The 288,358-nt window shown below is 39.7% G+C and overlaps 2 protein-coding genes across 5 annotated transcripts; both read left to right on the top strand.

Annotated features, from left to right (window-relative positions):
* Positions 1-53,579: 53,579 nt before the first annotated feature.
* On the top strand, positions 53,580-157,514 carry LOC128855820 (uncharacterized). 4 transcript variants are annotated; one of them, XM_054091019.1, is made up of 3 exons: positions 53,580-53,916; positions 145,496-145,816; positions 157,307-157,514. In XM_054091019.1, exons 2-3 carry the CDS (start codon positions 145,562-145,564, stop codon positions 157,433-157,435), a joined length of 384 nt encoding a protein of 127 aa, XP_053946994.1. In that variant the 5' UTR covers positions 53,580-53,916; positions 145,496-145,561; the 3' UTR covers positions 157,436-157,514. The 4 variants fall into 4 exon arrangements, 2 of the variants coding, with proteins under 2 accessions (XP_053946994.1, XP_053946992.1); XM_054091017.1 differs by having other exon boundaries at positions 53,580-53,954; XR_008453764.1 differs by lacking the exons at positions 145,496-145,816; positions 157,307-157,514 and adding an exon at positions 79,203-79,821 and having other exon boundaries at positions 53,580-53,954.
* Positions 157,515-159,788: 2,274 nt separating this feature from the next.
* Positions 159,789-169,839, top strand: LOC128855819 (nose resistant to fluoxetine protein 6-like). The gene is made up of 6 exons (XM_054091016.1): positions 159,789-160,176; positions 160,282-161,104; positions 161,202-161,321; positions 166,313-166,558; positions 166,627-167,173; positions 169,623-169,839. Exons 1-6 carry the CDS (start codon positions 159,930-159,932, stop codon positions 169,749-169,751), a joined length of 2,112 nt encoding a protein of 703 aa, XP_053946991.1. The 5' UTR covers positions 159,789-159,929; the 3' UTR covers positions 169,752-169,839.
* Positions 169,840-288,358: the final 118,519 nt, after the last annotated feature.

Raw genomic sequence — 288,358 nt, 5'->3', positions numbered from 1 at the left:
CCCAAATTGTGTTGGATTATTTGACCAAGCACCAAGTAAATACCAACGTGCAAGCACCGTGTTCACCTGATATGGCCTCGTGCGACTTCTTTTTTTTACCCAAGTTGAATTACCACTTCGTGGAAGGAGATTTAAGTCGATAGAGGAGATCAAAGAGAATGCGACGAAGGAGATGAAGGCCATCAATTCGTTGGCCTACCAGGGGTGCATGGAGGATTGGGTTAAACGTTGGCACATCTGTGTTCCTTCAGACGGGTCATATTTTGAAGGAGATAAAATAAATTTGCCTGAAATTTAACTCTGTTTTGGTTTATTTAAACATTTCCGGTACTTGCTTGTTATCGGGGATGCAATCTTTTCCACACTTTCCAGTCTTTTAATGTACGTGTTACCTGTCATGTCCGATCGACTTTCGCAAACCCTTCTGTCATTAAGCAGAGGGGGGTGCAGACGGCTGGTTGGACTGATGACGGGCCACTTTCTGTGGGCGAAATACATGGGAAGGTTGGGCATCTCAGACCGTGTAGACCACTTCCTGTGTGTCTGCCCCGCCTTCGCTCGAATCAGGTTTGAGGTCTTTGGCACTGATGTGTTAAGAAGCGACCATCTTGGCTCCTTGGCACCACAAGATCTACTCAGATTGTAGTACAATGGACGTACTTAATGTCTGAGTGCTGCACTTGCTAATTGTCCCTACAAAAAAAAAAAAAAAGTAAAGATTTGTCTGAGTTATTCCCATTTCTCTTAAACTTAACTTCCAAAAAAAGTCTGAAATAGTACCAAAATCTCACTATTTTGTTGTCGTTGTTAAACATTTTTTTTTAACTTTTACTATATGCATGCATTTTATTATATAAAATTAAAAAAAATAATAATTAAAGTGTTAGACCCCCAACTTTTTTGGTGAGGCACCCTAATGCGCGAGTATATTTGTGTGTATAATTAGAATGAGTTAGAGTAAAATGTTAACATTTATGTTGCGTCAACTCACGTGTGCCGCATTCAAAATGCTTGGCATATTCAGGTAGAATCACAGAACTGACAATTGATACTCGAATTGTTGTCGGGCAGGAAATAACTAAAAGTAAAGCTGGCCAATTCTGCAAGCGAAATGTTCGAGTGGGTGCTTGTGTGAGGCGATCGAGGCGTAGCCAAAACCAAAAAAAAAAACAATGAATTCATTTTCAACTTAATTAAAATATCATAAAATATTATTATTTATACACAATAAAATATTTTCAATACCCAAGTACGGCAGAAGTTCTACACAGCTTCGCTGATGATAGAGCAGAAAAATATTAAGTGTTCTCTAAGCCAGATGGAATGTCCAGCTGAGTACATTTATATGTATGTAGGTATGCATGCGGCTACATACAAATTGGCATATACGAGTATGTAACTTTACACGCATACTTGCTTGAATGTAGGCAACCCTACAAGTTTTCATATCTTGTTTACAATCTCATCAAAGGTCCTTGCACTTGCAACTATGTAACTATTGAAGAACTTACTTGTAGCCCTAGTTGCTGGCGTTGCACTCGCTTGCGCTTTGTTGGCGTAAACTGGTTGAAGAAACTAGTTTTACGGATTTTGTTGCATGAGATTTCCCACTAAATCAAGTGGCTAAGTAGCTGATAGTGCGATGAATTCCTGGTGTCTTCACATGGCACATGGAAATTAAAAATGAAGAAAAACGTTCAACCGTATTGACACAAGATTTATTTGCTTGCGATATCCATTCAAGGATACTGATTTGTAGGTTAATACACTTTTCTCTTACAGCCACCCGAGTGTGGGCTGGTGATACTCGTAATGAATGATGAATTTAATGCTGATTGTTTATGTACACGGAGTAGCAGCACTTGACTTAAAAGGTGGAAGGCATAAGCCTTCTTGTATGCACTCGTTCAGTGTGATTGCTATTCAAGAGAAGGTTCAGGTGTGGCAATCCCCACCGGTATGAAAATCGTAAATGGAGAGGAAATTATATGCCCAGGCGGTCCCCGAAGATGAGTGGGTTTGTGTGTGATCACTACACAGTTGACCTCTCGACAGGCAGTAACAAACCTACAAGTTTCTTGAGTGCCATGAAAGAGTTTCTTGCGAAAATCATCTGACATTCTGATATTCAGAGATGGCACAAGATCTTCCCATGTAATATCATGGTGTACACCCCAATGTAGCTCGGTCAGGCACTTAACACAATTATGTACAGGGTGCGTACGGTATTTGGGGGCAACTTGAGAGTAAAACTTACTAACTTTTATTTTGAACAAAGATTGAATGAAACTTCTCAAATTTTTTACACAACTTTTTTAACATAACACTAACAACATTAACAAAAATTTTTCAATAAAATTTCCATTAGCTGCAATAGCCTCTACCAGTCGGGGCCGGAAACGATTGCATGACCGCATCAAATGCTCCTTAGTAATATTGACCATAACGGTATTAATTCCAGCCTCCAGAGAAGAAATGGTTTATTGGTTTCATGCTCATCTACGCCCCATACGTAGTAATCCAAGAGATTAAGTTCTGGAGAATTAGGCGGCTATAAGTTCGTGTTATATAGCCATGGAAATTTTCAACCATCAAATATTGTGTTGCCATCACTTTGTGTGAAGGAGCAGAGTCTTGTTGAAAGATGAATGGTCTGCCACCGTTACACCATCAATTCAGGGTTTCTCTTGTATCAAAACTAATTACCTACAATATCTCGTTAAAGAAGTCACGAAAAAAGTCTGCAATAGGCAGACCAAAAAACCAAAGTCGTGGTTGTTTCAAACAATTATCAAAAAATCCCTAATTTAAAGATTCATGTAAAATATATGACAGTCTGATCCAAAGAGTAACGCCATTTAACAACTTAGGACGTTGGCTTAGCGAAACTTGGGCAAAAGGCACAGAAATTTGCTGTCGGATTGAAGCAGGGAGGGAAGCTTTCTTCGATTAAAGGAAAGTTCTTTCCAGTAAAAGCTTGAACATCAAATTACGTCTTCGAAATCTTAATTGTTATGTTTGGCATGTTTTGCTGTAGGGTGTGGAAGCATGGACAATAAAGGTAACGAGTATGAACAAATTAGAAGTGTTTGAGATATGGTGCTATCAATAAAGAAGTCAGTAACAAAGAAGTCTGAACGAAACTTAGAAAAGCTGTAACTAACGATAAAGCGCCGCAAAGCCGCATATTTCGGTCAGGTGTGGTCCATATATAAGAGTTGTTGCAACTGATTGTCCAAAGTAAAATCGAAGGCAAAAGAAGAATTGTAAGGAAGCAAATGTCTTAACTACCAAAGAGAGTGAATAGGATTAAGGACCATTAGGCAGTTGAGTGAAGTAGCACCAAGCAGAGACAATTACCATACCATAATATAATATTAAACATTTTATATATTTATTGGCGCGTACACCCTTTCTGGGCCATACAAGTTCGGCCAAGCTCCTCCTTCTATTTGTGGCGAGCGTCTTGATGTTGTTCCACAGATGGAGTGACCTACAGTTTTAAGTCGATTTCAAATGGCAAACATTTTTTATAAGTTTCTTTTTGTATGGCCTGCCGAGGGGCGACGGCTATTGGATAATTCTTTCTTGGAAAATTCTATTCTAATATTCTATTGGAAAATTCTTGGTGTTTCACCGAGATTCGAACCTACGTTCTCTCTGAATTTCGAAGGGTACTCAGGCACCAACCCATTCGGCTACGGCGGCCGCCGATGGGAACATAACTATCTATTATATCTACGGTTGTTCTTTTGGTCGTGGCGAACATTTTTTTCATGTCTTCTGCGCATTACTTAGGATTTATCACGGCGATCTTCATAGACAACTCGATGGATAAGGCCCACAAATACATTAAGCTCGCACGCAAGGACCCTTTTTGATATGGAAGGGACATTGGTTATAGTCAACTAAGCTCGAAAGAGCATCAGTATCCCATTACTTAACGAACTACTCAGCGTCTACATCAGCATAGCACCAGTATACCAACTAAGGAGTGAGGGCTTGCATCAGTTTTATACGAAATAATGAACTAAGAATCTATTAAGCACAACACGAGAAAATGTCTAATCCAATTTGTGGCGAAAATCACTAGTTTTGGACGAGTAGGGGTGGTAGTGAATTATAAATTAAAAGTAAATTAATCAAAGAATCTTTAAACAAATAGTTTATTATGAGTTAAAATATCAACAAAATGTTTTCTTATCTTTAAGTTTGTTGTTTGGTTGAATAGATTTTATTTTTAAAAATTTATTCATTGAAGTTTGTTTTGATTAAAATGAAAAAAAAAATATTCATTTATTTACTTATGTAACAGAGAGCTACATTATAAATAAGTGATTATTTTATGGGGTTAGAGGCCCGAAAAAATGATGATTCTGAATAATTGTTTTTTGCTAGTCCCTTGCTTTATTTTACAAAAATAAAAACATAGCATTAATACATCATGTTTTGACTTGACTTTAGGGGAATTAAAAAAAAAAAAATTATAATAATTGTAAGAGTTATCGCTGTTTGTGTGGAGCCCGTTTCTCCAGAAGTTCCTTGCGGTGATCATCACAAGTCTTTGGAGATTTATATAAAGTTAATCGAACAAGAGAAATTGGTTTTATTATTAGATAATTTTGTACCTGATCGAAACTTTTTTTCAAAATTAACAATATGGCGGCCTCAGATTTTCCAGATTTTCGAGAAAAAAACCGAAAATTAATTTAAAAAAAATCCTTGGATCGGGAACGAGTTTTTTATGTTTTTTAAAAGCAGTATACATTTTATTGAAATCTACCAAGCCGTTTTTAAGTTACACTGATCACCAGTTCAAAAAACATAGTTTTAAGAAAAACGCATTTAAAGTTTTGCTATCGAGCTCCGGAGCAGCCGAGCGCCCTTTGTTAATTGTTGAATAACTTAAAAAGTATTTGTCGGATTCACTTAAAATTTTCACACAATATTTTTAAGATATTATACCTTAAGAAAATGCAAAAAAACAAATTCAATTTTTTTAAAACTCTGGCTGCCCCTAACCCCTTATTAGAGAAACGCTGGCTACCAGCGCCGGTGTTGTAGCGTCAGTCAAGCTGCTCTAAGAGCCCCTACTAACCCACGCTACTCTACGAAATTATTCGGTGAATGTAAGACAAAACTGAACAGTTTTGCAAAACACAAGAAAGTTTGTCTTTTTTGGGTACCAGGGAACGAGTTGGCTGATAAATTGGCAAATGAAGGCTCTGCAAGAATACCACTAGATCCTGAACCCTTTCCACTTGTCAATTCTGCAACGATTCAATTGTGGATTAACGACTTAATGAGGACTGCCCATAAAATACATTGGTCTGAATGGGACTCCTTCAGAGTAGCCAAATGCTTTGTGAAAGAACCAACCAGGAAACTAGCGATCTTTCTCCTAAAACTTAGTAGGAAGAACTTGAGAGTGCTGGTAGGTGCAATAACAGAGCACAACGTCTGCATATGGTTACATAGGAATCATTGGCCATCCAATATGCCATATAGAATGAGGGTAGCTTTAGCTGTCCGGCATTTTCTAAAATCACACTTAGGCTGTTGGGCTGCGATGTACTGGATATGGATAAAGTTCATACTCTTCCTCTTCCGCATCTCTTAAGATTCATCAACGAATTCACTCTTCGCGGAAGAGTGCCCTCAAACTAATCTCTTGACGTTATCATCCATATTGTATCTATCCTGTCTCTTTATTATTTTCACTTGAAGCTATCCGGGTGCAGTACAAGGTTTATTTTATTGCATGAACTACAATTTTATAAAACAGTAATATAAAAGATTTAACACAAAAAACTTCGTGAACATTGCAAAAATAATCATTTTATGCAAACTACTGATGCTGGCTGTATGTGGGTAAATATGTTGAAATTTCAATAGATATTTACGATTGTTCTACGAATTGTGAGATCCGCTATTGATTAATCAGCAGTTTACGTGCATTCATTCATGAAATGAAACTCCTGGTATTCCCCATTAGCACAAAAAACTGGGAAACGTAATTCGCACCAGTTCCACAAACGCTAAAAGATACTCAAATAAGATGCATATGCGCAAAGATAGGTATTAGAGATGAAAACCCCGGATCTCATAATATCGAGATCCCGATATTTCGGGATTTCGATATGTTTTTTGTACGGCGAGTCCTGATATTAGCGTATACTAATCGCGGGATTCAAAAAATTTAAAGAATTGAAAACTTCTTTATTATAAAACTTTATTACAATTAAAGCTTTTTACTTTCCAAGAAACCTGGTTTAATTGATGTTTAAAATATAGTGTAAATTTATTTGAATTAATAATTGCATCATTAAAATCAGAGTTGCTTCAGCCTACCGCGCTATCTCAGGCGCAGCAGTTTTTGTGAACAGCGGGGAGATAACTCTCAACTGCATGGCCCGAGAACGAGTGGATGCGTGGGACTCTAGGAAAAACACGCCACCACGAATGCAGAGGAACGGAGATACCAAACCATGCAGCGGTGGCAAAGCCGGTGGGACACTGAATCGAGGGGCAGATGGACGGCGAAGCTCATTCCTACAATAGGTAAATGGGTGCAAAGGAATTTCGGGGCTATTTCATGATTCAGTTCCTCTCGGGCCACGGATACTTCCGGAAATATCTATAACGCATGGGTAAGGTAAGTGATCCCAGATGGGGTACGAAGCACCGAACGATGACGCCGAACGCACGTTCCTTAATTGCGACAGATGGCACGATTGCTTGGAAAGAGATGCTCTGAGGGAGCAGATGGCTAAATCGCGCCGACCAATGTGCTTGAACGCTAGGATAACAAGAATACGGTTAAAAGATACGTTGAAGGCGTATTATGGAGAAAAAAGATAGACCTCGATGCAGTACAACAAAGTGAAGCCTCACAGGCAGAGATACAAGAAGACGAGCCCATAGCATGAAGCTGGCTATAAGCATGGTGGACCCAGAGCGGGGTGAATAGAACTGGTTCATTTTATGGACGTCGTCCTGGGCCCTCCCGAAGTAATGCAGAAAGTAGTTCAGGGAAGGTAGTCTCCCAAGAAGAAGAGGAGGGTTTGTTTTAGCGGCCACACCACACGACGCAGTAGACGACAGTCGCTGTAAGTGCGAATACATTTGGAAGCATGCCTCACCAAAAACCAAAAAAAAAACTGCATCATTAATATTATATTTACCAACAATTAAACTCATTTAGTCGAACTGAGTAAGCGGCGCATCATAGAATCCCGAAATTACTTTGAAATCCCGTGCACTCGGAATTACTTTAAAAATATTCTGAAATCCCGGGATCAATATTTGCTGCAAATTTTACGAATATTGGCATACCTAGCTGGTGTGTTGTTGTTGCTGTTGTTGTTACTGTTGTGTACTCGTACATATCTATCGTATATTTGAAAAGTTTGCTGCCAATATTTACTGAAATGCCGCAAGTAACAAGAAGAATTCCTATGCGACATCTGAGACTGTAGGGACAACAACAATGTACTCGTATATATGTATGAAAACTTGCAGCTAGACTAGACGTAGATCAAATAGCCAATGTTGACAAAAGTGCGCTTCCTCCACTGCCAAGCGAGCACAGGTTTAGGTTGAGAAATTTGGCGTCGCAGTGTGAAATTCTTATTTAAAAATCACGCCTATGAATTGCACAGGCATTCTAAAGCCAGCCATAGCTAAAATCTCGCTTATTGTTGTTATACTTTAATACTTTGTATGCTTGAATATTTACCAAAGCTTAGTTGAAATATTTTTGGCGCGATATTTTTCAATGCGCGCAGGCGATCGGTCAATTAGCACGGAACGTCGCATTGGCGTGGGAATCGCATAAATTGTTGAAGCGTTGTTTTTTTTTCATTCTACACACTTTTGTTTTCTGGGTGTCGTTGGACTAATATTGGGGATTCTCAACACAAAAAATAAGAGCAAAATACAATAAAAAAATTTAGCAATGCGGCTGAATTCCTTCATAAACAGTCCGGCATACCTCGGGCGTGCCACACACCTTAATGAAATTCTGCTAGGCAACTACGTCTGTGAGCGTCCGCGATTAGTTTCTTGCGCTGTCCTGTATTGCAGTTATCCACATAGGCATATGCACTGCACATACACACGTACAAGTGCACATACATATTTATTTATGGGTTTATTAAAAATATCATAATTTATTACATAGTCTTCCTATGTGGTTAGTGGCATGCAACAATGCATAAGTAGTCGCTGTGGGGCTTACTGGATTTCAGTTTGTGTCAATTTCGTGTGGACTAGTTGATATTGTGGCGTTTGCGCTTAGTTTTTCTTTTTTTGCAATTTTAGCGCGCAGCCTCCACGCAGCATTCATGCAGAGTCTACATGAACGGTAGCAGCAGCAGCAGCAGGAACTTCATAAGCCACTACTACCTGATCATCGCCATCATTATGTGCGTCGTTATGTATAATCCATGCTCTAAGAATTATTTGTTGCAACTGCCGTTTTCCCTATCCATATGCATGCACACATGCCCACATTTAAGTCGTTGTACATACGCGAATAAGTACCTAAGTGCTGCATCTATCGGTCCTATCTGCCGACTTCTCCTTCTCATCGACGAACGCAGAACATGAATTGCGGCATCCTCTGCAGCAACCATTCGACGTGTTCCCTGCTTGCTGGCTAGTTGGCTGCCACACCATACGTTGCGACTTTATTTAATTTTTCTTCATCTCCATTTTATGTACCCCAATGTGTGCGCGTGTGTGTGTGTGTTGGTGTGCCAGCAACTTCACTTTTGCGCTCTCACCTCCTTTGCCTCTTGCACAGTGCCAATTTTATTATTATGATCGTCGTTTTGTCCGTTACGAATTCACTCTGTGGCTCTGGGGATGCTGCACTAAACTGCTTCCATGCGTCTGCCTCTTTTGCCATTGCCGCCTCTGCTGTGCTATTGCTTCCATTGCTGTGGTTGTAGCAGCCCATTGGAGGATGCAGTTGCGCAGCCGTTTGAGTTCTTGTGTGTGTGTGTGTGTGCAGCTCTTAGTTAGAGTTCCTTTTCTAGCATCGCTTGGATTTGTATGCTGTCGGTGCTGACTTGCAAACTCTCCATAGAAGGCAGTTGTTTGGAGAGTTGCGCTGCGGCAAAGTTTCTTGAACCTTAGATTGTGACATGCGATGCGCGCAAATGTTGCAATTTTGCCCCCAACGGCTGGAAGAAAAGTCGTGCATGCTATTACTACTAAATATCTGAAAAGTTTGCGATTGCGCCATTGCAGCACCACTACTTGTACGCTGTTTTGTATCCACTTGGATACGTCGATGCACATCTGTTGCAAGCAACACTGCATCGCTTTTGTAATTTAATGCAATTCAGTTTATTTCTAGCTTCTTTGAAATTAGCCTACGCGTTGCAAACGAAAATACTTACCCAAGCTTTAATGGTAGATCGGTGTGTGGGTTATAATGAAAGCAGATTTAGATGAATTATAAAAAATTAACTGCGCCGTTGATGTGAACGTGGGATGCATCGATGTGCAATGGTACTGACCCGTAAGCAATTAGAGCTACTTTACAATACTCAAATCCATCTGAAGGTTAAAAGTTTTGAAGCTTCGATCAAGCTTCTTCGGCAAGAGGACCTCGGCAGTTTCTGTTTACAATATCCAAATCCATCTGGGGCATGACCATTTGAGGGCTACAAGTTTTGAGGTTTCGGTAGAGCTACTCAAAATCCACTTTTCCGGTGAGAGAATCTCGGCAGCTTATTTTTACAGTATCCGAGTCCATCTGTGGACCTGAGTGACGGCGAAAAGTTTTGAAGCTTCGGCGGACCTACCCAAACTCCACTTTTTCAATAAGAAGACTTTGGCAGCTTATGTTTACACTACCCAAATCCACCCGGGGCCAGTAACGGCTAAAACTTTTGAAGTTTTCGTAAAGCTACTCAAACTCAAATTTTTTTTAAGAAGATCTCGGCAGCTTATGTTTAGGTAGGTAGGTTAGATGGCAAGAGTACCACGGGTACACTACAAGTAGCACTGGAGTGCAGTTTTGGGCCTCACTATTTGCGAAAGATTGCTAAACTTAAAGTATGAAAAACCATCTACAGACATCCAGTAGTTCAACACAGTGGAGAACAAAGAAGAGATCTAGGCGGGAGAACTACCTCAGGTACGCTAAGGAACCTCAAGCGCTTAGCTGCCAAACCCGGACATTTGCAAAGAAAATGTTTAACTGTCTTTTTCGCTGCAGAATACCCACAGCTTTTGCAATGGGAATTGTACGGAAGTCCAAGCTTCTCCGCATGAGTTTCGATCACCCAGTGACCGGTGACCATCGCTATGAGTTTGCAAATTGGCAGGGGGATCTCTATCACTTTAAACGTCCTGCTTCTGTCGTACTGAGGCTAAAATGGCTTTGAGATAGCACACGATAAGATAGAGCTCTTTCCATCTTGAGCTTTTTTAAGAAAGAAATTGTGCAGTTTCACTTTAACAACGGTCAAGGGTACACATTTGTCTGAGAGGGTGACAAAAGAAACCGGTTCTGTCGAACCCTTCCTGGCAAGGTCATCGACAATTTCACTTCTCTCTATTTTCCAAAGCCCTGAAACCCATATAACAGAAATGAGAAAAGATAAATATTTCCATCTTGTGTTTACGGTACCCAAATCTCTTTGACGAAATTAGTGACGGCTAAAAGCTCTGAAGTTTTATTGGAGCTACTCTAACTCCACTTTTTCAGTAAGAAGGCTTTGGCTGCTTAGGTTAACAATCCCTAAATCTAATTGAGGTCATGAATGGCGGCTAAAGGTTTGTCCACTTTTTCGGTAAGAATACCCTAGAATGTACTCCGTCAACTTATGCGCAGTAGGAGGTTCAGATGCAAACGGCCATTTACCTTGGGTTAAGAAACATTCGCTATAAAATTGTCCTGAATAAATAAAACTCCTCTCGCGTGCTTTCAGACTCGTCAGCTAGAATTGTACCAATAATCCTAGGATGAAACTTCTTTTTCTGCTTTCAATAATCCTCTGTGGTAATATATTATAAATTTGTTCATGTCAACTTGCTCTTTGTGAAAGAGTTTATGGCGAAAAAGGCCATCCAGCTTTACAACACATGCCTCGTTGTTGTCCTCTAAAACTTTTTCTTATTTCTTTAGCTGAAGTTGCGCCTCAAGGGAAAGATTGACTTCGGATGATTGTTGAGAGTGTTTCCAAACGTGGGATCAATGTTTGACGTTGTACTTTGTGTAGACGTAAATGGATTAAAATCCTGGATGATGTTAAGGTACCGTTTGATAATCGTGATTTAACTCTCTTCTGCCTCTTATACTTTTCTAAAGCTTTTTGGCTCTGTCAACCAAACTTTCTTCTTATGGAAGCTAAGGCACTTTCAAGGATCTTCCGACAGCTTCACAAAACTTTTAGCTAGCTACCTTCAGGGTGCGGTTCCGGCAGCCAAAGTAGAGGTGGCTTCATTGCGGTTCAAAGCAACAATAGCGGGCGCCCCTCAGGGTTAGGTTCTTGATTCTCAATGGGTTGATTTTATATACATAAGTTTAATTTTCAATATAATATGTCATGGACATTAATATGCTGATGATACTCGTATTCAGTTATAACTTTCCAACACTTTTTTAACACAGCATGGGTTTCATCCAGGTAGTTCTACTTGCCACTTTGCCCAAATTTATATTAAATGCAATTGAGGTTGGGTTGCAGGTAAATGTTTCCTATACCGATTTCGTTAAGGCTTTTGATAGCAAAGGCCACGACTTACTGCGGGGAAAGTTAGAAAGGCTTGGAATGCACTCTTTTGCTCTTGACTGGCTTAAATTGCAACTGAAGAATAGAAAGCTGATTGTTAAAATTGGCAAGAGTAACTCTCTTCGTAGTAGTTTTAAATTTTGGCGAGTGTTTCCTCTACGCCGACAATCTAAAGCTATGCTATCTATCCTCTAAGAAGTTTTGACGATTGCGTGAATTTGCAGGAATATATCAATCTCCTAATTTCGTGGTGTACTAAAAATGGGTTATCACTAAACTTTGGTAAATATATATTAACATCTTAACGGTTTCTTGTTTCATCTGCCACATTGTGTTCAATTACAGGTATGCTGGCTTTAACCGCGTTAAAACGATTAGAGATTTAGGAGTTTATGTCGACTCAAACTTGAGGTTTGTCTCTTCGTTAGCTCCAAATAACCGATAAGGATCTGGAAACGATTGCATGCCCATTTCAAACGGATTAAATGTTTCTTATTCATATTGACAATAACGCGTGTCGTTGCAGCCTTTAGAGAAAAAATGGTGTTGGGGATAATGCTTATTGGTTTCATACTCAACTGCGCTTCATATGTAGTAATCCAGGGGATTAAGTTTTGAGGAGTTAGGCGGTCATAGTGCGGTCAGCAGTGTCTTCCAGGCGGAAGTACTAGCAATTGGGGAAGCCTGTAGTCTACTAATCGCAGATTTCTCTTTTAAGGGCAATATCGATATTCTTTCGGATTGCCAAGCTGCAATCCAGGCGCTGGGCGCGACTATAACAACCTCTAAAGTGGTGGAGCAAAGTAGGAATAGCCTCACCAACTTGAGTGAAAACCATAAAGTAACCTTAATTTGGGTCCCGGAACACCGGAACATAGAAGGTAACGAAAAAGCTTATGAACTGGCAAGAGGGGGATCTGCCATGAATAGCGATCTTGCAGTACCAGTATTCACTCCATTAGGTGCGGTCAAGAATGCAATTTCCCTAAAATACCTCTGAATCGTGGATTGTAGATAGAGAGACCAGACGAAATGCAAAATCAGCAGAACGTTATGGTCCACCTACAATCTCAAGCAATCGTTGACATTGATAAACATGAAACGACGGGACGCCTGTAGACTCACGGCAGTCATAACTGGCTTCTGGTCTATCGGATAACAAGCCGCCAAAATGGGCATCCCTCACAACACATACAGTCATAGTTGTAAACAACCGGAGAAAAAAGAAACAATCTTCCATTTCCTCTGTGAATGCCCTGCCCTATGGAATGACAGAATGTTAACCCTAGGCAAACCGCTGTTCGAGAGTCTCGAGCTTAGACGTCAACAGCCTAATAAGGTTCCTAAACCGCATAGACTGGAAATAGTCATGCTGTAAATAACTGTTAAACAAGTTGGTAACGAGGAGGTGGCAACAAACTGGTGCGGAAGCGCTAGTTGGATTCTGGATGAATCACCACTCTAACCAACCAACCAACCAAGTGTTCCCCAAGGTAGTGTCCTACGTCCGCCATTATTTATCCTCTTCATTAATAATATTTCTTCCTGTTTTCCATTGTGTAATTTTCTTCTATACGTGGATGATTTAAAAATCTATTATGAAATTAAATGTGCAGAAGATTCATCCATTCTCCAGTGTGAGTTGTTCTTCACCATTAATAAAAGTCACTATACTTCTTATGCGAAAGTTTTCAGTATTGCTGGAACATCTTAGTGCTTCGCAAATTCGCCGCTGAAGATGATTAGTGAAGTAAAAGACCTCGATGTTTATTTTGACTCCGAGCTCAACTTCAGTACCCACATAAACTTTATTCTTTCTAAATCGTTCGGGAAGTTAGCCTTTATTCGTCGAAATATATATAATAAATACATTTCATCATGGAACGCTACACACTTGAGCAACGATTGCAAATCGTGCAAATTTTTTATGAAAATAATCGTTCTGTTGCTGCTACTTTAAGAGCATTACGGCCATTTTACGGTCCATTTAAAAAACCGTCCCGTTTTGGGGTTATGTGAAGTTATTGGTCTACAGTAACAAGCCGGCGACGATTTGTGAGCTCAGAGCCAATATTGAACGCGAAATTGCTGGAATTTCGGCCGATTTATGCAAAAGAGTGAAAAGAAAATTGGGTTCAACGATTGGACTTCGTAAAACGTGCACGCGGTGGTCATGCAAAAGAAATCTATATTAATTTCATACTTAAATGTATATGTTCAAACTCGATAATAAAAAAAAATTAGTTAAAAAAGTGAAACCGTTTGTGTTTTATTCAAAAAAGTTCAATAGTTGAAGCGCTCTTACTGTAAAACCCTACAGTTCATCGTTTGCTGATCCCTATACTCTCAAACTGTTGTACTCGTCCTTAGTTCGGTCCAGGTTAGAATACACGGTATTTTTTGGGAGACCGGTCCATGTCTATATTAATAGATAATATATATATCTGTTCAGAGAGCTTCTGTCTACTAACAAATCTACTGTCTTTGGAGTCTAGGTGTGTTCTGTTGTCGATGTTTTTTGTGCGGGCTCAATAGATTGCCCGTATTTGCTCAATAAAATAATTTTAATGCTAGCTTACAATTTTTCCGTAGTAATGGACTGTTTTTTGTGGGTACTGCTAAAGCTGTTTATGGAATGAATGCTCCTTTTAGAAGGACGCTAGTTCAATTTAATGCTTATTCTTCTTCCTTAGCCTTTGATTTCTCTTACTCTAAGTTTATAAGCCTGTTGTCATAAGGTCTTAATTTGTATCTACCTATGTAATAGTCTGTAAGTCTCTTGTTTGTTGATTAAATAAAAAAATAAATGAAATAAATCATTCCAGGGTTTCACTACTGTCTCTAGAACCTCGATATATACAGCAGAATTCACTTGAAATCCTTGAGTAAGAAAGCGGTGGCATGACTAGTCCTTTGTTGCTCACAACACCTAAACCTATAGCAGTAGCTGGAAATTTCAAATACATGACAACAGGAACCTTTGTAGGATTTGAACAGAGTCATCTGTCATTTTGGTCATTTCTGCGGTTGGTCTTTGGTCTTGGCCAACATTTTTGATCGTCAGAAAAAAACCACAACATCTCAGGCTCTTCGGGATGTTTAAATGTCTGTTCTGACAGATCTGTTTTGTTCTGTTAGGCATTAATGAATAAATAAATAAATAAATAAATACGTAAATAAAGAAACAAACAAATAAAAATAAATAAATAAAAAATAAAAATATGCTTCATTTCCCTCTGCTCGCCTTAGGGACTCTTCTCTTTGTCGATTGTTAACAAAATAGGTTTGCTTTATTCACAAGCGGCTACGCGGTTGGCGGTTAATACGAGCATAGTACGGTCCCGCGAACCTTTGACCTGGGAGAAAATTTGCATGGGAAAAATGTGCCGTTAGCCTTTGCTAAAAGTCCTTGAGAATTCCCAAAGCGATTAAGGATTGTCTCTATCTGTTGAAAATTACATTCTGAAATTTTGAGTAGGGACGAAGAACAAAACCGAATGGAAATATAATATATTAAAAAAAAGTAAATATACCCAAAGAAGTGCAGTAAAATTTAAATAATACTAATTGCCAGAAAGGTATATGTATTTCATATACTCACATAAGTACATACATACACACTTACATATAGACATTTTGCGAACGGTAGGCGTAAAGCTCACTCAATCAGGCTTCGGTAATCTGTGCAAATTGCTACCCATTCAACAAATACGCGATGGCAGAACACTTCATCCGGTTGAGTATTTACATACGCACATAATAAATTTTGATTGACGTATCTTAGAGGAAGTACATATTTTAAGTACTCCAAATAATCAGTTAATCACATGGGAAAATGTTTGCCATTTGATAATGAAATGAATTATTAATTCATATGCAAGTATATCCGCATGGAGTGGCAAATGCGGCATCTTTTTAGCAACAATGTTGCGCAAAAATCCAGATTTGTGTACACTTTAAGTTCGATTAATTTCGATCACTTTGACTTTTGTGGTTATCGCGAAAACCACAACAAAGAATGCGGGTACGTATAGCGGCTCGGGAATGCCATCTTAAAGGGGGACACAACTAAAGTATGTTGAGAGGAGGAAGTTTGCCACTCTAATACAATAACCGGCTGAATTTGAGAAATTGTTTCATTTTTGCACTCGAGCTTTTTATTAGTCTTATGCTGCTCCCAAGATTAGTTTATTAACCGATGAACAAAGAGAGTTTGAGAAATTTATTGCAGAAGGTGTCAGGTTGACATTCATATTTCTTTCGAATCTGGATTTCTAGTTTAGGTAGTTGAAATGGTTTAAGTATCAGTCTAGCATTCTACAAGTAGCACTAAAGAAACGATTTGATCCCATTCTGAGACCCCCAACAGGCAGATATCTACAGCCGCCAGCCAGAGCTGTTGATACCACCCGGACATTTACAAAGAAAGTGCTCAACAGTTTCCTTCTCTGAAAGATCCCTACAGCTTCTGACCGGTAAACACATCCACGGGTTTGGCTATTGAATGATGAGGAAATCCCAGGACTTTAAGAGCCCTGAGGCTATTGTTTTTTGTTTTGTTTCCCTTGTTCACTCTTTTCGGGAGCATAGGACCTCGACAAAACTCTGTCATAGTACACGGTTCTGTGCTGTTGTTTCTCCAAATGTTTTTACGTCGACCGCGACCTCTGCTCCCTTGCGGGTTTCAGTTCAGTACCATTCTCGTGATGCCATCTGGTGGTTTTCTCAATGTGTGACATATCCATCGCCACTTTCTGCGTTTGATTTGCCTAAGTTTGATGCACCTATTGTACTGGGGCCAGATGATTTTTGAAATAGCACACGCAGAAATGGAGCTTCCTCTTTTCTACGCTTTCCTTAGAAATAAGTTGTGCAATTCCTCTTTAACAAAATTTAGGGGGTGCCGATAACCGGGCCTCTAAAACCAATTCAGTCGACCTCTTCCTGTCAAGCTCATCAGCAATTTTATTTCCCTCTAAGCTTCTATCTCCTGGAGCCCAGATCAGATAAATGTTACCTGCACACCCAAGAGATTTGGTCTCCTCCTTACAGAAGTTGACCAGTTTGTATCTGCACCATGACATCCTCAGAGCCTTGATCGCGGCTTGAATGTTAATATATCCCTCGCTTTCACGTTCACTAAGCATTTTGAATGCCTGCAGGATCGCAAAGAGTTCGGTCTGAGATATACGAGGTGTGTTCAAAAAGAATCAGAATTTTGACTTTTCGCAGGTTACGTATATTCGAATTTCTCTTTTTTTTTCGATATGTTGGTACTGATGTCTCTCACTCATTTCGAGTTCGGCCATTTTGAATGTTCAGTTCATTGTTGACAGCTGCTTTGCTTACACGTGTTTCGGCTCGTCTTCGATTTTTAGCAATTCAAAAAGAGGGATCAAAGAGCCTGTATAAATTTTTGTGTGAAAAACGAAATTAAGTGCGCGGGTACATTCCGAATGTTGACTGTGTCATACGGAGAAGCTACTTTGGACCAAAGCAACGTTTATCGGTGGTACAAAATGTTCTCAGAAGGCCGAGAAGATATGAACGACGAAAAGCGTCGCCGAAAGCCAGACGTCCGAGCACTTCAACAACAGACAAAAAAATTGATGAAGTGAAGAAAAAGGTATTAACCAATCGTCGAATCACCATTTGAGAAGTTGCTGAGGACCTAGACATATCGATTTGCTCGTGCCGTTTGATTTTTTTTAATGAGACGCACAATTCGTGCCAAAACTGCTCAATTTTGACTAAAAGCAGCATCGTATGAACATTCCTAATGAGATGTTGGACTCTCTTCGCGACGACCCAAATTTGCTCCAGAGGGTCATAACTGGTGACGAATCGTGGGCTTATGGTTATGACGGGGACACCAAAGCTCAATCATCTCAAAGGAAGCTGCCGCTCGAACCAAGACCGAAAAAAGCGCGCCAAGTTCGGTCGAATGTAAAAGTTTTGCTTACCGTTTTCTTCGATTGCAGGGCCGTTGTGCATCATAAGTTCTTGCCACATCCTGATAACGGCCCCGTTAACACATTGTCACACATCTTGTGCACGACTTTTTGGTCAAAAACAACACTCTAATAATGCCACAGACACTGTATCCCCAGATCTGGCCCCCTGGGACTTTCTCTTGTTCCCGAAACTGAAGAGGCCCATTAAAGGACGACGCTACGCTACGATTGACGAGATAAAGAAGGCATCGAAGAAAGAGCTGAACAAGATAAAAAAATGATTTTTTTAAGTGCTTCGAAGATTGGAAAAACGTTGGCACAAGTGCATAATATCTCGTGGGGATTACTTTGAAGCGGACAAAATAGATATTAATGAATAAATAAATAATTTTTGAAAAAACACAAAATTTGCGATACTTTTTGAACACAGCTCATATACATACATTTAGTAGTGATTAGGGCAAGCACACCCAGAAGCAGACTCAAAAGATTTTAAGAGGTGCGCTCTTTAAAGGACGGTTATTCGGCTCTGAGCGAACTTGTTAGAGTCAGCTGATGAGCTGACTTCACTTGGGATGTGTTTACAAAAAACTGAGGTTGTTTTGGTGGTATACGAAAAAAAACAACCAATGACACTTCGTTGCCATCTGAACAACAGCTGAGTGGACGAGTGTGTGAATATATGTGAAATGATCGTGTAGAATTCGGCTGTCGAATCTCCCAACTGACGTGACGGCTGAAGTTCCCCTCACAATTTTCTTTTTCTTGGGGCAAACGCCTATGTACAGGGTGGGTCAAATAAGACCTACTAATGTCCATACTAAGGTCCATAGTTTGCCTAGCAGTATGCGCAGTTGCTCCATCTTGTTGAAACTACAAATTAGGATACTGCTCCGCCATTGGCCGCAAAAAGTTTTCAATCAATGTTCTGTAAGAAGCTCCTGAAATCGATTCCGGCGTTTCGTCCTCATTTTCGAAGAAATATGGACCGATAACTCTAGTGGCCATAACACCGCACCAAACATTTAGATGGGTGCAACTGATGTCGGTGCGTTGCCCTTAGATTTTCAGAGCCCCACAATCTACAGTTATGTTTGTTGACATAACCATTTAAATAGAAATGCGCTTTATCCAACATCAAAACATTATTTAAAAAATCAATTTGTGTGGCTAATTGTGTAAAACGAATAGCGTATTGTAGTCGATGTTGGTGGTCTTGCGGTAAGGTTCCATAATAAATTTCCAACAATTCAATTATAACCTACAAAAAGAGAAAAAAAAGGATGTCAAAAAATAAAAAAGTTATTTGTGTTTAACATTAGTAGGTCGTATTTGGCCCACCCTGTATAATATTATTTTTATTTACCAATATTCACCATGATTGTTATGTTAAATATTTTTCGTTCGTGTTGTTTTTATATATATATATAGTTCGTATATAAGCGATATAAATTTAAGTTTTATAATCTTCCAAAAGTTAGTTCTAGAAAATTCAACGAATTAAAAAAAAAAAATTAAATATTTCTTATATTAGAATTTTTGGAGTACACAGTTTTATACCGCCTTTTTCCGAAAATAAGACATTTTCCGAAAATAAGCCCTAGTTAAAATAATGTGACAAAAGGAATTCGTTAAAAAATGAGTACAAAACGAAGGAGCCATTCCATCGAGTATAAAAACGGAATAGTGGAGGACTCCAGGGGTGTAAATCTTGTAGTATTCTGTAAAGAGAAGATGCTGGATCTACGTATGGTTCGTAAATGGAGTGCAGACTACGATTACCTGTATCAACTAGAAAGGAAATGGGGAAAAACGCAGAGTTGGATCAGGTCGGCAGCCGTTATTTTCTAAGTTAGCAGATCTGCATCTGGGAATGGATTGCAGGCAGCAGAGCAATGGCTTTGGTTGTGCGCAGGGCTTATATTCAAAAATTTTGTCCTTGAAACAGCAATTGAATTTGATATATCCACAGAAGAATTTAAAGCATCGGCACACTGGGTGGACAATTTCCTTAAACGATATGAATTGTCTCTAAGCAGATCAACAACATTGTTTAAGCTGGAAGATAATGTAATTGTTAAGCGTGCACTTGCGTTTAAGCTTTTTGTTGATGGCATCGATTTTTTGAAATACTAATTCTCCAACCTGATTGCTATGGATGAGACCGCGGTATTCCTAGGCCAAGAAGCTCAGCCGACAGTTCACCACTAGGCTGCTTTAATTCAATTTACGTTCCTTCCGGGGACTCGTCTAGATGTCAAGAAAGTACCGCCAGTTTTTCACCAAAGGTAAAAAAGACCAGATTGAACGTGTTTCAGCAATTTATGTTATTGAAAGTGAAACAGCCTAGTGCACCCAAGCAGTTATAAGAAAGTGGGTTTATTTTACGCTGCCGCCACTGTTGAGAGTCAGAATAGAGGTTTACTATTTTGGGATTCAGCCAGTACTACCACGCTAAAGACATGAAAAACTTTTTTGCTGAGAGGTGATTGATCAAATAATGATTCTGGCAGGAATGACTCCAGACACTTGGCATGCAATAAACAAGCCATTCAAGGTTCATTTGCGGAGGGCAATCATTGAGTATATTGAAAACAGAATGATGAGAAATCATCGAGGTAATTTTGTAAAACCAGGCGTAGAAGAAGTTGCGAATTGGTAAAACATTCAGGGGGCAAAATAACTGATAGTGATGATTCCAATGCACTACCAACAGGCTACTTAGGCAAGAAGTATTCATTTAACGATAGCTATATCTCAAGACATGAAAGATTCGGATCATTGATTCAACAGGAAATGAATTTGGAAGAAAATAAGAATATATAGGATGGGCCATGTAAAATTTGCTTTTGGAATCGGCTATAAAAAAAACTAATCAATATTTTTTCAAACTTTTTTTTTTATTTTGAAGATTGAATATTGTCATTTATAAATAAAACATAATCTTGTTCAAATAACTGCTACGACTGGCTTTACAGTAGGCCATTCGATCAACCCAATTTTTAAGCACATTTTCGATTGTTTGGGCTCCAATTTCATGAATGGCAACTTCGAGTTCGTGTTTTAAAGCATCAATTGACTCTGGATGGTTCTCATAGCATTTGTTCTTAACGGCTCCCCACAAAATATAGTCCAACGGGCTTAAATCACAGCTCCGAGGCGGCCAAGTGATATCGGAATTTCGGCTGATTATTCGGTTTTCAAAAACGGTAGCCAAAAGTTCGAGTGTAACTTTGGCAGTGTGACAAGTGGCACCGTCCTATTGAAACCAAATGTCGTCCATGTCATCCTCTTCAATTTTTGGAAACAACTCGTTGAGCATGTCACGGTAACGCTCACCATTTACTGTAACCGCGGCTCCTCGCTCATTTTCGAAAAAAAATGGCCCGATGATGCCGCCAGACCAAAAACCGCACTAAACAGTGACTCGTTGTGAATGCATTTGCTTCTCTACAGTAACGTGTGGATTTTCTGAGCCCCAAATTCGACAATTTTGGTTATTGACGTAGCCACCGATGTGAAAATGAGCTTCATCAGAAAAGAAGAAGAAGACTCACCACTTTGGAAATAGGTTTTCAATATTTCCCAATTTAGTTCAAGCGTATAGCGGCCCATTTCGTAAATGTCAAATCTTTAAGTAAATTATGAACAAATTTGACATGTCATTTGTGTTACCATTCTCAAAAAAATAGGTGGTTCAAAAAGCAAACGCTATATGGCCCACCCTGTATATAATTCAGAATTATATTTATGACGATGTTCCAGAAGAAGTTGACATGACTGTAATTGAATAAATTTAAATTTCTGTATTCTGCGTAAAATAAATATTAAATAAAAATATTAAAAATACATTTTTATTTTTGCGCTCCCCCTAAAATAAGCCCTAGCGCGTATTTTGCACCAAGAAAGAAAAAAAGACAGTGCCTTATTTTCGGAAAAAGATGGTAGTTCATCAATTTCGGTATGACGAGATGCAGGTATGAAACGGTTTAAGATTCCCATCGATTTTTGGTTATTTTCCGCTACAGGTCTTGCGCATTTTATCCTATCTAAAAACCATTTTAACCGCGCGTTATATGGAAGAAAGTGCATAAGTGATACAAGTGATTCCAGTTAAGTTATTACAGGTATTCTTATATTTTCATGTAATGTATTTTTATTCAAAGTTTACTCCCACGCCATCTCGCTTTCAGGGTAAGGATTAGCATATTTGTGATGTTTTTGTGTTAAATGCTTTTCCTAGTATTCCTGTATTTTTTCACACAAGTCACGTCATGTCGCGTCATGTCCAAAAATTACTTGTTATTGTTTTCCATTTATTGCTATTTATTATTTTCAATGTTTGAATAGCTGCAAGGCCTTTTTGTATTAGTAGCAAACAAACAAAAACAACTAAAGGCATGATTTTTCTAGAGCAATTTCAGGTAGCAAAAGTAAACTCTTAATATTTCATATTCATATGCCTCACAATTTTCCGCGAATATAGCGTCAGATATAGTAAATATTTTCGTAGTTTTAATTACCGCGATATGCCCAGAAAACTACTTTAAATAGACCTTGAGCTGACTTTCACATGCTACCCCTTAGGTATACCTTTATTAATAACTAAATTTATACTTTTTTCAGTTTGTACTGATTTCCCGCATGTGTAGCGAACTTTGGTCACACCCCCCTAGGATGCGTTGAAACACATCGAAAGAGTAATTTAAGGCCCATTGATGGTCAAATGAATTGAGTTTAGCGGCAACAATGAAAAAAAAACGAAAAAAAAAAATGCAAACAAAAATGTCGAAATGTAAAAAAGTCAAAAAATATCTGACGTACCTGAAAAGGTTCATCAATGAATGCCGGCAAACGCACGAAAAAATTTTAACGACATGCAAACAAAAAATAACAACATAACACCGCAACGACGCGATCATGTGTTTACCGTCACTTTGTACTTCCCCTCCCTTGTCTGGCGCGCATGCTGAAGTCGCATGAAAATAAGAGCATAAATCGAAGAAACAAACTAATAAAAAAGAGTCATGAGTATCTCGACATGCGTGGACAAAAGTAATCTTGCATCACACACCCGTGTCGCCTACAGGTACTCGTGTGTGTGAGTGTACGTATGTATGGATGTATGTACATACATATTGACGAGTATTTGCATTACCAAGAAGTGTGCATTTAGGAGGCTTCTCTTTAACCGCGAGCAGCGGCTCACGAGCTGGGGCTCAATGCACAGTGCACATGTTTGGGCGGACAGACGGCAGGCAGGCCGGCCAAATTCTTACAGGCTCAGCCGTTCATATACATACGTTAAGTACTACCTGCCGGTCGGCCAGCCGGGACTGCGAGGTGTTCAAAGGGGTGAGGTGTTGCGATCTGGTGTCTACACGCCTGCGCGTTTGCTCTCTTCGCTGCTGCCGCTTAATAAACCTAAAGCCCAAGTCTAAAAATGAAACACAGCTTTTGGAACATTCAGCCGCCCATGCGTCCGCTTAGTGTCTGTGATTGCGAAATACTTGCCATGCCATCATTCAGCAGACGTCTTGTTTTTTCGTGGATATCCCATGGAATGCTGTTGCACAACTTTTTATGCCGAAATTCTCGCACAAGAATTATAAAACTTTTATGCTTTATGCTGTGAGTGGGTAAGGATACAGGCAAATCAAGACGTGGGCAAACGAGCGTGAGGCGGCATGCGCCCTGGGCGCTGTTTGGAAGTTTTTATAGGGTTTTGAGAATTTACGACAGGTAGACGGCGATGGGGTAGAAAATGGGGTTCAAACTTTTTCAAAAGTAACTAAACGCTTCTGTCATTGTTTGAACCCCATTTTCATCACAAAAGCGTTTAGTTACTTTTGAAAAAGTTGGAGAGCCTTTAATAGACTTATTCTATGTGTATTTACACACATACGTATTTACTTATACATACATACATACATTTGGGGGGAAAAAGCAAATGCGATCAGGCACAATTATCGCAAATCAGCTGATCCGAACGTTACGCGTTCGGTGTAATGGAGTAACAGCCAATTAGGCAGCTTCACATCACTGCCTCACAACTTGTTTCGGTGTTATTGCACCAAGACTCTTCTACCTTTTCCACTTTCCTGCGCTTCGCAGCCAAAGCAAAAGCAACAAAAAAATGTATAAAATAAACGCACAAATACGATAAATGCGTTTATAAAAAATTTCAACTCATTCAAAAATAAAAATACGATCGTCTCGCTGATACGTAATCAGCTGAAGAAGATCTAAAAATAAATAAAAGAAAGAACCACAGAAGAGGAGGATGGCAAAAGAAATCAAAATCAAACATATGCACATAACCAATAAAAATTGGCTCGAGCCTTGCCTGGTCCTCGTACGCGTACTCGTCAAACAGAAACCCACTCAAGAGGCAACTGATTGCGCGCCGTTCGGGTAATGGTGAGAAAAAATGTGAAGAGAGCAAACAAATTTGCTGCTGTAGAAACAATAAATGTAATAAAAAGAAAATCAGGGTACTGGTTTGACGGGCATTGCATTTTGGCGCCAAAATTTCTGCATTTTCAGCACTGCACAGGTTTGTGGGCAAGGCAAAGAAAGGAATAAGACACCGAAATAAATGCATACGATGACATATGTAAATACATATATATATGCACACATACATATGTACATATATATGCACACATACATACATACGTCTATACGCATATGTATGCATATATGTAAATATATGCCTGCTCGGAAGGCAGCAAACTGGTGGAGTTAAGCAACGAAGATTAGCGTAGAATCGACTCGCCGCTGCTGCGTTTCTCACTTCTGCTCACTTCAAATTTATGTGATTTTGATTTCATAAAGAGTGCATGGGAATGCAATTTAGAGACGTACATACGCACATTCATGCACACTTCTACAAACAGCCTTTTAATTTTCGGCTTATGCCGCTTGATAAATAGTCCTCCGATCAAATTCTGGCGCATGATAAGTAAGAATTTTATTTGAGTAAAATTTTATTTGAGATACCCAACTAATGCTTTACTGGAGCAAACACACCGACTTATCTATTATACAATTGCTGCCTCGCGTAAAGTATATGGAGCTATGATTCCTTTGTCGATGCCGTGAGCTCTTCTCAACACATCGCTGCATAGTCGAATCCTTAAAAGATCCGATGCTGGTGTCCAATACTCATAGCTGCAGCTATGGAAGCATGCGTGTGAAGGAAATCTCCAGTAAGAAACGCATCTGTCCTTGTCGTAGAAAGCGCCAGCCACTGTCCAAAAATATATGTACTATGTATAACCCAAGTTTTCTGGAAAATTTTGTTCTAAGTTCAAAAAAGGGAATTAGAACATTGCCGTACGTAGATAATATGGGGATAATAGCTTCAAGGATGCTTCCTTATATAAATAGCGATCTACGTTATCTAACTTATCAGTTTTTTCGAATGATTGCCGCGATGATGATTATCACTTTTTTCCAGATGATCTGCACGGACTTCTCTAAAGCCTTCGGAAAATCTCCCGTACGATTTTAGTAACTAAATTGACATTTCTAGGTTTTCATTCGACTTTCCTTGATTGGATTCGATACTATTTAATAAAGGGTTGCAGGACTGTAGTTATCGCTGGGGTTTCCTCGAAATGGTTTGTTGTCTCCTCTGGGGTACCTTAGGGTAGTATTTTCGAACTGTTTTGTTAATTATTGATATCTGTTCGTTATCAAATTAACAATACATATCTTGCTTCATCTGATGTGAGTAAGTGAGTGAGGTACTCTTCATATATCATACTCTTAACACTGCATCATAATGTATTGACTCCCAGGATTTTCTAGAAAGAATAGCGTTTAATGCTTCTCGCAGAAATTTGCGTCATTTTACAATTTTTCGTTTGGCTTCAGTAGGACATTACATGGAGCGAATGTGCCTAAATTTAATTATCTCTCAACCTGTCTGCATTTTGACCTTTCTGGGCCCAAACAGGCATTACAAATGCAAGCAAAACATTACTTTCTATATAAAAAATAAAAACAATATTTCCTAAATTTTTGTTATTTTAGTTTTATGATTATTAATTTTGTTAAAATTCAATTTTAACTTTTATACATTTTCTAGCAATTTAATGGTATCTTGTGTTGATGACTTAACCCTAATCCCATGTCGTTCCATTTGGCATCCCATGTCGATGGGGTGTTCGCGTCCTGCGTTTATATATATGTATATATAACTGGCGCGTACACCCTTTTTGGGTGTTTGGCCGAGCTCCTCCTGCTCCTCCTTTGTTCCACAAATAGAGGGACTTACAGTTTCAAGGCGACTCCGAAAGGCAAATATTTTTATGGGGAACTTTTTTATAAAAAAAAAAAATATGAAGGCAGCAGGCACATTGAGTCCCATAAAACCTAAACTCTTACTCTTGGCTATTAAGTACAAGATATCAAGCTTCAATATCTTCAAGCTGAAGGGTGTCAGTCTGCATTATCAGCACAAATATCTTGGCGTAATTCTCAACACCAAACTTATTTGGAAATCTGATATCCAGTATAGAGCTAAAAAAACGAAACATACCTGCAAAGGAATGCCAGTTAAGAAATGAACCCTAGGGAGAGTTGAACTACGCGCCAACTCAGCGAGCGCTACAAAAATACACAAACTTGTAAGGTCGCCAAATCTTTCTGGCCACGAGTGGATCAAAGGCACTCGAGGGGCCTTCTGAGGCTAAGAAAATCTCAGCTCTCGAATTTGAAGGGTGTCCTTACAGGACATTGGCCGCGAGGTATACATTCTTAGAGACTCCGCATTATATTGACTCTTTTTTTCGTTAGTTGTATGGAGAATGAGGTGAAATCATCTCAGCAGATTTCCCTTTATATTAAAAATCTGACGAAATTCATCAACAGCACGAAGCGGCTAACACCACCGTAACTCAGTCATCGTGCGGTCGTCTTCAACAAATACATACATATACACCATCCCTCCCTTTCTCTCCTACCCCTTCCTTTACTTCTAGGGTCTTAGCTCCTTTACAATGGCATCACAGAGAGCGATTGTTTTTTTATTTTCATCCAAGTGTGACCTTTCTATGGGCAATCATTTCAACATAACCAACCTAACCTATGAAGTGGGGTCTACAACCTAGTCTTACACTCCAATTATGAGGACTACTCTTACATATCAGCCACTCGTTTGCTGTCCTGCACTAGTTAAAAGCTACTACCAAACCAACCTCGGGAGGATACAAATATCAGTTTGTATTGTAGATTTACACATTAAATACACATCTGCAACTAGCGCCGACAGGCTCAAAGAAAGGGGAGCTGGACTACTAGAACGAATGAACCATAAATTGCTAACACTACCACCTACTGCCTATTACCGAATCTTCACTTCACACAAGATTTCTCTGTAGTATTTCCATCTAGAGCAGGTCGGAGAAGGAGGCAAATTTTTAGAGCTTTCGTTACAAAACATAAACCGATGGTTTCAAGATGGACGACGGCGTCGGACGAGTATTCTACTCTCGATCCCTACAACTATCCAAATCAACGCGCCTTCTATACAAATCTAGCATATTCCGGGCAGATTTTCTAACAAACAGGAGCGCTGCTTATCTATGTTATAAGAACCATATAAATCCATGTTTTAAAATTTGTACAAAAGTTAGAAAAATTCTACAAACTTTTCATCCAGATACCACAGTTTTTAATTGGAATCATCAGATTTTCGGTGTGTAGTTGTATAGCTTATTAACTAGCCAGTTTGAAGTTGAGCTAAGAGCACTCGTTGATTTTTTACAACATTGTTTTATTCAACACCAGTTTCATCATCGATGCGCCACAATACTATCTTGAGGAGCGCCAGTGCAAGAAACGAAAGGAAGAGATCTAAAATTGGCGACGACAACGAAGCAATGGCGATTAACCAAGTAAGATGAGATCCCACTCATCGAGGGCTGAGTGGAAGGCAATGCATGCTGTGTGGAAGAAGTTAGTGATTTGATACAGACAATAGTTGGAAGGTCGATGAGACTCAAACGACTACCGAAAACTAGAGATTGTCGGCAAAGTAACACTCGTTTCTTGATAGATTTTAGCGTATTTACGCAAACTTCTTCTATATCATTTTATGTCGTCGCGTTTTTCACGCCTTTTCCGGCGAGTGGAATATTCAGTTTGGCCCTCAAGAAGTGCAATGAAATGTCCCAGGGAAGATAAACAAGCAGATCAATTCTTCAAATGAATTAACTAGCTGGCCATTAACTGAAAGTAGCCTATAAGCGGTATTGAAGTACTTCATAAGCACATAATATCTGCTGAGGCGTTACATGAGTCACTTATTGGGAACTGATGCTTTAAAATTCCAGTGGATATTTTGCAACTTCGCGAGAACTCATACCACATACAATTCATAAGTTGCAATATTTATTTGAAGCGAGTACATGGAAGCTGCAACATGACATGAGCTCACGAGCTATAGTGTCATGCCGATCCGACTTAGTTTTTTCAGTATTTTTAACACAAAAAAATCAATAAATACTTATTCATATTTCTAAAAACTATCCAGAAATGCACTACCCCTAGATGTTGCCGAATTCAAACTTGAAGAACAAAGGCTTTACGCTCTCAGCTCCACCTCTTAATCACAAGACAATTCGAACGTGTTTGCAACGAAGATCTGCAACATATTGATTAACTTGATTGTGTAACTCATGAACTGCTGAAACAAAGCGGGCATAGGCTCTTTTCTTCAGACTGCCTCCAGCCGAAGAAGATACACAAAGATGTGCAACCACCAGAGCATGCCACACAACAAGTGATCATGCCACAAGTGATTAACCAATGCAGCGTATGAAAAAAATCTCCTACGCATATGAAACGTGTTCATTGAGGGATAAAGAAGGCGGAGGATGAGAAAAAGATATGCCAGAAAGAAAAATAACGACCAAATTTAACAAAGAACGCACACGTACAAGTGCAAATAATTGGGAATAAACAGCGATGAAAATACAGGCAAAGCAAACAATAAAGCAATAAGCAAGTAAGTATGTGGATGGATGGATGGATGGATGGATGGATGTGAGGAGCAGGAGCAAAAGGGCCACACATACTCGGAATTAGCAAACTGGCGTTATTCTCTTGCTTGGACTCTTACAAACGCACACCTATGGAAGCGAATCCGCACAGGGACCCTTGCATGCGTGGATCGGAAGTACAGGATATGCCACACTTGATTGCGCACGAAAGCAAATCGCAGTTGTTCGATTTATAACTGTCAATAATTGCACAAAGCCAGCAGATCTGTTATGTGGCTAATGATGTGCAGAAAAGGAATATTACATATATAGATTTTAATAATCTGTAAAAGCAGAAAGACTATGGATTAATAACAAAATGGAATTGTTGAAAATTTCGGGGATGCAATTGACGACAGGTTAAAAACAGGGCAACAACAAGACAGTTATTGAGACATCAAAAGGAAACCTTTGTGCATATTTGCTAATGCTTTTCTAACGGTTTTGCTGTGCACTAAATGAACTGACCACACAGGCGTTACGCCAATTTGCGGGCTGCTAAAATGAATAGGGATTAGGAAATTCGGACGGATGTGCAGATAAACTGAATGACTGAATGGAGCTAACAAGGATTGATTGAGTGATTACAAAATAGCAAGTGATTATTAGGTGTGCCGTGGCATTACAAAGATTGAGAAAGTGATCTGAAAATAATGGCAGTTGGATTGCTATGTAGGTGGCCGGCTGGGAGAGATTTCCTTTAAATGGTGGCGTCTTATCGCCTTTTTAATACCCTCTATAAAGCGTTTTGCGCAGACAAGGCCCCAATGTCAATGAACTGATTGCATATTATACTAAATGGACCTTCTTCTTCTTGATTGGCGCGATAACCGCTTAACAAAGCGCGCCAGCCGACTCTTCCTCGTGCTAAACGGTGTCAGTTGGACCCACCAAGTGAGGCCAAGTCCTTCTCCACTTGATCTTTCAAACGCAGAGGAGGTCTTCCTCTTTCTCTGTTACCACCAGCTGGTGCCACATTTAATAGTTTAGGAGCCGGATCGTTTGTATCCATTCGGAAGACATATCCCAGCCTACGAAGCCGCTGGATCTTTATTTGCTGCGCTTAGAAAGCTCTAATCTACTTAAGTGCGCCCGTTCTTCGTACAGAAAGCTCGCCGTGAAATGGGAGCAGCAGGCGACGATGCAGAATCTGTTACAAAACGTAAAAAATACGAATAACTTTCTGGCGCCCCATCGCACTAAAAAAAAAAACGAAGATGACGTCATACTATAAATTCTTTTCATGTAAATAAATCTGACGATGTAGAGAATGCTGAAGGTTGCGCTTTCCGAATACCACTACTTTATTTTTGGCGAATTTGACAATTTAGTGACGTCAATACAGAAAATAAACAAAGCGTTTTCCGCAAATATATGCACGAAGGTGTATGTAAAGTAGTAGTGACTCGATTTTCGCAACGTTCGATTTGCGCCAAAAATCTTTCTTCGGAACAGCAAAACCTTTGACTTCAGGGATCATGTTGATTCTCTATTATCTAGCTTAAAGAAAGTTTGGAATCGACTTATGCATTCTTATACTGATCCTAATTACAAAACTGAAGATGAACTGTCACGAAGTGAAGTAAGGAATCTGATCCCTGATGAATGCTTAACCATAGAGAATGTTTCACGATTATTAGTCGACATTAACCGTAGTCGTCTAAATTACTTATGAATTTCAGACTAGGAAAATTTCAAGACCAATGAAAAAAGTTGTATTAATTTAATATGTGCAACAACCAAGCTAATACTGTACATCTATTTAACATTTAATGCCTTATGTTGCCTTTAGGCGACAGTGTAAAACTGCAGTCAGAAATTCCGTTAATAATATACAGGATCCGGCACTCGAAGTGTAACCAACTAAAAAAGCCATAAATTTAGTTTCGAAAATTACTTTTATCCAATTCAAAGTAATTCAAAAATTAAATAAAATTAAGAATCAATTTACTTTTGCTAGATATGACCACCTTTTGCCTTGACTATGGCCTTGAAATGATCCAGAAACGAATCACAAGCTGGCCGAATGTGACTTGCAGGTATTTTGGCCCACTCGCGGACAATGCTTTTTTTCAGCACCTCGAGACTGGTGAATCTTTTAGTTCGGACCTTGACTCTCCAAAATGGTCCAAAGAGAATAATCCATCGGACTCGCGTCTGGTGAATTTGAGAGCCATTGTATAGCCGTTAAGAAGCTTGGAACGTTGTTTTCTAGCCATTCTTGGTTCACTCGAGCTTTGTGAGCCGGGGCCCGGTCCGTATTTAAACCTTCACGGCTTCAAATCCACCACCAGAATACTTTCCCGATAATATTTCGCATTTACCTTGACGCCAGGCTCGATGAAAACAATTGGAGAGCGCCCATTTGCGGTTACAGCAGCCCAAACCATTACCTGTGGCGGGTGCTGTCTCCTGATGGACTCAAACTCTCGTGTAAACGGTCGGTCAAATAAACCCTATCGTTTTGGGAGCTTACGAATTGCGGTTTCGCCCAAGCGAAGCAACTTCTTCGCTCTCTCAAGTCTGACTTGTTGCTGCTTTGGTGTGAGATCATGCGCCTTTCGGATCTTGTAAGACTGAACTTTGAGATAATTTTTCAGTATACGGCGGATGCTACGGTCGGATATTTTCAGTTCTTTCGCCATTTGATTGGCACTTCGTCGGAGATAACGCTCAAGTCGCTTCTTCACTTTTTAAACCATTTCACGTGACATTGTCCGTGCATCAGCTGCGCGAGCGGTCTGAAGTTGGTTATATTTCGATTTCTTAAGTTTATTTATTTATTTATTTATAATTTCCTTATTTATTCCAACCAAATGGTCGCAGAGGCGGTTGCAAATAGCGATAAGTTGTTTTTGTTAGACCGAATTAATATAAAAAAACTTCAACTATTTAGTGCAATCACATTTTATTGATAAAAAGGTTTATTTGATATTTAAAATGGTATAATTTCATTAACAAAAGTATACATATGGTCTGTATTTTAATAATTTTTAAATAAAAAATAAATATTTCATTACAAAAGAATCCATTCAAATTACATATTAATTTGTTTAAAGCAACTAGAAAGGCAAAGAAGGGTTTTTTGATTTTGCGAAAAAAGTTTTAGCTATTTTGGCGCGTATATGTATATAAGTATTTACAAGGTGGCACAATTTTAATCATACAATTTTGTTTTTGAGTGGCATTTGCAAAAATTGCAAATCTTCCAATAGGTGGATTAATTTTGCGCCACTATGTACGTACACGCTTTGTGGGGTTTCTGGCCTAGCTCCTCTTTCAATTTGTGGTGTGCGCCCTTAACATATGTTTTCCACAAATGGAGAGACCTATAGTTTTAAGTCGACTCCGAAAGGCGGGTGGTTTTTGTTTTTTTTTTGAAGGAACTTTTTCATGGAAGAAAATGTGTAGTCTCGCATCAGTCATTCGGCGCTGCAGCATTATTTTCCTCATTATTACGAGTATAAATTTCCTCCAAATTTGCGCGAATATTTAGTAAATTTGAAATTTCGTGCGAATACTTTATTTTTACAATATCGTTTTAACCGGTACGACTGTACAAAAACTGCTTTGTACTTTTTAATTTTAAAATACAGTTGACTCTCGTTAATTCGAAATTCGAGGTACTCCTGAAATATTACGTATTATCGAGTGTTTGAAATATTGAATGGTTCGAAATTTTTGAGAGAAAATTAATAAAACTTCGAATTATCAAGTGCTTTTATTTAACTGCTAATGTTTTATATATTCATAATGTGAATTAATTAATATTGAAAAGAACTCATTTATACGGGTTTGCTTCGAAGCAAATTGCTGTTGCTCAGACTTTTTAATAATTTGTTTAAGGAAAAAAGTGTCTGATATGCTGTTTCATCAGTTTCGTTTTGTAGACAAAAGCTTTGTAAGTTATCGAATGAGGCTCTCGCTACCTTAACTGACACCTCTGCCAAAGGTTCTGATGTATCGTCTTCAACTTCATCGTTGCTTTTTTCATTCGTATCTGTCGCAGATAAAATTGCGCCATCGGTTAGCGATTCGGAGACAGCAAGATCTTCATCCACCTGAAGATAATCAGAAAAACTCACACCGCTGATATGAACTACTGGTACCATTGATGGTTTTTATCATCCATAATTAGTTGCGAATTGTCCTGATTATCTTTTACTTATTTTTCTCCTTTTTCTTCCGGACAAGGAAATCCACCTTTAGTTGATCTTTTCCGTGCTCCAGCAGTTTGAGCAGCAGTAACTTTCTCCTTGTTCTTTATTATGGTTGAGAGAGTACTGCGAGGAATCTTAAATTCTTTTGCAACATCGCCTTTTGAAAAATCCACATACACAGTATGTTCAATAAATAACACAACTTTTTATTTAAACCATGGAACACGTAGAGCTATCTATTAAACTTTGATCATATTGAAAAGGTACAAGCGTCAGCTTTCAACTGCAGCCAACTTCATGTAAATAGTTTAACAGGTTAAAAAGTTACGCACCTTTTATTGACAGTATGTTTCGTACTTGTGTCGTAAAAATACAATAGAGCAAAGAGCAAATATTAAATTCTGTGTTAAACTTGGAAAAACATTTAGTGACGCGTACGAATTGATGCAAAAAGTTTATGGTGATGATTGTTTAGCTCGTTCAAATGTATATAATTGGTTTAAACGATTTAAAAATGGTCGTGAAGATTTGAATGATGATGAAAGACCTGGTCGTTCAGAAGTAAGTAATCGTGCTGAATTGGTGGAAAAAGTCCGCGAAATCAGTGCTGTTGACGGAAATTTCACTGTAAGAATGTTGGCTGAAGAATTAAATTCATCTACTGGTACTATTTGGAAAATTTTAACTGACGATTTGGGTAAAAGAAAGATTTGTGCACGCTTTGTTCCACACCAATTAAATGAAGATCAAAAAATCGCTTGTGTAGAGCATTGTAAAGACATCATTACAACAGCTGAAACGGATCCAGATTTTCTTGATTCGATCATAACTGGTGACGAAACATGGTGCTTCAAATATGACCCTGAAACTAAGCGTCAATCTGCAGAATGGAAAACGAAAGGGGAGTCAAAAGCAAAGAAATTGCGTTTTCAGAAGTCCAGAATCAAAACAATGTTGATCACGTTCTACGATTCCAAGGGTATTGTATACAAGGAATTTATTGCAGAAGGTCAAACTATTAATGGAGAATACTATTTACAAGTTTTACGTCGTTTGTGGTCCAGAATTGTTCGTGTAAGACCTGAATATCCAGAGGGGAAATAGTTTTTTTTATTGCATGATAATGCACCACCTCACAAAACCAAAAATGTTCGTGAATTTTTTATGCAAAAACATATTTGTGTCATCGACCACCCTGCGCATTCTCCTGATCTATCACCATGCGTCTATTTTCTGTTCTCTAAATTGAAAACTACCATGAAAGGTGCGTTTTATGATGATATTCCAGCCATTCAAGCAGCCGTGACACAGGTGTTAAAGAACATTCCCTTAGATGACATAAAAGAGTCCATGCAGAAATTGGTTGATCGTTTTGAACGTTGTATCGAGTTAAATGGAGACTATTTTGAATAAAAAATAACTTTCAAACACAGTACGATACGTGTTTTATTCTACATCTGAAAAGTTATGTTATTTATAGAACATACTGTGCACGCGTATATTTGTATTAAAATGTTTAGAAACAACAAAGTATCATTAAATTAATTCAGTCATTAAAGGGTTAAAATATTAATATGGAGTATGATTCGATCAGCTGTTTGTGGACGTCATGGAGCACTTTATGTACATACATACATATAAACATAAATACATACTTTTAAAAAATGAAAAAAATATGCACCGACAAATACAGGCACACATGCTGTTGGCCGTTTATGTATGTGTCAGTAGAAATATGAATATGGAATATGCAGTAAATGACACTTCGTCACCATCGACAAATGATTGACATTGCCTTTGATAATAATCATAAAAAGCAGGAAGATATGCATGAATACGCAGTGCATGGCTTCACAAGTGCATACAAGCACATGTATGTATGTATGTGTGTGTGAGCAAAGTCATATGCAAAAAAATGTATTTATGTATGCACAAATTACACACATGACAGTGCACTGGCCAACTGCCTGGGATATCTGTCTGGCTAACTGGCTGTCAGTCAGCAACGGAAACTTGTCCTGTGGGAATTTTTACGAATCAAAGTAATTGAAGCGATTCCAGCGGGATGAAGCGTCGCGGTGCTAAATATTATGGCATAACTTGGAATATCTCGCCGCCTTACCTGCCCATTTTGCTGGCTTTTTAACTCTTTTTTTGTGCAACTTTTTGCTGCTTTTCATCATCACCATCATCCCCATCCCCCTTCGGTACTTGTTTTCGCTTTGGCCACACGTTTGGTGTGCATTTGTACGAGGTAGCTTTGTGCTGCTGCTGCAGTCGCCTTAGCCTGGCCACATTTTCGCCATAAAATTAGTTTTGAAATGTGGTTTCTTAAAGTCCACTTGATTACCGCGCCTGCAGTGTTTCAGTTCTTTACGCCAGGCTTCTCTCTATATCGCCTTCCAACGCTGCGGTTACCTTTCTCACTGTGACATATTCTGCCATTTAAACTTAATGACTATTCATATGTACATATGTATGTGTGTTTGTGCATATGTATGCATGTATGTATGTATGTATGTCCATAGGCGACTTAAAAGGCTTTCAACTCCAATTCCTGTCGCATGATTGCGGCCTCTTTCAAGCCCAGAATTCACACCATAACCAATTAAATTATTCTATTTGTTGTAGTTGCTGAGTCGATAAGTAGCTGATTTATATTGGAAGTATGGCAGCATACAGAAATTTAAAAAAAAAAATTTAAAAAAATCAATATATTTATGTTTAAAATTTAATATAGCAGAATATGAATAATCTTAAGATTTCAACCGATTTTTTTTTTGGTAGCTGTCGAATTGCACTTATTAACTGGCAACGTCGGTCGGTGTTATTGCGTGTAGGTAGCAACTGAATTTTGTTAGCCAGGCTTAAACTGGTCCCTGCTCGGCGCTTGCGTGCTGGTCACCACCATTCAAAAGATTCTCAGCGTTTGTAGCGCTGCCTTTTTGTTGGTGGAGAATTTATAGTGTGGACGTGATTAGAAAATAAAATGCGCTTATCTAAATATTTGTGAAGCCTCGGACGCGTTCCTTTTCACATTACTTACAATAAAACGAAACCATTTCCACTTGAAGGTGCACTCTTTGGCGGCAAAGTTCACTTGGATTTGCTTGCATGCAGTGTTGCCTCATTTGTCTGTAATTGTTTGTCGTATTTATTCCGGGAATGTTTTTAAGGCATTTTATCAAATCACATAACAAATGTCAACAAATTTCGATACCTGCTCTTCTACAAAAATACGCACACACAAGCGCATTTGAGCATTCACATGTATGTATGTATGCATGTATGCTGCTGAAAGGCAAGGAAACACTAAATCTTAATTTTGAATACTAATATTTAAACTTTTCAACATTTGATTTCCAGGATCCATTTATTTATTTAATTCATGTCGCTGACAAGTCAAAAAACAAAAAAAAAACATCCCGATAACATCTAATATGTCGACCTTTCTGCATAGATATGTAAATATGTATGCATATTTTCGAAGTATCATTTTCGTACGTGACAAGAAGTGATGTTATTTGCACTTGTTTGGATTGACTTTGTTACTCGATCGAGTGCCTTGGGCACTTTCAGCTTTGTCAGGCGCCGTCTGACTTTACCATTGGACAGTTTAATAAATTTTACCATAAATTCTCTTAGGCCATTGTGATGTATGAGCCATATTAGTGTTGCTTAGAGTGGCAGTTCGTTCCCACGACAGTCGGTTCTTCGGAACGAGAACGACCCAGCTTTATAACTGACTAAGGACTGTCACTTCAGCAGCATCCTCGGAATGTTTATGCTGCTACAATAACAATAAGAGCGGCTTTAAAAACTCGTCTCGGCAAAAAAGGGAACTAAACCGTGAACATTTTCGTGTGAATATTTTGCAAAATTTTCGACGGGTATTAACAAGACAAGAATTCAAGATGGACTTAAATCATTACACGGTGAGCAAGCACCATCTTTAAGCAGCTCAAAAACAGGTATAAATAACTTTTTCGTGGTCGCTGTTCGCCCATCGAAGAAATCCGGGAAGGTGCTCCATATATCAATGCTATGCGCAAAATTTTGAAGCAAGATCGTCTTTAACGAGCATCAATGAGATTTTGCATGAACTTCTTGTGATAGCAAAGGTATGTTCATGTTGAGTCCTACACAGGTAGGGTTAGATGGGAAGGATACCCCAGGTACACTTCTAGTAGCACTTACGTGCCGTTTTGATACCATAATGTGATCCACTACCTGCGAAACCAACTAAAGCCATCCAGTGCTGTTGTTGTAGTGGAGGAGAGAAAAGGGAAATAGGCTGGAGAATTTCCTCAAGCCATCCCCAAAGGACACGCTAAGGAATCTCAAGCGCCTAGCCGCCAGTGCCGGACATTTGCAAAGAAAGTGCTCAACAGTCTCTTTCTCTGCACTATCCCCGCAGCTGCTGCAATAGAGGTTGTACGGAATTCCAAGCTTCTCCGCATGCGTATCGATCATCCTGTGACCAGTGAACACTGCAAAGAGTTTGGAAATTGAATGGCGAGGAGTTCCCTTCACCTTTAGAGTTCCGGTTCTGTCGTAGTGAGGCCATAGTGTTTTCGAAATAACACACGATGAGACAGACCTTCATCTGTCTTGCGCTTTTTAAAGGAAGAACTTGTGCAGTTTCCTTTTAACAACGGTCAAGGGGATACCGATGTCTGAGAAGGGGACAGCTGGAACCGGTTCTGCCGACGCCTTCCTGGCAAGCTCATTGGCAATTTCATTTCCCTCTATATTCCTGTGCCCAGGAACCGAGATAAGGGAAATGTTTCCTGCACGTTCGAGACGTTTGAGTTCCTCCTTACAGGAGTTCACGAGAAGAGAGCTGCAATACGGCGACGACAGTGCCTTGATCGCAGCTTGACTATCAGAAAAAATATGAATGGCTCCCTCCCAAAAGCGATCCCGAAGCATTTTGCATGCCTGCAGGATCGCGAAGACCTCTGCTTGAAAAACGCTGCTCGTTTCCGGCAGTTTAAAGGAGAACGAAATGCTGGTTGATTTAGAGAAAACCCCCGCTTCCACTCCAGATTCCATCTTGGATCCGTCAGTGAAAATATAGGTAAATACCTATATCCGTACCGACTCTCACCTCCTCCCAATTTTTCCTGATTCGAAAGATAGCCCTAGCACAAATCTCAATACCCAGTTTGCGGATGGAGAGATCTGTACGAAGTACAGAGAAGGAAGGGGAGATCTGCTTTAAGATGATACTATGTCTTACAGGAAATTGCCTCCAGAGGCCAATTTCGTTCAACCTAATAGTGCTCTGAGCAGCAATGGATTTAGCTTGAAGATCCACGAGAAGTAAGTGCAGAATGACGTCGAGGGCAGCAGAGCGGCATGTTCTACATGCACCAGTGATGCTCACACATGCAGTTCTCTGTACTTTCTCTAGTTTAGTGGCGTTGTAGCCCTGCTGAAGAGCTACCCACCGAACTAGGCAACCATATGTCAAAATTGGCAGAAACACTAAGTTGTACATCCAGAGTACGAAACGTGGATTAGACCCCATTTTTTGCCGAACATGGGTCCCACATAATAAAAAGGTGTATTGATAGTCAGGAAGAATATTTCGGAAAACATTAAAAGCATTTTTAATTACTAATGTTCATTTTTCCATTACTAAGCCAGAAATATAAATATCGACCCTCGTTTAAGTATCAACGAGAAAATTTTACAAAAAACTTAAATTTGCGAAAATTGTTTGTGCTATTTTAACTGTATTTAACCATATAATCTACATATTTACATACAAAGTACGGCGCAAGCGTTCACAACTTAGGAAGATTTTGAAAAATCTGGTTTATTTTATTCAAAATAGTTTTCTTCGAAACTCTACATATACACCGCATTGTACGGCCGAGAAGCATATCAAACGACTTACTCGTTTTTGGAAATCTAGTTTAATACAGTGGTCGCCAATCTTTGAATGCCATCCATGTTTGCATGTTTGCATAACAGCAAATGCAATTTTCTAAGAAAGAAGCCGCACGGAGGTGCGAGAAGCATATCCAGATATTTCGTAGCATTATTTTGGGATATGATTACATTATTGAGTTTCACGGAAGGGCATATGCTTCGATTGAGTTTTAAAGTTTCTTGATTTGATTTTGCCTGATTGGATTTCATTCTTCTTTTTTTCTTAATTGGCGCGATAACCTCTTACGCGATTTTGGCCGAGTTTAACAAAGCGCACCAGCCGGCTAACCGGCGCCAGTTGGACACACCAAGTGAAGCCAAGTCGTTCTACACCTGATCTTTCCAACGCAGAGAAGGCCTTCTTATTCCTCTGCTACCACCAGAAAATTAAAATCCCTCCCAATGAAAATATTGAATTACATTTTCCTATCTATTAATCATTAAGTTAAAATATCAAGTCTTTTTGGAGTTTAAGTGAAGTCTTCTGGGGGTTAGAATAAATTGCAAGAACAGCGGTGTCTTCTGCAGAAGTTCCGACGATAATTTCCTCAATGACTGGTAAGTCGTGGGTGTACAGTAATTATAGGATCGGGGCTATTATAATGCACTGGGGTACACCAGCTAATCTTTCAATGAGTTCAGAGTATTCTTCGTTTTGCTTAATAAAGAAATGTCGGTCCTTGAGATAGGACTTAGTAAAAGTGTAATAATTTATGAGTAGAGCTTCCGTCGTCCCAAATGCGTTCAAAGACTTGGGATTGGTCGAAAAATGCAGCTGTACAATACTTCTTCTGCTCAAAAGCTTTGTGAATACTATTTACAAGCCTATATAGCTGTTCGATGGTACAGTGTGCCTTTCTGAAGTCGAATCGGTGATTTGGGATTAATTTTCGGTCTTCAATTATGGGCATCATCCTTTTGAGAAAAAGGGAGTCCATAACTTTGGAGGCAATGCGCAATGAGCTGATGGGACACACGTTGCTAAATTGGTCCAGAAATATTTAGAGAGACTGAAATGGGAAGTCTTGTTCCACCCGCCGTATTCCTCAGGCATCATTGCACCTTCGGATTACCATCTGTTCCGATCAATGCAGTCAGCTCTTCTTGGAGAGCGGTCCACTTCTTAAGAGAGCATCGCAAACTGGCTCAATGAATAGATCAAATCAAAAGAACTTGCATTTTTCTTCAGAGGAATCTGCATGCTGCCTGAAAGATGGAGTAGAGTTGTAACTTCCAATGTTTCAATAATTCATAACTTTGGCTATCCAATATCTATATATATAAAAAGAAGTTACATTTCTTTGGTAATCTTATAACTCAAGAACGGGCTCACCTATCCAAACCAAATGTTTAGGCTTTGTTTGGACTATTCAGTAGATGGTTTGTGTTTTAAAATTTTAAGAATCGGATACCAGGGTCTCGAGAAATAGGCCAAAACGTGAACCCGGGTAACCCTAGGATGTGTTTGTACGATATAGGTAGCAAATGGAAGCTGTTGATGATTCTATAGTATAGAGTATTTTTGATGCCCCTCCGTAACTAGGGTCTCGAGATATCGCCCAAAATGTGGACCCCGATAACTTAAGGATGTATTCGTACAATATGGGTAGCAAATGGGAGCTGTTGATGATTTCTATAGTATAGAGTATTTTTCATACCGTTCCGTGACTAGGGTCTCGAGATATAATCCAAAACGTGGACCCGGGTAACCCTAGGATGTGTTTGTACAATATGGGTAGCAAATGGAAGCTGCTGATGATTCTATAGTATAGAGTATTTTTAATGCCCCTCCGTAACTAGGGTCTCGAGATATAGACCAAAACGTGGACCTGGATAACCCTAGGATGTGTTTGAACCACGTGAGTATCCATTTCGGCAAAAATGTAAAGCACTTATGGATTTAATTGTGAAATTATATGTATTTGGGGAGGTGCGTTGCCATATGTACTCCATCGAATGGCAGAAAAGGGGATTGCCGCACGCACATATACTAATTTGGCTGGTACATAAAATAACTCCAGATCAAATCGATAGCCTTATATCAGCTGAAATTCCTAACCACACTGCTGATCCTGGGTTATTTCAAGTTGTCGTTATATATTACATTTCCTTGGTAATCTCATAACTCAAGAACCGCCGAACCGATTGACACAAAAATTTTAGAGTTCTTTTCTATCTTTGAGGTGGTGGTTTGTGTGAGTTTGATTGAAATCGGTGCAGCCGTTCCTGAGTTATGATATTTTATGTGAGTAATGGTTTCCTCTCATACGAAATGCCTGTATGGGAAAAACAATAACAAATACACATCCGCTTATGAGCGTTTCTGTTGTACTGTTGTGGTTGTAAGTGTATTATGTTAATATTAATTTTGGGCGAAAATATAATAAAAACTGGAGCATTCAAGGAACTGGAAAAACATTTTTAACTTTATTTACTTTAGCATAATTTGAAATGGAAATTAAAGAATCAAAGTTTAATTACAAGTTTTTATCGGCTCTTTCACCTTACCTGTATATAGGTGACCACCACAATCAAATTTTAAAAAAGTACAGAAAAGGCTATTGTGACATCTTTAGAAAGTATGTTGAATGAAAAAAATCAACTAATTCAACTGTTTAAACATTTTACGAGTTCTATAAAGAAAACTTAATATGAAAAATTTCTTGCGATATAAAAAAAACATTTTATGTATGGTGGTGCGAAGCCCACTGGGTGATGCTAGTAATATATAAAATTATTCCTTCATCTGGCAGTTGTTTAAGTATTTTTTCTGTGATGAGATCATATCCGGAGGCTTTCTCTGTTTTAAGCTTTTTATTGCTGTTTTTGCTTCTTTCTGGACGGGTCTACGTTTCTGGACGGGCGAATACGTGTCAGGGTGTCTTTGACTTTTTGAGAATAAAGTTTGGAAATAAGTTCGCAATATTTCCCAAAGTAAAATTAGTTCGAGCGTAACGCGATTCATTTCATTCCGCGAAGATAAAATACTAAATTTATAATAATATTCCCAGAGAGAAAGAGCTGTCACTCTCAAAGTATAAGAAAACACCACTATATAGACCATCCCGTATTTGAAATCCTGATTCTCAAGGCAATTATTTTTGAGTATGGTTCAGTATTTCTAAGGTCATTAGACTAATAAGACTCTTTTTGAGAAAATTTACAAATATAAACCAAATCATTGAGACGAATTGAATATTCTATCCTTCTAACTAAATGATGCAAAAAGTCCTTTTTCCTAAATTCACCATAAATGTATGTGTGCACGCATAAAAACTTGTCAACGGAAAATATTAAAATTTGAATAGCTGAATGCAATAAGATCTCAGGAGTAGCTAAACGGAATGGGACCACAAATTAGCAATCGCTAGCATACGTATAAACGTTTCTTGCATTAAAACCCACACACGCAAAGACAAGGTTCCGCATATTATGCGAGAAGGAAGGAAGTTGCGAGATACTCAACCCAGAAAAAAAATAGGTCCCAGATCACCGGAACTCAATCTTCCCCTGAAGAAAGTACACATCACGAAGTGACCACAACAGTTATGTTGAAAGTTAAGAATATTTCTTATTTGCATTCAAATCGACCGGAGAAAATGCAAGATCAAAAATTTCCATTCTATTGCAAACAAAATTTCATCATCTAAATGTGCGCAAATATTGAAATTTGATGCAAGTAACCAAGAAAGAAGTGCGTAAGAAGGTTTTAGGCAGGAAAGCGAGTGGCAATTGATCGTAATGAATGTAAGGAAATGGTATTCACGCGCACTGAAGTGCAGTTAGCTGGTGCAGCAGGTTCGCATAAAGGAAATGAGAAAGTACCGGACACAGCGAACGGACCGTCCGTGATGTATTAGCTTAACGGAGTTTGTGGAAGCCGTGCGGATTATGAGTTATACAAATATGTATACAGAGTGGTCCATTTAGTGCCGGAAATTGAAGAGATGCACATGGAGAATCTTCGAATTTCAGCAGGATGGCGAACCTTGCCACATGCCCATGCCACAATCGATCTTTTGCGCGCCAATAACACGGAAATCGTGTTAACAACTGTCTACTGGTTAACACGTTCCCTGTCCCAATACAAAAATGCAAAATTGACCGACAAGTCCAACAGTGTTTTTTGAATAGTTTGTTTTTTTGTAGTCATAGGATAGCTTTAGTAATAATAATAATTAAAAAACAAAAAACGGATGTAGGGTATTTCTACCTGAAACACATAAGGACCATGAGCGTAGAGGGACATTTTTGCTTCTGCTCGTTCATGAAACACACGTGGTTCATATACCCCCTGACGCACATATGGCTCAGGAACGTATCAGTGCTTATCAGGCGCATGATTACTGAACCATATGTGGCTCAACAGACAGGGAACGTGTTAAGTGACCCTCTCGTTGTTGCGATTTGATGGGGTGCCGTGAAGGATCGATAGTATGCGAACAATCCATTGACGATTTAGGCATAGGAGGTGAATATCGAGCGAGCCAGTTGAAGAAGCCACATCAATGAAATCTCGTTCCATAAATAATAGGAAAACTCCCTCTTTCGAATAAAAAAATCACTTTGAAGTATTAAATCTGAATTTTCTGGTGAGCTAAAGATATATTATATCTTCTTCTTCTTGATTGGCGCCACCAGCTAGTACCGGATCGAATACTTTCAGAGCCGGAGCGTTTGTATCCATTCGAGCGACATGATCCAGCCAACGAAGCCACTGGATCTTTATTCGCTCCGCTATGTCTATGTAGTCGTAAAGCTCATGCAGCTCAAATTCCATCGCAACTTCTGCACCTTATAATAGGAAGTGCATGATGGGAACCTTAGTTTTACTCAGAGAGATCGTTCCCAACTCTGACGACGCTGCTGATATTGACCAGCGTCATTTTTCCTTAGCCGTATTAGTTTTGCGGGGATATCAAATTCAAACATCGCGGCATATAGGCAACTCCTTTTCGTACTGTCGAATGCAGCTTTGAAGATATTTTCCGAGACTTGGCGTATTGTTAATATATCTGACCGTTTGTAGATTTTCCAGGTCTAAAACGGGATTTTTACGTGGCGGGTCACAAACACTGCGCACACCAGCTGTCGTGCTTGCTTCGCCTTCTCATCTTAGCTCAACTCTCTAACGGATGTTCGGCAGCTACCCAGAGGATACTTGGGCTAAGCCCGGAAGTTGGGAGCTGCTTGGACCATATGCAGAAAAATTGTACTGGCCACTCCCAAGTGAATGGCAATCAGTAACTTTCCCCACTTGCGGGGCCTTCTACACATGAAATCATCTTTGGTGTGTGTACACCTGAAGGAAAAATCGAGAAAATATGGATAGGCGAAGACAAATGGAGAGCCGTGGAAAATTTTTTTGCGGATATTAACCGAAAAGGGAGTCGTGAAATGGAAACTGAAGGGCTGATGAGCAATAAGCAATTTTTCGAAACAGACGGCTCTTCAGTTAGAGTGAATGCGTCCTTCTCATTACGTCGTCTTGGACCTCTACCTCGAGGCAATGCGGAAGCAGTCCGTGGGCTGAAGAAAAAATCCAAGAGAAGAAGAGGGATGCTTTAGTGGAGCTACCCCGCACACGTAGTAACGACGGTTACTATATGGTGCGAAGGTATTTGTAACCCTACCTCTTACTTACTTACTTATATGGCCTGATCAAGGATCACAACTCGTTACCGGATTAAGGCAGACTGTAACAAACCTCGCCAGGCGTCTTTGCTTTACGCGCGCCTGCTCCAATTCGTTACACCAAACGATGATAGGTTTCCCCCGACTAGGTTCTTCCATCGGGGCTATGGTCTTACCCTACGTCGTGGTTCTCTAACTTGCCATCCGAACACCTTCTTTGCTGGAGCTACTGCATCTATACGCTTGACGTGGTCCAAGTCGTGAAAGCGCTGAATATTGATGAGGACCCAAGTCTGCGACACAACCCATGCTTCAACGCCGTAGAGTAGCACGGAAAAGATGAGCCTCTTGTATAGTGTTAGGTTTGTCGGGCGAGAGAGGTCTCTGCTACTCGTACACAGTTGCTTACTGAAACCATAGTAACATCCATTAGCAAGCAAGACTCGTCGGTTTATCTCCAGGCTGACATCGTTTGTTGTAGTGGCAACAGTGCCAAGATATATATATTCCTTGACAATATCAAAAGTATAGTTGGCCTCTGAAATGCTGATCCAAAACGCCGGGTAACTTTCCTAGTGGACAGCATATACTTCGTTTTGCCCTTGTTAACCGTCAGACCCACTCTAGGTGACTCTCTTTCGATATTGGAAAATACTGCGGTAACATCTCGCGTGCAGTGCCTTATAATTTCAATATCATCAGCATAGGAGCTGGACAATTTTAGTGAAACTAGTGTTATTTCGATGAACGCCGGCTCTCCGCAGTAGATCCTTCCATAAGGAAGTTGAAGGGGTCACACGATAGTGGATCACCTTATCTAAAACCTCGCTCGGTATTAAAAGGTTCGGAGGGATCTTTTCCTACCTTGGCAGAGCTGGACGTGTTGCTCAATGCCATTTTGCAAAGCTGAATAAGTTTGCGGGAATACCGAACTCAGACATTGTGACATACCTATAAGCGATCTCTTATTGAGCTCTCAAAGGCAGCCTTATAATCGACAATCGTTATCTTTTTCATCGTTTTTTTTCAAGATGTGGCACCAATCCTCACCGCCAAAAAAAAAAGCAGGCAAGGATTACCATGAGACAAAATTTTTTTTCAATATTACCTTTTGGGGTTTTTGCACGTAGTAGGAATCGAGCCTGGGATTTAGATGTATGGTACACCGTCTACAGCGACTTAAATATTCATGAGTATAAAAAAAAAATCGGGTTTTGTGACATGGACACCGGTGCGCAGTTAGCTGAAAATTAGATTTAGTTGCTACCTGGCGCACGTTGCTGGTTTCAAATAGAAAAAATTGTGGCAGTACAGGAAAAAATAAAAAAAAACTCTTGAACAAGAAGAAACTTTAAGAAATCCGCAACAGGAAAGGCTTGAAATCACTTCTGGTAGAAAAAATAGGAATTCTTGTGCTTCTTTAACTAACTAATTGAACGCTACTTGAATATTCTTTCCACTATTTGCGCAGTGCTAATATTTGCTCCTTTTTGTACTAAAGAAAAAACTTGTTTAAACAGCATCCTCTCGCAAGGCACAGGATAATAACTCTTGAGCTGATGTTTGTACGTTTTGCTTCCCTTTCGAACCAGATCTGTTTGCTCAGCTCATACACTGAAGTGAATTTGCATAACACTGCGTACCAGCAGTGTAATGAAGCGGAATGTCGAGAAGTGCCTACAGATAATTAGAGAATTTGTGTAAAAAATGAATTGCGAATGACAACTAACTGACAAGATGTGGTGATTTCAACAACCTACGTCTGCTTAAAGTATCGAAGAGTTATCAGGGAAACATTATTGGAAAACGATTCACAGAACAACCCCACACGAAGGGAAGTCGCATGTCGTCCAAACAAGTTCTTGTGCATAATCAGTTGCTTTGTGCAACAACCATACCAACCAACAGACACACAACCACACAGAACTCCTAACAAATTTATGGGCAAGCACATACATATGGAACCTCTGTACGAGTATATGCACCTATACATACATACATACATCACTATCGCCGCTACCTTTTCTTTATTTTCTCATGGCTCCACTTTGCGCAGCGGCGAGATTTTTGGCGCGCTTTTTCATGCCCACAAAAACACAAAATTCGAGGAATTTTTTTATGTTTACTTAGCGGCCGCACAACGGGCGACATTCAGGACGAAGTGGCGGACGTTTATGCTGATCATGAGAAGCTGCGCCGATCTTGTTGTTCAAGCAGACGATGGCGTTGAAAGAGCAGCAGCAAGCGGCAGAAAAATGGAGCTCGGCCACAACCCAGTCGAACTTATCTTTTTCGGCTATTTTTTTTTTTATATTAATTCTCCTCCAACCTGTGGTTTTCGGCTTTGAAAGAAGTGGAAAAAATGAGCCATTCATGGTTATTTCGTACGTTTGAAATTTCTTGGAAATCCTTTCAAGTGCACCACACATACATACGCACACACTCTCTCCACCAGACTTTCCCATGCCTCATGCACGGCGCACGAATTGGTCGGTCGGTCGGTCGGAAGGTTGGTCGATTGGTCTGCGGGTTGTTGTTTGTGCGCCCTTTGAACGCGAAGGAAGACACACAGGATAATAGGCAGCAACAATAACAACATTGTATGAGCAATATCAACACTTAGCTGAAAGAAAATCATTGTCTCTTGTGGGTTTACTTGCCGGATTGATGGAGAAGCAGGGTGTGTGGAGCGGCAGGCACAAGTGTATCAAGCGGCTTGGTTGGTACCTGTTGTCAGTGCATTATTGTTTGCCACGCCGCTTATCCCGCCAATTTATGAATGAATTTGATTAAATGCCACAAAGAACAACAACAAATAGAACAACAACAAACAATGTACAGCAATCTAATGTCAATCAAGAGGAAATCCTTTCAGTGCGCGCGGGAATTTTGTGTGTATTTGTATGGGGTTTCGTATATCCTTTGGATATGCAGGCAATCAAGCGCGTACAAATGTGATTCGGTTTTGATTAAATCGCTCGGCAGTTTATATGAAGGTAGCTCATATGCTCCTTTTTGCTTCTTACCACTGCCTGCCACTCCTTGAAGATTTCTTGACCTTCCTGTAGGAAATCGGGCTTATCGTAAATGCGCTGATAAATGTGTCACTTATGTTTGGCTGTTGGCGGGATTCCTGGAATCTTTATCCAATTGGTGTGCGTGCGTGTGTGTGGTTTGGTGTGAATGAAGTGCTGGTGATATTATTAATGGACGATATACGAGAACTGAAATATTGTGGCTACCACTCTTGTGGACACAAGTGATGAGAATATCCATTGCACAATCAAGTGTAAATAATAAACAAATATCTGCTTCTTTCAGTTTAATTATAAACAGGGTATGTCGTTTCGCGTTCTATTTTTAGCTAATCTTTAAGGAAGATATTCATTGAACAGCCTGAAGTTAGAGCAAAGAAAAAACTTTGTACAGAGGACATTTGACGGCAGCTGAGTGGACTAACTGGTCTCTTCTTCGTCTCTACAACTTCTGCAGTATTCATGAGACGTTTTTTTATTTTATATTTTTTTTTTTATTAAAAAAAAATTTTATTATTGTATATATTTTTTTATATAAAAAAAGTTTTAAAAATTATTGTAAAATTTTGTTTTATTTGAGTAATTCATTACAAAAATGTTTTTATTTGAGTAATTTATTAAAAAAAGTAGTTTTTTTTAATTTTTTTTTATTTAAATTTTTGTTTTAATTTTTTTTTTGTTCTTTGATTTTTTAATCTATTACAAAAATATTTTTAATTGAGTAATTTATTAAAAAAATATTTATTTTTAATTTTTTGTTAATTTAAATTTTTTTTTAATTTTATTTACAATAGTATTTTCTTGAATTTCTTGAATTTCATATTATCCTCCTAGTCTAACTAAGAGCAAGTGGCCGGTGATACAAGCCACGACCTTCGAAATATTCTCTCTTGAGGGGTTGAGCGATTTTCTTGATCTTTTCTTATCTATTTGCGGCCAATCAGCCTGGTTGTAATACAAGTATTTTCTTCTCCCCATGACCTATTGGCCTCCTAGAGAATATCATTTTTTATCCTCAATTTGCAAGTTGCCGTAGGGAATCCAATATTGCCTCTGTTTTCAAGCAGTGGAAGATTAGGACCCTTTCTGGCAAGCTCATTGGCCCTGCAATTTCCTTCAATATCTCAATGTCGCGGAAACCATGTAAGACGGACCTTGAAGACGGGGCTAATATAATTTAGAGCTGCCAGACAGTTACAGCACACAGTTACCTCCTTTATGATTAAAACTTCTGCCTGCTAGGCGCTAGAGTAGTTCAGAAAGTCGGACAGATAATTCCAGAGTTACTTTACTTTCTAGCTTGGATCCATCCATGTAAAAATTTATTTCCCCTCTTCTCCGTGGTCTTGGTGTTTGCCACTCCCTTCTTCACGGGATGCTAGTCTTGAAGCACCTGTCGAAGGTGGCTCCCCATAGTGTGTAGTATAGAGCCGTGGCTGAGCCGCCGGGTCTTCTATAACGCCATACTATTAAGTCAAAGTGCTGAAGCGACGACCTCTTGTTTTCCTACCTTATTCTAAGTACCTCGACTGCAGCCTGACTATTTCAGGGAAATATCTCAAATTTTTAAACTATTTTTTAAAACTTGAGAACGCAGCCAGAAGCTCGAGCCTCCGTATAAACGAATCAATGACTGAATTTTTGGGCACGGGAAAAGTTCCAAATGAATGCAAATCTGCCATATTGATCGGCCGCTACACATTTGAGCTAATGGCTTTGACCAAATATCTTGGATCTATCATCTCTGCGGAGGCAATATCCAAATAAAAAGTTAATGTGACGTTCTAGGCAGGGAACGTGGTCTTCTTTTTGCTATACAAGGCTCAGGCTTCTCGTTTCTTTTCTCTCTAAGCAAACGATACTGAAACTGTATAAAATAAAGCCTTGGGGTGGAAACCATGGGTAAGGTGAATGAAGAAAAGCTTCAAATATTTGGGCGAAAAAACCTACGTTGCATCTTTGGATCAGTGTTGATATATCACGTCAACTATCGCCTACGTTACAACAATGAATACCTAGCTTAGCCAAACGACTTTCAAATCGCCGACCATATCAAGCTTCAGTTTATGTGGCCTCTATATGTGCTGAGGATGGACCCAAACGAAATTGCAAAACCGATATAGATCTCATTATTGTAGAATAGTAAACTGTATGTGCCGTGTAAAAGGATCCCTCAAGGAAAATCTGGATTGACACAGTTAAAGGCGACGCCAAGATCTTTGGACTGCAAAACTATAGTCGAGTCTCTTGGTCGAAGTTATTGAGGGAGGCTAAGATTCAACCCGAACCGTTATGCTGTCAATGATGATGATGATGTTAAATTTAGAAGTCTTGAAGTTTTTTTCTTCCAAATCTATTGGAGTCTGTTTGGCTGTGTTGGGGCTCGGTTAAGCACACAACTGATTTAGGTGTTTCTTTGGTTTTGGTAATGGATTTATTTCCGTAATGTCTTAGGGCGTATGCTTGCGCAGACCACGAGGCTTATAAAAATATTACCAGTCCAGGTTTTAAATTAGTAATGCTTTTATTCCAATAGTTAGTGAGTAGCGGTAAATATGCAGTTGAACTCTAACTCAGGTCAGCTGCTTAGTGTGAGGCCTTCTCTTTTGAATGCACTACGCGACGTTGAAGTAGAGGCAGCTTGTAAGGTTCAAGTTAACAAAGTCGCAATCTTGTCCAAAGCAGAAAAGGCTTTCATGATCTGCAAACTTTTAACCGCAAAATCCTGGCAGTGTACCCCAAGAATCCTGAGATGGATGTATATTTTGATAATAAGGCCAATGATAACATATGGAGCAGTTGATGGGCATCGAGAGTCGCGCTCCCGACACTGCTGACAACACTAATTAAGCTTTAGCGCTTAGCATGCGTGTGCATCACGGGGGCGATGCGAATCTGTCTTACAGCTGCGATGGAGGTGATGCTCGAGCTGACACCGCTGCATACACCGCTGTTATACAACAATCAACCAAGCGTACCCTGCTGAATAGTACAGGGGAAGGCTTTGGTAGAGGAAAAGTGATATCATCTAAGAACATGGCAGTGCTGAGTCTACAGTTGCCACTTACCCAGCTACTCTGAACAGGTCGATAACGTAAACTGGAAGACACCTGCATTTGAAAGGAAACCACAGGAGTGTACCCTACACCGGTACACAGATAGCTAGAAGGTACCATAGGCTAAAGATAGGTTCTGGAGCATATGGCCCCAGAACCAAGCGTTCTGTGCCGATGAGTAGTTGTTCAAGCATCTTTCAAGCGGAAATGTGTGTCATCTGTCTATGTGCAGAGATTAACTGATTAACTTAGACAAGAACTTCCGGAATGCGCGAACTGTCATTCTGAGCATCAGTCAGGCGGCACTGAAGGCTATGCCGTCCTGTGAAATTAAGTCCTCAGTGATCTTTGCGTGTATCGAGAAACTGAATCTATTAGGAACGCACAATACCATACGGCATGAGGACTTGAACAGAAATGTTAACATGGTTTGCCATTCTCGAGATGGGTTGATAGTCCGAAAAAAATTAGCTACTTAATCGGCCAACACAAACGTCTCAATGCTAGTGGCTTTGATAACAGAGATTGAATGTGCTTCATTTCGACTATTACAGAAGCTGCAAGAATGAGGAGGAGGAAGGGTCTGTCAGACATTGCATCCGGCTGATGTAGGTCCTAGGGCACAGCGGTATAATGGGAACGAAGTAGCGGACGCATTGGCAAGAAAATCTGTGATCTCCTCATTAAAAGGACCCGAGTCTTTACATGCTATGAGACAGCACAACATCGAGGAGAAACTTAGGGTGAGCTAAGGCTAAGGGAGGTTAGCTGGCGCCAAACTATGGGCCTACGCCAGGGGAAACCCTTACTGGGGGGTACAACCAAAAGAGGTTTAGAAAACTCATAACCATTCCTATGCTGATAAGCTGAGAATGAGAAGTTAAGGAACCAGAAGGAACAAGGGAAAATGGGCTTTGGATTGGAGGATGATGACCAGCAGTGGCGTTTTACGCTTGTATTACGGCTTTTAGCTACTGATGAAATTCACCAGATGTGTGATATTAGCAGATGTCGCGTAAAAGTGAGAACCTAGGTGTCTAAATCTGCACCCAACGAGAGCAGAGCAGCTGAGAAGAAGGTGCTGAGATGATTGGACGAGGTGGTAGCATCCAGGCAGCATCTGCAGAAAGTACTTGAAGAAATCACAAGTCTTACCGCTTGGACACCTAACGTATGAGGCCCGGAAAGGATACCTACCAAATTCAAGAGCAGTGGATATCATCTAACAAAGTCGAAAAATTAGAGAAATTTAGAAATTTTCTTAAAAACTTGTCTTCAAATATCCCTAACACCCTGTATACAAGTGTTTACACATCACATTTTCTACCAACATTGTCCGTTAATAAACACACTTATACAAACAGGTGATTGCCAGAGAAAGGCGAGGAGCAAAATATTATAAATAAAATTAAATAACAGAAAACTTGTGGAGTTCGGTTTTGTTGGGTATAAATTTCAGTTGACAAATATTGGTCAAATAAAATATGGACTAAAATGTAAAGGAAGTAGGAAAATAATCGGCGCGATTGACACACGATATTTTCAATGAATGCAACAACAAAAACCAAAGTAGAGCGTCCAGATATAATAAATATAATGAATGTTTGTATGTTAGCCCAGCCCACATTTCGACATTTCCAAGTAGATGCCCTGTGTGGAGTAGCTGTGCAGCATTTTCCCAGCACTTTAATTGCTAAATGCTTTCTTCGTATTGTCTACAAGGAAGATTGCAAGTGGCAGTCACGGCGAGGACTTGAGTGCCAAGTAAAACGGTAAAATGGTCAATTAATACTTTAAGTGGCTGGGCCGTTGTAGCAGCCATAGAATTTGAGTATCCTGTTGTGCGCTTTACAGTTAACATGTCACCGGTGGAGAAAATGCAAAAAAATAAAATACCAAAAAAAAAAATACACAATAAAAAACAAAAACAAATAGTCTAAATATGCGCATATGTCGAATGAAGCAAAAAAGAGCGAGGCCCATCAGCTGTGCGGGAGACAAAACTGAAAGAAAAGTCATTTAATCCGGGCTGTTTGCTTGAAAAAGTAACTGATTCTCATGCCAATTATTTAGGCACATAGTTGTTGTATGTGCATTGTTGTTATTTTCTGGCAGGTTGACATTGCTCCCACTGCACTTGACCAACAACAAGAACAACATGTGTTAAGCACTTCGTGTTTTGTTTTCTCCTGAGCTGCTGCGCAGTTAATCAAACAAGAACTCAAATTTCCTTGCTGTATTTGTGATTCTCAGGCAGATGAATTAAGTAAATAACAACAACAAGAAACTGTAAGTAGTTGAAAAGTAGCAAAAAACAAAGCAATAAAGTCTCATCTCGTCCTATTGACAGTGCACAGCCCAGTTCGGCCGCAACTCGGCGGCGACACTAACAATTTCCATTAGGCTGAGAGGCTGGGAAAATTTCCGAGCGATCAGCTGTTTAATGTCGCACACAATATTTTTTCTTAAATACGTTGCTTTTCTCCTCCTTTCTTTGCAGGAGACCTGTTCACACACGCATAGACGAATAGAGCAAAAATAAAAAAATAAAAATAAAAAAAAACAAAAAACAAACCCACACAACAAAAACACTAATACTGCACGGACTTACATTAGAAAAGTCATCACCATCAGCTGGTTTAGGGGTAATTGTCGTGTTTGCTTGCTCTTGCGCTGATCGCAGAAAGTCACACGGTTCGATCTGCTGCCGGCTGATCTCCATGGGTAATCCTCAGGTGCTGATGAGGTGTAGCAATTCAATGGGCATTTTGTTGCACAATAGCGCATCCACCTGCAATCAGCTGATTGTGTGTGCCTGCGCCACTCTTCTTTCGCTTTTGATAGCGCCCTACCTACGCAGGCAAGTAGCTGCCGATTCTTACAATTATCCCTGGAATCCGACCGAGCTGCGTGTGCTGATCTTGCGCTCAAATCTCGGCCTTCTATTGTGCCATTTATTTTTCTATTGAACGTTACGGACCGGTAAGCCTCCACGTATTGGTGGTCTGCAAATAAAAAAAATATATTTGATGATAAAAAAAGGAAAGAAAAAAATAAATATCTACACGAAAACTGCACAGTGAAAGGTCAACACACACACACATGCACATGCATGGGCATAGGGCAACTTCAGTCCGCCGTTAATGATTCCTGCGCTGATTTGGCATGCCATGAAAAGAAAATCATTGGCATCTCGCCGGCTACGTTGTTTCATTTCAATTCAATTCGCTTTGCGATTATTGTCAGCCACTTTGAATTATCGTACAGGAAATCAGCACAAAAAAGATCAGAAAGGCAGCTCGAAAAATCGGATCAAATTGGAAAATACTAAAAAATGTACGAGGGTGTGGCAAATTGCAATTGTAAAGATGTCAGTAAGCAACAAATTATAGCGTGGGATTTATTTAAAATATGAGTTTTTAGTATTGTGAAAAAATTTGAGTTGACAAAAAGAGTAAAATAGGCGAGGGATAGGAACTATTTTTTAATTCACAACACCGGAGTAATTAATATAATATGAAAGAAATATATTGCATTCACTCGTTAGGGAGGTGTTGGGATGTAAACAAGTGCATATACAGAGAGTTTTTTTTATTATTTTTTATTATTACTGTAAGCTGTTAAAGTCATAATCGTAAAATATTTTGCGTCTTAAATGAGCGGTGGGTTTAGTAGTGATATTTTTGCTATGTGATTTTCTCGGAAAATCTTTGAAATATTGTGGAATAAAAGATGAATTGTTTCATAGAACTTTGAAAATATCCCAGCAGCTTAAATATTAGATGGTAGATACATATATAAATTTCGCCTGAAAGAGTAACGAAAACTTGTTTCTCCGACAGAGGAGGTGTGCACTATGAGCGCTGTAGTGGAGTTCATATGTTTTAGCCTCCTTCGCATTGTTATCTTCCTTAACCACAATTTTAACGATTTTGCTATTCGGTAACCCGTTTCATAACAAAAATCGATAAGACAAAATCAACCGTTTTGGTTAACATATGTATCTATTAAGGGGTTAAAAATGATATTGGTGCGCAATTAAGTTCTCGCTGTTTTTTTGATGAAAATACAACTTTATTCGGAAAAAACGGTTACAAGTGAATCATTGAAAGTATTGTCCATCCCTGGGTACTACTTTTTCTCATCATTCTGTGGATCTCGTATACCGTCGCGGTAAAACTGTTTATCTTTTTAGGCTATCCACGGATCAAGCCATTTTTTGATGTCTTCATATGAATGGAACTGCTGGTCAGCTAGACCATGTGCCATCGATCGGAAAAGGTAATAATCGGGCGGCGCAATATCTGGAGAATATGGCGAGTGGGGTAGGATTTCCCATTTCAGTGTTTCCAGGTAGGTTTTAACGGGTTTGACAACGTGAGGCCGAGAGTTGTCATGCTGTAGAATCACTATTGCGGCCGCTCCTCGCGCTGTGCTCGGCTCAATCGCTTCAATTGAAGTCGATATCGATCCCCAGTGATGGTTTCGCTTCGTTTTAACAGTTCATAATAAAAAAACACCAACTTGGTCTCACCAAATACATAGCATAACCTTCGCAGCGTAAATATTCGGCCGAGGCAACGACGTAGAAGCATGACCGGGCAGACTCCATGACTTTCTTTTCTTTGGATTACTGTGGTGAATCCATTTTTCATCACCCGTCATGATGCGATGAAGAAAATCCTTCCTTTTTTGCCGCTGGAGCAGTTGTTTACAGGCGAAAAAACGACGTTCAACATCCCTTGGTTTTAACTCCTAAAGAACCCAAGTCCCCTGTTTCTGAATCATTCCCAAAGCATGCAATCGCTTGGAAATGGATTGGCGGGTAACTCCTAATACTAAAGCAGACTCTTCCTGCGTTTGACACGGATCCTCATTGAGCAATGCCTTCGAAGCTTTTTAGCCTTCCTTCACGCGAACGGTCTTCTGCATTAAAATCACCGTCTTTGAAGCGACGGAACCCATCTCGGCACGTTGTATCACTTAAAGCAGCATCTCCATAAAGTTTTTGTAGCTCTCGATGCGCTTTAGCCGCCGTTTTTTTCGAATGAAAGAGGAAAATCAACACTTCCCGCAAATGACGATTATTCGGCACAAAATCAGACATTTTCACAAAACGAAAAGTCTAAGATACCAAAACAAAATCAATAATGCGTCGAAGCAGCTTATTTACCATAAGTCTAAGCTTGGTTTATGACGTTTATGTTATGTTAGAATCGACTAGCACACACCGCTGGCTGCAACTATTGACGAGAAATTAGTTGCGCACCTAATAATAATACGGAGAAAAATGGTGGTTTTCAATAATTTTGTTTGCCTATCCATTGCTTTATTTTACAAAAATAAAAACATAGCATTAATACATCATTTTTCGACTTGACTTTAGCAAACTTTCAAAAAAAAAAAATATTGTAAAAGTTATCGCTGTTTGAGTGGATCCCGATCGAACCTTTTCTTCGTAAAATTAACAATATGGCTGCCTCAGGAAATATTTTTCAGAATTCCGAGAAAACACCGACAATTAATTGTTAAAAAAAAATCGAAATTTTTGAAAAAAAATCCCTCGATCACGCACGACTTTTTAATGTTTTTCAAAAGCAGTATAAATTCTATTGAAATCTACCAAGCGGTTTTTAAGTTACAGTGATCACCAGTTTAAAAAACATAGTTTTGAGAAAAACGCATTTAAAGTTTTGCTATCGATTGCCGATTTGCCCGAGCGCTCTTTGTTAATTGTTGAATAACTCGAAAAGTATTAGTCGGATTCACTTCAAATTTTCACAAAATATTTCCAAGATATCATACATTAGGAAAATGCAAAAAAATCCAATGTTTTGAAAATTCTGACTACGCCTAACCCCTTAACGCAAACTAAACTATAACATTTTTTTTTTTTTTATTATAAAGGAAAAAGAATAACTAAAGCGTAAGCTTCTCTTAGGTGTAACTCCGAGCTGCTCCTCCTATTTGTGGTGTGCGACTTGATGTTATTCCACAAATGGAGGGACCTACAGTTTCAAGCCGACTCCGAAAGGCAAATGGTTTTTTATGAGGAGCTTTTTCATGATAGAAATACACTCGGTGCTTTTCCACTATCCGCCGAGGGCTGATCACTATTGGAAAAAGCTTTTTCTATCATTTGATGTTTGATGTTCTGGTCTTCGAATCTAAGCACATCCGAATGGTAGTCACGCACCAACCCATTCCGTTATGGCGGCCACCTTAATGAAAATAGTACAAAGTATTTTCTATACCGCGGTCCGGCTTTAGCTTGACGTACTTAGAAGATGCATTGAGAGTGGACAAGCTCCATTTTCTTTCACGCGACGAACTGCTAAGTTTCTTAAAAAATCTGGGAAGCGTGCCTGGGTGTTTTAAATTCTCGCTTTAGGCCTTAAGTGCAATGGGCAATACCACCTTCATTAAAAAGGTCATAAATCCACGTCTCGTTTCCAGTAACGACACGCGTTTGATGACTGTTGAGTCGGATTCAGCCGCTTAAATCACGAATTTAGCGATGCCCACGTGGTTCCTCTTTTGCATGAAATTCAGGTACTTTGGGACCAAATTTGCAGTAAAGCGGCACAAACTCAAATCTTTAACTAGAAAGTCTTATACGGATCCTTAAAAAATGTTCAAGACCTCTGCCAGTTCTTTGATGGTCAATTTGCACTTATTGATCATCTTTTCTTTTACTTCATTGATTTTTTCATTACTTTTGATATCATCGGCCTGCCACTACGCTCGACATCCTCGATGGCTTCAAGATCTCTTCTGAACCATTCATGCCACTCGGCTGTTTTCTTTAGAGTATCATTTTTAAAACAGGTTTCTCACATCTCTGAGGCTTTCGCACCATTGAATCCATTTTTAACGCAAATTTAATAAAAACTCGTTATTGCGAATTAAAATAAACTTTTAAAACAATAAAAAATCGAAAACACGTGCAGAGGTAGATTTACTCAAGACGGCTTAACTTTTACAAATGTCAAGCAATGGCGATAATGTTTTGGGAGGAATGAATCAATGTGGCTATTTAAAAAAAAAAAATCAATCCCAATTCCATTCCATTTGTGGCCAAATTTAGCCAACTATTTATACTTTTACTCAAACTATCCTATGCCAGCGTGAACCCGTAAACCCTTCAGCTCCCAATTTCACCCGGAAGAGACGATAATTAAATAAAGAGTTATAGAGTTATTTTATTCGAATTTTCTTGAACTTGTGATGCCCAGATTTTTGAGAAATACTCTTTCCAGTGTTATTATTGTACCAAAAATGGAAACACCTAGTAAGTCATTGTTTGGCTCTTTTATTATTAGGAAAAGAAAAGTCTTTACGTGTAAAAAAAGTTTTTACGTAAAAAACAACAAACAAGTTTAGTTCAAATAACACAGTGCGACATCAAAAATCAAACCGCACCGGACCTTTTTTTTCTCAAAATATACCTATTCAATAGCAAAACCCTCGCTGGGTTTTTAAAAGTTAGCTCGATTTTTTTTTTTATTGCGTTTTGAAGTTTTCTATTTTCATGAGATTTTGGAGTTTTACCTGTACGCTAAATTTGACTTATAAATCGACCTTTGTTTGATTTAATCGATTTATTTTGTCATAGCTTGATGCAGAAATTTCGTACATGTACAAATAAACTTATTTTGAGAAGAACCTATATCTCAATACGCAATTTTGAATACCAAAATTTCGAAAAATTGTATGTTTTTACCATTTTTTACTGTAATTATGAAAATAATTTTATACGTAACCACCTTCAAGTTGGCTACATTAAACACATGTGTTTTTTGTGTGATTGGGATAGTCGTTACAAAGGGGATCAATACCAAACAAACGATTGGAAAATGAGAGATGAAAGTGAAAAGAAAGACGCCAATAGAATTCACAAGGAACTTGTATCATCCAAAAAAATAATTTTGCCACCACTTCACATCAAGCTAGGAATTGTGAAAAATTTCCTGATGGTTGTTGCTAAAAGGGATGAGGGGTTTTCCTGCCTACGTGACATTTTTCCGAAGATCAGTGATGCAAAATTGAAAAATGGTGAGATTCTGAGATACATTTATTTCCAGATGCACACATATATATCATTTATTTGTATATATATTTTTTCATATTTTGTTTAATTTCTTTCAGGCGTTTTAAATGGTCCTGACATTCGCAAATTGGTAAAGTCTGAAGACTTTAACAGGGTCCTAATAAACAATGAAATCGTTGCGTGGGAATCGTTAAAAGAAATAATAGTTGGACTTTTAGGCAAACATCGTTCTCCAAATTACAAAGAATCTGTGCGACGAATGCTAGATGCTTTTTCCAAAATTGGGGTCCATATGTCGCTAAAAATTCACTTTCTTCACCAACATTTGAACTATTTTAGTCAACAATTGTCGACAGAATCAGATGAGCAAGGAGAGCGCTACCATCAAACTGCGATGCCATTTGAGTCAAGATACCGAGGAAAACGAGCTCCAGGTGCCATACTAGCCGAAATATGTTGGTGGAGTAAACATATTTTTCAATACGACCAGGAAGAAAATGAAGGAAAATGGAGTAACCAGGAGGAAAAAGAATATGAGGTAGAAGAAGAAGAGACAGGCATGGAATTCTTTACTGATGAATCTGATTACTCTGATAATGATGATGTTGAAATTCAACCATTGTCGAAAAGAGCTCGTCTCTAAGGTTTTAGTACGTAAAAATTCTTTATTTTAATAAAAAAAAAAAAAAATTAAAAGAATTCAAGTCTATATTCTTTTTACTTAATCTATTTAATATTTTTACCTACAGAGTTTTTAGATAATAATTATTTAAAAAAAATTTAAAGCAGAGTATAAAAAAATTATTTTTATGAAGAAAAATCTTGTTAAAAATTTATTTTTTTAGAAAATAACAAACTTAAAGTTCAGTTTTATGTTTTTATCTTATAAATGACTTTTTTAGTACATTTTGCAACATTTTTGCTAGAAGAAATAGTGAGAAATTTTAATTATTTTCATAATTACAGTAAAAAATGGTAAAAACATACAATTTTTCGAAATTTTGGTATTCAAAATTGCGTATTGAGATATAGGTTCTTCTCAAAATAAGTTTATTTGTACATGTACGAAATTTCTGCATCAAGCTATGACAAAATAAATCGATTAAATCAAACAAAGGTCGATTTATAAGTCAAATTTAGCGTACAGGTAAAACTCCAAAATCTCATGAAAATAGAAAACTTCAAAACGCAATAAAAAAAAAAATCGAGCTAACTTTTAAAAACCCAGCGAGGGTTTTGCTATTGAATAGGTATATTTTGAGAAAAAAAAGGTCCGGTGTGGTTTGATTTTGATGACCCCAAAATTGTCGCACAGTGTAATTTTTTTAATTCTTCTACTTTTGATTCCTCTTATACAAGTAAAATGTCTTTTAGTCTGTAAGAAATGCAATATTTTCTGGATTGCTAATAAATAAAGTTTTCTTAATAACTTAGCTTAACAACGAAGGAACTTCAGTGTTTAGTTATTGCATAGATCTAAATAAATCTGCAACTAATTCAATATTAGATTTGATAGAACGGATTTGTGTGCTTATTTCCAGTAGATGGGGGACATCTTACTTTCATTATTATTATTTTTATTTTCAAGTTAACAAAACCACCTAAAAAGAAATATTTTATGTAATGCATTAGAGAATACTGACATCTGCTTGAAAAGCTTACGTTTTCTTAGTTGCTTTTATTTCTAAACAATTAAGTTCCTTTAAAAATAAAAAAATAATAATTATTGTTCTTTCTTTGGTTGGTTGGTTGGTTCTTTCTTTAATCAAACATTCATTTATCTGGCGCAATGAAACGGAAAGCAATAAGAAATTTAGTGAGAGGGGGAGAATAAAATAACTTTTGGAAAGTTCATTATTTGTATTTGCTTTTAATGCAAACAATTGAATTGTCAGCACGACTGTTAGCATACGCGCCATAGACCCTATCACGAAAATTGTAACCGCCAGCGCAGTGAGGGCGATAGGCGAGCGCAACACCAGCTGACTTGCTGCCAGTGGGCAGTGGTGCTCAACATTTGAGAAGCGCTCAATACGGCGCACGAGAGCACAGCGCAGGCGATCCATATTTTCAACTCCCCTCAATAAGAATTCACTTACTTACAAAGTGCATATGTGTAAGTACATGTGGACAAGTATATGTATACATACATACTGATATACAAATACGCGTAGACATCTCTTAAGGCATTCAACTTTGTGAAATCGCATTTTCGGGGTTTGAAAATCGTAATTCTGAGAATGTGGAATTTTCAAAGATATTTTTGGATATCATTACAATTAATTTTTATTTAATTTTATTTTATGAAGGCATACAAAAGCAATTTTATTATTACATAAATTTTCAATACAGTCAGTTGTCAGTGTTTTAGGCCTTCCACCGTTGAATCGGAAACAGCTTTGGATTCAAAATAAATGAACCGAGCATTTAGAAGGATGGAAACTACATTAAGATGCACACACAGAATGATCGGCACCATATAAAGTTGCTGCAGCAGGCCTTTCGCCAAAGTAAACTTTGACCTCACGCAGCTTCTCTCCGTCTACGGGTATTTCACGCAATACCTTTTCAAATGGCCAAAGTAGATTCTCCCCCACTGTATACCTATATGGTGATAGTTAATCAGATGCCACAAACTACACATTTTCTGAATGCAAAAGATGGTTAGAAGAACCCGAACGACTCCAAGCCGTAGTAGGAATTTGTTACGGCCGAAAATATAGTTTCAAAAATAATAGAAAAAGAAGGGCTTAGGGAGGAGTTAGCTTTTTATGTAGAAGACGTGCTACGCAAGAAGAAGCGCTGGTACCCCCTCGACGCTTAGATGTTGAAATAGTGGATTCCAACTCCGAAGTTATGTGAGAGCGGTTTCAGGCTGCATCTAAGTCCATGATGAGGCAATTGCTTTTTCTGGTACGACGGCACTTTTGAGATGCATGAGATATTTTTTAAACTTCTCGACGGAAATAAGAAGTAAAGGGTGATTTTTTTAGAGGTTAGGTTTTCAAGATGAAATAAAACGTATATAATTTAATGTTATGGCCAAGAATTTAGCTTTATTATAAAGATAAGGGTTTGCCATTATGTTTTAAAAATGATTTCGGGCAAGTGGCCGCCGCGGCTGGCTCGAATAAATTCCAGCCGAGAGGCCCAATTTTCGACCACTTTTTGCAGCAATTGGGGCCGTATGTCAGCAATAACGCGCCGAATATTCTCTTCCAAGTCGTCAATCGTCTCGGGCGTATCTGCGTAGACAAGCGACTTCACATAGCCCCACAAGAAATAGTCCAGCGGTGTTATATCGCACGATCTTGGAGGCCACGCCACAGGTCCACGGCGCGAGATAATGCGCTCACCAAAAGTTTCCTTCAATAAATCGATTGTTGCGTTGGCTGTATGGCATGTAGCGTAGTCTTGTTGGAACCAAAGGTCGTCCACATCAGCATCGTCCAATTCAGGCACGAAAAAGTCATTAATCATGGCTCTATAGCGCTCTCCATTGACTGTAACATTATGGCCGGCTTCATTTTTAAAGAAATATGGACCAATGATTCCCTCTGCCCATAGAGCACACCAAACAGTTACTTTTTGAGGATGTAACGGCGTCTCAGCAATGGCTTGTGGATTATGTTCACTCCAAATGCGACAATTTTGCTTATTGACATACCCATTCAACCAAAAGTGAGCTTCATCGCTGAACAAAATTTTCTTGTGAAAATCGGGATCGGTGGCCATCTCGTTTTGGGCCCATTCACCGAACGTGCGACGCGCTTGATGGTCGTTCGGCTTCAATTCTTGCACGAGTTGGATTTTGTAAGCCCGCAAACCAAGATCCTTCCGCAAAATCTTCCATAAAGTGGATGGGCACATCTCCAATTGCTGCGCGCGATGGCGGATGGACTCATTCGGGTCTTCTTCGATACTCTGCTCCACAGCAGCAATAGCGTCTTCGGTGCGCACTGTACGACGTCTCTGAGGATGCGTATTATCCACTAGAGCAAACGTGGTGCGAAACCGATCCATGGTTAATCGAATTAGTGACTCTGATGGACGATTATGTCGACCGAATATTGGACGCAGCGCGCGATGCGTCGCGTGAACCGAACCATTATTTTCGTAATAAATTTGCACGATTTGCAAACGTTGTTCAGGTGTAAGTCTATTCATTATGAAATGGCAAACCAAACTGAGCATAAATCAAGTGACAGATGTCAAAAAGACCATCTACGAAAAAAGTAGTGCCAACTTGAAAACCTAACCTCTAAAAAAAACACCCTAAACAACACACTGATGGCATGAAAATTAGACCGTTACAAATAATACTATTAGGTGAAACTATGCGATGTGGAATTATAGGCATTTTCGAAAATTTCTTTTTGTTTTTTGGAAAATAGTTAAAACAATTGAACAAGGCTAAACTCGGCCCGCAGCGCACTTTATATACCCGCGTACATCTTAGAAAAATTTTAGTTGGGCTGGGTATTTTGTGGAATCAAACAATTATTTTCCATTGCTCGCTAAGCGTAAAATTTTGAAGTGAAAGCAACAACGGTGTAGCGATGAACAAGCGGCTCTGCTTCTAGCCGTTTAGCTCTTAAGAGACATGCTTAGGCCAGTGCTTCCAAAAGTAAGAAGGGATTTTTTTTTGTTGTTATATTTTGCATACTTTCGGGTGGCTTGGAATGGCTTCTTTAGCCACAATCGTGAATAGTTTCAAAATAGTTGAAATATTTCCTTGGAACACTTTAATTTGGAGTTTGATTGGTAGAAAGTGCTAAGCCATTTTGTCAAAAGCTCCCAGGACAACTTAATACAAAAAGCATTGTTTAATGTATGAACCGGAAAACGAGATAATGGAAGACTAAGCTCGGGGGTTCAGTCGTAGAACTGTTTCCATATTAACATAAATTCTGTACCTCCAAATTCGATGTGCAGATGAAATTTCCGCATTTCTCTTAATTATTAATTTCCTGACCATGCCTTCCACGCCCATTGTATACCTCGTTTTCAATTATGGTTGCTCAGGTTACTAGGGCGCATCGAGTGGACGTGAGAGTAGGAATTGTGATAACAGAATACTGATAGGTACTTCCTCAGATTTCGTAAGCCCCTTTACACCTCCTGAGGCCCTATGTTCTATCCGTGAGAGACGAAATTGATGATGACGATGAGGCAGCTCGTGGGTTCGGTATGCAAAAAAGTACTGGGAAATTTGGAATTCGGTTCCATGGGTCTTACTATTAGTTGTCATAATATCTATTTTCTCCTTTACATACGTGTGTGTGTGTGTGTATGTAGATATGCATTGTATGTTTTTATCTATGTGTGTGTGTCAACGTATATATCTCAAAAGCGCGCGCTCATACTTTCCTATATAAAGCCAACCAAAAAACATAACACCAGCAAATTGAACGTTAATAGCAACAACAAGAATTATGCCATGGCCATACGAGTCACATTAGTGTGTGTGTGGCGCGCGCGAAACTCACCGACACAAAAACCAGAACTTTATAGGCAGTCAAAAAGACGGCGCCCGCACATGTATTGGTGTAGCATATCTGTGCGTGTGTGGCTGCATTGTACGTGTATGTGTGAGTGGTATTGTACATTATGCGCTCAACATGCGCGCATAGCTCAACGGCTCAACAACGAAGCACTGATGAATGTACATATGTTTGCATGCATGTATGTGTGTGTGTGTGTGTATATATGTATGTAGTGGTGTTTTTCGTAACGGACAAAATTTCTGATTGCATTTCTTCCCCATTCTTGCTGGTAATGGCTGTGTGTTGTTGTTGATGTTTTACTGCTGTCTCATATTCTGCTGCCGCAATTCATGCCTCGCCTAACGACAACATACATCGTCGCGGCAGAAGTGGCAGACATGCAATAGCGCATTCTCAACCCACAGATACACCGCACGGCAGCATTGACACCCGCCTAACCGCTTGCCGCGCCCACCCATTCGCCTTTGCCTTTAGTACGTGCAACAGTTGATTTGTTTTTATTATTGTTGCCGCTAACGAAGTTTTTGTTATGGCTGGGCTCAACTTAAGTGCATACATACATATGTATGTTTGTGTGTGTATTGCGCTGCTGCCATTGCCGTTGCCGCTTGTGCTTATGTTGAGCCGCGTTGCGCCGCGCTGCGCCGCGTTGAGCAGGGCGCTTGAGTCGTATTGTTTGGCGGGCGAAATTGGGTTTGCTTCTTGCTTTTGGTTATTTTGATACTCTCGAGTACTTTTATCGGCTTTTGCGGTTGACAAATGTTGTTGGTGTTGTTGCTGTTGCTGTTGCTATTACGCTCTGTGTCGCTTGGAAATTAGATGTGCATAGCTCGCGCACATACACGAATGTTTGAGTTTGAGCGGGTGACAGCGCGCGCAAACAAACACCAACACAACTTATCCCATATCAGCCACACACACGGGTGGGAGCAACTATTGTTATTGCTTCTTCTGCTGCCGCTGCTGCTGCTACTTCTACTGCTATTGTTGTTGGCGCAAGTATGTTCTGTGTTTGCCCAGTGCTAAGGCGAGAAATCACTGACACACAAATGTGTTTTCTTGTGTGGAGATACATACATACAGAGGTGTGTGTGCTTATGCTTGTTGGCAGTTTTTTAACGGCCGTTTCGTCGACTGTGTTAACCTGGGTTGGTGCCCTTTGCGCCGCTCAACAAGTCACCCATTCGTAGCTCAACATTCTCAATATGCGGCAAGTCGTTGTCCGAAAATATTTATGCTGTCTCGAAGATATGAATGTTGCTACACAAATACATACATACATACATGCATTGGTATGTGTTAGCTGCCATTGGACCTGCTATCGATTGGACTTGCATTAACTGACAAATATTCGCGCCTTAAAAACCAGTCTAGTCGCGGAAAGTGGGTGTCTGTGCCCCTGCGATGCACAAAGTGGAGCAGTGCGGTTCAGACGAGCTCATTAGTTGCAACGACGTCTATGACGACACGCGCAGAGATCACTCTTACAAATATATGCAGTAGATAAGAAGGCACATTCAATATGTTCAGCATCTCATTAGTGATGCTTTAGGTCTGTGAATAGGTTGGATTATGAGAGCGTGCATGAGGAAAGCGCGCACTCAACCAGAGGCTCAATTGTCCATTGTCAAAGCCCGTTGTGAGTGATTGGAGAACATCTCCAATGGACATGCGATATCCTGGAGCTGCTGGTTTCCCCACCTCATTAAAAGCATTGAGAGCATTGGGCTTAAGCTGTCGTATTCACGCCATATATCGCGTCATGTCTCCCAAAATTTTTAGTACCTAAATTAGATAACATGAACTTTGACAGGGCGTGATTTCAGCAGGACGGTACCACTTGCCACACAGCTCATGAAACAATGACATTATTGCGAAAGAAGCACTCTGGACGCAACAGCTCACGAAATATCAAGTTGAAATAGTCGCCGAGGCCTTGTGATGTAGCACCATTGGATTTCTGTCTCTGGTGCCACGGGAAAAGTATGGTATGTGGAATTGCGTTTCATTCATAAATACCCATGGGCTAAGAAAGTTTGTGAAATAAAAAAAGTCATTTGCCAAACTCTGTTGTATTTTGTACATTATTTGCAAAATAAAATCTGCTGTCTTATAGAATTAATAGAATAGAATAGGACACATTTCTTCCAAAAAACTTCTGTTCAGGTCCCTGTAGTTACCATATACTCGTAGTATATTTCGAGTATAAATCAAATTTTTCGAAATAACTCAATTTCAGCGCAAGCTTTCCAACAATTAGCCAAAATTTCTTCGCAATCGCACGAACAGCTTAAGAGTGGAAGTATAAGTATAAGCTACAAACATACTTTTGCGTTTATACATATATACAGGGTGCTCATTTGGTGTTTGGAAATTTAATATGGTGCAAAAGTCAAGAACTACAAATAAATCCGGAAAAAACGGAACTGATACTGTTCAGCAGAAAACACAAAACACCTGCTCTTCAACAAATACTTTTAGGAGGAAAACCCCTTAAGGTACCAGAAAGCGCTAAGTATCTAATATAGGACTTGTACTGTATAGGAAGCTAAATTGGGGGCTCACAGTCGCAGATAGAGTACGCAAAGCTACGACGGCGCTATACTTCTGCGGAAGGCTCATTGGGAAAAAATGGGGTTAGAAACCCAGAATGATACACTGGTTGAACACAGCAGTAATTAGACCAATTCTCTACTACGGTATTGCAATATGGTGGAATGCCATGGAGAAGGGCGTGAACATTAAAAGAGTTGGAAGGGTCCAAAGACTTGCAACTGTTCTTATAACCGGTGCAATGTCAACCACACCATCAAAAGCACCATATGTGATACGAGTATTAAACTTCCTTCCAGTAGACCTGCAGGCAAAGTACATTGCGCGCAGTGCAACAATAAGGCTGAGCAGTTTAAATAAGTGGTTAAACATAGACTACGACCACGGTAAAATCCTGGAGGGCACGTTGGGGCTTCCCGCACAGGTGGACTATACAGTCCCGCCTATACTTGCCTCCTACCCTCGAGGGAAGAGTGAGAACGGGACGTGGTAAGGCAGGGCGAGTCCAACCATGTCTACACAGATGGCTCAAAGCTCGATGGCAGGATGGGCGGAGGTGTATATTCCGAGCATCTGGGGATCTCCTTCAGTTTTTGGCTCCCCTACTACTGTAGTGTCTTTCAGGCTGAACTGATGGGAATAATGAAAGCCGTGACACTGGTACAGTGTCATGCGATACCTGGAAATGATATCTACATTTTCACTGATAGCCAGGCGCCGATAAAATCCCTCACAAAATTGTCGACAACCTCCGAGGTAGAATGCTGCGCATCTCTTAACGAGATTGCTGAGTCATTTCGCCTAGTGATAACATGGGTTCCTGGCCATTGCGACATTGAGGAGAACTGCAGAGCCGCTGAACTAGCGAGAATCGGTACCAAATTGACTGAAGAGTACATATACAGTGATATAGGTATACCCTTGCAAACATGTAGACTACGTATCCGCGAGGAAATTGTAAGAGTAGCGAATGAAAAATGGCGTAATGAAGCCACTTGCAAAATCGCCCGACAGATGTGGCCGACGACTCTCAACGCCAAGCGCACGGAACTTCTACTAAGAAGAGATGAGTATAGTCTTAGCACACTGATTTCAGTTATTACGGGCAATCCCTAATCGGTAGACACGCCCAAAGAATGGGTGTGCCAACAAATGACTTCTGCAGAAGTTGTCTAGACAAGGAAGAGACGATCCCACACCTTCTGTGTCCTGTCCTGCCCTATCCAGGCGTATACTCGCCATTTTGGGCGGACATTTCTTTAATGAAGTAGAAGATCTCGGCTCTGTCGAAATTAAGAATCTTACGAAATTTTTGAAAAGTACACATTGCTTTCAGGAGGGATACGGGCTAGTTCCGCACGCGGCATCACAATGGTCCATGAGCCTGCGTGTGTCCTACAATGGGCAACCGCTTCAACCTAACCTAACCTAACCTACCTTTTGCAAAAATACCTTAAGCTCAGGGGTGTTCGGCGAAATTTTTCTTTTTCGGTTCGGTCCAATTTACATATATCTAAGTAAAGGACGCATTTTTTCGAAACAATTTTTACGGGATCGATCAAACCCTCTCATTAAGTATGGCACAGAAAAAACAAATTTCGTCAAATGACTTCCAAAGCTGGTTTTAGAGTAGCCCTTTTGGTCAACACAATGTTTGAGATTTTCGGGGGAATCCAACCAATAGAAACTTCGATTTGATATTTTAAGACTTAGGTTAGGATGAGACAAAACACTCGGTGGTCCTTAGGTCCATTGAGATACCTGCATTTGACTTAAATCTTTTTAAGAAGGTAACTAGCCCCTCCAGTGAGATATTTTGCAAATTTCCCTAGTCTTCAAAGAAATTTGGCATGGCTATTTTGAAGTGCGGGACAATAACCGAGGAAGTGGCTCAATTTCTTCTTAATCTCCACAGCTGCTACAAAAGTCATTGTGAGGTACCACATCCATTCTACAGACTGGTAGTTGATTTGTTGAATCCAAGCAGAATCCAATCCCTTTTAAGATTCAGTTTTGGCCAGAACGCTTTGCATACCCTACCGTTGGAAGTCAGAGACCACCTTCTATTGATTTCCGCGTTCACGCTCAATCGCTGGGCAGAGTTCGTTTAGAGGAATGTTTATGTCCTCTACCTCCACTGAAGGTCAAGTTCAGAGCCCTGCCTTGCACGCTCATCCGCTCTTTAATTTCCCTCCACTCCAGAATGGCCCGGGATCCAACAAAGTATGAGTCTTTAATACATTTTGAATTGACGCGAGGTGAGGCCAGTGTCTTGATCGCTGCTTGACTATCAACTATTTATCTAATCGTCTTTGTCTTTAGCGAAGATCTCAGCTTGGAAGACGCTACACCGGTCTGGGAGTCTAAAAGAGCAATTTAAGAATAGTTGGTCCGAGTAAACCCTCGATGCCGGCCATTGTCCATCTTCAATACTACATTTAACACTTAATATTCTCTAAAGAAATTTGAAAATGTAGTTGTTGTTGTTGTTGTCGTAACAGTAATAGAAGCCCCGTCAGTGTAGGGTATATCACCGGTCGTCTTCGTCTGGCTCATCTAAAGGCAGGCCCAGGAAACATGCTGTTTCGACAGGTTGTGTCCAGAGGGAGAGGGGTGCTAGATGAGTAGATTTTAAAGGGCATGTGAAAAGGCGGTTAGTGTCCTGCGGGGTGCCTTCACATGCCGAACATATGTTTGGTATGTCGACTTTAACTTGCTACAATATCCAGAACGTTATTGTGCCAGTATTACGCGGGTCTCACGGGGAAGCTGGAGCTCTTCATTTGCTATAGATAGTAATGGGCTCCGATTACAGCATTCTGCGGACGGGAACATATGAAGGTGGTAACAGTCTCCAGGTGAATGTCGTTTAATGTCTGTCTAAATACTGTCTCGTCCAGTAGATGTCTGTTAGTTTTGTCCTGGATCTCGTCGGCGTAGTTTAGTAGGTGTCTCCTGACGTGCCTGAGAAGCGGCTCTGGCTCAAGCAGGTGTCTGCAAGGGTGAAACCTATGGTAGCACCCTAACAGGAACTGCTTGCTGAGCGGTTTGTTATGCTCCTTCACAGGTAGCATATGGGTCTCGTCATGAAGGTGTTGTAGAGGGGGCATCTGGAGGCAACCCGTCGCTGTTCGAATGGCAGTGGAGCAAGTGGCATGTCTGGAGCTTTATCCACTGCGTGTCACTGGTTCCAGACGACCAGACAAGCAGCGTAGTTTAGAACCGGCCGGCCCATTCCCTTAAATGTCGATAGCAAAACTTCTTTGTGTTTGCCAAAAGTGCTGCCGGCAAGCGATTTGAGGACCTTGTTGCGATTTTGGACTTTAGTGGCAATAGTGGCAGTTGGAATTGGTGTGTCGTCGGCTTTTACCTTAAGTTGCAGCTTGACCTCCTTTGTACAGGTGGTGAAGAGGATTGCCATGGTCTTCGCGGGGGAAAGTTGCAGGTTTCTGGCAGTTAAAAAGCAAGAAAGGCAGGCAAGGTAGTCGTTTACTTTGGCGCACAGGCCATCTATGCCATTATCGTGCAGTCGTCGGCGTCAGCGACCAGGGAGACTCCTTCTGGTGGCTGGGGGAGCTCCGATATATAGAACTTGAACAGCAAGGGTGAAAGGACACCACCCTGCGGAACACCTTGCTTGATCTTCCTCTGTTTAGATGATTGGTCACGACAAATCGCTGACGAGTGACGACCGCTCGGATAGTTGGCGGACCATCTCTTCAGCTCTGGCGGGAGTGTCGACTGATAAATATCATCTAGTAGCGTTGAATGGCTGACAGGGTAGTCTATGCGACCACTTAACTTCACTATTTCTACTCATTATTCCATATTTTAGAAGGCTTTCGAACGTTATTAATGTTTTTAAACTTTTCCAAGTCACCATTTTAGTAATTGCTTGGTCAATAATCAAGTTTAAAGCACATCGCAGATCTTAGTTCAGTAAAAAAAATGTGAAAATAAAAAAAAATTGATACCTTAAATTGTAATTGCTTGATGGAGCGGCTTGTATAAAAAATCTAGGCCAAAGAATTTGTAAGGATAGGAATTTCTTACAAATTCTCTGTGAATGCCAGATTTGGTCATTATCAAAATTGGGGTGTTTGCTACACGATGTCGGAAATATATACCAACACCCATACACACATGCATACATACATACATATTTGGATACCCGCATGTAACCGGATATGTATTCCTTTTTTCTCGCAGGTATTTATATGCCACATTTGCATATATTCCGTGCATATTGCAACACATTGCAAGAGCAAATAATTTCTTATTTTCACTTATTGTTGGCGTTTCTTTGCTGTTTGGTCTCAAACTCATTGCATGGGTGCAACTCATTCTTGTTTGGAATGTGCCGCCGTCAGTTTTTAATTGCAAAATGGCAACTTCTGCAATGCCATCCATATGAATACTTGAGAAACAAAAAAATATATATTAACAGAAGGCTGTATAAAGGCAACAAAATAAAATACATTGGAATAACAGAAGAGCAAAGGCATAAGAGAAGAAACGGCGGCCCAAAGATTTTCAAGTGTCCACTCATCTGGTTTCCACTGCATTTGCTGCTTGGCCTTCGATTGTCGAGCTGCTACAGCCCTCGGTCGGCATTGTTTGCTTTATGCGGCGCTCAATAAGCCTTTGTTTTCTTTATATTCAATGAAAAACTTAAGAAATTTTATACTAAAAAATGCAGACAAACATATGCACATTCATGCGCATGCGAGCATTTCAAGAGATTTCCCAAACACCAGAAGGGGCACCAGGGCACTGCATGAACGGATTACTCAAGCTGTTAAAGAGAAAAAACCAAAAACCAAAAAAAAAAAACAAAATAAATATAAGAATTAAAAATAAAATAAAATAAATTATTTGCTCCGAAATATTCGGCTTCAAAAATCAAATTTAATATGCAGCATACCAATAAAATAAAAAAAAACGCAGTCAATACTCTCAGCCTGACAAACACACACTTTGTACTATTACATGTATGTATGTATGTCATTATATAGGTGAATATGTTTGTGTGTATGTCTGAACGACTTCTTACAATGGCGCATTGTTGAGGTTGAAGTGATTTTCCTTTCACATCGATTTCAACCTTTGAATGCCTTATGAATTGCTCTGCATGGATTTAGCCAATGTGTGCCTTCACCACAGTAACTTGACCATTTCCAAATCATGCTATTCACGCTTTGCGTCCTTTCATAAGTGACGCGGATACCTGCTGCAGCCAACGCCGCTAGTGCCTCCGCTGGACCGTGAAAGAAAGGCGTGCCATTCATACCCTTTACAACGCGTCCCAAAATTATGATTTGTCAGCATGTTGTCTTGAGGAATTTCTAAAGCACCAGCAATCCACAAGAATACCAAGGAAGCCAACTTGCAACATTGCGACACAATTGAAGTGGCGGTACTTGCACTTTTTCCGTTGATTAACCAAGAATAATGGAAGCCAAGTCAAGAGTGTATGACACCGTTCAGGTGTGCTGAAAAAGCCCATACAAAGAAATAGAAAAGCTTTGCTTGGAAAATGCAAGGTGGCGCAAAGTTATTCATCAATTTTCTTTCTTTTCACTAAATAAAAACTTGTGTTGAGTGATGGAAATGTTTATATTATGCATTTTTACCCCTTTCCCTTTTTGTAAAAATATAAATCGTCCGATAGGGTGAGCAATTTTGCGCCACTTTGTAGTTTTAATAATGCACCGCTCGCCTTAGTCGAATGGGTTAGTGCGATACAGCCATTCGGTAAAGACCGGATTCGAACCCGCTGTGGGCACGAAATACCAAAATGATATAAAAATTATATAAGATATTTTTCGGCCGCCGCATCCGAATGGGTTGATGCGTGACTACCATTCGTAATTCAGAGAGAACGTTGGCTCGAATGTCGGTGAAAGGCTAAAATGAAGAAAAAGTTTTCCTAATAGCGGCTGCACCTCGACAAGCAATAGCGAGCCTCCGAGTGTATTTATGCCAGAAAAAGGCTTCTTCAAAATAATCATCTGCAGTTTAGAGAAAGCGTAGAAGTATTTTTTTTATCCGAAAAGGGAATCTTATATAGATACCGTCAACATAGATGGCATGCAAAATTCATACGGCTCGCTACCCGACTAGAAATTTTGGTAAGGTGGTGCTTAGGCGCAAATAAGGCAGACCGCATTCCAAATTTGCGCCTCATTAGGCAGCCAAACTAGGCCCAAGTCCCGAAAAGTATCGCCACACATCTGCCTCATTAGGCGCAGGTTCGAAAAACCGAATTTCGGTAATACTCCGGATGCCCTTCTACAAATCAGTTAGGGACTCCAATTTATGCCTAAGTGAGACACTGCCACAGATTTTCGGGACAACAACCAAATTTGGTATTGTTCTGGCATGCCAATCTTTGCCTTGACTAACGTGGGCCTGGTAAGGTAATAGTGAAGCGTGCCTCAGTAAGGCCTGCCTAATTCGGGCCTAACTGATTCTTCGGCATGCCTCACTGTAATTCTAGTTGGGTAAAGGTACACCTCATTTGGGACCACGCCCAGTTATTATTATCTTACTATGTAAACTGGACTTGCGAAATAGTACACCTCAACTCCGACCTCTGCAGCTTTAGTTTGCCATGCAGTACCGCCGTTGAAACATTGCTTCTCAGAGCCAAGCTGGCCAGTATGGCTCTTCATATAAGCTTCTGTCTGCTCCTCGTCACTTACTTGTCTCTTTTCTTTACGGCGTTGCCATTCTTTTTTCCGCAGTATCTGTAGCACATTCGCGGACCATTGTTTCATCGTGGCCCATACCAACTTCGATTGGCGCATTTGATTTACATTGTTACATGGTGTTACTCTCCCTTGTATTAGCTCTTCGATCGACGCTCTTTCAGTTACGTGCCTCGAGCAGAAGAAGAAAATATGTTGCGTTATCGTGGCTATATATTTGCAGATACTCTCTGTAGCAGCAATGTCCCATCAGGAATTACGTCACGTAGTAATCGGGTCACCATGTCTTCTCTCAACCCACGCCTGTACGTTTCTGATCAGTTAATGTGTCCAAACTTCCTTTTGTCGCTAAGACCCAGCGATAATGCCACTCGTTCATGTTTCTCTGTCTTTCTTCCATGCGTCCGTCCGCCGTTGGTCGCCTGTTTAGGCTTTTGGCTCTGGCGTACACTCTACCCAGTTCGGAGGCTATTATATCTGGTGGCATGATAACCAATTTGACACACATCGCTTCATACGACGCTGTCCTGAAAGCCCAGGCAACTCTAAGTGCGCTTAGACTAAAAACTATTTTCGCCTTTTTTGCGTATGTGTTCTGCATCGGGGCTTTCCACATATGGGTGCTGCATATATGAGGATAGACTGGCTAACTTTACTCAGGACCGCTCTCTGCTCTGAGTGGGACCACCAATGTTGGTCATAACCCTTGTCAGTGCCATCGTCCCCATGGCTGCCTTTCCATATGCTTTTTTTATGTGCTCCTTGAAACTTAGCCGGGCATCGATCATAACGCCCAGATCTTAGTGCAGCTTGTGTTGTGGCGATATGATGGGTATCACTGCTTAGTGTGATCGTTTCTAACTTTTCCTTGCTCGTGATAAGTACTGTTTCCGTTATTTGTCGTGCTAGCTGCAGTTTAGCCGCCGAGAGCCATTCTTTGACCTTTGTTATTGCCTCACTGCTCACACTATGCTCGTTAACGCAATGTCGTCTGGGTGTAGAAGTGTAGGTCCCTTTATTTGTGGAAAAACATCAAGGCGCGCACCAGAAATTGAATGAGGTGCTCAGCCGAACAACCAGCAAAGGATGCATGTGACTATAGGGATAATGTGAACAGATATGTAAATCAGTTGCCCATATCCTTGGGTTATATTTATACGAGGTGTGTTCAAAAAATAAGGTGAATTTTCAAATTTCGCGGGCTACCGTTAGAGAAGTTGCTGAGAGCCCACGATTGCAAAATCGGACAGTAGATATATAGTAAATGAATTACAACTATCAAATTAAGTTGTTTATGTACAATACTTCAGTGAGCCAGACAACAGACTTATTATTTCATGTGATGTTGGACTCAGTCCGCGAGGATCCAAACTTACTCCAGAGGGTCATAACTGATGACGAATCTTAGGTTTATGGTTATGACATGGAAACCAAAGCTCAATCATCTCAATGGAAGCTGCCCCTGCTCACCCATCGTTGCTTGTGCGCGACTTTTTGGTCAAAAAAAACTTACTATTCCCGCCGTATTCCCCAGATCTGGCCACCTGTGACTTTTTCTTGTTCCCGAAACTGAAGAGGCCCATGGAAGGACGACGCTACGCTGCGATCGACGAGATAAAGATGGCATCGAAGGAGGAGCTGAACAAGAAAAAAAAAAAGATTTTCTGAAGTGCTTTGAAGATTAGAAAAAACGTTGGCACAAGTGCATAATATCTCATGGGGATTATTTCGAAGGGGAAAAAATAGATATTAATGAATAAATAAATAATTTTTGAAGAAACACAAAATGCGCGATACTTTTTGAACATACCTCGTATGTATTTAAACCGATATCAATTAACAGTATCTTCAAGGAAGCCGTGGCGATTATTTCTATGAAGACGTGGGAGATTTGCAAAATGTCTTACTGGAGGGACCAGTTACCTTCTTAAAAAGATCTAAGTGCTTTAAGCAACTTCTAACCGAAAAATATCTTTGCTACTTTGTTTCGCTCGCACATAGTAAATTTAAAATATAAAGCCGCTTATCTCAACATTTTGGCCTTTTGAATTATGGTCCTCTTGCAGCAAATGAGCGATATGGTCACATGTCTAAGCTCCACTGCGTACACGACTATGTGGAAGTAGTTATCTGTCCCTATTCAGAGTCACTACTAAAGGGGGATTTTTTAAGAGCTATAGGAAAGTTTTTCAAAAAAACACACGTAAAATTTAGAAAAATCTATGAAATTTTTATTTAAATCGATAGTACAGTCCATAAAATTTAATGCTTGAAGATTATTTCATGCAAATGTTGACCGCTACTGCGCTTCAAATGGTCCATCCGCTTAGTCCAATTTTGGCATACTCTTTCCAATGTTTCGACCGGTATCTCACATATAAATGCTTTAATGTTGTCTTCCAATGCGTTAATTCAAGCAGGCTTGTCTGAATAGACATGAGCTTTAACATATCGCACGATCTGGGTGGCCAATCGACAGGTCCCGAACGTGAAATAAAATTTTCACCGAACTCGCCTCTCAACAAGTCCATTGTTACGCCTGCTGTGTGGCATGTGGCATCGTCTTGCTGAAACCACATGTCATGCAAGTCAAGCTCTTGCATTTTGGGCAAAAAAAAGTTGGATATCATTTCACGGTAGCGCTCACCATTCACAGTTACGTTACGATTCGCAGGATCTTCAGCCCTTTAACCGCGCCAAACTGTGACCTTTTCTGGATACATTGGTAGCACTTGCAATTCTTCTGGCTGATCCTGACTCCAAAATCGACAATTCTGCTTATTTACGTACCCACTGATCCAAAAATGAGCTTCGTCGCTGCACACTATTTTTCGATAAAAAAGTGGATCTTCGGCCAACTTTCCAAGAGCTCATTCACTAAAAATTCTGCGTTGCGGTAGGTCGTTCGGCTTCAATTCTTGCACCAGCTATATTTTGAAAGGCTTAACACCTAAATCCTTTCGCAAAATATTCCACGTTGTTGACCCACAGAGGCCCAATTGCTGCGAACGGCGATGAATCGCTAATTTATGGTCATCATTAACACTGGCCGATACAGCTGCGATATTTTCTTCAGTTCGCACTCTATGTAAGCGTGTTGGTGGTTTGATGACCAATAATGTAAATTTGGTTTTAAATTTAGTCACATTAGCTCGAATAGCCGCTTCAGTGGGTCGATTAAACTGACCAAAAAATGGAAGAAGCGCGCGATAAACTTTCTTAACAGAACACGCATTTTTATAATAAAATTCAATGATTTGCAAGCGTTGCTCGTTTGTAAGACGATTCGTGGTTAAATTATACCTGTAGACCAAACTGAAGATGTTTGACGGTGAAACAAAACACGAAACGTGCGTCAGCTTTTAAACCAACTGCTTAAAAAGATAATAGCTAAAAAATCACCCGCTAGTAGGCCTAGTGCTACCCAGCAGGAAGTGCACACCTGAGCTATCAATATAAAATAAAAATGTAAATAAACACGAGCAATAAAGTAAAATATGTTTAGCCATAGATCCACCTCAGTTATCCATCACCGTTCGCCCCTCTACATCCTTAACTAGCCAACTCTTTTGATTCCACGATCACACATACATATATATTGTACATAAATACAAACATGTGTATTTCAAGCATTTGTCTGCTCCAGTAACAAACAAAGAAAAAAATTGCGTAGCGCAATGTTGTAAAAAAACCATTTTTAACAACAAAATGGCATTTAAGTATTAAACATATCAACATCAAAAGTAAATAACACTAAAATACTCACATGCAAGCATACCAACTAGATTGGCCTGTATGAGTACATATGCAAAATCATAATGTATATGAAGTATGTGTGTATGTATGTACGTATAAATTAAAAAAAGAAAGAAAAAGTTGCTGTCAAAACGGCGCTTCGCAGGCACCAAAGTGCGTGAGACCCCAACATGATTTCAAAAATATGCTGGCATACCGACATGTGGATTGCAATATGGATGTTTGTAAATATGTATGTGAGTGTATGTGCGCATTAGAGATGTCAATCTCGGTAGCCCAACCGTTTTTGGGATCCGAAAATTCCATGATTATTCACTTCAAATTTGTATAATTTTTATAATTTTTTTATTATACAATAATTTTCAATAAATTTTAGTACAATTTTTTTTACAACAGCTGCAACTAGTAAATTTTTCATCACAACGACGCTTCTTTTTGAGGAAAGAAAAGCTGTATTTACAACACTGATTGAGCTTCAAGCGCTTGCAATACCTTTGTTATAAAAACAGTCGAATTTGAATTTAGTAGAGAATTGGGTTTCTAGGGTATGAAAAAATAACAGCCAAAAATTGCCGACACACACAGCTGTTAGTTTGAAGGATAAATTTCTTAGCGCTTTAACAGTTCGCAAACTTCAGGGTTAATAGGCAGGCGTAAGATATGCAAGAAGTTTCGATTAAGAAATTTGAGTGTATTTTTGTAATAGTGATGATAGAGGCTTTTACCTGCTGAAAGCACTTCAGTTTTTATCCAGACTCCACCCAATGGTAATGGTAATGGTTGTACGGGTTAGGCTAAAGCTTTTATGCACTGCCACCAGATTGATCTATAATTACTTAGCTATAATTATTTAGTATACCGAGAAATCGAACCAGCTCCTTAGGAGGGAGCAATTGTAGGTCTTCCTCCTCTAGTAGGTACGATCCAAAGATTCTGTGTCTCCTGTGGCCTAATACCGCACAGTTGGTGATTACGTGTTCCATAGACTCCTCTTCATCACAACAGAACCTGCCTGATCCTGTAATAGAGAACTCTATTGTGTTGAAGTGTTTATTACCGGCAAAGTGATCTGTATGTGCTCCACAGAGTAATCTGAGGCCCTTTTTATCTAGGGTTAGAGCAGATTTTGCTCTGTTGCCATTGAAGTTCAAAGACTTTTTGGAGTGATTAAGGCCGCTTGTGCCGTTCCAGTGTTCCATGATTTTAGTTTGGATCAATTTTTTGGCTTCCTGTTTTATATTGCTTTTGTTAAAGTCGCAAAATGAGGTTGTTCCAATAAATAGTCCTTCTGCCCCTTTTTTGGCATAAAAGTCAGCCTTCTCGTTTCCTTCGTGTCCCTCATAACCTGGTACCCAAATCAGTGAGACCTGATTATGAGTGGTCAGTTTGTTGAGTGCATTCTTACACTCTATTAGGACTTTTGACTTGAATGTGAAGCTATTTAAGGCTTTGAGAACCGATTGGCTGTCCGAAAGTATCTCAATTTTTACTTTCTCGAACCTTCTTTTGGACATGATTTCCACTTTTTCCATTATGGCGAAGAGCAGCGCATGGAAAATCGTGGTATCTGTACTTAATGTTAGGGATTTTTGTGCTCTAGGCCCCACTATTCCTGCTCCTACTCCTTGGAGTGTTTTGGAACCATCTGCCTACCATTTTTGTGACTCATCATTTAGCCATGTTGGGTTAGTGTTCCACCTAAATACTGTGTGAAAGCCGAATGGAGTTCTGAATGGCTATCTGCTGACTTTGGGTGCAATAACTTTAGTTCACGCGTGGAGGACCACATTTAACATAACAATTTAGTCAAAAGAAAAAAAAAAAAAAATTCAAAAAGTAATTCACTAATATATTTTAAATACAACAAACTCAAATTCGTGCAACGAACGTTAATTTAAGTGGCAAACTCTCCAGTTTGGATAAAATGTGCTCTGCCCCTTTTATTAGAAATTACATTAATTATTTTTATTAACCAGTTTTGAAAATTTACTTGTTTCTTATTTAATGGTAATAATTTTTTATAAAAATATTGTTCATTCTTCACAGAGTGGAGAGTTTTATATACCTGGGTGTAAATCTTAGCAGCGCTGCAAACCCCCTAATCGGCGTCAATAATAGTCTAGAAAGCGCTAATAGAAGTTATTTTACCCACGTGAAATTTCTCAAAAATAAATTATGTACTATCGAGACCGTGTAAGTTACAAAACTACACGAGGCTAATAAGACCAGTAGCAACATATGGCTGCGAAGAAGGGGTACTGATATATAAGATAGCTTAAAATTCTAAGCATCCTAAGAAGGATATTTAGACCCATAAGGGAAGCTAATACATCTTACAGATTCTGATACAATGATGAGATCAAACAACTGATATCACCAACGGCTGAGATGGTTTAGATTACATCAGACTACAGGCTGGACTATAGCAGAATTACGAAAAAGGCCTTCAACTCTCGTATGTTATTATGGACAGCAAAACGCGTGGAAGACCGCCAAGAAGATGGGCAGACGATGTTGATGCAGATTTACGCCTTATAAATGCTAGGAGAAGCGATACAATGAACCGAGTCGTGTATGGAGCGCGATTGTGAAGGAAGCACTGGCTCATCCCGAGCTGTAGTTACTATGATGATCATGATGAAGATGAGGATAGTTCACCCTACTACAAAAACTATATAACTTTAAGTTCGAAACTTTGTACAAACTTAAAAAAATCGAACAAATTTTCTTCAAAATTTTATACTTTTTGATAAGGATTTTTAAAAAAAAATTCGAGTATGCATTTTATTGAATTTTGGTATAGTAAACGCAAGTTTAAAGTGACTCAAAATCGTACTGATATTTGACAAGTTTTTTTGTTTTTGCTGGCGGTCTTTTGCATGTTCTTAAAATAACGAATATGGTTATTTGAAGGCGGCTTTTGTTGGCCTTGTCGGTGGGAATTATCGAGCGTTGTGGGTTTTTTGAACAGACTTGCCATACCGCAAGGCAAGACCACCCACACCCGTAACACCTACCCACTGCTTGTTCGGGACTGCTTATTTGTAAATAAATATTTATTCTCAGCTATGTTTCATATCTGAAGGCCATATTACCTTAACCGCAACCTGTTACCCGTCCAATAGCCTGCAGTTCGGCTTCTGCGGAACTGCACAATTTCACGATACTGGTTAGTCTAGCTCCAAGGTGGATTGATTTACCAGGTTTGGCCATTAGCTTTGGCGAAAACCAAAATTGGGCGAGCATCTTCAGCTGCCATGTCACAGGGCTTTTGGCAACCGATTTCTACCTGCCCGTTTCACAAGTTTATCATATACACACACACTCAGTCAGTCGTTATTCAAACGGCAACGGAACAATATTGACGAAGGTTGTGCAAATTTTTTTCGTATATCACAAACACAATCACAGTTTTTGTGTACATATTACATCCCCTATTTCGTCAACCTGTCAGATGATTCTGTCAAATTGAGCTGAGAGCCGGTTAAAGGTCTAATATTGGGCACACCTGTAAAAATCTTTTCACCTGTGCGTCCAGTGATCAGCGTGATAGCAATTAATGTACTTCATCATCTTATGCACTTCAGACTTAAAGATATTTTATATCGATCTCAAATAATCGCTTAAAAGAATTTTGTATTGGCAGTTGCTGCTTTACAAAACATATTTAAGTTTGTGGTACGAAAACTTTGTTATAGAATACTGAGTTTTGCCTTTGTTTATAAATAAGAAAAATTTACTTTCATAATAAATAACGGAATTGCTAAATATTATATTTTTTGGTTAATATAAAGGGCCCGCCATCTATCGTTACGGATTTGAACTAGGTATTATTTGAAGAATGGTAACACTTAGCTGTCATCTGATTTGACAGAAAATTAGTTTTATTCTTCCGCTGAACGAAAATGGTAGAGTATATGCTCAAAGAACGCTGGGAAATATTGCGATATTACTTTTAAAATCATGGTAATGTTGCAGAATGTGTACTTGAAGAAGATGAAGACTTTTACCGAAAAATCATCTTTTCGGATGAAGCTCATTTCCATCTCGGCGGGTATGTTAACAAGCAAAATTGCCGCATTTGGGGCTCAGAAAACCCGCACACACTCGAAGAAAAGCCGATGCATTCACAACGAGTCACTGTTTGGTGCGGATTTTGGTCGAGAAGCATCATTGGTCCATTTTTCTTCGAAAATGAGCGAGGAGTGGCCGTAACCGTCCATGGAGAGCGTTACCGGGCCATGTTGAACGAATTTTTGTTCCGAGAAATTGAAGAGGAGGATATTGGTGGCATTTGGTTCCAACAAGATGACGCTACTTGCCACGCAGCGAATGCTACGATCAATCTTTTGCGCACTGTCTTCGAAGATCGCATTATCAGCCGAAATTCTGATATCGTTTGGCCGCCTCGGAGCTGCGATTTGACGCCGTTGGATTATTATCTTTGGGGTGCCGTCAGAGACCAGTGTTATGCCCACAAACCAGCAACAATTGATGCACTGAAGACCAACATACGCGATCGATCGTATGGGCTGGTGCATGGCTAGCCGAGGCAGCCATATGAATGAAGTTGTGTTCCATCATTAACCGGAAGGATTGTACTTCAAAATAAAAAAAACGATTCCGTAAAGTTATATGGCGGACCCTGTACAAGGTGATTTATAATTTTTGCAAGTGATGTCGTGGTCAACTGGAAAGCTGCAATATAAAGGTTTCCATTACTACGACTCATTTTTTATTCCGTAAAAAAGTTGTTGCAAAACAAAATTAGATGATTAATTTTGCGCCACCTTGTATATATACATACATATTTTTATAATAAGCTGATTACATACATGGTGTGCTTCAGACTTTTAGCAATAGATTTTCGCAAAATCGAAACTGTCTTAATTGCGGGATTGCCACGGGATCGCGGCATCATTAAAATCCCGTACATTGACATCCCCAGTGCGCGCACTTAATTATAAGGCACTCGTTGAGTTGGCGTTGGAGCGCCAATAAGAATTTGCTACGACAACATTGTTCCATTCGATTTGCGAAGGAAGTCTGGCTTATGGGTATTTGCCTACTATTGAAATAATAACAAAACGCAAGAGTTGAAGACTGAACGAGTTAAGTGAAGCGGTATTGTGTGTGCGTACATATGAATATAAACATGTATGCATGTATGTATATATGTAGATATGTATGTATGTATGCAGAGTGGTAATGAAAAAAATTCATTGATATTCGAGACAAATTCAAGCTGTCTTTTAAAACTCTCAGTCAGCCCTGACGAGACTCCCAGCAACTCCCAAGCTGGCCCGACTGACTGCCTGTTTGACGGCATGACGACGTGAAGTGGTTGAGAGCAGGCAGGCGAAGAAAATTTTGTTGGACGCGTAATCTGCAAGAATATTTGATTGTAAATTATAATCGCAACATATTGGCTACATTTTTTACTTCATGCGCATTCGAGTATAGCACAGATGGGTTTGCTGGTTGCTTTGCTATCTGTGGTGTACTGGAATCTCCTCACAAGCGTGATATGTTGTTACTTATGTTCGTCTATTTGTGTGTGTGTGTGTATGTATGCGTGTCTGTACTGAGCCTCAGAATGTGAGGTGCGAAACTATGCATGAATGAAGATAGAAGATATGAAGAATTAGCCTTAGCCATTAAGAAAAATTAATGGAATTTAAAGTAGGCAAATATGTACGTCTTATTAACATATGTACGTCTTTTTACTTACCTCTGTGTGTATGTATATATGTATATATGTATGTATGTATGTATGTATGTATGCATTTATTTAAGTGCGTAATGAATGAAGCTCATTTGTTCTCATTCACTAAAACTGAAAGTACTTAAAGAATATAAATATTCCTTTTCCTCAAACACAAAAAAAAAATTAAAGCATGAAGGTTCGTCGAACTCTTTCTTAAGTGGCTACCACAAAATAATTCAGCTGACAAATTTGCTTGTCTTACAAGCCCCATTGAAAAATACAAATTACTGAAAGTTAATTTTCACTGTCAATGTGTAAGTATGTGGATCCTTTTTCCAAATGCAGTAGTAACTAGAGGCTACCTGCGGCTGCACCCTCGAAGTGTTTTTCATTTAGCATAACACAACTGGAGCTAACAAATTTTTTGTACAACTAAAATTCGTCTTCCTGATTATGCCACCGTGTTCCAGGCAGAACTTTTAGCGATAAGAGAAGCATGCAAATCTCTAAAACTCTACAAGGAAGTTGGTGAAAGAGTAGCTATCTTCTCAGACAGTCAAGCAGTTATTAAGACCTTAGACTCCAACTACATTTCATCCAAACTGGTCCTACAGTGTAGAGAGGAGCTAAAACTGCTCAGCCATTGGTTTGAAATTGCTCTGATATGGGTTCCCGGTCATAGGAACATACGGGGCAATGAGATAGCGGATGAGCTAGCAAGAAAGGGTTCGACACTAGACAGCAGAGGCGGTGGCAGTCTCCACCCCACTGAACACACTAAAAGCATCCATTGCTTCACACTATCATGCTTTAGCGGAAAGAAGATGGAAGCAAATACCTACATGTATTACAACAAAAAACACATGGCCGTCATACAAAATCCAAAGGACGAATGACCTGCTAGGATGTTCTCGGCCAAACGTTTCACGCATCACTGCAACCCTTACAGAGCATTGGAAAGTAGGGGATCATGCAGCTAGACTCAATCTACCCTTCAATCCTATCTGTAGAAGCTGTCAAGCGGAAGGGGCGAAGGAAAGTCTTTTCCACTATTTATTTCCTTTCCTTTCCTACACCAAATTAATGAGATCACAGACATCGAGATAAAGGATTTGCTGCTATACCTGGACCTCACTAAATGAATCTGACTTGGTCAGCAATTAGGAGCATTTCAGCTCAGAAATGTTCAACCACCTTAACAACAACAACAAATACTAAAATTTTCCTTTTATTCCAAAGCAACTGAACTCAATCCTTCTACTCTGTTAACCTCTTTGCTTGCTAAATCTTTGGAGAAAAACATTTAAAATTTTATATAAATATGAGAGCAGGAATAATTAGTATAAAAAACTAAATCTAAAAAAAAGTAAGGTCTAATAGATTTTAGGTTTATGCCTACGTACAGAAAAATAACTTAAATTTTGGATTTATAAATTTTTTTTTTTTTTGTGCAATGACTCCTTTTTATGCGCCTTAGTAAGTGAAGATGAGTGGCGTGAACCCAATAGCAACATTCGCAAAGAAAATACTTAGAAAAATAGTTGGTCCAATCAGACTGGAAGATGTCACATCTCGCATTAGATACAACTCTGAACTTGAGCACCTAATGCAAGGGCAGAAATTATAAAGTACATAAAAACCCAACCAATACGCTGACTTGGACCAATAGAAAGAACGCCAGAGCAAAGAGCACCAAAACGAGCCTTCAAAAAACAACCGGATGTGAAGCGAGCTAAGGATAGACCAAAGAAAAGAGTTAACGACATCTCAAAGAGATTAACGTGAAAAACGTATCGAGAAATCTCGATAAAGATTGTATCGGAAACAGTGGTCCACCCAGGATTGTCATGCTAAGAAAGAAGAAGAAGCAAATAAACTTATCCCAATGGGCTATGCGGCTGACTGAGAGACTCTTTATATAACTCTGTGAGACTTTTTGGTGTTCTATGAGCAATTTCAATTGACGTCCGGGTAGATTGCTAGATTGCCACACATTTCTGGCAGACATCGCGCTATGCGTGATATTATCATTGCAAACGGCAGACTTGTCGGTAGAGGGATCAAGTGCATTGTTGAGTACTGCCGAGAAATGCTCTTGAAATGTGATGGGATGCAAGGCCAACTTAAGAGACTACGACCTCGAGGAAGACCATCAAAGCTTTCAAGCTAATGTTGGACGTCTGTATCCCGAACCGAGTGATGCAATAGTTTTATTTTAATAAAAAAAAAAAAGCAATAACATATTGTAATTTGTTTCGTTGAAAAAACAGGACCCAGTCCTACAATAAGGATAAAGAAGGAAAGTTGCAAGCTGCCTTAAATGGTTTTATTATAATTTAATAACCTGCCCCATAGGAATTTCCTTTTGCCATCCACTTAACCTTGATAACCTCTATTTGAAAATCGGCTTCGAACTCTAATATTTGAACTCAATACATTCACAAAAAGGAACTCCTTTGCCTGCAATCAGTAAATCTTCAGCATTTAAATAGAAAACCCAACGGTCCAGTGGCGGTGGAAATCAAACAGATTTCTAAACATAACATTTCATCTGCAAGCAGACCCGTAATGGGCAAAAAATCAATGGGAAAAAACTGTCCAACAACTGATTAACTGATTCACAGGAAAAATGAGATTTTATAATCTATGTTTACCTACAACATAAACGCATCGACCAATACATACGTGCACATACACACACACGCACACACACTCCAGCAGCAAGCAGCTATTTGCAGGCAAACATTTTCTCGGGCAATAAGGAAAATTTATGGCTACGTCAATATCGCGCCAAAGAGTCAAGAAGACGTGGCACATAGATGTGATGAGTGAATTTTTCCAGGAATTCTTCCTAGAGCTAAGAGAGTAAATGCCATGGGCATTACTTCTACGACTGCATTCTTTAAGGTTTTCTGTATGGTTTTGTGGAGTTGCGATTGTGCACTTATCGGTACGCTTCGTATTTCAAAGAGCTGCAAAATCTTTATGCAACTCAGGCACAAACTTCTTATGACCAGCACAGCGAGTAAATTCCAAATCACCATGCCACATGAGGCAAAAACTATGAATGACTCTGGCCACATGGATATGGCTAGATGCATGCCGCAAGTACCTGTAGTGCGTTACGACTTCTAAATACAGCTGCGTTCACAATAATAGCAGTGCGATATATTTCGTTGTTTCAATTTTTTTTATTCATATTAAAAAAAAAATTTTTATAATTTAGTTTATGTTACAATAAGAGTTTAAAGTTTAAAAATTTATGAAAAATAAAAAAAATCGCAAATTTTCATTAAAATTTAAAACTTTTTAATAGGAATTTTTAGAAATATTTGGGGTAGGGCCGATTAACTTTTTTAGGTAAAAGTGACTCAAAATTGGGGTTAATTTTTTATCATATTTTTTGGCGACATTCTAATGTATTTATTTTCCGCCACATGACGAATGTCAGAGATTTTTTTATATGGCGAAAATTCGCAAGCCCGGCAGAGAAATTTTCGCAAATCAACACGATTTTTATACACTTTTCACTTACAGAAAAATTGAATGATCCGCAATTTTTATTCCCTACTTTGTTACTACTTTTATTTACTTCTTGTTGGAAAAAAATTTAATTTCGTTGAAAAATTATAAAACATTTCTTAAATTTTGTACAAAATTGGGCAATTCAAATTTTTCAGATATTTATTTTTATAAAAAAAAAAAATTACAAAATTATCAAGAATTAACCCAATTTTCGAAATACTTCAAACTTATGAAAAACCACAAAACTGCATAACTTTTTTTTTAATTTTTTTTTAGTTTTTTAAATTTCGTACAAAGTTAAAAACTTTAAATTATACGAATTTTATTGTAGTACGAGCTATATTTTTACAAAAAAAAAAAATAAAAAAATAAAAAAAAATTAACGTGAACACTTAAACTTACACAGAAATCTGCGCATTTTGAAAGATTTCACACTTACAATAAAATTTAATGGGCTACAAAACTGCAGATCTGCAATTTTTTTACTTCAATGGGCAACTCCATAATCGGAATTTGTCTAAAAATTTTTGCCCAAAAGTTTTACATTTTTGATGAAAATTTTTTAATTTTTTTAAATTTTGTATAAAGCTAAACACTTCAAATTATACGGATTTTATTGTAGTACGAAATATATTCTTATAAAAGAAGAAAGAAAAAAATTAGACAAAAAATAAATAAATAATCAAAGATCCGATTGATGTAAAATTTTTAAATTTTATAAAGTTTAAATTTTCATAAGGTATAATTAATATTAAAATATTAAATTAAATTATATTTTTACGAAAAAAAATTCTCAAAATTTTGCAACATAACGTCGCTATTATTATTTTGAACCCAGCTGTGTATGTATATACCCACATACATACATGCGTACGTGCATCAAGTGCAGAATTCTAATTGCCATGTGACCATTGAGAGCTATGCCCCTATAGGTTTGTTGGTATGTGTGTAGAAGGAAGTAACCACTGCAGCCAAAGAAAAATTGTGGAAATCTGGGCGCGGCAACTAAGCAGTGGGTCGGCAAGACGTTGCCTTCCCGGAATACATTTATGTGGCAAACAGCGCAATGCGACATGCTTCGCGCAAAAATCAGTTGCACACTGTTGTTGTGCTATGACGCAATTATGTAAATGACTCAATATTGGATGCAATGCAGGCACAAGTATTTGTGCACTTCTAAGCATTTCACTGGAAACGCTCAATCGGCGGCTGTGTGAAACTAAATCTTAGAGGAAGTGAGTCAAGTGCAGCCACCCTAAGGCTGTGGTCCAATAAAACAACGCAACCCAAAGCTGATCAACCCAACTGCAGACGACCGGAAGTTTGCTAATTGCACTCCAGAATGAACCGAAAGAAAAAAATAAAACAAAAAAAAAAACAAAATTCGCGCGCAAATGCAAATATTCTTTTAGCGATAAAATTCAAATACAACAAAAATTATTATATAACTCGCACACATGTAGGCATAAGTATATGTGTATGTGTATGTTAGGTGTGTCCTTATTTCATGAACTCCCAATTGAAGTATAAGCATAAGGGCACTGAGTCTGGATGAAGTGGTACTGTGATGAAGTTGAAGAGCAAACCTCAAATTAATCAATCTACTTATAATTTAAGTATAAGTATAAGAATTTCCTACGGGTGCGGAGCCCAATGTGTTCTTGACGACCAATGGCTCATCGAAGGCAATAAAAAACTGAAGGGCCCTCGATTTGTGCGGCACTCTTAACCTAAATGCTTACTGCAGACGCCAGCCTATATTGGGTAGTCGAAAAAGTCTTTTCGTATTTTGTCAATAGATGTCGTTGGAGTCATCTATCTCCAGTGCTACCACTCACATTGTGTCATATCATATGGTTAGAAAGGTGACATTTTAAGCTTCCTTTAACCAAAAAAAAATTAAATTCGGAGAAGTTGAAAAAAAGTTATAGCTATTCAAAAATGAGTGAAAATAATGAAGAATTTCGCTATATTTTGAAAGTTTTGTATAAGAAAGGGAAGAATGCCACGCAAGCCACCAATGAAATTTGCGAAGTTTACGGAGGCGATGCCGTATCAGTTCGTGTAGCACAAGAATGGTTCGCTCGCTTCCGTTCTGGAAATTTCGATGTGAAAGATGCACCTCGCTCCGGTCGACCTATCGTTGAAAAAGTCGATGAAATTATGGAAAAGATTGACCAAGACCGTCACATAAGCTGCCATGACATCGCCAAGACACTAAACATTCATCATCAAACGGTTTTGAACCATTTAAAAAAGGCTGGTTACAAAAATAAGCTCGATGTTTGGGTGCCACATGAATTGTCTGTGAAAAATTTAATGGACCGAATTAACATCTGCGATTCTTTGCTGAAACGAAATGAAATTGAACCATTTCTGAAGCGAATGGTAACAGGAGACGAAAAGTGGATCAAATACGACAATAATGTGCGAAAAAGATCATGGTGCAAGGGTGGTGAAGCTCAGCACAAATGGTCGCAAAGCCAGGATTGACGCCTCGAAAGGATATGCTGTGTGTTTGGTGAGATTGGAAAGGAATCATCCACTATGAGCTGCTCCAGCCTGCTCGAACGATTTATTCTACACTTTACTGTCAACTACTGATGAGATTGAAGCAAGCAATCGAAAAAAACGGCCAGAACTGATAAGCAGAAAGGGTGCCGTCTTCCATCAGGACAACCCTAGGCCACACACATCTTTGATGACTCGGCAAAAACTGGGAGAGCTTGGCTGGGAAGTTTTGATGCATCCACCATATAGCCCCGACCTTGCACCATCGGACTACCATTTGTTTCGGTCAATGCAGAACTCCCTTAATGGAGTAAAGTTGGCTTCAAGAGAAGCCTGTGAAAATTGCTTGTCGCAGCTTTTCGCCGAGAAACCACAAAAGTTTTACACTGATGGAATAATGTCTCTAGAAGAAAAATGGCAAAAGGTGGTCGACCAAAATGGAACATAGTTGGTTTAATAAAGTTAATTATAAATTAAAAAAAAATGAGTTGAAGTTTGATTAGAAATACGAAAAGACTTTTTCGACTACCCAATATTTTTGTTTCCCTATAGGGATATGTTCCATATAGAATATTTTCGATACGGATATTTGTTTAATCATTTTAAGTTCTCAAGTTCTTAAAAACAACCAGATATAATTTCATGTTGGTCCTGTTTAAAATTACTTTACTGCTTGTAACTGTGCGTCTATTATAGACAGCTCAACTAGTATCCAACTAGATTCTTCATCCCGCTTTACTTGAATAACTTTATATTATATTAATTTTTTTAGGTCTCTAAATCTTAGTCGATGGTTACTCTACTTTCCATTAGTCTGTAAGAAACTTGTATCCATAGACTTAATAGATAAATAAATAAATAAATAACTAAAGGAAACGAAAGGAGCTACCAAAAAATGCATTTGTTTGGAAACACTTAATGAGTATAAATAAGACCGCGTTCATACTGGGCAAGTTTTGTTGCTTCAACTCGTTACTTAAGACGCTCGTGCTCTGTCAACATCCATTGTGTTCTCGTTCTTCTTATGTAATAGGCCTCTTCTATACGCCACTGCTCTGCTCGCTATCTCTTTGTTCGGCTGACTTGTCGAAAAACTTTCATGTGAAAGTAACAATAAAGTTATCGAGCAAGATTCGTTGCTTATGAGTTTGGTTATACCTCATAAAACTGGCATAAGTCATTATTTTCAAAGCTGCAAAACCTCCCTTCTGATATTAGGCGAATTTTATTAGACCACGTTTATACGTTCATTAAATTATTGTGGGCTCTCTGAACCCAAACGAATTACTAGCAAAATTTTTGCCTGACTGTTATAGGCAACTTTCTGTGTATACTAAGAAGTGCTTTGTGAGTATTTACCTCCCAGAAGGTTTTGGAAGGTTTAGCAGCAACCAATTTTCTTAAACAGCTGTTCAACTTAGTACAGGGTGTCCGGTGGCAGAATTAGGTCCAACACCTAAATTAAATTAAAAAAGGCCAGATTCCAAGAGTGTATCCGAGGTAACGGTCAAAATTTAGAGGAAATAATTTAAAAAATATAAAATACGCGCTTGTCTTCTTTGTAAGAGTTATTGAAATAAATTTTTATTTTTGGTAATTATTTTTTAATTTAATTTAGGGGTTAGACCTAATTCTGCTCTTGATGGAGAAGTGATGGGATGCTATTAACTTTGCGAACGATGTTTTTTTTTTGGTGCTGAGATGATCGCTGTGTTTGTTTCAAAGACTTTACTTAGGTTAGGTCAGATTATGGTGGTCGTCGGTCTGTACGACCAACTCACTTAGACCTTACAGGCGCGTTGTGATACCAATGTGCGACACGGGACCCCTTTTCTAAGCGTGCCACTGTTATTGACATCTCTTATCACGTATCTTGCACGCCCCTGTTCACGGGAAAGTGAAATTAAGGACTTGGGCGAAATATTTGTTTCGAAGCTTGATTTTTTATTTTCATTTTGCAAGTTATATAAATTTTATTATTACCAAATGCTTTTTTTGGGCGTCATAGCTCCGATTTCTCCGACCCTTATAGTCTGAAGCTTTTGTATAAGGCCCTTATGCATTCCAAACTTGAGTATGCGTCCTTCATTTGGTGTTAGAGCTGAACGAACCCAGAAAGTATGCTTACATTTCGCGTTGCGTGATTTACGCTTTTCGGATAATTTCTCAGCCTATGAAGCGCAATGATTATTGATTTTTTTGTTATTTTTTTTTCGGGATACACGAGCAAGTGCAACGCTCAGACACAATTAAATCTATTGTACTGCACTCGGATTCTCTTTTTAATTTTCTTTAAATCTATTCGACCTCCGAAGACATCTCAGTAGATCTTGTGGTACCAAGGAGCCAAGGAAGTCGCTTTTTAACACATCAGTGCCAAAGACCTAAAGCCTGATTCGAGCGAAGGCCGGGCAGACGCATAGAAAGTAGTCCGCCTTCTCATCAGAGCCTCCTCTCCACATGCTGGGTAGAGTGCACCATCTGAGATGCCTACCTTTTCCATGTGCTTCGCCTAGAAAGTGGCCCAACATTAATCCAAGCAGTTGCCTACAGTCCCTTCTGTTTAATGACGGGAAAACCTGCGACAGTCAATCGGACATGACAGGTAAAATTAGTTTTGCCCATCTGCAGCCTCTCTCAGCCTGCCAGGCTCACTGTGGGTTAGAGTAACCCGTTTGTTAACCGTGGCTTTGATGGCTGCAGAAAGGAGTGGCAGAACGGGCTCCGGGCCAAGGAAGTTGGCCTCAGAGCCCAATCTAGCTAAAAAGTTAGAGATCTCGTTACAAGCGATACCCACGTGTCCCGAGACCCATGTTAACATCAGGCTATTATGTCTACCGACATAGTTCAGCCTGGACTTGCAGGAGTGGACTACCCTTGAAGTGGTTAGGGGGCTGTCTAAGGCCATGAGCGCAGCTTGGCTGTCGCTGCAGATACATAAAGATCTGTCTCTCCATCTGTTTTCCACAACAAAGTTCATCACTTCTTGAATAGCAATCACTTCTGATTGAAACACAGATGCATGCATTCCAAGAGCAAAGTGCAGTTTTGTCCCGCTAGATCCCACGTAGACTCCAGAGCCGGAACCATGCTCGGTCCTGGAGCTATCCGTGAAAATACGAAAACAGTGTTTGCCGGGCCCATTTTCTGAGTGTGACCACAGTTGAGCCTTTGGCAGCATCACACTATATCTCTTGTCAAGCACGACTCTGGATGACATGTAGTTAAGGGGCACAGCGATCGTTGGATCGAAGTCCATGCCTACTCTGTTGTCCAATGTTGGGCAGGTGCCGTATAAATTATTGATTAAATTAAAAGCATTGCAGAACAGGAGAACTATCTTATCTTCCTCCCTCATTTACGATTTGATATGTGGTGCTGTTGGCTATCCCGCGCTACTTGAGAGGGGTTTCTTAAATATTCTGGCCAGAGCTCTTCGTACTTCGGCGTTTTTCTGTATTAGTCTCTCAAAATCTGTTTATGCTCGGAATACTCCTATTACTAGATTCCGTATTGTGCTGTGTAAAATCTCTAAATTTATAATAGATTTTTTGAAATAGGTTTTACAAGTTCACAATATAGCCTACTGAATTCTTTGAATATTTATTGTAAATAGTTTATTTGTACCTTCTTTTTTATTGCCTATTAGCCTTAAAATAGTGTATACTTAGCCTATAAGAATCTATTACATTCACCCCCACGCCAGACAATTCAGTGAGAGAATTGACAAAAAAAAAATTACCTAGAAAACCTCCTCTGGTTTTAGCTCAGGCTGGACAATTGCAAAGAAAGTGCTCAACTGTGTATTCCTCTTCCTCATCTCTACAACTCTCTACAACTCTACAATATTCATAAGAGAAAACTCCTAATCTCAAAGCGAAATAGACAATGACCAGTTATAGACTTTACTTAAGGTCGATAAGAGAAACCGTCCACAGAAATTGCTTGCCCTCGATTAATTTCAAAAAAATATGGTCCAATTATTCCGCTGCCTGATAGCGCACACCAAACCATTACTTTGGAACTGTGGCTGTCGCTATTTTAAAAATGGGTTCGGTCCTTTAGGTGACCAATAATGGCAATTCATTTATACCTCCATTTAAATCAAAATGAAAATTGTAAACGTTAGGCTTAATTTTTGAAATATCCTTTATTCGACTCAGATTTGTAATATAGCCTAGCCTAATGCAGGTTTTAATCGATTGATCTCGAAATTTTCCATTGTATAAGCAAACGAACACAGAGATGCAGGTACTTTGATTAGCAAAGGAAAATAATAAAATTATAAAAAACACAAAATATAAAAAAATAAAATATTTTATAAATTTTATACAACTAAGGATATCCCTAACCCACTTGCACTTACGACTACCTCATTTAAAAACGTGCAAAGTTTCTTAAACATTCGCTAAAATGCAAATTCATGTTCGAACACACATCCCGAGACTCCAAAATCCAACACATGTGAACCTTGAATTTCAAGAATTCTTTTGCGCGAATGAAGTGGATGATAAAAGTGGGAATAGTAATATTATTAAATTTAGGAGCAAAAACAACTTTGATTTGTTAAGAAGCGACTGCCTTGGTTCCTTGGCACCACACGATCTACTCAGCTGTGGACCGCAAGGCGGCAGAAGGCACCTCCTGGCAAGTGTGCTGGATTCAGTTATCTTATATGCTGTTCCTATATGGGCAGGAGCTATGGAGCTAAGACCAGTAGCTCAAGTGCACCGACGAAATGCACCAAGAGTCGCGTGCGCATACAGGACCGTATCAGACGACACGGTTTGCGTCATCCCTGGAAAGCTCCCAATAGATATACTTGTGCAGGAAATGGGGCATCTTTATGACAGACAAGGAGTAAAGCCGTCAACTCAAGCGAAAGCTGCAGAACGTCTGCATTCGTTAGAAAAGTGGCAAAGCAGATGGGACTCGTCTGTTAACGGACGTTGGACCTATAGACTTATCCCCAAAATTAGCCAGTGGGTGACCACTATTTAACCCAAATATTGAGCGGTCACGGATGTTTCTTGGAGTACCTCCACATGTACCTTCACATGAAGGAACGTTCATTCTGTCCAAGCTGCAGCAAGGCAATAGAGAGCGCGGAGCAAGTGTTCTTCTACTGTGATCGTTTCACCGAAAACCGCCGAACGCTTGAGTTAGTCTTGGGTGAACAGCTGAGCCCATACAGCTTAACCAATAACATGTGTGCATTATATGATTGTTGGAACGCAATTAAAAGTTTTGCAAAGAAGATAATGCTGCACCTGCAATGCGCGGAGTGGCAGCGCAAAACGCAGAGAAAAACAAATCAGCCCTCGAAAGGAGGTGGACTGTGGACTGACGACCGCAACATTTTCTTTGCTGCAAATGCAAAAGAAACCTCGATAGCGTACAACATCCATACGCCCAAGTAAGAGGTACCTGAGAGCATGCCACACATACCACTGGTATGGCGGCACAGAGACATTAGAAGACGAGCCTATAGCATGAAGCTGACTACAAATCTGGTGGACCCCGACGTGGGTGAATAGTATTGGCCCATTTAATGGACACCGTTCTGGGTCTTCCCGATGTAATTCAAGGTAGTTCCGGGAAGGGAGTCTCCCTAGAAGAGGAGGAAGGATTGTTTTAGTGGTTATACCATACGATGCAGTTGACGACGATCGCTGTAAGTGAGAAGGCGTTTTCAACCCTCCTCGCCCACCACAAAAAAAGGTCGAATAGATTTAAACACAATTAAAAAGGGAATCCGAGTGCAGTCAAATGGACTTAATGTTGTGTGAGTAATGTACTTGCTATTCTGTCCCAACAAAAAAAAACACAAATCTATCATAAAAAATGCTCATCTTCGGTCAGTTTCAAATGAGCCCAATTAGCAAAAATGCGTCGCAAACGATGGTCATTTGGCAGCAATTCTTGCACGGGATTTATTTTATAGGCGGGTAAGCCAAGATCCTTGCGTAAAATTTGTCACGTAAACGAAGGACAAAGGCTAACAAGTTGAGAACGATGACGAATCGACATTTCGGTGTCTTCTTCAACACTTCGCGCTATGAAGTCCGCGAACAGATTTATTTTTTTTGTTTTTTTTTTTTTTGCAAAGTAAATTTCCACAATTTGGAAGCGTTTTTCTGGGGTTAAACGATTCATGATGACTTTCCAAGCCTTACTGTCAACACAGTTTGCCATTTTCAGCTGTCAAACCATAGTTATCGATATCGATACTTTCGCATGCAGCTAAAAAAACACCCGATAAATACTTTATAATGGCGGCTGCCGTAGCCGAATGGGTTGGTGCGTGATTACCATTCGGAATTCACAGAGAGGTCGTTGGTTCGAATCTCGGTGAAAGCAAAATTAATAAAAAAACATTTTTCTAATAGCGGTCGCCCCTCGGCAGGCAATGGCAAAACCTCCGAGTGTATTTCTGCCATAAAAAAGCTCCCCATAAAAATATCTGCCGTTCGGAGTCGGCTCGAAACTGTAGGTCCCTCCATTTGTGGAACAATATCAAGACGCACACCACAAATAGGAGGAGGAGCTCGGCCAAACACCTAACAGAAGTGTACGCGCCAATTATTTATTTTTTTTAAATACTTTATTTTTGTAATACAAATTAGTCAACAAGGGCTAGTACGCGGAGTTCAGCTTCATTTCCGCGGATTCCTTGAAGAGCAATTTCAAATCAAGCCGCACCAAATGTTTTGCATCAACGCGAAAGGGGAGCTAATCCATATGTTTGTAATCACTGGCGGCTGTGCCTGAGTTAAGACTGATGGCGATGCTGTATATGGAAGACGTGAAGACTATGGGATTTTGCTTTATTTAATTTCATTTCGATTGATGCTCGTGACCCTCTTAATTACCTACAAGCATGCGATCATTAATGGGGGTTTGGGGTAACATTGCGTTTGCGTGAGAACCGTTTTGTTGGGGCAACATTTTAACATTTTGACTAAAGAGTGGCTGAACAAATTGATGCGCGCACTCAAAAAATTGCTGAGCTGAATTTTATTGCTACTTGCTTGGGTTGTTTGCGCTTAGATGTCAATCTAAATTAGTTCTGCGAATAGAAAGAAGGGCATGAAATCTCTAATGAAATGAATTAAGAGTAAAAATGAAATTAATTAAACATGTCGCCCTGGTGATGTATTTTCCATTCAGTTTTAGGAGGACTTACGCACATATTTTGCATGAATATTAAAAAAAATTAAAAAAATAATTTTTTTTTTTGTTTTTTTTTAATAAGTTTTCAACGCTAAATGAATGAAACTCATTTATTTGAATGAGAAATGAGGCTTTGTAAATTTTGTAATAGTAATAGCGATAAGCCTATCTGGTCTAGCTATTTGGGACAGCTTGTGCATATGTGCCTTAAGAATGACTTCTTTTCTTAAAAAAAAAAAATGAAAATAAAAAAATTCAAATTCCCTAAAGGCAGCTGCAAAAAAGACACTAATGCTCCATTATGCCAAAATGATGATCGTAAATATTTTTTTTATTACAAATACTTGAGCGCGCGTATTGTTCGCGCAAATATTTATTTTAGCCGTTTATGCAAATACCCACATTTCATTAAGTATCCATACGATAACAACAAACATGTGGAACTCACAATGTGAACTGCTTATCGGTCGCAATATTGCAAATCCCAGGCCCAAAAAGTCCACAGCACGCGCTCCAGAGCTGAACAAATAGCAACCACTCCGCCGCAAGCGTCGCTAGTTGAGGGAAGCATAGAGGGGGGACAGCATTGAAGTATTTCCGATACCGACATTTCCGATAAATGATAAGAAAATTCGGATTTTGCCGCTAAAAATATCACAGCAAAAAAGCTAAAAATCACAAGCGATCACAAATGTGAATGTGGGTAATTTTACGCATTTTTGTCGCAAAAAATAATTCCGGCTAAACACTAAAAGGAAATAAAAGTTAAAAAATATGACTTTCCGATTGATTGGCATATGATTTTACACATTTTTGTACAAAACAAAATTCTCAACCCTTGACGACCGAGCGACCTAAAGCGGACACTTTTTAAAGTTGCAAAATTTTACTAAGTGAAGAGAAGCACCCTTTGCTGCATCAAAATTGCAAACAGCCTATTGTTTCCTCTCTTTATTGAGTTGTTGATACTTGCCAGGGTTCCAGGGGTGGAACCTTTAGTACAAAATTTTCTATTTTATTAAAGTTGCCAGTTGACAGTTATGATTTTGGGCATCTCAGACAGTGCACTATGCCCAACATGTGGAGAGGAGGATGAGACGGCGGACCACTTTCTGTGTGTCTGCCCAGACTTCGCCTGAATCGGCTTGAGGTCTTTGGCACTGATGTGTTAAGAAGCGACCACCTTGGCTCCAAGGCACCACAACTACTCAGATTTTTTCGGAGGCCGAGTAGATTTAAAGAAAATTAAAAAGAGAATCCGAGTGTAGTACAATGGATTCAATTGTGTCTGAGTGCTGTACTTGCTAGTCTGTCCCAACAAAGGGTAGGGTTGCAAATGCCTTCGCACTTACAGCGACCTTCGTCAACTGCGTTCAAAGGTGGGGTGTGGCTGGGGAGACTCCCTTCCCGGAACTACTTCATGCATAACTTCGAGGGACCCCAGAACGGGGCCCATTAAATGGACCAATAACTATTCACCCACGTCTGGGTCCATATAGTAGCTAGCTATAGGTTGGCTACAAATGATTTAGAGGTTGTAAAAGACTTCGTTTATTCATGAACCAGCATTAACGGCGATAAGAATGCCAGTCTTGAAATCCAACGGAGAAACTTTCTTGCCAACAAGTGCTAAAGTTCTCTCTCGACGAACAAAACTAACACTCTACAAGGCTCTCATCATGCCCGCCCTAACGTATGGCGCAGAAGCGTGGATGATGACAATATCCTTTGAAAGGTTCCTTGGAGTGTTTGAGGTAAAGATTCCGTGGAAGATTTTTGGATTTTTGCACGTTGGTGACGGCGAGTATCGCTGGCGATGGAACGATGAGCTGTGTGAGCTTTACGACGACATAGACATAGCGCAACGAATGAAGATTCAGCGGCTACATTGGCTGGGTCATGTCGTCCGAATGGAGACAAACGTTCCGGTTCTGAAAGTATTCGATGCGGTACCAGCTGGTGGTAGCAGAGAAAGAGGAAGAACGTCCTTTGCGTTGGAAAGATCAGATGGAGAAGGACTTGGTTTCACTTGGTGTGTCCTACTGGAGCCGGTTAGCACGGGAGGAAGAATGCGGATTGACAACTAGACTTATTTCTCATAATTTAAGCGGATTGGGTGAATTTTCTATTGCAGCATTGCCGAAAAATTACAGTTAATATCTATTGTGAATGTAAGATAACGAAACTTTTAAAAGGAAGAACAAGAAATACTGAAAACAATCATTGCACCATTAAAATTCTGTAACAATACAATGAGTGCACGTAACATTTCTCTGATCTGGGTTCCAGGACATAGGAACATAGAAGAAAATCAAATTCCTGATGAGCTTGCCAGGAAGGGGGCTGAATTAGTCTCAGAGAACTTCTACCCGGTCATCGGTATCCCCCTGACAGTTGTTAAAGGAGAACTGCATCTATTATTTCTCAGGAAAGCGCAGAAAAGATGGAGCTCCATTTCTTCATGTGCTATTTCGAAAGCCTTTAGGCCCAAGTACAATAGAAGCAGGGCACAGAAAGTCCTAGAGACTCCACGCCTTTCAATTTCCAAACTCGTAGCCTTGTTTACAAAATCTCATCTCTCAAATTTCGTGGGCATTCTCACGGGGCACTGTCCGCGAGGTACACATGCCGTGAGACTCGGAACTACTTCGAGGCCTTTTTGCGTCAGCTGTATGGAGGATGAGGTGGAATCATCTCAGCACCTGCTCCTTAGCTGCCCAGCCTTCGCGGGACTAAGATTCAAGTATCTTGGTTCTCACTTCTTTTCTGCGCCTGCTGCTATAGCAGGTGTTGATAACAAAAATCTGATGAACTACATAAGCAGCATAAAGAGGTTAACACAACCGCGGACTAGTCACCATTCGTAGTCCACAAACACTCACCACTCCCCATCCCTTCCCTTCCTCCCCCTTTTTTTTGCCCTTCAATGGTATCACAAAGGACGAACCAAACTATTTCGTCCAAGTGGGCCCTACTCTCTGGGCAACCATCACAACCTAACCTAATCTAACCTTGTTTACCGGTAATTGGACGATCGCCACACACGCGGAAAAGCTAGGTTTACTATTTAACCCCTATCGCACAAGCTGTGGGGACCTTTCAGAGAAGGAGACACTTTCTCTGTAAATGTCCGAGTTTGGCAGCTGAGTGCTCCTTTCTACGACAACCTGGAGCAGAGCGCCAACCTAAAACCCATCAATCTTTTCCGTTAAATCAACAGCTGAGGGTGGATGTAGATATCTGTCTGTTGGAGATCTCATAATTAGGATCAAATGACGCTTCAGTGCTACTTGAGGAGTCCCAGACTGGCACTTCAAACATTTTACCTACATACCTACCTACGATTAGTAAAGAGGAGTATTTTATAGCATTTTCGTTTTATTTTTAAGTTTAAAAATCGTTTTTTTTTCTAGTTTAGGTGGCAAGCTGAAAGAAACGTTTAATCAGGTCGGAGTTCTCGTTTTTTCCTGAGAGATTATGTATGCAGTGCTAGTTTTGCACTAACACGTTCGAGATTTCTTTAATTCTTTTCATATTAGGGAGCGATTCGGGAAATTGCAATCTTTTACTGACTTTACTGGCAATAAGCAAATCAGCTGTAATTCACGTAACAACTGCTCCAGAGAAGAAATTGTGTTGGAGGATGCTTATTGGTTTCACGCTCAGTCCCGTCCCATATGTAGTAATCCAAAGGATTAAGGTCTGGGGAGTTCGGTGGCCATAAGTTCGATGTTGCATGGTCATGGAAATATTCTGCCATTCAATCTAGTGTCGCCATCGCTTAGTGCAAAAGAGGAGAGTTTTGGTGAAAGATGTATGGGCTGTCACCGCATGCACTATCAATTCAGGGGAACCCCTGTGTGTCTTTAGAGCCTCGATATATGTAGCAGAATTCACTCGGAATCATTGAGTAAAGAAGTGGGGTGGCATAGTCCTTTGTTGCTCACAACACCTAAAACCACAACAGTGACTGGAAACTTCGAGTTCATGACAACAGGAACCTCTGTAGGATTAAACATACCCATCTGCCATTTCTGCGGTTGGTGTTTTGATCTTTTTTTGTCAGAAAAAACCATAACCTCTCATGTGCTTTGTTTAATTTTGCTTAGAGGGCGTTCTGATTAAAAGGCATTTAGCTCGCTGTTCTCGTACTTGCTCCGACTTAAACTGTCTTCTGCAAATAACGTAAAATTTTTATTGGAGATCTTCAAGCACAGTTCGACATTAAGCTCGCTCGCAAGAGCCCTAATTGATTTTGAAGGGTCTTCATCAAGGATCGCTTGAACTTGTTAGATAAATTCTGCAGATCGGAAAGTGTCAGATGTTCTTCGCCAGATTCTGGCTGGTGGCGATAGCTTCTCCCAATTCACTGGGGGCACTTAAGAAAAGTATTATCAGTGGGATTTGCGACGATAACTGCATGTCTCTACATTTCTTGAGTTAAGTTGTAGTCCTCCGTGTCTTATCTGAAAATGAGAAAAAGGAAAAATAATGGTTTCGGGAAGTTATGCATGTCCCTACAGATATGCATGCCCCCGGTTACCGCATACAGCCTGTATTTCTACAAAAATTTTGCCTAAAAAATGCATCAAACTGCACATAGTGCAATGTGGTGCAAATACATACATATATGAGTAATAAGTACTCTGGGCACCAAGGTCGTCGTTTACGGATTCGACTGATAAACCAAAAAAAAACAAAGTCAGAGGTTCATGGAGAAAAAACTTGAAGTCATATACATACATATTTACATCTATTTTTTCTTTCTTCAGTTTACACACGAAAAGTAAATAATTGCCCATGTGTGTGTGTGTGTGTGTGTATATATATATAAACACATTCGCGTAAAAACTTATGTTTGGTATGTACGGATGAAAAAATGCAAATAACAAGTAAGCCAAAATAAAATTGAAAGTGCTCATTCATAAATTGACTGCAACATTTATCACACAATTACATTTTCATACATATCTACATTTATGTCTTTTGTACACATAATCGACAGTTACATATGTACATACAAAGAGTATGGCCACGAAAACGTATGAATGAAAATACGTACATATGTGTGTACACCCTCGATTCCTAAAAATACACAGCCAAATTTCTTTGGAAATATTTTGAATCTGCTAAACTGCAAGGTGAAGTCCAAAATAAACAAGACTGGCGTCATAAAAATGCGTTAGTGCGTTGGAAGCGATATCCCAAGCTGACTTCCAGTGAGGGCTTGGTGACATTCGGTTCAGCGAAGTTATTGCGTCTAAAGTGTCAGTATGTTGGTGCCATCGGTACAAAAATGAGTTTCGAACAAAAAGCTAATATCTAATTTTGTTTTAAAATCGGTAAAACGTTTACCGAAACATTTGAAGTGACTTTGGCACAACGTCGCAGATTTCCTCGCCGTCCAACACCTACTGGTGAAACACTGCAACGTTTAGCCGCTCGCCTCGAAGAGACTGGCACAACACGAGATGCTGCCAGGCGTGGCAGACCCCGAATTGGTATCAGTCGACGGTCTTTACAGCGAATTTTGGTACAAGATTTGAAGATGTCTCCGTACAAAGTCCAGACGGTGCATCAGCTGTTAGCTGCTGACCGCCGATGGCGTCTAACATACGCTCAAGCCATCCTTAATCACCACCAAGAGGAAGATGATTTTTCATCAAAAACATATCATGAGTGATGAGGCCCATTTCCATCTTAGCGGGTACGTAAAGAAGCAAAATTTACGCTTCTGGGGCATTGAAAATTCGCGTGTAACCCACGAAGAGCCATTCCACCCGCTCAAAGTCACTGAATGGTGTGCTGTTTTCGCTGGAGGAGTCATCGGACCTTTTTTCTTCGAAGACGTGGCGGGCCAAACGGTTACTGTGAATGGTGAGCGCTACAGAGCAATGATCAACGAGTTCTTTTTGCCGCAACTTGATGAATTGGGATTGGAAAACATGTGGTTCCAACAGGACGGTGCAACGGCACACACTGCACTTGCCACAACCGATATGCTGAAAGATGCATTTCCCGGGCGCCTAATCTCCCGTTTTGGCGATTTGCACTGGCCAGCAAGATCGCCTGATTTGACCGCTCCAGACTCCTTTTTGTGGGGCTTTTAGAAGTCGCGGGTTTATGTCAACAAGCCTCAGACTCTTGCAGCTCTTAAAGACAATATCCGTCAAGAATGTGAGAACCTATCGCCGGAAGTTTTGGCCTAAGTGATGGAAAATGCCATAAAAAGGGCTCAAATGACAATCAACTGTGGCGGCGGCCATTTACGTGACATCACATTTTCGACTTGATGTAAAAAAAATTAAAAGACCAAATAAAAATAATCCAAAAGAAGAATCAAAGTTTTTCTTTTTTTTTTAAATTACAGCCAAAAAACATCGCAAGGTTACTTTTGCGCCACCTTGTATATATATGTGGATGATGCATACGAGTGCAAAGGCATGCAATGCATACGGCGGTGTTGTATCATAAAAAAATATTTAATTCATAAACACCGCAACTGATGTGCGCCAGGAGCTTTCGCACTGATTCGCGATATTTTCCACTTTATCTTTGTCGTCACACGCGACAGAGTCACTATGCCACCGAACCGACTCTTTAGCGAGTGTTCTAAGGAGTGCATATGCGTCGATTATGACGTCACAAATCACATTTGAACTTATTGAAATCTGCTGTTATTGACCCATTCATGTAAATATACCGTACATTTTATGCTCTTCACGGCCGGAAGCTATACCAATTACCAACTTCTGATTATTGGCATTGCCTGGCAACTGTCAGCAAATCACTGAAAATATGCACTTCTTTTTAAGATTTTTTTTTCAATGAAATGTGTACAAAATATGTATATATATTACATATGCAGTTTTTTTGCTTTTTGTTTGTTAGTCGAAAATGAGATCATAATTGTTAACTTGCGTATGTACGTATGTATGTGTGCTCATGTTTAATGGCAACCTTATCTCAAATGCGGTTTAGCATAAAATGCACCACATTTCCGTTAAGTGATTATTTATTGTTATTATGATTTTGTGAGTTATTTTAATTTGAGTGGAGACTTAAAAAATAATAGTATTTGTGAGACTTATCAACTTGCGTTGGAGTTCATGAAAATCGCATGCATTTGTATCAACACGAAATAACCCAAGGTTACCATATGGTAATGCAAAATATGCTGTTGCATTTACATGAATAAATTCAATAAGATGTAACAAAAAAAGAAAAAACAGGAGAAAATTATTATTTGATGCAAAATATTTATGGATTTCCAAAAAATTAGTTTCTGTTATTTTGAGTTTATTTCAACCCTTAAGAGCACTTTCTGTGAATTTTTTCCATTATTATTAAAAACGCGCTCGAAATGCCTGGAAGCCCCACAGTTTGAGAGTCTGGAGGATATCTCAAAAATAGATCCTCCTGAACTCTTTAGATTTCCAAAACACGTTGACATCCTACGTGATGTCTACTTCAAATCTTAGTAGAGGCCAGTCTCCAGCTGGTATCTATGCCTGGTTTAATGCTAGCCAGGTTTACCTGACCTATTCTGAGTTTAATTAACGAAGCTATCGCCTGTCCAATTGAGGTGGCAAAAAATCCATTAACTTTGCGTAAAATTCCATCCAGAAATCCATAACTTTCTGTAAAATTCAAAACTTTATTCAAGATGTTTCGGGCTGTCCACTTTGGATCGAATATGCATCGTTGTTTTTTTCTGTATAATTTGTTGCCATTTTTAAAGGTAGCCTCACAATGCCTCTCTCGTAGAAGTCCTGGTGCTTATTGGCAAACAAATCTAGTAATCGATTTTCACAATCATCTTTTGATTCCAAGTTTTGGAATGTGAGAAAAATGTGGTAATCGTTTGGTGCCAGGTCCGGACTATATGGTGAATGCATTAAAACTTCCCAACCAAGTTCCTGGAGTCGGCTTTGTGTGCTTCATGACGCTTTGACTACGATCGCTTTTGCACAATTTTGTGGAATTAACTCATATCGCTTTCCCAGTCAGCATCCGTTTAAGAAATTGGTCGATTTCATTTCGTTTGGCTAGAGCTTCGCGGATAGAAATTCGATCCATGCTGTTTTTTGGTGTTAATTGGTGTGCACCGAAACATGGAGCCTTTTCTTGAATCCAGCTTTGCGCAAATGGCTTAAAACTACCATCTACTACCACCTACCGATAAAATAATGGATTTCTTTTTACTCAAGCAAGTAATGATCATTATTACTGGTTACAATTATCATTATTCTTATTATTACAGAAATGTGTGCAGTCAGGATGAAGACATTTGCAATAATCTTGTAAGTGGCACCAAGCGTCGGAGTCGATTTCAAGACATTTTGCAAAGCCTCCACTTCGAAGAGAATTCCATGGCTTTCTCAAAAAACGGCGCAAAAGCCGACAAAATGTGGAAATTTCATCCTTTAATGATCTTCTGCTTCTTCTTCTTAATTGGCGCGATATCCGCTTACGCATTTCGAAGGATCGTTCCGCGTATAGAGGTCCACGAAAATAGGAAAGTCCTAATTGCCATGCACTTGGGAGTGGCGGCCAGGATGATTCCTCTGCAAACAGTTCACAACTTTCGGGCTTTGTCCAAGTATCCTCTGGGTAGCTTCCGAGCACCCGTTTGAAAGGGAGCTAAAGTGAGCAGACGAAACAACCCAAGATATCTAGTTGTGCGCTGCGTTTGGGGCTCGCCACGTAAAAATCCTCCCCCAATGAAAATCAAAACAAAGAGGCTTTGCTGATTGCTTGAAAGCAAAATATTTGAACATTTTCATGCCGAACAAAACCTTTCTTTCGATGAAACTACGATATCATATTTTGGTAGACATGAATATAGGCCGCCGTAGCCGAATGGGTAGGTGCGTGATTACAATTTGAAATTCACAGAAGCAACGTAGGTTCGAATCTCGGTGAAACACCAGAATTAAGAAAAACATTTTTCTAATAGCGGTCGCCCCTCGGTAGGCAATGGCAAACCTCCGAATGTATTTCTGCTATAAAAAAGCTCCTCACAAAAATATCTGCCGTTCGGAGTCGGCTTAAAACTGTAGGCCCCTCCATTTGCGGAACAACATCAAGACGCATGCCACAAATAGGAGGAGGAGCTCGGCCAAACACCCAAAAAGGGTGTACGCGCCAATTATATTATATATACATTTAAATGAATGTAGGCAATTCATTAAAGGCAAACCGAGCGATGCAGCAAGAGGTACAGCAGCCGAGAACGCGGGCAGTTTCTGACGATTCGATGTCAAGCACAGACTTTTGAGTGAAACACTCACTACAATATGGCACAGAAGACAAGACGATAGTGGGTTTAATATAACACTATGGCAACTTTTCTAATGTCTTCTTGTTGAAAATATAATCAAAATGTAAATTCTAACATCATCTAGTGCTAAATATTTGTATTAAAACTATTGATGTAGTTATCAAATTTGGCAACCATTCATGTGCTTGTCAAAATCTGGAAATAAAGTTTAAGTTATTCGTTGTAAATCGATCCACGTGTTTTCTTTCTTAAAACTTCTTTACTTTAGAACCACCATAAACAGCCTCCATATGCCTACAGGAGAGGAAACTGGACGCAGGGAACTCTTGTGTCTTCGGACACAAACGCGACGATACCCAGGTGATATATTTTTGTGGTTCCAGGCTAGAATTAGCCGAGGTGGAAAGATTTTTATAGTATTAGTGGAAGCGTACCCCACATACCATCGGTGTGACGGCACCTTTAAGATGTTTCTGACATTTTGATTTAAGCCTCTTTCAAAAAACAAAACAAAAAGGCAAACCGGTACGGTTTGGCTATAAAGTTTGGTCTCTTTGCACTCCATCATGCTACTTGGTTGACTTCGAAATTTGTCAGATAAAGAATCCTCGCTCAAATGTTGAATATGAAGCCAATTTTGGGAAATTCGCCGCCTCCTTTGGCCAATATGATCGAAGATTTTCCTGTTTCATTGAAATCACTACCATTTTGGTTTTTCTTTGATAACCTGTTTACCAGTTATCCTTATCATACGGATGTAATGCTACGGGATGCACTCCACCAAACTGTCCGCTGGTGCATAAAAAAATCTTCAATCCAATGGAAAGAGGTTACTCGGAATCAATTGCGACGAGAAGCACTGGCATCCGTTTGGCGAAATGGAAAGATATTTGTTTTTTTTTTGGAAAGATAATAATGTTTTCTCCATGTTATCTACTGGCTTTGCGATGTATACAATGCGATGCCAGAATCGCACACTTAATACATACTTCATTTGGAATCAAAAGGACCACAGAGCACAAAGGCTGCTTTGAAGCAATAAAACAATTGCGCACTCCAACGCAATCGCCAAATAAAATAAATAAATAGTTAAAAGTGATAAATGGGTACAAACAATTTGGCAACAATTTGTGTTAAATGTCGAATAATGAAACGATAACAACCAACCTATTTGTGAGAATACAAAAAACAAACGAACAAAGAGCAGCGCTGGGCAGTACTTCACCAAAGAATGCATGAGAATGGCAATATAGCTACTCACATATGGATATGTATGTGCACATATATATGTATGTATGACTGTGTGTGTCGCTGAAACTATTGACCAAGTCAAGGCGGTCATTATGATTTAAACCATTGTTTTGCTATTTCGCTGAATCCAATTGAAAAACAGAATTGCAACACAGGGGCCAAGATATTTTGGACAGTTGGGGAGCGCATCTACCTACAGTCCTACCCACAGGCACTTGTAAGAGCAATTATGGGAATAAAAACAGTGCAGTAGTAGTTAGGGGTGCAATTATTATGGACTGCGCTTGAATATGTCCATCCTTCCTGAAATTAAGCGCTGCAACAATTATGCTGTGAGGGAGGTTATAAATGAATTGAATATATTTTGTATTTACGTAGGTTCCTATAAGTATATACATATTGGTATGTGTTCATTGGTGATGTCAATCCCGGGACTATTCGGTTTATATCTCGTCTCCTGTTGGGTATAATTCAAGGCAAAAATCAGATCAAAATGCTGGCAAATTAATGTCGGTCTCTTATGCGTGAAACTTCGGACAATTCTTTAAAGCGAAAGAAGTCCTTTAAGCATTTCCGACATAATATTCTCACATTACACGCATCAGAATATGTAACAAAATTAAATTTCCTATAGAATCTTAGATGGCCTGCCCTGACCATAAACAACAATACAACAAAAACATTGAAAAACAAATATCAGAATATACGCCAACAACAGCGCTCCACTAAGCAACGGTGCCGAAAATACCCAGGATGTGGCTAGTTCGAATATACGACAAACATAATAGCAATTTTGCCAATTATCGCGGCCTTAGTCTTCTAAATATTGCCTATAAGGTTCTAGCGGGCGTATTGTGTGAAAGGCTGAAGCCCACCATCAACCAACTGATTGGACCTTATCAGTGTGGCTTTAGACCTGAAAAGTCTACCATCGACCAAATATTCGCAATACGCCAAATCTTAGAAAAGACCAATGAAAGAGGAATCGATACACACCATCTTTTCGTCGACTTCAAAGCTGCATTCGACAGTACGAAAAGGAGTTACTTGTATGCCGCGATGTCTGAATTTGGTATTCCCTCAAAACTAATACGTCTATGCAAGATGACGTTGCTCAATACCAGAAGCGTAGTCAGAATTGGAAAGGACCTCTCCGAGCCTCCAAACGAGGCACCAAACGGCACCCAAGTCACTGTTGACAGTTATGTTTTCGAGGTTGTAAAAGACTTCGTTTATTTAGGAAACAGCATTAACACCGATAACAATGTCAGCCTTGAAAGCCATCGAAGAATCTCTCTTGCCAACAAGTCTACTTTGCTACTTTGGACTAAGTAGGCAAATGAGTAGTGAAGTCCTCTCTCGAGGAACAAAACTAACACTCTACAAGGTTCTCATCATTTCAGTTCTATCGTAAGGCGCAGAAGTTTGGACGATGACAGCATCCGATGAGGCGACGTTTGGAGTGTTTGAGAGAAAGATTCTGCGTAAGATTTTTGCACCTTTGCACGTTGGCAACAGCGAATATCGCAAGCGCTGGAATGATAAGCTCTATGAGCTTTACGACGACATAAACATAGCGCAGCGAATAAAGACCCAGCGTAGCCGCTGGGTCATATCGTCCGCATGGATACAAATGTTCCGGCTCTGAAAGGTACCAAATGGTGGTAACAGAGTAAGTAAGAGAAGATCTCCTCTGCGTTGGAAAGATCAGGTGGAGTAGGACTTGGCTCGGACTTGGAGTGAATTTCCGAAAAGGTTGTAGGGCATAAGCTAATCGATATGCCGACATCCTTAGCAACTTCTTTAATTGTGATTCGGCGATTCTCCATAACAGTTTTCTTCACTGTCTCAACATTTTCATCGGTTGTTGATGTGCTGGGGCGTCCAGAGCAAGCGTCGTCATTCACATCTTCTCGACTTTCTGTGAAAAGTTTGTTCCACTGGCAAACTTTTTTTTAATTAGAGTACTTTCACCGTATGCCACTGTCAACATTTCAAGTGCTTTTGAGCACTTAATTCTACAATATTTTTTACAAAAAATTTTATGCAACTTCTTTGATCCGTTGTTTTCGATAGCAGAAACACTTGTCTTATTTATGTCTCTCCCAAACTAACAAACATTCTTTTAGGGTAAAACAATTATCGGGGGCCCAATGTGAAATTGCAGACAGGTTTCTATTAATTTTAAACACAAATCGGCAACTAGACCAATTTTACCGGACAAATACAATTGATACGTGGAAGTCTACGTGTGAAGTTGTGAAGCAGTAATTAATAATATGTAATAGAGTGCCTAGAATAAATGGTAGTTAGTTAGGGCTTAAACAAAGGATTGGCAGACCAGAATCATATCAGATGATAGTGGTCACCATATTTATACTGACAGCTCACAGATGGACAATGGCACTCGATCTGGAGTTTAAACGGAACAAGTGTCTTTAAATTGCTCATTTAGATGCCCAGACTGGTGGAGCGTCTTCCAAGCTGAGATCTACGTTATACACCAAGCAGCAGAAACGTTTACCTCCAGCAAACCTTACCATTTTTGTTGATAGTCAAGCAGTGATAACGGCACTGTCCTCAACGCGCATCAATTCAAGATGTGTTAAAGAATGCAGGACTTCGGTGTCGCTCATCCAACAAGACAACTTATACTTTGTTGAGTTCCCGGCCACTCTGGAGTGAAGGAAAATAAAAGAGCGGATGAGTGTGCCAGGAAAGACTCTGAAAATGGTAAATGGCATAAACATTTCTCTAAACGAACTGTGCACAGTGATTGAGCGTAAACGCAGAAACCAATAGAAGGTGGCCTCTGACTACCAACCGTAGGGTCTCCAAAGCACTCTGGCTAAAACTGAATCTTAAAGTGACAAGATGACTGCTTGGATTCATCAGACCAACTACCAGCGTCCACACAGGGGCTACAACGAGTTACTGCGCTATTGGCACACAAGCCTGAAGAATGTGTGTACCTCACAATGACTTCTGTAGGAGGAAAAAATTGAGTCGGCACAAGACCTCCTCTGTGAATGCCCTGCACTTCAAAGAAGCTATGCCAAATATCTCGGGGACTATTTCTTTGAAGACCTGGGATATTTGCAAAATGTCTCTCTGAAGAGATTAGATTAGATTAGATCAGATTAGATTAGATTAGATTAGATTAGATTAGATTAGATTAGATTTGTGGACAGGTCCAAGCACTCAGTCAGAAATATATTACTATTGTAGAACTCCCGTCTAGATTACAAAGGAATAGAGGGGTAGGATAGATATTATATGGCTCGTGAGACTGAATAATTGGTCTGAGATCACACTTATGAGAATCATTTGGATTCATTGATGAATCTTAAGAAGTCCGGAAGAGGAAGAGGAGAGACTAGTTACCTTATAAAAAAGATCAAAGTGGTTTAAGCAACTTAGTTAGGCGATGGAAATGAAATGCAGACATCACAATGGGCCTAAGAGCCACCGAGTATCTTGTATTCAACAAGCAGTCCGGTTAAACTAACCTAACCCAGGGCTTAAATTCACAGTTCGCAAACTTCAGGGTTAATAGAAAGTCGTGTGATGTACCAGTAATTTTGAATAAAGAAATTAAATTGTATTTTCTTTCTTTTTTTTTTTTGCCTGGTGTTGATAGAGGCTAATAAGCATTTCAGTTTCTAACAATAATCCTGCCAAATTCTGTGTGAAAGCACAATGGAGTTCTGAAAGGCCATCTGCAGACTTTGAGTGCATTAAATTTAGCTCACGCGTGGAGGACGACACTTTCAATGCTTTTATGTTTTTTAAATCACACTTTAGTCAAAACAGAAAGTAATTTTATCGCAAAAGTAATTTGCTAATATACCCTATGACCAGAAAGTACCAGGAATGTTTAAATAAAACAAAACAGAGTTAAATTTCAGATTTCAAATTTATTTTATCTCCTTCAAAATATGACCCGTCTGAAGCAACACACAAGTGCCAACGTTTAACCCAGTCCTCCATACACGCCTGGTAGGCCGACGAAGGGATGGCCTTCAGCTCCTTCGTCGCATTCTCTTCGATCTCCTCTATTGACTGAAATCTTCTTTCATATCAGGTGAATACGGCGCCTGCCCGATGGTATTTACTTGATGTTTGGTCAAATAATCCAGCACAATTTGCACTCGGTGCGATGGCTCGTTATCATCATGCAAAAACCAAGAATTGTTTGCCCACATTTCCGGCCGGCCAGGCAGACACTAATGATCCGATGGCGCTAATAAGTGACAGATGTGTGTCTTAGAGTCCTTCCAACATAAGAAAAAAATATGGGCCGGTTAACACGTGCGCGGCTCGTTTAAATTAAACATTCCCGCTACTTTTTGATCATAGGCTATTTGAAATATAGCAAACTCCATATTTCGTCTGATTTCGGCAAAGTTACGGGACCCCGAAAAATAAAATACCGAAAATCACGGATCAGTTAAATCCCGAATATATACGTCCCTACTGAGCAAGCTGCTCCACTCCAATCACTGCAACGTCGTTATTTTTTTTATTACGCTTGCCCAAGTTTGATAAAAAAGTGCTAAAAACATTTCGTTAGATTGCGTACAAAATAACAAATTCTTTTTATTATATTTAGACAAAACAAAAATTTTATTCTTTGCTTAAAGTAATGAATGATGGCAGGTTACTCGAAAAAAAAGAAATAAAAATAAAAATTGTTCTTAATTTGTTCTTATGGGAAAGGAAATCGCTGACTTTTTACACTCGTTGGCTGGAATGTTTATCTCATTCTCGTATTGATGCTTCTTGCCTTTTTGTGTATTGTAAAGAAAGTTTTTTGCCATTAGTAAAATTGAGATGAAAGTAATAAAAAATTGCTGATGACCCTATTTTTCAAAGTAAGGGTGCAAACATTGATTTCCCAGGCTAGAAACTCGATCAAGGTGCAATTTCCTTTCGTCTACGTCTTTTCTACTTTTCTAATTCAGCTGAAAGTCAATTGAAGTGGGGAGCGCTCAGCTGATCGGTGATAACGAAAAATACAGGCAAACAGGCAGGCAAACATACAGGCAAGTTAGTCAGCGCATGAGCCAGATATGGACCTGTATTTACACTCACACACACACACATAGACATATTTTCCTCGCTTTCCCTAACTTTGCGCTAATTGCAATGCATCCTGATTTACTTCTCACTGCTGTAATGGGTTTTGTATTGCTGCCAAATATGTTTGTTGTTGTTACATGTAATTGGATGTTATTTGTGAATTAATTTGTAGAGCTGCTGGTATGTGAGTGAGAGCGCGTGTGTGTGTTTGTCTGTGTGTATGTGCCTGGGTTTTTAATAATCAACGACAAACACACCTCTTCTCATACCCATTCGTACAATGGCGAAAGGAATGCAGTTAGCGGCAAAGGACCTCTGCATTTTACCCATACCCATGCATGTGCAGTGATTGGTTGCTGTGAATGCGTGTATGCTTGTATGTGTGTGTTTTCTTTTTTTTCATTTTTTTTCTTGAATAAAAACATGCCTCATATCTCAAAATCTGTAGTGTGAATTAAAGCAGAAAATGACAATGCAATCATCATTTTTTATTAGAATTACGAAAGGAAACCGTGCATGCCCTCGCACACATTTTCTTGCATCCTTTTCACTGGCTGACCGACCTTGGCGGCGGTGTCGACTGATTTTTTGATTCCTGTGGGTTTACTTCTCACTGCTTGTTGATGAGGGGTTATCCCTAGTTTTCCAATTATTTATACACTTTTTTCGGCTTAGCCACTTTTTTCCGCTTAGCCACTTTTTTCATCTTAGCCACAGTTTTTGTGTGTTTCCCTACTTTTGCTTGCTTTATCGCCGCTTCGGCCGCTGTGGCGGAGCTCAGATCAGCTGATTTTTGTACCTGTCATGCTCACTCGCTTTTCCCGTTTTTTTGTGCTGTTGTGCTTGTGTTCTTTTTCACTATTTGTTAAAAAAATTATTAAATTGTGAACGCAGAAGAAGGCGGGCGGCCCTTTTATGCTTGGGGAATAGCATTTTTCATGGCTCACTGCCAATTCCGAGTAATGCATTTGTATCTTTATATTGAGCTGGAGCATAGCGTTTTTATATTTTCTTTTACTTTACAATGATTTGCTTGTTGTTTGGCGAAGGGTAAATATCCATTCAATAGAACTCTTTTTGCTCTACAAAACTATGTTAATTGCATTTTTGAGTTATTTAATTTTTTATTAGTTTTAAAGCTTAGAAATAGAAATACGCAGTAGGCAAAAATCAACATTTTCGACACCTGCTCTTCTTTGCTTTTCATCGAGGTCAAAAAGCTACCGAAGCAGTCTGGAACATTTGCGAGGTGTATGGAGAAGGTGCCATAGGCGAGTCTACCGCACGGAAATGGTTTGCAAAGTTGAAAATGACGGCTTTGACATCGATGACACGTCCCGCAGCGGAAGACCTTCTGAATTCGATGAAAGATGTCTGAAATCATTTTTGTAGGGGAACGATGACCAAACCACTCGTGAAAAGGCGAATTAGCGGAAAAAAATGAGCTGCGATCTTCAAACAATTCTCAACCACCTGCATTCAACCACCTGGGAATTGCCGGAAATTTGGGAGCCTGGGTGGCTCACGAGCCCAACGAAAAGAACAAAGAAAGTCGCCTCCAAATTGCTTCTCATTGCATCTCGAGCAACACGCAGTCATAAACAGCGCTTTTTGTACCGAAGCGTCACGGGATATGAGAAGTGGTGCCTATAGATAAATATGAAGCAAACAAAGAAAGAAGAAAGGAGTGGGCGGCTCCAGCAGATAATCTAAAGCCGAGAGTCAAGCTGAGTCTGCATCCAAAGAAGAAATTGATATGTGTTTGGTGGGACTGGGGGGAGGTGCACTGCTAAATGCTTGAAAAGAATGGTCAACAAGGAGCTCTGCATTGCCCAGCTATACCGCGTAAATGAGGCTATTCGGCTGAAAAGACCTGATCGACATACTCCTTCATGAAAACGCCAGGCACCATGTTGCATAATCGTCAAAGCCGCACTCCCAGAACTCGAATGAGAGGTATTTCAGCATTCGCCGTACTCTCCGGATCTTGCACCGACCGATTACCATCTTTTCCGCTCTCTGTCAAACCATGTGAAGGACGTTTCTTTCGATAACAAAGAGGTCTTTAAAAACTGGCTCAACAACTTCTTTGACACCAGACCAGGTGACTTGCGATTTTTGGCGGAATGGCATCTACAAGTTGGTCGAGAGGTGAGAAGAGGTGGGTAACAGCAACAGCGAATACACCCTATGATCAAAAAATACCGGGAAGGCGTACTGCACCATGAGTACCTTTCCATTGGACCAGACTGTCAACAAAGAATATTATTTATCTTTATTTTTATTTATTTTGAAGCGTTTGAGAGATGCCGTACGTCGCAAACGGCCGCAAATGTGGGCAAACAATTCTTGGATTTTGCATGATAATAACGAGCCATCGCACCGAGCGCAAATTGTGCGGACTTATTTGACCAAACACCAAGTAAATACCATCGTTCAAGCACCGTATTCTCCTGATATCGCCCCGTGCGACTTCTTTTTGTTTCTCGAGTTAAAGTTAGCACTTCGTGGAAGGAGATTTCAGTCGATAGAGGAGATCAAAGAGAATGCGACAAAGGAGCTGAAGGCCATCCCTTCGTCGGCCTACCAAGGGTGCATGGAGGACTGGGTTAAACGTTGGCACATCTGTGTTGCTTGAGACGCGTCATATTTTGAAGGAGATAAAATAAATTTGGCTGAAATTTAACTCTGTTTTCTTTTATTTAAACATTCCCGATAGTTTCTGATCATAGCTTATAATTGGTTGACTTTTTGATATAATTATTGTTTTCTGTTTTAAAAAACTCTACGAACTTATTCTTCCACCAAAAATATTCCTGCGTAATGCGTAATAAGCCCGAAAATCCGCCGGTACACAACTATTTATGTGAAATTTCAGTAGTTTATGTTACAGCTCAAGCCATTTCAATTTGTTTTTTTTTTTTGTTTTTTGATTTTCCTTTTGTCATGAAAGTTTTTACAATAAATGTGAAAACATAAATTTCCGTCTTAATTACATGCAGTTATATGCGCTATCTAAACTTCATTCAAGTGCAAAATTCAAATATACAAAGCTGAACTTTGACCCTCAACTCAGCAGCAGCAGCAACTGCTTTCCCAAGTAATGAGGAATGAAAAATACGCCAACTTTTCTTTTCGCACAGCAACAACCCCTTTAATGCAAGCTATAATTTTTCATGTTTTACATGCACAAAACCCATTTTTCACAACAAATTTACAAAAAAAAGACAACAATCACTTACAACACACATCCCATATTTCACGATGTAAGCCTACAGGACATTAACATATCAACGTCTTGACGTTGAACTTGCTGCACAAATGGGCTGGGGTGGGGTGGTGGCGAGTGTGGCGAGTCTTGTGCACAACAGTAGCGCCAGCACATGTCAAATTTGCGGCCTAAAAGCATTGTGTCGCATTATTTGTGGTCATGTCCGTCGAACCGGACACAAGGCTACGTTCATTGACTCAGCGCCGCAAACCAACTGACCGCCAACGGTCTTTCTTATCAGTGGCAACTGACCAACGATCTAAACGATCAACGGCGCGAGGTTGCACTTTCTTTGCCTTTCTGCTTCGCTCTACACATAGAAAAAAAGGAAATGAAAAATTACAAAAAAAAAAATAGTTAAAAAATGCTTTCTTCGCAAAAGGGGCAAACAATGAGTGGCAAGCATTTTTGCTATTTTGACACAAATATTTCATGTTTTCCGGCACAAAAGCTTCCTGCAGACTTAATAGCTAGCGAAAGTAGGAAAATAGTCAGTCCCTTTTATAGCTTACAAAAATGTTTTGTTTTCCAATTTTTTTTTCTGTTATCAAGAAATTTAACTGACAGCACGCAAAACGAGCTACTGCAGGATTGATGAGTTTCGTTGTTCGAATAAGTTGTGCATTTCACGAAACCTATGCCGTGACTAAGACAATTGATCTAGAACGAGAAGTAGAACAAACCCCCAAAAAAGTACAACGACGTGGTTTGATTTTTCGAGCATGCAACAACAAAGCAACACAAAAGCGGATTCCAATATGCTACCTAACGTCTTGTGCCGCCTAAGAATAAAGTAAAAAAAACGTAAAATTCTCACATGGGACAGCAACAGGGAAGATGAGTAACAGCCGCACTTCTATCCGCAGGACGCACGGGGAAGCACTGACGTTAAACAAGTTCAATTTGTCTGCTGGAAACTCAGCTTCAGGTAAGCGCCTGCATTTCGCAGAGTTGACAGGAGTGGATAGTAGCCAGCAAAAAAAAAGGATACACATCCGCGTAATAGCAAAATGTATTTTACTTGCAATTAAATCACAATATTTGCATAAATGGGCTGGCGGAAGGTATCGGGGTATCGGAACATCGGGATATCGTTCACGCTGATCGGTGAGTGCGGCAAATTCATGTGTGTCCTGCATAGCTGCGTTGCGTTTGTTACATTTAAGGCGCGTAGAAACTGGTAATAGCTGAATATTTGCTACGATCAGCTGTCTGCATCGTCTTAGGTTTTTTTTTTTGTTTCACTTTTCTCTTTTTCTGCTCAAAAGACAATATTTGCATACAGATGCTTTTAAGCAAACTGTGGCTTTAGGGGAAATTTGAATAATCGTGCGCCTATCCCAAACCAGCATAGGCAGAATGAGGAACGGGTCAGTGCAGATTTAGGCACCAAACAATGTGAAATAAATTAGCATAAAATGTCCGAATTCCCTTCGCAGAGAACAGGTATGAGATGTTTGCAGATTTGCTCTACTTTGATCAGTTGTTGCCAAGTGGTGAAGAAACTAAAGAAATAGTTTTTTTGCTTATCACCAAATGATTTAAAATAAAATGGGGTTCACATGCGAGGCTTTGTGTGCATTTTCAATGCATTATATTTCACGAGGCGCGTACCAAGTCCAGTAAGCTTTGTGGGATTTCAATGGAAGGTCCACTTAAAGGTTCAGCATATCGCTTGATTTAAGGCAGATGTCAGCTCCTCGCTAAACCTTCTGATGAACAGACGCTGCACACTTTATTTTTTTTATTCTTATACCAAATGCATAACCTGCGTAAGCCTTCTCTCATTCGAGCCTTATCATCATCATCATAGCATCACAGTTCGAGGTGAACCATTGCTTCCGTTACAATTCGCCTCCATGTCACTCGCCTTCAGTGACATCTATCCATCGTTTTCTCGGCCGGCTTCTTACTTGTCGCCTTGTGCATTTGTTTCGAAGATCTTTTTTAGAGTTCTATCGTTGCACTTTCGTAAAATGGCCCGGCTTCGCCGAATTCTTTGCGTACTAATGTACCTGAATACATTTGCACCGCTGATAAGTGGGTCTAACTCGTAGTTATACCGAAAGCGGTAAGTCGTAAAGGTCGGCATGTTTTTCCTATAATCTTCCTTTATCTCACCGATAAATATTTTCTTTTTATAAACAATTTAAGGCCGAAATTTTGGTCAAAAATCGATTTTTTTTTTGAGGAACCGCCATTTTGTCAAAAAAATTATTTTGATTATCCCTTCGATTAATTACTAGACTTAGCATTATTTTAACGAAATCTCTTTGGTTTTTCAATTTCAGAGGATATAGTTCAGAGATATAGTGCCCACCGCAAAAGGTCTTTTTTTAAAAAAACTGCCGGAGATAAGCTGTAGCTACTTTCCAAATAAGTATTTTCACTAATACTTAGTCTTAAAATACAGTTAAAAGACAACATAATATGTGTACTAGTTTTTAGATCAATAAATTTAAAAGTTTTCTCAGAAAAAATTCCGGAAAATTCCTTTCGGCCTTCTAACTGTATATAACCCCTTAAAGTCAGTGGATTGAGTAGGTGTCAATTGTGAATAAGCCAAAACTATGCTACGAATGACGTGTGGTTTGATTCGTTATTCTGATAATAATCAAAGTTACTTAAACCCCAATTTTTCAGCGATTTGCTTCATATCTTACTTCAGTATGTTGAGGTACCCATATTTATAAATTTTTCCATCAACAAATACTAATGTACAGGTACATACAAATCCCAACACCCGACTTGTACCCCCAAATCATAACAGAGTCACCCCCAGATCCACGTGTCACTTGTATATTTTTATTTAAATTCAGTGTTAAGTGCGGTGAAAAACGCATTGCTGTGTTGTCCGATTATGCGATTGGGCATATGTAGGTGTTAATTTCAAGTGGAATTTTCCGTTATTTTTCTGCGGTGTGGCCAAGTTTGAGTTCGAGCACATATCCTCAATAATCAGTTGATCTCAGTGCAAGTGATATATCTGTCTGAATGCTTGGCCTGCCCAAATCTATAGTTGAATAGTTTGGCATAGGAGAAACAATTTGAATGAAAAATTGTGAAGGATCCACCTAATAGATATATTACAATGCCAAAAGTTAAGTATTTAGTTAGTCGTCACCGACCTAAAAGCCTGATGGTTTCAACCTAAGTCTTTTCATTCGAGTTTTAAAAAAAAGAGGTCCTCCATGCATTTTTTCTTAGTAACAGTTGCTGATTTAGTAGAAGACGTCAGGTTTCGTTACAATTTCTACTTTATTTATTTATTGAAGATTGGAATCACGTAAACGATGACGATATCTAACTTCTAACCACTAGGCAGGCATGTAGATAGGGTGGATGTCGCAAAGGCACACTTAGACCTTTCAGAGGTTCATTGTGATACCACTGAAACTTATCCGTACCCTATGGGTTCCTTTTCAAACCATCCGGTAGCTTTAATAAACGAACAAAGCTATGTTAGTTTTAGATGCGCTATGACCGTTACATCAGTTAAAAATGCCATATCAAGAGTGCGGAGCCTCTTTATAGCTAAGCTTTCACACTCGCATAAAAGGTATCTGACTATTTCCTCTTTTTCTGTGTTAAAAATTCTTCTACAGAAATCGAAGTACGGGAGTCCTAACCTTCTAGCGTGGCTGCCTATTAAACAATGACCAGATAATACCCCTATCATTTTTCTTAAAGCTTCTCTGTTAAATCTTAACAAGATCTTCGATCGACTGCTGCTCCAGTTCGGCCATGTCTGTCTGCTTAGTTCGCATGTTGTGAGGTTTTGCCAACTTGTATTTACCTTGTTGATGGTTTCCCTACCTATAATTTATCTATCTATCTTTTATGGCAGTGACTTCCACCTGAAATACACTAGAATGATCAGGTAGGCGAAATTATTGGCTAACTCCGAGTTTATCGGAGTAAACCCCTCCACCACCAAGTTGTGGCCAAAATCAATATACCTACATGGCTTGAAAGTAATTAATTAGAATTTAGAAAATATAAAATTGATTTCATTTCAGTGCTATGATCGTCACGAAGTTTTTTTAAATTAACTGTTTATTTCATTTACGTACATATTTATAAATATATCAAAGGTGTTTCATTTAGGCCGCCTATTGGGAAACTTTCAACTCGAAGTATTTAATTTTAAAGGTCTGATATTTTGCATTATTGAGGATATTGAATTTATGTAGGTATAGAAAAAATATAGCAAAGTGGCGTCTAATTTAGTTATTGGCAAGTCGAATCTAGTCTTTACAAATAGTTCAGGAATAGTTCTTGGATCATTGGCTTCCAGAATTTTTTTTCCAAGAAGTCCTTCAGGGGTCGATTCAGGTCATCGTGGCCCGAGAAAGTGATACTTCGAAGAGTGTACTCAGAATTCACATTTTACACATTCTGCCCTCATGTAACACTCCATGACTTAGATTCAATGCTCCCCTATTATAACGCGGAAAAACTGACACAAGCAAATAGCGTTAAACGCAAAAAAGAGAAAAAAAGGTTTTTTATGGGGCATCCAGTACTAAAATATAACATTTCATGGGACTTCTTTTATTGCATATCCCTATTTTATATTGACTGCTAACTTATCAATTACATAAGTCTTTACAAGAAGAAGGTGATGAATAATAAATGAGAATTAAGTGCCAGATCAGTTAAAAATGTTCCTATTTTAATCTTCAAGCGACACAATTTTCAAATTGAAGGGCTCATATTTTTACTATTTGTAGTAAAATTGACTAGGATATTATAGTTGGCGCAACGCGTAAATCAAGGGACCAAAAAATCTTTCTTTTTTTTCAAAAATAAAAAATGCAAGGACAAAATATTGTTACAGACAAAAAATTTTGATATCCTTGAGAGCCTCAGGACCTCTCCTATAAGATTTCCGCATGCTTTTTACTTTTCTAACTTTTTGGAAGAAATTCAAAATAAGCTTTTATTATTATTTATTTCGAAAAATATATATTTATATAAAAAAATTTCCAGTACCTTACACGGCGTCGAAGTGTAGACTTAAGTTTATAGTTTTTTCTGTGTTTAGAAGCACAATTTTCGGTTTTATGGAGACTACAGTTCGAAGAATATAGTAGTTTGGGTATCAGTTGGATCATTGTGTCATATATTCTTTCCCTTAATGAAGATAAGCCAGTTTCGCCCAAAATGCATTTCACGGGTGATGTTGGGAATGCGTTTATGCAGCGTCGCATCGCAGTATGATACATATATATGTAGGTTCTAGTTGCTTGATATTTATGTTTGCACACAAACCAAAAATAGGAAGCCCATAGCCGGTCTTGGGGAGTATTATTATTATTATTAGAAGGCCATTACGCACTGCGACCAGAGCTGATCTATTGTGAAAGGCCTATTTTGTAACCCTAGAGTTTTAGGCTTTTTAGAAATTTTAGCACAGTTTTGGGTTTGTTGTTCCAAAGATTGCATGGAGATACTACGATACCACCAAGGTGGTGAAGTCTTTGTCTGCCCAACGCAGGACACTCACAAAGCACATGTTCTGAGCTTTCTATGTCCATTTCGCAAAAGCGGCAGACATTGGTCTCGGATAGACCAATATTGTTTAGATGGTACCTCAGGCTGCAGTGACCTGTAAGGTATCCAGTTAAAAGACGCAGATCTACTCTGTTTAGTGAGAGAAGTTTGTCAGATATTCCTTTGTTGGGACTTAGGAATAGTTTGGCTTGACGCTGACCGGCACAGTTTAGCCAGTGTGCGGCAAGTTTTCTTTCCTCCCATTTCCTAAGGAATTCATGAATGTGGCCTTTTGTCAGTCCACAGAAAGGCTCAGGACCAGTAAGTTGCATATTTGCTCCTTGTTTTGCAAGGTCGTCAGCCATTTCATTTCCCTCATGTCCTTCATGTCCCGGAATCCAACATAGTGTTACTGTGTTGAGGTTTCCTAACGTGTTTAAGAGGTTTAGGCAATCGTTTACCAATTTAGAGGTGATGGCTGTAGATAGAAGGGCTTTTAAAGCCGCTTGGCTATCTGAAAGTATGTAGATGTGAGTACCTCTCATTTTCCTTCTAAGGCATTCTCTCACACATATTTCAATGGCATGTATTTCTGCCTGGAATATTGTTGGGTAGGATCCCATCGGAATCGATTTTTTGAATTTGGGCCCATTGATTCCTGCCCCTGTTCTACCATTTTCCAATTTGGACCCATCAGTAAACCATAGCTGGGAGCCAGGTTTGAAGGTGATAGAGTTAGTTCTCCAGTCTGTTCGTTCATTGATTATAACTTGGAAGTTCCTGAAGAGTATTGGTTTGGGTGATAGTATATCATCCCTATGAAGAATGGGACTATGTAGGAAGTCTTCTAAGATCTTTAAATGTCCTTTCATATCCCCACTTTTAAGTTCAGATATACCTTTTAGTCTTAAGGCACTCGATCGAGCTTCCCTTTCAATTAGAATTGGAAGCGGTGGTATGTTCAGGAGCACACCCAATGCATCCGTGGGACACGTTTACATAGCCCCGGTAATCCCAACACATACCAGGCGATGCAGTTTGCTTAATTCGTTTGCCGCCTTTCTTTGCTTGACCTTGGGCCACCATGCTAAGGATGCATAAGTGACTATGGGTTTTACAACTGTGGTGAATGTCCAGAAGGTCATTCTAGGGTTTAGTCCCCATGTCTTACCAAAAAGCCTTGTACAGGCAAAGAATGCCCTTGTGGCTTTTGAAGTAACTCTCTCAATATGGGAGTTCCACGTAAGCGTTTTGTCAAGACTAACGCCAAGATAGTTCGCTTCTGTCGAGAGTTCAAGTGTTGTTCTATTAAGGGTCGGACATTTGAGATTTATGTTCCTTCTCCTAGTAAACGGTACAAGTGTTGTTTTGGATTGGTTGATGGAGAGCCCTTTTTCCGTGCACCATTTGTTTATTATTGTAAGGGCTTGCTGCATGCGATCCGAAATGGTTTCCTCATGCCACCCTAATACATAAACTACTAGGTCATCAGCGTAACCCTGAGTGTGAAATCCTAGGTTATTCAGTTTGTGGAGAAGTTCATCTATAACTAGAGTCCACAGAAGAGGAGAGAGTACGCCACCTTGGGGGCAACCTCTTGTGGCTTTGATAGATTTGATTGTTCCTCCTAGTTCGGTGCTGATCGTCCTAGATTTCAGCACGAATATTATCCATCTAGTGATGGGTTCAGGTACCTCCTTTAGATATAGGGCATTATAGATTGCCTCATAGGAGGTGTTATCAAAAGCTCCTGATATGTCAATAAATGCACATAGAGCTATCTGTTTGGACTCAATAGCCTTTTCGATAACTGTTACCAGGCTGTGTATTGCAGTCTCAGTGGATTTTCCTTGTTGATAGGCAAATTGAAGTCGATGCAGTGGGAATTTAGCTAGATTGTATTCCCTAACATACTGATCAACTATCTTTTCCATTGTTTTGAGGAAAAATGAGCTGAGACTAATTGGTCTGTATGATTTAGGCAATTGTTCGGGTTTTTTCCCTACCTTTGGATTAAATACAACCTTAACCTCCCTCCTGCTGTAAAAGACAGGGGAATATCCCATCAGGACCAGGAGATTTGTATGGGCTGAATGTTGATATCGCCCATTGTACCCGCTTTTCATGGAATAGCTTGTTTGCTAGTTTTAAGTTCTCAGCACCCGCAGATGTAGTAGTTTCTGCCGGTACAGAGATCTCGTCTAGCACAAGTGATCCAGGGAAGTGAGTGTCCAGCAGAAGTTGACTGGTTTCCTCTGGATTCCTTGTGTAGCTTCCGTCTGGCTTTTTCAGGGTACTAATGCCGTTTGAGTGATCTTTTAGTAGGGCTTTTTGGATACGAATAGCATCCGGAAGACTACAGATCTTTTCACAGTGATTCCTCCAAGTAGCCCTTTTAGATTTCCTCAATTCTTTGTTGTAGTTGGTTAGGGCTGTTGAGTAGGAGGACCAGTCCCCCATTGCGTTAGCTCTATTCCATAGGGTTCTTGTTTCTTTACGCAGGTTGGAAAGTGTACTATTCCACCAAGGAACATTTCTTTGTGGCTTTTTCACTTTTACTGGGCAACTTTCGTGAAACGCAGATATTATGTTTGAATGTAGTTCGTTCGATTCGAACTCAAGCTCAGATATAAGCTGAATGTGACGCTTAGAGCAGTTAACACTTTGTTCTAAGTCGAAGTGAAAGTAGTCCCAGTTAGTTTTTCTGGGGTTTCTGTAAATTGTCATTTGTGGTTTGGTTGCACCTATATCGAATCTAATATGTCTGTGATCCGACATAGATGTTTCCTCTGACACATGCCAATTTGAGGCTTCGGACACAACATTATGGCTAGAGAGAGTGATGTCAAGGACTTCACCTCTGATTGCATTAATGAATGTAGGTTCGTTGCCTCGGTTTAGGATAGATATGTTATACCTAAGTAGAAATTCAATAAGGTACTCACCTCTTGGATTGATGTCTGTGCTTCCCCACGCTGTGTGGTGCGCATTTGCATCACAGCAGAGGATCCACCGGAGACGTTTTTGCTGACAATATTCCACCAGGGCTATAACCTCCCTTGTTGGAGCAGTGACCTCATCTCCTGGAAGGTAGGCGGAGGCAAGTACTACCTCATGCTCACCTTTGCTCGTTGGCACTTTTACCCAAATCGCCACCAGGTCTTCTGTAATGAACTGTGATATTGGGATAAAGGTTAGTTGATTATTTATTAACAACGCCGCTCTGGGTCGGTCTTTGTTGGCAGCATATATCAACTTACCGTTTGCGCTCTGGAGTCCCTGAATGACTCCTTTACGTACCCATGGTTCTTGAATGAAAGCTACATCCAAGAGTTCTTGGTTAAATCTCCTCGTAAGCACGTCCGAGGCTGCTTTTGCGTGATGGAGATTTATTTGAAGGCATCCGAGTTGCCTTCTGGTGTTGTAGGGTTTACGCTTAGGCCAGGTCATCTAGTGATCCTTCGTTTGGCAATGGCTGCCTTTTTCTTGCCTCGGTTGCTTTTCAGCAGGACTGCTTCCTCAGCGGACATCTGATCCCCCCTTCGATCCTTTTTGTGGCTGTGGGCTTTTTTATCAGCCTGCAACGGGGGTCGCATGCGGATACCCTCGGCCACGTTATGGCGCCATGTGCCGGATGTTGTTGGCTTTTCTGGCTCGTGTCTGGAGCAGCTGGCCTTATCGTCCTGGGCTATTGAAGCCGTTGGAGTCAAAGTTCCCGCTTCCTCAGAGCTTTGTTTCGCCGAGGGGTCAGGGTCCTGTTCGGTAACCTTAGGCGGATCAATCGGGCCTTTAGATTTTGGCCGAAGTTGGGTTTTACCGAACCCGTAGTTCAACCAGTTGTTGGAAGTCTTTATGACTTCTGCGAAGATTGGGTCAATAGCAATGGTAATTTCTACCACCGTACCCTTGCGCACTCTGTTGAGCACCCGCCAGTCATTGGTGTTGAGGCCCTCGTTTTGGCCGTCAAGGAGGCTAATAATATCCTCAGTTGAGGGGCTGTCCAATTCTGGAAAGTGACCAACGAAGATTTGTGGGCGCGGTATGTCCGCCTCCTGCACAATCTTCAGCTGTGCATCTTTCCACGGCTTCAGCTTAGGAACTACTTCCTTTAGCCAATTAGCCGTATCATCGCAGCCGCATGATATAACTATATATCCTGGGCGAAAGGTGCAGCTATTAAATTTGGGCTTTGCAGCGCCAGTCTGCTTTTTCCTTATCGCCTCCAGGATAGCATGTTGTATGGCCGTTAGTCTTTCCGTCGACCATACTGTAGTGGGATAGTCAGGAGGAATTATTCCCAACTTCGTGCTACACGCCGCGTCTTTGTAAGACATTTTTGTTGAGTCTACCTTGACTTCTGGATTAGGCACTGCTGCCTTTGGTCCTTCCGTTTCGGTAGTCTCTCCTGCCTTTTTTCCAACGCTGGAGCTCCCTTGTAAATTGGCACGTTTAGGGGAGCTTTGCTTTGGCGTGGTGCTGCTGGAGCGTTGTCGCTTCAGATCAGCTGGTTTTTGAGCCAACTCTCTTGCCTCGTCAATGCTGTGACCTTTTTTCAGGAAGTACTTTAGGCGCTTTCTGGCGGCACCGCAAAGCCGCACCTTGTCTTCGTCCTTTCTTCCTGAGTCACGAGTGGGAGAAGATAATAGTTTCTCCTCTTCCTCTGGTGATATGATAGAAGTTTTGCCATCTGGCCCCAGGGCCATGTCGTCAACTTCCATATCGGTGCTTTCGCTGACAGTTGGAGGGCATTGTTTGCCCTTAGCTGCCTGCGATGTTGTAGGTAATTCGGCACTGTTTACCGAAAGGTCGTTATCGACCTGGTTTATATTAGGCACTTCTGCCTTTTTTAATAAGTTGTTTAACTCTGCCATGTGGTCCCACGAGTGAAGGGGAAGGGAAGGTCGAGCCACGACAGTGCCCCGGTGTCGCGGTAAGGCTAATTACAACCAGAGGGCGCCCGATATCTGGAGGTCACCGTTATAAGACACACTTACGTAGTGCCATTCATCCTATAGGCACGGTTCGAATTACACCTAGGATTACGGGTTTTTTCGAGTTATGCCTCTCTAGATCCGCCATTTTTGGTTAAAAGCAGGGGCACCTCGTGCAGGAGTGGCATTCTGCCACAATGGTCGGTCTTTAGGCTACTGGCACAACTGCCATACGCCTCTGTGTGCATTCCCCCAAGAAGCAACGTACACTTCACCCCCAGGGGAGTATAATAGCTTTTGTGATGTTTGTGAGAGAATTTGGGGTATATAAAAGATCTTTTACTACATAAATATTTAATAATGTTTAGTCTCTTGCAGAGCCTCTTTCTAAGGCTAGTACATTGGTACTTGAAACGTTCGACAATAACCAAATACCTAAAATCTTTAATTTACTGAAGGATTCATTTATGGTATTATCAAAAACTAGTTGAAGGTATATACATTTTTTCTTTTTCTAAACATGGAGATAGATGCCCAAGGTTTTAGTCCCCATTTCTTAAACTCTGTACGGCGGCCGCCGTAGCCGAATGGCTTGGTGCGTGATTACCATTCGGAATTCACAGATAGAACGTTGGTTCGAATCTCGGTGAAACCAAATTAATAAAAATATTTTTCTAATAGCGGTCACCCTTCGGCAGGCAATGGCAAGCCTCCGAGTGCATTTCTGCCATGAAAAAGCTCCTCATAAGAATATTTGCCGTTCGGAGTCGGCTTGAAACTGTAGGTCTCTCCATTTGTGGAACAACATCAAGACGCACACCATAAATAGGAGGAGGAGCTCGGCCAAGCACCCAAAAAGGGTGTACGCGCCAATTATATATATATATATAATATAAGTAATTTATGGAAGGTTTTGTTAACCGCTTGTGGATGAGCTAGCTTCGAATGGGACATTGGAAGCCCACATTACTAAAGTTATTCACCAGATACCGACCGCAGTCCTCCAAGAAGTTATTCAAAATTGGTGTTTGTGGATGGCCGAATGACGGCGCAGTTGCGGCCAACATTTGAAAGGGATTTTTTTAAAAAATAAATTTCACGAACGTTTCAACACAAAAATAAGAAAGATTACGCGATCAATTTGAATTTTCCTGGATTTATTTCAATTTAGAATCCGATACCACTAAAATGCTCACCATTTATAAATATATTTATTACATACCCAGCGATGCAATATTAGCCGACTTTAGTTTTTAAAGCCCAACAATGGCATTCCACATCCAAAGCACGAAATTTCTCACCGTAATGCGTATGGACGTGTGTATGTACTTTCATATCTTTATTGTCACACCAATCTTTAATCAAGTTCCGGTTTTACCAACGTCGTTGCATTAACATTCCGCACATTCCAAAAAGTTTTCCCACCACAAGTGATTTGCCAAGAAAATTCGCTCGATTTCCCTTCATCTCGCCGCCATATTCTCATTTATAGCGCAGACATCGGAACACCCAAATGGTATATCCGTTGGGCTAATCTTCAATAAGTAAGCGAGCACAAAAGGACTTGAGGTTTAATCTAATGTAATGCCTTTCATATTTTTCGGCCGAACTCGCATGGAATATTAACAAGGCGTGTGAGAAACAAATATCCCGGCAAGCTCCTACAAACGCCAATGAGATTCCAATAAAATTATTTTATTATTATCAACCATGAAGGCCCGATAATCAACAGCAATTACAACAATAAGACGGTGATAGTTACTTGTTTGCTTGTTGTGATTTTAAGGAGCCGTGCCCATTGTGACGATACACTTGCGTCCATTGTCGCAAAACAATTGGGAAAATTCCACACACGGACACAAACAGAGATGGGCGATGAGAATGAGATACCAAAAAAATATACACCAAAGCAAATTTGCCGCAAATTTTCATTGGAAAAAATTCCTTTGGCTCGTATTACAAGCGAGAAGCGGATGAGTATGCTGAAGTGCATCCTGCCGATGGAACCCGGATACTCCAACATATCTTCGTTACTGTTAGGCGTACAGAAATTTTGCGACTGTGATGATGGATGTTTGGGAAAATTCATTCATAAAAATACGTTGGCAAATTTCATTGGAAATGGCACAATAACTCAATTGAGAAACAAGAATGAAAATAAAAGCAACACAAAAAACTCAGGATAATCGCGCAAAACGACCAATTCGACGAGTATAACAACTTGTGAATTGGCAACGTACAAATTTTTGCCGCCACAATTAAGGAAACAACAAAACAAGAGAATAGCTGGTATGAAGGATTTGTGCGTAACGAAATATTAACAACAAAAAAAAACGTAAATACCACAAGAAATTCAGGTGGTCCAACAGTTTCATTGAAAGTACCTCAAAACGTGACCTCAAGTGCGGGTGAGTGCTAGACATGAAGCGCTCGGTGCAAGGACAAGCGGATGGGAAGGACGAAAACCCATACGAATTAAAGGAAACCAAACGAAGATCCAAGACCACTGAATGAGTAAGTGCTGCTGTGAGAATGCCAGGCGACTTCCGCAAATACAGTGAAGAAGCTGTAAATTGGCGCAAATACACACTTACAAACATACATAGGAATTCATGTCTGCTTTGTGCCAAGGTTTACGCTCGCACAGCGGAACAACTCGCACATGACTGAAGATTTCACATAAAATAGTCTGAATTTATCAGGAGAAAACGGCATGAATGCCCACAAGGATGACTGAGCAGCTGTTGCACGATGTTTACTTACCACCAGCAGAGCTTCTATGCAGAGAAGATAATCCTGAATGAGCCGACTTGTGATGCCATACAATTTGAATCTCTCCAAATGAAGTGCGAAAACAGCAATGAGCCCAAAAAAAAGTATTAACAAATATAAAGAAAAACTCGATGAAAAAACAAAAAGATTTTAATAGCACACAGGAACGGCATAGTTGCTGCAAAGTAGTACTGGGCTCTACGCTTGTCTTCGGTTGAGGCAAAGGCGGTTAAGTAAAAGCATTCCTCGTAGCCCACGCAGTAACATTACATGATTTCCAACAACTAAAAAGTTTTAAACAAACACAAGGAAATCGCACGCACATTTCAGAGCAGCGCATGCCATTTACATTCACACACACAAACAAATGTGGATGCAAGTGCCATATAAATATAACGCACACTTCAATTTTCCATTCACTAAACTGCAAAAATTCGATTTTCAATTCCAGAAAATTGCACTGCACAGCCGCAGTTTGCTGTGGCTGAAGCAGCATCAATCCTTTCAGCGCAATCGGCAATTATCCCATTTTAATGGCCGTGCGAAATTAAATATTGCGCACTTTTCAATTGTCCACAACATTTCCGAAAGATGAGAAATAAAAATACTTACGAGTAGTTAAAAATTTGGAAAATTGGTTTTGTTGTGCGATAGACAAAGTGTCGGCGGGCCTGCTGACGTTGAATGTAAAGAAGACAAAGTTTACTCACATTTACACCCTACCAAAGTCAGTGGTTGGCAGGGCAGGTTAACAGCTGGTCGGTGCCTTCGGAGGTGACATTAAAAAATCTGCAGGCAATGACTTCCTCATTTTTTTTCTGCATCATTTTCGCGCCAAATTATTTCATTCATCAGCGTGAATGACGATGATTTTGTTGCAAGCAAAAATTTCTTCAAACGCACATACATGCACATTTACGATATAGTATATACACAGATACAAATATTTACCTATAAATAAGTGTGCATGCCAGGGGTTTCCAAAAAAACACAATAAAGTCCCTGGAGGTTTGCATATTTTTAAAAACTGCAATTCATTTGCGAAGAACAAAAAGAATAAAAAAATTACAATAAAATCTGTAACTTTTCCTAGGAACAGCCAAACAAGCAAAGGAATTTAAAAGCAGTGCAAATTAATATAAGAATATAAGGAAGCCAAGTGGCAGTCAGTGCATTGGGCTTGATGTTTGTGCGTTCGAAATGAGTCGAGAAGTGTTTCTCGATTGCATTCGAATACTTCGATACTAGGTTCATTTTTGTTCTCCTACTGGGCTGATGAACTGGCTAGTCAGGGGACCCTGGATACGATTTCATCGCGAAATGAGAGGATTGGGATTCCCTTGAGGATCTATGGCCTGCTCCTGGAAATACGGGCCTCACGTCAACTTAGCGAGCGCCGGGCTTATGCACAAACGTATAAAGTCGCGAGATCCTTGTGGCCACAGCTAGATCGGGGACACTCGAGGGAACTTCTAAGGCTAACAAAGCCGCATCTCTCAAATTTGGTGGTATCCTTAGTGAACAATGTCCGTTAAGTATCCACGCGGTGAGGTTTGGGATTGCTTCCAGTCCTTTGTGCAGAAGCTGTTTGGAGAATCAGGTGGAATCGTCTCAGCACCTTCTTTTCAGTTGTCCTGCTCTCGTCGGGCAAATGTTGGCCGTCTGGGCGTCCACTTTTCGCTACACCTGCGGCTATTGCGAGTTTAAATATCACACATCTGGTGATATGTATTAAGCGGTTAATACGTAACGTTACGTAAAACGCCACCGTTGATCGCCATCCTCTAATACAAAGCCCCTTCTTACTTTTTTCCACCTATTTGGTGCCTGAACTCTTTCTAGGTGTCAAATCGGCATCAATTCAACTATGGATTTACGACTTCACGAGCTCTACCCTTAGAAGACGTTGGTGTGAGTTGGGCTCCTGCAGAGTAGCCAAGTGCTTTGTGAAAGAACCAAACATGTAATTATCTTATCCTAAAACTTAGTAGGAAGTACTTGAGACAACTGGGCACTACGCCTGTGGTCAGCATGTGGATAAAATGGAATCAGTGGCGACGCAATACGAATATCCTGCCTTTGGAATGAGGACGCAGAGGCTTGGGCGATGACAACAACTAATGAGAGAGCACTGAGGGCATTCGAGAGAAAAATTCTCCGAAAAATCATGAGCCCTCTTCGCGTAAGCGAGAATGAGCTCCGTATCCGTTGGCTGTATGAGCTATACCGAGATGTGGACATATTTATGCGTAGTAAAATAAGTGACTGTGCTGGCTTGGCCACGGCTCGAGGATAAACAAAAGTGCTCCGGCACGGCAGAGGGAACCCACTGATGGACGATAAGGAAGAGGAAGACACAATCTCCGTTTGAGAGATCAAGTAAGCCACCCAGTTGCGGAAGCAAGCAGCGAACCGAGCTAGATGGCGCAATGTTTTTGATTCGGTCGAAATCGACATACCGTTGTAGTGCCATCTAAGTAAGTAAAGTAAGTCACAAGAAGTTACAATTTTCATGATAATATTTACGTATATATTTTAAGTTACAAAGACAACCTCTTGACAACCTCCGCTCTTCTCCTGAAGCGATGATGAAGTCATCAATCCTGGGTGTCCTAACAGCTCACTATTGGCAAGCTATATGTGCCGTGAGACTTGGCATTACTTCGAGTCCTTTTTGCATCAGCTATACGGAGAAAGGATGAGTCATTCGGAGCCACAATACAAAAGTATGCTAAGTTACTCATGGATAGATTTCAACAGCGAAGTTTCGCTATTGTCTGACCTAAGCAATTGGATGACAAGGCCTAAACGAAAGAAGCCCCATAAGAAGCCTGAAGTAAGCAACATCTCTGCAATTCTTCAGAACACCCATAAAATTATTTGCACAACTATTTTCAATGTTAATACAAAACAAAAAATAAAATAAAAAAAATTTTTTTTTTTAATTTTTAAAATTTCACAAATTATTTATTTACTGAATGTGCTTAGAAATAATGCCTAACAATAAGTTTTAAAATCTTAAGCCTAGAGTTTAAGCTATAATTTTTAAATTGTAAATCTGATGTAACAACCTTAAGGCGCACATAACATCAGAGCTTTCCAAAAACAGCACCGGATTTTTTTAATTCAGAATGGGTAAGCAAACTTTTTTAAAGTTAGTGTCCCTTGCAAGAACTAAAGAAGGTAAACCAGCATATTGGGTAACTAGTCTATGCGCTGTGTGCTCTTCGCCCTACCTCCACCAACGGGCACCAGCATCATAATATACTTACATACATACATAAGCATCTTTTTTAACCGTTTCACGCAAAATAGAGATCAAACTTTTTGAGCAGATTTTTGTTTTCTTTTTTTTGCTCATAAATCATTGTCACGAATTTCTTAATTGCTTTAATCATTAAAATTTCAATATAATGATAGGGGATGTGCACTTACAGGGTTTCACACAGCGGCCGAAACACTTCCGTTCCACGGCGACACTTTCTCCAAAACTACGCAAACAAAAAACGCGAACAAGAGAGAAGATGTGTAAATTTGTGTGCAGCGCAAATGGGTGCAACAATGAAAACAGCAACAGCCAAAAGTGGAATGCTATACCAAATCCGAAATAAAATTAATGAACTACAGTACAAGAATAAAAAGGGAAAAACATTAAAAGTTTATGTTTCATCTCAATTTTTTTCATCGCAACTGCAAACACTAGTAACGATCCTCAATCTGCATTATCTGCCATTGTGAGCAGACATTCATTCTGCAGCAGGACTGCGTTTTATAGATCTCGCCTTGGCTGAATGACGATCGTCCCTGCGGCTATCATTGTTTGGGTGTTTTTTTAGAATTTTATTACACAAATCGCACATAAACAATACGCCACGACGCGACTGCCCTAGACATTGACTTTGCCTAGCAGAGCATTGCTCAATAATTTACGTTTTAGCTGAGATGGGTTTGTAGCGCCGCACAGTGTACGGTTTTTGAAAGTAGGACGAGAAAAATCATACTTAAAGTAAATATTAAATAAATATATAAAAATGAATAATAAATAACTAATAATAAAATTAAAAAAAATTAAAATAATTAAATAATGAACCTTCGTAGGAACTGCATTCACGAACAGAGTGGTGGTGGTGGTGGTGGAGATGTTGTCTGAGTGCCACAGCCCAGACCCAATTAGCACAAAAGATGTAATTTTGGTACATTTTTATACTTAAACCACTACTTTTTATTAGTCGAACCATTTTTTCTATGATTGATTTTTCTATGAATTTGCCCATGGCGCCTATTTTATTTTCTATAATTTCTTTCAAGTTAACCATCGAGAATTCCCCCATCATTCTATGTCGTAGGGCCCCCAGACTTGGGCACCCCCACAGATAGTAAAAGACTGTTTCCTTAGATTCTTCTAGATTGAGGCTTCTACATACATCGTTGTACGGCCACCCCTTATTCCTTCCAAAGGCAAGTGGCTGATTATTGTTGACGTAGTTCGGAATATGTCTGCTCGTGGCTTTCTTAAAAGCTCGTTAGTTCTGGATTTGTTGAAATTGGGCCACGTTTATTTGGTTATTTCGCAGGTATCCGTGTTACTCCATCTGTCAAAGGCCTGCTTCTTTAATAGTGAGAAGATCTCCTTTTTGTGCACGCCTAGTGTACAGGTTATTTCTATCGCTTCGGATTCATTGAAGGATACCCCCTGTCTTGCCAGTTCATCAGCTTTCTCACTTCTTACTATGTTCCTATAGCCAGGTACCCAGATGAGAGGGATGTCTGTCGCATACGCTAAAGTATTAAGTCCTTCTTTGCAATGTCTGACGATTTTCGAATTGTAGATGAGTCTAAAGGTAAGATGGCTGCTTGACTATCCGAAAATTGTTGTGGAAGACAGTAGGATTTAGGCAAAAAAATTCACTCACTCCTTAGAAAATTCGAATTTGAAAAAATTGTTTTGTTCGACATTTCAACCTTAAATTGGATGAAAAGATTTATTATTTAATAGTTTTAAAATAAAAAAATAAAAATTTAAATAATTTAAAATAAAAAAAAAATTAATTGTTTTTTATTTATATTAAAATTTTTTTTTTAATTTTAAAACACATTATTAAAAAAACATAATTTTAGAGCAAAATATTGTATTTTTTTTTTAAGTCTTAATTTAAAACATTAAAAAATTTTGTTTAAACATTAAAAAACATAAAATTCTTTATTTCAAAATTTAAAAACAAATTTGTGATGTTTTTTTTATTCTGAAAATATATATATTTTATTTTTAATTTTTATTTAAAAAAATATGTTATGTTTAAATTTTTAAAATTTACAATAAAATAAAAAAAATGTATGTTGTTTTTATCCTAAAAAATATTTTAAAATTTCAAACATTCAAATAAAAAAATTTAATATTTTCTTATTTTAAAACTATTTTTTTATTTTAAATTTTAAAATATTTTTTAATTTAAAAATTAATTTTTTCTTGTAGAATAGTGTATTAGAATAAAAAAAATTCTGTTTAAAAAATATTAATAAAAGCGTGAAATAGAGAAATAAAATTTTTAATATTGAATAAATATCAAAATTATTGAATTTTTATTTAATTTTTATACTCAAACCTCCAAATAAACCAACTTTTACGAATTGACGACAATGCCGACAATGATACTTGGACCACTTGACAAGAAATCGTCTTTTTCCACAAAAACTTAGTGGCCAAATTATTAGTTCTTGCAAATTTTAACATGCCGGGTTTTAATAGAGTAGCCATACTTTAAACAAAAAAATTATTTTGTCTCATTACTTCTCTCGCACACACAATCGGCATATCACGTCTACAACCAAAAGAATGCCCTGCGTTAGTTGGAAATAGGCAGAAAACACGGGCAAACAAGCAATTAAACTAGATTAAGATTTAAAAACTTACTGTTAGGGTTAAATTTACTTACAAGCAATCCAATAAATAAAACCAAGCATTTAAAAATTAAAAATAATTTTCTACCGTCTCAACTTTTGAAATCGCGCACTGTGCACCGCTTGGCGGTGGTGATTTGAGTTGTTCATAAAGGACGACTGCTTGTCGAGCGAAAGGGTGTTGGCTACAACTTGACAAAACTGTTACATAAACAACAACTCGGAAAGAAAGATAATGTCAAATCGTTTATGTTTTTCCAAAAAAAGTTAGTGTTTTTCAAAAACAAAAACCAAAAGGATCGAGCCATTGTATGCTCTAAGATCAAAGGTAAACATTACGTGCTAAAGTTATAAAAAGTAAAAAGAAAGAAAAAAAAACGAATAATGAAATTGCGCATATACATAAAATACTTCCAAAAATATGACTGTGCCCACATTTCCCGCCTTACAGCGTCCTCCTGATACTTCAAACTGCGGTACTCAAGTCGCACATCCGGTGCTGGCAGTGCCACACTCAATTGTCATATTTGTATTGAATCTCCGTTGTGTTGTAAAACCAAAAGGACATGCCGCAAAAATTCTTGGAGATCAGTTGAGGTGGACATGCTGGAATGCAACGGCTTAAGAGCAAAACTCAGCAGCAGTCAACGCACAAGTGCGCTTCGTCATGGCCAATTGACTGCCGGATTGTCCAACAATCCATTTACTTGGAAATACTCCATGTAAAAGGTACCAATTTACGATCCATTGGACTGTTGAGATTTGTGTCAATGGTGAGACAGTAAAAGCAGCAACGGTTCTTTTAATTGGCATACACTTTCACAAAAACCCAAACAAAAAAGCAAACAAATCAACAAGTAGTAGAGGGCGGTTGTTTGTGCGTATATGTGTAGATAGTTATGTACACACTTATATGCATGTGTGTGTGTGCATATAAGTAAGAAGATTCTTATTGCAATTCAACAGCTGATGCATCAGCTGATAAGATGTAAGGTAGAAAGAGATCTGCCGCCGACTCAACTGGCAAGTGGACCACCAACACAAAAACTCAGAAGTAATGTTTAGAATTTGAAAAAAACTGAGTAGACTAAACAGGATGAGCGCCAGGATTTTCACGTAAAACTTCTATATGTTGTGCACTTTGGCGCGTAGATGTTTGGAATTTGCTAAATGGTTGTGAATCGTTTCGAATGGGCATTAAATACTATTTCTGAGAATTAGATGATTGCCCAATTATTTTACTTGAGCATTCACGTAAATAGGGAAAAGAGAGAGTTTAGCAATGAAATCAATTGATGTACCTTCAAATTGGGGAGTATAATAAATAAAATAAAAATATATATTATAAAAAATCTAAATATAATAAAATATGTTTTTTAGGCTATCACAAGCATGAGGGCTTAAGAAATTAATTGGATTTTCTTCGTGGTGCAGGATATGTTGTTGTTGTTGTTGTAGCAGTATCTTCGCCCTGTCAGTGTAGTGTAATTATCGGTCGTCTTCATCTAGCTCATCTAACGGTAGGCCCAGGAAACTGGCTGTTTCGACGGGTTGGGTTCAGAGGGAGAGAGGTATTAGATAAGTGGGTTTGATGGAGCATGTGAAAAGGTGGTTAGTGTCGTGCGGGGTGCCTTCACATGCTGGACATATGTTTAGTGTGTCGGGGTCGATTCTGGATAGGTAGGAGTTTAACCTGCTACAATATCCAGAACGTAATTGTGCCAAGGTTACGCGGGACTCTCGGGGAAGCTGGAGCTCTTCATCTGCTGTAGGTGGTGGTTGGACTCCGATAACGGCATTCGGAGGTCGGGAGCTTAAGGAGGGGGTAAGGGTCTCCCGATGAATGTCGTTAATGGCCTGTCTGTACACTGTCTGATCCTGGAGTGGTCTGTCTGTTTTGTCCTGGATCTCGACCACGTAGTTAAGGAAGTGTCTCCTGATGTACCTGGGAGGGGGCTCAGGCTCGAGCAGGTGTCTGCATGGGTGAGGCCTACGGTGACACCCTAGCAGAAACTGCTTGCCGAGCATTTTGTTGTGCTCCTTAACAGGGAGCATGTGAGCCTCGTCATGCAGATGTATTTTTTTTGGTGCAGGAGATCGTATAAACCGGTGGAAAAAATAATAGAAGCAAGGCAATTTTGCGCATTTTCTTTTTATTTCTTATTTTTTTCAAAAATATTTATATGAGCCGTTAATTAGAAAGGCTTCATCGAGCAGCTCTAAAATAAATACATACAAGTGAAGTACAAAATAAAAAAAACTGGCGTCATAAAAATGTTAATATCAAATTTTGTTTTAAAATCGGTCATTTGAATTGATGAAAAAGATTATGGCGATGATATCCTATCTCGTTCCAAAGTTCATGAGTGGTTCACACGTTTCAGAGATGGTTTTGGGGACATAAATGACAATGAACATACGGGTCGCCCAAAATCAAAAACCACCAAAAACTCCATCGAAATTGTTCGTAAATTTATCGAAAATGAACCGAAATCATCTTTGAAATTCATGGAATCGGAGTTGAATATCTCCAAAACATCGATTTATCGCATTTTAATTGATCATTTGAGCTTACGAAAGGTATGTGCACGTTTCATTCCGCACAATTGAACTGAGGTCCAAAAATTGTTCAGAATTAAACATTCGAAAGACCTAATTAAAGAGGCGAGAAAAGACGAGAAACTTCCTTTACAACATTCTGTCAGGTGATGAAACGTGGTGTTTCCAACACGAACCTGAAACTAAGCATCAAAGAGTCGAATGAAAGGCCCCAGACGAGCTACCACCCAAAAAATCGCGTTTGGAGAAGTAAAAAATTAAGTTGATGCTCATTTGTTTTTACGACTCCAAGAGAATTGTCCACAAGGAGTTCGTGTCAACGGGCCAAACCGTTAATGAAATTTTCTATCTTGGCGTATTGAAGCGTTTGTTGCACCGCATTCATCGAATTCGCCCAGAATAGCTCGAAGGAGGAAGCACGATAATGCACCATCTCATCGATCCACTCTTGAGACTGATTTTTGGACTAGAAATCGCATTTTAACCATCAATGACTCACCGTATTCTCGTGACATAGCTTCCTGTGATTTCGAAAAATTGCATTCGGCCATGAAAGGAAAACTTTTTGCGTGCGTAGAGCCCATCCAAAAGGCTTGTACCGACATCCTGAAGGACATTCCAGATTCCGGTCAAAGACCTGAAACACTGTTTCAAAAAGCTTTTAGATCACCCAAAACAGTGTTTCGAGACCAGAGGGGGCAATTTTGAATAAATGAACTCGAAGTTATCAGAACAAAGCACCTGTCGTTTCTATTTTAGTTCAGTCTTGTTTATTTTGGGTTTCACTTTGTATATACGTTGATAGTCAAGCGGCGATAAAAGCAATAAACTCATACGAAATTTAATCTCAAAACGTTCTTAAAAGCAGGGAAGCTCTTAGAGAGACTAGCCGCAGACTGACGGCTGTTCATCTATTGGGTATTCGGACATGAGGATATTGCAGTACACGAAATTATAGTTGAGACTGCCACGAGCTCAGTTTACATGCAATTTCAACAGGAAAACTACATACTGAAGCTTTTAAATACAATACACAACGACATTGATGCGGACATGAAAGGACTGATAGAGAGGAGGTGGAACAACCTAGCCTCCTGTAAAACCGCGAAAATCATGTGTGCACAGATTGCAGAGAAATACGCCAGGCCGGTACGAACCCTGTCTAGAAAGGAAAGCAGAACAATCGTAAGTAACCAAATAGAAAGACCATAAATTTAATTTGGATAATTACTTTTACTCAATTCAAAGTAAAAAATGTATGAAAATAATATAAAATTAAGAATCAAATTACTTCTGCTCGATATGACCACATTTTGCCTTGACTATGCCTTGAGACGGTCCAGAAACGAATCGCAAGCTGCCCGAATGTGACTTGCAGGTATTTTGGCCCACTCATGGACAATGACAGCGTGGACAGCGCCACGAGACTGGTGAATATTTAAGTTTGAACCTCGATCTTCAGAATGGTCCAAAGAGAATAATCCATCGGATTCGCGTCTGTTGAATTTGAGAGCCATTTTGTGAACGTTATGAAGTTAAGAACATTGTTTTTTAACCATTCTTGGTTCATTCGAGCTTTGTGAGATGGTGCCAAGTCCTGTTGAAACGTCCATGGTGTGCCAGCGAAATATTTGTCTGCCCTCGGCTTCGAAGCAACCTCCAGAATACATTCTCGATAATATTTCGCCTTTACCTTGACGCCAGGCTCGATGAAAATGATTGGAGAGCGCCCCTCTGCGGTTACAGCGGCCCAAACCATTACCTGTGACGGGTGCTGCCTCCTGGTGGCCAATCGATGACTCAAATTCTCGTGGAAAGGGTCGGTGGAATAAACCTTATCTTTTTGGGATTTTACGAATTGCTCAATTTGAAAATTTTTCAGAAAACACAATGTTCGGAAATTGATCGCTTTCGGCCAAGGTAAGCAACTCCTTCCCTCTCTCAAGTCTGACTTGTTGCTGCTTTGGTGTGAGATCATGCGCCTTTTGGATCTTGTAAGGCTTGACTTTGAGATAATTTTTCAGTATACCTTGTATACTGCCAGCGGCACACGCGGAATCACAAACAACGATAAAGACAAATTTTGCTATGATCTGGAAGAGAAAAAAGTGCCTCTTGGGCTTTGAGCTTCAGGGCTAACTTAGATTTGCAAAGAACGTAGACGTATTACAAGAAGCCTACTATAACGAAACGTAAAGGCCAAGCTCCATTTGATATCACTAAGGGCCAATAGGTCTATGTGATTGCTTTCAGCCAGCCAGGTCAAACTAACCAAACCCAACCCAGCTTCGGATTTTGTTGGCTGAGACAACGTACCGCCTAAGCAATTAGGTTATGTTACACGAGTTACATTTAAAGAGTTTATTTGCTGACCGTAGTGGCCCAATAAAATGTACCGGAATAACATTTTCCCACATCCTTAAATGCACTCGATCTTTTAGCCAATACAATCAGTCCTTTCTGGAAGAATTGGTAGATCCAAAAATCTTCGACGGGCTAGACATCTCTTTTATTTCTGGTTACTCAGTATAAATTGAGCAGTTGATTTTAAATTAAGTTCCTGATGAGACTGAAACTTTTAAGGGGTCGAAATATTTGTAAGCAACTTGTTTCTGAAAATTTCTTTCTTTTGCCTAGCCTTATACTATTTCGGGTAGGAACTCCTTTTGCGCTATCTCACACAATCGGCTTCGCATATCAATTTTTATAGTATTTTTCCCTGTTTGGTTAGTCTCACTGGCCTTCTTTTTAACTCCTCCATCTGCAACACTTGTCTCACTGCGTAGTCCTCGGGTATTTTCATAACATGACCGTACCAGCGAAGACGAGGAAATAGAAAATTCGATACTCTCTTCAGAACCTCTATGGCCAACTTGAATAGTCGAAGCAGGCATCTAGAAAAATGTTGTGTTCTAGTAATAAGGACGTGGAAGATGAGGCACGCTCCTACTGGTATGTCAATCGTCGAAAAGTTCGATATGGTCAAGGTCTGGTGACTGTGAAGGCCACCGTAACTCTATTCTGACTCATCCATGCCTTAAAAACCGCTGATGCATGTTTAGGATCATTATCGTGCATAAATTCCCACTTTATAGGCATCTCATCTTTAGCAAATGGAAGCATATATGTATTTATACAGTCCGCGGCGCACATCTTGCCTTCAATCGAAAAAATTTGACCTTTATGGAATGCGAATAAACAGCCCCATAACATTATTGATCCACCACCATGTTTGACTATTTTTTTGGGGAATTTAGGATCTCCCGCTGTGTTTTTTAAGCGTCGCACGTAACATTTTCCATCGGATCCAAATATATTCATTATATATAGTTTCATCTGATCTTAGGATATTAAACCAGTGTTCGCAATGCAAATGTCGTAGCGCAAAGGAAAGCCTCTGGTTGATGTTCTTTTTTGAAAGTAACGCTACTTTCTTTGGACTTCTTGGGGGCAAACTTGTCCCTTTTAACCTATAACTGATTGTTCGGCTCATCAGTTCTAACTGCATATTTTTTTTATCTCTTCTGAAATGCTGAATCGATCGTTTTTGATTTATCGCATGATCAATTTGTCCTGACGAACTGTGATTTTCCGCTTTCTGTCCCTCGTTTTTTCTTTTACATGTGCGTGAACGGCTGTGAACACCTTTCATGATTCTGGCTGTTTGGTTCATGGCTCATCAACACTTTTTATCCACTGCCGAATTTGTTTGCAGATCCTACTTCTTCTTGATTGGCGCCATAACCCCTCAAGCGATTTTAGCCGAATTTAACCGAGTCGAGAAGTCGTTTCCTTCTCGTGTTAATCGGCGCCCGTTGGGCACACCAAGTCGGTCCCACACCACAACCAAGTCTTCTCCACCTGGTATTTCCAATGCAGAAAAGGCCTTTATTTTCCTCTGCTACCTCCAGCTAGTACCGCATCGAATACTTTCAAAGGCGGAGCGGAGACGGAGAATATTTCTTTCAAACACTCTAAGGTACGCCTCATCGGATATTGTCCTCGTCCAACCTTCTGCGCCATATCACAACAATCATTTAATGTATTTTTTTAAAGCAGATACATTTTGTTGTTTCGACAAAACAGTGTGCCGCATAAGTAAAAATCCTATTGTAAGATGCTTTTAAATTTGCAAGCAATTTCAGCTATCATAGTGACTTTGGCATTGTCATTTGTTGGCCTAGTTAAATGGCAAAAAAAAATTAAAGGTCCAAATAAAAACCTTATTTAAATCTAGCGCGGATTTTTAGTTCAGCAGATTTTTTGAAAATTTTTGCCTCACTCTATGCAATTAGAATTTAAAAAAAAATTATACTAAGCTGTGTTTAGCCGGATGTAGCTCTCAAATGTATCAAAGCGAAACTAATCTGCTGCTCAAACATAATTTCAGTTTAATTTCAGCTAAATCTCTGGCAATTGTTTATATACTTTAATTACTCCAGTATTAATCGATTATGTGTTATGAATCTAAGGCCGTTTTTTTTTTTTTGGCGTCAACTTTGTAGTAACATCATAATTATTCATACCGGTGCACATTATCGCAGTAGAACTTTATGTAATTGCATATACGGTTCGTCACATAGCGGTCGCTTATATAGAGTGGGCCATGTAAAATTCCCTTTTTGAATCGGCTATAAAAAAAAACTAACTGTTTGGGCTCCAATTTCATGAGTGGCAACTTCGATTTCATGTTTTAAAGCATCAATCGTCTCTGGATGGTTCGCATAGCATTTGTCCTTAACGGCTCCCCACAAAAAATAGTCCAACGGGCTTAAATCACAGCTCCGAGACGGCCAATTGATATCGGAATTTCGGCTGATTATTCGGTTTTCAAAAACGGTAGCCAAAAGTTCGAGTGTAACTTTGGCAGTGTGACAAGTTGCACCGTCCTATTGAAACCAAATGTCGTCCATGTCATCCTCTTCAATTTTTGGAAACAACTCGTTGAGCATGTCACGGTAACGCTCGCCATTTACTGTAACCGCGGAAGAAGAAGAGGACTCACCACTTTGGAAATAGCTTTTCAATATTTCCCAATTTTGTTCAAGCGTATAGCTTCCCATTTCGTAAATGTCAAACCTTAGAGCCTACTTGGATGAGAAACATGAAAAGGGCATAATGAAATTCAGCAGGCGTGGAAAAAGTTGTGAAAACTAAGATGCCTCAATCTTAATTTCGTAAAAGCGGGACAGCTGAGAAGAAGGCGGTAGATGATTCCACGTCATGCATAAAACAGCTGCCACAAAAGGTATTCAAAGTAACGGCAAGTCTCACCGCATGGAAGCCGTTGTCTGGTTATGTTACCCCTAATAGTTGAGAGCTGATACTTTAGTATCCTTAGAAGTTTCCCCGAACGTCATACTTGATCAGCGGTCGATGAGTTCATGTGAGTCCCACTTACCCAGAAATAGCTAGCAGGCAGTCAGAAACCGCAATCCTCCACTGCTTGATGAAACCACATAACCTATCACCTGTCTAGTCAGCTCCTCTGCCCAGCAAGTCCACTGTGACCGAACAGGGGTTCATATGACCTTAATTTCAAAGCATTATCAAATGAGTTCGAAAGTTAAGTCAGGCGTTTGCCAGACTACTTTCGAACGCTTCTTCGGCGAACCCAGTGCTCTAATTAATTTTTGGTCGTCGGAATAGAGATTTATTTCATTGATAGTGGTAATAGAAAAGTGAGCGGTCATTTCAACTGTTTCTTTGATAGTGGCTACGTCCGCTTGGAAAACACTACAGACACTCGTCCGGTAGCCTGAACTTGAACTGTATAGGGAGCTTGCCACAGAATACTCTTCCGCCCACCTGACCGTCCAACTTTAAGCCATCCGTGAATAGGTTCACCGTGCGCTGTCTCCACTCCCACTCGTCCCGTGAAGCAATATGGCTGAAGAATATTGTTCTTAGAATCAGCGTGGGTATGCGTAGAATGTGCAGGTCAGGCCACCACGAGGATGAGCTTAATGTTTCCAAGAAACCAGTAGTAGCCTTAGCTTACGTCAAGCTTACAGCCCGTTGCCCGTTTTTCCTAAGATGTCTGGGTTATCCGTGTTTGTAATAGGCTACTGGAATCAAGATATATATAGGTACCAAAAAAAAAACTAAATGGGCAGGGGGGAGCTCGAGCAGGGCATATGCTTACTCGGAAAACGGTGACGGCATTGCCCGCTTTAGCAAACTCTATCATTCCGCGCCAAATTCGGATCGATCAAACCAACCATTGTGAAAACAATGGACCGGAATGGAAATTCATTCCATTTTCAGTTATTTTTACCGAAGTTCCCTTACAAGTTTTGCAGCTGGCTTCTAAAATGAAACGGTCTGACAAATGTCGACAGACCCGCAGTTTTAACTGTAAATTACAGTTCTATAGAGAGGCTTATCGATTTTTTGCAAATGAAATACAAAATATTATTTTTCTGAAATTTCAGAATTGATCAAATAACTAAAATATCTTTCTTTCATTGTCGTTTAAGCAATGAAGGATTACAGGCAATTGATGATTGGTGCGAATTATGTTACATAAATTTTGCTGGTCTAGAATTAACAAAGCGTTTGCGGTTTCAATTGCCCTTTGCTCTCAGTCGCCACAGCCAATGTGGAAAGAATCAATTTGAATAAAACAGAAAGAAGTAGATTAGTCATTCTAGCAGAGAAAGATTTTTGGAACTTTGCACGTTGGTGCCGGTAAGTACCGCATGCGATGGAACAATGCGCTTTAGGACGACATAGACACAGCGCAGCGAATAAAGATCCAGCGGCTACGTTGGCTAGGTTAATTCATACGAATGGCTACAAACGCTCCGGCTTTGAATGTATTCGATGCGGTACCAGCTGGTGGTAGCAGAGGAAGAGGAAGGCCTTCTTTCCGTTGGAAAGATCAGGTGGAGAAGGACTTGGCTTCACTTGGTGTGTCCGCCTGGTGCCGTTTAGCACAAGAAAGAAACGACTGGCGCGCTTTGTTTATCTCAGCCAAAATTACGTAAGCGGTTATCGATAGAAGAAGAAAAAGATATGTATGGTATAATTGTTTGGTCGAGCTCCTCCTTCAATTTGTAGTGTGCACCTTGCTTGATTTAAATGTACGCACTTACAGTGCTATGTTGCTCCGAAAGTGCAGAGAAGAAGAAGAAATTTGCTCAACGATTTGTCATTGCCTGCCGAGGGGCGACCGGGATTTCGAACTTCGGCCCTTCCCAATGGTAGTTACGCACCAACCCATTCGGCTATGGCGGCTACCATACAAGCATATGAAAAAAGAAACTACATATATTCAAAAATATGTTTTGGTAAACGTGATATTTTTATTGGGCTATAGATTTACATCTATTCAATCCATTTATTTTCAATTAATGATGAGACAATTAGAGCAATTTCTCAACCGGAAAATTTCAACGATTACTACGATTTTCGTTCGAATAATTTTCGAGTGCCATTCAATTGGAATTTTTTTGCGGAAGTACTTGTCAAGACACCGCCCAAGTGGCAAGCGCACTAGTGAAATGTCAATTAAAGTTGAATTTAAATTTTTCTTAATTTTGTTTAAAATTTGTATTTTGAACCAGATCATTAACATTGTGGTAGGTCAAGCAATATTCCAGCGGCAAGTTTTTTTATGAAATTTGTGCTGTGGTTTGTAGTTTAATTAACCATCTAAGTAAAGTTAAGTTCATATTACATATTTAATTTTGCTGGAAAGCAAGCTCAAGCCTTGCATTTTTCTGTTTTATATGTTTTATATTTTTTTATGTATTTTTTTATCTTCATTTTTATTATTTTTTTTATATTAATTATTTATTTTTTTTTTTTTATTAATTTTTTATTAACTTTTTATGTATTTTTAATTTTTATTTTCACTATTTTTTTATTATTAATTTATTATTTATTTATTAATTTTTTATTTATTTTTATTAATTTTTTATTTGTATTTATTTTTTATTAATTTTTTATGAATTTCTTATTTATTTTTATTACTTTTTTATTTCTATGTTTATTCATTTTTTTAATATTTTTATTAATTTTTTTTAATTTTCTTTATATTTATTTTTTACTATTCTTTTATATTCTTTTTTATTAATTTGCAATTATTTTACTAATTTTTTATTTTTATTAATTTTTTAATATTTTTAATATTTTTTTTTTGTTTTTAATAACTTTTTATTTATTTTGATTAATTTTTTATTTTTATTTTTATCATTTTTTTTTATTCATTTTCATATTTTGTATATTTTTTATTTTCATTTTTATTATTTTTTTATTTTTATTAATTATTTATTTTTTTTATTAATTTTTTATTAACTTTTTTTTATTAACTTTGTTTTATATTTATTTTTTAACACTTTTTTATTTTTATTTATTTTTTCTTTATTTTTTATTTTCATTTTTATTATTTTTTTATTTATTTTTTATTAAGTTTTTATTTATTTTTATTCATTTTTTATTTTTATTAATTTTTATTAACGGTTTATTTATATTTTTATTCATTTTTTATTTTTATTTATTTTTTATGTTCAGTTTTATTATTTTTTATATATTTTTTATTATTTTTTATTATTTTACTAATTTTTTATTTTTATTCATTTTTTTAATATTTTTAATAATTTTCTTTTTTTAATAACTTTTTATTTATTTTGATTAATTTTTTATTTTTATTTTTATTAGTTTTTTTATTTTTTATTTTCATATTTTGTATATTTTTTATTTTCATTTTTATTATTTTTTTATTTTTATTTTTATTAATTTTTTATTTCTATTTTTATTAATTTTTAATTATTTATTACTTATTTTCATTATTTTTTTCTTTATTTTCATTATTTTTTTATTTTCATTTTTATTAATTTGTTGTTTATTTTTTATTTATATTTTTATATTTCATAGTCTCCTTTGGAATTTACGAGGATCGGAACAAAAATAGCAGATCGCAAAATAGTGGAGCACGTCGAGATGTTTTTGGTGGATTTTGAAGGACGTCAAAGAATCAATGGAACAATCATCTATAAAGTGGAGTTAGACTTTGCGGAAGCTGAGGTGAAGGTGCATCTAAAACAGAAACCAAAGAAATTATCACATTTTACGGATATCAAAATCGACATGTGCAAATTTCTTAATGGCGAATATAAAAATAATCGTTTTCTCGGATCCGTACTGAAAGCTTTGGAAAATTCTCGGTCCATTCTGCAAAAGTGCCCTTGGCCCGCGGTTAGTATAAGTAAATGCACGTAAATTGAAAAACTTTATTATTAATTATATTATTTTAGCACTACATTTACAGAATTGATCTGTTCGATCCTAACTTTTACTATCCCCAATATATGCCAAATATAACTTTCGTTGTGAATTTTAAGGTATTTACGAAAGGGCATTTTTTGTGGGAAAGTGATTTAACTGGGTTCACAAAAACAAATTAAAAATTAAAGAAATTATAATACATAATCAATCGATTATCAAGATTTCGATTCTAACTACAAAGTGCGGAAATAAGTTTGCAGGTTCTTTTCAAAAACAAAAAAAAATTATAATAAATGTGCGCAACTAAGTTCTCGCTGTTTTTTTGATGAAAATACAACTTTATTCTGAAAAAAATGGTTAGAAGTGAATCATTGAAAGAATTGCCCATCGCTGGCTACTACCTTTTCCCATCTTTCTGGCAGATCTCGTATACCGTCGCAGCAAAACTGTTCATCTTTTGAGGCTATCCACGGATTAAGCCATTTTTTGATGTCTTTATATAAATGGAACTGCAGGTCAGCCGGTCAGCTAGACGATTTGCCATCGATCGGGAAAGGTGATGATCGGACGGCGCAATAACTGGAGATTTGGAGAATATGGCGGGTGGGTAGGATTTCCCATTTCAGGGTTTTCAGGTAGGTTTTAACGGGTTTGGCAACGTGAGGCCGAGCGTTGTCATGCTGTAGAATCATTTCTTTATGCCTCTCCGCGTATTGCGGCCGCTTCTCGCGCAGTGCTCGGCTTAATCGCACTAATTAAAGTGGATACCGATGAAGTCGATCCCCAGTGATGGTTTCGCTTGGTTTAAATAGTTCATAATAACTAACACCAACTTGGTCCCACAAAATACATAGCATAACCTTCGCAGCGTGAATATTCGGCCGAGGCGGCGATGAAGAAACCTCTTCCTTTTTTGCCGCTGGAGCAGTTGTTCACAGGCGAAAAGACGACGTTCAACCTCCCTTGGTTTTAATTCATAAGGAACTCAAGTCCCCTGTTTCTGAATCATTCCCAAAGCATGCAATCGCTTGGAAATGGATTGGCGGGTAACTCCTATTACTGAAGCAAGCTCTTCTTGCATTTGACACAGATTCTCATTGAGCAATGCCTCCAATTCGGCGTCGTCGAAGATTTTTGGCCTTCCTTCACGCGGACAGTCGTCAACATTAAAATCACCGTCTTTGAAGCGACGGAACGAATCTCGGTACGTTGTTTTTCTCTTAAAGCAGCATCTCCGTAAACTTTTTGTAGCTCTCGATGTGCTTCAGCCGCCGTTTTCTTCGAATGGAAGAGGAAAATCAATACTTCCCGCAAATTATGATTATTCGGTACAAAATCAGACATTTTCACAAAACCAAAAGTATACTCGTATGATACCAAAACCAAATCACTAATGTGCCGAAGTAAACAAACTATGTTTACCATATGTCTAAGCTTGGTTTATGACGTTTAGGTTATGTTAGAATCGACTAGCACACACTGCTGGCGGCAACTATTGACAAACAGCGGGAACTTAGTTGCGCACCTAATAAATAAAAACGAAAATTCTGCGAAAAATATAAAAACTTACAACTTGATTCTCGATTGCGAACGAAAGATCAGACGATTTTGTTTACTATTGGCATTCCCTGCGTTGTAGCAAAACGTGAGACGAAATCGTTTGTCGTCAGTGCTGGTTTACACAGGGGAACATTTTGTTCGTGGGAGAAGAAGGGGCGGGGAAGAAGAGGGGATTGTGTTTGCCGTACTGGTTACACGCTTTGTGTCATATTGCCAAACTTAAAGTTGGCTGCAAAGCAATTTTTGACAGTTCCTCCATTCGTTTCCTTCTTTTATGGTAGAAAGTTCTGAGTTCTGTGTGGGTTTCCAATCAAATGGAAGAAATCAACATCGATAATCATCAGAACGCTGTTTAAGATGATTTTTGCTAGTAAAGTAGGTATAATTTAAAACACTTATGGGTTATGTTTATGTTGAATTCTATTTTTTTCCATTTGTTTGTCAGTAAAAACCAGAAGATGCTAAGGAAGTAAACGTCAAAAGCAACGAATGTTACCGAAAACAATTTTACCTATATGAACGCGAATGAAACATCAAAAGAGAATTTCCAGTGTCTCTCTCCCAGATGTCTCTGTGTGTAAATCGGCGCTTACCCTATGTAATTAATTTAGTTATTAAAAGAACAGCATTTTCTCAAAGTTATTATCTTTTTTAAGCTAATTTTCGATTATCTGTCAATCCTCATCTGCATTTTTTACTTACTCATTTCTTTATACAAATTAACACAGTGGCCGCCTCGCTCACCTAAGCAAAAAGGCTGATACAGAGTCTAGCACCTTTTAGAGGTATTCGGGGCAATACTGCAACGTTGGAACGTCGAGCTACTGCGTCGTAGCAAGCGCAGCGTCAGCAGATTAAGGGTAGAATTTAAGCTTTATTTTAAGTTAATCCTGAATGGCATATGCCGATGACTTTATCGTAATGGTTTCAGGAATTTTTTAAGGTACATTGGCTACACTCAGTAGTTGGGCTGCCAGTTGCGGTCTCAGGGTCAACTCTGACAAAAAGGAGTTCATGCTATTCACCAGGAAATACAAGCCTCCACCTTTAAAAGTTTCCAAGACTAAACATCCAGTGTCTTACACTCTCATCGGGTGTCAAGTATCTTGGTGTAATACTTGACCCCAAGCTCCACTGGAGGCTTCAGATAGAAAATCGAGTTAAGAAGCCCAGTATAGTCTTCCACGCCTGTAGATCTATGCTCGGCAAAAAATGTGGTCTCAAGCCACGTGTCGTACACAGACATATAACTTAGTCGTTTTTCACATATGGTTGCCTAGTTTGGTGGGTAGCTCTTCAGAAGGGCTACAACACCACTAAACTAGAGAGAGTGCAGTGAACTGCATGGGTGGGCATCACTGGTGCTTGTAGAACATGTCACACTGCTGCCCTCAACGTCATTCTGCACTTTCTTCTCGTGCATCTTCAAGTTAAATCCATTGCTGCGCTATTAGGTTGAAGGAGATTGGCCTTTGGCGGCAACTTCCCGTAGGACATAGTAGCATCTTGAAGCAGATCTCCCTTTCCCTCTCTGTACTTCGTACTGATCTCTCCATACGCAAACTGGGTATTGAGGGTTGTGCTAGGGCTATCTTTCCAATCAGGAAAAATTGGAAAGAGGGGAGAGTCGGCACGGATATACTGAGGTGCCTCTGTTTTCACTGACGGATCCAAGATGGAATCTGGAGTGGAAGCGGGGATTTTCTCTAAATCAGCCAATGTTTCAGTCTCCTTTAAACTGCCGGAAACGAGCAGCGGTCTTAGGTACCGCTATTGGGAGGGAGCCCTTCATATTTTTTTCTGATAGTCAAGCTGCGATCAAGGCCCTGTCGTCGCCGCATTGCAGCTCTCTTCTAGTAAACTCCTGTAAGGAGGAACTCAAACGTCTCGAATGTGCAGGAAATATTTCCCTTATCTGGAATATAGAGTGAAATGAAATTGCCGAAGAGCTTGCCAGGACGGAGTCGACAAAACCAGTTTCAGTTGCCCCTTCTCAGACATCGGTGTCCCCATTGACCGTTGTTAAAGGGAAACTACACAATTTCTTTCTCAAAAAAGCGCAAGAAGAGGTCTTTCTCATCGTCTGGTATTTCAAAAGCACTATGGCCTCAATATGATAGAAACAGGACACTTAAGGTGATGGGAATTCCCAACCATTCAATTTCCAAACTCATTTCACTGGTCACTGGGTGATCGGTCCTCATGCGGAGAAGCTTGGATCCTGCAGAGAAAGAGACTGTTGAGCACTTTCTCCGCAAATGTCCGGCATTTGACAAAGAAGGTTTTACGTCAATCAACTAGCGGTAGCCTGCATACTTTTTTCGAGCGGTATTTATCTCGACACTTAGTCAAAATAGCCACACATCGTCTGAAGTTCGTTGCCATTCGAACTTGGCTTGTTTTTGATAGTTTTGTAGGCAGTACGCAAATGAATATACATGGAATTCATACTTTTAAGTGCTATATAATTGCATCGACTCATAAAATACAAAAATACTTAATTGGCAAATCACCTAGGCAGTCATTCAATATGAATTTACGCGCTCTATTGAAGAAATTGGCTTCGTTTTACTAAAATGAAACCAACAAAGTCAGTCTAATTCGAGCTTTATAACACTTCGGAAGTTTAAGGGGGCATATTTTTACTGACTCAATATTTCATCTATACTAATATTTTAAAGAGGAAAACTTTGTTTGTTTGTTTGTTTGTTTGTTTGTTTGTTTGTTTGTTTGTTTGTTTGTAACGAATAGGCTCAAAAACTACTGGACCGATTTTAAAAATTCTTTCACCATTCGAAAACTACATTATCCAAGAGTAACATGGATTACATTTTATTTTGGAAAAAAATAGGGTTCCGTAAGATATTTGGATTTTTCGGACACAAACTGAAAAAAATCTTATATATTATATAAAATAAAGTCAACTTTTTGTGTGTGTTCGCTAACCGGCCGTGTCTGCACCGAATTAAACCAAACTTACACACATTGTTAAGAAGGTATTGAAGATGGTTTCCGTATAGTTTGGATACCTATTGGTGGATAGGGCTCGAGATATAGGTCAAAACGTGGACCCGGGTAACCTTCGGATGTGTATGTACAATATGGGTATCAAATGGAAGCTGTTGGTGAATGCCTTAGTACAGAGTATTTTTCATGCCGCTACGTGACTGGGGTCTCGAGAAATAGGTCAAAACGTGGACCCGGGTAACCTTTGGTTGTGTATGTACAATATGGGTATCAAATGAAAGCTGTTGATAAGTGCTTTAATACGGGGTAATTTTCATACCTATTGATGACTAGGGTCTCGAAATATATGCCAAAACGTGGACCCGCCGTGTCTTTGAACCGAATTAAACCAAACTTACACACATTGTTAAGAAGGTATTGAAGATGGTTTCCGTATAGTTTGGATACCTATTGGTGGATAGGGCTCGAGATATAGGTCAAAACGTGGACCCGGGTAACCTTCGGACGTGTATGTACAATATGGGTATCAAATGGAAGCTGTTGGTGAATGCTTTAGTTCAGAGTATTTTTCATGCCACTCCGTGACTAGGGTCTCGAGATAGAGACCAAAACGTGGAGCCTAGAATGTGTTTGTACAATACGGATATCAAATTGAAGCTGTTGGCGAATGCTTTAGTACAGAGTATTTTTCATGCTGCTCCGTGACTGGGGTCTCGAGATATAGGTCAAAACGTGGACCCGGGTAACCTTTGGTTGTGTATGTACAATATGGGTATCAAATGAAAGCTGTTGATAAGTGCTTTAATACGGGGTAATTTTCATACCTACTGATAACTAGGGTCTCGAAATATATGCCAAAACGTGGATCCGCCGTGTCTTTGCACCGAATTAAACCAAACTTACGCACATTGTTAAGTAAGTATTGAAAATGGGTTTCGTAAAGTTTGGTTGTAATTCGGAGCAGTGGCAACGGGTACAGCGTTCTTTTGAGCCAGCCATAATGTCGCTTACTTTTTTAACGCTTGGGGCGGAACTGAACTGTCAAATTGACAGTGTGAGTTGCAATGTGTCAATATTTCTTTCTGATTTGGATGCCATAAGGAAAAAACGGAAGTGCAACATGTAAAAATTGTTTGTGAATTTTTTTGGAGTGGAGTTTGGAACAGTGAATAATTTCTTACGAAATTTGAGAATTTAATGTGAAATCCGAATGAAATTATTGTATGTGTTCGTGGAAAAAACAATTTTTTTCGTTTTTTTTTTTTGAAAATATAAATGGATAATGGTTAAAAAAGCTCCAATGCTTAATAAAACATATAAATTGAAACGAAAAGTTGATGGATGATCAGGAAAAAAGACGATTATTTATTCATATGCGTTGATTTGAAATTTAAAAGCAATCATTTTTTTTCCTGATTTTCAATTTATATTTTATATTTACTCAAAAACAAATAGAAAAACAAAAAATATTGTTTATGCCAAAGCGCTTGAATAAAGAATAAAGAAATAAATAATATGAAAATCATATATTTTCTGTTCTAAACCATATCTATTCTATTTTAGTGTGCCCAGCGAAGGGGGCCAGGTTTGCTAGTATTTAATATACTCATAGTTTACTCGAAAAAATTATTAAAGATATCTGAATTTCTCTATCGTTTAAAATATGTGGAAATTCTCATGGGTTTTACTTATACATACTTACGACACTTTTGCCTCGCTCTAACGCGAGCCTACGGGATAATGTTCAGAAAGTTAACGAAAACCACTTGAGTTTGGATACTATTTTGGATTACAGCACTATACTTTTCCCATTGACTACTGTGAGTAACACAAATCTGGTGAGCAAACAATGTGACCTGCACATGCAAAAACTGCGACGCGGCCTACTAGCGCGCGAAGCTTGGGCGCTTAAAGGTTAGTTGAAATTGTATGCGAGACACAAAAAATTCGAAAACCTAAAAAACGAAAAAAACACCCAAAAAAAAACAACAAAAAACACCTAATCCTACACCTTTAATTTTAAATACAGTCAGAATCACAGGCGAATTCTTCAAAGAGACGAAATTACAGCAAAACGCAGACTATGTGTTTTTCTGAAACATAACATATTTTGCGATTTCAAAAATAGACATCATACGGAGAGTAAATGTAAATAGTTATAGAGGGTACTTATAGACCGATTTAAAAAAAAGCAATTCTCATACCGAAACTAATACGTCTTCCAAGCTGCATTAAGACAACCTCATTCAATTCAAAATTTGGTGGACGTGCGGTTCGCTCTCTGGCTTCCTTGATATAAAATATCGTACATAAAAAGTGGTGCCACAGACACACAGATTTGCGGACTCCGTTTATCTAGCCACCAGCATTGAGACCGACAGCAATGAAAGCCTTGAAATCCCACAAAGAATCTCTCTTGCCAACAAGTGCTACTTTGGACTAAGAAGGTGATTGCATAATAAAGACCTTTCTCGACGAACAAAACTAACACTTTATAGGGCTCCCATCATGCCCGTCCTAGCGCATGTCGCAGAAGCTTGGACAACTTCCAATGAGGCGTCACTTGCAGTGTTTGAAAGAAAGATTCTATCGAAGATTTTTGGACCTTTGCACGGTAACAATGGCGAGTATCGCAGTCGATGGAACAACGAACTGCATGAGCTTTACGGCGACGTAGACATAGCGCAGCGAAAAAAGATCCAGCGTCTACGTTGTCTGGGTCATGTCGACCGAATGGATGTAAACACTCCGACTCTGAAAGTATTTCATGCGGCACCAGCTGGGGGTAGCAGAGGAAGAGGAATGCCTTCTCTATGTTGGAAAGATCAGGCGGAGGATCAGGAAGGATTTGTCTTCACTTGGTGTGTCCAACTGGCGCCGGTCAGCACGAGAAAGAAACGACTGGCGCGCTTTGTTAACCCTTAACTGGTCCGGCGTCGTCTTAGAGACTACGTCATATAAACAAATCCTGTTTATTTGCTACTGGAACCACCTACATACGGGTCGCTCCGCATATTCCTTCCCCTATTGGTCATTAAAAAATAGTCACATTTCTGTCGATTTTGTTCAGTTATACTCTAAGTTAGGAACGATTATATTTGCGCGGTAGTCTGTCAGACTACGCCGGACCCTTTACGTTACTTTAGTGCGTGTTTCAAATATAGTGAGTTATGGCTGGGCCATCTAAACGGGTGCGTTTGGGCGATTGTGATTATGAAGAAACTCTCTCTAAGTGGAATAACGAAGACACTGATAGTGCTAGTGATATAGACGATGTGTCGGACGACTATAATATTGAGTCAGAGCATGACACTAACTCGGAATTATCTGAATGTGAGGAGGACAATAACAGTGATGAAGTGGACTCAGCGGAAAGTGAAAAGAAATATATATATGGCAAAAATCGGTATAGGTGGTGTACTTCAGAAGTTCGTCCATCATCTAAAGTCCGAAAACATAACATTGTGATGAAAGTTCCCATACTGAAAGCAAAGGCAAGGATGCTTGGTGAGTCTGCAGATCCGCTAGCTATTTGGGGCTTACTTTTTAGTGACAATATATTGGAACATATTATGCAGTGCACTAACAAAAAGCTAAATTCGATGAGTGAAAAATGTTCTGCTGTTTCAAAACACCACCTAAGAGAAACAGATATAACTGAGTTGAAAGCTTTTTTTGGACTTCTCGTGTACACGGCAGTCATTAATTCAAGTCATGAACACCTAGATTGTCTATTTGCAACAGATGGAACTGGAAGGGACATATTCAGAGCAGTTCTCAGTAAGAAAAGATTTGCTGTCCTTTTGGCTGCGATAAGATTTGATAATCGAGAAGATAGAGAAGAACGCAAAAAGGGTGACCCTGCTGCAGCTATATTCTTCGTGTTTAAAAGTTTTATAGAGAATTGCTAAAGTTTATATGGATTAGGGCAATCTGCTACTGTAGACGAAATGCTGGTGAGTTTCCGTGGGAGATGCCGCTTTAAGATGTACATGCCAAACAAGCCAGCAAAATATGGCCTTAAAATTCAGTGCTTAACAGACGCGAGAAACAGCGATCTTTATAATGCTTATATCTATTGCGGAAAGGACTCGGATGGTTTTGGTCTCAGTGACGAAGATAAGAAACTTTTAAAACCTACGCAAGCAGTATTACGCCTAGCAACGCCGCTCTTCAACAGCAATCGCAACATAACAGCTGATAACTGGTATTCTTCAATACAGTTAGTGGACGTCCTTCTAAAGAAAAATTTAACGTATGTAGGCACCCTAAAAAAAAATAAACCCGAAATACCACAGACCTTCCTACCCAATCGCAAAAGAGCTGCTGGATCAACATTCTATGGATTTAGGGAGGAATGCATAATAATTTCCCATGTTGGAAAAGTTGGAAAAGCCACAATTCTGATATCTTCCATGCACGACAGAGAATACACTGACCAAGTAACTAATAAACCAGAAATAATCACCTTTTATAACGAAAATAAAGGAGGAGTTGATTCCATTGACGAAAAGTGTTCAAAAAGTACATCCAGTCGTCGTAGTCGAAGGTGGCCATTGACAATCTTTTTCCGTCTCTTGGATATTTCTGTGGTAAATTCTTATATTCTTCATCAGTGTTACAAAAACAATCCAATAATAAAAGAAAAAAATGTTTTTGGAAAACAGCTAGCTATGCAATTGGTGGAAGATCATATGAAACGGCGCATAACAATGATGAATATACCACGTGAAATACGAACCATGATTAGAAGGATACTTAGAGTCCCAGAAGAACAACCAACTAATGATGAAACAAATCTTATTCTCCAAAAACGTAAGATTTGCCATATATGTCCTAGCAACAAACGCAGGATGACCAAATACCTATGCGTTTATTGCAAGAATCCAGTCTGCTTAGGGTGCACAGATCCAATCTGCAAAAACTGTATCTCAAACTTGTGAACTTTGGGCCTTCAACTTTCCATGTCTTTATGAGTTTTATGGTTATATAATGATTTACAAATCAATTCTTAAAAAAAAAATAGTTAACTAGCTTGTCCTCACTTTTTTATGATTTTCGGAAAGAATAAGCTTTTTTTTTGTAGATGTGTGGTACATTATTTCTTCTTGTGTTTATAATTTGTTAGACTTTGTCCCAATTGCATATATTTTTACTATATGTAGTTCATTTGTGTTCATAATATCGATGTTTATTAAAAAATAATACTAACTTTATGTTGTGTTTTATTCTTGAGCTTCAAAACGTACTCGTCTCACAGACTACGCCGGACCAGTTATGTTACTAATGGAGTACCGGACCAGTTAAGGGTTAAACTCGGCCAAAATTGAATACTGGGATATTGTATTTTTGGTCAAGAAAGGACCTGGATTTTAAGTGAGCAGTGAAATCGATATCCTATTATTCGACGACGACGCAAAACGAGAAGTGGGGTGTTACTTTCGATAGTTTGCCCTTCTCTTTGACGCATACAACTGCGATCGCCATTAAGATCGAAAATCGCATCAAGGTCCCCAAGCCGCTAGCCGGTAACACTTGCAAAAAACATACGCTGCTTGTGAAAATTAGGCAATCAGCCGAACGGTCGGTTTTAAATTACGCATCGCCCATCACCTGCTCCCCTGGCTCGGTTGAGAGAATTCAGAAGTGTGGCAAACATCAGGTCTGTAAGCGACTCTAAGCGACTCTAAGCGCTTCTGAAGAAACCAGTTGATTTGTTGAGGTAACAGGAGATATTACAGTGGTTTTTTTTATGACGAACCTGAAATTATGTTATGATACAAGAGAAAATCAATGCAGCCGCCGAGCATGTTATTGTCTGAACAACGAATGACTGGATCAGTGTGAGAAATTGTAGTCGAAGTTACTCGCACAACTTTGCTTCGGATGAGCAAAACCTATAATCCATCATCCTTGATCTGAACAACGACTGATTGGAAGAGCGTAAGAATGCATGTGAAATGAACAGTCACGACTCTGCTCCGAATCTTCCATGGCGTAGTCACCTGAGACTAGTAATAAGCAGTGTATGAAGCTCCAGATCTACCGAAATACTGAGCTAAAGATGTCAAAGGGATGCCGCTTGAGGTCCGCAAAATAAAAATCAGTGAGCTTGCTATTAAAAACTTGTTCCTGCAGTAGTGCTACCGTAGATACCACCCCAGTGCGCACTTGCAGGAGGTTGAGCCACCTCCTAACCACATCAGGAGTTGAGATACATCCATCTGATTGCCGATATCCGTACCTACATACACAATCAGCATTGCAACTCACAGTAAAAGATAGGCTATTAGTGACATTCATCGCTTCGCGATCATCGTTATTGAATACCAATCACCACCCACTGCAGATGAAGAGCTTCAACTAGCTCGTGCGACCCGCATTACTCTGTCACAATGACGTGCTCGATACTGTGGCACATGTCCAGAATTCACCCACCCACTAACCACCTCTTCACATGCCTCTTTGATCCCACTCATCTAACACTATTTTCTTCACGCTGAGCTCACTCGAGCTCATCCTGTCGAAACAACCTGTTCCTGTGTCTATTGCTAGTTGAGATATCGTACAAACTAGGGCCGATGATTTCACTGCGCTTCTCAGAGTATCTGTGAACTACTACAATAACAATAACAAAATCGGGTGACGCTCACATGCCAGACGGGTATACTTGTCGGAAAGACCCGGATTTATAAGTAGCCAAAAACTTTTGCTGCAAAATCGTATCGGAATGACAAAAATATAGGTTGAACGGCAGAATAAGATACATTTCCCAAAGACCATTTCTGAATTTTACCACAGAACAACATCAAATGGGGTTAAGAATTGTAGAATTTCGTAAGAATTCTTTTGCCAACAAATATATTTTATAACATATTTATATTACTATGATTAAGATCTGTTCACTATATTCGTCTCTTCCTTATTTTATAGAATGTACTGTACATCGGACTGGTGGTTGTTGTATATGTTTTATCTGCTCCAGTGACGCTGTTCTTCGAAATACCCTATCGTAACATTTCCAGTTTGTTGACCAAACGAGGGCTAGAGAAAACGTCATAAAATATTTACATTCAAACTTACATATTTAGTGGTACATTGAATTTTTATATTTTAAAAATCCTGAGAATAAAAAAATATATCCCCTAAAATTTATGTATGCAACCTTGGTTTTGGTTTGGTTTGGTTGGAGGATGGTTCCATATGTAGAAGTCCACGCAAGTGGGGAAAATTACTGTTCGCCATTCACTTGGGAGTGGTCAGGACGATTCTTCTGCATATGGTTCAAGCAGCTCACAACGTCTGGGATTAGCCCACGTATCCTCTTGGTAGCTTCCGAATACCCGTTCGGGAGTGAGCTAACGTGAGAAGGCGAAGCATTCCAGGATAGCTAGTTGTGCGCTGGGTTTGGGATCCACCCCCCGGCTTCGCCAGGGCCCGAAACATGGTAGTCTGCAGCACAAGATTCCAGCATAAGAAAATACACCAAGCAACGTGGCTGTCTCCTGATCGGAAAACGCGAAACCAAATCGATCATGTTGTGATAGATGGAAGACACGCTTCCAGTGTTTTAGATGTACGTATGATCCGAGGACCCAACATCGACTCGGATCATTACCTCGTTGCAGCAAAACTACGCACACGCCTCTGTGCAGCGAAAAGCGTACATCTAACTACACAAAGAATGTTCGACATCGAAAAGCTGCCACGCTCCGATCGGGCGCACCGCGAGCCATGTGGGATCGCTACCGATGTTTGTAATGTTTTAGTTCGGACCTTGCTCTCCAAAATGGCCTAAAGAGAATAATCCATCGGTTTCGCGTCTGATGAATTTGAGCGCCATTGAATGGACGTGATGAATTTCGGAACGTTGTTTTCTAGCCATTCTTGGTTCACTCGAGCTTTGTGAGACGGGGCCCGGCATCAAATCAACCTCCAGAATGCTTTCTCGATAATATTTCGCATTTACGTTGACGCCAAGCTCGATGAAAACGATTGGAGGAGAGCGCCCATCTGCGATTACAGCGGCCCAAACCATTACCTGTATCGGGTGCTACCTCCTGGTGGCCAATCGATGATTCAAATTCTCGTATAAACAGTCGGTCCAATAACCCCTATCTTTTTGGGAGTTTACGAATTGCTCACTTTCAAAACATTTCTCGTCAGAAAACACAATGTTCGAAAATTGACCGCTTTCGGCCAAACGAAGCAACTCCCTCGCTCTCTCAAGTCTGACTTGTTGCTGCTTTGGTGTGAGATTATGCGCCTTTTGGATCTTGTAAGGCTTGACTTTGAGATCATTTTTCAGTTGCAGGCTTTTGGTGACCGCCTCCATGACGTTTCGGGATGCTACCAGTATTATTGTGACGAGTAATGGTGCGATAAACAAAAACATTATTTACTTTAAGGTACTCGAGCTCACGAACAATCGCTGGATGTAACTTTCCAGCCAAATATAATGCAATTACACTATTATGTTTGAAATCCTTTACTGATTTTCTTTTTCCGCGTTTACTCTCGGCAAATTGCTTCCGCACACTTGTAAACAATACTCTGGACTGTCATTTAGCCAACTAACAGACAGCTGATGCCCATGCATCAGCTGCGCGAGCGGTCTAAAGTTGGTTACACTTCGAGTGCTGGAGCCTGTAGACCGAAAAATATGCCTGCGCGGAAAGAGTTTTTCATCAAATGATAAGCTCATAACAGCTGTGGAAGCATATTTTTCAGCCCTTCCAGATTCTCACTTCAAGAATGGAGTTCATAAATTGGAGTCTCGTTGGGGCAGTGTATTGATGTTCAGGGAGACTAACTACTGACTAATACATTGTATTTCGAACCATAAAATTGTGTTTTTCTTATCGAACTGCAAAACTCCTTGAACAAATATTCATTTTCATACATTTCTTTCAATACATTCAAAGTTTCATTACACGGTTTTTCAAGTTTCATGTAAAGTTTCACAACAATTCCTTGCTCTATCACTCTTAAAATTTGTACTGTGCAAAACAAAAAAACGCAAACGAAGGCTCTGGTTACACTGATTTGATTACAGAAGGGAGAGAAAAATACTACATTTGACAAAGAAGGTTTTACGTCAATCAAATAGCGGTAGCCAACATACTTTTTTCTAGCGGTGTTAATCTCAACACTTAGTTAAAATAGCCACACATCGTCTGAAGTTCGTTGCCATTCGAGCTTGGCTTGTTTTTGCTAGTTTTGTAGACATTACGCAAATGAATATACTATACATGGAATGCATATTTTTAAGTGCTGGCTAATTGCACTATATTAAGTGTTCGATTCATTAAATACATAAATACTTAATTAGCAAATCACCTAGGCAGTCATTCATTATGAATTTACGCGCTCTATTGAAGAAATTGGTTTAGTTTTACTGAAATGAAACCAACAAAGTCAGTCTAATTCGAGCTTTATAACACTTCGGAAGTTTAAGGGGGCATATTTTTACTCACTCAATATTTCATATTTAATATACTCATAGTTTACTCGACAAAAATATTAAAGATATCTGAATTTCACTATCGTTTAAAATATGTGGAAATTCTCGTGGGTTTTACTTATACTTACGACACTTTTGCTTCGATCCAACGCGAGTCTACGGGATAATGTTCAGAAAGTTAAGGAAAACCACTTGAGTTTGGATACTATTTTGGATTACAGCACTATACTTTTCCCATTGACTACTGTGAGTAACACAAATCTGGTGAGCAAACAATGTGACCTGCACATGCAAAAACTGCGACGCGGCATACTAGCGCGCGAAGCTTGGGCGCTTAAAGGTTAGTTGAAATTGTATGCGAGATACAAAACAATCGAAAACCTAAAAAACCAAAAAAAAAAAAAACAACAAAAAAATTCAAAAACACATTTACAATAACTTTCAGCGCTGGACGCATCCGGCTCCAAACCGTCCGCTTTCATATTTGGTGACAATTTTTGGCTGGGCAGTCAGGAGCTCTGTGAGGCGGCGCGTAACGGCCTAAACTTGGACATTTCACGCTTTATCGAGCACAAAATGAATGTGTCATTATTAGCAGCCAAAGCGCCATTGGATGTGGATTATCGCGTAGTTTTTCTAGATCATGATTCACCTTATCAAGTGGACGCAAAATTTGGGCAATATCAACCTGTCCTGCATATCGGTTTGTGTGTGCCGCAGGTGTGTAGCACTCAGGAAGTGATGCAGCTGTTCAACGCCTATTTGGAAAGCGATTTATTCGTAGATAATGACCTGTATGAACTCAAGCCGCGTGTTTTGCATGCAAAGGCAATTAAATTGGAGGGCGCGCGCTACTACAAACTAATACCCTTTCAACTGCTCGCCGGTTTCGTCATCTGTACGCTGCTACTGACTTTTTGCGCTTTTCGTTTGCGTAGTCGGCAAACTAAAATGAAAAATATGATACAGAAAGGTGAAAATTTGCAAAATTCAAATGAGAATGCAACAGCATCACAAACCTCACTGGAGGCTTTTATTCAATGCTATGATTTGCAGCTGAATTGGTCCAAGATCGTAACTGTGCCCGATTCCCCAGCGAACCAGCTTAGTTTCCTGAATGGCGCACGCATAGTAAGCGTTCTAGTTTCAATTTATTTTCATGCTTTCGTACTAATGCATGACTTGGCCATTAATGCAGCACCACTTTTTGCGTATACGAATAACATTGGCAATGTGGATGTGGCCATGGATGTGTTTTTGTTTCTTAGGTTAGTCTTGAAGTTATGATTTTCAAGTAATACGAGTATTCGTATTGTAATCATGCACACAAACCTGCATATTTTATGCCAAACTTGGTATTTCTAGCGGATTCCTACAGGCCTACAGTGTTCTACATAAGAAGAAACAAATTGAACGTATCCGGCAATCCAGTTTCATCCAAAACATTAAGGAAATCGTGAAGATTGTATCTCGTCGCTATCTCAGGTGTGTTGCTTGCTGTTGATTGCTTAGAAAAACGAATAATAGCGTAGACAGACGGCGACGTTAGTCGGTATTACCGGCGCAGTTAATTCGGATTAAAATTGTAGTGTGACAGACGGTTGTTTTACGGTTTAATGAACAAATGATTTGTTTATTGGATAGTTTTGTGAGTAAAAGATGGACCGCAGGCAACAAATACGCGTGTTAACTTCCCTGATACTAAAAAATAACTATTTATTAAAAAAAAAAATATTGAATTGGTGTTACTCAGACTCAAACTTCTCCGAAACATCGAAGCAATTAATGTAATTTCAAAGGTGTTGGTGCAAACTAGCATTGCATCCAGTCTTTCTTGTTCTTTTCTTCAAAAGTTCATTAGATATTATTCACAACGTTGTAGTCGAAAGTTATCCTAATCCGCTTAAATTATGAGGATAAAGTTTAGCTGACAATCCGCATTAGTTGAACTTAGTTCCTAAGATAATTGCGAGTCAATCCCGATTAACGCCACCGTCTGTCCAAGCTATAACTGCATACAAGAACTTATAAAGAATTTAAATACATAATTCGTTTATTGATATTGCAATCAATTTAAGGGTACCCGGTGGTCTGGAGCACGAAAATTTCACCTATTTTCACGATTTTTTTTTTTTGCCATTGGAAATTTAAAAAACGATGTTTCAACTTTTCGGGCTTATTAGTATATTTATTGAGCACACAAAAAAATTTTTTTTTACTTTTGAAACAATATTTATTACTATAAAAATGCCGCTAAAGATGACCCTCTCGAAAAATCGAACCCGGACGGCGTAGACTTCTACTCATCTGAAACACAAAATTCAAGAAGATTCTTAATCAGAACGAGTGCAGTTATGGTCGGAACTAGAGCAAATCGAAAAAATGAAAAATTGACAAACAAATTGTGAACAACATATCCAAATTTCAAGTGATGCGGTTGAATAGTTTTTTTGTTTTCAGCCCCGCCGTTCCGAAAAAAGTCGTTTCGAGATAAACGAGCTTAAAGTTTTTGGTACAGGAGCGCGCGGACTGTTCTCTATCTGGTTAATGGGCTGTAGAAGCTATAATATTGGGAATTTCCGCATGGAAATTTCATAGTATATTATATTCTTAAGATACCATTCTTTCGAAATATCGAAAATCGAAAAAAACGATTTTTTGAAATTTCTAGACGACCGGCTCCCCTTAAATCCGAAGATAGTATTTCCCAAGCCGTGCTAGTCGTGTGTGTATTGCAGGCGGTGGGAGAAGTTGTTAAAGCTTTCAAAGCTGCATCTCCTTTGGCGGTGCACTGCCTGATGAGCATTCATAAGTTGAGACTACACATAACTTCGAGAGCCTGCTGCGGTGGCGCTCTGGGTGATATTATATATTGGTTAAACTCATTTCAGTAAATACTTCTTAGTTGACTTGCTGTCAGTGGGCTATGATTCGATGTCTTGGCATCATCTTTATACTACGCTTAAAATAACGGGTTTTCAAGCGTAGTATAAAGATGATGCCTGCTGAATTTCCCTATTAACATACGGAATTTTTTCATACAAAATTTCTCATTTACTTCTACCATTTGCTCTCCACTCTTTCGTGCTTAATGGTACCAAAATAGGTGTGCTTTTACCTGACCACGTGAGACTTCGTCCTTTGTAAGCGCCACCATCTAGCCTAGCTTTAACAGCATTCTCTAAAAAAGCTATTAAGGATTCCCTTTGCTCCTCAGCATGGTTGGCAACATGTGCGATGAGTATCAAGGACGGGTGTCAGCTGAAAACTTGTTTTTTTAACTTTATATCCTTCTTACAATTAATTATTAATACTATAAATATATAATTAGCGCGTCCTTTAATCCTCAAACAATTTCTCCCAACCGGAATAGTATTAGCTTGGAAGAGCTGCCGTTTTATCCCGGCATAAGCCAATCATTTTTTCTTAACCATTTCTTCATATGGCTTTCAGACTCCTTCCATTAAATATTTTAATGTAGCAGCCTTTTAGGATGCTATAGGTATATGCCATAACAGGAACTGAAAACCAGTTGAGGGTTAACTTTCAAAAAGGCAGTGTCTTGCAAGGATGATAAAATACTAGGTTTGGCCAAACTGCCATGGTTAAAAACTTAATTGAGCGACCAATTTCTATAGAGAAAAAATGTGTAGAGGTGTGCTCTTTAACAGGCCCTTATTCGGCTCTGGGTGAATTTCACAGAATCAGCTGATGAGCTGACGTCACTTTGGATGTGTTTACGAGGCAATTGAGATTGTATTGGTCACCAAAACGACTGATTGGACGAGTATGTGATTATGAGAGAAATCATCGTGCAGAATTCGACTGACCAATTCCCAAGTGACGTGGCTGCCGAAGTGCCCCTTTTGTTTTGCACCATAGTTAAAGAGCAAGCCTTTTAAATCTATCATCCTTGAATAACTTCGGCTGACACGTCACTGGGTACTCGGGAGTCGAACTCCGATTTACACGAACACGTATTTACACACTCGTTCAATCAGTCGTTGCTCAGATGGCAACGAAGCAAAATGAGCAAAGACTAGGTTGATTTTTTTCGTATATCATCAACACAATATCAGTTTTTTTCGTAAACAAACCGCTGCCACAACCCCGATCCAGCCAATCAGCTTAGAAGCATTGCTTAAAATTTGTTGGAAACTAATATTTTGGACATTTTTTAACACTTTTTTTTATTGTATTTTTTGTTTTTTGAAAAAGGAGTTTGCGGTTTTTGATATTTTTATGTTTAAATTATAGTTTTGCATAAAAAACAAATTTTTTAATTAGTTTCAGTTTTTCTTCAAAAATTTAGAGAATCCCACTTTGTGCTATTTTTGGTTCTTAGTATTTTTTTTTTTATTTGGTTTTTTGTTCAACATTTTAGGGAAAAAGAACTTTTTTTTGGCATTTTTGTCAAACAACCCCACTAAAATAGTTTTCTTATTTTTTCATTTAACTAACTATTTTCAGTAATCCATTCAAGCTTCATAGAGAGAATTGAGTAATTTTTCGAATTAAATTGAAATTCGTTCAGCGAACCAGTGAAAAATTCTGCGCATCTGCTTACTAATGTTCTTAGCGACACTTCGATCGAGGGACTTACAAACGGACATACTGTACGAATTCGTATGCTAGCGTACACCCCTAGGGTACACCCAAACAAATTTCGACAGAAAAACTATATTTTGGTGTGCAACTAAGTTTTAAAGGTTTTTTTTTCGATTTCAAAAATTTATTGTTAAAAATTGGTACAACCTATTTTATCCAAAATACTGTCCATCACTAGCTATAACTTTTTCCCACTTCTCTGGTAATGCATGGATTCCGTCCCAATAAAACTGCTCTTTTGGAGGCGAAGAACTCATCAAGCCAATTTTGGATACCTTCAACGGAAGTGAAACGCACTCCCGTAAGGGCATTCTGCATCGACCGGAACAAATGGTAATGTGATGCTACCATCGAGATAGGATTTGACCACTTGTGCGACATGCGGCCGAGCATTGTCATGATGAAAGATCAATGTCTCATGTCTGGTTTCCCATTCCGGACGTTTTTCCGCAACTGCTCGCTTCAATCGCATAAGTTGTTGTCTGTAGAGTGCTCCGTTTATCGTCTGACCACTTTTCAGTAGTTCGTGGTAAACGATTCCCTTCTGGTCCCACCAAACGCAGAGCATTACCTTGCTGCCATGGATATTTGGCTTTGGCGTCGATGGTCCGGGTTCGCCACGCTTAACATACGCTGCCTTGCGCTTCGGATTGTCGTAGTGAATCCATTTCTCATCGCCAGTATTAATGCGATACAAAAACGACTTCGCTTTGTATCGTTGAAGCAGCATTTGGTAAGCTGTGACACGGCGTTCGATATCCCTTGGTTTGAGTTCGTAAGGCACCCAGTTTCCGACTTTCTGGACCATTCCAATGGCTTTCAGCCGCTTTGAAATGGCTTGATGAGTCACGCCTAACGTTGTCGCAAGTTCTTCTTGGGTTTGACACGGGTCTTCATCCAAAATTGTCTCCAATTCGTCGTCTTCAAAAGTTGGTGGCCTTCCTTCGCGCTCTTTGTCTTCTGTGTCAAAGTCACCACTTTTGAATCGTCGGAACCAGTACTCGCAGGTTGAAATTGATGGAGCATTCTCACCGTAAGCCTCACACAGCATCCGATAACTTTCCGTTGCACTTTTCTTCAGATGGAAGCAAAATAGCAATGCTTCCCGCGAATGAAGTTTTGTAGGCACAAAAGCTGACATAGTCTTTGTATAAAAAAAATTTTTTGTTTACACTTCGACGAAATGACACAAACTAAGAAACGACACTTAATAATGACGATTTCACATGAAACTCGTTACACAAACAACAATTTGACACTAGTATTACTATATGTTTTAAATCCTTTAAAACTTAGTTGCAAAAAAAATTTGCTTACAAAAAAAACACAAATAAGAGTAAAACAAAAAACTTTTTTACAAATTTATTTTATCCCTAAAATTAAATTAAGAACTAAAGAATTCCAAAATGTTGAAAAAACCGCAGATTTTTAACTTTAGAAAACTCGATACATAATTTTCAAATTGATCGAATCTCAAGTTTTTTATATTTTTTTAATGTTTTTTTTTTGTTTACTCCTAATTCACATGCATCTCAAACCCAAATTTTAAGAGAAATTTTTGCCGGAATATTTAGGAAAAACCGCTCAAAAAGGAGGAGTTTAATAAAATCTTTAAATTTATTGAGATAGATTTTTCATGTTCAAAATTTCGTCTATTGAATTCTTTGACATATTTATTTTAAATACTTTATTTGCACTTTCCTTTCTTTTGTTTGCTTATTAACCTTAAAATATTTTCTACTTCGCCTACAAGAATTTATTCTAGTCATTGTCTAATAAATAAGTAAAGAAATAATAATAAATAAAAATATTAAAAATAAATTGAAATATTTAAAAATAAATTTCACCGAAGTCTCTCTTTCGAATAGATTGGCTCCTCTCTACTACGTCATGATCTGTGCCTCATATTTAACACTTCATTACTTGGACAATACACGGGCCTTCTACCTAACCGGTGTTATGGCGGAAAAATGTGAGCACTACTGGTGGCGCAACGTGCTGTTCATACATAATTTCTTCGAACACCAAGACTTGTGCCTGGTATGGACTTGGTATTTGTCATGCGAAATGCAGTACTCGATTGTCCTCACAATACTTTTGACTATTCATGCTAAGTACATACATACATACATACATACATACATACATATATTTAAAAAAAAAATCGCCCACTCTTTTTCAGAAAACCAAGATTCGCTAAAATGTCGGTTTTGATGATCATAATTGGTTCTTTGATATACCAAACTGTCATGAGCATCCACCTGAATTACCAGATTTCCTTAGAGACAACATTCACTCACTTTAAAACGGTTTATATGCATCCACTTTCTCGCATCTTCCCATATCTCACCGGCGCAACTGCCAGTTGGCTCCTTCTAGAATACAACTCACAGCTGCGCTCATCTAAGTTATTGAATAACTTTTCCAGCCATTTGATCTCCTTAGTATTCTCGATTTGTGCGCGACCGGCTCCACTCGGACGTGTCCATACTGTGCGCATGGCAACATTCATCTTAATACTGCAACGCTGTGGCTATTCATTGGGTTTTTGTGGGACGCTACTTGCCATGGCGAATAAACGTCTCAGTTGGTATCGCCGCATATTGAGCGCCAATATTTTTCAGAAAGCTACCCACTTTGCCTACGCTTTGTCGATGTTGAACTCGTTGCTCATAATTTTCGTTTACATTTATGGTGGAAAGGTGGCGTATCAGGGAGCACTTGGAGTGGTAAGTTGAATTAATATCGAAATAGAGGAATGCCAAAACTGAAAGGTAAACAGGTAAAGAAGAAGTGTATAAGTTGGGTTGCTTGTTTTCAAAAATTTTTGACAAATCCTACAGCTTTAATTTGAAATACAGTCAGAACCAGAGGAGAGTTCTTCAAAGGGAGGAAATTGCACCAAAACGCAGGCTATGTGTCTTCTACTTTTTTCTGAAATATAACATATTATATTTTGCGATTTCAAAAATAGACATCATACGGCGAGTAAATGTAAATAGTTATAGATGGTAGTTATAGACCGATTTAAAAAAAAGCATTTCTCATACCGAAACTAATACGTCTTCCAAGCTGCATTAAGACAACCTCATTCAATTCAAAATTTGGTGGACGGCGGTTCGCTCTCTGGCTTCCTTGATATAAAATATCGTACATAAAAAGTGGTGCCACAGACACACAGATTTGCGGACTCCGTTTATCTAGGCACCAGCATTGAGACCGACAGCAATGAAAGCCTTGAAATTCCACAAACGTAATTGCCTAGTAAAGTCCTCGACGAACAAAACTAACACTCTACAAGGCTCTCATCATGCCTGTCCTAACATATGGCGCAGAAGCTTGGACGATGACAACTTCCAACGAGGCGTCACTTGGAGTGTTTGAGAGAAAGATTCTGCGAAAGATTTTTGGACCTTTGCACTCTGACTCCGGCTCTGAAAGTATTTCATACGGTACCAGCTGGTAAACAGGAATAGGAAGGCCTCTTCTGTGTTGTAAAGATCAGGTGAAGAAGGACTTGGCTTCACTTGGTGTTTCCACTAAGGTGCCGGTTAGCACGAGAAAGAAACGATTGACGCGCTATGTTAAACTCGGCCAAAATTGCTTAAGCGGTTATCGCGCCAATCAAGAAGAAGGAAGCTGGGATATTGTATTTTTTGCAAAAACTGTTTGGGACCAAAAAAAAAAGCTTTGTGTTAATCGTTCTTCTTCTCGGCGCATAAAACTGCCATCGCCATTAAGGTCGAAAACCGTAACAAGGTTCTCAAGCCGCTAGCAGGTAGCACTTGCAAAGCAGCATTGCTGGTGACATTTAGGCCGGTCATCAGCCGATCGGTCGGTTTTAAATTACGCATCGCCCATCACCTGCTCCCCTGGCTCGGTTGAGAGAATTCAGAAGTGTGGCAAACATCAGGTCTGTAAGCGACTCTAAGCGACTCTAAGCGCTTCTGAAGAAACCAGTTGATTTGTTGAGGTAACAGGAGATATTACAGTGGTTTTCTTTATGACGAACCTGAAATTATGTTATGATATAAGAGAAAATCAACGCAGCCGCCGAGCATGTTATTGTCTGAACAACGAATGACTGGATCAGTGTGAGAAGTTGTAGTCGAAGTTACTCGCACAACTTTGCTTCGGATGAGCAAAACCTATAATCCATCATCCTTGATCTGAACAACGACTGATTGGAAGAGCGTAAGAATGCATGTGAAATGAGCAGTCACAACTCTGCTCCGAATCTTCCATGGCGTAGTCACCTGAGACTAGTAATAAGCAGTGTATGAAGCTCCAGATCTACCGAAATACTGAGCTAAAGATGTCAAAGGGATGCCGCTTGAGGTCCGCAAAATAAAAATCAGTGAGCTTGCTATTAAAAACTTGTTCCTGCAGGAAGGCTACCGTAGACGCCCAATACGCACTTGCAGCATGTTGAGCCACCTTCTAATCACATCAGGAGTTGAGATGCATCCATCTGACTGCCGATATCCGTACCTACACACAATCAGCATTGCAACTCACAGTAAAAGATAGGCTATTAGCGACATTCATCGCTTCGCGATCATCGTTATTGAATACCAATCACCACCCATTGCAGATGAAGAGCTTCAACTAACTCGTGCGACCCGCATTACTCTGTCACAATGACGTGCTCGATACTGTGGCAGATGTCCAGAATTCACCCACCCACTAACCACCTCTTCACATGCTTCTTTGATCCCACTCATCTAACACTATTTTCTTTACGCTGAGCTCACTCGAGCTCATCCTGTCGAAACAGCCTGTTCCTGTGTCTATTGCTAGTTGAGATATCGTACAAACTAGGGCCGATGATTTCACTGCGCTTCTCAGAGTATCTATGAACTACTACAATAACAATAACAAAATCGGGTGACGCTCACATGCCAGACGGGTATACTTATCGGAAAGACCCGGATTTATAAGTAGCCAAAAACTTTTGCTGCAAAATCGTATTGGAATGGCAAAAATATAGGTTGAACGGCAGAATAAGACACATTTCCCAAAGACCATTTCTGAATTTTACCACAGAACAACATCAAATGGGGTTAAGAATTGTAGAATTTCTTAAGAATTCTTTTGCCAACAAATATATTTTATAAAATATTTATATTACTAGGATTAAGATCTGTTCACTATATTCGTCTCTTCCTTATTTTATAGAATGTACTGTACATCGGACTGGTGGTTGTTGTATATGTTTTATCTGTTCCAGTGACGCTGTTCTTCGAAATACCCTATCGTAACATTTCCAGTTTGTTGACCAAGCGAGGGCTAGAGAAAACATCATAAAATAGTTACATACAAACTTACATATTTAGTGGTACATTGAGTTTTTATATTTTAAAAATCCTGAGAATAAAAAAATATATCCCCTAAAATTTATGTATGCAATATTGGTTTTCATAAATTGGCCATAGTGGAGTTAATCAGCTTAAAGACCTCGTTTAAGACCGTCTGGGAAAAGGGATCTCCGCTTAGTTACAATCGATATTTTAAGTCAATATTACATTTGGTTTATTTTGCTCTTTCTTTCGAGGCTTTGTTTTGTTTCACTTCTCAAACACTTCTCAAACCTGCTAAATAGTAACAACTGCGCATGTCACAGGGAATGTGAAGATCCCGATACCTCAAAGCTATTCAATCATGGCCAGGAGTTGAACAGGTGCATGCATTAACTCCTATGTGAAATATGGTCGGATGAAAGCATGGAATTTAAGTGTGCTCTGCCGAGCCCACAAGAAGGGTGATACTGCAATATGTGCCAATTGCCAAAGAGTGAAATCCTGAAGCCCACGATCAACCAACTGATTGGACTTTATCAGCGTGGCATTAGATTTGGAAAATCCACAATCGACCAGATATTCACAATAGGACAAGTTGTGGAAAAGGCCCATGAAAGAAGAATTAAGGCACACCCTATTTTTGTAGATTTTAAAGCTGCATTCGGCATCACGGAAAGGATTCCGCGCAGTCCGAATTTGGTATCCCCACAAAATTGGCACGTACACCCTCTCTTGGGTGTTTGGCCGAGCTCCTCCTCCTATTTGTGGTGTGCGTCTTGATGTTGTTCCACAAATGGAGGGACCTACAGTTTCAAGCCGACTCCGAACGGCAGATATTTTTTATGAGGAGCTTTTTCATGACAGAAATACACTCGTAGATTTGCCATTGCCTGCCGAGGGGCGACCGCTGTTAGAAAATGTTTTTCTTAATATTGGTGTTTCACCGAGATTCGAACTAACGTTCTCTCTGTGATTTCCGAATGGTAGTCACGCACCAACCTATTCGGCTACGGCGGCCGCCACAAAACTAATACGGCGATGCAAAATGGCGTTGCTCAACACCAGCAGCGCCGGCAGAATTGGGAAGGATCTTTCCGCACCGTTTGATATCATACGTGGTTTCAGACAGGGTAACTCGCTATTGTCTGAGTTCTTTGACCTGACCTGCAAAAGATCTTGCGAGCCGCAGAACTTAATTGCTTAGGCACAATTTTTTATAAGGGTCTACAATTGTTAATATATGCGGATTATATTGACCTCGTCGGCTTAGCATCTGCGCTGTTAGTTACATTAAGAAGCCAAGCTAATGGGTGATGAACGAGGATAAGACGAAGTACCTCCTGTCATTAAACAAACAGTTGGCGGGCTCGTGTATCGGCACCCACGTCATTGTTGGCAGTTATGATTTCGAGGTTGTAAAAGGCTTCGTTTATCTAGGAATTAGCACTAAACAGCGATAACAATGTCAGCATTGAAATCCAGCAAAGAATCTCTCTTACCAACAAGTGATTGAGTAGCAAAGACCTCTCTCGACGAACAAAATTTACATTTTATAAGACTCCCATTATGCGCGCCCTAACATATGGCGCAAAGCTTGGACGATGACAACTTCCGATGAGGCGTCACTTGGAGTGTTTGAGAGAAAGCTTTAGCGAAAGATTTTTGGGTCTCTACACGTTGGCGACACCAAGTATCGCAAGCAATGGAACGATGAGATGTATGAATTTTACGACGACATAGACATAGCGCAACGAATAAAGTTCCAGCGGTTAGGTCATGTCGTCCGAATGGATACAAACTCTCCAACTCTGAAAGTATTTGATGCGGTACCAACTGGTGCTAGCAGAAGAGGAGGAAGAGCGTCCTTTGCGTTTGAAAGATCAGGTGGAAAAGGACTTGGCTTCTCAAGATGTTTCCAACTTAACACGAGAAAGATACGACTAGCGCGCTTTGTTAAACTCGGCCAAAATCGCGTAGGCTGTTATCGCGCCAATCAAGAAGAAAAAGGTTTGCTGATGGTGTGGCCAATCCATCTCTATTTAAGTATATTCCCTGATCTCAGTAGCAATGGATTTTTGTTCGCTTCTTACAAGGAGTTGTTCGTTCGAAATCCAATTGTCTGGCTACCATCTGCGCAGAATTGTTCCGAGATAATTGATCATAGAGAAAAATTGATTTTATATTCGAAATAAGAATCCTTACTTTTCTGCGTTTTGTCAGTTGCTTCGAGTCGGTACCAAATCCTTTTTGGGCTCACGAATGACGCTTTGGCTTTTTTAAGCCTTTGGGGACGGAGCCGCTCGACGGGCGAGCGTCGCTGAGGACGAGAGGTATTGGATTGCGCAGTAAAGAAAAGAAATACGTTGAACATTATAAAAACTAAGGAAAACAAAAAGAGAATTTTCATAAAATCAAAAAATAATTATAAACAAACTGCTATCACTGCTAATGTTGAAATGCCTAAGTGAATTCCTTATTGCACGGATTGCACTTCCACTTGACGAAGTAATGCCATCATCTTCCGTCTCATCAGATTCCAAGTGATATTCATCAGAACTGTCACTATCAAACGTATCATCTCTAGATCGATTAGCCATCGTGCGTAGGTTAAAAAAAGCTGACTATAAAAAGCCTGCTGGTTCCTCTGGCAGTGACACCGAGAGACTGAATCGGTGAACTGAAATTCGTTCTGACACTACCGTCGCTTCACATCGTAAGTTTACATTATAAGGATCATAAGACTTCGTCAATAATGGTCCCTAATGCATTTGAATGAAAACGTAACTCTTTTACTATACCTATGCGTATTTTATCGCTCAGAACGACAGACGTTGCGAGCCTCGCAGCTCCGAACTCATTTGGGTGGCTATATGTCGACACGCGTCCGAAACGGTAAAACGGCTTGGGCGGCTATATGCCCACACTCGTCCTCAAAGGGTTAATTCTTGCACTTAAATCATTCATCGTTCCGCCGTCAGGTGTTATCTGGCGTCCTAAATGGCGTAGGTAAATGTATCGATGCCGGAGCCATAGGTTAGGTAGTGATGGTTGCCCAGAGAGTAGGGCCCACTTGGACGAAAAAAGGGGAGAAAGGGAAGCGATGAGGAATGGTGAGTGTTTGTGGACTACAAACGGTGACTAGTCTGCGGTGGTGTTAACCTCTTTATGCTGCTGATGAAGTTCATCAGATTTTTGTTATCAACACCTGCTATATCTGCAGGCGCAGAAAAGAAGTGAGAACCAAGATGCTTGAATCTTAGTCCCGCGAAAGCTGGGCAGCTAAGGAGCAGGTGCTGAGATGATTCCACCTCATCCTCCATACAGCTGACGCAAAAAGGGCTCGAAGTAGTTCCGAGTCTCACGGCATGTGTACCTCGCGGACAGTGCCCCGTGAGAATGCCCACGAAATTTGAGAGATGAGATTTTGTCATCCCCAGGATATCCCTCGAACGCCTCCTATCCAAACGTGGCCAGAAGGACTTCGCGACCCTACACGTTCGTGTACTTGCTCAGCGCTCGCTGAGTTGGTGCAGAGCCCATCCTTCCAGGAGTAGAGCGCAGGTTGTCAAAGGGATCCCGATCCTCTCCTTTCGCGGTCACATTAGCTCACAGATCCCTTGTCTGGCCAGCTCGTCGGCTTGGCAGCTTCCTGCAATGTCACTGTGACCATAAATTATCTTTATGTCGAAGAATTCTGATGCAATCGAGAGGGAGACCAGGCATTCCCTGACCAGCTTCGAATGCACCATAATAGAGCCTAGGGCCCTAATAGCCGCTTGGCTATCGGAGTAAATATTTACCTTCTTAACAGTTATTACGCAAGTAAGTAGCCAGTCAGCTGCTTCTTTAATTGCGGCAACCTCTGCAGTGATCCGGTAGCCTGAATTTGAATTTGATGGGGAGCTCTTTGCAGAATACTCTTCCTCCAACCCTACCGTCCAGCTTCGAGCCATCCGTGAACAGCTTAACAAGGCCCTGTCCCCAAGTGTTGCCCCCGGTCCACTCCTCTCTTGGTGGAATATGGGTGGAGAAAGTTCCGCTTGGACTTAGCGAGGGCACACACTGATCCGTCGACGAGGGGATGATGCCGGAGTCATACAGGCATTTACTTTTCAGATGATTTCTTCGCTTGCTTGCCAAGTGGGAGATATACGGACGAGCCACAAAATACACCTCTATATGAGCTTCTGACCTTTGGAATGTGTCTATTTTAAAGAAAAAATTATTGTGCTAGAGGCTAGTGAACTTAATTTCTTAACGCTTGTTGTTGTTGTTGTTGAAGTGGTTGAGTATTTCCACTGACCAGCACCGTTTTACCGTTACCACCGTCCTCGTATAATAATGTTTTTTTTTTTGTTGTTCTAAGTCAAATCCATTTAGTGAGGTCCAAGTATAGCGCTTAGCTTGAGATTGAATTTTTTTTGTTTTTTTAATAAATAATTCCATGGGCCGGGTTTGTCTAAACGACAAAAAACAAAAAGAGAAGCCGCTAGCCGAAATATGCTTACTAATACAGACAGACATACACACATGCATGCATACTTATGTTCATACATAGAAAAACGAGTTCATCTACGTCTGGGTTCAAAAGTCTACATCCTCAATGAAGATAGACAAATATTTAACATCGTAGAAAAACATTTTTTCTTTCGTCAGATACAGAAATAACTGACTTTAATGCTTCGCTGTAAAATATAAAAAAATAAAATCACATACACTCCCACTAATGCCAGCACACACGGATATACATTCGTACATAAATATAAAGGCAAGTAAGTGCGCATACATACAGACAGTTATTTACATTACACTACCGAAGCACAGACACAAAAGATCCTAACATAAACAGCGGAAAAAAGATGCGCACCCATACATACGTATGTTTGTCTGTATGTTACACATGTATATGTAAATATTATACACACATTTACAACTCGATGAAAACCTGCACGCGTGGAAAAGGTCAGTGCTCCCGCGCCTTACCAAAAGAAGTCACTGTAGGCCAAGAAGAATTCCTTGCTAGTCAACTTCCACAAATGTATCCACTAATAATGAGTGCACGTAGATGTAGTTAAAGTGGAAATGAGTACTTACAAATACCTGTGTATGTATGTGGATGCGTGTTTCTCAACACGTATGGTTGTAAGTGCCCCGCATTGATCCGCGTAGACGCCTGCCAAAGCCGATAAACGCGCAACAAAGGCTGGAAATAGTCATACTGAGATCTAACCATAACCAAAGTTGCGGCAAAGGTGGACAAAAGAGTACAAAAGAAAACTGTTGGCCTTTTGGGGCGCGTTGTGGATGTGGTTAGTATCGCGCGCATGCAACGTGGCAGGCAAGGAGTTGAGCGCATGCGCGAGTAATATTAATTGTGTTTTTAATGTTTGTAGACATATATTATCAATATTATACGATTGCTGTATGAAAGTTGAATTGTATTTTGTTTTATTTTTTTTTTTTTTGAAATATATTGTAATTTTTCGCTTTAACATAGGCCGAGTCGATTTGTGGGGAGGCAAAAAAATCGCCCATTGCTCTGTGAAAATCATATTCTAGGGATCAAAATAAGAAACTTTGCTGAAGGAACCATACCTCTAAAACGAATTCTGATGTCCCCCAATTTGGGTCGAAATTTTTAGTTTCTTTTCTCATTTAAAGGCAAAAAATGGTGATATTTTGAAATGATTGTATGGGGAACCCCCCAGGGGAGTTCCAGGGGGTGTGCCACTGGCATGGGTGGATCGGTCGTCCAAAGTTAGTGGGGGTCGGTCATACATTTGGACTCGATTGGAGCACTCTAAATGGGTCAAAGTGGGATTTTTCGTTCGACCCAAATTGGGGGACATCAGAATTCGTTTTAGAGGTATGGTTCCTTCGGCAAAGTTTCTTATTTTGACCCCTAGAATACGATTTTCACAGAGCAATGAGCGATTTTTAAATCGACCCGCCCTAGTATACATATAATGGCACAGCTTCTTATAATTTTGTGACTTTTTGTACAACATAAAAATACCAAAAAAACGAAGGATGGCATGACTCATTTTTCACTCTCCTATATATAAATATAGGTATATAATTGGCGCGTACCCCCTCTCTTGGGTGTTTGGCCGAGCTCCTCCTCCTATTTGTGGTGTGCGTCTTGATGTTGTTCCACAAATGGAGGGACCTACAGTTTCAAGCCGATTCCGAACAGCAGATATTTTATGAGGCGCTTTTTCATGGCAGAAATACACTAGGAGGTTTGCCTTTGACTGCGGAGGTGCGACCGCTATTAGAGAAATGTTTTTCTTAATTTTGGTATTTCACCGAGGTGCGAACCTACGTTCTCTCTGTGAATTCCGAACAGTAATGGTCACTCTGCTATATAAATCAGAAAAATGTGTCCCTATGATCTGAAAGTACCGGGAATGTTTAAATAAAACAAAACAGAGTATTTTATCTGTTTCAAAATATGTCCCGTCTGAAGCAACACACATGGGCCAACGTTTAACGCAGTCCTCCATGTGCCCCTGGCAGGCCAACGAAGGGATGGCCTTCAGCTCCTTTGTCGCACTCTCTTCGATCTTCTCTATCGACTGAAATCTCCTTCCACGAAGTGGTAACTGCAAGTTGGGAAACAAAAAGAAGTCGCACAGGGCCATATCAGATGAATACGGTGCTTGCACGCAGGAATTTACTTGGTGTTTGGTCAAATAATCCAGCACAATTTGAGGTATGTGCGATGGCGCGTTGTCATCATGCAAAATCCAAGAATTGTTTGCACACATTTCCGGCTTATACTAATGATCCGATGGCGCTAAACAGTGACAGATGTGTGTCTTACAGTCCTACCAACATAAAGAAAAATATGGGCCGGTTCCCAAGTGCGCGGTTTCTTTAAATTAAACATTCCCGGTACTTTCTAGTCATAGGGTATATAAAAGCAACCCGAATAAAATAGTAGCTGTTCTAAGTTCCAGGTATAATTTTGTGAAAATTGATAAAAGTAATAAAAAACACTATCCGAAATACGGACTAGTGTCAGATCACCGAGCAAGATCCAATCCAAAAGGTGATAAGTAGTCGTAAATGGCGATAGATCGGGCACACTCTCAAAAAGGTCAGACAAAGCATTAGCAGAACAGCATTGGAATGGCACCCACAAGGACACAGACGTCCCGGTCATCCACGAAATGCTTGGAGGCGTTCTAACCTTCGTGAACTAGAAACAGTTAACCAAACGTGGGATGTCGTAAAGAAAACAGTGATTAACAGAATAAGATTTAAATGTTTTGTTGAAGCCCTATGTTCCCAAGTGGAATAATAAAGGAATAAAAAGAATAAAAAAATAAAAATTGTTACCAGACTCTATTCAATTTTATAACAAACCGAAATTTGAAGTTGATATGGCGTGTCAAATGACTAGAAAATATACAGTAAAATCTAGTTCTCGTAAATGGCCCCTCCAAATATTTTTCAATATTTTAGATTTGGCTGCTTTAAATGCTTGGATTCTTTACAAGGAAAGGAAAGGTATACAAATCAACGAAAATAGTCTTTTTTTTCAATTAGCAGAGCAGCTTTCCACCGATTGCAGAGCTGCAAGACAGAAAAATTCATCAGAACATGAAGACCCACAAAGACCACGTTCCCACGACAGTCGGTTCAATGTTACCGGAACGACCCGGATTTATATCCGGCCAAGGACTGTCACTTCAGCAGCATTCCCCATATATGTATGGGGAATGTTTATGCTGCTACAACAACAACAACCCACAAAGACCAATTGGAGCATCATCAAATACCAAATATTCTAACAAATGAAAATTTGCCACAATGAGTTCGTGCCAACGGCCCAAACCGTCAGTGCAGTTTTCTATCTTGGCATTTGAAATGTTTATTGCATCTCATTCGTCGATTCGCCCTGAATACCACGAAGGCGGAAGTTGGCGCTTATTGCATGATAATGCACCATCTCATCTCGATTCATCCTAGTGACTGATTTTTTGACTAGAAATCGCATTTTAACCATCAATCACTCACCGTACTCGCCTGATGTGGCTTCCTGTGACTTCTACCTATTCGGAAAATTGCACTTGGCCATGAAAGGAAAATGGTTTGCGTCCGGATAGGCCGTCCAAAAGGCTTGTACCGGCATCCTGAAGGACATTCCGCTCAATGACCTGAAACACTCTTTCGAAAAACTTTTAGACCGCGCCAAACAGTTTATCGAGGCCAGAGGGAACTATTTTGAATAAAAAAAACTCAAAGTTATCAGAATAAAGCTCCTATCGTTTCTAGTTTAACTCAGTCTTGTCTATTTTGGACTTCACCTTGTACAACAACAACGGCATAAGTGCAACAACAAAAACCTATCATAAATTGCAATTAACATTTTAAATAATTAATAAATATTTATATGCATATAGACATAAATTTCCCGCCGCTGATACCGGGTGTTTTTTCAGCTGCATGCAAACTATCGATATTGATAACTACGAATCGTTTAACGCAAGAACAACACTTCCAAATTGTGGAAATTTACTTTGAAAAAAATGCATCTGTTCAATGATCTGCGAAGTTCACAGAGCACTGAGCATCATCGGTCTTTATATCATTCGAAATGAGGAACGAGTTGCCGTTACGGTGAATGGCGAACGATATCGAGCCATGCTACCCAAATTTTTCTTTCCAAAAATTAGTCAGCTAAACATCGACCTCATTTGGTTCCAACAAGATGGCGCAACTTGCCATACAGCTCGCTTAACAATGGGTTTATTGCGATATCAATTTGGTTGCAACTTTCTTTCCAGAAGTGCTTCTGTTCTCTGGTCCCCTTCTTTAACGTCTCTGGATTATTCTTAATGGGGTTATGTTAAGTCATTGGCTTATGTCGACAAACCATTCAGCAGCAACTCTGGAAGCATTGAAAGCCAATATTCAAGCCACCATTGACGCCATACGACCCGATTTATTGGAAAAGACAGGCAAAAAGCGAACTGATCGACTGGATCATCTAACTCGTAGCAGCGGCGGACATATGCCGGATATCATTCGTATTTAAAAAAAAAACTGCCATGATTATAGTAAAAAATGGATTGGACATACATTTCGGAAGCCTCATGGAGGTATTGCAAAAGCAGTCTTAGGCTGGTGCCCACAAGAAAGTCGCTGGCGCGGGAGGCCATCCAGCACCTTGAAGCCCTTCTACTCCCACTCTACACGAAACACCTGAACGCAGCCTCACACAAACATGGCTTCCGAAGAAGTGCACAGTACCACCACAGCACTCACCGTAATAAACGCCCAGATCGCGGGCTTAACCAAAAACGGCCCTGCGAAAGGACTGTCCTAGAAACGTTTGACCTAAAAAAGACTTTCGACACTGTCAGCCATGCCACGGTACTAGATGATGTTTTACAGTCGACACTCCCGCCAGGGTTGTAGAGGTGGACCGCGAACTACCAGAGTGGTCGTCATTCGCCGGTACTAATTCGAGAGCAAATCTCTTAATAGAGGAAAATAAAGCAAAGAGTTCCGCAAGGTGGTGTCCTTTCACCCTTCCCTTTTAACTCCTATTTCTCGAAACTCGCCCAACCACCAGACGGAGTCTCCCTGGTGTCCTACGCCGACGACTGCACAATGATGGCCTGTGCGCCTTCCTTTCTCGCTTCTTCACTGTGAGGAACCTACAACGTTCCCCCACGAGATCTACGGCGACCCTCTTCACCACCTGGCCAAAGGAAGTCAAACTGCAACTTAAGGTAAAAGTCAACGACACAACAATACTGACTATTAATAACCCCAAAATCTTGGGAGTTACCATCAACAGTTTGCTCTCCTTCACAGCGCATACCACCGCTATTGCAACTAAAGTATAGAATCGCAACAAGTTTCTCAAATCGGTGGCCGGCAGCACTTGGAGCACAGACAAAGAAATTATTCTGTCAACATTTAAGGCAATAGGCGGGCCAGTTTTAAACTATGTCGCGCCTGTCTGGTCGTCTGAAAATAGTGATTTGCAGTGGACGAAGCGACAGACTTGTCAAAACACTGCCATCAGGACTGCGATGGGCTGCCTCCTGATGTCACCACTTCAACATCTACACGACGAGACCCATATGCTCCCTGTAGCTGGTTAAACTCCACCCTCTCCCTCTGGACCCAACCTGTCGAAACAGGAAGTTTTCTGGGCCTACCGCTTGATGAGCTAGACGAAGACGGCCGGTGATTTACACTACACTGACAGGGCAAAGTTAACTGCTACAACAACAAACATCCAACACGTGGAGGCAAGTTCTTACAAAACACCCGATATTTATTATATTCCAATTCATTAAGTAATAATTGGTCAAATCTAATTGTCGTGCATAAATTTTCTTTTAAATGCTCTTGGAACTATGAATATTTTCTAAATTACAATTTATAATATTTTAATTGTTCTTTGTGTCTCAACGTTTTATATGTTAAGATTTTATGTAAGCCTTAGTTCTATTATCTGTTAATTTCCTCCAGTTTTATTATTATGAACCATAAATGTTTGTTTTGCTAACAGAATATTTTCGAATTTTTTAGAAGCTCAATATTTACGACTTTTCTTCCGTGACTGAATGGTCGCAGCATCCGCCGCATACTGAACAATGATCTCAAAGTCAATCCTTACAAGATCCAAAAGGCGCATGATCTCACACCAAAGCAGCAACAAGTCAGACTTGAGAGAGTGAAGGAGTTGCTTCGCTTGGCCGAAAGACGTAAATTTCCGAACATTGTGTTTTCTGACGAGAAATGTTTTCAAACTGAACAATGCGTTAACTCCAAAAACGATAGGGTTTATTTAACCGACCGTTCATACGAGAATTTGAGTCATTGATTGACCACCAGGAGGCAGCACCCGTCACAGGTAATGGTTTGGGCCGCTGTAACCGCAGAGGGGCGCTCTCTAATCATTTTCATCGAGCCTGGCGTCAAGGTAAAGGCGAAATATTATCGAGAAAGTATTCTGGAGGTTGCTTCGAAGCCGTGGGCAGACAAATATTTCGCTGGCACACCATGGACGTTTCAACAGGACTTGGCACCATCTCACAAAGCTCGAATGAACCAAGAATGGTTAAAAAACAATGTTCTTAACTTCATAACGTTCACACAATGGCTCTCAAATTCACCAGACGCGAATCCGATAGATTATTCTCTTTGGGCCATTTTGGAGAGCGAGGTCCGAATTAAAAGATTCACCAGTCTCGAGACACTGAAAAAAGTAATTGTCCACGAGTGGTCCAAAATACCTGCAAGTCACATTCGGGCAGCTTGCGATTCGTTTCTGGACCGTCTCAAGGCATAGTCAAGGCAAAAGGTGGTCATACCGAGCAAAAGTTAACTGATTCTTAATTTAGTATTATTTTCACACAGTTTTTACTATGAATTAAATAAACATAATTTATCAAACTAAATTTGTGGCTGCTTTATAGCTATGCTAATTCAGCTGCTTTGGGTACAGCATAAATCTCACCTTGAAATATGCTACAGTTGTTAGGATGTTAGGAAGCCTCAAACACTTTTGGAGATCAAACTGAGGGCAAAAGATAGCTGCTCCTACTTCTTCCGTCGTTTTGGATCCATCTGTAAAGAAACTGTATGCGTGGTAATCGAACTCTAAACCCTTCTGCCAGTCATTCTGTTCTATTCGAAAACCAGGCCTCTTGCCAAAGTTTACTTGTGAAATAACGTAGTCTGATCCTCCGTTTATGTCCTGTATGTTACGGTGACCAAAAAGCCTTTTGTGAGAATTGTCCAGTCATCCTCAGTCTTAGTGCAGATCTTTTGGCTGAATTATGAGACCTCTACAGCCATCCAGAGCTATTGATGTAATGGATAAGATTCATGGGATTTAGGTTAGCGCCCTGCCCCAGGCTGTTGAAGAAAGTCATTGCCAACTTCGGCAATGGAGGTTAAATGGTAAACCTAGCTTGTCGTGCGTGTGCCAATCGTCCAATAACCGAGCTACGAGTTTGGAAATTGAATGACCTAAAGTCCCCAGGATTTTCTGAGTCCTCCGTATATTTTACTGGGGCCAAAGTGATTTCGAAATAAAACATGAAGAAAAGGAGATCCATTTCTTCTGCGTCTTTCTGAGAAATAAGTTGTGCAATTCACCTTTAACAACAGTCAGGGGGATGCCGATGACCGGGTAGGATGTCTCTGAGACGAGTCCAGTCGTCTACCCTTTGAAATAGAAAAAAATAATAAGTTATTTTGGAATTCATATCCACTAGTCCCGATATTTTTGGTACCCGGAATCCCAGAATTTCTAATTTATACTTATAAATGTGTTTGTCTGTGCGTAAATCGGTTGAAATAAAGTTAATTCAGAAAAACTTTGTATTCCAAATGTTCGGTTAAAAGTCAATGCTAGCCCGAACCTATTAGTCTACCACTTCCTCTTTCAAGCTACACGAAATCAACCGCACACAAACCAGATAATTCTTCATGATCTCATGAAACTCACCCGACGTTTTATATTTTTACATTAAAAGGCTATTAACAATTATTTTTTTATTTATTGCAAAACGCCTTTTTGCTAAACGTTTCACACTTTCCGCACAATTTACGTCAATTTGCAGAGGCTGTTTGTGGTTTGTGGTGTAAGCGCGTCTAGAAGTTGGAATGGATTTGCGAGTCAAGTCATTCTATTTAATTTACAACTTGCATACATACAGTGGCTCAAAGTATTGATCGAGTCGTACCGAATAATATTTAGGAACAATAATATATTTTGGAGTGTGAATAGCAAAGATCACTGCGAGTGGCGTATAAGGTGGAACGACGAACTAGACCTCTAAAGGCCCTATAAATGTCCAAAATGTTACAAGTTGCATCAAAGATTTGATGTTTATTATACTTTGAATTCAATAACAGCGTATGAAGTCTAATTTTCAAAAGTTCCCTACATTTTTCCCCTCTTTTCTAGAACTTCCAAAAAAAAAAATGCTCATTTTAGAAGAAGGTTTTCTAGGTAGATACTTTTTCGATTCGCTTACGCACCTGTCCGGCGTGGAGATTGAACAGATCCTCCGCTTCATGGAAGCGACAAAATGGTTTCACGTAGAAAAATAAATGAGGTTCCCGTATTGTACAGTGGTATCACAACGGACCTGTAAGGTCTAAGTGAGTTGGTGTTATACCATAACCCACCCTAACCTATGCCCAAGCAAGTAGTAACATAATGTGCCTTTAGGCCTAAGTGAGTCGCTCTGCATTTAGTGGTACAATGGTCTTCCTGACTGAGTGCCTCGACTTGTCCAACCCACCACAAATCAAATCTAGTCTGTATTCTCATAGAGAGCGGCAACCAGCGTTAGGTGACGACCTAATAACTTAATATGGACGAGATAAAAACACTCAGATAAAATAAGCTGGGTGTATGAAATAATGCATTTTAAATCAATAAAAACCTAATTAGCATTTTTTCATTATTAATCTTTTTGCAAAGAAACTGACCGAAAGGAAGTTGATGAAGGCATCGAACGAAAGGTTAAGAAATCCTTCTCCTGGTCTGGTGTCAAATAGGTTGTTGAGTCTCTTTGTTATCGAAGGTACCGCCCTTCATATGACAGGGAGCGGAAAAGATGGTAATTGGTCGGTGCAAGATACGGAGAATACAACGGATGCTGAAGGACCTCCCATTCGAGCTCTTGGAGTGTGGCATTGACGACTTGTGCAACATGGGGCCTGGGCGTTTTCATGAAGGAGAGTCGATCAGGACTTTTCAGTCGACTAGCCTCATTTACGCGGTGTAGCTGGACAATGTAGCGCTCCTTGTTGGTCGTGGCATTCTTTTCGAACATTTAGCAGTGCACTTTGCCCTTCCTGTCCCATCAAACACATATCATGATTTTCTTTGGATGAAGATCAGGCTTGACTCTCGGCTTTGACGTATCTCCAGGAGCCACCCACTCCTTTCTTCTTTCTTTGTTTGCTTCATATTTATCTATGATTGAGAATCGTTTTACGATCGCAGTTCATTTCTTCCTCTAATTCGCCTATTCACGACTGGTTTGGCGACTGTTCGGCTTCAAAAGTGATTTCAGACGTTCTTCATCGAATTGAGAAGGTCTTCCCCTGCGGGACGTGTCATCGACGTCAAAGTCGTCATTTTTGAACTTTGCAAAACATTTCCGTACTGTAGACTCGTCTATGACACCTTCTCCATACACGTCGCAAATGTCCCGGGCGGCTTCGACAGCTTTTTGACCTCAATGAAAAGCACAGAAAATGTTGATTTTTGCCTACTGCGTATTTTTATTTCTAAGCCTTAAAACTAATAACGGAATAAGTTATCGATGTTTTTTTCATGAAAATACAACTTTATTCTGAAAAAATGGTTACAAGTGAATCATTGAAAGTATTGCCCATCGCTGGCTACTACTTTTTCCCATCTTTCTGGTAGATCTCGTATACTGTCGCGGTAAAACTGTTCATTTTTTTGAGGCTGTCCTCTGATGTCTTCATATGGATGGAACTGCTCCTCAGCTGGTCAGCTATACCATGTGCCATCGATCGGAAAAGGTGATAATCGGACAGCGCAATATCTGTAGAATATGGCGGGTGGGATTTCCCATTTCAGTGTTTCCAGGTAGGTTTTAACGGGTTTGGCAACGTGAGACCGAGCGTTGTGATGCTGTAGAATCCCTTTAAATGCCTCTCCGCGTATTGCGGCCGTTTCTCGCGTAGTGCTCGGCTCAATCGCATTAATTAAAGTCGATACCGATGAAATCGATCCCCAGTGATGGTTTCGCTTGGTTTTAATAGTTCATAATAAATAACACCAACTTGGTCCCACCACATACATAGCATAACCTTCGCAGCGTGAATATTCGTCCGAGGCGACGACGTAGAAGCATAACCGGGCAGTCCCTATGACTTTCTTTTCTTTGGATTGCTGTAATGAATCCATTTTTCATCACCCGTCACGAAGCGATGAAGAAAATCCTTCCTTTTTTGCCGCTGGCGAAAAAACGACGTTCAACATCAATTGGTTTTAACTCATAAGGAACTCAAGTCCCCTGTTTCTGAATCATTCCCAAAGCATGCAAACGCTAGGAAATGGATTGCCAGGTAACTCCTAATACTGAGGCAAGCTCTTCTTGCGTTTGACACGGATCCTCATTTAGCAATGCCTCCAATTCAGCGTCCCCGAAGGTTTTTGGCCTTCCTTCACGCGGACGGTCGTCAACAGTAAGAAAGAGGAAAATCAACACTTCGTGCAAATGACGATTATTCGACAGAAAATCAGACATTTTCACAAAACCAAAAGTATGTGATACCAAAACAAAATCACTAATGTGTCGAAGCTGTTTGTTTACCATATGTCTAAGCTTGGTTTATGACGTTTAGGTTATGTTAGAATCGACTAGCACATACTGCTGGTTTGAACTTAGTTGCCCACCTAATACATGGAAAAAATAGTCATTTCAGACAGTGCACTCTGTCCAGTTTGTGAAGAGGATGAGAGGGCGGACCACTTTTTGTGCATCTGCCCCGCCTTCGCTCGAATAAGGCTTGAGATCTTTGGCACTGATGTGTTAAAAAGGGACCACCTTGGCTCCTGGGCGCCACAAGAGCTACTCAGATTCCTTTCGAGTTCGGGTATATTTAAAAAAAAAAATTAAAAAAGGAACCCGAGTGCAGTACAGTGGACTTAATGTGGTTTGAGTGTTGTACTTGGTAGTTCGTCTCGACAAAAAAACAAAAAAAAACTATATTTTCAGTATATTCAGAGCTGTCTTCGATTTTTCTATTACTTCCTTACGGCTGCTAAAACGCGACGCGTTCCCCGTAGTGGTTTTTTGACTCGATCAAACATAAGAGAAACGCTGGGAGCCACATCAGCTGAACTCGATGGTTGCGATGGCTGTTGGATGGTATTCTTTTCGGTCTTGGGTATCATGGAGCAAAATCCGCGAATTGTTTTCCCACAAATTCGTTCTGTTTTGGTGAATTGCGATTTGCTTCACGTAGACAATGAGACGTCTCATAACACCCAATAATAGTTAACTGTCTGACTTTTTGGAGAAATTCCGTTGTGTACAATTCCGTTCTAATCCATAAAAACCGCGAGGATGGCTTTCCGTTTTAACTGAAAACGACGTGATTTTTCTGGTCTTGGTTCATTCGAAGCCCTCGAGAAATTATTAAAGTTTTACAAAAGAAAACTGAAATATCATAAATACTTTTACATATTTTATACTCATGTTTATTTTCTTTCCTTCTACCGAAAGGTAAAAAGACTCAACCTTCGATCATTTCATTATAAAAAAAAAAGTATTTTGTTCAATGTCTCATATTTGTAGCTATTTCGCTTAGGGTAGTGCACTTCTAAAAGCAAAAGGTGACTACGCGAAGTATCGGAAAAAATGGGACAAGTAATCGAATTACTACGCTCTACTTTTAAGTTACATCAAATTCCAAGCTTTATAAAAATTATTTTCTTTTAGGTTCTTGAAAATGTTAGTTATTACATTCAATAATGAATTTTCTTCAAATGGAACTTGACTTCTATTGTTGAATCCACGCACAAATATGTATGTTTGCCATCACCAGCATTCGATCAATACTTTGCGCAACTGTGGGCACATATACTCGTATTTGTGTTTGTTAGTGTGTATGTCGCCCTCTGCAGGCGCCTTATAACGTCTAAACATAAACAAATTATCAACGGCAAAAAAATTGCACCCTGACCAACAATAAAATCAATGTCTACACCGCAAGTAATTGATTGCAAACAAAAAAACGAAAGTTACGTGCACTTCGTTACGCCTAACGACAAAATGATTAGATGTGTATGTGTGTGCACATTGAACCATACAAGAAGCGTGTGGTAATATTGTTTTTTAAACTTACATACACACAATCATATGCACTTGTATACGCAGTATTGCTAATACTCGTGCATAGTTATTGCATATATATGTATGTATGTATGTATGCCAGTATAGGTGATATGAAGAAATGTTCGTGGGCATGTAAATGTCGTCTGATAGTTGCGCGAGTTTTATTGCATATAAATATTTATTATTATTCAAATTGTTAATTGTTATTTCAGGTAATTTTGTTGTTGTTGTATTCATGTTATCGTTGTTGTATTTATGTCATTAAGATATTTACCACTGTTCAACATTTCTACTCTTTACTTACTTTTGTATGTTACAAAATTCCAATTCAAGACATTGAAAGCGAATTATATTTAAAAAAAATAATAATAATAAAGAAATATTGATTCTACCTCAAACGTACAGGTAGGTAGGAAGCTGAAATGGTTGAAGTGCCAGTCTGGCACTCCTCTAGTAGCACTGAAGCGCCGTTTGGATACCATTATGAGACCTCCAATAGGCAGATATCTACAGCCAGGCAGAGCTCAAACGTGTAATATTGAAAAATTATTTATAAAAACTGTAAAAAACACAATTTGTAATACTGGCGCAGGCGAGTCGCAGTTAAGTCCCTGCAAAATTATCGGACATTTTTGATAAAAGTTCACCTGACCAGAAATCCGTAAAGCTGCATACATATTATCAAAATATGTTAAAAGCTTGTTTAAAAAGGGGGAACGGGGGTTTCTAAACTAGTGTTGAATGAAGTAGTTCATCGTTTCTAATCACAAAGACGTCTTCAACAGCAGTAGGCAAATATATACGTACGCAAATGACATAGTAATTATGACGAGAGACGTAAAAACACTAAAAAAAAGAATTAAGCGATCTCGAAAAGGAGGCCCTGCATGTTGGACTACAAATTAACCACGACAAAACCAAGTATTGGATTGCGAAATTAGTTCATAGCATTTTTATATTTGCTTTTAAATATTTTACAACGATTTGTGTGCTGTTTGGCAAAGGGTAAGTAATCATTAGATAGAACTGGTTCTGCCCCACAAAACTATGTTAATTGTATTATTAGGTGCGCAACTAAGTTCCCCCTGTTTGTCCATAGATGACGCCAACAGTGTGCGCTAGTCTATTCTAACATAACCTAAACGTCATAAACAAACTGTTTCGACACATTAGCGATTTTGTTTTGGTATCACATACTTCTGGTTTTGTGAAAATGTCTGATTTTGTGCCGAATAATCGTCATTTGCGGTAAGTGTTGTTTTTCCTCTTTCATTCAAAAAAACGGCGACTGAAGCGCTTCGAGAACTACAAAAAGGTTATGGAGATGCTGCTTTAAGTGAAACAACGTGCCGAGATTCGTTTCGTCGCTTCAAAGACGGTGATTGTAATGTTGATGACTGTCCGCGTGAAGGAAGCCCAAAAACCTTCGAAGACGCTGAATTGGAGGCACTACTCAATGAGGATCTGTGTCAAATGCAAGAAGAGCTTGCTTCAGTATTAGGAGTTACCCGCCAATCCATTTCCAAGCGATTGCATGCTTTGGGAATGATTCAGAAACAGGGGACTTGAGATCCCATGAGTTAAAACCAAGGGGTGTTGAACGTCGTTTTTTCGCCTGTGAACAACTGCTCCAGTGGCAAAAAAGGAAGGGTTTTCTTTATTGCATCGTGACGGCTGATGGAAAAATGGATTCATTACAGCTATTCAAAGAAAAGAAAGTCATGAGGACTGCCCGGTCATGGTTCAACGTCGTCGTCTCGGCCGAATATTCACGCTGCGAAGGTCAGTGTATGTATTTGGTGGGATTATGAACTTTTAAAACCAAGCGAAACCATCACTGGGAATCGGTATCAATTTCAATTGACGCGATTGAGCCGAGCACTGCGCGAGAAGCGGCCGCAATACGCGGAGAGGCATGAAAAAGTGATTCTACAGTATGACAACGCGCGGCCTCACGTTGCCAAACCCGTTAAAACCTACCTGGACGCACTGAAATGGGAAATCCTACCCCATCCGCCGTATTCTCCAGATATTGCACCGTCCGATTATCACTTGTTCCGATCGATGGCACATGGTCTAGCTGACCAGCTGACCAGGAGTTCCATTCATATAAAGACATCAAAAAGTGGCTTGATCCGTGGATAACCTCAAAAGATGAACAGTTTTACCGCCACGGTATACGAGATCTACCAGAAATATGGGGAAAAGTAGTAGCCAGCGGTGGGCCATACATTCAATAATTCACTTGTTACCATTTTTCCAGAATAAAGTTGTATTTTAGTCAAAAAAACAGCGAGCACTTAGTTGCGCCCAGAGAAAGTGGCCCGTCATCAGTCCAACCAGCTGACTACAGTCCCTTGTGCTTAATGACAGGAGGATCTGCTTCAGTCGGTCGGACATGACAGGTAACATAAGATCTGTCCATCTGCAGCCTCTCTCAGCATGCTATGCTCACCTGTGGTCTCGCAGTTCTGACTCTCCATCGAAAACTGAGTTCCAGAAATATTTCGGGAGCTGGATGAAATGCTAGCATTAGTGCGTTGCTGGCGATGGGGAGTACTTTGAAGGTGATAATATCACTTTTGAGGAATAATTTTGTATTTTGAATTTTCTGAATATATTCCGGGAACTTTTTGAGCAAGGTGGTATTACACACCTATGCGCATATTTACCGTAAACAAAAAAATCACTGAAAACAAACAAACAAACAAGTTTTATTACAAAAATTAAAAATCCATTTGTGTAGCATTCCATCAATTGAGACATGTTGGCGTAAATGTGATGTAAAAGAAACGAATGAGGGATATTTAAATTCCTCAAATGTCTGTGTTTTGGGTCTCTTCCTTATTGCCACCGCTCACTGTGCATTTGGCTGCGCGTGGAGCAACGCAAGACAATGAATCGACAGCGAAGATGAAGCGGAACGCATTCGATGCGCTAATCTTTTGGAAAATTTCCGATTCCCTTTTCAATGCCACAATGAATCCTTTTCATGTTTTGGAGTTCATTAATATACAAACAACAACAAAAGAACGAAAATCTCTAAATTCTAACAAAATGTGAAATCATGAAGTCAGTTCTTCCCCTATTCGTTAGGCCACCTCAAACTTCAGGTGATTGACACCGACATGCCACGCACACCAATAGAAACCAATACCAACACAAATAACATTAGCAACACCAACATTAGCGGCAAACGGCAGTAGCAACAAAAATAAAACTCCATCGAAGTCATTAAAGACATGCGAGAAGACACGGTGCCCCTTCATTTGATTTTAATTTCAAGCAAGGATTGAATTATTGTGAGTAGCAAGAAAATACTTTATGTTGCATGCGTCGCGGCCCCAACGACGTGTCGCCTATTTCGCTGATCGGTGGCAACGGCTGCCAACAAACGGAAAGCAATAAGGAAATATCCAACAAAGACGTGCGCATATCAAAGCTATCGGCTGGGCTAGGGAGGGGCAGAGGAGCGCAATGCTGCACTTTGCTGCGGCCACTCTTTTCTCCGCTATTCTCGATTATTTTCAGTCTCCTAGGCGTGAGGCAATGGCTTTGGAGAGTTGCCGTGCCGTGCCTTGGCTGCATGCGTGGAGCAGCGTTGAGTTTTTGTGGCCTCCACAGCAAGTTCTCCAAACGGAATAGAATAGAAATGTGCAATGCAATAGAGTTGCTGAAGGTACAGTCAGGCGAGGCCAGCGATCCGCGTAGATTCATAGATACATACCAACACATACATACGTGTACGTATAAGCAGTATATATTAGATTTGAGTTTTCCCATAAGGAAGCGTTTGCTGTTCATTGCCACAAAGGCTGCCACAACGACCAACAACAGGCCCCACAACAGGTTTTTCTCAACTCAATCGTGGCCGTGAAGTTGAACTTTTCCATCGCAGAAGAATTTATAACTAAATGACTAGGCGTTAGTTTTTCTATGTATCGAATGGAGTTTCTCCTTTTTAGTGGATTTTATTTTCCGTTTACTTGTATATACTTAAATGAGTATGTATGTATGTGTGTGTAGATACCTTGAATGTGCTTGAATAGTGGAGCTCTGCAGGTACAGTAAAATCAAAGGGTTATCGAAAGCGAATTATTATGGCTGGGATGCAACGAAATTTTGTAGTAAATACTGAAGATTTAATTTCTCAAATTTTATGGAAATGAAGCGAAAGAAAGAAGTGGAGGAAAGTGTTAAGAAGATTCAACTAAAAAGTAAATTAATGCGATTAGTAAAATTTTATATGAATCAGAATGAGGAAATATGTTTCTAAAAGGCTGCATTCACATCTTTGATTTATGCACATTTATGTATGTATATAATTTCCTATGGTGCGGCGAGGAAACAAAGGACCACTACAATCTTTCACCATTCGACTTTATCAGAAACAATATTCCTCATCTCGTTCCAACTTTAGTTAGTTTTCTTTATCCCCGTTTCTGAACTCCTCCTCCAGGTCTACCTCTTCGTCGGCTTCCTTGAATATTCCAATTAATTGTACTACGTGTCACTTGATTCTCTTTCTAGCGAGCTTCCTTACTTTATTTAAATAACACTGCACAAGTTCAAAAATTCGGCGAAGGTTTTGGGACCTTCAATGACGTTCTTCGTTTTGTCAGGCAGGCTCCAACTTCAAGATAACGGTATTTGAAAAAATTAAATCCATTATTTTTGCGTAAAACTTTTACGCAAATGGCTTAAAACTATTTTATGGTCGATTTTTAGTTCCTGGGCGATTCTACGACTACTAACATACCGGTCAACTATAATAAAAATCGAATTCTGTGATATTATCGACCTTATTGATATTTTCTTCAACCTTAAAAAATGCATGAACGGAATCGACGAACCAAAATATCTCGTAATTAACTGTTACAGTATCGGTACCATAAACACCATTCACACTTTCTGTGGCCTGGTTTGTATGATATTTACGCCTTTATCAAAGAAAAACTGTAAAATTTACCGAATTTTCTCTTTGTTGACTTCCATAGTAACACCCTGTGGCTGAGAATTGAATGGAACAAACAAAAAATAGCAAATTATTTTTTTTAGTGTGAAATGTCACCTTGACAACGAACATAAACTGCAAATTGTTTAAGTAGATACTTTACGAGATATCGATCACTAAAGTCATCCTCCGAGAAAGTCATAGTTTTTTTCCCGAACTAATATTATAAATGAGCCCTTGATTTTGAAAGGGTATAAGTCAAAAATTTTAGAAATCTAATATAATTCTCGTTCATGAGAATGAACTCGATAAAATGTGTTTATTTTTTGGTTGGTAAACAAAATAGGGTTACTGTTTTTTTAAAGTGGTATAAGTCAGTCTGTTCACAAAGTTTAGCAAAATAATTATTAATTTTGCCTTTTGATAACGGTTCAGGTATGATCAAGTAATCCTTTGAATGTAAAAAAGTACTATTTATAATTAATTTTAGACCTTCAGGTCGAAAGTATCTAAGCGCTGACTTAGATATTCGAAAAATGTATGAGCTGTGTGTGAAAAAATGTGATAAAAAGAATACATGACGTGTGAAGGAGTGCACTTACAGGAAAATATTCAATACGTAGTTCAACTTAAATGTTCATACTCCTCCTAAAGTCACGTGCCAAAATGTGTTTCGCTAAAACTAAAAATTGAAGCATGCAGTAATGAAGACGAGAAGTTGCATCTTATGGAAATTCATGATTCACATCTTAACAATGCCGAACAGGCTAGAAAAAGTTTAACAGATGACATACAAAAAGCAAAAGATAACCCGAGTGAATATTACAGATTCATATTTGATCTACAGAAAGCACTTTCTTATCCAAAACTTTCTGTTTCGGTAGCTTATTATAAAAGGCAACATGTATGTATCCAATTTAGGGTTTCATAATTTCCACAATAAAAATGCTAAAATACACAGCTGGTCTTAGATTAGACGCACCATCCTTTTTTTTTAACAAAATAAATTATTTATTATCATGCTTGTTCTAATTGTCCAAAATGCTTTTCTTATTAAAGTGCGAATCTTGTTCGAAAAAAAAAATGCTGACAGCTGGTTGATTTGCGAAAAAATAACTGTACATTCGGAGATTATAGAAATTTCTATGGCAATCACACGTGTTTTCGGTTGGTCATTGAATTAGACGCAGCTTAAATTTCTTCGTATTGCGTGGACAAGTGTAAACTTTCGTATTGAAAAAATATCAAAAATAAACAAATAAAGTGTTTTCGAGCTACATTTGAAGAAAAAAATGGGAAAAGCTGCTGTTATGAGCTTATTGGAACGTCAAAAAGTAGACTTTCTTCACTCCCAAGGAGGGTCCAATCGGAACATAGCCAAACAAATAAATCGCAGCTCCAGAACTGTTGACAGATATTTGAAGGATCCAGAGGCATATGGAAATAACTCCAAAAGGAAAAAAAGGCACTATCAAAACAAGCAGTACGCCAAATTGTTAGAATTGCTGCGAATTCGTCTAAATCTGCTCCTAAGATCAAGAAATTGGCCAGAGTAAAAGCAAGCCTATCAACTGTTCAGCGTACGATCAGAAATGCAGAACACCTGAAGCGTCTAAAAATCAAGAAAAAACCCCTTTGAATGCAATACGCAAAGAAAACCGGCTTCAATTCGCGAAAGAATACATGACGTGGACTGTCCAATTTGACACTCGACTAAATGATTGGCGTTCAGTTTTATTTACTGATGAAAAACGTTTTAATTTAGATGGCCCTGATGGATTTCAATATTATTATCACGATTTGCAGAAAGATGAGCTATATTTAAGTCGCCACCATAGCAGAGAAGGGGGAATAATGGTGTGGGGTGCTATCACGTTTTATGGAACAATTTACTTGATTTTTATCGATCAAAAGATGAACGGCGATCGCTTCAAAACATTGTTGGAGTCCGTATTTCCAAAATTAAAAGATCTCTTTGGACCAATTCCTTGGTTTTTCCAACAAGACAATGCTCCTATTCATAACTCTCGAGTAGTAAAATCTTTTATTTCGAGTCAAAACGTTAATATCATGACCTGGCCACCATATTCTCCAGATCTTAACGTAATTGAAAATGTTTGGGGCTGGCTAACACGGAAGGTATACGAAGGAGGAAAGCAATACGAAGATAAGGAAACATTAACTGCAGATATTAAACGTGCTTGGAGCGAGATTTCCTTAAACTACATAGATTCCTTGTATCATTCTATGAAGGACCGGATTTATGAAGTTATTACTAACAAAGGAAATTTTTTTTTTTTTTTTCAAATAAATCAAATGGTAATTTAAGTTAAAATCCAAATACTTTTCTTATAAAAATTAAAAAGCCAAAGTGCGTCTATTCTAATGACCAAGAAAAACTCGCCTTATCTTGATTAGCTTTAAGAAAATGTTTGAAAAACACAATTTTGTTAAATATGTATAATCATTTGAATATTATATTTAAAGTATCATTAAAAATTAAATGTTTTTGCATTTCAACTTCTTTTCTATCGTCCTTTAATAAATAAATATGAAGCAAAGTTGTATGCAACTAAACGTGCGTCTAACCTAAGACCAGCAGTGTATATGCATGGGATGAATAAATCGCCTCAAGAGTATCACAGTAAGTTGCGTCCTGCATCTTAAAGCACATTCGGGACATTACCACTCAAAAGCATGTCATAGCTTACAGTAATACCTGCTCAGTAATACCTGCCCACAAACAATCGTAACATTAACATAGCTTTAATTTGGTTAAAAATTGTTCAGTCATCTGATAATAATGTTGAAACAGTTGATCATAAATTTACGAATAATAGAAAGAAAACCACCAATGGAGAAGCTGTGTCTTGGCTAAAAATACAACGGATCAGATTTCTAAAAAATGCTCCATACAAGATGTTTTATAAAACTTCCTTGGATGACAATTCCGAATTCAAAGTATTAGACCTCTCATCTAAAAGAGGAAGACCTAGAATATACGAAAATATTGATTTGCTTCCATTAGACACAACTATTAGACCAATAACTGAAGAAAAACGTAAAGATATGACGGATTTACTAGCCTATGTCCCACCAATTTTTCACAAACACTTTATTTCCCTAAATACTAATAAATAATTTACTTAGTTACAATGAAATGGGTTTGAATAAAATGTTAATTACTAATAAAAATGTTTCCTTGATGGTATAAGTAATTTATAAAGTCATTTTTCAATTAATTTTGAAAGTGGTATAAATCATTTCAACCTTTCAAAACAATATCTCTTTTAAAATTGTTTATAAATTTCACAATCATAATAAATACTTATTTGTTGGCACTACTTTACTGTCGAAAAATCACATTCCATAATCAAAAACATTTTTTAATCCTTTAAAATGCAAAACTCTAAATATCTCGAAACAAGGAAAATATGACTTATACCTCATTCAAAATCAAAGGGCACAAATATTTAGAAGCCTTTTAAAATTTTTTTTTTTGTTCTGAATTTATCTGTGTAAAATTGATGTCGGCGCTGGCATTCACCTACTCTGAACATTTATCCAGCCTCATTGGCAACATGTCCCGTCAATCTCAGGTTTTTTATAATGAAGCCTACAATGTATTCCATTGAGTCCTCGTGGAGACTATTCATCTCTTCTCCCTATTTTAGCTCGTTTTTGAATGCTTGGTTGTTGCAAATTCTCCATTGAAGTGTAACTTAGGGAGGCCACTCGGTTTCATCAGTTTGTACGCTACCACGAGCAGCGAAACTTGCAGTGTTGCGGGCTGTGATTAATTGCCATTGTTAAACGTACTCTTCTTGATAACTTATATATGCATTTTTAAAGCAGCCTTACTTAGTAAGCACTTCCGCAATCTATATTTGAAATGCATTTATACCCCAAAAAGTGCTCTATGGTATCCTGATTTAGGCGGTGTGAGTTTTGCTAAGGGAGCCGATTTGTCAAGAGGGATCGAAAAAGCTGCTGTAAGCAAACCTTTTTTTATTGAAGCATGTTTAGATATTATAGATCTAATATATATTTTTTTGAATTTTTTTTTCTTTCAAGTTTTTTCTGGCTTTTCGGATAAAAATATCAACATACACGCGCAAGCTTTACATATTTGTTAAAAAATGTAGACTTTTTATAAAAACTTGTTAAATGTAACCTAAACTTTAATTTCGAGTTTGATGAGAAGCAGCCAGACAAGTTTCTATGGTTGGTAAACGGTACAACACAATTTCAATGAAACATGAAATGATTAGAGAAGATAACTTTCTTTAGTGCACAAATGAAGTTATAGGGCCCCGATATATAGGGGGCGTGTCATCTGCCACATAGACCAAAATGTGAAAACCAATATATCTCTAAAACTAATTATGATATATTGAATATATATATAAATGGCGCGTACACCCTTTTTGGGTGTTTGGCCGAGCTCCTCCTCGTATTTGTGGTGTGCGTCTTGATGTTGTTCCACAAATGGAGGGACCTACAATTTCAAGCCGGCTCCGAACGGCAGATATTTTTATGAGGAGCTTTTTCATGGCAGAAATACGCTCAGAGGTTTGCCATTGCCTGCCGAGGGGCGACCGCAATTAGAAAAATGTTTTTCGAGTTTGATGAGAAGCAGCCAGACAAGTTTCTATGGTTGGTAAACGGTACAACACAATTTCAATGAAACATGAAATGATTAGAGAAGATAACTTTCTTTAGTGCACAAATGAAGTTATAGGGCCCCGATATATAGGGGGCGTGTCATCTGCCACATAGACCAAAATGTGAAAACCAATATATCTCTAAAACTAATTATGATATATTGAATATATATATAAATGGCGCGTACACCCTTTTTGGGTGTTTGGCCGAGCTCCTCCTCGTATTTGTGGTGTGCGTCTTGATGTTGTTCCACAAATGGAGGGACCTACAATTTCAAGCCGGCTCCGAACGGCAGATATTTTTATGAGGAGCTTTTTCATGGCAGAAATACGCTCAGAGGTTTGCCATTGCCTGCCGAGGGGCGACCGCAATTAGAAAAATGTTTTTCGAGTTTGATGAGAAGCAGCCAGACAAGTTTCTATGGTTGGTAAACGGTACAACACAATTTCAATGAAACATGAAATGATTAGAGAAGATAACTTTCTTTAGTGCACAAATGAAGTTATAGGGCCCCGATATATAGGGGGCGTGTCATCTGCCACATAGACCAAAATGTGAAAACCAATATATCTCTAAAACTAATTATGATATATTGAATATATATATAAATGGCGCGTACACCCTTTTTGGGTGTTTGGCCGAGCTCCTCCTCGTATTTGTGGTGTGCGTCTTGATGTTGTTCCACAAATGGAGGGACCTACAATTTCAAGCCGGCTCCGAACGGCAGATATTTTTATGAGGAGCTTTTTCATGGCAGAAATACGCTCAGAGGTTTGCCATTGCCTGCCGAGGGGCGACCGCAATTAGAAAAATGTTTTTCTTAATTTTGGTGTTTCACCGAGATTCGAGCCTACGTTCTGTCTGTGAATTCCGAATGGTAGTCACGCACCAGCCCATTCGGCTACGGCGGCCGCCGAAGTGTTTAAATCTGAAATATTTACATTGAATTTGAATAAAACGTACTAACAGTGAAAATTGTAATTGGTCGACCACGCGCTATACTAGTATACAAAGGGTGATCATATTGGAGGTACTTTTTCCAAAAGGAATTTTTTGACAGATCGCGTGAGACTACTGTTAAAGTAAATTCATATACATATATATATTTTTTTTTATTATTTAGTGACATTTCATCATGGAAAGACTTACACTATTGTTGACTTAATGGCTACGTCAATAAACAAAATTGTCGTATTTGAGTTGAAGAGCAACCCAAAGCCATTCAAGAACAGCCATTCAAAACAATGGAAACAACTTGCATTGAAAATAACCGTTTGGTGCGGCCTATGGGCTAGAGGAATCATCGGCCCATATTTCTTCAAAGACGCGACTGACACAGTGAATGAGGAACTCTATCGCGCTATGATAAACGAGCCGTTCGATGCCGTAAATTGAAGCCCGTGATCTCCAAAACATTTGATTCCAACAAGACGGGGCTACTTGCTAAACAGCCCGCGAAACAATGGATCTACTGCGTTATTGTTTCGGTGAGCAATTCATCTCTCGTCTCAGACCAGTGGATTGGCCTCCAAGATCGTGTGATATCACATCTTTGTACCTTTATTTTTGGGGGTATGTAAAGTCTAAATGCTTTGTGCATAAACCAGCTTCGGATGAGGCATTGGAAGTCAACTTTACTAAAGTTATTCAAGATTTATGTTTAGGGATGGCGGAATGGAATTACGGAGTAGTTGAGGCCAGCATTTGTGAGGGATTGTATCCCTAAAAAATGAATGTCATGAATGCTTCTATACAAAATTATTAAAGATTTCCCAATCAATTTCAACTGTCGTTATTTTATTATTTTTTGATCGGTTGCGTAGTTTTCATTTGACGTTCATTGAAAAATGGAAAATCAAATGGAACTTTTTCGTCATATTTTGCTTTTTATTTCCGCAAAGGGAAACCCGCATCGCAAGTTCATAAAAAGTTATGTGCTCTTTATGGTGACGAAGGCTTAAAAGAACGGCAGTGTCAAAATTGGTTTGCCAAATTTCGTTCTGATGATTTTTCACTCAAAGATGAAAAACTCTCTGGTGGTCCAATTGAAGTTGATGATGCCCTAATCAAAGCAATAATTCGGATCGTCACAATACAACACAATACAACTGAAAGATACGTATTTAACGCAACGAGTTAAAAGCTACGATTTGCTAAAGAAACGTAATGAAAGTGATCCATTTTTTAACGACTGATAACTGGCGATGAAAAATGGGGTGTTTACAACCATATCAAGAGGAAAAGATAGTGAAGCAGGCCAAGTGAACCAACTCAAACAACATCAAAAGCTGATATTTATCAAAAGAAGGTTTTGTTATCAGTTGAGATTTCAAATGCATTGTCTACTTCGAACTCTTACCACCCAACCGAACGATCAATTCTGATATCTACATTGAACAACTAACGAAATTAAACAATGCAGTTGAAGAAAAGCAGCCCGATTTGACGAATCTAAAAAGTATTGTATTCCAGTCTTCCATCACCACCCTTGCTATTCTCCTGTTCACTCCCAACTAGGGAAGAATGGAAGACAAATCTTACCGAAATCGATGGCCCTATGACTATATATACAGATGGTTCAAAACAAGACGGCAAAGTGGGATTTGGAATCTTTTCCAATTCCCCTCACATCAATCTATCATTTAGATTACCCGACTACTGTAGCGTATTCCAAGCGGGAGTATGCGCTATCTGGTATGCTGCGAAAACTCTCTTAGAAAATAGAATATCACTAGAGGATATCCGCTTTTTCACCGACAGTCAAGCGGCCGTTCGAGCACTCAGCTCCTCTTATACCCACTCAGATGTGGTTCGATCCTGTCTCTTATCTCTTAACGAGATAAGTGTTCAGAATTCTGTCCAAGTTATCTGGATACCGGGTCACAGTGGATTCGAAGGTAACTGCAAAGCTGATAAGCTCGCAAGAGTTGGAGCTGGGCAATCAAATGTTAGTAACTTACCCACAATCCACATTCCGCTCTCAAGATGTAAATTGCTCATTGATCGAGAATTTCACAGCATTGCTGATCGAAGGTGGCGAGTGGAAACTACTTGCGTTACGACCAGACAAATCTGGCCATCCTACAATCTGAAATAGACAAAAACCCTTATAAGTCTTTCGAAATACGAACTAAGGCATATAATATCTCTTATCACCGGCGACTGCCTTTTGGGCACTCACGCACTTCGGCTCGGGGTTCCTCAAAACGACCTGTGCAGATACTGCGAGGACGAAGATGAGGAAGTATCGAGTAGACATTTGCTGTTGCAGTTGTCCCGGTCTAGCCAGAAGTCGACTCGCTCTTCTAGGCTCTCCAACAATTGACAATCTTTCAGTACTCTCGGACCTGAAAATCGAATCTCTCATCAAATTCTCGAAACGAATTAATATCTTTGACCAAAATCTACAATAAAAATCTCGGTTAGTTGGGGAAATCATTTAAAATAATGAGCTTTAGGGCAACACAACGGACCCAACTTGCGGTCTATGTGGCACTCCGATGCGGGGTTACCCCTAAACCAACCAACCAACCATTGTATTCCATCATGACAATGAATGGCCACACACATCTTTGGCCACTCGGCAAAAAATATTGGAGCTTGGTTGGGATGTTTTGCCACATCCACCATATAGTTCTAGCCTTGCACATCTGATTACTTTTTCTTTCGATCTTTACAAAACTTCTTGAATGGTAAACATTTCAATAATTACGATGATGTCAAATCGTACCTCATTCAGTTTTTTTGCTAATAAAAACCAGAAGTTTTATGAACGTGGGTTCATGATGCTGCCTGAAAGATGGCAAAAGATCATTGATCAATATGGGCAATACATTACAGAATAAAGCTATTTAGTTCCATCAAAAAATTGTCTTTGATTTTCTAAAAAAAATCCGCAATTACTTAGTTGCCAACGCAATAACTTTAACTTTAGTACTACTGATTTAGTACTTTGACCTAAACTCAGTTTCACTTCTCATACTAAATAGAACCCTCTCCCGTGACCAATGGCTGAATTGCCTATCATCAAGTTCTGTTTACAAATATTACAGAAGATTGGAAATTTTACATTTTTAGTTATCCGATCATCATTTATGTGTGTCAACAATTGAAGTATTTATTTTTGTTTTTTATTTCCTTTAACTCCCTCCTGTCAATTGACATTTAGCAACTGTACTGTACTTGAGTTCTTCACTGAAATTTCATTTGACGACAATTCCTACTTACGGTCATATGTATATGTATGTATTGTAAGTATTTATTTCCATTGTGAAAAAAAAAACATTTATAAATCCATCATTTCTTTCAATTCATGCTCTGTGCACACATACATACGTAAGTATGTAAGAATTGTGTTCACATAAATTCGCTGCTGCTCGAAAAAAGCAACGACATTTTCCAAACTGCCTCTGTTGCTTGTCGAATTGCGGAAAATAGCACTGGCAACCAGCACCACCGCCACTATTGCTAGCGTCACCATAATCGTTGTCACCATCACCAACGTCGTCATCATCATAATTATCAGCACACAATCAGCAAATTCATTATGGCATTACGAACAATCAAATTATCCAGCTTTGTGACATTCATAACTGACCATGGGCATCCATCAAAGCCAGGACGACGCTTCCATGCCGAGTTGACTGGTTTGTAAGGCTCACCGCGCCATTCATCATCGGAGCTGAAGGATAGCTGCCACTGACCACCACTACTGCTGGCTGCTGGTCAATGCCTAAAAATAACCACGCTGCGCAGACGACCGGTGTCAAAGGTTCATCAACAAGAAAATTTTACGTTCTTTTTGTTTACATTTCTAACGAATTACAAAATGATGACAACAATGAAAATCAACAAGGAAGTGAGCCTGAGTTGTAGTTGTATTGCTGACAAAAGCTTGTCTAGCGTTCACCAACACCCCACGACATGTAGCTGTACAAAGTGGCTGGTAGCAATGCAACTCCGGCGCAGGATTCAAATATCTAATCAACGACATAACGGTCTTCCGCACACCAACTCGTCGTGTCTAAGCGGTGGTGGTGGTGGTGAAGAAGTGAAGCTGTTGCTGTTTCCAGCTTTTCGGCTTTGCTATGCAAGTGACGGGCCAAGCAAGCCTTACTAAAGCATGTTCATACACACACACACACACACGCACAAGGAAGGTGCGTTACGAACAGCGAGTGGTGCTTGCAAGCGCTGGCGCACCAGTACGCCCCTCAAATAAATCAGATAACTTCATGGTGCGTGCCCCTCACCAGCGAAAACATCAGCTCTGAGTGCCTTGCGTGGCATGAAAAACCAGCTTGCACATTAGCGCAACTGCACAGGCGCGCAGCATAGCTGTAAATTGTAATGGTGTAACGTTATCGCCACATCTGCTGCTTTTTTCATTCGACATTCGACTTGTCTTTAATTATAATGAATTCACTATTTTCATTTTTTTTTTTTCGTTTTTCCAAATACCAGCGCTTGCGTTTCTAAGCATACATATGCAAACGTATACATGTATGTATGTGTATGTTACTCATACTTACGGAAATGTTTGTAATATGCAAATCTAAAGGCACCAAATTATGCATTCATTCGTTAGGACGCACGCACACGAACGCACAGATGCCCACAAACGCTTATTTACCGAAGTTGCAGCCGTGGCATGCGTTTAAGTGGAAACCAGTTTACTAATTTTTCCAACTACGAACGTATAATATTTTGGTGTTTTCCCAAAACTAGCTTGAACCGTTGGTGACGAATGTCATTCGCCAACGTTCTGACGACTTCCGACTGCCAAAGTCACTGGGAAAATGCAAAGTGATAAATGGAAATTTTCATAATGTCATTCAGTTTTGTTGTTCGGTAAAATGTTATGCTAATATTTCGTTTAGTTCTCAGCTCGGGGATGTTGTTTCTTGTAATGCGTCTGCTGCTTTCCAAAAATATGAATATGAATTGAACTTAATCAAAACTAGCTTTACGTGTTAGTTGCAAGTTTAGTAGAACCGTGAGAAGTGTCATGGAAGGCAAATGAGTTCCTAAGGAAAATTTCAGCGAATTTGTTTGCGATTCAAAAATTTCAAAGTATCTGCGTGGGACTGGCACATGAAGCAATAATTAAAGGTGATGCAAGATGTCTCATTTTTTCTCTCTGTCAGCCCTCGTGAGCTACTTAATCTTTTTCGTGATGTCCTCTTGGAAAAGCTACTTTTCGTTTCAGAGCAAATTCTAAAGAAAAAGTGCTCAAAAGCATAGAAATGAAAACTTTTGCTAAAAAAGTTAGCAGGCAATATTGGTTTTTGTTGTGCCACAAAACATGGACAAAAGAGGGGGTTCAGTAGCGCTTATGGCATACGAACGGACTAAGCCAACATACATATACTGGAAAGTCAAACCTTCATCAGTCAAAACAGCGTCGGAAACACATTTCACTCAAAAACTTTGTAAGAATTCCTGGATATACAATTTTTTGTACCAATCATCTTGAGAATAAAGCTCGCGGAGGCAAAGCTATTATATTCAGACCAACTATTATAAGTAACGAAATGGTGGAATTCAAAATGGACCACCTACAAGCAAGGACAATTCAAATTAATGGCACTCGTGGAGTATGCGCTATTTCAACTGCACACTGTCCACCGAAATTTAACAATAAAAAAAAAATTATGTCGACTACCTAAAGACACTTGAAAACAAATTTATAGCCGGAGGTGATTTCAACCCAAAGAACATGGCATGGGGCTCAAGACTGACCAATACTAAACGAAAAGCACTACATGACCTCATCAGAAAATCAAACTGTGAATTTATAAGCACAGGAGAACCCACTTACTGGCCTACTTACGTTTGTAAAGTAGCCGACTGGTTGGACTTATTCATAGCAAAATCAATAATTTAAAAATACAGACAACTAAGTATTTCCTTGAACTTTCGTCTGACCATTCACCAATCATCCTGACAACTCTAAAATGCCTGCGACTAACATTTAGTCGGACACCCTATAACTATCGAACAGACTGATTTTTATGGAAATAATAAAACAAAGCCTGGGCAGGAAAATCCCATTCAAAACTACCACAGATATTGAAACTGCAATAGCTTATTTTAATGACGCGACCATTATGTCCCCGATGCACACCAACTCTACAACTTTAAATTATAAACTGTCACATTCCTGACGCAATAAAAAAGAAACTAAAACAAAAACAAACCTAAAAAAATGGTTAGCTAGAAGATTTCCAGATGACAAAAAACGACTTAATCAATTAGTCAAAGAAATTATAGAAACAAATAAAGGGTGATCAGCTCAGAGGTATCGGATTTCAAATTCAAGTAAAACAAAGAGAAATCAAAATGATTGCGCCATTTTTAATATTTTTGTGCAGAACCATTCATGAAACTAATTTTTTAAAGATAATCAGTTTCAAATGTTGACCACAATCACGCCGCACAGTGCGGCCGATTCCCAAAAAGCTGGCCAAAAGTCGAAAAAAAAAGTTTCTAGATAGAGTTTTTTTGTCTTTGGGTTGGCTACAGTAATGCCTTGAGTAGTGAAAACCGTTCATAGCAACGTCCTGTACCCTAAGTATCCTCTGTATTTTCAGTCGCAACGTGGCCTTCGTTTGAGCATCGCATTACTGTCGATGAATAGTGAAAGTTGTACACATTTGAAAGATTTTGTAATGGAGTAAATTGAACAAAACCAAATGGAATCATCTTCGGAAGGTTAGTAAAATACGAGAAATCTTTAGTACATATCAATACCTCGACACAAAATTTTTAGCTGCAGCAATACGTAGGTACATTTTTTGCAATTTTTTTTATAAAATTTGAGTTTTCAAACTATATAGTAATACAACGCCGTCATATGCTGCTTTGAAACCTATTAAAAGTAATGGTTACTGAATAAAACAAGATTCAGCTGCTACCACTTGCTACCCCGAAAACATATAAATTAACATGCATCTTGATTATGTTCTAGAATAGACTCTATTTCATGTGAGGGGGTGGCCAATAGGGGGGGAAGGGGGTGGATTTTCAAAATTTTAAGATCAAATTCGTAATCAGCGACCCCGAAAACATATAAATTAACATGCATCTTGATTATGTTCTAGAATATACGCTATTTCACGTGAGGGGGTGGCCAATAGGGGGGGAAGGGGGTGGATTTTCAAAATTTTAAGATCAAATTCGTAATCAGCGACCCCGAAAACATATAAATTAACATGCAACTTGATTATGTTCTAGAATATACGCTATTTCACGTGAGGGGGTGGCCAATAGGGGTGGAAGGGGGTGGATTTTCAAAATTTTAAGATCAAATTCGTAATCAGCGACCCCGACAACCCCCGAGTAGGAAATTTTGAATCAATTACTTAATTTTTTGAGTTTTGGCCAGCTTTTCGGGAATCGGCCGCACCGTGCGCCGTAGCCGTAATTCGGCCATCTGCAAACACCAATTTTTAATGACTCGCTGGAGCACTTCGGTCGGTATCTCGTGAATAACTTTAGTAATGTTGGCTTTCAATGCCTCAATCGAAGCTGCTTTATCCACAAAGAATTTAGAGGTTACACATCCCCACAAATAAAAGTCTAAAGATGTGATATCACACGATCTTGGTGGCCAATTCACTGGTCCGAGACGAGAGATGAATTGCTCACCGAAACAATAACGCAGTAGATCCATTGTTTCGCGGGCTGTTTAGCAAGTACCGCCGTCTTGTTGGAAGCAAATGTTTTGGAGATCACGGGCTTCAATTTCCGGCATCAAAAAGTCGTTTATCATGGCGCGATGGCAAGATATCGATCGCCATTCACTGTTACAAGGGCGCCAGTTTCGTCTTTGAAAAAATATGGGCCGATGATTCCTTCAGCCCACAGGCCGCAACTAACTATTGTTTGCAATGGATGTAAGGGCTGTTCTTCAATGGCTTCGAGTTACTCTTCAGCCCAGATACGGCAATTTTGCTTATTGGCCTAGCCATTAAGCCAAAAATGGGACTCATCAGTGAACACTATAAGTTGGCCTGAGCGCGCGATGAACACTTTTCACAGAGCGTCGATTTTCGTAATCCGATTTGTAAACATTGTTCAGGCGTAAGTTTTTCCATGATGAAATGTCAATGAATACTGAAAAAAATTATGTATTTATTTAGTATCGCAGTAGTTACGCATCATCTGTCAAAAAACCCCCTATTGGAAAAAGAATTGTACCTCCAATCTGGTCACCCTTTATAACAAAGTGCAAGTTTCAAGTGTCTACAAAAACAGTTGTTTTTGACAATTTTCTTTTCTTGAGGTTATCACGCATTTTCTTCCATACAAAGCGCCACTGAAAAGCTTGTTGACATACTCGTTTTGGAGGCTATGAAAAGTAAACCATTTTTTGTTTTGTTTTTTATATCCTTCTCTCTTCCATCGTACACGGTTCTGGGCTGTTGTTTTTGCGCCGTTCCATGTGATGTCGACATCTGCTAGTTCACGCAAAATCAACCTTCGCCAAGTGATCATTGGCCGACCGCGACCACAGTGCCATTCTCGTGATGTATCTGGTGGTTTTCTTTACCATATTTATAATCATAATACAGAGTAATGTTTTTGAAGAACTTATCCGTCGAGTTGTCCATGAAGATCTCCGATATAAATCCTACGTTAAGCACTGAAGATAGTTAACGTCGAAGCAAAGACGAGAACAGCGAGTTAACCGATCAAAACCTCTCCTGAACAAATTTAAACACCCTGAAGCGCTTGAGATGTTATAGTTTTTTCTGATGAAAAACAATTTCACCAAGGCCAAAAGACCAACCCCAGAAATAATTCCTGTTGTCATGCACACGAAATTTCCAGCCACTGTGATGGTTTTAGGTGTTGTGAAGAACAAAGGACATGCCATGCCAGTCCACTTCTTTACTTAAGGATTTCGAGTTAATTCTACTGCATACAACGAGGTTCTAGAAACAGTAGTGAAACCCCGGATTGATAGTTACCGCGGTGACAGCCCATAGATCTTTCAGCAAGACTTTGTTCATTCACAGGAAGCGATGGCGACACAAGATTGGGCGGCTGAAAATTGACTTACCATAACCACATAACACCGAGCTTATGGCCAGTCTGGGGAGTTAGACTTTACCACGCGGGCGTTATGGGGCGTAGTTGAGGGTGAAAGCAATTAGCAGCTTCATAATACCATTTCTTCTCTGAAGGCTGCAGATAATACCGTTATGATCAATATGAATAAGAAGTTACCCGGATTTACATACATATATCAGGCCAAGGGCTTTCACTGCGGCAGTATTCACCTTAAATGTATGAAGAATCTTTTATGCTGTTACAACAACAACAATAACAACATAAACAATGTTTGCGTTATTGAGAACTTCTTTCCCAATAAAGTGAACTGAAATGAAGACACAACGCGTTTACGGGAGACCTGTCGGTTTCTTTCAATGTCGAACCACGAAAACTCAATAAGCACATAACTTTTTTTTAATATTTAGAAAATAAAAAAGTGACTTTTTGGTTCACATTATTTATTTATTTATTCATTAATATTTAACAAAATTCAGAACAGACATTTAAAATATAAATTCGGAACTAAAATACAAATTTACAATATTTAAATTCAAAAAGTGTAGAAAAATTAGATTATCAGCATAAGACACCATTAAATTGCTAAAAATATATACAAATTATAATTGAATTTTAACGAAATTAATAATTATGAAACTAAAACAACAAATATATACTAGGTATTATTTTGATTTCTGAAAGAGGACTTAATTTTTTAATTCCGTTTGAAATACTTGTTTGGCCCTAGAAAGGTCTAAATCAAAAAGGGTGGAGAGATAATTAAGGTCAGACAACGTTCTAACGAGAGGCGCATAGGCACTATATATAGCGTTCAATAGGTGCGCTTCAACTTTTTTCCGATAAGGAGGGCGAACGACTCAATATTTTTTATTTTTCGCTTGTCATTTGTAAACTTTATTAGTATACATTTCATCACGGAACGCTACACACTTGAGCAACGCGTTAAAGTTATTCAGGCTTATTATGAAAACGAGCGTTCAAATCAAAATGCAAATCGCGCACTTCGTGAAGAAAATCATCTTCAGTAATGAGGCACATTTTCACCTCAGTGTATTCGTCAATAAACAGAATTTCCGCATTTGGGCGAAAGATAATCCAAGAGAGATTGCCGAAAAACCAATGTACTCACAAAGAGTGACTGTTTGGTGCGGTTTACATGCCGGCAGCGTAATTGGCCCATATTTTTTCGTTGACGAGAACGATCGCCACGTTACTGTGAATGGAAATCGATACCGCGACATGATAAACGATTATTTTTGGCCGCAATTGAATGGTATGGACTTAGACGACATGTGGTTTCAACAGGACGGGGCCACAAGCCACACAGCACTCGCTACAATTGATTTGTTGAAGAGTAAGTTCGATGAGCGCATTATTTCCAGAAATGGACCGGTCGAATGGCCGCCGCGCTCGTGTGATTTGACGCCTCTAGACTATTTTCTTTGGGGTTATGTGAAGTCATTGGTCTACAGTAACAAGCCGGCGACGATTTGTGAGCTCAGAGCCAATATTGAACGCGAAATTGCTGGAATTTCGGCCGATTTATGCAAAAGAGTGGTCGAAAATTGGGTTCAACGATTGGACTTCGTAAAACGTGCACGCGGTGGTCATGCAAAAGAAATCGAATTTCATACTTAAATGTATATGTTCAAACTCGATAATAAAAAAAAAATTAGCTAAAAAAGTTAAACCGTTTGTGTTTTATTCAAAAAAAAGTTGAAGCGCTTTTACTGAAAAACGCTTTATTATCCTACTAAAGCCAACGCGAAAAATCTTGCAATGGCGAAAATTTCTGCAAGGAACATTAAACTGTATTCTCTGTAGAACGACCGGGCAGTCAATTTTGCGATTAGTGAGATCAGAGATAAATGATACTGCCTGAAGAATACCTCTGCCACTTAATGGAAAGAGATTAATCAAACGAAAGTGAGATTCGTATGATGGTTTCGGGTCTGAAAAATTGAGTGAATGTAGTGCGAAACGCACAAAGTATTAAGGGGGTTTGAAGCTTAGAAAATGTGATTTTATGACATTTTTCAATATTAAGAAGTAGACGATTCTTAAGGCACCAGGAAAATAAATTATTCAACTCGGACTGTAGGTCGGCTGAATCATCAGAATTTCTTATTTCAGCATACACTTTTAGATCATCAGCATAGAGAAGAAAATTAGCGAAGGAAAAATACGAGCGAATATCATTAATAAACAAAACAAATAACAAAGGTCCTAAAATACTACCCTGAAGTGCACCAGAGGTGGCAAAAAACTGCTTCGAAGAAGCCCAAGCGGTAACTACAGCTCTGCAGCTTTTTATTCAATAGAATCGAATCCAATCAAGGAAAGTTGAATGAAAACCGGGACAAGCCAATTTAGTTACTAAAGTCATATGAGAGATTTTATCAAAGGCATTAGAGAAATCCGTGTATATCGCGTCAGTTTGGAAACCATTCTGGAAGCTTGTCTGGCAATCTTCAGAAAAAATGGATAAGTTAGATAACGTAGATCTTGCAACTACAAAACCATGCTGTCTAGGACTAATTAGATGTTCAACGCTAAAATATATCTTGTCTTTGACAACACATTCAAAAAGTTTAGATAGAGCAGATAATTAGGAAATTGGCCCGTAATTTGCAATATCGCTTTTATTACCACTTTTGAAAATAGGAGTGACTGAAGTCAGCTTCCAATCATCGATGAATATTCCTTTAGCCAAGGATTTGTTAAAAATTAGCTAAAAAGTTTACACCAAAGAGCGACAATTTTTAAACAAAGTTTACATCCGAATGAGCAGAGTTTTTAATCTTTAACAATCCCTCAATGACATCATCATCTGATAGAGCAAGTGAACCGAAGTCAACGGAAGAAAACAATTTCCCCAAGAAATTATGGCGAAGGGCTGTCAAATATTCGTCCTGAATATCTTCATCATGCACGAAATTAGATGAGAAGAAATCGGCAAGTCACATCTGACTTGCATGATGTTGACATTATTTGGTATTCCTGACCAGGGTTAGTATCCTCAAAAATAACTGATGCTTATTTTATGTTTGATATCTGCACTTATAAGTATGTAATGACAAAGAAAATGAAATCAAACTCAATATTATTTTACAATACAAACAATTCTAAAGATAAAGGAAACACCCATTTAATCATAGATATGTATATTATTAGTAATTGTTTTCCGAACAAAGGACTGCCCACAATCTCAAAAAGAATAAAGCCAATTCATCATTTTCTCATTGTTCGCTGCTGTACCCAGAGTTTCCTAGAAGAACTCTTTTTCTGTACAAATTTTCTTGCAAGGCCATGCAAATCACTATGCACTTATTGCGGGTGGCACGAGGTCAAGGAAAAGTAACAATTCTAATATTCTTTGCCAATATGGAAAAATAAGAAACAATAAAAATTACCTGCCAATTAACACTGGAAGAGGAAAAGAATAAAAAGGATAAAAAGGATATGACAACTTAATAGTCGCTACTTCAAAGAAAATATCTTCAGGTTGTGGTTGCAATTATGGTTTTTTCTTTGTGTGATGATGATTATTAAATGTGACTTGTATTGTATTTGCACTTACTAAAAAATCATCAAAACTGAGACAATCATTGTGAATGTAAGCGAGAAAATCGTTGACAGCCGCTGGGTTTTGAACTCTACGTGATGATTTCTTCTTAATGCTGAGCCATCAATCATCGTATGGGAAGTCACACCGAACGTGCATAATTATTTCACCTAAAATATATTTGTATAGACACCTACGAATGTAACTGTAACGTATGGGCAGACAGAACAACTCTTTTACTAACTAAAAAAACTGATTTTGAGTGTTGCAAGTTTTCATTTTGATCTTTACACGCTCCATTTTCTTTTCTGTTTGTTATTACAGCAATCAGACTGAGGGGTTCGGGCTATAGACTCGACCTCACTTATGAATACTGAAGTATCCAAAGAAACTTTGGGTTCATCCCACTGTCGGCGAATCAATGTACATCCTCGCTTAGTCCAAGCGGAATATTCTCCACTCACATTCCATCAAGGGAGGAGTGGACGAGGGACTACACTTAGACTGGTGAACTTGTGCGAAGTTGGAAGAAAAGATTGGCAGAGGAGTATTGTGCGAGGTGCTCCTGATCAAACTCGAATTCAGGTAGCCGGACCACTGCAATGTGTTCCAAACCGAGGCAGCCGCAATCAAAGAAACAGCTTTCAGCAACTGTGAAGAAATTAAATATTTACTCCGATAGCCAAGCGACAATTAGGGCCTTCGTGTCGTTGATGGTGCATTCGAAACTGAGCAGGGAGTGTTTTTTTGTTTTTTGTTTTTGGTGTGCGGACCTGGGAAGTGTAATCTTCTAAAGATACGCATGAGCCTACTCATACGTATGCCCGATTCACATGCGATATTCCCCGTCTCATGTTAAACTAAGTTTCGTAGTGCCTACAGGCTGAACCACCCCTTGGCTCGCTGTTATGCTTTTTCCCCCTCGATATTACCAAGTAAGATATTCCTTCGAGGTGGCAGGAAGAGTTTATTCACTCATTTGTCTGCGTTCATTATCATCATGTCTCAGCCTTCGAGAGGGTTGGGATTCCCTTGATCACCTGTCGAGGGATCTTCTGAGGATGGCAACATCTCAGCTCTCGAACTTCGTGGATGTCCCCACTATCCACGAGGTATGCATGCTGTGAGACTTGGAACTATCTACTTCAAATCGTTTTTGCATCAGCTGTGTGGAGGATGAGGTGGAATCAGCACCTGTTCCTGAGCTACCCTACTCCCGCGGGGATAAGTTTCTCATGCGGGACGCATCTTGGTTCTCACTTCTTTCCTACGTGTGTTGATATGGCAGGCCTTGATATCAAAAATCTGATGAACTTCAGCAGCTAACACAACTGCAAGTCAGTCATCGTTCGTAAACCACTAATAAAGGGTTTTCCAATAACAGGTGTTAGGCGTTAAACAGGAGAGAGGATATTAACGATTTTTTATGGCCGGAATTTGGTAAAGTGGTATTGATCTGGACAACATTTATTTTCAACAAGACGGCGCTACGTGCCACACAAGCAACGAAAACATTGATCTTTTATTGGAAAAGTTTCCGGACCGTGTTATCTCTCGAAGAGTTGATCACAATTGGCCACCGAGATCTTGTGATTTAATACCTTGTGACTTTTTTCTTTGGGGCCACGTGAAAGAGAAGGTCTACGCCAACAGCCCAGGGTCGATTCAAGACCTCAAAGATGGAATTCGTGAGGCTATCGAGGACATAGGGCAGCCAATTTGCAATTCGGTTTTGGAAAATTTCATGAAAAGGATATTATTGTCCTGTAAGCGTGGTCGTGGTGGTCATTTGTGTTGTTATTTTCCACTATTAACGGCATTCCTTCCTCTTTATAATGAAATAAACATCCGATCTGATTTATATAAAAAAATAGCATTTTCTTTGAATATCAAAATAACACCTCTTATTGGAAAACCCTTTGCTCAACCAAAGGTTCAAAAACATTTTGTTTTCAATCGAGCCGAAATATTTTCCTCTGGCAACGTAAAATTTAATAAGTTGCACGTAAACTTGCAGCGTGTAAAATTTGTAACAAAATGATGAAATACACTGTCCCTTACGAAAGACTTTTCTCACATAGGAAGGCTTTCATTGTTGCTGATTGCTCGCTAAAGTCATCAGGTGCTTCCGTGTTAGAGCGATGTCAAGTGCTTGAAATTCATATTGATTCGATCGGCGCCAAGAACATTTGGGTATACTTCTGTTAGGAGTTTTAGGCGAGCTCCTCTTCCTATTTGTGGCGTGCGTCTTGATGGTGTTCCACAAAAGGAGGGGCCTACAGTCTTAGGCCGCCTCAGAATGGCTAAGGGTTTTCCACTCTATTAAGATAATATTTGGGGTTCAAGCGAGTTTGTCCCAGTGATCTCAACTTTCTTTCTGTCTCTAATTTCAATACTGATGGGGTTTTGCTTACTCCGTTCTTCGTTGGAGATCCAATTTAACTGCGAACAGATTCGCAAGATTGTACGCAAAAACATTTGTTGACAGAAGTCTGCGGTTTGTCCGATGATTCTTGGGCGGTAACCTTATTTCACAGCCGTAGAGCAGCACAGATTTGACATTGAAGTTGAACAACCGTAATTTGGGTTTTGTGCTCAATTGTTTCGAATACCAAGTCCGGCTTAGATCAGCAAATGCACCCGCTGCTTTCCGATTTCTTCGGTCGATGTCGTTCTTTGCTCCAAATATCAAACGTCCACTCGGAAAGTAGGAAAAGCCGCATCTTTTTATAGTGTCAACACAATGACGATCTGACTGCTACGCCAACAACAACTTTAACCACTTAAGTCTTTAGAGACCCCCACAAAACGTATCTGCGAAATTCCGTTTCAAGAATAAAAAACTGCTCACAACGAAATACGACATAAGAATTAAATATCATTCAGATTTCTAAAGCCATTAAATAATGCAACACATACAAAGAGTCTTGGCCAGGTGTCCACTATTTTAAATAAAAGGATTTGCTCAAACAGTGATTACTTTGACTTCCATACAAGGGCCCTCTCTCACACAACTAAATGTGTCTAAACAAATAATTTTCACTAAAACCCGAATGAAAGGACCTTAAACATCTCTGAAAGGACCTGAAAACGCTGTTCATTTCCTGTGCGAAAGGTTGCCTCAACGAATGGCAATTTAAATGGTGCATTCGGCAGCGCAAAGATTACTTTCTCTTGTGCCAAATTTGCATAACTTTTCTGGCAATATCGAGTGAATCGAGCGCATTTCTCCCGCACTCACTCATACGCACGCGTGTATGCATGCACGCACGAACAAAAATATGTAGCTGGCTGGCATTGTAGTGCCAATGGATGACATGCAGCTAATCCTTGCTTTCATGGCAGATTTTCGCGCATTTGAAAATTTAACAGAAAACACAAAGCAGTGCAGCCCAGCATCTTTCTTGAGTCTATGTTTTGTAAAGAGAAATTCAAAAGACAAAACAACTAAATTTAGTTAAAAAGATAAAAATATGGGTAACTGAGCGGCAACAGGCTGAGCTGCTACACTGAAGATATTTTGCTAAACCGGCTTTAACTTGAACTCTAAACAAACAAAAAACAGTTATTTCTTCAAACAATGCGTGCGCTTTCTTCGCAATACTTAAATACTTTATTATTTACTTAGTTAATGAAGATAAGGATTTGTGTTGAGGATAAGATCAGCACAAGCCAAACGAATTGAGAATGGAAAGGCATATTTACAATCCGCGACAAAGGAAAGCAACCGAACAGGTTTGAAGAGGTAACATTTTTTTTGTTTGTTTTTTTTTTGTGTAAAAATCATTTTTAATTTTATGAAAAGCAAATTCCACGGATTCCACAACTATTCGGCTTTTAATTAGAATTTGTAGAGAAAAAAATTTACATTTTTTATATGGCGAAAATAAGCGACATCGTCAAGGAAAAAAATTATTAAAAATCAACCAATTTTTTTAGAAATTTCAAAGTTAGACTTTATTATGCCAAAATTTGGTAAGTATAAAACTGTCTAGCGAAATTTTTTCTGGTAATTTTAAAAAGTGGAAAAATAGCAGTAGAAAAATACAAAAAAAGAGGAATTTTGATAAAAATTTAGATGGATTTTTCTAATTTTTTTGGGAAAATTTAAAATATGAAGTCGTATAATTTTCTGTAGCCAAAGAGTTATAATTTTATAAAAAATATGGAACATTTAAAAAGCAAAGCACGTTAACAAATTTTTCTAGAAATTCTAAATAAAAAAATTTAATTGTGATGAAAAGTTTTAGAATCTTTTGAAGCTGGAAAATAAACCTAAAATTTAATAAGCTATAAAACTGCATACCAAACATTTTTCTAGAATTTCTAAATAAAAAAAATTTAATTGTGATGAAAATTTTTAGAACTTTTCAAATTTTTGAAATTTGCAATTATAAAGTTTTATTGAAAAAAAATTTTTCTAGAATTTCTAAATAAAAAAATTTAACTGTAATGAAAATTTTTAGAATTTCTCAAATTTTTTTGGCATACCAAAAATTTTTCTAGAAATTTTAAATAAAAAAGTGGAATTGTGATGAAAATTTGGTTGAATATTTCTCATTTTTTTTTAGTTTGAAATATGAAATTATATATTTTTTGTTAGCTAATGAGCTTTACATTTATACAGAAAAGGAAAAAGTGCGCATGGCGTAGTAAACATAACAGAGGTGAAACTTGCAAAGCAGACAAAAAATCTCCACCCGAGAGAAAATGAGAGAGAGAGAGAAAGAATATATGTATATCTAAATAAATTCACAACATTCGCAGAGAATACAAATAGACAAAATTTACAAAAAACGGAGAAGGTTCGACCGGTGTAGGTAAACGCCGGACACAAACCGTGGCAACAACGCGCACTACTCCAAACGCAGCGATTCCAGGACCGCAGCAACGGCGCAAATTACCGCAAGGCAATACCAATAAATTCGACGCCGGAATGGATAGCACTTTATAGTGCGCACAAGCACTAGCCAGGAAACGGAAACAGGGGCCAAAAAGTAGGCACAAAAAAAACGCCAAAAAAATGGGGACCAAAGAACGCCCCATATATTGGTGCCTACTGTTAAATACTGGAAATATATCGCCAAAAAGTATGCACCAAAAATATATTTCCTACAAGTTTGCACCCACAAACAAGCGCCAAAAAGTAGGCATTGTTATTTCTCACTAGAAATTAGCAACCACAAGGAAAAACTCAGGAAAAATAGCCTGAAGATTATATAGAAGAGAATATAAGATATATAAATATATATTAGGTATAGCTCTCTCTCTCCTTTTCCTCTACGTTATATCTTTTTCTCTCTCGCGGAACGAAAATGCCCAAAACGTTGCATGGCCTTGAAATTTTACTCTCCATTATCGCACGTCCAACGACGCCTAAGAAGTTTCACTTCAAAAGTAGAATATTTAAGAAGAAAAACATACCAATAAATTTTTCGAGAAAATCTAAATAAAATCTTGTTGAATTTTTCCAATTTTTTTATTGTATAAACTATGAAATTTGAAATTGTATACATTTTTTAACTACTTTTTTATAAACAAATATGGAACATTTCAAAATCTAATAAACCAACAAATTTTTCAAAAAATTCTAAATAAAAAAGCGGAATGGTGATGAAAATTTGATCGGATTTTTCGGATTCTTTTGCACAGTTTGAACTTTGAACTATGTAAATTTTGTTAGCTAATGAGATTTATTTAAAAAAAAAAATATTTAAATTTTAACAAGCATAGCATAAAAAAAAATTCTAAAAATTTTAAATAAAAATTAAAAAAAAAATAAAAAATGTGGGATTGTGAGGAAAATTTTGTTGGTTTTTTATAAATTTTTCAGAAAGTTTTAAACTTGAATTTATATCGATTTTATTAGCTATGGGCTATGCTTTCATAAGAAAAAGTATGGAACACTTAAAAGTAATATTAAAAAAAATTCTAGAAATTATGAAAAAAGTGGAATTGTCATGAAAATTTTGTTGACTTTTTCTAATTTTCATTTAAGTTTGAAATTTGGACTTATATCGTTTCTGTTAGACAATGAGCTATACTTTTATAAACCAAATATGGAATAATAAAAAAGCATAGCACCAACAAATTTTTCTACAACTTCTAGATAAGAAGTGGAATTGTGAACAAAATTCTGTTGCATTTTTCAAATTTTGTTTAGTTTGAAATTTGAAAATAATGAGTATCCACAAAAACAAAAAGAACCAAACAAGTAGTCAAAATGTCAAAGGTACTATCCTTTTGTCGCACACTGTATACGTAGCAGATTTTCACATTTACAACTCATTGCCACCGGCTTTCTCGGAACACACGTACACATATGCATGTATGCACCTGTGTGTGTATGCAGATGTTTATATATATAGATATTAAATTAAGGTTTCCTATTGCTTTTGGCCATCAGCCTGCTTTGTATATTTAATCCTGCTTAGCATGCGTCCTGCCACCAACACTGCACCATCCAACAAAACACAGCACCCGCCCGCACCTGTCCTACACAGTTAGCTACGCCATTCAGCTGGAATAGATTTTGCAAATCGATATTCGCAAAGAACAAAACGAAAACAGTTATTTTTGCCTGCCTCTCAGTTCTATCTGCATACTTAAAAATGTATTTGAGAACGGCAAATGGACAAGTGCCCATTGCACCATTCCTGCGAACGTCCAGCAAACTCCAAGAATTATTGTTGAGTTTCTGTCAATGGCGAAAGAACAAAGTTGGGATAAAAAAGCGCGCCAAAATATACTCATTTCCATTAAGCGAACAAAGGAAAATTAATGACAACCACAAAAAGGCGGCAAGAGATGTAATCACTCGTTGCCACAGACCGAAAGACGCTGGGCAAGTAGGCGACCTCTAGAAATTTGAGAAGTTGATGTATGGAATTTCTCCTAATTTAGAGATTAGTCTAAAGTTCTTGCATTTGCTAAAAATATTCATTTCGGCAATACCTCAGTGCGTTTGCGGTAAGCCAGGCGAGCTGATGGCATCTTATCGAAAAGTAATATAGATGTGAGCTCTTTCAAGTGTAAAGTCGTGCGTATATCAGGAATCAGTGATCTTGGCTTAGAAATGAAATGTAAAAAGGCTAAGCAAACCAATATTCCAAAGGCTATGCTATGGAACCCCATTGTAATTTGTTTTTGGAAATCAATTCTAGAATTTTTCCGTACTTTAGTGCTTCAAATTCATTTTTTTTTTGTTCAAAAAAAGGGCAACTTTAAAATTTCTGGGGCAACGCACATTAGATTCTTCATATAGTTTTGTTTTTTTGTTTGTTTTGTTTTGATTTATAACATATATTGGTACTTATACACATTTTTGGTCTCTGCAATCGCTCCTATCATGTAAACATCTTCTTCTTAACTGGTGCGATAGCTGCTTACGCGATTATGGCCCAGTTTAACAAAGCGCGCCAGTCGTTTCTTTCTCGTGCTAACCGGCGCCAATTGGACACACCAAGTAAAGCCAAGTCATTCTCCACCTGATCTTTCCAACGCAGAGGAGGTCTTCCTCTTCTTCTGCTAGCACCAGCTGGTACCGCAACGAATACTTTCAGAGCCGGAGAGTTTGTATCCATTTGGACGACAAGACCTAGCCAGCATAGCCGCTGGATCTTTACAAGGCAAAGGTCCAAAAATCTTCCACAGAATCTTTCTCTCAAACATACGTTAGGAAGGGCATGATGCCAACCTTGTAGAGTGTTAGTTTTGTTCGTCGAGAGAGGACTTTACTACTCATTTGCCTACTTAGTCTAAAGTAGCACTTTTTTGGCAAGGGAGATTCTTCGTTGGCTTTCAAGGCTGACATTGTTATCGGTGTTAATGCTGGTTCCTAGATAAACGAAGGGACTTTATAGGGACTTATAGTACAACCTCGAAATCATAACAGTCAACAGTGAGGTGGGTGCCGATACGCGAGTGCGCCGACTGTTTGTTTGAAGACAGGAGATACTTCGTCTTGTCCTCGTTCACCACCAGACCCAGGATGCTTCCATGTGTAGAAGTCTCCGCAAGTGGGGTAAGTTACTGATTGCCATTCACTTGGGAGTGGCCAGGACGATTCTTCTGCATGTGGTTCAAGCAGCTCACAACTTTCGGGATTAGCCCAAGTATCCTCTGGGTAGCTTCCGAACACCCGTTCGGGAGTGAGTCAACGTAAGAAGGCGAAGCATTCCAGGATAGCTGGTTGAACGCTGGGTTTGGGACCCGCCACTTAAAAATCCCCCCAATGAAAAGATGTAAAACGCCTCGGATGAGAACTTCCTATCATGTAACACTCATAGTTAAAAAGTTAGAACTTATTAAAAAAAATACTTGCACAGTATTTTTCCATTAATCTACTCTGGGCGCCAGGACAAAGTAACATTAACGATAACTGTAAAGCAGATGAACTAGATCAATTAGACTGCTCGCTTCAAATAAGTCACGACAAGGTCGACATGCGCATGCCCTTGGTAACATGTAATCTTAGACAGGCCATTACTGTTAAAAATTCCAACTGGAAATATCTGTGCTATCAGTAGACAAACATGGCCCGAATGGAACATAGGTCGCTTTAAGAGTCTACTAAAATTAAGGAGGAAGGATCTAAGAATCGTCCCATCTGGGTACTGTGTAATAGGAAGACATTCATTAAATTAGGAGTAGCATCCAATAACTATTGTAGAAGCTGTCTCGATATAGAAGTGGATGAGACAGTCGAACATCTTCTATGCTGGCGCATGGCGTTGTATAGAAGACGGTTGAGATTACTCGGTCTCGCTTTTCTAGACAACATTGCGGTTGTAGTGAATCTCAAACTAGCTGATATAACCATCTTTTTAAAGGCCACACTATGGTTTAGAGAGGACCAAATAGAGTAGGGATAGAATAATTCCGATGATATAACAAGGTATGCCTCTAACTGGCCTAGGGGAGTCGAAGGACAGCCACTTCACCTAACACAACCTATATGTATATAAAGGGTTTTTCAATAAGGGCGGGTAGATGTTGAAATGGAATAAAACAAACTGTGTGTGAGTTATTGACAAAATTATTTTTTTATTTGAAAGGCGCATATATGCCATTAAGTGTGGTATCTGACATCACTCAAACGCCCGCCTCGGCTTCTTACGGTGGAACGGATCCGAGTGGTTCAATTTTCAATGACTCTTCCGCATAGATCCGGCTGAATTTGAGCGATGGCCTGTGTTATGTTCACCTTTAGAGCATCGGTCGATTGTGGTTTATTTGCATAGATCTGAGACTTCAAGAAACCCCACAGGAAAAAGTTTAGCGGGGTCAAATCGCATGACCTTGGTGGCCAATTCACATCACCCCTGTGAGAGATAACCTTACCCTCAAATCGTTCATGCAGAATGTCAATCGTGGCGTTTGCTGTGTGGCACGTAGCGCCGTCCTGCTGGAACCACATGTCGTCTAGGTCCATATGGTTCAATATGGACCATAAGAAATTGGTTATCATCGTTGTGTAGCGCTCGCTGTTGACGGTGACCACCTCACCAACGTCGTTTTCAAAAAAGTACGGACCAATGACGCCGCCGGCCCAAAATCCACACCAAACGGTAACTTTTTGAGGATGCATTATTACCTGGTGAACCTCGTGTGGATTGGTGTCGTCCCATATACGGCAATTTTGGTTGTTCACAGCCATTCATCCAAAAATGCGCCTCGTCACTAAAGATGATTTTTCGCCCAAAACTGGGGTTTTCTTCCAAACGATTCGAAGCCCAGTCAGCGAACAAACGGCGTTGTCTATGGTCATCAACTTTGAGCTCCTGGGTCAGTTGGATCTTGTACGGGTGTAGGCCCAAGTCCCGACGCGAAATTCGCCAAGTTGAAGTCTGCGAAAGGCCAAGTTCTTGTGCACGGCGAGGAATAGACTGCCTCCGGTTCTGCTGTACACTTTCACGGACCGCGGCAATGTTCTCGGCTGATCTTGCGTTCCTTGAACGTACAGGTGTTGGCTGATTGTTTACTGACCCGGGCGTCTCAAATTTGGGCACCAAACTTTGAAGAGTCGACTTTGAAGGGCTACCACCTCTACCGAAAAATGGGCGCAATGCGCGCAACGTTTGCATTAATGAACACTCATTTTGATAATAAAGTTTTATCATTTAAACGTGCTTTTCAATCGTGTAACTTGCCATGATGATTTGGCATAAACAACTGAATAATAAACAAAAGATTTGACAGATGTCTCCAAAACAAAAAGGGCTGCCACAGGGCGCCAAAATCGACCCGCGCCAATTAAAAAACCCTTTATATCTAAAGTTTCCTCAAATACTCTCTGCATTTCCTGCATTTGTCCGTGTTAGCCTATAGCCCTATCTTGTACGCATATGCAGCCAATAGATTATGGCCTGTCAGCATACCTATGATAGTTCTGCAGTCCTTTCGCGAGAGCGTAAGTACGAATTGAGTCAGTTTTTTGTCGTTAGTTCTACACATAACTTTTGCTGTTTTGCATGTGGTCAGATTAGTGCACCTACCTTCCCCACACCTTTTTATGTAGTCGTCCATTTCATTGTATATTGTATTTAGCGGTTTTGGTATGTCGTTCTCTTGTTCAAAAGGTAGTCTAACAGCACTTTTTGCTATCTCAACTACTATTTCATTCCCCATAATGCCTTTGTGACCTGGTACCCAGTAGATATGCAACCTACTGTTTGCGGCTAGCCCTTCTATGGCCTCCCTGCTCCGTCGAACATTTTTGGACTTAATACAATATGAACTTATTGCTTTTATTGCTGCTTGACTGTCCACGTATATATGTATTAATTGTTGAGTTCTTTCTAGTTCTAGTGTAGGCTAGCTCCGCGGGTTTGCCTACAGCAAAAACTTCCGCTTGGAAAATACTGCTCTGGTCTGACAGCGTGATAGGCTGCCTAATCCCTAGTTCTGAGCAGTAAATAACCGCTGACACTCCGTCTAAAGTTTTAGAGCCGACTGTGTAGATGTGGTAAGGTAAAGCTAAGGGTAGGTAAGATAAAAAAAATCAATTTAAATAGTCTCCCAGGCTCAGGCTCTCTAGAAAAACAGGAGCCTAACTTTTTTATCCGTAGCAAAAAGTTAAAGTGTTCAAGAAGAATTTTTTTAGGGTCATCCTAATGTACATACATACTTATATGTATACATACTTATATATATGTACCGCAAATTTGAATATTCGGTACATATTTTCTACATATCTGCGTTACAAAATTCGTAGCGTTTCTTTGTCGGAATATTACACGTGCATGTATTACGTATGTATGTTACTTTTTTTTCAACTACAGTTAATCAAATTTTTTGCCACATCATCCTTTAATTATTGTTTTCCTAAATCTCTTGTAGGCCCTTCGCACCGTTATGTTGTCATTTACCTAATCTGTATGCAAAGGCAAGGCTGTTTGTCTTAACCCAAAAGCTAATCACAAAAAGAGCCTAACTAATTTTTACCGACATTCGACAAGATAAAATACTCAAGTCATTGGCGGCATGTAATTGATTTCACGAATGAAAAAATTTCAAGTATTGCCAAGCCGACAACAGAAGCCGAAAGGACAACACGGCACACTTGGCGGCAACGTTTAAGATGATGCATGCGTATATGTGTATGCGTGTATCTATGTATGTGTGTATGTATGTATGTGTGTATGTATGTAGTTTGTCGGCAACCGGTCAATCATTCCATATGCACATATACATACATACATAAGTGCAATTGTGCGCTGTGATACAAGTAGCCGGCAAAAGTAGGGACCCAACTCTGGGGGTATTTTACCTTTTTACAGGCTCCTTCTTGGTTTGCTTAAATTACAGTCTTGACATTTTTATGCGCCCGTAATGAATGGTGGCTACTGGGCTGTTTATTTTATAGTATTTGTTGTAGAGTAAAAGCAAATAACAGTACAAATTTGGCAATATTGAAAACTCATACTTACAGATTTTTCATGTTTAGTATAAATATTTGTTCTTACAACAAAATGCTTGACTTATTTGAAATTAATAAGCAGTGCAATCGCGTTGCCAAGGACGAAAACTATGACAGTTGTGTGAATCTGATTATTCTTCTTCTTCGTTGGCGCGATAACCGCTTGCGCGATTTTGGCCGACGCCAATTGCCTCCTTATCCAGTTTGAAAAAGTCAGAACTAACAACGCGGTTGTTAAGGCGGATGATGTCAATGTAATCCGCATACGCCAACAATTGTAGGCCCTTATAAAATATTGTGCCTGAGCGATGAAGTTCTGCGGCTCGTACGATCCTCTCCAGCATCTGGTTAAAGAAGTCACACCTCAGTGAGTCACCCAGTTTGAAACCTCGTTTGGTATCAAACTACTCGGAGCGGTCCTTCCCAATTATGACGGCGCTGCTAGTGTTGAGCAACGTCATCTTGCAAAACCATACTAGTTTTGGGGAGATACCAAATTCAAACTGCGCGGCATATAGGTAACCCATTTTCGTACTGTCGAATGCAGCTTTAAAATCGACAAAAAGATAGTGTGCCTCAATTCTTCTTTTCTCGATCGATCTTTTCCATGACTTGTCGTATTCTGAATACCTGGTCGATTGTAGAGTTTCCAGGTCTAAAGCCACACTGATAAGGTCCAATTAGTTGGTTGACGGTGGGCTTCAGCCTTTCACACAATACGCTCGTTAGAACCTTATAGGCGATATTTAGAAGATCAATCCCGCGGTAATTGGCACAGATTGGATCGGGAGGGTGATCCCTTCTTATGGTTTAGCAGAGCACACTAAACCAACCAGTCCGTCGGCGCCTGCAGCTTTGTTGTCGTCATGGTTGGCTAGCGGAACGACAATTCCGTCGTCAAGGATTGGGACATCGGGATCTTCGGATCGGTTTGTCCACTAGGAGACACACTCATTCTCAAATCGTACGATGTACAAAATGCAGAGGTGTGACCAACATTAGTCTGCTAACCGGTTTGACGACGGCATGGTGAAAAGGTATTTGAAGGTGTGGCCAACATCAGACCCCATACCGGCTCTCAGCAAATTTAACAGAATCAGCCTTGGGCTAACTATGGCCACGAAGCGATTTGTTTACGGAAAAACTAGCGTTACTGACTTACAAAAAAAAAAATCAACGCAGCCTTCGCTCATGTTACTTCTTTGCCATCTGAATAGCGAATGACTAGACGAGAGTGGGAATACGTGCGAAATGAGCTCGTCCGATGATAGGACAGCCAAAGTTACTCTCACAATTATGCTTCCGATAGCCAAACCTGGTAATCTATCGTCGTTCTCCATATCCCATTGTGATGGCATTCTGAAAGATGTTTAGAGGTGTGCTCTTTAACAGGCCTTTATTCAGCTCTGAGCGAATTTGACAGAATCAGATGATGGGCTGACGTCACTTATATATATATATACATATATATAATTGGCGCGTACACCCTTTTTGGGTGTTTGGCCGAGCTCATCCTCCATTTGTGGCGTGCGTCTTGATATTGTTCCACAAATGGAAGGACCTACAGTTTCACGCTGACTCCGAACGGCAGATATTTTTAATTTTGGTGTTTTACCGAGATTCGAACCTACGTTCTCTCTGTGAATTCCGAATGGTAGTCACGCACCAACCCGTTAGACCCGTCCCTTGGAATTACAAAAAAAATTATATTGTGTTGGTGATATACGAAAAAATCAACCAGTGACACTTCGTTGCTATCTGAACAACGACTGATTGGACGAGTTCACACACTCACACACGTTTGCAGAGTTCGGCTGCCGAATCTGCCAAGAGAACTGGCAGCCGATTTTCCCCTCACAAGTATTTTTTCATCATAGTTAAAGAGCAAACCTTGTAAATCCATCATATTTGTTGTGATTCCGCATGCCTTGATGTCATCAGAAACCAATGTGTAGTGATCAAAACCTTTAAAAGATCTATGGACTCCAAAGTGCGGAGATCCTCCAACTCATTTAAGTATTTTCTGCCTAAAGTGGTGAGTTTTCTTTTTGATTGAGCACGACCGCGTCACAGGAAGTGAACAATCCTCTTTTCCTCATCTTCAACTAAATAGCGACTGCCTATTGTCCACGTATATATGTATTAATTGTTGAGTTTTTTCTGGTTCTTGTAAAGGCTAGTTCCGCGGCTTTCCCCACAGCAAGAACTTGGAAAATACTGCTCTGGTCTGGCAGCTTGATAACTCCCACTCCGTCTAAAGTTTTAGAGCCGTCTGTATAGATGTGAAAAGTTCTATTGCCAGGATTCATGCCTTTGTGCCATCCCTCCTCTTCAATTGTAGTGCGAAACCTTCTCTCTCAATTAAAGTACGGAGTCATGTAGTCCGTGCAACCTGAGCTCCACTTTCCTATTGAGCTGGACCGAAGGTTCTGCAGGTGAATACCCCCGCAGCCACTAGCCTCCTCGCGGATTTTGCTGCCAGGTTTTCCGCATATGTCGCAGTCCACCATACTAAGACCTCATACAGCAATATCGGTCTAACTACTGCCGTGTAGCACCAATGCATCAGAGAGGGTGATAGACCCCAAGTAACGCCCAGCATTCTTTTACATGCGTACAACGCATTACTGGCCTTTTTCACCCTTTCCTCAACATTGTGCTTCCACAGCAATTTGCTGTCCAGTATTACTCCGCATGATCTTTAAGAAGTAGTTCGTTCTTGCCTAGCTTCGGGACGTTCCACGCCGGGACCTTATACTTCCTGGTAAAAAGTACCATGTCCTTTTTTTCGCGTGTATCCCTAGCCCTGCGCGAGATGTTGATTTCAATTAAAATTATACTGCATTTGAAAAACATGAAAAACTCGTGCGAGATCGAAGGATTTTTTTCAAAAATTTCGAGTTTTTTAACAATTAATTGTCGGTTTTTTTCGAAAATCTGAAAAATATTTACTGAGGCCGCCAGATCGTTAATTTTGAAAACAAAAACAAAAGCTTCGATCAGGCACAATATTATCTATTAATAAAACTAATTTCTCTTGTCCGATTGATTTTAGATGAATCTCCACGGACTTGTGATGATCACCGCAAGGGACTTCTGGAGAAACGGGCTCCACCCAAACAGCGATAACTTTTATAACTAAAATTTTTTTTTTAATTTTGCTAAAGTCAAGTCGAAACATGATTTACTCGTATTAATGCTATGTTTTTATTTTTGTAAAATAAAGCAACTGACTCGCAAAATAAATTATTGAAAATCATCATTTTTTCGGGCCTTACTGAAAATTTGTTGAACTCATTTTTGCTAACAAGTTTACGGGCAAATACTTACTTACTTAGGTGGCCATAACAACCCGTTACCGAGTTACGACCGACCTCACTAGCTCTCTCCAGGCGCCTCTGCTCCGCGCGCGCCTTCTCCAATTCTGTACACCAAGCAAGGGTTTCCTCCACCTGTTCTTTCCACCAGAGCAATGGTCTTCCTCTGCGTCGGCTCCCTTGGACTTCGCTCTCGAACACCTTCTTTGCTGGAACTTCTTCATTCATACGCACGACATGTCCCAACTAACGCAGGCGTTGGATGGCGATGCGTTGAACTACGTCAATGTCGGCGTAGAGCTCATACAGCTCGTGGTTCATTCTGAAACGGTAGTCTTCGAAAATGCGCACAGGGCCGAAGATCTTACGAAGAACTTTTCTCTCGAACACCCCAAAAGCGGCTGCATCACTTTGTGGCACTACCCATGCCTCTGCGCCATTAAGCAACACGGGTATGATGAGCGTCTTGTAAAGTGTCAGTTTGATCATGCGAGAGAGGGCTCGACTACTCTATTGCTTACTTAGCCCATAGTAACACCTACTAGCAAGAGTGATTCTCCGTTTGATCTCCAGGCTGATATCGTTGTTGCTGTTAATGGCGGTGCCAAGGTAAATAATTTCTGGCACAACTTCGAAGGTATAGTTGTCTGCAATGACGTGCGTTCCTACACGCCGTGTGTTCCGCGTTGTAGACAGCATTACTTTGTTTTACCCTCGTTCACCGTCAGACCCACTCGTGATGATTCGTTTTCGATAGCAGAAAACGCAGCGGTGATATATCGCTTACAGCTGCCGATAATGTCAATATCATCGGCATACACAAGGAGCTGGACACATTTGTAGAAAATAGTGTAATTACGATGAACACCTGCTTTTCGGAGCACCCCTTCCATCACGAAGTTGAAGAGGTTGAATGACAGTGGATAGCCTTGTCTGAAACCTCGAACGGTATTGAATGGCTCGGAGAGGTTATTTCCTAACTTAACGGAGCTGGTTGTGTTGCTCAAAGTCATTCTGCAAAACCGTATGAGCTTCGCTGATATACCGAACTCAGACATGGTGGCGTACAGGCAATCCCTTATCGGGCTATCGAACGCAGCTTTATAGTCGACAAAGAGATGATGGGTGCCGACTTGCTTTTCATGGGTCTTTTCCAGGATTTGGCGTAATGTGAAAATCTGGTCGATGGTGGACTTACCACGTCTGAAGCCGCACTGATAAGGCCCGATCAGTGTGTTGACAAACGGCTTAAGTCTTCCACACAGGACGCTAGACGGGACCTTGTAAGCGATGGTTAGAAGACTGATGCCCCGGTAGTTGGTGCAGATCGTCGGGTCACCCTTCTTCAATACAGGACAAAGAACACTGAGATTCCAATCGTCGGGCATGCTTTCTGCTAGCATATTTTGCAGATGAGCTGATGCATGCTCCCTATCAGCACATCGCCGCCAGTCTTGAACAATTCAGCGGGCAAGCCGTCAGCGCCAACTGCTTTGTTATTCTTGAGCCGCTGAATAGCAACTCTAACTTCGTCATGACTAGGTGGTGGAACGTCCGAATTATCGTCGATTGGTGGTATCGGGTCATCTTCTTATGTACAAATACTTATACATATATATACCTATGTGTATGTGTGCATATGTTAAAGTATATTCCATCGGTTAGCTAACCCTACTAATCTGTTTGGAACAATATGTTATAATTTCCTTGAATGGTTGAATAAACAAAAAAGTAATACAGTTCATCTGAAGCTTCCTTTCAAGGACACATTCTGCGTATTTATGTATTGAATTACCGCACGTTGACGAAATTCGTTGGAATAGAGATGAGCAAATGGCTTTAAATCTAAACAAATACCATTTAATGGCAAGGAGAACACCTAAACGGACCCGATATGGCATTGAAAAAAATAAAAAAAATAAAAAACCACTATTAGCACTTGACTTAAATAGTGGAGCCAATAGCGTTAATGTGCATACGTCCACTAATATACGGCCAAATAGATAAATGTATGTATGTATGTATGTGTATATTGCACGTATTTATATGCGAGTGCCAGACAACTGCGGCTCCACCATTTCCTTTGCACACACAAGAGCCAACACCGGCGATTCCCGCTCAAATAACCGCCTGTGTGGGGTTGATTGCTGCTGTTCCGTTACTTGGTAATAAACTGATGTTTAATATGTAACTCGAGCTGTCTCATTATGTATAGCCGCTACATGCACTTGTCACTAGCTACCTATATGCGCTCAACCAAGCAAATATGCATACACACATTCACATGCCTTCATATGACTGTGCGGGCATGCCCGGCACGAAAATAAAATTGATTTTTTCTCATATAAACTTAATGTTGTTATTTATTTCCCACAAGCATACCTACATACCTACACACCTACAGAATTGTATTTATAGTCTCACTGAAAGGGCGCGCAACATATGCGTTAAAAATCTGCAGAATTATGGATTGGCGCGCAGACAGAGGATCAACTTTCATGTGGGGTCCAGCTATGTAAACAAATCAATTGGTGTAGGTATTTATTCTAAGGCTGGCCATGGTGGCGGCGATTGTGGCGGAGGAGTACCGCAAGTGGTTGATGATTTTTGCATTTGTTCGGATGTTGCAATAACGGTATCGCTCAAGTAGTTACGGTTGTTAGTGATGATTGGGGTGTTTACTAGCCAGATGGTGGTAACGAATGATGTTGTTTTGAGAAATTTGATATGACTCAACCGAAATTTCAATGCCTTGTGCTGAGGCGACTTTTTGACATGTCATCTTTTTCGAAGGTGATTTGGCAATAAGGAAATTTGTAAAACGTGTGGTGAGTATTAGGAGAGGAAGCGGAAGGAGAAATATCGAAATTTTTTACATAAAAAAAAAAATAAACACACATTGACAAGTGACAAAATATAAAGCAACAAAAAATATGTATATATTTATAATAAATTATTGACCATTCCATATTGAAGATACCAAATCAGTAGGTGTTTTTCTTCTTCGTGGATGGGTAGGTTGGACTGAATTTTGGTAGGTTTTGCTATACCAAACCCGTTCGGGCGCACGATAACTCTGGAAAAAGCTAAAAAAATATATCACGTTAAGATCCTAACCGTTATGTAGCAGCTTTCCGCACTGGTGAACGATGCACTGCCTACAACTACGCTCACATCGTCCACGTCTTCTAGCCTCAAGGGATGAATAAGAATGAGTAAAGAGGTAAAATGCTGTGGATGGTTGATGACCCAGGGCTTGTTCGAGAATAAGTCGTTTCTCTCTGAAGCGGCCGCAATAAGAAAATCAAGTGTTCTGCGCTTTCGTCAGTATTCGGGTAGTTTGGACAGAAAAGCCTGTCTTCCAGCTTAAAACGGAAGGAGTATTCCCGAAACAACCATATCCGCTGAGCAACTGGGAAAAGTGATAGTCAGTGTCTCCATGTTTTCCTCCTAACCACTCATCAACACGTGCTATGAGTTTGTGGATCCAATGTCCGCTTTCGTGACTGATCCCACCGCTGCTGCCACCGGCCGATAGTCGGCAATTGCCCAGCTGCTTTTTGTACTGGTGTGAGCTGTACTCCTCGTGCGTTATAGAGCCGATTCGTTTCATCTGCCAAAAGGTACAGAGAGAGAGTTTTTTCAGCTGTTACACAGATTGCAATATCAGACACAGTTCTGCACGCGCAAGCTACACACCTATAGATTGAACTTTTTTGCGTCCGCCCAGACAGGTGCAGCATACATAATTATGGAGTCATCACACACTGACGGCAGTCGCATGCGATTACTTTGGGGCTTTCATATTGTATCGAGGTGATCGAGTTCCTCCTCTTATTTTTGGTGTGCGTCAATGGAGGGACCTACAGTTTATGGTGCCTCCGAACGGTAGATAGTTTTTTTATGAGGAGCTTTCTCAAGAAAGAAATACACTCGGAGGTTAGCCACTACAGAGGATTTCCCAAAGGATGCCCAAAGCGGATTTCGAGTCCGGGCCCTACCGAATGGTAATCATTGATTAACGCACTCGCCTACGGCGGTCGCTATAATATAAAAAAATAAAATAAATAGTTGGCTCGTACACTTCTGTTATGTATTTAGCCGAGTTCTTTCTCCTATTTGTGGCAAGCGTCTTGATGTTGTTCCACAAATGGAGAGGCATACAGCTTTAGGCCGACTCCGAACCGCAAATGGTTTTTTGTGAGAAGCTTTTTGATGGCAGAAATACATTCGAAGGTTAGCCATTGCCTACCGTGGGTCGCCATAATATACTTTTTCGAAATTCATTTGTGATTTTCTGAATTACATTTACGCTTTTCTAAAACACAACTAACTAGTAGCTCTGCGAGGTTAAGCAAATTAGACCTTGTGGTATGCTATTAAATCCCTTAGAATCGCAACTCCATGGTCTTTTATGAGCTCTACTAATCACAGTGCCTCTTTCAAGCCCAGCTCGTGCAATAAACCTAAGTTGCAGCTGGGTTTAGCTGAGCCTATGTGACTTACTTCCGGCCGCATCCAGCCGAGATATAAAATTCATCTACCCTTAACATCCTACAGCATTACATTTGTGAAAAAGGTGTGTTTGAGTTTCCGGGGATTGATCATAAAAACGATAGTAGTCAGTGGATCAAATCGCCAATCTGTGCAGATGGCTGCGAAAGCTGCAGTGACCTGTGAATATGAAAGTAAGTTTTCTCAACTTGCCCTTAGGAGGGGTTAACGCCTAACATTAACGGGTTAACGCCTAACGCAGCCCCACAGCTCCTCGTAGCCTTAGCCCTTGGCTTCTAAGTTCCTCAGTGATGGCATGTTGTTCCATGGCAACGAGTTCGCAGCCTCTCTAGCCAAAGCATCCGTTTTATTTCCTGGTTTTGTTTTTTGCAGTTATGAGTTGCCGGGACCCCAGTAAGGACTCCGCCTAGCGTAGCCCCACAGCTCTTCATAGCCTTAGCTCTTCGCTTCTAAGCTCCTCATTGATGGTGTGTTGTCCTAAGGAAAGGAGGGCTCGCGTGCTATTAATAACGAGGTCCCAGCCTCTTCAGCAAATGCATCCATTTTATTTTCCGGTTTGTTTTTTTTTGCAGTTACTTTCATATTTCGGTAAAAAAGCATGTTCGGGTTTTTAATGTAGTTTCTTTTAAGGTTTAGAATCTGAAAAAAATTGCAACTAAACAAGCATAAATTTTTTGAAAGCAGACAACTTACTTAGAGTCCCAACTATTGTAGTTACACTATGAAAAATTAGTCTCCGTTTCACTTGTAAGTGACTGGCTAATACGAGACTTTGTTTGATTTTTCGAAATAACTTTTACCTGGCGATCCCCACGCCCAGCGCACAACCGGGTATCTCATGTTGACTCGCCTTCTCACATGAGCTCGCTCTCAGACGGATGCTCGAGAGCTATCTAGAGGATACTTGGGCGAAGCTCGGAAGTTGTGAGCTGCTTGGGCCGTAGCCAGGAAAATCGTCCTGGCCCCTCCCAAGTGGCTGGTAATCAGGTACTTTCCCCACTCGCATGGACTGCTATACATGGAAGCATCCTCCATTCTCGCGCCAAATAAAAAGAAGACTAACGAACTACTAATACGAACTACTTTAGATTTGCTTTTGTTTTTCACTTTTCATGTTTGGCATTCGTTGACGTGACACCTCACCTTTGGGTCATAACAGATGTGTGAAAAATTGCGAAGGCGCTACTTAAACAATTAACTAAATGGAATTGAAAATACTTTCGGCAAATCGGAAATTTTCTTTGTGCTTCTCCTATCACCGAACTGTTTTTACACAGAACATATTTTTAATTTACTGCTTATACTGAAAAATGAGACTGCAATTTTACTTAGTTTTTTTCACTTTCCGTCTTGAGCCACTTTTGTGCCTAAATGACTGCCAAACATTGTTGACAACAACACTGTAGCTATAAGTTAACCAGCAATTAAGTACTGCATTGTAAAGCAATGACCGACCGACCGAACGACCGCCAAAAACCACACTGACTAAACATTCCATTGTTCTCGACTTTCAGCGGTCTATACAAAAGCAGGTATGGAATTATTCCGCAAAACACTTCAAAGTCCTTTTGTTCAATATTTTTCGATCTTAACTATCAGCGGCATTGTCTTAAATTCATAGCGATAACAACCACAGCAGGTCGCACAAAACACATACACATACCCTCGTATGAAGGTGCCACCGCATTGCATTCAACAGGTGAAAGATTCATTAGGCAATAAGAAGTGTTTAGATTTTGGATCTATTTAATGAAATATTCGATATTTGTTAGTTTCCTATTGCGGCAGACATTCTTTGACATCCAATGAGCTGAGAAGGCAAGGACCTGCCGTTATATCCAACGATATGCCGTTCAAACCAAAAAACCGATTGGCAAAGCAAAAGAGATTTCTATTGCAGTGCTGAAGCGCAGACCTGACTTTCACTTTTGGTGCGCACTTTTCTTGTGTTGGCCTTACTTTTCATGGAAGGTGGAGAGTAAAAAATTGCAAATTGATGTTCTCATTTGTAGTTGGGTTTGTGATTTTACGTTTCACACATAAATTAGAAATCTGGCATGGCTTTTGTGTTGCATTTAATGATCAGCCACTTGAGTGCGGCGCGAAGATGGACTTCACTTCTTTTTAGTGTTTCTTCTTCTATGATTTTTTATAATTTTTATTTTTATTTTTTGTTCTTATTTCCTTTTATGATGTGTCCTTTTATTACTGTGCGATTTTTGTGCTCTGGCCATTAAAGGTTCTGGCCAGTTTTTATTTTGATTGGTAATTTTCGATTTATAGCAAAAGGGAGTTCGCCCAACACATGGCCCGTGAAGACTTGCCGCCAATTCACCGCCTGCGACGTTGGTTGCCTATTCATGACCGTTAGAGTGGGCGTTGTATGTGCGTTCAACGGTAGGTTTTTTTTTTTTTTTTTTCGGGATGACGCCCATGAAGAGGAAACTCTCATGAGTACTGCTATACCGGCATAGCAGTATGCACGACTTGTAGCCTCACAGCTACACCTACGTACTAAACACCTCTCCACTCTACCACTCTCCCCGCGGAACTGTCCAGGAAGGAATTACCTCACGGGGCTGGTTAGCTCATAGGCTGCTAGTTACTTCGTCTACGAACCTCCGCGCGTCTTAGATCATTGTGGATATATTTTGCATGCGCGCAGATTCGCTTCCAGTTATCGCTCGATTTTAGCATAAAATCTATAATATTTTCTCCGTTTAAAATACCACAAGTTTCGGGAGCATAGCGTGGGCATTGGAACAAGACGTGATCAGCGTCTTCTTCCCTATCCGTGCAGATTGGGCAGTTTGGGGAACTGTCATGGCCGAATCTATGGAGGTATTTTCGAAATACTCCGTGCCCTGAAAGAAATTGGGTTAGGTGGAAGTTTGTTTCCCCATGCTTCCTTTCTAACCACGTCGTAAGGATGGGTATTAACCCATGCGTCCATCTACCTTTCGGTGATCTGTTCCACCGGTCTTGCCAGTGGGCGATCGAACGACGTCTTTCTTCCTCTGCAATAGTTTTACGACTTGCTCTACTGTCGTGTTCAGATAGCCTTATGTACACTCTCTGCATTTCTTTCGCCAAGATGTCCACGGGGACTAGCCCTGCTATAACGAAGGAAGCATCATCCGAAATTGTACGGAAGCCGCAGATAGTTCGCAAAGCGCTTAGCCGAAAGACGGCTGTCAGTTTTTTTGTGAAGCTATTTAAGTTCAGTGCATCAGCCCAGATCGGTGCGGCATACAAAAGAACCGAGCTGACTACCCTGCTATATAGCATTCTTTTGCTGTGGCTAGGTCCGCCATTGTTTGGCATGATTCGCGACAGGCAGACCTGCACACTCGATGCCTTCTTTACAGCGTACTCCAGGTGTGTTTTGAAGTTTAAACGGCTGTCAACCATCACTCCTAGGTATTTTATAGCAGGTTTTGAAGTAATGGTTACAGACCCAACATTTACACTTATAGTTTCTACTATCTTCCTGCTGCTTATTAGAACTACATCGGTCTTATGCTCAGCTAATTCCAGCTTCATAGACCTTAGCCAAGTCTTGATCCTGCTTACTGATTCGCTTGCGATCCTCTCAATTTCGTGGATATGTTTTGCTACCATTACCACCGCGATGTCATCCGCGAATCCAATGACTTTAGTTCTGGGGGGCATATTCAGTCTTAGAACCCCGTCGTACATTAGGTTCCATAGCAGTGGGCCCAGAACTGATCCTTGAGGAACCCCTGCTGATACGATATACTCCTCAACGCCTTTGTCACTTCTATACCTCAGTTTACGGTCCCTGAAATAGCTCTCAATTATTTTGATTATATAACTAGGCGACCCTATTTTTGCGAGGGTTTCTAGTATACGCTGCCAACTAGCTGTGTTAAAAGCATTTCTAACGTCCAGAGTTACCACAGCGCAATATTCTTTTTTCCCGCCGCGCCATCTCTTGCCTTCAATGGCTTCTGTTGCTAAATCTACCACGCATTTGATAGCATCCACTGTTGAGCGGGATTTTCTGAAGCCAAACTGGTAAGTGGATAGAATACCTTTGCCTTCAGCGAAAGACGACAGCCTGTCGCAAATAATTCTCTCCAGAATTTTCCCCATTGTGTCTAGTAGACATATTGGTCGGTAAGACTCGGGCTCGCCAGGCTTTTTGTTGCCCTTGGGTAAAAGCACAAGTGTTTGCTTCTTCCACCTCTTTGGGAAAGTGCCTTCGATAAGGCAGGTTTGGAAGACTGCTTGAAATATGTCCGGACGTTTGGAAATTGCTAATTTCAGGGCTCTATTTGGTATGCCATCTGGGCCTGGAGCTTTCTTAGGCTTTATTTTATTACACGCCGCCTGGAGTTCTTGCTCGGTGACACGAGGGATGTCGCTTGCTTCGTGTTGTATGCAATAGCAACGTCTGTTATTTTATTGTTGTAGGCGTTTATTGCATTCGCTACAGTGCCAACCCCGCACACGTTAAGCGCGCAGGTCACCAACGTTGTGATTCTTTTTATTGTTGTTTATGTGTTTCTTCACTCTTTGACTTGATTCGCTGCTTCTACAACGTCTTCTGCTTCTTTTTCTTATTATTATTCTTCTTCTGCTCCTCCTTTGTGTTGCGCTTCAAATTTGCCGGTACCTGCTAGACTTCCCTGCACCTTCGCTTAATTAGTTAGTGATTAAAATTAGTCAGCTTGCAAACCACCGTAACTAATGTTGGACTCTAGACGTTTGTGCGTCATATTGTTGCAATGAACAAAACAATTTTGCATAGTCAAATTGGCTGTCAAATGCACCAGCAAGCAGCAACTCAACGAACTAGGCGCCAGCTCCAGCAGTCAACTCCAGCAACCAACGACTTTTCAGCAGGTTGCACATAGCAGGCAGTCGAGTTGTAGTTGACAGCCTCCACGGATGCGGATGTGCAAGTGTATGCGCTCGGCGTGCATGGTGCAAAATTGTCAGCATGACTGTGCGTCGCTCTTCCCTCTTGACTCTTCCATGTGCAGGGCATAGGACATCGCTGCTTTTGCTATTTTGATAAATCGCCAAGTCGACAAGCGATTCAAAGCAAAAACGAACAAAAGGATGTCATGCAGTGTGCCATCGTACTTGTCTAGGGTGCAGTGAGGGATCACAGGTGATTTGCAGCTATCTTGGATTCGCATACAAACTGGCAGCTCGGAGGAAATATGCTTTTCGCTCTTTATCCATTATTACTTCGGGCCTTTTCTACTTTCATGCGAGATTTAATAAATACGAAAAAGTCTCACGTGTCATGCAGGAGATTTGGGAATTCTTTTATGAAAAATCGCAATTAGAGGTTGCCACAAAAGATTCATTAATAACATTTGCTTTGGTTCTTGTTAAAAACTAAACAAGGGTCAAAAAGTAAGGCATTGTATTTCACAATTTTTTCTTCTCTTTTGTTTGACCATATGGATTAGAAGGATTTTTTTGTAACTGCTTTGCAAAGATTTTTACATATGTATGTACATATATGTGTATGTACGTACAAACAGTTTTCTTTGGCTGAAGGACACACCATCAGTACTAAACGAGGACTGCCACACTTGCAACATAGTTTCTATTTTGCACCTTAGTGGCGAAGAGTATCGCAGGCGATGAAACGATGAGCTGTGTGAGCTTTACGGCTATGTATATGCCATGATGCAGCGAACAAAGATTCAGCTGCTCTATTGGCTGAGTCATGTCATCCGAATGGATACAAACGCTCCGGCTCTGAAAGTGTTTGATGCGGTACCAGCTGATGGTAGCAGAGGAAGAGGAAGGCTGATGCGTTTCCTCTGCGTTGGAAAAATCAAGTGGAAAATGACTTGGTTTCCCTTGGTGTGCCCAACTGGCGTCGGTTAGCAGGAGAAAGAGACGACTGGCGCGCTGTGTTAAACTCAACCAAAATCGCTTAAGCGGTTATCGCACCAATCAAGAAGCGTCTACCCGAAGAAGTATGGATATACTTCTTTGAATTGAAACTTGTATAAGAATAGGTTGGTCCCTTATATATGATACATTTGGACCCGCGTACTTGTGCTCAAAGTCATTATAATTTTGTTCACGCAACGGCTGTATGTAACAGCATAAAGGTATCGAGACATGGACAGATGTGGATATGTACCAATATATTCAAAATGAATGGAGAAGTCGATTTAGACTTGTCTGCCCATCTTTCTGTCCTTATGTGAAAGATAACTCGGCAAAAATTAATATATTTCAATGAATCCTGGTACACATACCACCCTGATAAAAGGATTCCTGGAATATTTTCAGCAAATTCTCTGTTCGTTTCTTTTATTACTGGTCATCCACACTTCCGATCCGTACCATTCATTTCCAATCATTCATCATAATAAAAATTAAATAAAAATGATGCAATTTTGAAATCTCAAAATTTATTGAACTAAAAAAACATTCGTTAAAATCTATTTACAAGATCGAAAGTCAAAAGTTCCAGGACTGTTTTAAAATTCGGGTAAATCTGTTTATTTTTATTTAAAAAAGTTTCCTTCGCCTCTAGACGCTTTTGGAAATCTTGTTTAGGATAGCGGTCGTCCACTTTTGAATGTTTTCAGTATCTGCATAACGCTTTCCTTCCGAATGTAATTTTTCAAACAGAAAGAAGTCACATGGAGCTAAATCTGGCGAATATGTCGAGGCGCGGATAGATAGAACGCCATTTTAGGTAAAAAAGTCCGTCATTAAAGTTGAATGATGACCTGACGCATTATCGCCCAACAAGCGCCAACTTCCATTTTCATGATATTTTAATAGAAGACTAATGAACTCGGGATTGCAAACGCTTCACAACACTGTTATCGAATACAACACTTACCTTGTGGCATATTTCCATGTCACGCAATTAAAATTTCAACTCCTTTTTTTAAGAATTCATTCACAACATCAAAGCATCAACGTTTACAGCAGATCTCGGGCAATTTAGACGTCGCCATTCAAAGTTTCCAACCTTCTTTAAATCTTTTTAGCCACTCAGAACTGCAAGTACAATCAGAGCATACAATTATTTCATTTGACGCCGTTTTACCGAGTTTAAAAATAATTTATATTAATATTAGCTCCTTGGTCAAAATTCATTTTTCGACGATGGTCCAAAAATATTGTCACAAAGGCCCAATATCTCAGTTTCTACTAAACCAAGTGTCATGAAATTTCAACACAACATCGACATATGATGAAATATGAAAACAGTCCAGGAACTTTTGCGACAGACCTTGCAAAAGAAATGTATACATAAGTTTTAGTGAATATAATTATTTTCTTTATTTAGTGAAAAACTGCATATTAACTCTTACATTACATGTCTTAAAGACCAATGTGAACCAGTGCAATGTTCTGAAAAATGGTTTACCCCAAGCTCGTAGTCTTGCTCTTGAAAAACCCGGACAGTTGCGAAAATAGTGAACAGGAGCTTCAATCTCCCCCTGTTCTCTACAAATGTGGCATATATTGTTAGTTGAACATCGCCGCATGCTCTCCTATCTTCCAATGTCCTGTGCGAGCTGCGATCGGTCTTGACATGGCGAATAGCTACACCCAAGCAGTTGTTTGGTCTTTGATGCGTTACAGACAGGCCATATTTTCTCGGGCATTGCATAGATTGGTAGGCTCTTCCCCCGTTGTTGTTGTTGTAGCAGCATAAACATTCCCCGTGCATATACGAGGAATGCTGCTGAAATGACAGTCCTTGGGCGGATATAAATCCGGGTTGTTCCGGTTACGTAGAACCGAGTGTCGTGGGAACGCCCTTCCACCGTCTAGACTCTAGTCTCGCCTTAATCCGACTGAAGAGAACTTCAACTGATTCCGCTTCCGTCGAGCTTAAGAAGGATCCTAACCAAGCACGTTCATCTGCTTTCTCGCTTCCCTCGTTCTTCCTTTTTCCTGGAACCCATTTTATCGTGATATCAACCCATCGACTGAGCGAGTTGAGTTCCTCTTCAAACTGCATTACAAATTTGGAAGTTACGCTTTTATAGCAGCCTGACAATCCATAAGAGAAAGATATTTTGACTCCAGCTTGCAGGATCTCGGAGATGGATTTGCAGGCTTCCTTCACTAATAGCAATTCTGCTTGGAATACGCTAGCGTAGTGTGGATGGTGCATTTATTTGGACTCAAGTAGAATCCTCCCATCAGTCTATCTTGGACGCGTTGATGTAGATTTTTACATCAAAATCTCACAAGATTCTTTCCTTTTTCCTATATAATCTAGATGGAAAACCCATAGAGAAGTATTTAATGAAGTGAAGGCTCAGTAATAGGTGGCCTGTGGGCATATTAGCATTTGATCGTCTTTGTATAAGGTCGTGATGTTGTTCCACAAATGGAGGGACCTACAATTTTAGGCTGACTCCGAATGGTAGTTAGTTATTTATGAGGAGATTTTCATGGCAGAGTGCCCACCGTAGCTGAATGGGTTGGTGCTGACTGTTATAAAAAAACAATAGTAATTGGCACGAACACTTCTGTTATGTGTTTGGCAGAGCCCCGGGCAATTGCCTGCCGAAGGCCGACCGCTATTAGAAAAACTTTTTCTAACATTTGGTATTTCGCACTCGGAGTTTCGAACTCATGCTCTTCCGAATAGTAGTCACGCACCAACCAATTCGGTTACGGCAGCCGCCGCGGTATCGAGAATTTTGCCAAAATATTTACCTTGTACTTTAATGGCAGTCTCAGGCCATTGTGCTTGGGAAAATTGAAGCTTTGTATCTTAATATTAATGAACAAGGGCTCAGTTTTTCTGGAATATACACTCAGACCACAATTTGTAGTCCAATCACTGAGCGAATCCAATGCTTCCACCACAATTTCGCTAATTAAATTCGGGAAAATCCCACAAATCTTTATCACCACAACGCGGCCGTTACTGCTCTTGATTGAAAGTTGAGAGAATAATATTGACAACTAGTAGCCGTAGCAGGGGAGATAATACGCCTCTCCGTGGGGTACCTCTGTTGACAATAGACGTACATAATTGTGTATGTATATTGAAACGTTCAGAATGATGAGAGTAATCAATTTGGCTTTATCTGTCTGGGAGTACGTCCATCTGGCTGTCTTTTTCATTAGGAGCAACCTTTACTCAATATTTTAATACTCCTAATTTTCGGATTAACAGCCGACATTCTACGCCAAAGCATACTTGCGTCCCTGCATACATATTTTGTTTTTTACTTTTACACTAGCAACAAATTGTAACCGATATTCAACCAAAATCATGAAACTCTACACTCACAAACAACATCCTGAGCATGTTCGATCATGCTGAAGGCAGAAACTGATTATCACAGAGCGGAGGATATAAGCACTGACCACCGCATTTGTGGCGATGAGAGGAGGGACACCAACATTGAAATAGCAACCGCACTCGATGCTAAAGGAAATCTACACAACTACAACAAGGATGCAATGCCCCACACATTAAACAGCCAATTATCGTATTACGAACGTATCGGGAATCGCAAAAAAAGAGAAATATGATAAAATGAGAGCAGCACAAATTCAAAGCTGAGTGCCAATGAGCAGGCGAGCTTACTTCCGGTGGCGAGGAAATGTGCCAAATGTCATGCGTATGAGTGTGCAAGTATTAGTGAGTAAATGCAAGTAAATTTTACTCTGATTTTGCTGATATCAAGTAAAAAATTTAACAGGAAGTGTACATGCGTGTATGTATGTATATGCATATGTACAATACTTATATTAGCAATGCGAGAGTGCCCATATGAAATTTAGCACCTCAAAAGTTGTCTCTCAATGTTTTGTAAATTGTTGGTATTTTGCCGCGCAAACTGCTGTAAATTCCGTTGAACCGTTGCTTAGTTACTTTCACGGCGCAGTGCACTCTTCGGCAATAGTCACACCTGATGACAATTAAAAAGCAAAACAGACCTACACAAACCCCCGAATATGCAGCAATAATACGCTTGCAAGTCGCTGCAAGAAAATTTGAATTGTTAATTCATGCACTGCAATTTGACTTGGCGGGTCAAATAAGCAAGTCTTGCTAACAAAATACGCTGCATATGTAAGTGCATATATGTATGTATGTCTACAAGTAGTAGTACTGTTTTGCTCTAATGGGCACGCGCGACAATGTCATAACCACCACAAAATAGTCAACGCAAAGTCTATAGCGCGAGACAACTTCCTTCCGACTCGCCTTCTTCCTTCCTTCAGCTATTTTTGTTGGTCTCAAATGTCAAACGGTTGAAATTCTAAAATTCTAAAAACCCTCGTTAAGAAGAAAATACGGAAAAACTTGCGCGCAGTGGCCAGTGTAACGTTGTTTATGTGCGAGTAATTATGGAAAAAATTATCAAAATTCTTTTTGTTAGTAATGTTTGCATACATAAGCACACGAGCTCTAACTGCACCTCGCATATGTGCACACCACCGTGGTTGTCGTGGTTACGTTTTTCCCCCTCATATGCACCTGACTCGCTAAACTCATTACGCGCGCTCGTTCGCCGAATTCGTCTCGTTCAGTCGAGCAGCAGAGCAGTGCACCGAGGTCGCCCGCCAAAAACTAAAACATTAACTAATAAAACAAAAACAAAAAATCAAACTTAAAGAAGTATAAGTGGAAATAAAAAACGTCGTAATAGTTAGAAACACTTGCTGCTACCATAATGAAGCGTAGCGCGTGCTACGCCACCAACCCAAAACACCACCACCGCCACAGCGCGTTATTATCAGCGAAGTCGGCACGGCCACTCGCGTCTTGATGCGGTCAAATACTAGCGAAGCGCAGCGACATAATTTCGACACGCACCACTGCATGTCGAGGGGCAACATGTTGTGGTGCAAAAGCATCGCAGAAGCACCCTCACTTGCAGCGGCGGTGGTGGAATTTTCTTTTGACTTTTCGGTTGTCGCGAGGAAAATTTAGTCCTCGTCTTAGGTGAATGTTGTAGGGATAGAACGCTAATTTTAATAGCTATGCAAATAAACATAGCCAAGCACGCGAGCATAGGGATGGAAAATGTTACAATACGAGTAGTAAAGCAACCAAAAACTTCATATTGAAAGTAGCAAGGCCACCTTTCTCTACACAGTTTACATACATTAGGGTGCATCGCCCTCCATACACAAAACAAAGAAAACATCGGTACTATTTTTTCAGCGGCGTTAAAATATTTAATATCGGCTTTGTTTTTTTAAGCGCATGAGAACTGTCGATATCGATAACTATGCTTTGACAGCTGAGAATGACAAACTGTGTTGACATTTCTGTTCAGTAAGATTTGACGGGTCATCATCAATCGTTTAACCAAAGTGTGGAAATTTTATTGGAAAAAACAAAATCTGAAAAGAAAAATTGATTGAGAAAAATAAATCGCAAAGTTTATAGAGCACCGACGGCAGCATGGGTTCTTATGTCTTTCGAAATGAGGAAGGGGTTGCAATTATGGTGAATGGTGAGCCATACTTACTGAATTTTTGATTCCCAAAAATTACGGGGTTTGGGGTAGACAGAGTTTTCAAAGAAATTAATTTTTTTTGCATTTTCTTAAACTATAATATCTTAAAAATATTACGTGACAATTTGAAGTAAAGTCGACAAATACTTTTCGAGTTATTCAACAATTAGCAAAGGGCGCTCGCGCATTTTGGAGCGTTCGCAAAACTTTAAATGCGTTTTTCTCAAAACTATTATATGTTTTTTGAACTGGTGATCACTGTAACTTAAAAACCGCTTATTTCTCTTGTGCGATCGACTTTAGATGAATTTCCAAGGACTTGTGATGATCACCGCAGGGGACTTCTGGAGAAACGGGTTCCACACAAACGACGATTACTTTTATAATAATATACAATTATTAATTTTTTTTTTTTTGAAATTTTGCTAAAGTCAAGTCGAAACATGATGTCTTAATGCTACAATATGTTTTTATTTTTGTAGAATAAAGCAATTGACTACCGAAAAAAAATTATTGAAAATCATTATTTTTTCGGGCTTCTGACTACCCCTAACCCTTTAATCAGCTAAACATCAACCGCATATGGTTCCAACAGGACGGCGCAACTTGCCATCCAGCGCACTTAAACATCGATTTATTGCAACAGGCAAGCCACCGTTGACGCCATACAGCCAGATTTATTGGAAAAAGTATTCAAAAATTTCACTAATCGAATGGACGATGAAACTGGCTGCTGCGGCAGACTTAGGACGGATATCAAATTCAAAAAAGAAATGCCATGAAATCATCTACCAAATTATAATAAAAAAATTATTTTAACAATGATTATATTTTACCTTTAGCAACTTGTAAGATGCTTATAGACAAACACACTATCAGTGCTGCTAACAAGCTATGGTCTCAGTCCCTGACCTGTGCAACAAGTAGAACGACGTGGCCGGAGTGGAACATGGGCCGCACAAACAGACTGTTGAAACTAAACAGGAAAAATATGAGAAATCTTCTCGGGGTCCTAACCGGGCATTGTCTGATTGGTAGACATGCCAGTCGACTGGGAGCACCCTATAACGACTATTGCAGAAGCTGTAACGACATTGAAGAAGAAGAGACCATAGAACACTTTCTATGCGGGTGCATGGCCCGCATGGATAAATGGATAAAAGAAAGTTCAATATTTTTGGAAAAAGTTCCCTGAATAACTTGGCAGAAGTAGTCAATATAAAAATAACAAGCCTTGTTAGATATATCAAAGCCACATTTTGGTTCAATGAGGACAATTTAGAGTGAGGGGACAGCCCTGGTCGTATCACAATGGGCCTACAGCAGGCCTAGGTGTGTCAACCGGCAACCACTATACCTACCTATGTATTTTATATTATCATTTACAGTTCACAAGCTTTTAAAAAGCACCAATACAGGGTGAACGATATGAAGTGTTACCAACTTCACACAGCTTTTATCTGTAAAACAGCTCATGACATCAACGTCAAAATTGTTCTAATGACAGTTCAATATATTGTTTATAAGCCATCAAAAGCATTTGCGTCTCAGTTTTGTGGATTTTTTGTTTTCTGTGATGGAATTCAAACGTAATAGAGTGATTGCATTATATTTGGCTGGAAAATCACAACCAGCCATTGTTCGTGAGCTCAGTCATCTCAAAGTGAATAAAATGTTTGTGTATCGCACTATAAAACGTTACAATGATACTGGTAGCATTGCAAAACGCTATGGAGGTGGACCAAAAAAAAAACCGCAACAACGCTAGAAATAGTTCGGAAAGTGAAGGCTAGACTTGAACGAAATCCAAGTAGAAGTGGAAGAAAAATGGCCAAAGAACTGAAAATATCGCAAGACAGCATTCGACGCATATTGAAAAATGAGCTCAAGGTCAAGGCTTACAAGTTCCAAAAAGAACACAATCTATCAACCCAGCAAAAAAAGTTCGGTGCGAAAGAGCAAAGGAGTTGTTGCGCTTGCACGAACGTGGCGAATTTCCTAACATTGTGTTTTCTGATAAAAAAAAATTTCCCAATTGAGCAGTTCATAAACACTCAAAACGATCGTGTTAACTTGACCGAACGCTCATACGAGAATTTGAGCCTACGCATGGCCACTCGAAGCAATTTCCCATCGCAAGTAATGGTTTGGGCCGCAGTGACCGCTGATGGACGCTCTCCAATCGTTTTTATCGAGCCTGGTGTTAAAGTGAGTGCGACTTATTATCGGGAAAATGTTTTAGAAGCTGCTTTAGAGCCGTGGACACGTAAACATTTCGTTCGTAGACCATGGACGTTCCAATAGGACTCGGTACCGTCTCATAAAGCTCGTGTGAACCAAGGATGGTTAAAAAATCATGTTCCAAAAAAAGTTATTGTGTTTTGAATAGTTTGAATGTTTCATATCGGTCACCCTGTATATTAAGACTTCTATCAGACTATTTGGAAATATATTACATAATGGGAACTGGGACGACTTGAAGATACCTATGTGCGTACCATCAACTTATCCGTAAACCGTAAATCCGTAAACGACGTCTACTGAGGTTGCAAAAAAGTATGACAGCAAACGCATACGAAATTCGATATTATTGTACATTTTATAACAAGCAATAGCAGGCCAAAGCGGCTAATTATGCATTTCCTGTAATACGAAAGTATAATTAATAATATGTAGCAAAAAATTTAGTAGAATTATGTCTACAAACCTCTTTTCTTTGCCGGCGCCCATTTTATTTACATTTGTAATAATAATTATCAATAACACAGAACACACAGAGTTGCACGGAGAAAAGCATTTCGTATTTTAAGATTTCCTTAAATCTAATCTTCCAAAAAAATGTATGAAGTTAGAATGACTTCATTTTATTTTTTTAATTGGAGGTTATAATATTTTAGTTTTTTTTTTATTATCAAAGATATATTTGATTTGTGGTAATTATATTTCCAGCTAGACTAGTTTGATTTTGTATTTGCTTAGCTGAGACACTCAAGCATCCTCAGAAACTTTGAGTTCATCCCCTCGTCGACGGATCAGTGCGTGCCTTCGCTTAGTCCAAGCGGAACTCTCTCCACCCATATTCCACCAAGGGAGGAGTGGACCGGGGGCAGCACTTGGGGACAGGGCCCGGTTAACCTGTTCACGGATGGCTCGAAGTTGGACGGCAGAGTTGAAGGCGGAGTTTTCTGTAAAGAGCTCCCCACCAAACTCAAATTCAGGCTACCGAATCACTGCAGTGTGTTCGAAGCAGAGGTGGCCGCAATTAAAGAAGCAGCTGACTGGCTACTTACTAGCGGAATAACTGTTAAGAAGGTAAACATTTACTCCGATAGCCAAGCGGCAATTAGGGCCCTAGGCTCTATTATAGTGCACTCGAAACTGGTCAGTGAATGCCTGGTCTCTCTCTCGATGGCATCACAGTTCTTCGATATAAAGATAATTTGGGTACCTGGCCACAGTGACATTGTTGGAAACTGCGAAGCCGACGAGCTGGCCAGACAAGGGACCTGTATGGCGGTATGTCCGCGAAAGGAGGGGATCGGGATCCCCTTGACAACCTGCGCTCTACTCCTAGAAGGATGGTCTCTGCACCAACTCAGCGAGCGCTGGGTAAGTACACGAACGTGTACGGTCGCGAAGTCCTTCTGGCCACGTTTGGATAGGAGGCGTTCGAGAGATATTCTGAGGACGACGAAATCTCATCTCTCAAATTTCGTGGGCATCCGCACAGGGCACTGCCCGCGGAGTACACATGCCGTGAGACTCGGAATGGAGGATGACGTGGAATCATCTCACCACCTGCTCCTCAGCTGCCCAGCTCTCGCGGGACTAAGATTCAAGCATCTTGGTTCTCACTTCTTTTCTGCGCCTACTGATAGAGCGGGTCTTGATAACAAAAAACTGATGAACTTCATCAGCAGCATAGAGAGATTAACACAACCGCAGACCAGTCACCGTTCATAGTCCACAAACACCTAACCCTGCTCAACCCTTTCGTCCTTTTCGTCCTATCGTCCTTTTCCTTCACCTCTTTTTCCCCTCTTGCAATGGTAACACAAAGGATGAACCAAACTCTTTCGTCCAAGTGAGCCCACTCTCTGGGTAACCATTACTACCTAACCTAATGTCGTCCCTCTTTTGCATGAAATTCAGTTTCTTGGGACCAGCTTTGCAGCAACACGGCGCAAACTCAAATCATAAACTACTAAGTTCTGAACAGAGCTGTACGTAATGTTCAAGTACTCTGCCAAGTCTCTTTTGGTTAATTTGCGTTTATTGATCGACTTTTTTCTCACTTTATTGATGTTTTCATCAGCTTTCGTTGTCGATTAATTTAGACCGAAGAGAGAGAAAACCGGCGATTGTTCCGGGAACTTTTTCGTCGATATGGTATGTACTTATATCTGTAGACTTTTTGCAGTTATTATTTATTATTTTGAATTTAACAGGTTTGGTTCAATAGGGAACGATTTTGTTTTATGCAACTTTTATTAAGATGGTTGTCATAGCTACGGCTATGAATAATTTCTCGTATTTGTTTTAATAGTTGGGCTGACAATGTATACCCACACAGAAAAAAAGTACTGAGTCTACTTAAGTTGTTTTATAAATGTTTCATCAAATTTGTTGCGCTTCCACTTTGGATTATTATCCTTGGAATGTGAAAATTTTCGCTGGGTTGAAGTGAAGTCGCAACGTATACAGAGCACTAGAGCGCAGACGCGCGGGTTCGTGGGACGTATGTAAGTATGTATATTCTTATATTGTAAGTATGTATAGTTCTATGTATGTAAGTGTGTATGTATGCACGTCATTATGCACATCGCATTTCACTTCGAAAACGCCATATGTGCGCAGGGACGTGTTGCCAAGGGTGCCGCTACTGTTTATATCCTTGTTACAACGTCAGCAACCACCAACATCACCACCACCACCACCAGTACCGCCAACGCGGCTGCAGGACTCTCACTCTATTTCGGCACTATTTCCGATGACGTCCGTGTGCTTGTGTGTGTGTGTGTGTTGTTATCGCTGCTGTAATACTCATCACGCGTAGCTCGTGCCATCAATTTAATCATCTCAGCGTTGACGTGGGCCGCTGATACAAAGTCACAATAGCAAAACATTAAGGCAGCCAACAACAAATGTGAATGAGGGTGTGAGCGATGTTGTTTTGACTTAACGCCAGCCCAATTGCAATGTGTATATTTTCATTTTTTTGTTGTTGCAACGTTTCAGCAAAAGCGCGCAACAAAAGAAATTAAAAAAGAAACCGTTGCATATGCACGCACACACACAAACATACATATGCATGGATGCATGAATGTGACAAGGTGAATAAACTCGCGCGCAAAGCAGCATTAGAACAAACGATTGACGCTTAGAAAATAAACAAGCAGGCAAAGCAGGCGCGGAAGAAGAAGAATTAGAAGAAGCAGAATAATGCAAGTATTTGTAATAAGTGTGGCTTTGTGTTTGTCTTTTGAGGCGTGCGCCGTCGCACGGGGTTGTTGACTGATAGCGCATAAATAAAAAACGAATGCCAGCAGATAAAAAACACGCACCCATTAGATTGAGCGCATTGCAGAAGGCGCGTGCGCATGCGTAGCTATTAGAACGGTTTTGTATTTTTTAGTTGGCAGCCTAAAAATAAAGCGCGGGTGCCATCGCAGGCCTACGCGCATTTTTTATTGGTATTCGTACACCTTTTGCTGAGTGGCAGCCTGCCGCATGCAGCTCTAAAAGTTTACTAAAAACAAAAGCAGCCATTCAAACAAATTTAGAACGCAACTCTATGCATACATACATACATACATACACACTTACATTTTAATACATGAAAACATAACTTCATTTGTAGCTCATTGAGTTAACCACGCGCTCGCTGCGTATTTTCCTTGACCCAATTTGCAAATGCATCTGCATTGCGAAATCGACCACAGAGTCACAGACACACCCAGCTCACTTTAAATTGGCACAATTTTTTTTTTTTGCACCAACTTGCAATAGTTGCGAACAAAAGTCAAGAAGTTCAAATCTGTCTCAGTAACGATTTCTGTTGCGTTATCGGCAAAAGAATTTAGGGCATTTCAACTGTGAAGTCACAGCAGATTTCATTAAACTCGTAGTAAAATTGCGCAGTTTCGCTGAAGTTGCGTAAATGCAGACACAAAATTACAACGGCGAATAGGCAGGGTTCTAATAACATAATATAATATTTACATTCTGTCAAAAAAGTACCGGTAAATTGATCAATAAACGCAAAATAATTGTTTATTCTTCAAAATTTATTTTCTCGCCTTCAAAATAAGCTCCATTCGAAGCAATACACATATGCCAACGATTAGTCCACTCATCAAAGCACCTTTTAAACGCATCTCTTCATCTCTTCTTCAGCTCCTTCAACGAATTCTTCTTAAGGGTTTTTTTATAAGGTCAAAAAAATCAATTTTTTTTTTTCGTTTCAAGCGATTCCTAATATATTTCAGAATATTCACACAAAGTTACAGAGCCTAATTCTCAATATTTCCGTAGATACAAAGCCAAAGGTAGGCGAGCGTTAGGTAGTTACGCTGTGACCGGACAGCTATAGTACAAACTTTATCTTCTTTTCTCGACTTTTCATTTTTATGATTTCTTTGAATTGGCTTACATGAATGAAAAAAAACTAATGAACCTTTTGAAATGAATCATAGCTTGTTCCTTTCAGTATTAAATTCTCTTCTATTTGAACTAACAACATAGATTAAAAAAAAATTTTCTAAATTTTTATACCAAGTTGAAGTGAATTTTTTTTTATAGAAAGACATTTTTCCCTTTAAAACCTCCAAAAAGTTGAAATTTTGGAATTTCTCTCAGTTTTCTTAGTTCATCTAGAATAAAAAATCATGATAATTAGAAACCCATTTGAATTTTTTGCTTTAGATAATAATTACGAGCTGTATCTTGTACGCCAGTTGGAAACTCCAGCGTTGCAGCGTTCTACTAATTTCTATGTTAAACATTTTTTTCAACTTATTTTAACCAGTACAAACATTTTTTATACTTTTTAAATGTTCGTTAAAAGATAGAAAAAACTTTGCAATGCTAAATTAATTTTTCGCAAAGAGATGCAATTTTTAGACCTCATAAACCAGGCTCCCCCTTAATGGCCTCTGTCGACTCAAAACAGCGACTGCGGAGTGGCAATTTAAGTTTTGGGAAAAGGAAAAGTCACAGAGTCCTAAATCCGGTGAATACGGTGGTTGTTCGATGATATTTGCCGAGTGTTTGGTCAAAAAAGTGCTCCCCTATTCCCCCCCCTTGGATCCGCCCAAGTTATTTCCCATAGAACCATTTCAAATGAAGACCAAGATTTCGAGTGCACAAAACCATGATAATCAAAAAAAAACGCGTAACATGACTTTCACTTTTGACCGACTTTGAGGTGGTTTTTAGGGTTTCCCCTCATGTGGATAGCGCCATTCAGCCGCCTGTTGGCTGGTTTGCATGTCAAACTCATATACCCACGTCTCATTACCTGTTATGAACGCTGGATAAACGTTTGGTCCGAATTCACTTGCTCAAGCATGCCTTCAGCCACCTTTTTCCGATGAATTTTTTTAAAGAAATTCTACTCTCTTGGAACGAGTCGATCAGCCACACGTCTCATGCCCAATTGATTGTGCAAAATGTTGCGAATTGATTCATGAGCCACGCTCAGGTCACGAGCTACCTCCCTCAAACTTAAATGATGGTTTTCCAACACCATTTCCTTGACTTTGTCAACGTTTTCATTCGTTGAAGACGCTGATGGGCGACCAGATCGAGGCAAATCTTCCACGACTTCTTCTCGGCCCTCTGCAAAGCCTTATATCACTCGTAAACTCGCGTTTTTGATAAGGCACATTCGCCATAGGTTTTCTGCAATATTTTCAACGATTCGGTACACGAAATTCCGTTCAAAACACAAAATTTAAGACAAGTGAAAATCACAGAGCCAACACTCCAGCAAAAAAATGTAAACATACGAGGTGTGCTCAAAAAGTATCGCGAATTTTGTGTGTCTTCAAAAATTATTTCTTTATTCATTAATATCTATTTTGTCCCCTTCAAAGTAATCCCCATGAGATATTATGCACTTGTGCCAACGTTTTTTCCAATCTTCGAAGCACTTCAAAAGATCTTTTTTTTATCTTGTTCAGCTCCTCCTTCGATGCCCTCTTTATTTCGTCAATCGTAGCGTAGCATCGTCCTTTAATGGGCCTCTTCAGTTTCGGGAACAAGAAACAGTCACAGGGGGCCAGATCTGGGGAATACGGTGGCTGTGGCATCATTAGTGTGTTGTTTTTGGCCAAAAAGTCGAACACAAACAACAATGGGTGAACGGGGGCGTTATCGTGATGCAAGAGCCAATTTTTGTTCTTCCACAAATCCGGGCGTTTCTGGCGGATTGCTTCTCGCAAATTGCGCATAACTTGCAGGTAATATTCCTTATTGGCCGTTTTACCCTGTGGCAAGAACACATGATGTACAACGCCCCTGCTATCGAAGAAAATGGTGAGCAAACCTTTTATATTCGACCGATCTTGGCGCACTTTTTTCGGTCTTGGTTCGTGCGGCAGCTTCCATAGAGATGATTGAGCTTTGGTTTCCACGTCATAACCATTAAGCCACAATTCATCACCAGTTATGACCCTATGGAGCAATTTGGGTAGTCACGGACAGAGTCCAACATCTCATTAGGAATGTTCAGGCGATGCTGCTTTGGGTCGAAATTGAGCAGTTTTGGTACGAATTTTGCGGCGACCCGTCTCATGCCCAAATCATTGAAAAAAATTCGAATGACACGACCCAATCGATATTTCTAGGTCCTCAGCAACTTCTCTAACGGTGATTCGACGATTGACTTATACCATTTTTTTCACTTCATAAATTTTTGATTCATCTGTTGTTGAAGTGCTCTGGCGTCCGGCATGCTTTTCGTGTTCCCAAAATATGCTTATTTTTACCACCGCTACAGCAGACTATCCAATTAAGACGTAGAAAATCAGAATGACAAAACAAAAGTTACGCAAATCGAAGTGGAACTTTAAGCGCAATTTTGCGTGATGGAAAAACTCAAAGGAATGGCCTCCAAATAAACGTAGCATAATTATGAAATAATGGAAAATAATATCGTTCAAAAGACTGCCACGACTGGCTTTAGGCCATTCGATCAACCCAATTTTTTAGCACATTTTCGATTGTTTGGGCTCCAATTTCATGAGTGGCAACTTCGATTTCGTGTTTTAAAGCATCAATCGTCTCTGGATAGTTCGCATAGAATTTGTCCTTAACGGCTCCCCACAAAAAATAGTCCAACGGGCTTAAATCACAGCTCCGAGGCGGCCAATTGATATCGGAATTTCCGCTGATTATTCGGTTTTCAAAAACGGTAGCCAAAAGTTCGAGTGTAACTTTGGCAGTGTGACAAGTTGCACCGTCCTGTTGAAACAAAAACTCGTTGAGCACGTCACGGTAACGCTCGCCATTTACTGTAACCGAGGCTCCTTACTCATTTTCGAAAAAAAAATGGCCCGATGATGCCGCCAGACCAAAAACCGCACCAAACAGAGACTCGTTGTGGATGCATTTGCTTCTCTACAGTAACGCGTGGATTTTCTGAGCCCCAAATCCGACAATTTTGTTTATTGACGTAGCCACCGATGTGAAAATGAGCTTCATCAGAAAAGAAGAAGAAGACTCACCATTTTGGAAATAGGTTTTCAATATTTCCCAATTTTGTTCAAGCGTATAGCGTGGGATCAGAACATTTTACACAATTTCGCTTAATGAAGCCCAAAATAGAATAACAATTATATACTATTTGATCTACTTATATATAGGTTAGGTTAGGTTATGGTGGTAGTCGGTCTGTACTCACTTAGGCCTTACAGGTCCGTTGTCATACCGTGTTACTGTGATACTGTGCTGCACGGGAACCCCATTTACTTTTTTTCGTGGAACCATTTTGTGGCTCTTATGAAAAGTAAAATTGATCCCAACCCCACGTCAGACAGCTCTGTAAGAGAATTGAAAAAATGTTTACCTAGGCAAACTGCTCAAATTTTAGATAAGGCTGCATAATTGAAAAGGAAGTGCTCAACTGTTTCTTCCTCTTCCTCATCTCTGCAACTTCTGCAATATTTATGGGAGAAAAGCCACGACCTTCGAGGTATCCTCCCTTGAGAGACTAAGCAATTCCTCTGTACTTTTCTAGTTTATTTGCGGCCATAGTAGCCTAGCTGTTACGCATGTGTCTTCATCTCTCCATGTTCTATTGGCCTCTTGGATAATGTTGTTTTTTACTATTAGTTTACTCGTAGGTATTCCAATGGTACTTTTATCACTGAGCAGTTGAAGAGCAGTACCTTGTCTGGTTAGCTCATAAGCTTTACTGCTTCCCTCAATATCTCTGTACCCCGGAACCCAAATAAGCCTGATCTTGAACACGACACTAATATAATTAGGGCATTCCTGTGCAACCTTCGATCTTAGTATAGCCGCATTCATTGATTTAATGGCCACCTGGCTATCCGAGAATATGTTTATAGTCGTTTTTGTTACGACATGCGTGTTTACATATGTAGCCCCTTCTTTTATAGCTAGAACTTCTGCCTGATAGACGCTGCAGTAGTCTATTAGTCGAACGGATAGTTCCAGTCGTAATTCTTTCGAAAATACTCTATAGCCAACCTTATCGTCTAGCTTGGAACCATCTGTATAAAAATTTAATTCCTCCCCTTCTCCATGGCCTTGGTGCCAGCCACTCAATTCTTGACGGTATACTCGTCTTGATGAGCCTGTCGAAGGTGAGTCTAGGAATAGAGTAGTCTATTTCTTGTTTGTGACTATTCAGAGAGTGCAGAGTGCAAAATAGAGGCTTGTCCAAACCACCGATCTTTCCATAGCGCCATACTTTTGAGTCTGAGCGGCGGCCGCGTGTTCCCCTACCAAATGTAGTGCAGGTAAATTGATTAGCACTTCCAGCGATTTGTTTGGCTTAGTCCTTAAAGCACCAGAGATGCATAAAAACGCTGTTCTTTGATTTTATGATAACTTGCCTTTTGGTCACCATACAAGTATTCCATATATTAAGATTGGCCTAACTACAGAAGTATAAAGATGTGTAACACGAGGTGTTAGTCCCCATTTAATACCGACCGCTTTTTTGCAAGTATATAATGCAACGTTGGCCTTCTTTACTCTTTCCTCAATATTAGGTTTCCACGTGAGTTTCCTGTCTAATATGAATCCTAGGTGCTTGACATTCGCTTTCAATGCAATCTCCACACCCTTAAAAATTAGCCGGGATATTCTAAGAAGCTTATGTTTCTTTGTAAAGAGAATTATTTCAGTTTTTGCGGGGCTTATACCGAGTCGCCTGCTCTCAGTCCAGCTTCTAAGTGGGGATATGTTAGAGCGCAGAATATCCATAAGAGTGTTAGGATATTTGCCTTTAACGGTAATTTCTAAGTCATCTCCGTAACCCCCTCTTTCCAGGGTCAGCAATACGGAGTTTACTGCAAAAATTCAAAGAAGAGGGGTGAGGACTCCGCCTTGCGATGTGCCTCTGCAAACCTGTCTGCTTAGAGTAGAGTAGACTTATACTTATATAAGAATTTAAAAAAAACGAAGAAAAAATAACACCAATATTTTGGTACCATCACAATTTTTTAGTGCTGAATTACAAATACTTTGGTACGTCAGTAACGTTATAGGGTACCTTTTTTATGTCATCAATATACAATTTTATACAACAGAACAACGCGTTGCAATTATTGAAACTCATTATGAAATGGTCGTTCTTAAATAACAACGTATCGCAAAACTCGTGATCTTTTTGGTGGGAATAATCGTCACAATGAGGGGACAATGCAAAGGTTGGTGAAGAAATTTCAAGAAACTGGTTCTGTCCAGAATAAAAAAAGGACTTGCATCCCAAATACTGAATTTTCTGTTGAGAATATTGCTGCTGTAGCGCAAAGAGGTGCTGAACAATCTTCAACATCGATATCTCGAAATACTTGGCAATTTGTTCTCAGCGTTCATGAATCGACTGTTGATTTTACCAGTAGATTTGTAGTGCTCATGTTGGTGATTTAAATGATGTAATTTTTCATACATAATTGTTAAATGAATATTAATAAAAATTGGGAAACTTGAAAGAATCTAAATTTGTTCCTGTTTTATTTTAAGACATTTAAGCATTTTTTAGAACACCCTTTAATATATTATGGGAACCACCATTCTATAAAAATGACGAATTTTTTCAAGTCGCAAAATTTCTTGCTACCAAAGTTGCGCAAACTCAGGAGGCATCCAGAGAACTCGGCGCAAGTGAGCTAACTAAAACTGTAAATGCTTTGGACACAAAATGGTCAAATTATGTCCTTGGAACCAGAGAAGATTTTGAAGCCGAAATCAAGGTATGACAGAATTAAACCTCAAATTTAGATGCTGCGCTAATATCTCACGGTTTCAGTGCTTAACCTAACTTATTTATTTACGGTCATTTTTTCAATGTACCTACTGAGAATGCACCAACAAAATTCATATATTATATATATTTAATATTTGAAATCTCATTTCCTGTGACAGTTTTAATTAAGCTGGGGCAAAAAGATTACAAAGGTTTAGCTTAACTTAACATTCGCAGTAATATTTATAGCAACAAGCTGCTAAAGAACAACGACGGACTGCCGGCTGAGTTATTTAAACATTGCGGCGAAGAGCTGGTAAGTGGCACGAATCAGCTTATATGCAAAATATGGTCGGATGAAAGCATGTCTGCTCTGTGTGCTCTGCCCAATCCATAAGAAGGACGATACTGCAATCTGTGCCAATTACCGCGGGATTAATCTTCTAATATCGCCTATAAGGTTCTAGCGAGCGTATTGTGTGAAAGGCTGAAGCCCACCGTCAACCAACTGATTGGACCTTATCAGTGTGGCTTTAGACCTGGAAAATCCACAATCGACCAGGTATTCACAATACGACAAGTCATGGAAAAGATCGATCGAGAAAAGAAGAATCGAGGCACACCATCTTTTTGTCGATTTTAAAGCTGCATTCGACAGTACGAAAATGAGTTACCTATATGCCGCGCAGTCCGAATTTGGTATATCCCCAAAACTAATACGGTTTTGCAAGATGACGTTGCTCAACACCAGCAGCGCCGTCAGAATTAGGAAAGACCTCTCCGAGTAGTTTGATACCAAACGAGGTTTCAAACAGGGTGACTCACTGTCGTGTGACTTCTTTAAGCTGATTTTGGAAAGGATCGTACGAGCCGCAGAACTTAATCGATCAGGCACAATATTTTATAAGGGCCTACAATTGTTAGTACGGGTGGGCCACATAGCGTTTGCTCTTTGAACCACCTATTTTTTTCAGAACGGTAACACAAGTGAGATGTCAAATGTGTTCATAATTTACTTAAATGTTTGACATTTACGAAATGGGACGCTATACGCTTGAACAAAATTGGGAAATATTGAAAACCTATTTCCAAAGTGGTGAGTCTTCTTCTTCTTCCGTGGTTACAGTAAATGGCGAGCATTACCGTGACGTGCTCAACGAGTTTTTGTTTCCAAAAATTGAAGAGGATGACATGGACGACATTTGGTTTCAACTGGACGGTGCAACCCGTCACACTGCCAAAGTTCCACTCGAACTTTTGGCTACCGTTTTTGAAAACCGAATAATCAGCCGAAATTCCGATATCAATTGGCCGCTTCGGAGCTGTGATTTAAGCCCGTTGGACTTTTTTTTGTGGGGAGCCGTTAAGGACAAATTCTATGCCAACCATTCAGAGACGATTGATGCTTTAAAACACGAAATCGAAGTTGCCATTCATGAAATTGGAGCCCAAACAATCGAACATGTGCTTAAAAATTGGGTTGATCGAATGGGCTGCTGTAAAGCCAGTTGTGGCAGTCATTTGAACGATATTATTTTTCATTCATAAATGACAATGTTCAATCTTCAAAATAAAAAAAAAAGTTTGAAAAAATATTGATTAGTTTTTTTTTATAGCCGATTCAAATAGCAAATTTTACATGGCCCACACCCTATATATACAGATTATATTCAGGGCTGTAGAGAGCATATCCGGGCCCTTTCCAATTATGTCTAATTCATATAATGAATTATCTCCAATGAAGCGTTCCTTGGAGTATTTGAGTGAAAGATTCTCCCGATACCGAACAATATTTTTTAATGAGAAGCTTTTTCTTGGTAAGGAGTGGTAGTCACGCACCGGCTTTGAATGCATTTACGATTTATTTAAAAATGGAAGCACGAAACTTATAGTTACTGATTAAATGAAAAAAATACACTTTCTTAGAACCGCCTTGAAGAAAATTTTCCTTGCATATCCCACTTAACAACATGCACCAGCTCATGTACGCAAGTCAGGCTTCAACAAGCGATATCCTATGCGGTCTTGCCGCAAATTGGCGCGTATTTCCGGCATCCAGTCGGAAGAGAAAAGTGCCAGCAAGGCAGGCGGTAGCGTAATTTGAATAGGCACATGTGAGCGGTCGCCTGTATACCATGAATAACCTGGGTACTTGATTCATATGTGGGCCATATGCCAAAAGTGTGCTTAACACTAATTTTGAGCATAACAACGTACAAAAATCTGTTTGCCTTCCCATTTTCTGCTGCAATTCTACACGTCGCTTTAACGTATTTTTTTATGTTTACAATTCATTAGAATGGAGTGCCTACTTTGCTAAACAATTGGCAAATTGTTTTGAGCAAAAACAAAAACAAAATGTTTGTATCCTTTTTGATGGCGGAACACATTAAGCACCCAACGGGCTCACAGCGGTTAACAAGATCCTTCAGCGCCACTCGAAGTAAACCGAATTGGGCCGTAAATACTTACGAGCGTAGTTGTGCGGATAAAATATGTATAAGTAAGAAAATGTTTGAGGTAGATGCATACATATGAACATATATAAGTATATATAATCATATTCACCTACATTGCATTTGCATTCCCGCCAAAAATGATTTCCCACTAATTTTTCCTCAATACCAACTTAATTACCCATATTTCACTGATTATATACTAGCGACTTTAAGTAATGGTTTTGCTTTGCAATTTTCCTCGCCCTGCGCCTCTTAGCTGATACGGGTGTGTGTGTCTGTGTGTGCCATGTCCAAAAGGCGCCAAATATTCTTCCAAGAATTCTTTGATTAAAGCCTTATGGGCAATGACTGTGCATTGTGTCGCATGGTAAGGGTGTGTTCGCCTCGCCAGCCGGAACTGATACATGAAAGCGCATTGGTATAATGGCAAATAATTGCAAGAGAATTGAAATATGCACGATTATGCGCGTGCGTGTATATGTGTAGGTTGATATGAATGCACTTGAAAGTGTGTGTGTGCGTGTGCTCGCTTATAAGTATTGTTATTTTGACGCGCCCGTGCGAATTGGCGCACTGAGAATAATCAAGTTCTGTAGTGAATGCGAATGGAGATTGAGGTGGGATCAAGGAAACGAAAATGAACCCGTAATTATTTTTCATGGGTTTCATGCGAATATTGGAAAAACGAAAATTCTCAAATCAAGTAATTAAACTTTCACATGGAATTTCAATTGAATTTTAATATCAAAGCGCGAGTGCCAATCTCGAATTTACAGACATCGGCTTTGTTTTTTGCATTTATTTGCTGCGAAATATTCTTTTTGTAAAGCATAGCTCTAACATACAAACATAATTATATTTTGGGAGGTTGAATTAGTTTTAAAGGTTTTTTTCGAAGATTTGGGGCTTTATTGTGAAAAAACGGTACAAAATATTTTATTCGAAGTATTGGCCATCGCTAGCTACAACTTTCGCCCATCTTTCGGGCAATTTCCGGATGCCGTTTCTCCAAAATTCTGGCCGCTGATTGGCTATCCATGACTCAACCCATATTTTGGTAGCCTCGTACGAGGAGAACCGCTGGTCCGCTAAATCGAGACTCATATGCCGGAACAAATGATAATCGGAGGGAGCTATGTCTGGACTATACGGCGGGTGGGGTAACACTTCCCAGCCCAGCGTTCCAAGGTATTTTTTGACAGGTTGAGCAACATGCGGCCGAGCGTTGTCATGTTGCAAAATAACCTTGTCGTGCCTTTTTACCGTTTCCGGCCGTTTTTCTTTCAATGCCCGGCTTAAACGCATCAATTGCAGTCGGTAACGATCCCCCGTGATTGTTTCGCCCGGTTGGAGCAGCTCAAAATATACGACGCCGACCTGATCCCACCAAATGCAGAGCATGATTTTCTTGCCGTGAATATTCTGCTTGGCCGTCGACGTTGATGCGTGGCCGGGCAAACCCCATGATTTTTTGCGTTTTGGGTTGTCGTAGTGGATCCATTTTTCGTCGCCAGTCACCACCCGATGCAAAAAACCTTTCCGATTTTGTCGCTCGATCAGCAATTCGCACGTAAAAAGTCGCCGTTCGACGTCGCGCAGCTTCAACTCGTACGGGACCCAATGTCCTTGCTTTTGGATCATTCCCATCGCTTTTAGACGCTTGCAAACGGTTAATTTATCAACGCCCAATGATTCAGCAAGCTCTTCTTGGGTTTGGCACGAGTCCTCGTTTACCAATTCCCCCAATTCCGCGTCCTCGAACTTTTTGGGCTGGCCAAGACGCTCCTTGTCTTCGGTGTGAAAATCACCACTTTTGAATCGTCGAAACTAGTATTCACATGTTGAAATCGACGGAGTATGGTCTGGGTAGGCCTCCTGCAGCAATTCACGGGCTCGGGCTGTATTTTTTTTCAAATTGAAGCAGAAAAGCAAAGCTTCCCGCAAATTGCGTTTCGACGGCACGAAAGTTGACATACTCGGAGCACGAAAACACTGCGTTGTTTATACTTCAGCGAAATGACAGATACTGATAAACAAAGCCTAGGGATGAGGCTTTGTCATGAATATATATTCAGTATTGCCAACGCGATAAAGTGATAAATAGCGCCATCTGTGTGTCACCTTTAAAACTAATTCAACCTCCCATACAATATTACATTGTAAAATATATACATATACTTTGTATTAGGAAAAATGAGGTTAAATACAAAAAAAATGAAATTTTTTTTAATATAAAATATCGAAATATTGTATATTACCCATTGTAATATATGTACATATAAGCCCATACTTTGAATTAAGAAAAATATGTTTAAATAAATAAAATTAAAAAAAAAGAATAAATAGAAATAATATTTTTGGCTACATAAAGGGTGGATCATTGGTTGGACTCATTTTAAAAATTATTTATTGATGTATGTCTCTGGTGTATGAAGAATTACCTTTCTTTGAATATTAAAAAATGCTTCAAAGTTACTTTTTACTTTTTACTTTGAAAAGGCGAATAATAATTAGAATTGGCTCCCACATTGTCTTGGAAGAGCTTAGTCGCTGGAAAGTCGAAGAAAAAATATATGAAGTCATAAGATCATATTTATGTAATCGGAAATTCTTCGTGCGTGTAAACAACAATGAGTCTAATATTCTCCTACTTTTCAACGGAATACCCCAAGGGTCTCCTCTTTCTGTAATGTAAGAAATCAGCTCTATCATATCCTTAAAAGCAAATATTGAACATTTTGCTTATGCAGATGACGTGCTGATTTTCTCTAAAACTACCGATTTAACAACTGTCAAAAACTCATTCACTGAAACTGAAATTTGAAAAGGTCGAGCCAAGGAGCACCAGGAGATTTGGTGGGTCCTAAAACACTCAGGCTAAAAAGCCCATTTTACTTAAAGCTCTGGAAAGGGGGTTGATAGTCAAGGAGGGAAGGAGAAAGGTATCAGAGAAAGAAATAGGAAAGAATAGAGACAGAGATAGTTTGTCATGTCATTCTTTGGCCAATCTGTAAATATCCTCTAGTTTTAGAGAACGAATATTACTCATTCTCATGACATCGGAACCCAAAATCCGTAGTCTTGCTCTAGTAAATGCAGGACACCCACAGAGAAATTGCTCAGTGCTACCCACCTCCTCCAACCAAGACAGGCACATCGGGTCCTCAATGATTCCCAATGGTGGTCATATGCTGACCCCATGGGTTGTGTCCTGTAATAATACCGATCATCAACCGAACGTCTTTCCTTCGAAGTTTTAGTATACAGTTTGACAGTTTTCTGTTCGGACTTGTCGCAAAACACTTTGCAGTTCTACAGCGATCTAGACCGGACCATCGCTCTTTATGTAAATTATATGTAAATACATAATCGTGATCCTCTTCATGATTCCTGCGGAAGCTATTCCGATTATTGGCTCTGGCCCCTGGGGGGAAACGCTGATCCACGGTTGGCCAATTCATCGACAATATCATTCCCTGGAACACCGCAGAGTCCTGGAACCCAGATAAGTACGAGCTTATTCCGTCTTGCAACAGAATTAAGCTTCTTCTTACATTCTGGAACAATCCTTAAGGTTTGCTCCGCGTTCTCCAGGACCTTCAGTGCAGCCTGACTGTCACTAAAGGCTCCAAACTGTTTCCCGCTCCATCTCCTCTCGATTACCCATCGACTACTTTCATAATGGCTAAAATTTCTGCTTGGTAAACAGTTGTCATTGCCCCCATATCATAGCGATACTGATTACTATCATTTAAGGGGGGAAGCTGGTCTAGAGCGCAAAAAATGGGCATATTTTATGAATTTATTTTGACTCAACAAAGGAATCAATCGAAAATCTGTGAAATAGGTTTAATAATATAGCTTTCATGGTACAAATACAAAATTTTTCGTCTGAATTAATTTCAAAATGGCCGCTGTCCAGCAGTTCTCCTAAGGCGCCTTTTTTTCTAGTGGGTCCATTGCCGAAGACGTAAACTCATTAATTTTTGTCCTGGATCAAAAAATAAAATTTTTTTAGTTTCTATATAACAACAGAAAGAGACGTACGTAGGATTTTTTCGATATTTTGTTTTTTCGCGAAATGGTGCACGTTTGAACAAAAAGTTACAATTTTCACTATAAAGAACGACATAAAATTGTTGATTAAAAAAAAAACTATGTAATATAAATAAAAAATCCTACGTACGTCTCCGGAGAAAGGTATTTCGAATGTATTGTCAAAATTTCGTAAGAATCGGTAAAGATTTGTTCGAGTTATGTCTTCGGCCAGTTTAAAAAAAGTGATTTCGAGAAAAACGCGTTTAAAGTTGTAAGTAGCGTTCGGGGCATACCTGCGAGGCACTGCCGTCGAATGAAAAATTTGGGCATTTAGACATTTTTGCTGGCATCCCTCATTTGGTATATTATTTCTAAGACCCTAAAGCACCTTTTAAGACAAAAAAAAATTTTTCGATTTTTTCAAAATTCTAGACCAGCTTCCCCCCTTAAGTACCATCCGGCTCCAGACCCTATTTCATTCTTGGACCCATCGGTAAATATCCTTCAAACCTCCCTAATTGCAATCTGGATCTGACATCAAATTTCCTTCCAAATGAAACTATGAGTCGTCTTTAGGTGAAAGAGCTTAAGAAAATATATAAATATATATTGAAATCGATGGCATTCAGAGAGTTGACAAATTTTCAATACATAGAACTCTTCATCAGCAGTAATTCTGACACTTCTGTGACAATAAATAACCGAGTAAGCGCGACAAATAAGGCATTCTTTGCACACATAAAATTATTCAAGCCTCGGTATGGGTACTCAAAACAACATACCTCGATCAAATACTAAGGTTTGAAAGAAAGATACTGCGAAAAATATATGGTTTAGTTTACATCTAACACAGGCATAGTCGGCAGCTCTCACTAAGCGATATGCAATTACGGTTACAACAGCGCCGTCCGATGAAACAATCCCGGAGTTACAGTGCTGCTAGATGAAAAGAGCAAAAAATTCGGTCGCCGGGGGGAACGTGTGAAGTATGCTTCGTAAAAAATAATTTACCGCCAGTCAATCGAAACCAAAATACTGTACACACATACATATATGTATATATAAGTGCATATGTATGTATATTTATATTCAAATTTGCAATAATCAATACAGAGTAGTTTTTTTAATGCATTCGTAATTTGAGAATTGATTTTCTTGCCTTCATTTGCATCAGCAAATAATGCAACGCTTTTGGTATTCGATTTTTTTCCTTTTTATTTTTTTTTAATTCATCCACCATTCAAACTCCATTCTTCTCTGCCTCATCCCAATCAATCTGGTATTACAATTTCGTCTGCAAATCTTGGCTGCACTCGATTTGCTATCCCTTTTGCGATTTACCTGAAAAATTAACCTAAGCACGTACGTAATTGATTTCGTTTCGTTTCCTTTTCGAGATTACTTTTTTATTACAATTTTTTTTTTCTTCAAAATTTGCATTGAACTTTGAGTTTACTGTTCTTTTGCGCTTATTTTTTTTTTTTGCAGTTTGTGCAAGCATTTTTTCAAGCATTCATATGTAGGTACAAATGTACTTGAAAATGTATTGGCAAGTTTATGATTTTATTTAAACGCTTAACTATAACGAATTTTATGATAAATTTACACATATGCCAACGAGTAGAGCAATACTGTCGTCACTCCAGCCTCCAATTGGGGCATCCAATATATGTAGGTAGGTAGGTTTGGCAGCCGCATCGCACATAGAGACAACGATGCCACTTAGACCATGGAATGGGTCCGTTGTGAGCCGCGGGGGCTGGGCTACATTTCCCTTTCCATATTGAACCATCCTGAGCTTTTGACAAAGCGTAAAAGGTTGTTGATACCTAAAGTGTATAGATTATCTATATTTATTAAGAAGTAGGAACTTAAACATCGGTTCCTGCTTCTGGCTAGAGCCGGGCATGTGCAAAAGAGGTGTTGAATTGTTTCCAATTCCTCTTCATTCCTGCAGCTACGACAGAAATCATGCGTGTATACGCCTAATCTCCTTGCATGATTTCCTATGAGACAATGTCCTGTGAGGGCCCCTATGGCCATGTTTGCCTAGTAATTTCACAGGTGTTAGCACTTATCCATCTCTGATTTGCAGAATTGATTAGCGCGTCCTTAATGAGAAGCTTACAAGTTGCGAGAGGTATCTCCATAAAATTACATATTTCTGGCATACAGGTACCTTCTCTTGCAAGTTTGTCTGCCCTACAGTTTCCTGGTATATCTCTGTGGCCTGGGACCCAGCATAATATTATACGATATTGTTTGGCCATCTCATTTAGAGATTGGCGACAACGTAAGACACTCCTTGATGTTGTTTGGAATGTATCCAGGGCTCGTAGGGCAGCTTGGCTGTCTGATAGAATGCAGATATCCGTTGATGATATTCTGTTTATCTTTAGCCATTTTAAGGCTTCATGAATAGCGTTTATTTCCGCTTGAAAAACACTACAGTGATCCGGTAGTTTAAAGGATTCACTACTAGAAAGCTCTTCGCAAAATAACCCTGATCCTACACCGGTGTCCATTTTGGATCCGTCCGTGTAGATCTTAACGGGTGTGTTGGGTGTTGGATCTTCTTCAAGCCATTCCAGTCTAGAAGGGATTTTCATTAGGAAATTCCTTTCGAAGCAAAGAATGGGAGGGTGATAATCCAATATTTGTAGTTGAAAAATAAAAAAAATACAGCCTAGACCGATGGAACATGAAAGCAAAAATAAATAAATAAAATAAAGTGATTACCCCTCTTTGAATTTGGAGGAGATTTGCATATTAAAAAGCTTGTCATTAGTTCCCCTTGAAGATGCCTTACTCTGTTATAAAGAGTTAGTCGCCAGCGTGCAAGTCAAAGACTTGAAAAAAAGAAAAACTTTAAACAAAAAAGAATCTTCAACGAAAATTAATTAACTAGCAAAACCGAATTGATTAGCCCTAATTACTTACCTAAATTTTGGATTGTAACAGACTATTTAAAAGAAAACTTTCCTCGCACTCAAAACGCGATCGAGGCCTACCATCGAAGATTCAAAAGAAGAAGAAAGACTTATTGTTGGAAGAAAACACAGTGGCCTTTGTGGAATCATCAGAGGACTGGGGAAGTAAAACTATCTTAATCAAAATCAACTTAATCCAATGAACACAAATTCATCACTTATGCGTCTGTGGTCTGGTGGCGGCGGAGCATGGTTAAGTCCACACTCCGGGAACTATATAGACTGCAAAGAAGCGTATGTTTATGCATTAAGGGTGTCATGAGTACAACCTCCGGCGATGCTCTAATGCTATGCTTGATTTGCTCCCCTTGGATCTTAAGATACAACAGGAAGCAATAAAAGCTATGTGTAGACTCCATAAATATGGTTTCTGGCACGACGACGGAACTTCGGGACATAGAGAAATCTTTAAATTACTATCTGAGCAGTATCCTCTGCTTTTGGCAACTAAAGACGGCCTGATACCCTTGTAATACAGAATGCATTCAGGGAGGTTTGATCGATATTTTCTTTACCGATGGGTCCAAGAATGAAATAGGGTCTGGAGCAGGATGGTACTTAAACGATAGTAATAAGTATCACTATACTATGGGGGAAATGGCAACAGTTTACCAAGCGGAAATCTTTGCCATCCTGAAAGTAGCAGCAGGGATAATTGAGAGAAGATGGAGCGGGAAGCAGACTGGAGTCTTTAGTGACAGAAGGTTCTGGAGAACGCAGAGCAAAACTCAAAGATTTTTCAAGAATGTAAGAAGAAGCTCAATTCTATCGCAAGACAGAACAGGCTTGTACTTACCTTCTGCTCAAATATGAAGGAGACTGATTTAATAAAACACAAACGGTTAATTATTGTTCACTTTTTATTTTACCTCCTTCAAAGTAATCACCACTGGAGGCGATACACATATGACAATGTTTTTTCCAATCATCATAGCATTTCTGGAAGGCCGATTTCTTTCTCTTCTCTTTTATGACTTCAATTGTCTCAAAATGTTTTCCACGGAGCGGCAACTTGAGCTTGGCAAACAGGAAAAAGTCACATGGAGCCATATCAGGCGAATACGGTGCTTGCAGAACGATATTAACATTATTTTTGTTCAAATAATCGTGAACAAGACGTGATGTGTGAGCTGGTGCAGTATCGTGATGCAAGAACCATGACTTGTTGTTCCACAATTCCTTCCTTTTAAGACGAATGTTCTCGCGCAAACGCTTTAAAACGTCTAAATAATATTCAGCGTTAACCGATTTTCAAGCACAATTTCCTTTACTTTTCCGATGTTTTCGTCGTTTATGATGTTGCTGGACGACGTTCATGAGGCAAGTTTTCAACCGATGTACGGCCCTCTTTGAACGATTTGTACCACTGGAAAACACGTGCACGCGATAGAGCAGAGCCCCCATAGGTTGTCTGCAACATTTTTAAGGCGTCTGAAGCCGAAATTTTGTTGGAATAACAAAATTTCAAACAAATTCTTTGTTCAACTTGAATTTCCATCGTTAAATTCGAAGAACACACTCGAGCTTGACTTGTTTACAGTAGCACAGAAAACAAACTATACGACATATCACGCTGAAATTTGCCATGTAAGCTTATAACAGTCCTACCAAAAAACAAAAAATTTATTTTTGCCATATGTCATTCGCGGACCGTTTTATTGATAAAGTCTCGTTCATATTTGAGCAGAAGGTATATGGGTTCCAGGACACTTCGATGTTCAAGGAAACGAAATTTCCGATGAATTGGCCAACCGTGGATCAGCAGTTCCCCCACAAGGGCCAAAGCCAATAATCGGAATCATTTCCGCAGGAATCATGAACTGGATAATGGATTATGTATGTAATATACCTAAAGAGCGAAAGTGTTTTGTGAAAAGTCCGAATAAAAACTGTCAAACTTTCTACTAAAACTTCGAAGGAAAGACGTTCGGTTGATGGTCGGTATTATTTCAGGATACAACCCATGGAGTCAGCATATGATCACCATTGGAATCATTGAGGACCCGATGTGTCTGTCTTGCTTGGAGGGGCGGATACCACTGAGCACTTTCTCTGTGAGTGTCCTGCCTTTGCTAGAGCAAGGTTACGAGTTTGGGTACCAAGTTTTAGAAGATATTTCAACAGTTTTCAGTTCGGGCTTGTCACAAAACACTTTGTAGTTCTACAACGTTCTAGACTGGACCATAGCTCATTATGTGAGTTGCATACATAATCGTTGATTCAATTCATGATTCCTGTAGAACTACTTCGGATTATTGGCTCAGGCCCGACAATTTCATTCCCTTGAACGCCACAGAGTCCTGGAACCCATATAAGTACAAGCTATTACCGTCACACAGCAGAATTAAGCTTCTTCCTACGTTCTTGACAACCTTCACTAAAGACTCCAATCTGTTTCACGCTCCATCCTCTCTCAATTATTCCCTCTGCTACTTTGAGAATGGCAAAAATTTCCGTTTGGAAAACAGTTGCTATTCTTTCCATTACTTTCGTGTAAGTATCATCCGGCTTCAGAGCCTTTTTCATTCTTAAACCATATTCAACCAAGAAAATATCCATCAGACCTCTTTAAATACACTCTAGAGTACTCTATTGCGTGGCATCTAATTTTCTTCCACTTGTTATCAATATTCCATTACCTTTACCGTTCTGCCTATCGCAAAGACTCCTCATCATTCACAGCGAAACTAAAGCAATCATAGATGGATCGTTTCGAGAAGTTTTGGGTAGAAGGCGATGTTTTCATTCTCAAGCCAGGAGATATATACCAGAGGTTGTTTCGAAGAGAGCCATAGCATAAGAGAATATAAAATTTTTGTTATTCCATTACACCAAATAAGTATGTAAAAATGTATACAATTTTCACTAAAATGCCTGTACTTTTACAAAAATATTGAGTACACAGTTCCTATTAATATGAAATATTGCTCGGATCAGTTGGGAGCTAGACTGGAAATAAGTGCAGGGTCCGGCACTCGAAGTGTAATACACGAACATCAGCTGTCTTTTACTTGACTAAATGACGCTCCAGAGTATTGTTTACAAGCGCGCAGAAGCATTTTACCGAGAGTAAACGCGATAAAAGAAAATCAGTAATGGATTTCAAACGTAGTAGTGTTTTTGAAATAAATAAAGTTTTTGTTTATCGCACCATTACTCGTTACAACGATAGTGGTAACATCGCGAAACGTCATGGAGGTGGTCATCATAAGATTGTAACGTCACGTCAAATAGTTCAAAAAGTAACGAATTGTTAATGGAGAAAGAACTGAAAATATCTGACCATAGCAACTGTCGCATACTGACAAATGATCTCAAAGTCAAGCCTTACAAGTTCCAAAAGACACATGGTCTCACACCAAAGCAGCAACAAGTCAGACTTGAGACAGCGAAGGAGTTGATTCGTTTGGCCGAAAGCGGTGAGTTTCCGATTATTGTGTTTTCTGACGAGAAAATATCCGTCATCTCAAATTGAGCAATTCGTAAACTCTTAAAACGATGGAGTGTATTTGACCGACCGTTCATACGAGAATTTGAGTCATCGATTGGCCACCAGGAAACAGCACCCGCCACAGGTAATGGTTTGGGCCGCTCTAACCGCAGATGGGCGCTCTCCAATCGTTATCATCGAGCCTAGCGTCAAGGTAAATGCGAAATATTATCGGGAAAGTATTCTGGAGGTTGCTTTGAAGCCGTGGGCAGACAAAGACGTTCGGTGGCACGCCATAGACGTTTCAACAGGACTTGGCACCATCTTACAAAGCTTGAGTGAACCAAGAATGGCTAAAAACAATGTTCCGAACTTCATAACGTCCACACAATGTTGAGAGCCATTCACCAGATGCGAATCCGATGGAATATTCTCTTTGGGCTATTTGGGAGGTCAAGGCTCTAACTAAAAGATTCACCAATCTCGAGGCGCTGAAAAAATCCATTGTCCGCGAGTGGGTCAAAATACCTGCCCGAATGTGACAGCTTGCGATTCGTTTCTGGACCGTCTCAAGGCCATAGTCAAGGCAAAATATGTTCATATCGAGCAGAAGTAATTTTATTCTTAGTTTTGTATTATTTTCACACAGTTTTTAATTTGAATTGAATAAAAGTAATTTTCCTCCCGGTCGATATCGCTCTTGACTTTTGCAACTTAAAATTCGACTTGTTATGCATCCTATACACACTCACTTTCATATATTTACGTAGGTAGGCATATCATATCCACTAGGAATTCTTTTGTCGCATGCCACCAGAATCGCCAGTCATCCCAGTTCTTTTCTACAGCACCTAATCGCACTCAACTCCTTCGGTGAGCATCGAATAGCTTAGCGTTAGCGTTTTGGCGGCGGCAATGTGCGCAGAGGTGACAATCAGTGTTGTATTCATAGGCTCCTTACAATTTTCTAATCTTTTGTTTGAATAATTTGCGGATGGCACGTGTCCTTAATAAATTCATATACATGCACACACACGTACACATGCACACACTACATTTCTTTAGTCTACGATTGTAGGCTGCTGCTTTCTTCCGCATTCTTGGCTAATTGTCTACCATTGATTTTCTTCCCCCTCAACTGAAAGCAACTAAGCATTGGCTTGCGCGGTAGTGAGCGCGCAGTGGCGGCAGCAGCAACTGAAAGTAATAAATTTTCTTTATATGCACCGGGTGTGATTCTAGCACCTGGCTGGGCTCAACGTCTAATTGGTGTTGGCGATGGAGTTGCTAGCAAATTCGTTGCTACGAATATTCGAAATTTGTATTTGAATGCAGTTTTTTGGGGCGTGTGCGCCACACCCAAAGAAAGTGGATACATTGAATTGGAGTAAAAAATGTTTTCTTTAATTTCTAATTGTGACAATAGCGGTTTCTGTTGGCGGTATCTAAATATGCTGCGTATTAATAACTTGAAATATTGACAGGATAATATTTTTACACATGAAGATTTATATAAATATGCGCGTATGTGTGAGTGAAGCTATAGGTGCGCATAGGCACACTTACATATTTACGTGAAGGTGACAAGTATATTAATTAGAAAACTCACTTCTTTTGTGCGTCTATCGCTCAAAGGGAACCTGTTTGCGGACAGAACCTGATAAGTCCAATATTTGCGAATGTATGTGTGTAGGTATGCATCTAATATAATATTATATTATTCTTCTTTTCTGTTCATTTATGTCAGTATGTACATATTTTAATATTCATGTCTGATTCTCCTTACAATTGCTTTTATTGTAATCACATACCTACATATATAAATACATACAGGGTTACCGGGAAAGTCATCCTAGATACGAGGTGTGTTCAAAAAGTATCACGAATTTTGAATTTTCACAGGTTACGTATATTCGAATTTCGATTCTTTTTGTGGCGATATGTTGGTACTCATGTCTCAAACTCATGCCGGCGAATTCGGCCATTTTGAATGTTCAGTTAATTGTTGACTGTCATGACTTTTACCTATTCAAAAAGATGGATCAAAGAACCTGTATCAAATTTTGTGTGAAAAACGAAATTAAATGCGCGGACGGATTCCGAATTGTGACTCAGTGCGGTGTCATGCGGAGAAACTACTTTGGACCAAAGCAACGTTTATCTGTGGTACAAAATGTTCGCAGAAGGCCGAGAAGATGTGAACGACGAAAAGCGTCGTCGAAAGCCGGACGTCGAGCATTTCAATAACAGGCGAAAAAATTGATGAAGTGAGAATATGGTATAGGCCAATCGTCGAATCACCATTAGAGAAGTGGCTAAAGACCTAGATATATCGATTGGCTCGTGCCATTTGATTTTTTTTAATGATTTGGGCATGAGACAGGTCGCCGCAAAATTCGTACCAAAACTGCTCAATTTCGACCAAAAGCAGAATCGCATGAACATTCCTAATGAGATGTTGGACTCTGTCCGCGACGACCCAAATTTGCTCAAGAGGGTCATAACTGGTGACGAATTGTGGGTTTATGGTTATGACGTGGAAACCAAAGTTCAATCATATCAATGGAAGCTGCCGCAAGAACCAAGACCGTAAAACGAAAAAAAGCGCGCCAAGTTCGGTCGAATCTAAAAGTTTTGCTTAACGTTTTCTTCGATCGCAGGGGCGTTGTGCTTTATACCACAGTGAGTTCTTGCCACAGGGTAAAACGGTCAATAAGGAATATTACCTGCAAGTTATGCGCAATTTGCGTGAAGCAATCCGCCAGGAACGTCCGGATTTGTGGAAGAACAAAAATTGGCTCTTGCATCACAATAACGCCCCTGCTCACACCACATTGATGGTGCGCGACTTTTTGGCCAAAAACAACACACCAATGATACCACAGCCACCGTATTCCCCAGATCTGGCCCCTTGTGACTTTTTCTTGTTCCCGAAACTGAAGAGGCCCATGAAAGGACGACGCTATGCTACGTCGCGACTGTGACGAGATAAAGACGGCATCGAAGGAGGAGCTGAACAAAATATAAAAATAAATCTTTTGAAGTGCTTCGAAGATTGGAAAAACGTTGGCACAAGTGCATAATATTTCATGGGCATTACTTTGAAGGGGACAAAATAGATATTAATGAATAAATAAATAATATTTGAAAAAACACAAAATTGGCGATACTTTTTGAACACATCTCATACTTAAGGACATTATTATTTTTGTAATTTCCGATTCATTTGGTTTTATGACAAAATGTACAACATTTTTTTTGATAACATCCACTTTTTTGGGAATTGGAATAAGTTTCTGTCCTTTCTTAGCCAAAGTTACGAATTATTTAAACAATTAAATGAAGTATGTGCCAAGGGAAGCTACAACTTTACTCCATCTTTCAGGCAGGGTACGGTTTCGACTGACGAAAAATTCGAGTTGTTTTGACTTTCACTTTCCATTCATGGGGCCAGTTTCGATGCTCTCTTAAGAAGTGAACCGCTCTTCAATAAAGGCAGACTGCATTAATCAGAACAGATGGTAATCCGAAGGTAGAATGTCTGGGAAATACAGCAGGTGTAGAAATCTTTCCCAATTCAGTCCCTCTAAATATTCCTAGGTCGATTTAGCAACATGTGGCCTGGCGTTGTCATGCAGCAAAATCAGTTTGTCATGTCTACCATCCCATTGCGGCCGCTTTTCTTTGAGAGCTCGAATCAAACGCATTAGCTGCAGTCGGTAACGATCGCCTGTGATCGTTTTAGATGGTGTAAGGAGTTCATAGTAGATGACACCCTTCTGATTTTTCGCTGTCGATAGCCAAGGTTCTCCTGGCAGGCTCCAACATTTTCGACGCTTAGGGTTATCGTAATAGATCCATTTTTCATCGCCAGTGACGATGCGATGAAGAAGAGCTTTTCTTTTCTGCTGTTCAAGAAGCATCTCACACGTCACCAAACGTCTCTCGACATCCCTCTCCTCCAATTGATGTGGCACCCAGTTACATGCTTTCTGGACCCCACGTTCGGTCGGTAATATTCGACAGGAATTTATCCACTCTCTTTCCATCTCGGTAGGTATGGAGTAGGACTTCTACTAAACAACTTCGGCGCTACAGCTTGCACAGATGGCTCGAAAATTGATTGTGGTGTTTGAGCTGGAGCTGGCATATATTCTATCAGATTTAGAATTGAAATATCTGCGCGTCTTCCTAATACTAGCAGTGTCCTCCCGGTGGAAGTATTGGCAAAAGGGCAGGCTAATCGCAGATTCTATTTTACGGGCAATATCGCTATTCTTTCGGATAGCCAAGCTGCAATCCGGGCATCAGATTCGGCCACAACAACTTCTGAACTGGTGGAACAAAGCAGGAATAGCCTCCCACCTTGAGTGTAAACCAAAAACCTTAATCTGGACCGCAGGACATCGGAACATTGAAGAACAAAGCACGAATAGCCTTATCACCTTGAGTGTAAACCATAAAGTTACCTTAATCTGGGTGTCGGGACATCGGAACATTGAAGGAAACGAAAAAGCGGACGAGGTGGCAAAAGGGGAATCTGCCATGAATAACATTCTTGCAGAATCGGTATTCACACCAATAGGGACAATCAAGAATGTAATTTTCTTAAAATATCTCCAAATCGCGGAATGCTGATGAAGGGACCAGGCAACATGCCCAATAGGCAGAACATTATGGCCCACCTACAACCACAAACGGAGGTCAATATTGGTAGATATGAGACGAAGAGATGTCTGCAGACTCACAACAATGATAACTGGCTTCTGGTCCATTGGACCAGACTGCCATAGTTATAATCAACCGGAGAAAAAGGAAACTATCTTCCACTTCCTCTGTTAATGCACTGTCCTATGGAAGACGAGAATGTTAACTCTTGGCAAATCGTTTTTTGCAAAGCTCGAAGAGCTGGCCGGCATAGATATACATGACCTTATGAGGTTTCTCAACTGCATAGACTGGACTTTATCGTGAAGAAAAAAGTTGTTGGTAGCGAGGATGTGGCAACAAAATGGTACATAAGCACTAATTGCATTCATCTTGAATCACCTTTTCAACACACCAACCAATTTTGCAAATTATTTTAAAAACTAATGTGTCGTTTTAGCTCTTTTTCTCGGTAACCCTGTATACACACATCCACACATTTAAAAGAAATCAGAACTAAACTGGAAATGCAAAATTTTAGGCGGCAAATTCACTTCACTCCGCCCAAAGAACACGCCGATCGTCTTCATGTCAGCGAGGGTCAACTTGTTTATAGTTTTGCGTTTTTTCTTTCACTTCTTGCATTATTTGTTGCTATTTTTGGTTTGGTTATGGTTATTCGCAACAGAGAAACATTAAAACTAAAAAAAATTGAGCGCGCGCGCGCTTTTGGAATGCGAATCCTTGCCATATGCTAATTAGTCATTGAGTGGTAGGTCCTGTCGCCTGTTGCCTGCAGCCGAAAGCTCCTTCAGCTTTAACCAATCTCGCTCTCTGCGCAATTTCTTTTGTATCATTTTCTGCGCGCCTTCATCAGCTGATTTCCCATCTGACTGGATGTCTTCAAGGCTGCTAGTGGCAAAAGGGTGCTTGCAAGCAAATCTTTTTAAAACGCACACTCACACACACATGCACATAATGTGCATAAATATGTATGCAGGTACTTACGAGTATTTGCTTCAACTGATTGCAGTGCAGTTGAAAGAAATTTGCATGGAAAGTTAATGTTCTTGTTGCTCAGAACCGAGGGAGTGTTGCCTATTTTCTCTCCTCATATATGCAAGTACAAATATGCGTTACACTGAGCTTTAATGCACTTTGTACTCATTGATTATCCACCAAACCCGCGATTTGTCTATCATCCATCTTGATAAAGAAAATCATAACTGCTTTTCTTCTGACTTCCCTTAGCTAAAACTCAATTCAGCTTCATCCAATTAAAACTGCCTCCTTATACCTATAATATAAGGCCCCCGAACGGCTTTTTAAATGCAGAAATAGATTTTAGTTTTTAAAAAAGAAAAATTGTTTTCTATAATAGTCATTCACAAACCCACTCGCTTACGACAACCTAGGGTTCTGAAAGCAGCCCCATTGCACACTATTATTCTGAGAGTCCCTCAAGGTCTTCAAAGCGGTATATCCCCCCTACCTTAAAGTGAGAACCTCGTATCAAATATGAGATTATTTTTACGCACGAGAAAAGCTAATACAATCGTAGCTCGATTCATAAGGCATGGGGTTAAACCTAAGATATCCGCAAATGTAGCAAAACAGTGGGAGCTCAGCTTCTGCAGAAAAGACTTTAAGCTACCCCAAGTCTCACCGCATGGATACCTAACGGATAATGCCCGGTAAGAATACCCACCAAAATCAAGAGCTGCGGCTTTGTTAGCCTTAGAAGTTCCTTCGAGCGCCTCCGATCTACCCGTGGATAGAAGAATCTCGTGGCATTGCACGTTTGCGCACTAACCCAGCGCTCGTTGAGTTGATGCGAGGCCCGTCTTTCTAGGAGTAGACTGCAACGAGCCCCAGTTGTCGCATTTCGCTAGTGAAACGGTCTAGAGGCTCCCTGTCTAGCCAGCTCATCACCCCAGCAGTTTCCCTATAAGTCACGGTGACCGAGAACCGAAATGAGCCTAATATCGAAGCATTTGGATGCAGTCGAGAGAGAAGTCCGGCACTCCCTGACCAATTTCAAACGATTCGTGATCTGTTCGAGGTGATCTTCACATGAACGCCTTTCGTCGCGTAACTGATCATCTTTTGACAACGCGCTTGATGAAAATTAGACTCAACAGATGCAAACAGCTTCTTCGGAAGCATGCGGTCAACGGCCATGAAAATATTATTTTCGCAGATGAGAAAATTTCCACTATTGAAGAAGTTTTTAATAAGCAAAACGACAAAATCTATGCTAAAACTTCTAAAGACACAAAAAATGTTTTTTCCAAAGGTTCAGCGTGGCCACCATCCAGCCTCCGTAATGGTTTTATGGGGAGGGTCTTGTAAAGGCGTTACATTTCTTCATTTCTGCGAAAAAGTGGTTAAAACCAGGGCAACAGTGTACCAGGAGGAGGTTTTAGAAGATGTGGTGAAGCAGTTGAGCAATACTCTCGTCAATGGAGAGCGTTGGATCTTCCAGCAAGATTCCGTTCCAGCTCAGAAGGCAAAAACCTACCAGCAGTGGCTAAAAAACAATATTCCTGGGTTCATAGCCGCAGAAGATGGGCCGTCTGAAAGTCCAGATCTGAATCCATTGAACTACAGTTTTTGGTAAGAAATTTGGAGAGTCTCTCTTTGGTTCGAGCAGGGACGTCACCATCCATATAAGCCGTCCGTGCTGCAAGAGCTGAATAGCCTAATCGTTTGCATGCTTGTGTAAAAGCAAATGGGGTCGATGAGGTTTCGAATGAAAATTAATTTTTTTATTGATATTTACATAATTAAATAAAACTAACTTCATTAAAAAAAGTGCTATAATTTCATGTCTACAACGGACTTCACTTGCAACAGAACTTATGGCAGGACTAAGTATTGGGTAGGGGAATAAGTTTATAGCATTTTTATATTTTCTTTTACTTCACAAAGATTTGTTTGCTGTTTGGCAAGGATTTGTATTCCTTCGATAGAACTATTTCGGTTCTACAAAACTATGTTCATTGTATTTTTAAGTTATTTAATTACATGTCAGTTTTGAGTCTTAGAAATGGAATAACCAAGAGGCAAAAATCATCATTTTCGGCACCTGCTCTTCTTTGTTTTTCGCAGAGGTGAAAAAGCTGCCGAAACAGTCAAGGACATTTGCGAGGTGTATGAAGAAGGTATCATAGGCGAGTCTACAGCACGGAAATTCTTTGCAAAGTTCAAAAATGGGCGTCGATGACACATCCCGCAGCGGAAGACCTTCTGAAGTTGATGAAGAGCATCTCAAATCACTTTGAAGGAAATTGGTCGCCCATCTAGTCGACCGATTACCATCTTTTCCGCTCCCTGTCAAACCATATGAAGAGCGTTACCCTCAACAACACAGAGGTGCTTAAAAGCTGGCTCAACAGCTTCTTTAACACCAATCGCCTGGGATTTTTGGCGAAACGGCGTGAACAAATTTGTCGAGAGGTGGGAAGAGGTTGTAAACAACAACGGCGAATATATACAGGTTTTGATTGAAAAGTAATGCCTTCCCGCGCGTAGCGTCTGCCAAGCGATCAACCGAATCGGCTGGTGGGGGAAAATGATTGTTGGATCTTCCCCTTCCACTAGAAACCGGTCCCAGTTCGCTGGCAACAGCGGTGCAGTCAACATCGCTCCGCGCGTGAAAGCTGTTTAAAACGTGTGTTAGGATTTTGCAGTGGCGAAGATGCAGCGATCGTTGGAGCAACGTTACTCGATCAAATTTTGCGTAAAGCTAAACAAAACGAGTACCGAAATCATTGGGCTACTCAAAGAGGCTTACGGGGACCAATCTCTGTCCATTGCCCAGGTAAAACGGTGGCACAAGTCGTTCAAGGAAGGCCGGGAGGACCCGGGTTCGGCCCGACCTCGTCAACAATTGGACCCTTCATCACGACAATGCGCCGGCGCACACCGCCCTCCTCTGCACCTCTGTATTGGTCAAGATGGAGGTTCCGGTGCTTCCCCACCCTCCCTACAGCCCAGACCTGTCTCCTCCGGACTTCTTCTTGTTCCCGCGCCTGAAAAGAAAGCTGAAGGGGAGGCGTTTCGACTCCATCGAGGCGATCCAAAAAACTGTCAAAGCTGAATTGAACGATTCCGGCGGATGAGTTTAAAAAAATGTCTCCTGCAGTGGAAGAACCGCTACCAGCGGTGTATTGACGCTCAAGGGTCCTATTTTGAGGAATATTAGTTGTAAAAGCCAAAAGGTTTAATAAAACTACTTAAAAAAAATAGGGCTCATTACATTTCAATTAAATCCTATAATTCATTAACTTTTGGATTTAATTATTGTTTTTTACTCAATTAAAAGTATACGGTAAAAGCGCTACGAATTTATTCCCCAACCTAATAGATTTACGAAGTATAACCTACTCGGTAATGGCGAATCTTGCTTGCGAACTTTATTGTTAAAAAAAATTGCATGTGAGACAATTTTTTCGTCATGCGAGCGGAGCCCATACATAGCAAGCAGATAAGTGGCGAACCGAAGACCTCATCCACTGCAATCCCTGCCTCAGTCAGGTGAGCGCCAAAAATTCTGCGAATGCATTTTTTCCCTCAACCACATCTACACGCAAGACAATAAGGACACATGAATGGCACAAAAACATACACAGTTACTTACTTATTTGTCATAGATATACGAGTATTCTGCATCACTTAGATGCGCCAGGCAAGAAAGAAAAAACATCGAACAGGATCGCTTCACAATAAGCTCCAGCCAGTTTTGCAGGTCGCGCATACAGCTGGTTAAAGCGCGCGCCCATCTCGATTTTTCCACACAGCTTTTTTCTTGAGTTTAATTTATTTTATTTGTATTCAACATTTCTTACTTTTTGATTCGCTGCATTCATTACGCATAGTTCACTTCTTTCGTCTGCCTTTTGGTTATTGTTTTTCTTAGTTGGGTGCAATGCCACCATGGCAGTTTCAGCAGTAGGCAACGTCTAAAGCAACAACAACAAGGAACGCAACCACAGTCGACGGGGTGTTGTGCTTTACGTCTTGTGCATACAATGCGAGCAAAGCGCGCATGCGCACTCTCTGGGGGAAAACGTAGAGAAACCATGGCAAGGATCAATCAAGGCAGCAGATGCGAAAAAGTGCGCCCAAAAATTACTTTTAGGGGAGAATACACAGATGTACCACCAACCAACGAATTCCCTACGGATAAATGCTTGCTTGCGTGCATCGCTTGAGTGCGAGTGTAAAGTTTTTATTTGCTTAGTTGTTGTTACAGCTTTAAGTATTGCTTTAAGGATATGCTGCAAGAATATTAGTGCACTTAAAGGCGTTGCTGCATTGAATGAAAATAAAGTGAACAGAGAGATATTTGAAATTTGCATACCAGAAACGGAGTAATAAACAACTCGCGAAAAAAATCGTACTTGAAAATCAATCGATGCGTCTGGAGCCAGTAAATTACATGGATATGAAAATATGAAAAAAATGTACAAGTGTTGTAGGTAGCTATTGAATATAACAGTACTCCTATTGTGTGCGTGTTTGCGTAACACATCTTTGACATTCATTTGCAAGCCTAAGAAAGTTCCACTACATTTATTTTTATTACTTTCTCCAGATGCGCTGAATTGTATTGATGCGACCGTCGCGCATTGGGATATGATGGGAAAGCGCAGGCGCAACCCCTGCCACGTTCACATTCAACATTTGATGCGTGCAAATGAACACCCTTCAATCGACCGCCAAACAACGGACTGAAGTCGATCAAAAGATGCGCAGCATCAACTAACCGATCAACTCAACGGCCATTCCGCCAGCAAATCGTTGCATCATAAGTTTGCCATGGCGACTGCTCGCGGCCCGCTGTAGCTAATGAAAATTTTCAGAAAAGTCCCATGAAGCCTGAAATGGTGCTCTCAAAGGTACGAAGTACAAAAAAAATTATAATTACGTGAAATTTGCAATCAATTTTTATGAGGAAATGCCACAAAGCAACGGAAAATTTATACTTTGTTGCAAAGAAAGGGGAGAAGAAGGCCGAGGATCAGAATTCAGTGCATGTGCAGCTGCCGAAATGTTCTCATGTGCGCGAAATATATTCATATGTGTATGTATGCGCATATGTAGCAAAAAGGTTAGAGGTGAGTGGACAGCACATCAGACAGATTTCTTCGAGGTTCGCACGTCACATAAGACTTGACAATTTTGCAGAGATATAAAGAATGCATTACAAACTTAATAGCAGCTTACACATTACGCTTTTTCACACTTATTTGCAAGCCTGGCCGAGTCTTACCGATCAATATGAATGCTATCAAATGCGTGGTAGATTTAGCAATAGAAGCCATTGAAGGCAAGAGATGGCGCGACGGGAAAAAATAATACTGCGCTGTGGCAGCTTTGGACGTTAGAAATACTTTTAACACAGCTAGTTGGCAGCGTATTCTAGAAACACTCGCAAAAATAGGGTCGCCCAGTTATTTAATCAAAATAACTGAAAGCTATTTCAGAGAACGTAAACTGAGGTTTAGAAGTAACAAAGGCGTTGAGGAGTATATCGTATCAACAGGCGTTCCTCAAGGACCAGTTCTAGGCTCACTGCTATGGAACCTAATATATGACGGGGTTCTAAGACTGAATATGCCCCCTATAACTAAAGTCCTTGGATTCGCGGATGGCATCGCGGTGGTAATGATGGCAAAACATATCCACGAAATTGAGAGGATCGCCAGCGAATCAGTAAGCAGGATCAAGACTTGGCTAAGGTCTATGAAGCTGGAATTAGCTGAGCATAAGACCGATGTAGTTCTAATAAGTAGCAGGAAGATAGTAGAAACTATAAATGTAAATGTTGGGTCTGTAACCATTACTTCAAAACCCGCTATAAAACACCTAGTAGTGATGGTTGACAGCCACAGTAAAAGAATGCTATATAGCAGGGTAGTCAGCTCGGTTCTTTTGTATGCCGCACCGATCTAGGCTGATGCACTGAACTTAAATAGCTTCTCAAAAAAACTGACAGCCGTCTATCGGCTAAGCACTTTGCGAACTATCTGCGGCTTCCGTACAATTTCGGACAATGCTTCCTTCGTTATAGCAGTCCCCGTGGACATTTTGGCGAAAGAAATGCAGAGAGTGTATATAAGGCTACCTGAGCACGACAGTAGAGCAAGTCGTAAAACTATTGCAGAAGAAGAAAGACGTCGTTCGATCGCCCACTGGCAAGACCGGTGGAACAGATCACCGAAAGGTCAATACAATAGATGAACGCATGGGCTAATATCCATTCATAAGACGTGGTTAGAAAGGAACCATGGGGAAACAAACTTCCACCTAACACAATTTCTTTCAGGGCACGGAGTATTTCGAAAATACCTCCATAGATTCGACCATGCAAGTTCCCCAAACTGCCCAATCTGCACGGATAGGGAAGAAGACGCTGATCACGTCTTGTTCCAATGCCCACGCTATGCTCCCGAAACTTCTGGTATTTTAAACGGAGAAAATATTACAGATTTTATGCTAAAATCGAGCAATAACTGGAAGCGAATCTGCGCGCATGCAAAATATATCCACAAAGATCTAAGACGCGCAGAGGTTCGTAGACGAAATAACTAGCAGCCTATGAGCTAACCAGCCCCTTGAGGTAATTCCTTCGTGGACAGTTCCGCGGGGAGAGTGGTAGATAGTGAAGAGGTGTTTAGTACGTAGGTTTAGCTGTGAGGCTACAAGCCGTGCCTTCTGCTATGCCGGTATAGCAGTACTCATGAGAGTTCCCTCTTCATGGGCGTCATCCCGGGAAAAAAAACATATTTGCATATAAAGAGTCTGTCGAAAGTACGCGTGGGATAATATTTCGTCGGCAATCAGCGATATGCAGCATGCGTTAAAGCACGGACACGTCTACGTGGTCATCGGCAGCTAAACAGACGACACTTCACAAAGAAACGGACTCTTAAATCGACGTTAGACAAGTATTTGGGAGAGGGTGGACAGACCCAACTGACGAGACTTCCATCGTACACGGCTCTGGGCTATAGTTTTTGTCGGCATCTGCTAGCTCGTGCAACTATGACCTTCATCGACCAAGTAATATTTGGCCGATCGCTACCTCTTCTCCCTTGCCATTCTCGTGATGCTATCTGGTTGTTTTCTACGCGTGTAACCTATCCATCGCCACTTTCTACATTTGATTTGCCATAGGATGAGCTCCTCATGCGTTGATCTCCACAGCGCGTCGTTGTTGATGATGTTCGACCAGAATATTCTGCAGATGATGCGGAGGCATTTGTTGTGAAGGATTGTAGCCTCTGTGTGATGGTGTTAGATACCAGCCATGTTTCACTTCAGTCCAATAATACAGACTTCACGCGGGAGCTGAATATTCGTAGTTTAGTGCGCCTTGAGATTTGCGAACTCGCCCATACTGCATGCATTCGCCCGAACGCCGCCCTCGCTTTGTTTAGCTTACAGTTGACATCTTCATCTGTTCCACCGTCTGGCGTGGTAGTGCAGCCAAGGTAGCAGAAGCTGTCGACAAATTCCACTGGATACCCGTCAACCATTATATGAATTGTTTTATTGTGATTGACTCTCATAGCCTTTGTCTTGGTGACCTTGTTGACCTCCAATCCGACAGTGGTGCCAGCATAACTAAAGAGGAGACAGATGTCATCGGCGAAGTCCAGGTCCTCAAGATGTCTGGTGAAACTCCATACGATAAATCTTTTGCAAGATCAATTGGCTCATAACGTCGTCCAAGAAGATGGTGAGGAGAAGGGGCGACAGAGGACAACCTTGCCGTCCGAATGAGTCGATAATTCAAAGATTGGTGAAAAAATTTCAAGAAACTGATTCTGTCGGATAGGAAAAGCTCTGGCAGACCAAAAGCAGTATGTGTTGGCTTCCAATGTCTCAAACGAAGCTGATTTATCCACAAAGCCTTTAGACTTTACATACCCCCACAAATAAAAGTCCCAAGGTGTGATATCACATGTTCTTGGCGGCCAATCCACTGGTCTGAGACGACAAATAAATTGCTTACCGAAACAACGACTCAGTAAATTCAGGGGCAGTATGGGAAGTAGCGCCGTCTTGTTGAAACCAAATACTGTGGAGATCACGAGCTTCAGTTTCCGGTGGTTCTTAAATGGCTTCAAGTTGCTCTTCAGCCCAAACATGGCAATTTTTCTTATTGACGTAGCCATTAAGCCAAAAATGGGCCCCACCCATCACCATAGACCATAAGTTGGCCTGAGCGCGCGATGCTACACTTTTTACAGAGCGTCAACTTTCATAATAGAATTCTACGATTTGTAAAAGTTGTTGAGGCGTAAGTCTTTCCAGGATAAAATGTAAATGAATATTGAAAAAAACTATGTATTTAGTTTGGCAGTAGTCACGCGTGGCCTGTCAAAAAAATCCTATTGGAAAAAGTACCTACAATCTGATCAAAAGACCCCACGCGATGAATAATGGCAGCAAAAAGTAGCGCGACGGACGGCGGCTTAGTTCCAACCATTTAAACGGGAATCCATCAAATAAATGTATACTCTTACTTGTACAAGGTGGCGCAAAATCAATCATATAAATTTGTTTTTAAATAGATTAGGCTATACTGGCTGGCTGAAGCCACACAGTGGCCACTTTGTCCGTAGTCATACCAGATCAGAGTCCTTTCTTTTTTTGTTTTTTTTTTAGGTTTTCCAATAAAAGGTGTTATTTTGAATAGCCCTCTATTTCGGTAGATGTCACTTTCGAAGCTGTCATTTTTTGATATTTGACAAGTAGAAACCACGCCATTAATAAAAAATGGAACGATACACGCTTAAACAACGTATTGAAATTATTAAAATGCACTATAAAGAGTTGAAAATTTGGCAGAGACGGTTCGTAAAACTCGAACATTTTTGGGTCATCGTGAGGCACCTTGTCGGTCCGCAATACAGAAATTGGTGAAAAAATTCGAGCTGTTGAGACAAATTCTTGATGTGAAGAATAAAACCCGTGCACGTCGCTCAAGAACACCAGAAAATATTGCTGTTGTAGGCTGAAAGTGTTGAAGAAACCCCAGGGTTGTCCATTCCTCGTCGTTCTTTGGAATTGGGCATTCCACAAACGTCTTTACACCGTATTTTGCATAAAAATTTGGGTCTTAAGGCTTATAAAGTCCAGTTAACACAAGAACTCAAGCCGGCCGATCATCAACAACGTCGGGTCTTTGCTGATTGGATCGTTGAAATGCATGAAAATGATCCGGTATTCCATCGAAAAATCATCTTGAGTGATGAGGCCCATTTCCGCCTCGGTGGTTTCGTCAACAAGAAAAATTGTCGGATCTGGGGCTCAGAAAATCCAAGAGTTATTATTGAAAAGCCTCTCTATCCTCAACGTGTGACTGTTTGGTGCAGTTTATGGTCCGGCGGAGTCATTGGACCTTACTTTTTCGAAAATGAAACTGGAGCAACAGTTACGGTGAATGGATTGCGCTATCGAGAGATGAGTAACAATTTTTTATAGCCGGAATTGGATGGTATTGATCTTGGCAACGTTTATTTTCAACAAGACGGCGCTATATGCCACACAAGTAACGAAACCATTGATATTTTACGGGAAAAGGCCTCCAATAACACCTCTTATTGGAAAAACCTTACATCACTCAAGATGCGCCAATTTTAAGAGTCGCTCAAGCTGCAGACCAGGGATGGATTCTAGTCTTTCAAAACTGAGAACACCCAGGTACCATAGAGTATCTTTCGAAAGAGCCGGACAGTGGTATAGAAAATGCTCCAGGGTTTATCTTGTACCCGGCTCATTAAATAACTATATATTTATATATATATATATATTCAAGCCGACTCCGAACGGCAAATATTTTTTATGAGGAGCTTTTTCATGGCAGAAATACACTCGGAGGTTTGCCATTGCTTGCCGAGGGGCGACCGTTATTAGAAAAATGTTTTTATTAATTTTGGTTTCACCGAGATTCGAACCAACGTTCCATCCGTGAATTCCGAATGGTAATCACGCACCAACCCATTCGGCTACGGCGGCCGCCTACTTGTACTAAATAAGTTGAGTGATGGAAATCTTTATTCTTTATTTTGTGCCTTACGCAGCTCTCAAGTTCACAAGTGTCAAATATGATTGACTTACGCCGCCATTTGCAAAAATTATAAATCTTCCGATAGGATGATTAATTTTGCGCCTCCTTGTATTCGTAAATAGTTTGCTAAGGAAACAACTAGGACAATACAAACACACGGCGAAAGTATTTATGTAATCCAAAAAGTAAATAATGTCCCGTTTAAGGGCAGGTAAGAAGTCTACACGCAGCTCGTGGGAATTTCTAACAATCAATGAAAAAAAAATGTATTGCGCAATATTAACATTTGAATTTTTATTACTCTGATTACTTTGTTTACTTTGCGCAAAAAGGATTAATAGGAAAAAAGGAAGAAGCAGAGCCAATGGCTATTTACCTTACATTCCTGGTCTCAAAGCCAATGTTGACTGTTGGTCAACCAGAACAAATAGGATTTAAGTGGATACACCTTTAATAAGCAAGCAAGCCGGCGATTGCAACTAAACCAGCAACAACAATGCAGCATGGATGTGCTCCTATCAACCGTTGTAAGGCGCATAAGGAATCATGTCCTTAACCTTTTCTGCGCTTTATTGTATTTCAATTGAATCTAATCAAAAAGTGAGTTGAGCCACATGCAGGCAGCGGAGGAGATAAGGTTAAGACTGTGAAACAATTAAAGCGAAGGGAAAACAAGCAGCGCAGAGCAAGGCACAATAGAGAGAAGGTTACAAAAATAGCAATAAAATGCAATCGACGACGAAGGTGCACTCGCACACGCATTTGCATACATACATACATACATACATACATACACATATATGCCGCTGTTACAGAAATCTAGGCGTGGTGGTCAACACATTTTCATGTGAGATTTCAACGATCGCACATTTAACGCACCATAAACAAGTCAAACCAGGATCAGGTTCAGGTCTCCACAAGTCAACTTCAACCAATCGAATTCAACCTCATGTAATGCAACTTACTTTCACAGCGGCGGCTTCTTTCATGCGCAAAGGATTTTCCCAATCGAGTGCCTATTCAACGTAGTCGTGCTCCTGGCAATATTTGTTTAGTAATCAAATGCGACACCGAGCGATTAAATCGCACATTTGCGTTTAGAGCTCAAAACTGAAAGCTGAAAGCTGGAAAAGGTCAGCCGCCGCACTGGACTTCATCAACGCGTGCACTTACATATTCACACATACGTGCACTATATACTAATACACACGCACTCACACACTCACACATACCCACACAAGCGTATGCAAATGAACTCACTTTATCCTTTTTATGCGTAAGACGATCGCTTCGATGGATATGCCATTGCATGCAAAACCCATTGGCTATTGTCTTCGCTGGAAGGGGTGGCAGAAAAGGGCAAGATTACATTCACTATCGTTTCTTGACCAGTGGTCAGCCGTAACGGCGTTTATTGTTTGCGCTTAGTGCGCCTGCAGCGTTGTTCAGTTGTTCAGTTGTAAAATTGGAAAATTTAATCGCCAAATAAATAGTGTAAGCAGAGTAATGCAAAACAATGCAAAGTAATTAACTGTAAGCGGCTCCATATATGACCGACCATAAACACACGCACACACACTCACACATTTCTGCGTCCCTGCATTTGCACGAGCGTGTATGTGTGGATGTGTTGTACGCTTAAGCCCCTCATTCGTTTGCGGACTGTGAAAGTGGCTAGCGAAAAGGACACTCTGGCGAACAACATCGCTCGTAGACCGAGGCGGGTTGCCACTTTGTAAGGCTCATTCACTCATTCGCTCATTCACTCTTTATTAAAGTCAGGAATTTCTTAAATTTATTGCTCTGTGGGTTCTTTGTGCCTCATGAAGACAATAAATTAACTGTGCATTAGTGGCAAATAAAAATCATTTACACAAAAATTCTCAAAGTTTTTTAGAGTCTAGAAAAGTAACAAATTATCATAATTCTTAACAATAGGCGTTTTCACAAATATCTCATCAACTCTTTGAATTGCGCTGGTATAAAATAAGAACCACTTATGATGCGAATAAATCCGAACATATTATTCATTTTATTATTGGTGTGCGGTATCGCGAATTTTGTGTTTCTTCAAAAATTATTTATTTATTCATTAATATCTACAGGGTGGCTGATGAATTTTGCTACATTAAGAAACTCAAATAACTTTTTTTTTAGTGTATGGAATTCATTTATTTTTTTTTTTTCAAGTTGAAGGTCATTAAATTTTATTAAATGTAGCTTAACTAGTTTTAAAAATAATTGAATTTAAATGCCCCCCGTGCTCGTTGACACAAGTGCGGCATCTTAGTAAAAAGTTGTTCATTGCTGCTTTGAGAGTTGCGACAGGAATAGCCGCAATTGTTGCCCGAATGGATTGGTTTAGTTCATCCAAATTTGTTGGCTTTGTTTTATAAGCTTCTTGTTTACATAAACCCCACAAGAAAAAGTCAGGTGCAGTAAGGTCAGGCGACCTGGGGGGCCAACGAAATTCGGAGTTTCTTGAAATCAGTTTATTGGGAAATTTTCGTCGCAACTCTGTCATAACAGTCTGGGCTACGTGAGACGTTGCCTCATCTTGTTGAAACCACACAGAGTTGAAAGGAATTCTCTTTCGGCGTAGTTCTGGATAGAAAAATTCTTTCAGCATTTTCAAATAACGGTCTCCAGTAACCGTAACGGTGTGACCATTTTCTTCAAAAAAATAAGGCCCGACAATACATCGTGAAGAAACCGCACACCACACTGTCACGCGAAGAGGAAGCAATTCCGTCTCGTGGAGTATCTGTGGGTTAGAAGTACTCCATATTCGACAATTTTGTTTGTTCACATTGCCGTTTAAATCGAAATGGACCTCATCAGACATGAAAAGGCAGTTTAACATGTTTTGGTCTTCTTCCACCATTTGTAGGATCTTCTGGCAAAATTCCAAGCGAATCGGCAAGTCTGCTGCATTCAGTTTGTTAACCATTTGAATTTTGTAGGGAAATAAGTCTAAATCTTTGTGCATTATTGTTTGCAAAGACTGTCGGCTGACACCAAGTTGAGCAGATAAGCTTCTTGTTGAAACCCTTGGATTGCTTTGTATAGCTGCAGCTACAGCAGCGATCGTTTCCTCCGTCCGAACTGGTGGGTTTCCATGATAAGGCCTTCTTGCGACTGTTCCTTGCTCAGCAAAATTATTCACCAGTCTCATTATGGTCCATCTGCTCGGGGGATCGCCGCCAAACATCCGCCTGTACTCTCTCTATACCAAAACTACGGACTCCAGTGCGTGATAGCGGCGGACTATCCAAATTCTTGTTTGCGTGTCCCAGTAATCCTTTTTAATAAATTTTAAAGATCAATCTGCAAATTAAAACACAAATGGAACAGATAACTTAAAAAGAAAAAAAGTTATTCAATTTTTTTTTGGTAGCGGCTTTCATCAGCCACCCTGTATTTTATCCCCTTCAAAGTAATCCCCATGCACTTCTGCCAACATTTTTTCCAATCTTCGAAGCACTTCAGAAAATAAATTTTTTATCTTGTTCAGCACTTCCTTCGATGCCGTCTTTATCTCGTCAATCGTAGCGTAGCGTCGTCCTTTCATGGGCCTCTTCAATTTCGGGAACAAGAAAAAGTTACAGGGATCCAGATCTATGGAATACGGTGGCTGTGACATCATTAGTGTGTTGTTTTTGGCCAAAAAGTCGCGCACAAGCAACGATGTGTGAGCAGGGGTAAATTGCGCATAACGTGCAGGTAATATTCCTTATTGACCGTTTTACCCTGTGGCAAGAACTCACTGTGGTAGAATGCACAACGCCCCTGCAATCGAAGAAAACGGTAAGCAAAACTTTTACATTCGACCGAACTTGGCGCGTTTTTTCCGGTCTTGATTCGTGCGGTAGCTTCCTTTGAGATGATTGAGCTTTGGATTCCACGTCATAACCATAAACCCACGATTCGACCCTCTGGAGCGCATTTGGGTCGTCGCGGACAGAGTCCAACATCTCATTAGGAATGTTCATGCGATGCTGCTTTCGGTCGAAATTGAGCAGTTTTGGTACGAATTTTGTGATTGCCCAAATCATTGAAAAAAATCGAATGGCACGAGCCAATCGATATGTTTAGGTCCTCAGCAACTTCTCTAACGGTGATTCGACGATTGGCCAATACCATTTTCTTCACTTCATCAATTTTTTCGTCTGTTGTTGAAGTGCTCGGGCGTCCGGCTTTCGGCGACACTTTTCGTCGTTCACATCTTCTCGGCCTTCTGAGAACATTTTGTACCACCAATAAACGTTGCTTTGGTCCAAAGTAGCTTCTCCGTATGATACAGTCAACATTCGGAATGCATCCGCGCACTTAATTTCGTTTATCACACGAAATTTGATACAGGTTCTTTGATCCATCTTTTTGAATAGGTAAAAATCGAAGACGAGTCAGCAAAACAACTGTCAACAATTAACTGACATTCAAAATGGCCGAACTGGTCGGCATGAGTGAGAGACATGAGTACCAACATATCGCCACAAAAAAATCGAAATTCGAATATACGTAACCTGCGAAAATTCAAAATTCGCGATACTTTTTGAACACACCTCGTATATACCTGTGGGCAAAAAGTAAGGTGAATTTATTTATCAAACTTCGCGGGATTAAAATTTCGCTTAGTTATTTTTTCCATGAGTTGGCAGCACTGTTAATAACATCTGGGCCAACTTTCATGTGAATGTCATTATCAGTAATATACTCGTATTTACGCTTGTGTTTACCAAACGACCAAGAGTGCATTTTTGGATTTTTACAATGTCTGATTTGATTGAGCAGAGAAGTGCCATCAAATTTTGTTTGCGGAATGAAATTTCGGCTGCGGAAACGTTTAGCATGCAGAAGGCATTTGGTGATTCGACCACGTCGTAGAAAAATGTTTATAAGTGGTACAAAGACTTCAAAGAGGGTCGAGAACGTGTTGATGACTTGGAGCGCTCCGGATGACCATCGACGTCAACAGATGACCAACACGTCAATAAAGTGAAGGAGTTAGTGGTCAAAAATCGTCGGTTGACTGTTAAAGACCTTACTGATATGATCGGAATATCAGAAGGTTCTGTGAAACCCATTTTGAAAGACCATTTGGGCCTACGAAAAGTCAAATCTCGTTTGGTACCGAAAACTCTCAATTTCTTGGAAAAAAGTCGTCGCGTTGATGTGTGTGAAACAATGCTTTCAGACTATCAGGACAAGCTCAGATGCATCATTACGGGGATGAGACTTGGATTTATGCTTACGACCTCGAAACAACCGACCAATGAAGCGAATATCGTGCTAAAGGCGAGGCCAGACCGAAAAGAGCACGTCAAAGTCGTGCGAAAATAAAGGTCATGATGACAGTTTTTTTCGATTTTCGTGGTGTGGTGCACTATGAATTCCTTCCACCTGGCCAAACGGTAAATAAGGAATATTATTTGAACGTTATGCGTCGTTTACGTTAAACAATTCGTCTAAAAAGACCAGAATTATGGACCACAACTCTTGGTTTTTGCATCACGATAATGCACCGTCTCACACTGCACTCGTTCTTCGTTAGCATTTCGCCAAAAATTCCACGCATGTCGTTCCGCAACCACCATATTCGCCTGATTTGGCTCCGTGTGACTTCTGGCTATTCCCAAAACTCAAGAGACCACTCCGGGGAACGCGTTTCGAGTCGATTGAGGAGATAAAAGCTGAATCGAAGAAGGTGCTGAAGGCTATACCGGAAATGGACTATTTGGCATATTTCGGGGATTGGAAAAATCGTTGGCATAAATGTATTTCATCGAGAGGGGATTATTTTGAAGGCGATGCAATTGATTTACAAGAATAAATAAAGATTTTTCATTTTACAACCAAATTCACATTAGTTTTTGCTCACAGGTATATATAATATAACGATTAATGTAATATATGTATAATGAAATAGATTGAAATATACCACATAAATGTATGTACAGATTTTTTGTTTGTGCTACAAATCTTTTTTTTTTGCTTAATTGCCAATAGCCCCTATTGTTCGATATAAAGAAGAAGTTTGCAAAAAATAGTATGAAGTGCGTTTCGTTTTCTTTTTAATTGTTCCCATTTCTTTTTGCAAAAAGGGTAAGTTCGCTCAACCGCTGAAATGCACAATTTTAATGCATGTTGCATTTTTTGGTTTTTTTGTCTTTAACTCTTCA

This window comes from Anastrepha ludens, chromosome 2 (assembly GCF_028408465.1).
Source record: "Anastrepha ludens isolate Willacy chromosome 2, idAnaLude1.1, whole genome shotgun sequence".
NCBI lineage: Eukaryota > Metazoa > Arthropoda > Insecta > Diptera > Tephritidae > Anastrepha > Anastrepha ludens.
The sequence above is the reverse complement of the archived record's forward strand: the minus strand, read 5'-3'. Positions and strand labels throughout refer to the sequence as shown.

Bases quoted from the DNA above. Each gene is read 5' to 3' on its own strand.
- LOC128855820 (XM_054091017.1), top strand. From the start codon at position 53,724: ATGATTCCTGCGCTGATTTGGCATGCCATGAAAAGAAAATCATTGGCA. The intron at 53,955-145,495 runs GTAAGCAACAAA...TATATTTCATAG, and splicing joins TTGCAATTGTAAAGATGTCA to TCTCCTTTGGAATTTACGAG. The intron at 145,817-157,306 runs GTTAGTATAAGT...CTTATTTTATAG, and splicing joins AAAAGTGCCCTTGGCCCGCG to AATGTACTGTACATCGGACT.
- LOC128855819 (XM_054091016.1), top strand. From the start codon at position 159,930: ATGTGGAAATTCTCGTGGGTTTTACTTATACTTACGACACTTTTGCTT. The intron at 161,105-161,201 runs GTTAGTCTTGAA...TGGTATTTCTAG, and splicing joins GATGTGTTTTTGTTTCTTAG to CGGATTCCTACAGGCCTACA. The intron at 161,322-166,312 runs GTGTGTTGCTTG...TCTTTCGAATAG, and splicing joins GTATCTCGTCGCTATCTCAG to ATTGGCTCCTCTCTACTACG.